The sequence below is a fragment of the Phaethon aethereus genome, assembly GCF_964289735.1.
Source record: "Phaethon aethereus genome assembly, chromosome: 2".
NCBI classification, from domain to species: Eukaryota; Metazoa; Chordata; class Aves; order Phaethontiformes; family Phaethontidae; genus Phaethon; species Phaethon aethereus.
The window spans coordinates 131,686,468-131,928,790 of record NC_138582.1 but is presented as its reverse complement, the minus strand read 5'-3'; the positions used below and the strand labels follow the sequence as shown (position 1 = coordinate 131,928,790).

General features: G+C 38.2%; 1 protein-coding gene across 1 annotated transcript; it reads right to left on the bottom strand.

Moving 5' to 3' along the window:
* Positions 1-40,927: 40,927 nt before the first annotated feature.
* TBC1D5 (TBC1 domain family member 5) lies at positions 40,928-231,346 on the bottom strand (the record flags this gene model as incomplete). The annotated part of the gene is made up of 20 exons (XM_082014562.1): positions 231,162-231,346; positions 204,296-204,362; positions 189,052-189,160; positions 187,095-187,184; positions 186,920-186,991; positions 184,069-184,136; positions 179,323-179,425; positions 172,995-173,092; positions 171,467-171,517; positions 171,309-171,378; positions 165,791-165,963; positions 123,214-123,356; positions 116,496-116,602; positions 100,717-100,802; positions 95,687-95,937; positions 85,358-85,521; positions 67,709-67,808; positions 49,685-49,764; positions 48,773-48,949; positions 40,928-41,215 (listed from the first exon to the last, which is right to left on the bottom strand). Exons 1-20 carry the CDS (start codon positions 231,259-231,261, stop codon positions 40,928-40,930), a joined length of 2,397 nt encoding a protein of 798 aa, XP_081870688.1. The 5' UTR covers positions 231,262-231,346.
* Positions 231,347-242,323: the final 10,977 nt, after the last annotated feature.

Here is a 242,323-nt window from a genome sequence, read left to right as displayed (position 1 = left end):
TATATGTAAAAGATACTGTAATTCAGTAGTAGCGCGCTGAAAAGTTCATTATAGTGCCATAGGGAAATGAACATTTTTTAAATGAGCTGTAACTACAAGGAAATCAGTTCACAGAATTTGACAAGATGCCTTGATTTTCAAGCGAATTGGGTGCACAGGTCCTTTATTTCTTTGCACAATTTGTTAATTGTGCTAGTGAGGTGAATTATTCCTTTGAAAATCAGGTCCAAAAAAGTAGAATCCACATGTTTTACACTATATGTAATTCAGTCGCTCAGATACTTGGGTTTGAAGTGGTATTGATTTTATTGTTGAGCCATAAATTAAAATGAGAATGTAATTAGACAGTGATCGCTGACTTCAGTGCACTATAGGAGAGCCATTATGTAAAAGGAAAATGTGCAATCAATCTGATAGCCTATATCAGAAGAAGATACATACCTATTTTGCCTAAGATCTTCTGCAAATGTGTGTAGATAATGTGACCAAACTGCAAGCAAAATGTTGTAAATAGTTTTTCATTTTGTGAAGTGAAGTGCTCATATTAAAAAGAGTTTTATGAGATTGCTCCCAGACAAGTAAAGCTTTTAACTAAATTTTAACTTTTTTATTTTTCAAGTATTTTCTTCCTTACAGAGTAGGTGATATCTCAATAAGCAGGTTTGTCAAAAGAAAAAAAAAATTGCTGTTCTGGTTCTCTTTTGGTTTTCTGACAACATTAGGTAAAGGTATTGTAGCTGATATGCTCATTGTAAAATGACTGTACCGACCTAGAGTGTTCTCTTACTGTTTCTGATTTAACAATAAAATGGACTATATAATTACAGAAGCTAATAAATTTGAAGAAAAACAAGCAAAATCCTACAGAGATCAAAATGCAGTTTTTGTTCAGTTGTGGGGGAAAATGGGAAAATGGTGATGTCTGTTGAAAAGCATTGTTTTAATTAGAGGTCTTCAAGACATGCATTCTACATTGATTTTTTTTTTAAACCAATTCAAGATGCTGTTTCTGCATTCCGATTGTAATGAACATCTACATATAGATAACGTCCTGTAAAAGTCAGTGGAGCACTGACTGAGAACATCGGTATACTTGCACTTAATCTGAATTATTAGGGACTCAAATTTATTTTCTAGTTGTTATAAAATTAAAAGCTGGGGGGGAGATGAAAACAATTTGCATAGTAAATGTCACATCATGAGCCTGCACTTCTAAATGTCAAACTGCATGGGTCAGGAGCAGTTTTAGAAGGTGCTAAGCTCTTTCTGTGTCTAGTGACAGATTGTATGCCTCAATATTACGATCCTGCCAGGAGTGAGTTCCATTCTGTGTTGTACAAAATGAAACATTTAACCTGTGGTAAACGCCTGCAAGCGGTGTTCTTAAACAGTCCTTCTCTGTGTTGTCAGCTGGAAGTCTTCCGACTGCACCTGAAGTTCATGGGAAGCAACATGAAATTCGCTGTTGTTAACGATACTCTGAGCCAGTATGAAATTAGTCTTCCAGGGCCAAATCTGCAAGGTCTAAATCTGATTTATCTACGGTAAAATACATTGAGATTCAGCCAGGCCATAAATATACAAGGTCAGTTTCGCTTTATCAGAAAACCCAAAATCTAGGCTGTAGGAATTTTAGTTGCCACTTTTAGTCCTTGTTGAAAGGTGTAGACCGTAGAAAAATGTGAGTACAGTTAGCATTGTTCTTCAAAGAGGCCTAAAAACCACTAAAGCTCCGTTAGCAGCCCTGGCCCACCACTGCTTGCATGGCATTTACAGAATGACATAAATTATATCACAAATGAAGCGTTTCTGTAGAGTCTTTTTTTCCAACCGGGTTATCAGAATTGGTGGCCTGGGTATTCTTAGCATTTGTATCTTTATGTTTAGCCCATTACATCCTTGAAAGAGATCAGGGAACACTGAAAGGATTAAACAAAGTTTGGCGTTTTTTTCTTTGCTTTAAGGCAAAAAAAAGTAAGTGAAGGATGAATATCACATGAGCTAGAGCTGACAGATTTTGTAAACTCTACAATATATATAGCTGCTTACTCTGATCCTGTTCTGTCGTGTTGAAAAGAAGGTTAATACTTTTCTGGAATAATATCCTTATATAGTATCTGCTTTAAAATGATTTAATTTTTAAAAAACAGTTAAAATACATTAATTTAAGAAAGTGGCCATTTAGATACATTCGGGTTCTTGCGTAGGGCTGATTCCTTTAAAATGGAGGTCACTTCTCTTCATTATTCATACTCAGTCCAGTTCTGTATGTACCATAACGCCTTAAAATGAACTCAGTCAGGCAGATACTTTGAAAGATGATGTGTAGCTAAAAATCCTTTAGGGAGTTTACATGTTGCATGTGAAAAGAATCAGGATAAACACCTGCAAGCATAGTATCAGGTTCTATTGCTAACCCAGTGATGATAATTTCAAAACCAAATTTATTAGCATATTTTTCTCAGTTGTATTTTCTTAAAGCATTCTTTGAACACATGATGCAATTTACTTTTGTTATTAGTCCATTTTTACAGTGTTTATTTTAGATTATATAGAAGAACCATCCGGGATCTGGTGAAGTATTCCAAGTTAATCACAGGTTGACTTTACACTTTTCTTTGCCTTTATTTTCTTAAATGTGCAAATACAGTTGAACTGTTTAAGTAGTTCTGAACTATGAAAGATGGAACCAAAACACAAGTGACTTTATCTGACTGCCGCCTTTGCTTTTGTTTGGCTCCAGTAATCAGTGAGCGAGTATGGGTATGTATGGAGACCTACGTCAACATATTGCTCAGTTTAGAAGAAAGCACTTAATTGGGAAAGGAAAAGTTTACATACAGATGAACCATGTAGATTCTAACTGAATTCTTTTTTTGAACACAAAGAAAGGATGAACAGTGCTTGTTTGAAAAAGGAGCATCTCTGTAAGCCTCATCTGTGTCCTTCCTGCCAAAACTCCCTCCTCATCAGTTGTGCTTGGTGTGGTACGTGGCAGCCATTGGAGATTGAATTACAGGGCCCGGGACCACACGCCTTCCATCCTCTGAACACACTAGCCAACGATGGAAGAAAACTCTCTTCTCCAGGGGTTCCTCCAGCAGCACTTACTGAGAGGCTCTGCTGAGCCTGTTGTGCCACCAAAACAGCAAAAGCATTCGAAACGGGGCTGGGGGCCCGGCTTTACTGGTGAAGTTGTGGCCCTTCTGCTGTCGGTGGTAATATTCTACTCAAGTCAGTAGGATCAAGATTTAAGTACAGTTAAGTGCAGTGTTGCAAAATCTCCCTTTTGTCTCAGGTCTGTTGTTTCTTGACCTTCTCTTCACGTTGTTAACGTTGCTACGGCAAGGAGTACTAGATTGGTGCCCTGCACAATTTCACAAACTTGCCCGTGCAGGCATGGTGAAAGAAGCTGTATGAATCAAGCCTTTTTTCAGCTACTTCGTACAGCACAGTATTTTTATAAGACTCCATGACTGGGTACTGTATTCACTTTTTCCTGTTTTGAACTCGAAGCAGTAAAGAGAGAGATGATTCAGAGTTGCCAGCATGAAAAATGGAAGTGAGTTCCAAGAGGACTGAAAATTTTAACTGTGGTCTACTAATCACATGAACTAATCTGAAAGCACCCAATCCTCCACTCTTGTAGTGCTTGAGTTTCCCTTTCATTTGTATGATTTCCTAGTTTTCTACTGCATGAATGTTATTTTATCAGTAACGCTGATTTCTTCTTGCTATATGCATTGTTTGCTGCACAGATCAAGGAAACTCTTGAATGTCCTGTGCCTATAATCTTTCATTAAGCCTTAGCCTACCTAGGTTTACACTTGTGTTAACTGAAGGTTCAAAATTAATATAAAGAGTAGTATTTGCAGAAAGGGTGATCATACAGCCGTATTCATGGCATAGTGTGCAGTCGCAATGGTACGCACTTCCCTGTGGAATCATTTCATCCCCATATAGCTAACAGTTAGTGCTGCTGCTGGAGGACGACCAGGCCATGGGTTTACGGTGAGCAAAATTCTGAAACTGGTGAAGTTACCAGCTTGCTTCTTTTGACTGTAATGGGTGCAGGACTTCACCACATTATTTCTTTTTTCTGCTCACATCTACCCACTCCGACCAATTAAGCTTTCTAAATGGAATATTTAACAACTTGGTTTAAAAATTAATAGATGTGCACGTATCCTATAATGACCTTCAGCCATTTGAACCCCTGTAAGCATTGGAAAAAAAAAAATCTCCACAGTTCTTACCACTCCCGATTGCTTCTGCTCCCAGTATTTTGAAAGCAGCTGTGGGACAGGTCAGTGTGGTCATTTTCAAAACTAACGCATGTGACACTCTTTATTCATTACAACTTGTTTGTTCTCGGTAAGAAAAAGGCAGTAAAACTCTTGAGGTTTTCTGGTTATTTCAGTTTCTGGACACTATTAAGCTTCCCTTTCTGACTCATCACCTCTGTTCTCTGGGTGGCTGTGGAAAGAGAAGGTAGCAAAAAGCAGCACAGCAGAAAGATTAGAAACAGGACTTGAGTACAAGAGCAACAACAAGCCCTCACAGGCACAGGGGAGCATCTGTTGTAGACAAGCCAGTTGGAAAGGCAGTTGCGGACTTAAAGGCAGCAGTGAGGAGAAGGAAGACAGGCAGAATTGAATGTAAAAAAAAAAAAAAAAAAGTTAATTTTAGCCCAGAAATATGGGCAACCACGGGATGGCATGGTCCCAGTGCCATCCTGCGGCATCCCTAATGTTTCCCACTGGTCCTAGAAACATTACCAGTACCTGGGGACAAAAGCGTAACGTTTCTTCCCGTGACAATGTTCTTTGGCATGGCAGAGAGACCAGCGATGCTGGGAGAGTGGTCGGGTGTGAACGCTGATCTCTTAGTTTAGCTTTCCGTACCCAGCACGTGTGCGTGTTGTCGGGAGTGGGGTGTTGGAGCGGCGGCATGGGAGGGTAGTGTGGAAGGAGGCAGCTTGAGCTGGAGTGGGAGCAGCACAACCGAGTAGAGATTCAGCGGCTGTGAACCTCTCCTGCTTCGTCAAGAGCAGCACAGCCTTGCTAAGCCACCCGCAGCCTGCAGAAGAGCTTTCTGAACGAGCCTGGATGTTTTATTAGTTACCTGTGTTCCATGGAGGTAAACGTGGGGGAGCAGAGGACCTTCTCAGCTGGGTGCAGCGCTGGCCTGCGCCTTGGTGACCCGTCTGGGAGAAGGAAAGCGGCAGGGCCAGGAAACCGAGCGCAGGAACTCGAAGGCCTGGGCTTTGTTCTCCGGCCCTCAGCTTCCTCCATCGATAAATGGGAGGAAATGACACCTACCACTTCTTGAATTAGCAGAAGAAACGTAACTGTGTAACTGCAGAAAAAAAATAACCCCCCAGACAGTGGCTAGGAGCGAAATAAACGGACATATAAATACTACATTATGAGAGGCAGCGCGCTTTGCGATTGAGTGACATGTATATGAGGTTTCAGGAGATACTGTTTTACAAAGTGCACTGATCCCTGTGTAGGTTTTCAGGAGCATGTGCTTACCGGACGTACTCAAATGTGCTACTGATTGGGGAGGATGGTTTTGAAATAGAAATCCTATCAGTTGATGATAAACTATGAAATACAAATCCGATCAAGTTGATTACAAACTAAGCAGGTCTGTGTGGGGCTCCAAGTCCTGGGGAGTTCAATATTTTTACTGCCTAGTAAAAGAAGATTTTGTTACACTCTTGTAATGTGGGCTTTATGCTGTGCCTCACAGCGTGAGCACTTCTTTTTATCTCAGTTGTTATTTTTTGGATCAAAAAACCACCTCCCAAAAATCTTAGGAAAAGCCCTAGGATTCAGCTGTAGATCTCGGTTTCTGTTCCGGCTTCCAGATCTGGTGATTCCTGCTGTGATCTTGATACGTCCTTAGCCAAATAATGGTTAAATTTCTCAAGTCTGAATATGTAACAAAATCTTCAAATATCTTTTCATGTAATGTACTGGTGCTGCTACTTGTGCCAGGATTATTGAAAAAAGAATATCTTTGGGTGGAGGAATAAGGATCACCTCTTAGACTGGGAATCTGTAATTGTGGAGGTGGGTAGGGAGCTTCCTAGGAGAGTAATGGCTGTCCCTCCATTTCAGAGAGCCTCATGCCTGTGGCGGGGAGCAGTCGGCACACAGGACTGGAAATAGCGTTTCCTAAACATCCTTCTCTAGGGTGCAGTATTTTGTGCTTGCGTTTATTTGCGCACAGTTTTACAGAACCATACGTTTTGCTCTTTACTCCCTTTTTTTTTTTCCCTGAGCCTTGATTCACAAGCAGTATTTGAAGTTCATTCGCTTGGAGAGAGAGTTGGATTGATTTCCTAACTGAACGTTTTTCCAGCACTCTTTCCAGCATGATTTTAACAGCTAAGAGCTCACTAATAGTAAGAGCCCCAGTGCATGGAGGACACTAGTGATGTCAACACTGTGACAACACGAAGTTCTGAAGTGAAAGTCTGGTCACTAACACGAGCACAGCCGAACACTGCGGGGGGCTGCACTGGGGACAGTATTAACTGAGGAGACCTGTTTGCTAGCGCAGGAAGGGAAGGCAGCAGCAGTTAGGAGATTAAGGAGAGAACTGGGTGTGAGAGAGAGGATATATTCAGTCCTGGAGGAGGAATCAGCTACTAAATCTGGCTCCTTCCCCTCCCCCGTGTCACAGGCGAGACTTCTCAGACATGACAGTTCAAGATAAAAACTCAATTTTGTATTAGAGATAATTCTCTGTAAGTGATGATCCATCACATATGATGGAGCACTCTGACAGCGTCTCCCCAGAAGAATTCTGGTAAAAGAAAAATGGCGTTTTCTACCCACATAAAATCTCTGCCATGGCTCAGAAGCCCAGAGGAAAACTGCAAGAACAATGATCAGATATGAACAGTGTGTTTCAAGCTAATCAGAAGCACAGTGATATGCTTTGCCTACCATAGCCACATCCCAGGAGCAGGACCCTGGAAAGATAAGATGCGCCTGTACTGGTGGAGACTGCACAGAGCAGGTTGGAGCACTGTATGCTCTAAGATCAATCCCCGCTTCTTTCATAATCTCCAAAGAAAAAGACATCCTCAGTGCAGTTTCCAAGCAGTGCTATGTTTTTCATGTGTTTACTTTTTTGTGCAGATACAAACTAGAAAGTTAATAACACGGTAATGAGCAATGCTGGAACTGCAGTTTTGCGACTTGCCTAAGTATATAACATGCAAATGACATCGATGTAATTCCCCCAAGTGCTGAATTTCCCTGAAAATCAGACCCTTGCACTTAAGATTCTGTTCACAGACTTTTCATTAGAAGAGCCAGATGAAAATTATCTTATGATCTGTGCTGCAAGTAATAACATCTGTAACACTGTAAGAACGCCTATATTTGATATTCAAATATTACCGTTTCTAGGTTCTACTGAGCTGTTTCAAATGCAGATAAGGTAGGTAAATGGGGAAACCCGATCATAAAATGAAAGGCTGCAAAATACAGAAATCCATAAAGACCAATGCTTTCTCTTTATAGTAGGTAGTAGTCACAGCTGCAGGATTTCATTGAGTCTGACTTAACTCAGGGAGGTCAAGAAGGATAACCTGCAAATTCTACAGACTCAGAGTTACAGTGTGTTGCATTAAACAAGGGAAGATTAAATGTCATACTTCAGGGCTTAAAATAATCTCTATTTCATAATGATTGCGAGAACTTTGAACTATCCACTGAAACAATTGGTCCAGGTCAATGGCCAACACCAACTGCAACAGTAGATAGATCATGCATTTAAAGCCACATGATAATTCCTGTGTTTTTGAGTAAATGTAAAAATATTTCTGTTATATATTTAGGGAATATGACTTAAAATTAGCACTGTTGTACCACAAAAATGGTAAAACCAAGCCTCCCCTCCCCAGCACTACTGACATTATGAAAGAGTAGGCACAGATTTTTAGACCAATTCAGAAGCCCACGATTGCACTGAGCCCCACGAGCCCCGACTGTAAACTGTGATGCAGAAACCAGGTTGTATTTAGACGAGTTTCCCAGTGGTATAGCCAAGTGTCCATGAAATACCTGACATCAAGAAGCATCTTTAGCTTAGCAGTGCTGCTGCTGGCCGCTACGTAAAGCCGGAGAACCAATGCGGAAGGCACAGAACAGCAGCAGTGACCGACACGCAGCTGGGGGTACCCAGGCCTGCGTTCAAAGTCCTCATGGTATGTATCAGCTCGTGTGATGGTGCTCAGGAAAAAAACAATCATCAAATCCCTTTTTCTTGCTTAGGCCTGTGATATTTCTGCTGTTTGCCGCTGGCTACCTGTAACGCAAAGGTCCTTGCCCTTCGCATGCCAAGGAGGCAGCGGGCATCGCTTTGCTCGTAGAGCTCTGACAGACCCTTTGCGGGGAGCCCAGAAGTGGGGTGTTGTCACGCTCCTTTTCCCCGGTGCTGACAGCTTCCACACCTGCCGCTTCCGTCGCGGTTCCCGTCCTCTCCCCCCGTGAGCGCCGCCGGCCTGGCGGGGACTGCAGCGGGGCTCAAGGCCGGGTGAGGGAGTTGCAGAGGGGAAGGCCTGCAGCTTTGATGAGCTGCTGATCACCTGCAGGAGCCACCGCCTGCGGCGTTATCAGCTGTAGGAAGGGCTGTTCTGCCAGATCGCGGCTGAGAAAGAAAAAAGGGGCCCAAGGGCTGACAGTCAAAGCACTTCTGAAACAGGAGCGAGGGAACCCTGTGGTGTTAGGGAGAAAAGGGTCACGGAGAGAGGCACGTGAAAAGCTGGTGCTTTTCAGATGGCCTCCTGAGCCTCTGTTCTCACTGTCAGCGAGGACTCTCACTCTACAGTATGTATCAAATGACTTGTAATATCATCAATGAATCTGGAAAGAAGAGCAGTAATTTCTGAATAATCGGTGTAGAAGAAAAGCAAGTGATGTTTGGAAATTCAAAGAACAAGATTGAAAATATTCCTGTAGTGGTTCTACAGGGATATAATAAAAGAAACAGAAAGGGATGAGAGCTACGCTGATCGTCCATCTGCAGGGTGATTGGCATGTTCATTCCTTGGACTTAACTATGATTTGGGGAAAGACAGACCCTAAATGGAACTTTATCACATTCTAAGTCTTCTCAGCCAAAACCAACAGCTAGATACAGATAAGCATGTATTGTCAAAATTAGACAACAGCTTTGGCCTGGGTCATTTCTATTTTTTTCAGACTGAGTATGGAGAAAAAAAATGAATCATTTTGCAGTAATTGGTTCTGCTACTGTACTTATCCCCAATTTTCTGAACTGTCAAGCCTCATTTCTTCTGTTATGTAGATTGACAGTCCTCTCAATAGTAATTCTCATTATGGTTTGAAGGACACCATGGCCTAGTTTTCTGGGGTAAGCACTGAAAGAGGGAAACATAGCCTGCTATTACTTTTTCCATGGTGTTCTGCAATGCTGATAATGATATTGGGTTCCTTCTCATACACTGGCAATTTGCTAGACAGGACGATTGACAGAGCTGTAATTCATCAGCCACGGGCTTGGGTGTAATAGACTGTGGCAAGGTGGCAAGTGTCCCAGTGTAGATGATTCGAGCTGAACAAACCGGGGGGGTTTCAAAGGTCCAGCTGCTGTTTTCATGTATTTTGATGCAGCCACATGGAATAATAATTTACTCAGGATTACAAAGGGAGTGGATGGGTTGCTGAAGAGAGAGGAGGTACTTCCATTAAACTGTGTGGTGGAAGGCAGGGTTTTCTCTGTTCTTGTCAGTCCTCCTCTGAAATAATATCCTTCATAGAATTCTATTAATTCATTACCAATCTGATATGAAAAAGGTTATGCTTCCACCAAGTCTTTTATCCTTTAATTAGATTTTTCTGTTATTGATGCTCTCATAATAAAGGTTATGTTTAAATGGAATTTATACACTTACATGACATTTAAAACTGCACAGAAACACTGTGTGAAGTCATTGCATGCAAAAGTGCTATTATCTGCATGTCAGCATCCAATAAACTCTCTGCACTTTTAATCCTTTTTTAAGATCTTGAAGCTTATCTGATGTTGTGACATTTTACAGCATTTAGATGTCTCAGCAGCAGGACTTTGTTCTCCTCATGCGCACAGCTCTTAGACTAAAAGAGCTCTAATACTGCAGAAGAAGCAGGGAAGAAGACAAAATGGGCTGAATTGCCAACTATTTCTCAAGTAAATTGTTGTAGCCAACTGAACTGCAAGCACAAGCTGAAAGCTCATACTTTTCCTGTGGTTTGTAGCATGCTGAGGTGATCTGGAGTTGGAAGGACGCTTGCACCGAAAACAAAGTTAAATGCAAATTCAGCTGGAAGGTCTAAAGGGAAGAAGTACGAAACACTGGCCTCGTATCGTGAAGACACATTACCACATACTGGATGATCCATTGTGAAACTGTTCTCAAAAGCTTCAAACTGACAACCGGTTTCAGACACAACATGAGAAGTTTGTGAAATGAAACCTGACACAAGTGAAAATAGTTTAAATGACTGAGAAACGGAGTGTGCTTATTTTCATTAACCATTTCCCCTGCAGTGCTTCAAATCCTAGCGTCACAGCAGTGGGCAGGCAGGCAAGCAGCCCAAACCCACATCCAATGCAGCAGTTGCCCCATCTGCAGCGCAAACATGGAGCGAGCAAGCAGAGAGCAGGGCAGGAGGGTGGTCAGGTCTTTCCCTTTTGGTAACGCAATAAGGGGATCAGGTGCTTTGCAAGTTGTTATTCTCTTGTGTGCTCCACACTAGGTATGAATGCACTCCCCAACAAAGCAACAGTTTTTGGCTTAATGTTGTCAGCAGCTGACACCTATGCATAGCCTAACCGTCTTCCACCAGGCCTTTTACGCTCTTGGGTAAGCATGTGACCAACCATGACTGCATTCGTCCTCTACCGCAGGTTGACCGCATAGACAGAGAGGACTCGGCAACTGAGGAGACAATAACAGAAAGTACAATTAATCTGAAAGAATGGCGACAAGGGTTTTCTTTATTGCTTGTGTGCTTGCCTTGGGCTTGCTCTGCCAAGGGGCATGCTGATGCCCAGCGCTGATGAAGGAAGAGAATGTTAAGTCTTGCTCAAGATCCTTAGATAGAGAGGGCTGCCCCTCTATACAAAAGGAGCTTCTAATATGTAAATCTATGCAAGGAGATAACAGTATCATACAGGTATGAGCAGATCCTGTGCGTGGATCCTGCACATATCAGGTGCATCAGAGGTATTTTGAGGTGAAATCCAGTATGTGCTCTTCCTAGTTTCAGTGTCTAAGTCAGGTCATTGCAGAGGTGGCTTTACTGCTTGGTCTTTTACTGAGACAGGAAAACTCTCTGAAATCAAATGGCTTTGTTGTGCAAAGAGTGGCCAAGACTCTTCTAAGAAATACAGTTTCATCTTTTTCCGAGTAGCATAAAGTTCGTCCTTGCCAGGTTTTAAGGGAGACAAATCCAATTTGTATAGCAGGGATCTCTATCCTTCTGCCAGTCAAAAGATGTGCACACCTTTAGGAGAACGGAACTCAGCCTCCAAATTGCTTCCCTGAGGAAGCAAACTGCACATAGAGGAAGAGTTGTTTGGCGTCCTGTAATCCAGAAGAGAAATGAGATCTCGAGCGTGTTTGGAGACCGAGCTGAGGCTGGCCTGGCCTGGAATATTTTGAGACAGAAATATATTTTTGTAGACCTCAAACCATACCGCTTTCTTGAGCCCAGCTGAACACATGACTAAGTGTCTGTGGGACAGAGGTTAGCTGTGCTGGTGTCCTGGGATCTGGCAGGAAGGCGCTGTATGGTTTATGTGTAACATGGTACTTGGGGTGCACCACAATCTATTTCTGGCTGCCCTGTGGCAGAGCTATGGACTTTCTCTCTGAGGATACTTCAGCAAAACTAAACTACTACCACTCTCACTGGCAGATCTCACGTGCTAGTTAGACGGGACTGAGCTTCTGGTGAGCAAAAGCTGGTCCAGATGGATGTCATCATTGCTGTGGGCTATAGGTAGACCAAAATTCTCAAAATAGAGCTGCACCACTAAAAATCAAGGTTTGTTGGGCTACACTTGTGGGACCCCATCTTTGAAAATGTCAGTCATGATGCAAATAACCATCAGATGTCTTCCCTGGGGTACTTTTCTCATATAAAACATGCCGACTTTAGTCACTGACAGCTATTTATATTCCAACTTTTCCACACATTTTGTGTAAATATTAGTCTGTGGTCCAGGCTGAGGTTGTTTCTAACTTTATCTCAGTTGGTTTGCTTGCCACTATTTATAACGCTGTTGCCACCTTTCCTCAAAGTTGCCACGCGGCTAAATTTATGATTTCAGCAGCCACTGTTTATTCTGTACTTCTGCAGAAAGCGAAAGGGGACATCACAGCTCTGTCTCCTCAGCATGAGGGATGCCATTGTGCAGGTTTAAGTTGGTCTCAGATCCACTTTACTGAAAGTTTCTGGCAAATACCCTTTCAACACATGAGGAAAATGGGTATCCAGAGATTTAGGTGGAAACACTTCAGCTAATTTAGCCTGCCTAACACCAGTTCACCTAGTGTCTCACCAGTTCACCTAGTGTCTCCTGCCTAGATCCTTCACTTGCAGCAGGTCTTTAAACTCACATCCCTTCCTTTTCATACAAAATGATGAAAATTAAAACTGTTTTTGTAGGTTTTGTTTTTCAAAGGCTAATTTTTCTCATGGTAAAACTTGCCTTTAATTTCTAGTTTCAGTTTGTCTGCCTTGAGCTTTCACTTATTCACCAGTTAACAGATCCCACTATCGTCAGAACTCCTTCTTGTAGTCTAATCATGCTGAAACAAATCATATTATGCATCAGATTGAAGTATCTCGCTGAAGTGCATTGTCAAGACCTCAAGTGCTTCTTTTGCCTTCCTTGTTAATCCTTTTTGATCTCTCAGCACAAATTCCAGTGTTGACACTCTGAAAACATAGGCAGCATTTCAGGAATGACAGAGACATGATCCCTGCTAGTGAAACATCACATGGGCTCCCATCGCTAGTCACATGTTTCTTCTTTCCTAAATGTGTTTAATGCTGTCATGTAGTTGAGTGATGCAAATCCATCTGTACAAATGACTTCACCCCACTTTTATTTACACTTCAGTAATATGTATCCTCTGTGAATATGTGTCCTCTGTGTCCTTAATTATGCTTTTTTTCAGATCAGTATAAAGAAATTGAGAGCAATGGTCAGGCCTACACGGCACTCCACTAGAAAGGTCTCTTCAGGATGGTGTTTTCCCATTAAAAGTTAATTACATATTAATATTATTAAACTAATTGTAGGTAGTTTTAATTTTTTTTAATTGAAGGTATCAGGCATGACATGGAATATCAGTACAAAATCATCAAGTTATAATCTCATCAATTAAGAAGTTAAGCTTACCTGACATTTTGCTTAGTAAAATCATTTTTATTGGCATTTTTAAAATCATCAGCCTTTGATTTCTCTCCCTCACCCAGTTTTGACCAGTGTAAATAATGTATTATGCTTTCTTTCCCAGGACTGCACAGATCACGCAGTCTCTGTCTTTATTCCTTTAGAATACTACCCATCTTCTGGCTTTTCCATCCTGGGAACTTCCTCAGTTTACCACACTTGATTAGGAACAAAGTCAAAGGTTCAGAAAGTTTCTGAACAATTCTTTTTATAGTCTTCCATGAAAAGAGAATCCAAATCCATCCTTTTTACTTAAGGGTACCGCTACCTTAGCTGTAAATGTTCGGTTGAAGTAATGTTGTACAACTCTGAAACATCTGATAGACACAGCAACAGCAGATGTCATCTTCAGTGTGAAATGGGGGATTATGCTCAGAAAACAAAGCACAGAACAGGGCTTGGGTTTTGCTGCTGAACATCATGTGAATGTTGATGCTCCCCAGCAGGAAATATGAAACATAACATTGACTCACTTTGGTGTCTATTGCAAACCCACAAAACATCATCCTTTGAGTCTCACAAGTCTCAGGCTTGGCAAAGATCATCAATTTATGCAGTTTGTTTTTTTTTTTTAGGAATGGTTTGTCCTGAAGAAATTGGTAAAACTTATCCTTGCACAGTACTAGGACGCTGAGGAACTTGACATAGCTACCTCATTGCCTTGGCTACCTCCCTTTACAGCTCCTCTCTACTTAGTTTAAGCACAGATTCATTGTACCGAAACACTCCCCTTTGGAAGGACAGCAACAAGGAACCCTAAGTTGTATTAATAGCAAGTATCTATCAAAACCCCAAGTTTTTGAGCCCATTTTTCAGATTTTGGAACAGACATGAAAACAAATTTTCAACAATCAAAACACAACAATTACCATTTACCATTTAATAAGTGACAGATCTCATTCAGACTAACTTGCACTTTTTTTTTCTTTTTTTTTTTCACCTTCCTTTCTGGCACTGAAATATAGAGCCAGATTCTTTATGATAATCCTATTTTGCTAATTAATCTAATTAAGTACTGTATGTAATTTTGCAGAGTAGAGCAAGCTATTCAAGTTTATCATCATTAGGTTAAAGAGCTGACAATTGATGGAGATAATTTTTTCTTAACAGGCTGTAACCTTTCTGCAAGCAACTCCCTCTCCCAGGGGAGTTCTTCAATTAAATCAATAATGCTTCTGGGGGGAAAGAAGAACTTTGCTTTTTAAGAATTGTGTAAACAGATCTTCAGCAGCATCTCATTGCTTTGCTTGAGAAGAAAAGCAGCAGCTGGTTATTAATACCTGCTGTGCTCAGCTTTGACGAGCTTGCATTTAAGAACGGCAGCTACTGTCTAGCTATGGTGCTGGTGGGGAAGTAGGGGTTTTGAAGGTGTCAAGTGGGGTCTGGAGAAATCCTTGGCAAAATAATACAGTATCTGGATCAGGTAAATAATGGGACCTGGGGTGGTTTCTAGGCAGGCTGGGGAGTTTTAAACTGCTGGTGTGTTTGTTATTGTTAGGCTACAAGAAGATAAATGTAACTGGAGGAAGAGGTGGGGAAAGCTCTAGCGTGATGGCTCTTGCCAGCCTTAAAGCTTTGGTAAGCAGGGCTTGGAGGGGCATTTTGGGCTTTTTTAACACTATTCCCAAATGCTGTTGTTTTGCCCATGGCATTTGCAGTGGGCTCTGGAGGACTGAGTGTGCCTATGTCCCCGCTGGAGCGAGCCCCTCAGTCCTCAGTGGTGGCCAGACACTGGTGTCACTGGCCTGAGCAAGCTCAGGGGGAGCTCGGCGGGGACTGCATGCAGTCAGGGCAGAGCTCTGCCCATGGGGCAACCAAACGTAAATGGAGGCTTCTGCAGCTTCCAGAGGGATGTTTTCTAGTGCTTAATTTTGCTTCGAAACATCTGGTTACCTTCTCTGAAAAAAGGGTGCGTGGCAGCTCCCTGGCTGGGTCTCACCTCTTTCCCTGCGCTGGCTCACGGCGTCCTGAGGACGCAGCCACAGAGGTGCCTCTGCCTCCCTTCCGCACGGCCTGACCTCGCGGGTGGAAAGCCCGGCTTTTGTTTTGTGTGAAATATCTCCTTGTTCATAGTGAAGACAGCTACTTTCTGCCTTTCTTCTATTTCTCAGCCCTGATGCTTTAGCCAGGGCCGTTTGCAGGCTGGCGGGCACTGGAGCAGCGCCCGCTGCAGAGCCCGTTCTCCTTGGTGGACGGGCGCCAACGCCGTTGCGCAAGGATCTGGCCAGTTTGGGGAAGCACATGGGAAGCAAAACTCGCATGAGGTAATACGTTACAGTAAAACCCAGGCTTCAGCAAGAAGCAAGCCTGAAGTATTTCAGCAGCTTTTGTTTTTGGTGCATTTTAAGCTTTCATACGATGTTACGGATCACCCTCAGCTTGTTTGAGGCAGTCTATCTCCACTTAATACTGTTTGTTAAACTCCAGCAATATGACGTGCGGTGCACATTTCTCTACAAAAGGTCTCCAAGCACAGGCTGCCAGTACTGATAAAGGAAGGTTAAATAAAAGTCCAGATCAGTACTAAATGGGTAGTCAGGGATCCCATCGGGCAGGGAATATTTGGAAAAAATTAATTTAGAGAATTTTTGATATGAATTCAGAAATTTTTCCATTTGAATCTTCCTGCCTGGATCCATTGGACTAATTTTGAGAAGGTACCTTGACTCAAAAGCTAGTTTGTTTTTTTTTCCTCTGGCTGCAACCTTTAACACTGCAATAGGTAATATACAGCCACAAAAGCATAGCACGGTTTCTTGTTCATTTCTTAAATGGCAATTTGCCGCTGCTATGGACACTAAATATACTCCATTCCCTGTATCATACAATTACAGCATTTTTTACTTCATTGGGTTTCTGTCTTTGGCTCTTAGAGCTAGAAAGTTACTTTGTGCAATGAAGGAAGAGAATTACAGTTTTTATTAAAATGAGAAACCAGCTTTATAGGGGTTTTGAAGGTTCTATTCATGTCTTTATCTCCACCATCTTTGCAGTATTCAGTCAAAGTTCTCCTATAGATGCACACAGCAGGACACTCATAGAGAAAGTGTCCCAGCAAAGCTGATCATGCCATCAAGAGAGGCAGTTGCACAATGTGACTTCCATGCTATGGCCACAGCTGAGAGCTTTCTGTTTGCGTCAAAAGCAAAGTCTGCTCAGGAAAATTAGGGGAAAAACCCCCACTTATTTTTCTGCTGCTGTTTTGTGTTCAGCATGGTTTTAGTTGCACAAGAACTATTGACAGGACTCAGAAGCGATGTTGCAAGACACTCTTCGTGTAGCAAACCTGGTATCATTAGTCAAAAGAATTAGACTGCAGCCTAAAGTCTTTGGGACTGAAAAATGGGACTGCAAGTTGTGCACTGGACATTATTTCTCCTATGGGACATTTATACTAACTATAACTGTAACCATATTCAGCATTACTTTCTTTTAAGGGATTGAATAACGTGCTAGTCAGAGCACAAGCGCTGCTGCACGGCTGTTTATGTAGCTGCTTGTCTGGAACAGATGCACTGAAGGAAAGGGGCTGCTTTGATCTTAGACGGCGAAAGCAGAGCAGTGCACACACAGGACCTGAGCTCTCTTCCTGACATTGTCATTCAGCACGTCAAATGACGTGTGGCAAATCAGCTTCCTATGCTCTGTACCTCAAAAACAAAACAGATGGGCTCTGCCAAGAAACACAAAGGGTTAACCTTATAGAAGCGTGACTTTTTTCCATGTTCTGGTTTCAGAGAGAAGGGACATTTATTTTTGATATTTTTCCATTTGGATTTTGTCTGTCTTTAGTTTTTGGGGGTGCATCTCAATTAATACAATGTTCATTAGGCTCACTACACAGATAGGCACATAAACAATTTTGCCTTTAGGAGGAGGCAGCACATAAATGGCAGCACACATTGGGCAATTCTGCTGTTGTATTGGTGTTATAAAAGCAAAACCCCCCCCCCCATGCCTCTGCTGATCCTGTATGTGATTCAAGGAGAACTAGATGTGCATTAATTTAAAAACCCCAGTTCTATGTAATACATATCATTTTTGTAAGAAAGTAGCAATTGATACACAGCAACCAGTTTAAGTCAAAATTAAACTAGAGATCATAGATCTATGTTACACGGTGATGTTCAAATGGGCAAAGAAGCAGTGTAGGTTTATACATTCATATATCTTGCTTAACACTGTTTACTTCCTCTAATAACTTCAGTTCACTCAATCAATTTTCCTCAAGCACGGCTTATGGCTGGAGGGTGTTTTCGACTTATTCAGGCATCTCGGAATACTTTACAAATAAAACAGAGGCAAGTGATCATAAAGCATATGATATTACCAATGGCGGTATTCACATTTTCTCAGCAGAAATGATAGAGGAGGGAAAAGCCCACTCCCTCTTTGGGGAATGAGCGCTACGTCTTGGGGGGATCTAAGAGGGAGAGTGAGCTTGGAAATAATTGGCCTGGATCCTCATTACATTGACACTATTTCACAGGACAGGAGTATATTTTGGTAAAGTTATTGCAAGACCGGTATGAGCCTTTTTTATATTCCCCATGAAATCATGCAGGGATTAGACGTACGTTGTTTCCAATCACACTGTGCGAAGGGTGTTGTACTAAGGGTGACCCAAAGAGGCTGTTTGCAGTGGGAACAGGAGTGATCCCTTTCTGTGCTGATAATTCTAGGACATGGGATGACTGTATTCAGCATTGAACTGGCAAAGCAAAATAATAATAAGGAAAAAAAAAGGCAAAGGCAGTACATGAACGAAAAAAGGGAACTTACTCAAAGCAAGAACTAAGAGATAGTTGGAATGTTGTCTGTTTTTAAAAATAAAATCTTAGTCAGAGTAAGGGGAAAGAGTATATTTAGACCTAGCAAAACAACCTGGCTTTTCTGACTCTATATATACACTATTTAGGCTCCAGCTAAAACCACCCAGTTTTTCCCCTCGGAAACAACCAACCCTGTTTGCTCCCAAAACTCAAAGAAAGCTTAATTTGCTTTAAGCTGCTAAAAAAACTTCCTGCATCTTGAGTTAGCATTGTGTGCCAGGCTTCAGTGTGCTGAGAAATGAAAAAGTGCTTTGTAATGGAAAAGCTGGTTCATTCCTCGCTGTGTGGTGCCACGTAATAAAAAAGAAAGTTGCAAACCTTCCCCTCATAAAGAGGCCAGAAGGAACAGGGGATTAATTTAAAGAGTTCAGACTCAAGATCACTGTGATCAAAACTATACTCTCCAGCCATTTCCAACCTCAGAGAACACTGTTTTTCCTGGATATTTGGTAATTCAGTGAACTGCATGATAGAGAGAGAAAGCTGCATAAAGCTACTCACTGTTACGGAGTGGGAGGTTAATGAAGTTCATTTAACAGACCAGTGGTGCAAACCTGTTATCAGATGGCTTGTGCAGATCCCAGATGGCTGAAGTAAAGCTGGGAACTTAAACAGGTACCTTGCGTTTTGTCATTGGGTTAATAAAGCATCAAGATACTTACAGCTCTTCTGCAGCAGGGTTAATGACTTTTCATAACTATGTGCTTTAACCGAGAAGGAACACATTTTAGCACTGCATACCTCTAAGTCACATTTTTTCAGTCAGCTAATTGAATTATTTTTGTCATAGCAGAAGAGCATCGGAAAACCTCAGACCTTGTCCTCAATTGCTGCACCACTTTGTGGATGAAGCAGGTGTAACGCTGAGCATGAAGCGCTGCTCTTCCTCCTCCCCTGCCAGATGAGGAGCCACATCTGGCTGCTGCAAGGGGAGACCAAGCAGCCCCTCACTGCATCGCTGGCTGTGATACCTGCGGAGCAGAAAACGCAGCCAGGCTGGAGGGGACAAGCCACTCCACCATGGTTAGGCAGTACATAAAATGCAGAACTAGCTCAATTTTAAGAAGTCTCTTTCTTTGTGACTAAATCTGTCAGACTATCACGTATCACTAATTCCCTGCTAGTTCAGTGTCTACACCGCCTAATCCTTGTAGCACCAGGCTTTATACTTGAATACACCTGATGTATTTATAGGGTTTTTTTTGTTTGTAAAATGATTACTGCTATTGCAGACTTTGACTCTGCAGTACAGTTTATTCTGCTGTTGGCCAGCTGGCCACCCCATGCAGATACACCAGCAACCCCTCTTGACAATTTTGGATCCCCTCATCACAGCAGATCTACAGTATATTACTGTCACCAATTGCCCTTTTGCATAACTCTTTCACCATCCTCTTCTGCAGACCTATAGGGAGAGTTTTTATAATGCAGTTCTTCTAAGAGCTGGAAGGAAGAAAACCAAATGTTTTGTTGACCTTCCAGGAACAAAATCTGAGGCAAGGTCTTGCAAGAGCAGGTCCAGTTCTAGGTTCAGGCACATGCTTGCTGTGAGACTATGAAAAGTTTCATGGGGTATATACTGTAGATATATACTGTAGGTATATATATCCTCTTCATACCCCAGGACTACGTTTACCATAAAGACCTGCAAAGCCCTGTTGACTCCACATTTGCCATCCAGCACATAAACGCTTTGCTGTTTCAGGGCCCAGCACCTTGAATGACTACGTCTGCATGCATGCTTCTTCATTAGATGCAGGAGGGCTGTGGGAAGGTGCCCCAGGCAACACCTTCAGGAGGGACACCTACCTCCAGCTCCTTTGGACACCCAGCAAGAGCTCTCCTGCGTGGACCCACATCCTGCACTCACCTGGACACACAATGTGTGGCCCTCCCCAAGACTGGGGACAGCAGCGGTGGGAGGAGACTGGGTTGGAAGGCAAGAGCCCTGTGACAACAGCTTTCTGCCATTTCCCTGTGTCTGCAAATGTTTGCAAATTTTCTTGGCAGCCGTTGGAGGACAGAATGACAGGCACCAACCCCATGGGCTGTGTCCCTGCGGTTTAAATGCTTGCAGGATGCCCCTCTTCCTCTGCACTCAGTCCAGCAGGCCACGGCCGTATCTTCCCTTTGGCCAGAATAGGGCCCCACGTGTGCCTCTCCCTAGGGAGCTTTGAGCCAGTACGGCCCTCATGGACAGATGCGTGGGCACGTAGGGTGAGAAGAGGGAGGCTGCTGGTGCCCAGACCCTTCTTCAAGGCATCAAACAGCAAGACCTGATCTCTGCAGACATCAAGAAACGTTGCCTCTGAGCCCACCCCAAGAGCAAGGCATGCACGGGGGCCTCGGCAGAACCCTTTCGCGGCCCTGGACCAGCAGCATCTCGGTATGAGAGCAACACCTGGCACAGCTGGGGCACACAGCGAGGATGCTACAGGTACATAACCCAAATATCCCTAACAGCAATATTGTCTTTAATAATATATTGCTTTCACTGGTCAAAACACAGCATTTTAGTTAAGACACTGCATTTCACTTACATCTGGTGTTTACACAAGCCAGTGATTTAGTGCCAGACAAATCCTGCATGATCTCTTTGGTAAAGTACGGTTAAAATAGCTGCCCGCAGCATTTCTCCTCTGTCTTCTCGCTAGAGACGATGGCTGGTTCTGCGGGCAATAAAGAGCCAATGGAAGTTTCAGCCTGATCAGTTCAGTTACCCTTTCAGGAGAAATGCCCAGAAACCAGCAACAATTTTATGTAGCTTCAAAATTGGATGACTCAGTGAAGTCATGTCTTCAAGGTGGCTCTCTAATCAGCTCTCTTTTATATGTATCAAGAATGATAGCATATGGCATTTATGAAAGAGGAGATTTAAAGCTATGGAAGTTAGCTTTAATCTTATAGAATAGTATAAAAGGATGCCTCAGCAAAGCTTTGTGGAGGTCACTCAAAGGACTTCTACCAATGTTGCTTAAATAAGAGTTAACTGAGTTATTCATTCCTTTTTTAGTCCCTGTTTTCTTCAAGTTCCTTGCAAAAAATAACCTCGATCTTTCTTCTTTTCTCTGTACCACGTGGCTGAGCAAAATTAGTGATTTGGGGGGTTGGGGTGTGGTTGGAGAAGCTATGTTATGAAAGCAGCTTGAGGCTGCATTTCTATGCATCCTAACTTTTTTTCTTCCCCTTTTCAGAAGTCGTCTATTCCATGAAGAAACAGTCAAATTGTCTATGTGCATCCCTGCATTTATGAAAATAAAAATGTTGATATCAAAATAAAGGGAAGAAACAAAGAGTCAAAATTAATTATCATTCACTTTTTTACTAACCCTCCTGGAAGTGAGGTCCTGCTTGAAAAGAAAACTATTCTTTTCTGTGCCAATAAATAAAAATAACTTAGCATCCTTTGCTAAGACACCTAGAGTTTGCTCAGACTCTTACTCAGGTGCTGCTTTGGAGCAAAGAAAGAGGTGCTAGTGTGGACAAGATTGGTGAATTAAGGTTAATCCAGCCAACCATGTAAGAAGGAGACTTACACGAAACCATTTTATGCACCCAAAGTTGAATCCAAATACTTTTCTATTGTTCAACAGAGGCAGTATGTTATGCATATATAGCATGCCATCCTAGCCAGCAAAGGAAGCATTTGTCACTTGTTTCAAATTCGCTTTCTCTTAGATTGAAGGCACGCTCGCTAAACTTTACTGATTACATTTTGGGAAGATTGGAGAGATTGTTTGGGAATAAAAAGAATCCCTAAAAACCTGAAAACAAATCCAGACAGACAAGTAGGCTGAATAAACCCTTACACAGACCACTACAAGCTCCTTGCATCTGCTTTGGCAGGTGGTGGAACCATGGGTCCAGCTGGATTTTCATTTTAAAACCCTGAAGTCGCATGAACCAGAGGAGTTCAGCATGGGGACAGCTTGCAAAGTCAGGTCACAAAAGTGTTCAGCAAGGTGTTAACTTCCTACTGACGGTGGTCCTTTGCACGATTCAGATTCTTCTGAGTGAGCAGAATTGGAGGCTTATATGGGCTTGTGGTAAAGGGCTATCATAGAAGGATGAAATGAAATCTGAGAAGACCCAATATTAGCCATTCTCATATGCCTAATAACTTTCAAACCTGCATACTCGTTTATGCTATACAAGGGTAATCAAGAGATCTGGGTAATTTAGCATCAACAATATCAGAGCTATCAGAGTAGAGGAGCAAAACATTGCTTATGAAAAACATGATTGGTGCATGGTGTAACATTTTCAAAAGACCACAGGGATTACTTTCACCAGAGCCAGTGGGCAGGTCCAGTGCAGCTTTCCAGCTAGCTCAGATGTCTCTAATGTAAGCTGCCACATTGCCTACTGCAGTCCTGTGTAGGACCCACAACATACCACTGTGGGTCCTGAACAGCACAGCCAAGGGCGCAATTTAAATTATCCAATGTTACTGGACATCTACATTGCTCTAGGAGTATGAACATGACTGCTTGCTGTTGCTCACCTTGCAGTCTCAAGGATATTCTTGTGAGAGAGGTGAAGCAAGCCCTGGTGCAACACCACGTAAACATAGCTCGCTGCTTCCAGCCACGGACATGGCCTGTTCTGTGTAAGGCTGGAGGGTCTCTGCACTGTGCTGTGCTGTCCATCCGCGGTCGCACCCCACAGCTTGAGTGGAAGCTAAAGAAATAAAGCTATCTTTTATGGACAATCAGCTCAGGCAGGGCAACAGGGAAATGAAGGCTAAAGCAACCAGGAACTTATCACAAATAATCCCACTCAGCTTCATGTGGAAAGACTTCTGTGTGGAGAGCAAAAGGCAAAAAAACCCCCAAAACCAGGCAGTGATCTAGCTGGTCATGAAAGCAACTGATGGAGGTGAATGAAGGAGAGGGAAACAATATCCTTGCTTTCCCCACAGATGCCAGGAAGGGCTGGGAACAGGCTGCAGCACCTATCTGTTCTGCCTAGCAGGCCGTCCGAACTGTATTCTTCCTCCTCAGGGGAAAAATCAGTTCCAGCCCTTTGCCAGTGGATTGGGAAGGGCACCCTTTGGTGGAGAGAGGGGAAAGAAGAGGCTTACATTTGCCTGTCCGCTCTCTGCTGGAGTGGGAAGTGCCAGCCGTGCCCTTCAGGTCTTCGCTTCTCCGTTCTAGCCATGCCTGTTTGGAAAACAGCTCCTACATTTCCCGTGGGATTCAACCCAGGCTCTCTTGAAGCACAGAGGATGTGAACCACAGTGCACTCACTCCTGCTCGTAACAGCTCTGTAACTTGCGTACATGAGATTCCTGCGCCAAAATTAAATACCCTGAAGAAGCACGTCAGAGTTTTCTGGTAGAACAGTAGCAGCCCTGTTCAGAAGCGTCACCATGCAGCAGATAAAAACCTTTTAAAGAATCATGGTAAAACAACAGTAGAATAAAAGAACAGGGGAAGAAAAAGCCTGTCTCTGCCTCCACATTAACCTGCCCCTGACTGCCTTCATCATGTTAATTTTACGTTTTACACGTGTTAGATCAACAGGGAGCACAGATGGCTGCACTCACGTGCGAGACACCCACTGGGGCCCCAGCAGCACCTCTGTCATTTCCCTGTATGTGGGGAGGGGGGCTCCTGCCGGCGCAGCAACGCGGGTCGGTCACTGAAGGTTAATAAAGGCAGTCAGCACGTAATTACCACTGCCTTGTTGGCCTCAGCCTCTCAGGAATAAATCAGAGGGACAAAGTGGGGAGGAGCGGTGAGAAGATCAGCGCGGGGCTGCCCTTCCTCGTGCTACAGGAGGGGAGGGCCACCTTCCTGGAGGTCCCTGCTTCAATGCACCCAGGTATTTTAGAGGCAACTCCATCTATATGAGGGAAAGAATTAATATTTGAACATTTTAGGTAGGTATGTTAATTTTCTTTAGGTATTTAGTAGCACTAAACATGAATCCAGAGAAAGCAAGTTTTCCTTCGTCTTTTATCCACCGGCTGCAGGCACATCTCTCAGCTGGATTCTTTTCACACACTCCCCCCCCTCGCAGTGTTTCTTGATCAATCTACATTACTCTGGGCCGGTGGTAAAAGGGACGCTTTAAGATGATTAATAGTGCTCTTGAGACTACAGCACCTGAATGCAGAAGTCTCATTTGCAGCAAAGATGACAAGAGCTCAATTAGCCATCGCTTTGCCCACGTGTAAGCAATGAAGACCAGGCTTCCTCTGTATCAGGTTAAAGCAGCAGATGAATTCCCAAGGTAGAGTAGTTGCATGGCAGAGTTGTTACATTTGCAATTAACTTACTGTTAATTGTTTCATCTCACTGCTGTCAAATAATGCATAAACCAGCTCGGGGTAATGCACAGTCAGGAAACAGTGGTCACAGCCCTAAAAGGCCACAAGTCATAATTCTGACCGACAGCAGAGCAGAATGAACTAAAGGAGCAGAGTGATGTTACAAAATATAAAGTGTAAAACATCGTGGAAACATTGTGGAAAACTTGAAAGTCAGAAAAATACCACTCCTGGTATCACTTATGCACTTTCATTATTAAACACTGCTCTCCACATAGTTGTTTTTGCCATCTACAGGTAACACTTACCAACTTCTGAACAGCAAGCAGCTGCAAAAAAAAAAAAAAAAAAAGAAAAGAAAAAAAAAGTTAAAAACCTAATGATGCATTTCTGGTATGCTTTGGCACCGTTCTGGTATATTCCATGTAACAAATCTCCTCCTGTGAAGGCCGCTGTGACGGGTGAACAGTAATCTCTCTATGGGGTAAGTAGGTACACTTGGAGCAGTGGCAGAAGAGGAGAAGTCTTGAGTGTATCGGGCACCTCCTCCTTTTCTCAAAAATAGATTTGTGTTGATGCCAGATACTAGCACAGGTCGTTACCATCCTGGGCTCTTTATAGCTTTTTTCCATTGGAGCAAAGTTATAGACAGAAGGCCAGAAACTGTTTATTGAATAAATAATTGAATTAAGATCATGCCTTCCTACGTCGCTGGACAATTTTATCAACACACCCCCAACATTGTAAGGGTGGGGAAAGAAGTCATAGGATGACTTTGAGTCATTTGATGTTAAGAAGATACTGTGGCTCCAGAATGTCTTAAGCCCCAAAAGACTGAATATGATGACAGTGTGGATGCTAGTTTTACAGCGCATTTCCTTACACCTGAATTTAGCTATTCCAGGTCTTTACATCCACATGCCAATCATCTAGGTTAAATTTGCAATGAAGGCATCTCTTTAAAGAAAGCTAGTGTGGGGTTCATAACCCCTGTGTCTGCATGCACCAGACTGTAGTGCTCCTGCTTCTCCTGCTGCTCCTGCTGCTGCTTGGCAGAAGCCAGACCTGCTGCTCAGCTGTGCTGCATGTAGAGGACATTTTCCTCAGGAAAAGCCCATGAGTTTTAGCACAGAATCCATAGAAGTAGTATGCAGACTACACCGTAATATATCAGCGATATAATGTACCTCCTATGTTTTTCTACTCTATAACAAGACACTCAAAAAGTTCTAAATTTTGCTCAAAACACCCAAAAGACCCAAACCCCTCAGTTAGTGAAATCATACCAGGCAGTAATGTCTTAGGTAAGTAGAGTTCAAACTGTATGTACAAGATGGGGGATTACTCTTCTATGATAGTCAATATTCTGCAAGATATCAGAGCCATTTTCTCAAGCCTTATGTCTTACTAGCAGTTCATCTGTATTTCCCCCCCCCATTCCTAGTTTTCTCTTCTCAGACAATTTTCTGGCGATAGAAAACATGAGTAATTTCTGCTAAACAAACCAAGGCTTTTTGGATTGTAGCAAGTGTAATGACCTCCTGGAGTACAATGTGTTACCTTGCTAACTGCAATAAGGCAATGATGGACACAAAAGTAAATAGGAAGAGAAGGGGGTGAACAGGTCCCTTGGTGGCTGCAAGTTCCCAAACCCAGATCCATAGGTTCAACACAAAATTAGGCACCTTGATAACGTCAACGGAAGAAAGCTGTTTCTGCATTGGCACATCCACCTTTTAAAATTATCACTAAATCTCAGAGTGACACAGCAACAAACATAGTCTGTAAAGTCTCCATCTTAACACTGAATACAAGATGCTTAAAAATTTTATGTTCAGGACTTTCTGCAAAAGTTGTTCCCTTATATTGCAAGCAATCACTTTTTTGCAGGTATGTGCTGCTGAGTAAATCTGCCAACCACTTCCATAAGGACAATTTTGCCCAAAGAGATTTTTGCTTTCCGATGAGAAAGCACTAAAAACCCATATTCTCCACAGAACAACAAAAAACCTTGAGCAGAGTATTTCTGGCTCTTTTCCTTGCTGCTCTTCCACATTTTGTGGAGCTGGAGCGTAGCCTTGCAGAGCTGAATCCGTGAATCATACCCTACTTCACCAGGACCCCAATTTTACCGCCTGAACGACGATGGGCTTTGGCACCATAGTTGTTGTACAAAGAGACTCTGTTGAGATCTTACATTGCATGGCATCTGGCCTTTGCCATGCCTGATATTTGAGAGAAGAGTGATTGAATTTCTACCATGAGAGTAAAACCTCAAAGATTCTGCCAGGAAACAGCATCCCCCTGTACCCCTGCTTTGCAGAGAGGTGGGATAACCTGGTTTGTATCGCTATCGCCTAGCTGTTCGACAGGTTTGTGTTTGGGAAAGACTCCAGAAACAGCTAACTCCGCAAGGACCCCATAGGAGGCTATAATAGAAATTAACTCATGTAAAACCAGAAGCTTCATGGTGTTTAAATGTGTTTTACCTATGGATCAACAAAAGAATTGAGATTTCAGGAAATTTACCAGAACACCTTTTTTACCACCGCAAAACCACCGATTCCACCCTTCCTCTCTATCAACCTAACAACCTAAAAATATCTCGTCATGTACAGTTGTACAGCAACGTGACATTTTTACTGTCATCTCCTTTCCCCTGATTATTCTCCACCGTAGCTGCCCTATTTCACAACAACTTCCCGTGGCTCACACACTGCGCTGAGGGCTGGTTTGCATAAAAGGCTGTACGCAGTAAGGTAGGATCAGTGCACCCCAGCGCTGCCTCCGGCCACTCCCGTTATCCTATTTTTGTCAAGACGTACGAAGCTGAAGTGAAACGCACCCCTTTCCGAGTTGCGAGGGTGCCTGCTGTGAAGATGCAGTGATGTCAGATCCGAATAATTAAGTGATAATGTAATAACTGTGAGTTTGTACTCCATTTAGTGAGCTCCTGCTGACTGCTTAATGAGCAAACCAAAACTCAAAACCCATTAATATTATTCCTGTTACATTAAATCTAAAAAAGAAAGCTCGACTCCTTAGCAGTAACCGCTTAGGAGTCTTCTTCTGAAAACATGGGCCAAGATGGAAAACATGAACTATCCCATTGCTGCATTTTGAATAGACCCAGAAGTTTATTTGCTTTTCAGAAGGATAGAGAATTAGGTAACAGTACTGATGGGTTTGCTGTTTCCTCTGTGCAACATCTGATTGTTTTGTTGCAAAAAGAGCATCAATAGGTCTCCTCTTCCTGTAACAAGGCTGCAACCACTGTATCGCAGAGGCTGTGAAATACGCAGTTCCTTGGCTTGTGTACGTCAGTAATTTGAGGAGAGTCTAGAGGAAATATCTGTTATTTGTCAATATAACACACAAGATCTACAAAGGATCTAAAAAATTTCCATGGTATTGATATGGCCGCAATGTCTGGGAAGAAGAAAGTCCAGAGCTGAAGTTTCCTGCCTGTGTTTCTCCTGCCAGGGCGTCTTTTAGTGAGGACACGGGTGACATATGGCCACTGCGAGGGGACCTGTAGACCACAGCAGCCTCAGGCAGCCAGAATCTCAAGTCACATATAGCTTTTAAATCAAAACCGCTGCTTTGAAAATAAAGCCAGCACGGTTCAGAGATTAAAACAAGGTTTAGGCTTCACATGAATGGTGACAGGCTCAACACAACAAAGCAAGCGATAGCATTTTTGCTTGCACCATTAGCTCGTGTATGAACTGTGGAAAGACAGTAAAGCCTAGATTCTATTATTTTCCCCAGATGGTATTAAGGAAAAAAACAGGATGTGAAGTTTACAGCTCAGTGCCCTAATTTCTGGAGGTCTGTCAGCTGAAATGGAGCTTCTAACAAAATATTTATATGCTCTTAGAAGCTTTTTCATGAAAAGGGACAAGCATTATTTGCATTTTCACTGGTTTTATTTGAGAATCCTGGTCAACATAAATTATTCAATGTACAGAATTTATAATCAAAGCATAAAGATCTGTATTTGCCTAAGAAATCTTTCCTAGAGAAACACGTGGAAACTCTGTACCTCAGAGGTGTATAAGCCTATTTTCAAGATTTGGTACTCTAGTAAGGAACTGAAACTTTGTACACAAATAACACAAACTACCTGCTATTTCAACTCATAATAACCTGCAGCAACGGTCTGGGTGTACCCTTGTTTACTCCAACCAACATGCTGAGCCTTACAGGAAATACAGAAAGATAACATGCAAGAACGACATCTCCCCACATCCTGAAGGACATCATACTTTTCAGTATATCATCAAGGACACTCTCAGCAGGTGTTTTGTTTCTCCACTAAAAGTACCCTGATCTATGTTATTTATCATACTATCTGAAAGGCAAGAGCATCATACCCTTGGTAATGAAATTGGGTATTTTGTAAGAAAGAAACTCAATAAAAACAACAACAAAAAGGTAGCAGAAATGAACTGGGGGAAACAAAAAAAAAGTAAAAAGCAAGAAAAGCATGTTAATTGTCATTCCATTTTTATAGTTTGTAGCTCCAAAACAGATTTCCAGGGGTGAGGTAAACTCCAGCTGTGATCTTTAGGGAATGCTTTCCAGTGATGCTCTTGGACACAGGTCTCTTCTCTAAGAACAACTCCAGCAATGTTGGGAAGATTCTTCTCCATCATAAAGGAAGTCCTCCTATTCCTCCTCCTCCCCAAAAGAAGTGAAAATTAGTTCCAACAAAGTAGTGTCTGTGCCCTGTGCTGAGTTCTGTCTTTTACCATAAGAAGACAGGTAAGATGGGAATTGGGAGGTCCATTAGGGATGTCGCTACCTAAGATGCTCAGATATGGAGGAGCAGGCAGCTGTTTTTAACATAGCAATTGGCAGGTGAAGATAATTGTAAAAGACCGGTTTGGCAATGTCAACCATCTGACAGTAAGTTCTTTGCATCCTAAAAACTCTACTGTATCAAAGGCACACTGAGGGATTTGCTTTTTAAAGGCAGTTAATAGCCGAAGGAACAGTCCTCTCTGTGATTATGATGACTGTCAAATACCACGATGCTAATATCTCATTTAAGGCCAGATAAACATTGCAAGCTAGTTATTTGTTGTTTTAGTGAAGGTTTCCATTACATACAAAGGGAACAAGTTAAAATATAGTAACTGCCAAAATGTTTCAAACCAATTGGGAGTATGTTGGTTTTTGATCTTGGACAGGTCATCCTTGTCCAAAACCCCTTCATCCTTGCATAAAGGCTTGCTTGTGCTCCCCAAAGATACTAGGTCCTCTGTTAAGGTTAGAGCTTTTCAGCCCAAGGAAGATTATTTAAAGTCATCGCATATGTAAGAGTTCATTGGTATTCTTTCTCAGACTTTCTAAACGGAGAAATCTTGGTTTCCAGATTCAAACACCAAAGCATGCCATATTTGTTCTGCACAGACTTCTACAACTCATTTTTTTTCTGCAGGAAACTTCCTCTCCCACAAAGTAAATGAACTAATGAATTCAAATAAAGTTCAGCACTTTTATGTAAAAATAATAAACACCCCAAAATAACAAACCACACATACACACAGAATTACTTCTTCCTTCTTGCCGAATAGGTTGAATTGCAGAGATCTGGAGCTGTACTTTGTGAAGGACGCTGAGGAAAAGAACCTGCTCTTATATTCTTTCATTCTCTCATGCTGCAGAGAGATTGCACTACATGATATTGGCTAAATTGGCACGTAACAGTGCAGAGGCTGATGTGTCCAACACTCTTTTTTTATCTGTGCTGGATTTTCTCCTTAATGAAAGCATAAAGCTAGTCCAGCCTTTATTGTCAAAAAACACAAAGGTAACCTAGAACATGAATTACTTTTCGAGTCATGGGAAAAGAATAGGCACTGTCTATATTCTCTGCATTAGTACACATAGGCAAGTGATAATTTAGAAGAAGTCATGCATCTATCAGTCAATATTTCCATGCCCAGAGAGTTATTGCAGTCACAGAATGATTTGTTGGGGCAGCAACTTTATTTAAATGTAGCAAACCTAGTCTCATCTGATTATTTTTGTTGCATGTACCTATTTGATCCAGGACATTGTTCAAACATGGCCTTAATCTTGATTCTGTAGAAAATCAAAGTGGAGAGCAGCAGGTATGCTCTCAGCATCCGAGCCATCGCAGTTTTTTTTTTTTTTGCAGAGTTTATACAAACAAGTATGTGACGCTAATGATACATCTATAGTACCTTTAAAACTTACCTCTGCAGCCAACTCATTTTCTTTCATTTCGAAGTTTATAGTCGTCAGAAATGCCATAATCAATAAACCCACTCCAACTATCAATCTGAAGTAAAGCAAGGTGTCCCCATTACCTTAGCAGCAGAGGATACCATTTTTCATACATTCGTTATGCAAAATTAGAGAACTATAATTATACTCTACAGAGCTTGGACCATGATATACAGAACAGTTAAGACAAAACTTCCAAAGCTGCCGGCAGTATTTTCAGAAGCAACAAAACACTTCAGCTATTAAATCCAAATATCTGCTTCACTGGTATTTAGGTACCTAACCCGTTCAGATGTCCACTCTGTCTGGTCCCACGTCAGCATCCCACCCACTAGCCCACGCTATCCCTGCAGATTACATGGGGTCACAACCAAACCAAAGATCAACCAGCTCCTGCTCCTGCTCAGTGCAGCTCTGTCCACTGACTGTCCGTCAAGACTTCTAGCTTGCTGATGACTTGTCACATTGGTTTTCTCCTATAGCAAAGCAGAAGTATTTGCCTCCTTGACTCTGTGTGACACTTGGGTAGCTGGTAGACCTTGATGCAGCTGGGATGGAAGCACAGCATATTCCCTGTTTCCATAATGACCGTAGAGACTAGAGCAGAGATTGCAGTATTTGTTCTTGGAGAATCTCAGACTTCCTAGTCACAGGTCATCTAAGGAAGACAAACAGCATGGGCAAGTGTCCAAAGTGGGGCAGAAAAGGCAGTGCTCTGCCTTGCCTTGGGACGATTAAATGATAAGTGCTTGGCAGTCTCCATTCGTTACGAGTTGAATCCCTCTTTCAGCCTCCGTTTCTTGTATTGTTCCTGCTAAGAGCTGTGTGAAAGTCCAAGCTCGGTGTGGGCTCTACTCTTTATTTTAATGGCCTCTATGAATTTACTGCAGGTAAAGTAACATCTGGCAAAGCAGAGAGATACTCCAAGAGAATTTCTAACTTTCTTCCTCCAATTGATTGTTAATCTGGGAGCAGTGATGGGTATCCTATCCTCAGCTCCCTTCCTAAGTAGCCTATATACTGGACAAAGGAAAACAAGAATGTGCTATCAGATCCATCTTAGTGATTACTCCTGAAGGGACAGTGCTACAAAGCTGCTATTTCATAAACACTTCATTAAACATTAATGTGACTAATGCATTTGTTATTCATGTGTATTTAAATTTATTCTTTGAGCTGTTTGTAAATCTGTTTTGAGGCAACTAGAGTCAACAGTCTTCACATCGCTCTCACACTCTCCCCTCATTATCATGGCACAGTTAGTTTCTTTTTCCCTCCCACACCTTTATTTTGAAAAATTCATCATCGATCTTTAGCTGAGAAGGCAGGCCACAAAATCACAAAATGCTATATAACATTTTTTAGAAAAAAAGTACTTTTTATGAAACTGGAAATGTGTTCTCATTGCCAAACATTCCTAAAATTATCCTCCTAATCAATATTGCACAAGCATTTTCAGCAAAATCTCTTAGCCACTTTCATTAAACGATATGAAACGTAAAATAAGGAAATTCAGGGGAACTCTGAGTGCAACAGAATTATGGTGCTAAAACCTGGACTCCATAAGAACAGTCTAATCAGATATTAGCTTCTTGTTTACTGTTTAAAAAAAAATCTGTTCAAATGCAAAAGGCAGCAGTGGCTCTGAGCTTACACTTAGCCTTTGCCCTCTCTCCGGTCTTGTATCTCGAGATCTACTTTTAATGCTGATCCAGGTCGGCGCGGGTTCACTCTGCCGCTGGGCCTTTGCAGGCCGCGGGGCAGCGCCTGGCCCGGGCGGGCATCGCTCTGCGCGGGACCTTTGGTAACGGGGTTCTTCACGCTCCGCTCATCAAAGAGCCTGGTTGGAGGAGAAATTTGGAGGCTGCACTCCCCGGCTCATGGCTGGCGCAGCCTGTGGCAAAGCCTGGGTTTCGGGGTGTGCATGGGATGGGCGAGGGCCGCTGCTCCACCTGCTCGGGTGCAGACCTGCCCCACCATCGCCGGTGGTGCCACTCGTCCCCACTGAAGCGGGCCTTGGTGGCACGCTGGTGACCTGCGGCCACCAGCCGTGGCACAGAGCAGCACCTGAGAGGAACTGTGCCTGTCACCAGGGGGTGGGTCTCTGCACATTTGAAAGAAGGAAAAAAACCCCAACACCTGCCTGGCCTTGAAAGAGTGAAGAACACCAAACCCCCCCCCCCAAAAGGTGAAAGGTCTTGCTGAGTTCAAGTCCCAAGAACAATTCTGTGAAGATTTTCAGGAAGAAGCCGACCAAAACGGGAACCTTTCTCTCCAGTTGTAGCCTAACTGGAGGACACACGGGTGCCAGAGAACCATGATACATCAGCCTGTGTAAGGCTTAGTGCCCACCCACACCGAAAGCCTTTGCAAACTTGCCACTACCGCCACAGCAGCCCCGAAACGCGATCGCTAATGCTGAGAGGCCGGGGAGCGGAGCCTGGGGAGGAGGTTGGCAGGGAGCGCGCTGCAGGGTGGGTGCCAAACGCGCCATGGGTCCCCCCAAATCAATGCAGTGGCTGCAAAACGGGGAAGGGCTGGGTGTGCGCTGTCTGTACGCCGCTAGCGGTCTCGGTGAGGCTGCGTCCCAGGTCACGGTACCGGAGTGCTGGAGAGTGTCCCGTCTCTGCCCCGGCGCGGGGCACCAGGTGGTTTCCGAGTCCTCTCCGAGGCTGTCCCTGAACCAAGGCGATGAATTCCAAGAAGTGGCAGCTGCCGCCGCCGCCCTCGCTGGGCTTTGCTACGTGACTGAGCACCGTTAGCAGCTGTGGCAGGAGCCGGCAGGGAGGATCTGTGGTAAACTGCACGCAGCAGAGGCGTAAAAACACTTTTAACGCAGATGTTTTAAGCACAACCATCCGTACCCACAAGTCGAAAGCGCAGCCAGTGCCCGGTATCTCTGAAGACCACGGGGTGCTTACGGGCTGTGTCTGCAGGGAGCATTTCCAGGGACCCTGAATAGGACAAGGACCCTTTTCTTATGGGTGTCCTAAATCAGAAGGACACACTTGCCACCAGCAGAGATGAGCAGGTGCTAGCACAGAGATATTTTGACTGGGTGGGAGGGGAGAGGAAGCTCTCCCCAGCATCCAAGTTACCCTAAGTCACCGCGGCAGCGATGTAGCTGATATGCAAAATGCTCTTAATAAGCTTAATCCTCTGTCAGTCTTTCTAAAACTCTCAAATTTTAACAGATCCTCTTATCAAAAATAACTAAAAAAATTCCCCTTGGTAGCTGCTGTGGGGAATTGTTTCTGGAGACCATTTGCATTACCTTGACTTGCTGGCTTGCACTGCCACCCCAAGACCAGCGATGAACCATAGATGTGCGTGGCGACCTAGGCCAGCAGATGTTGGATGCAAAAGAAACATACCTTGATCTGAATAAGCCACGGGCCACCTTCCCCCGTGCCCAGGAGCACCCTGCCCCAAATACAGCCATGGCCCCTCCTGAGGAACATGGACAACTTCTACCACCATGCTGTATCCGCCTCCTGGGCCTGAGTCTGCTCTCCCTCTTCATGGTCTCACCAGGGGGAATACTGAATTTTTTCAATTAAAAAAAACCCAAACAAACAGCATAGCTTGGTAAGTGTATTATTTGCCCAGTTGTGGTCCAGTATGTTTACCAAAATGTGTTTTTTAGAAATTGAAAATATAAACTATTCCCATTTACAGTTTTGTAAAGTTGGTGCTTAACTCAAGCTCCACTTATTCAGTGTGGGAAAAGTTTTGGAGAAATCAATGTTTTGTTTCAGCATGTTTAAGACAAAACATATCAGAACTTTACCTATCTCATAACCAGTTTAAATACAGATAGGCTGTTCTACAAATAAAAGAACCAAAAATCCTCAGCAAAGATACTTTACCAAGAGAGGAAGCAAAGAAAAAGCAAAGTGTTTTTGAGCCAAGCCAGTATTTTTTTTTCTATTTTTTTCCCAATTGTAAGAATTACAAAGAAAATGTGGATAGAGAAAATATTAGGAAATAAAACTTACCACAGGGACGTTATGAGGACTGAATATGGATACCACCTGCTGTATAAGCATTGTGAGATTTTCATAAGATTTCAGATTTTACACGAGAACAAGGAGCCCACTGGTTGGGCTGTTGGCCAGCCTGCAGGCAAAGGGTACTGGAGCCCTCAGATGATGAACAGCTAACTTTGATCACAGTGACTGAGAATTCATTTATTCAAGAAGATTAAACAGCTGAAGTTTTTATGGGTTACGTCTGGTATCACAAAACTGCCAGATGGGCTTGAGTGTGGGAAATGAGAACAAAAGGAGTTTGGAAAGAGAGTCTGCTGGGGAGTTCCTCCATCACAACTTCTTCACAACTCAGTAAACATGTGCAGTTCATTGCTCATATACTGGAATTAATTTTCTCCAGATTTTGAAAGTTATTGGTCTGAAGCACAATTCTGAAATACAAGTTCATCGTGGTCCCAAACTCCTACCTTTAGGTGCCTTTATAAGTCACACTATGGTATCACCTGGAGGCTGGAGTTTCATCGCTGCACGTGCAATGCACATGTGATGCCAAAAGACTTGCAGACCTTACAGTCAAAGACCAATAAGAAAAGACACATGTGGACCAAACACAGGTAGGGACTGCGAGGCAGTAGTAAGAAAGTAAGGCAATAACTGGAGAAAATAACAATTCAATTGCTCACACCAAAGCTGACCCTAATACTGTTCAACCCCCCGGTCACCGTTGGAGTCGGTATTACACTGGCTATGGGTGCAAATACTGCAGCAGTCCAGGCAGCAGTGTCAGTGGTAAATGATAATCTGCACGGTGGAACAAGCAATAAAGTAGCCATATTTTAATAAGAAAATCTAACACTTTTCTAAACTAGGTGAAGTTTTATTGACACCTGATCATCTTTGCAAGCCTAAGTAAGCTTTGTGTGTATTTAAACTTTTTTTTTACCATTTTGATGTATTTTAATTCCTTGGAGCTTTAAAAATGTTTTTAAGAACAGGCTGACATTCATGCACATTTTCTGCCATGTGTTCCAAGCTGTTGCAAGTGCCCTTGTTCACGGATAAAAATGATGAATGTTCTTAAGTATTGCACAGAGGTAAATATTATCCAGCAAGCTATATGACACCTCTGACAACCTGCCTTTTAATAATCTGTTTGCTTGCTATTTTCTCTTAAAGGGAATTTAATGCTGATCTGAAAATGCTACTATATTCCCCATCCCCTGGATTCAATTAACACAGCAGGTGGAGAATCAAGATATTGTGATAACTCTTCTTCCATCTCAAAACTATGTGGCAATTTATATTCCAAAAGGTCTCAGAAACTGACATGATAATTTATAGCATCTTTGAATGTTTCTTTGTGCTAGTTAAAAATTCAGACAAACCCAATCTCACCACAGTCCCTGAAGTTTACAGTGAAAGGCAAAGCTGTGAAAACTTTCTCAGCTCGAAGCTCTGCGACCGCACGTGACAACTCAAGTTGCGTGGTTCCCACAGGGTTTCTGGAAATGCTTACAGGGTTTTTTGTGTTGTCACCATGGAAGATAGTGAAAGTGTTAAATCAGTGGGATTTGAAGGATCAAATTCTTAGCAGTCACAGAAAATGGAACTGCAGTGTCTTCCCTCTGCAGCTGATACATTTTAATGCTTCCTGCATCTCAGCATCAGCTAGGCTTTTGCAAGTTAAAAAGAAAGATAGGTTTGCACAAACCTCCTGGCATAATCAAACAAGGTACACAAGTGCTACCTGAAGCACTTTTTAGAAAACACTTCTTATATTGCATATCTGTCTGGAGAGAAATACAGCTTTTTGCATTTGGCAATATTGTTTGCCTGTTTCTGGGGTGGTGTTTTTTATTTTTTTTAAATTTTTATTTTTTATTTATTTATTTAAGCTACTGCTCTTCCACTGCACTTATTTCAGCAGTGTGGGACCAAATTGCTCTGATACAATACTAGTGCTGTCAGCTGAGTTATAATTATTGGATTACACCTAGCTAACTGTTTGAAAGGGCAAAACCTGGTGAAATGATGAGTATTACACTGTTACTATTATCCTAATTTTGACAGTGTCTGTGATCATGGCAAGCTATGCTAAAAGCTCTGTACAAACTCTGAGAAAAAGATGGTTCCCGCTCGAAAGAATCTGTAGTTCAAGACAGTCTCATGCTGCATCCCTTCCGGCTCATCGTCTGTTTTTGGGGTTATGCACTTCGCATAAACCTCCCTCACCATTTTAGCGGTTAAATATATTGTGAGCAGCAGGCAAACAAGTTGCCTATATGCACGTTTCAAGTTGCTGTTTCTCTGATGACCTTCTTTCATGCTCTTTCATTTCTAAATTTAGCTAGCTGCTAAAGTGGGAGTCTAGCAGATTCAGTGACACAGGAAACACTAATGCAGAGACTGTATATAATCGCTCTTAAAAGAACAGCACAGATTATGAGACAGTATAATTACTATTCTGTAGCCAAATAAAGTTTATTTTACGAAATTGCACCTTTTCAAATCTAATAAACCATTACAGACATTCACTCAAGACCAACATGTGCAGCACAAAATCAAAAGTATTATTTAAGGGCTGACACCCAGAACTTGGAAATCTGTTCACGTTACGATTGCTGTGTCCATATTTGAACAGATGACATTGTAACTGCCAGGCACAAATATACCTTAAATCTGAACTTTAATCTTTAAATAGCTGCCTCAGTGCCATCTAATGAGGAGAACATACTGGAGAGTCAAGGAAAACATGTAAGAATGTGAAATAAGTATTGAGATTCAGAAAAGTACTGTACAGATACTGGGACTGTGACTGAGAGACAATGATGTAACTACACCAAGTTCCACGAAACTGCAGAAAAGTTACATCATATGAAAGCCTGGTTTGTTATTTTCAGATACAATAAATATGGTAAAATAGGAAATGTTCTATGTTGTTTGGGTGAGATAAATGACATGCAGTTTTATTCCCTGGATCATATATATAAAATCTGATTAAAGTATTAATAACCATTGTGCTTATATAATGAGATAGTTTTAAAGTTTTTAATCACCCCGGTTCTCACAAATCATACTTCCAGTATTCTAGTCAAAAAGCTTTCCCTCCTTTTTGAGAAAACAGCACAAGCACAGCCCAGAAAATTGGTTAAATCTTTCTTTAATAAAGTGGGCTAGATGTTCTTCCAGAGTAAAGATACAAAGTTCCACGACTAAATGAATACCCAGTCAAAATATGATACTGCCTTTCTGCAGTACATACAACTGACATGACATGCAAGAGACTTTAAACAGTCATAAATTACAGATGTGAGATACAGTACAACAGTCTCAGATACATATCTTAATCCCATATTAGTTTTCATCAGTAATTTGTAATGCATATAATTTTTCTATCTGATTATTGTTATCCATGAACATTATGAGCAGGTCATCTTCAGAGAAAAAGAATAATCTTGTATTTTAAATGACAATTTCTTTCTCGGTATATTCTTAACATAACACAAGACAGGGTGATGATATTTTGTCTAACTTACAAGTTTCTAACTTAATGAATATACAAAATTCTATCTCCGCACTATGATCAAGTATCAGAGACAACATAGTTGAGATGTGGAAAGACATGGTATAACCAAAGCAGATTCATTTACTGGAATTTGCTCTGATCTTATTTGTATAATCATCTCTCTGCTTCTGAAGATTTTTATCATATCCCATGGCACGATAGGCGTTCAGCTCATCAGTATTCACCGATTAGTGAAAACTTGTTAGAAACTCCCAAAATCTTTATATACTTTTAGTGCTGTTTTAAAATATGCAATGATAAAGATACAACTAACTTATAAAAATAAAAGAACTGTACAAATCACTCTTCCATTGGCAATGAGACTGTTCAAGAAAAGAGCAATGTGATCCCTGAAACAAACAACTGGAACAGAAATCAAAAGACTGATGCTTAAAAAAATAAAAAAGAAGTAAAAACATTTTCCCCTGCCAAAGTACTGGAATCTTTGAAGGTTTATGTATCACAGAATATAAAACTTTTCTCTCTGTCCCCAGAATATTTCTCTCCTCTTTCCATAGGTACTTCTTAAACAGATTCCCCTTTGTTGGTGGTGTGGCACAAGCTTTGCTGAATGGGTTAAAGCTAGAAAAGCTTGAAAGACCTAAATAAAAAAACAGCCACCTAATCCCCTGGCATTCACACAAACTCAGGGGCATAAAACAAACCTGAAGACAGGCATGCATGCTGAATTCCAAAGTGATTTTCTACGAAGCTTAAAATGAAACCAAAATAAACACCTCTCTGAAATGTTATGCATTTAAGATCTTTCATCTGAACAGTCATCTGCCTGTTCATATCACTCTGTTGCAGAGAGGTATGGTGCTACGCCTGCTCACAACGTTCTAGAATTCTTTCATTTTACAAGGCACAAATAATCTCAGAAGAACTACAGGGCGACTTTTGAACACGTAAGGATATGGCAGCTACCATGTAATTACATGATAATTCTCTCTTCAATTCAGTCACTGACACAGACCTTGTAAAATCTAAGACCAGCAAACTACATGTCACCTCATCTTTGGAATACGGTACTTAACTCCATTTACAATTACAGACTAAGCAGCAAATAACTACCATTTCTTAACTCCATACAAACACAAGCTTTGCCATGCAATTATGAAGTTGTTGCACGGTATAATCTATATGTATCCTAGAAGTAAATAATGCAAATTTTTTTGCTGCTTTTATAGAGCGACTTTCTAGCATTCCTTCCTCAAGCTAGCTCTGTGTAGGTCCTGCAAGAGGAGGCATCCACTCACCACCGGTTTGCTTTTGTGAATCCCAACAGAATTTAAAGGCATCTGAGAGTACACCCCCACCCCTCGCCCCAGCCCTCATCTACTTGAAAAACTGGTTTTAGATGTACTATGTACTTGATGTGAAAGAAATACACTTTTCCATAGAAGAACAAGTTCTGGAGTTAATTAGAAACTTTCTGTTGGTTAATGCTGCTGCACCATTATGTTTTTCTTGTCTAGAAATGTGGAGATCGTATAAGTATATATGTAAACAGAGTCTACAGAAGATAATAGTAATGAGACATAAAGTGCTTTTAATTATGAACATTTAATTTCACTTTGCACCCTTCCCTGGTAAGTTATCATTCTCAAGCTAGTTTTAATTCAACTGGCTCAGGTCTACACTATGAAATACTATAATTTCCCTTGCACCTACTGTTTAACCGTGGTAGTCTCAGTAAAATAAAAAATAATTCATGCCAGGGAGAGTAAAAGTACACAGATATAAAGAGGGAAAGAGGTGAACTGGGAACTCTCAAGGGGAAAAAAGTAGGCAAAGGGAAATAAGGCTCTGTTGTATAGGTCCCCATTCTCAAGGAATTTCTCACACATTCTCCTGTAAGACAGCGCTGAGGAATAACTACACAAACCTCTGCCTTGAACACACCTCAGGCTACTGACGGATGAAAATGAAGAAACTAGGATTCCTCAACTGAGAACAAGCTTACTGCCAGGTTGATGCTTTTAATCTTTCTGACATACATTCCCTACTTCTCTAATCACAGTCTCTGAAGGAACAGTACCCTTTCCTACTCAGAAAACCCAGTCGAGCATATTTTGTAAAAGGACAATATGAAATCTAGCTGTCTTTGCTGCTTCAGGTCTGATGCCAAGTATCTACACATTTCCTAATCCATATGGTACCTAGCATATACTATTCTATGTTTTGAGAAAGCAACAGTTCTATAGTAACAAAGCTCCTAAGTGAGATAACTGTATAACTAAGAATAACTGTATATTAGAACCGTGTTTTACTGGGTATTTATTTAAGGCAGTTATTAAAAGGTATATATTCTTTTTGAAAAGTTGCAAATTTGTGTGAGGTCTTTTTTTCATTATATAATTTTGTTTAATTTAGGCTTTTGGCAGCTGAAATGGGTTACCTTTATCTATTTTCTGTCCTTCTAATCCAAAGAACTATCCAGCCCATGGAGTCATAGGAATTTGAGCCGAGTTGTAACAATCGACTTCCCAAACTCTCCCAACCTGTTTCTTTAGATGTCCAGTGGGCTGACAATAGCAAAGTCAGAATCTTTGCTGTTATTACTACTGTCGTCATCAGGGCTGGAGCTCAGGTTGCTGGAGGAGGCTGAAATGGAGCCCATCAGTGGGTCAGAGAATATCAAAGAAGAATGAGCTTCTGGCTTCACCACTGCCTCCTTGCGTGCCTGAAGGGACTGCGCTGGCTCCAGGACAGCACTTCTACTTCCTTCCTCTTCTTTGGAAACCATAATATACTCATCAGCACTCTTGCTCTCACTAGTGCTCGAATCAGTCGTAGTCTGTGAGACAGCGACACAGAAAGGACTTAAAGTTAGTACCAGTTTTACCACTTAGCTAAGTTTATGATGCATGTCAGTGATACGGGAATGGGATAAAGGAATAATCATTATCCAAAAGTAGCAATGCCCAAATCAGGAAGTAAAAACCAAAGTGGATATTAACTTTGGATGAAATAATTTATCTGTTACTTACAAAAGCATGAAAGTTAACACTCTAAAAAACATACGCTACAGTTGTGAAGATTTTCCGTAATTATACACTCCCCGCTGTTGTTTTTCTGCAATAATTAATGAGGTAGCATTGAGGAATTTTTTGCTGGTTTACATGTACAATGGCATTTTGGAGCTTGTCAGGAGAATGGTTTGATATAAAATTTCCTAGTAAAACCCTGACCTGTGGAATCTGAACCATACATAGACCTGGTTTAGTGTGCACCAGTTTGGGTTCGGTAGATCAGGGCTTCCAGGGCTTCTAGGCTTAGTGTAGTTGAGTATTTCCTAACTCTACCAGAAAATGAGAGTCTGGGAATCCTTCTTCTGTCTGGTTAGACCTTGGAAAATGTGTGTCCCTGAGCACTCAGGTAGTGGATCAAGACTAGACGTCAATGTACCAGAAAACTCTCTACAAACTGGCCATCTTATATTCCAACCAGCCATATTCAGGAGACATCCAGCTTTTCAACAGTCAGAGCTATACATTATTAGAAGCGAAGACTGCCTATACAGCAGAGTGGGATTTCTCACTTGTTGACAATGGGCAGCCTATTGCTTGGTTGCAACCCAGACAACCCCGTTTTCTTCTGCAAGAGATGCATTCAACTCCTATCCAGCACTATGTTCCTCCAACAAGAATATGACTGCTTTCTTAGTTGCGCTCTTGCAAATTTTTTCAGCATAATAATGCAACCTGCCAGGCAGCCTGTGGGGACAGGCATCCTGAAGTGGTGTGATATTGAAACCAATGTATTTGATTACACTAATGCGAGATTGAGAAAAAGAAGTAGAGGGGCAGCTGGGGAAATGTCTATGTCAACATGTGTGTCAATGACAAGCCCTATAGCTGTGACTCTTTCACAAACAAAAAAATATAAATTCACTTTGAGGTAAATAAGAGATTGTAGGCATTAGAAAAAAGGAAAGCAGTAACAAAAAAGGCCAACAGAAAGAATCTGAGCAAGATAAAGTTAGAGCCTCAGCACAGTATATAAAATTGAGTATGGAGGTCATCACAAGTATCAGCAAGCCACAACTTGGACTTATGGTATCCATGACCTCCAGCAAAAGTTATTTTGCTAAATTTATTATTCCAGCTGAAAACAATTTTCCATTGCTCTGATGACTGATTATAGAGCAGAGCTCTTGAAAGGGAACTGCAGAGTAGTCCAGGGAGCAAAACCCACCAGTGATTAAGAATGATTGTAATATGAAATGATGGAGCTGGAAGTCTTTGGTTATTATTTACATAGTTGTTCCAAACTGTTAAAAGTCACAAACAAGATAAATATCAGCTGAACGGGAAAATATGTTCAAATACAGAATTGTGACCTGTTCCCTTCCAAAATGTATGTGAATGAGGATTCCAATATCTCCCTTTGCAGTAAATTTTTAAAACATCCTGGTTTTATAATTCATAATTTTTTCTGTGTTACCTAGCTAGTATCTAGGTGTAATAACATAGAGTATTCTGTTTTGTAATTAACCCATTTTAATACTTTGTCATTCAAAAATAAATACCTTAAGTCCAGAGTATTGGTTATAATTTTAAAGGTCCCAATGTAAGACAATTTTCAAATTGATAGAAATTTACATCCATGATTTTTTGATGCTAATTCATTTTCCTCAGATGACTTAACAAAATTCATACCAAAATGAGAAGATTGCTTTTAGAAATATCACCAACTATCCTGTGCTGAGTGCTATCAAAATTGATCTCAAACTTTTTGATCTGTGCAGAACCAGGGTAGTTCAAATGCCAACAACTTCAAACACTTTACATGAAGTTAAAAACAAACAGATCTATCCTACAAGGATAGATAGATCCTTCACTATTTAAGCACTTTTGAGCTGACACCATTTGTTATTAATTAGCCTTTTGCTTTCATCCGGTCGGTTTGAAATGCTGTCTTCATGAGCTGTCAGTCAATTGGCTGCCACCTCCACCAGGCTGAGGACACCGGCAGGCACAACCGTGGCTCTGCTCCACCAATGTGTTAGTAGTTGCCCGATTCTGTAGGCACCCCGTGCAGCCACAAGACAGGGCTAGGTGAGGCTTTTTTGGGGGCTCTAAATGCCATGTTCCATTCCTTACTGGATATGGCGGGGAACGTTGTCTCCAAGGACAAGGACAAAGTTGAGGTACTTAATGCCTTCTTTGCCTCAGTCTTTAATAGCCAGTCCAGGTATCCGCAGGGTATTCAGCCCCCTGAGCTGGAAGATGGGGATGGAGACCACAATAACCCGCCCATAATCCAGGAGGAAGCAGTTAAGGACATGTTAAACCACCTGGACACCCACAAGTCTATGGGGCTTGATGGGATCCACCCGAGAGTACGGAGAGAGCTGGTGGGAGAGCTTGCCAAGCCACTCTCCATCATTTATCAGCAGTCCTGGTTAACAGGGGAGGTCCCAGAAGACTGGAGGCTTGCCAATGTGACACCCTTCTACAAGAGAGGCCGGAAGGAGGATCCTGGGAACTACAGGCCTGTCAGCCTGACCTCCGTACCGGGGAAGATCATAGAGCGGTTCGTCTTGAGAGTGCTCACAGGGCATGTGCAGGACAACCAAGGGATCAGGCCCAGGCAGCATGGGTTCATGAAAGGCAGGTCCTGCTTGACCAACCTGATCTCCTTCTATGACCAGGTGACATGTCTAGTGGATGAGGGAAAAACAGTGGATGTTGTCTACCTGGACTTTAGTAAAGCCTTTGACAGCGTCTCCCACAGCATTCTCCTGGAGAAACTGGCGGCTTGTGGCTTGGACGGGTTTACTCTTTGCTGGGTGAGGAACTGGCTGGATGGCCGAGCCCAGAGAGTTGTGGTGAATGGCGTTAAATCCGGCTGGCGGCCGGTCACAAGCGGTGTTCCCCAGGGCTCGGTTCTGGGGCCAGTCTTGTTCAATATCTTTATAGATGATCTGGATGAGGGGATCAAGTGCTCCCTCAGTAAGTTTGCAGGTGACACCAAGTTGGGTGGGAGTGTTGATCTGCTGGAGGGTAGGAGGGCTCTGCAGAGGGATCTGGACAGGCTGGATTGATGGGCAGAGGTCAAGTGTATGAGGTTTAATAAGGCCAAGTGCAGGGTCCTGTACTTCGGCCACAACACCCCATGCAATGCTACAGGCTTGGGGAGGAGTGGCTGGAGAGCTGCCCGGCAGAAAAAGACCTGGGGGTGCTGGTTGACAGCTGGCTGAACATGAGCCGGCAGTGTGCCCAGGTGGCCAAGAAGTCCAACAGCGTCCTGGCCTGTATCAGAAATAGCGTGGTCAGCAGGAGTAGGGAAGTGATCGTGCCCCTGTACTCGGCCCTGGTGAGGCTGCACCTCGAATCCTGTGTTCAGTTTTGAGCCCCTCACTACAAGAAGGACTTTGAGGTGCTGAAGCATGTCCAGAGAAGGTCAACAAAGCTGGTGAGGGGTCTGGAGAACAAGTCCTATGAGGAGCGGCTGAGGGAACTGGGGTTGTTTAGTCTGGAGAAGAGGAGGCTGAGGGGAGACCTTATCGCTCTCTACAACTACCTGAAAGGTGGTTGTGGTGAGGTGGGTGTTGGTCTCTTCTCCCAAGTAACCAACGATAGGATGAGAGGAAATGGCCTCAAGTTATGCCAGGGGAGGTTTAGATTGCATATTAGGAAAAATTTCTTCACCGAGAGGGCGGTCAAGCATTGGAACAGGCTGCCCGGGGAGGTGGTGGAGTCGCCATCTCTGGAAGTGTTCAAAAAACGTGTGGATGTGGTGCTTCAGGACATGGTTTATAGAACATGGTGGCGCTGGATTAATGGTTGGACTTGATGATCTTGAAGGTCCTTTCCAACCTTAGTGATTCTGTGATTCTGTGAAAATTTCAGCACTTTGTTCCCCTGCCTCCCCCCACCCCTGAAATACACGTTCCTTTGAACAACCACCATTGCATAATTCACCTGGCTTCTTTCCACACTTCTATTTAAAAGCTCTCAGGGAACGCAGTACAGTCTCATTTTGCAAAATTATACACTTTATTACTCCAAGCTATCAGGATCAGGCTATTTCAGTCCTCGCAACCCTCACATCCGAGATGGCTCCACCTTGTGTAGGGTGACACAGATGTTACCTAGTGACGCTCTTTCCCAGCGAGATTCATATTTTCCACGCTGGCACCCCCAAGGATGCTAATGGGGTGTCTTCCTTTTGGCAGGGAGCCCCAGAAGGTGCCCTCCATCATAAACACTTTGTGCTGGTGTTGTAATCTCCTAAATTCTGTTTCCAAAAATGTGCTCGTCGTTACGTGTTGTGCCTCGCGACACTACTTTTTGTTCTACTCACACTTTTTGGTTCAGTTAGAAAAGACATAGGGCTCGCTGAAGTACCAGAGAAGCAGCAAAGCATAGATATTGACTCTAAAATGCTATAAAAGGGCCTCCAGTAAATGTTTGCCTGTCCCTGACATACATCGGTATTTTAATACTGATATTTCCAGAGGTAAAATACCTCCTTCCTTCTTCTGCCTGTTTCTGTTTCAGGAAACTAATGCTGACGTGAACCATGTTTTCTCCCATCTGCTGCCACTACTGAATAAATGAAAAATGACAGAATTATACTTCCAGTAGCTTTGAAAGTTAACAACCTTACGCCCGTTGCCATATGGCTTCTCCATACATTTTTTCCTGATGAATATCAGCTACTAGGACAAGGCTTATTTCAATTGCCTTCATACTGTGAATGAGTTAAAACTAACTGTAAGGATACAATTCAAGAAAGCTTAGAAGAACAGCAGCTCATTTTGCCTCCTTCTTTGAACAGACATAAAGGCAAGATAATGTGTTAATTATCATTCATTATTTAGCAACAGAAGCCTTCTGTTTGTCAACTGCATACTGCTACCAAAGCCAAACATTCCAAAAAATGCTCTTTGAGCCTTTATCTTCATTTTTTTTTGCATTTTTCATTTTGCAGCTTTCCTTTCCAAAAAAGGGCTGTATCCTTATCCTTAGTTTCCAGAAGGGGATTTTGAGGCAAAAAAGGAGGAAAAGCGCTTTTAAAAAAAAGAAAAGATGATAAATAATTCATACTTATAAAACAAACAAGCACAAGAGACCAGATTTTAATCTCAATTACACAATAGCTACACCTGCAACTTTTCCAGCTTTCCTAGAAAATATCCCTGTAATTCCATCAGAGAAAAATCTCTGCAGTGTAAGTCACATCAAACAGAATTACATGCAATACCAAAGTCACAGAAAATGTAAATACCACAAAATCTCTTTAGCAAGAAATGCATTGAATGGTCTAGAAGTAGTTGGAATTTTTAATCCCCCTGCAGCTCTCAGTTAAGTACTCTGGGCTTGACCCAGGACATCAGTGCAGCCCATTTTCTTCAGCAGAGCTAAATGCCTGGGCTGTGGCCTGGTTTGGGCCAACAATTGACCCAATCAATTAACAGTTGAATGTCACAGCCCGCTAAATTCAGCAGTTTCATTTTCCCGTGTTTTATTAAAGGGGGTCCAAACCTGTCTGCATTTTGTTGGATTTTAGGCACCGCGGTTAAAGACGGTGGGCTCAGAAACAGCAGAGACCACTGGGATGCTAACAGTCCTCCTGGACTGCAGTTTCTAACCCTGATCTTTTTCTTTCTGTCATTGGGGCTGCCGTTCCTTACCATAATTTGAACTTCCAGAAGATAAGAGGAGGGGAGGCTAATCAGGATGAATGTATTGCACCTGCAAATGTAGACCATGCAGTGCTGAAGCTTCATTAACGCTCTGCAGGAGCTCAGCTTGTACAACCTCTACTCATGTTGCTTGTATTTGGCTTACTAGCAGCCTCCAAAATTGTGGGACCCATGGACGCCTCTCGGTTACTGGGGCTGGATGTATAAATCCTGACTACACACTGGGATAAGACCAGACCTCATTATACATTGCTCCAAAAGTTTCCATTGGAAAGAAACCTGTGCAGACCAGGCTTCAGCTGCTCCACTCAATACTCGAAGTGAAACGCCCCAGTGCCTCCACTCAGTGACACACAGTCTAGACCAGCGTCTGAGTAAGGGCTACTCCAGCACGAGTAGGGTCTGCACACACTCATACAGCACACGGTTATCTCATATAGCATTCTACCTTCTAGTTTCTAGAATAAATCCAAGTAAAAATCATAAAAAAATACTATTTGCCATTTTGGCAAGAAAGCAAAAGGTATTTTGTATAAAATGCAAGGAAATAAAGGGCAAAAATAGGTCATTATATGAACACTCCAATATGCTACATCAGTTTAACCCATGCCTTTATTATGGCAGAAAGTAGTGATTGTAATGACAACAGCTAAAGAAGCAATGAAAGCTTTCTAGCAAGGCTTTGCTCTTTGAACCTGCTATTACTGAAACCTCAGTATTGCTTCTAATACTGAAATACAATTAAAATACGCTTTTTAACATAGAATGTCTTGAGCAAGATTGTATAATAAATCAAAAAAACCCCGTGTCATTATTTGAAAATGAATAAATATTTCCTCTAGTTTCTAAGTAAACTTGTCAAGAGTAAACGGATTGCAGACTGCAGACTCAGGCTCCAAGGTGATAGTGCTACCACTGGATTTATGGGTGTGAGTATCAGTATCAGGATGGCAGACTTAACTTTAGAACTCTAATACTGAAAAAATGATATAGAAATGTGCATATACAAAAGTACTTGTTTTTAAGATCACATTTGAGTCACACTGAGTCTTAGACAGAGAGGGACCTTTTAACATGAAAGAAAAATACCTCTTTGTGTGTTTGAACTCGTCCTGTGACTGTATGCTTGGTGTGTGAATATATTGTTTACTGATTCAAGGAGAAAGTCAATACAATGGAGTAGAAGGTAAAAGCAACCTCCTTGCTATTTCTTTTTGACACTGGCCATGGATACACTGCAATGCAGATAATCAGCTCTTACATAATGGGATTCTGGAGGACAAGGACAGTAAGAATAATCGACTGATGTGGGAACATTTGCCTCCAGTTTTTACATGTTTTTGTAGGAAATTAATCTGTGATTCAACAATCTGAAAGAAGAACCCCCCAAAACACTGCGTAACACTTAAATATCTGTGTGTGGAGTATAAGGCTACAATAAAATAATTGATGGGAATAGGACAGTAGCTAGAAACTTTGAACCATGGATGCATATGCATCATCCTGGGTCTGAATGCTCACAGCCCAAACCATCTCTCAGAAGAAACAAGTTGTGTTTCTAACTGGACCCTGCTGCTTTTACAGGGGAGGTGTGCTGCAGCTGGCGTGTTCCCATGTAATGTCTGGACATGCTAGAGGAAGTCTCCAAAATATCAGATTAATGCCATCAATGGCCTGTTTGAGATACTTTTATCTTACCTGTTGTCCTGAGATGAACTGTTGCTTTGTCATAACAGGTCCCTTTAGGACATCACCAGTCCCCTTGTTCTGACTGTTGGAACAGTAATGATCATCAGCTATTGTGATTTGCTCATTTTCTTCAGCTTCCAGCTGGCTCTGGTTGAAACGCAGGGAACCCTTCAGGATATCCTTGATCTGTTGTTGAATGGGATGGGAAAGAATGTAAGTTAGAAATTTGGAGGAATTCTAAATTTTCTAAAGCTTTGTGCAGCATGCTTTCGTACATCGTTTCCCCAAAATACCTGCTTTGGAGAGATAGGAAGCAAGTCAATATTCATATCTGTATAGACTAAAGATATAAATCTCAGTGGTATGGTTGTATCAGAGTCTGGAAAACAACTATTTGAGAAATCTAAAGAAAACTAAACTGTTAAGATTACTCCCTACTCATTATAGGTTTAACATGTCACATTGTTCCTTATAAAATGTACTTCAAGGGAGCAGAGGACAGTATAATCAGAGCTACAGATGCTCAGCAGCCTTCTCATTTTATGTACGTAGTATTTTTTCTTTTAATTCAGTGACATTCAAGTGTTGTCACATTTAAATAATGGGGACATAGGCATGATTATTCCCTAGCATGTGCATTCTATATTAAGAAAAATGACGGTGTGGCTTAAGTCTAGAAGTTGGTTTGAGGCACCCAGAACTTTTCAGGGAGCAAATACTGTGCAAGTCATTTGAACTCTTTATAGCTGAGTTTTACCTTTTTAAATAAAAGTACACCAGAATGCTTGATGCATTAGTATTAGTAAAACAGCTACAACAAGACAAAACAGCAGCATACAAAAACAATAAAAAGGGAGAAAAAAAGGAAAAGATTAATAGCACTGAAGGGTACAAGAAGGTTAAGTTAAGCAATAGTCATACCTGCTTCAAACCAGCCAAGGAAACCAGAATTTCATCTTCTTTTTCCAAGTGTTCTTGTAATATGACTTCCTGAATATTTCCTGCAACATCAAAAGGAAAAAAGGTAAAGAGAGAAAATTCCCTAAATAATCTCTAACATGCTGCCAACTTACCACTGAGTTATGCTCTCAAAACAAAATCCTGTGACCTGCAAACACAATTTTGCACACAGACCTAAAGGCTGACAACCTTATTAGCTGTGGAGGTGAGGCCAGCCCAACCCTGGCACTGGTGCCAGGAGGCTTCCAGCAACACTGTGCTGCTGTGGGATTTCTACTGCCCCAGACTCGGGCGCCTACTGTCCCCTAGAAGAAAACACTGGCCTCTGTGGCTAATAGTTACACACATCTTTGAGCCTGCAAATGCTTTGGAAAGCACTCAAGAACACTTACAGGAATCTGCTTCAGCTTGAAGAAAGGCTTAGGGTAGGAGCTCAGCAATCTTCATCTCGATCCTGTGGCCACTGCAGATGCTAGAACGCTCTTCTTTTTAAAAAGACTGAAAGTTTTGTACCTTTTCCAATCCCTTCTTTTAGGTAAAAGACCAAGGCCTGAGCACAATTTATTTGACAGAAAGAGCAGTGCAGTATCGTCACTTCAGAAGACACCTGACTTCCATACCTACAGTGCTGTCCTCCAAGGATGCATTTCAATAATCTGCTATAAAGTGTTTGCAGGAGTCAGGGCTGGAAGACTGGCTAACACGAGAGGTGGAGCTGTGGTGGTCTTCTCTGTGTCAGGGAAATCCCAGGCAATCATAGAATCATGGAATAGTTTGGGTTGGAAGGGACCTTTAAAGGTCATCTAGTCCAACTCCCCTGCAACGAGCAGGGACATCTTCAACTAGACCAGGTTGCTCAGAGCCCTGTCCAACCTGACCGTGACTGTTTCCAGGGATGGGGCTTCTACCACCTCTCTGGGCAACCTGGACCAGTGTTTCATCACCCTCTTTGGTGGTGAAAAATTTCTTCCTTAGATCTAGCCAAAATCTACCTTCTTTTAGTTTAAAACCACTACCCCTTTTCCAAACCATCCCAGAGAAACTATGCCTCCAATAGCTCTGCAGACTCTTTAAACTATGTCAGGTCCTTCTCCAGCCTCCTAGCTCCTACCTCTTTAAGAAAACAGCAATGATTCCTCGTGACAAATTTACAGAATGAGATGGTATCTGTCAACTGAAAATGACAGGATACTCTTTTGTGCCACTCCTGTCTGACATACACAGAGCTGAGCCCAAATCCCTCAGTTGACACTCATTTGGAAACACCACTTTGCTGCTCATGAGTATCTGTACCCCAGGTGCTTCACAATTAGAGCTTTGTACATTAATCCACACCTGCATTGCATTTTTTTGTTTTTAAAAACATCCTACATGTTCAGGGCCCAAACCAGTGAAAGGCCAAAACTGTTGTCACAGATTACGCTGACAAGGATGAATACGACGACACTGCCAACTTTGACACAACATGAAGTTTCGAGTAAAAGCATTGAGCAATCGGGTGTAAGTTTTGTGTTTACAGAATAAATAGCAAAAAAATGAGTTGTGGGAGACTGGACAAGAAGAAAGATTGAAAGTATAGAGGTGGATTTAAAACCCACATATAAACACAGATGTTTGAAATTGCATGGGGGCCAGAAATCAGTAACGGGTATAAATGAAGAACGGAAAGGGCAAAGAAGAGAAAGGATCCAAGGATCGAAGCCTAAGCGCTAAATGAACCGCTAAAGAATCCATCTGAAAAGTAGAAGGAATAAAAGAGGCTGGAGCCATGAAAGGCGATAGATGGCAAAAGTTGATGAAAGGTGGCATGATCAAGGTCAAGAGCAACAGTGGGGGTCAGATAACTCAGCTTTGCGTAAGCACAGCCTACCTGAACAAGGAGATCCATGTTTACATTATTTAGCACTCATTATTTACCATATAACAGCAGCAGTGTCCTGCAGTAATGAAGTCAAACGTAGTACAATTGAACAATGTCTAGTATAAATTTTACATCAGAAAGACACTGCATTATGAAGGCTAGAAATAATATAAAACTAGATCTTTCCACAAATATGTAGCACCATGAATTGAGAGAAAGCATAATTAATGTCAACATTTTACTTGTTTTTTTTACATTTTACATCAAAACTGTCTAGTCTTTCAATTAGGTAAATAAAAGTTATTAAGACTTACTTATAAAATAATACTTTAGATCCTGATTTCCACTGTTTAACAAACAACACATGATTTCCTACTTTTATAAGTTTCAGAACTTGAAACATTAGAAGTCCAAAGTCTTCATAGGCAGGAAAGCAATGCTTAATCCCAGTCTGAATCACTGAATTGAACTGTCTTTTCCACTTCGCAGCATTAGAAAGAAAAGTGTTTCTATAGTGTTTGATCTCCACATAAATTAAAACCATGCGTTAAATAACTAAAGTATGCATACTGACTAAGCAGATGGACCAAGAAAATAGTTCAAAACAAATCTCTAACCTCCTGAAGACCAAATAAGCAAAACCTAAAAAATCAGGAAAATAAGAGCGTGAGAAAGACATTCCACATGATGAGGATATAATCTACCATTATTTCTGTTCTTTAGAGATGTTTATAAGTCATCATTTAAAAAAAAATGGAAAAGAAACTATCATGGCTACAAAACTCAGCTGTAACTATATTTGAAGAGCCAGCACATTGAGAAATTTCTAAGAACTTATGAATGGAACTATGATAGCTAGCCAGCAGTAAAAATTAATAAAAATGTTTATTTTATCACATATTTAATTTAGCAAAATTAGTACCAATTTTTAATATTAGTTTCACAGAAAAAAAGATTATGAGAGAAAAAGTTGGAAATACAACAAAATTTTCTAATATTGAACTGCTGGATTTCTAACATTTTTCTTTCAATCTGCAGTATGTTTTAAAGTGACATTTGTCTTGGATATATAGGGTCTGTTATTTTTAATCAGTTAAAATCACTAAAATGTGTTTTGGAAAAATTTCCACTCGGTTTGGTCTAAGACACAATTTTGGACTCAAAGAGCACACTTCCACTTAACTCAGAAAAATGCCCCAAGATGCAAATCACTGTAATCAGCCACTTACTCCCCGACATTAAGTAACAGTTGTGACATAAGGTCGTAAATTGGGATGTCTTTCTCTAGTACAATGAAGCAGAATGAAGGTTTCCCTGTGGAACTGGCAATGGATCTTTCTTCTAAATATACCCTTGAACTGCACGTGGCTTCTAATCTACTACCCTCATCCATTTTGCATGCAGAGTTTATTATCTACCAAATAAGTGATAAGTATGGAACCCAAATTATCAGTCCTCATTCTTTTTCCCTCTTTAGTGAGGAGAGAGGAATCTTGTCCTTAGACAAGAGAAGCTATTTGGGCAACGTGATTTTGCACGAGTCCCTCCTCAATCACGTCTTCCTGCTGGGACCACCCTTCATAATCCATGTAGACTGGAAACAGAGGTGGGAAGAAGAGGAGGGATGGCAAGCGGCTCGGTATGTACCTCTGCAGCTGCAGTCCCGTGAATGGCTGTGCCAGGGGCTCAGCAGCCCTCACCTGAGGGACCTTCATCCAAGCATCTTCCCACTGCTGAGGAGACCTCACAGGGCAGTCAGTTGCCGAGATGAACCGGGAAACTAAGCTCTCAAGTGCAGACAGGAGCTTTTTATTTTACCCTTCTCTATCTCAAAAGATAACTTTCTAACTGTAAATACATTTAAAAACACTAGCTCTGTTAAGAGTGCTAGGAAGCATGATATTTGATGTATTGCTCAGCTGAAGGACTTTTACATTAAGCTGAGATGTATTGTTAAATTATTCTTCCTTCATAGGAGATGCTACTATATTTTGAGAAAAGTGCTTTATGTATATAAATGAATTGGCCATGTATTGATTTTTTCCTTATCTGATGTTCTGTATCAGTACCTCACAGCTTTAAGTAATTTTTTTCCCATAAAATAATAACTATGTTTTTTTAAAAACCCCACAGATATCAATTAGGAACTGAAAACACCTTCCTACTGGTAAAAAAGCCATTGATACAACGAATTAAACAAATTGAATACATGACTAACAGATTATTCAAAACTGATTATAGTTTGATTTTATGCTATAAATATTTATCTTATTGGGATAGCCGTTATTCAAAAGTTAAGAAAATCCTATGGTACTTCAGAGACTGAGACTAAGGTCAAATATTTCTGGCTACCTTTTTTTGTTTTGTTTTCTTTCAGCAAGATTTCATTGAGCTGATGCCAAATGCCTTCTGGAGAAAAAGAAAATATTTCTGTTTCAGTGACGTTCTTAACAGAAGAAAACAAAAAGGGAATTTTGCAACCTGTTACCTGATGGTCGGAGCACTGCTGTGATCTGTAGGAGATCCCAGACAGACATTGCATGATTCTGGTTTTGTTTCAACATGGCACTAACACATCTCTAAGTTTCACAAAGTGACCTGTCATACCTTAACTGTACTCCTGGATTAAGCCTCAGAAATACTGGAGCTATAAACCCAGTTCTCTTCGGAAGTCAGTAATGTTATCTACTATTATGGCTGCCCTCAAACAAGACTCATAGCCCACGGGATGCCTTCTATATAATGGATTAGCATTAATTTTGGGTACTTCTTGCCAAATGAGCAGATTCATTTAAGTTTGATAGATACTAGACCAGTAAATCAATAATTATTTTCTTAGCAAGACTGTGATCAGCTGCCTTGATATACTTTAAAGCCAACTATAACTACAGAGGAATAATATGTAGATGATTGCATTTCTGTCTTTCTTTTCTACAAAATATAGAAAAACAATGTATCTAGTAGTGATTTGGCTAGCTACAGGCTAGCTGAAACAGCTGAAGATTTAAGATGAAATGTATTTTTCATTTCTTGCTCTTACAGGTATCTCAAATTGTAAATAAGTTCACATGCAAAGTTACTGTAGAAGTATATTTAAAAAAAAATCAAATTTCTATTTCCTCTCCCTAATTTCCAAAACTTCACTTGACGACATGCTATCATCCTCTGTATACAGATGAAAGAGGAAGATAATCCACAGCAGCGCCTAGCAGGAAAACTAGAGAAGGCTTATGCCCTTTGATGACTGAACTGCTACATATTGCATGGTGGTGTGAGCAGTCACTGCTGAGTTCTCCAGCCAGGGAAAGGGGCTGTTCAAAACTTTTCTCTCTGAATACAGAAGAGCTGTTAGGCTTGGCATAATTATTTTAGATACTTATTAAGTAAACTAATTTCACTGAAAATTTCACATGCATTCAATAGAGATTCTGCAAGAAACCCACCCAGAGTTGCATTAAATGAATGGGAAAACTAGTCTGCTGTAGACAAGGTTCTCTCAGGCATCCCTTCATGCCCATCCGTCTGGAAGACAGACCCGTACCTCTTCCCTTCCACCAGAGAAGTGGGAGCTAGGCAGAGCTACAGCCTTGCAGGATGAAGGCGCAACACAGGCTTAACTTTACACTGACACTAAATGAGATGGAGGTGGAGAAAAACTGAATGCTGGAATAACTTTAATGTCCTTGTTCTCTTACGTTCTTTGTTTTTTCCTGTAATGCTGCCTTTTTGCAGTGCATTTCTCTCCTAATGATTTCTATTTTAATATGGTCTCTGTGGGGCCTTTCCAGGAAGATGACTCCTGCTGGGAGCAGCCAGCTCAAAATGCTGCCTTTCTACTAGTAGTTCCTGATCAATGACTTGTGAACAATTGACAGTGCCAGAATCATGTTAAATCAACTTTTTTCACCCTTGCTTTCCACTACTGAGAAGACAGCTCAAATTCAGAATGCAAAAATACCTTCTCATTGGCAAGGTGGGCAGCAGTAAAGGGAGAACTGAGTGTATTACTTCACTTCCTTATTTTTCCAAAAAAAGGAAAGTAAAAAAATCCCAAGGTTCCCATAGACGTCAAGGCACAGTCAACTCTCTGGACTCATATCCCAGTCCTTTCGTACGATAAGTTTTTATGAAATCAGGGTTTACAGAAAATGCTTCCAATGTTTCCTGCACAGTATACTAGTGATGGCAAGACTGCTTCTTCACTAATATTAGAGGTCTGGAAGAATGGACTGGGAATTTAGCTTCTGATAATTAATTTTTCTCTCTTTTCACAACAAGTACTTCTTTCCTAGCTGAACTTGATCTGACTTTGAGCAGGAAAACATGCTCTCTCCTTAAAATTGGATAGAAAATCTGGAACACAACAGGCATTTGTGGCCTTTCTAGAAAGACTACACTGTATGACATCATAGTGATATTGCTGTTTAATAATGCAGCTCAGGATATTTCCAAATACTGCATTTTCTTTCCAGTATTAAAATTACGAATGAGAGGAGTTAAACTTCCTTCTCAAACAATAAAGTTTGTGGTCTAAGTGTTGATGAAGGCAACACCACCAAGTAGCCTAATTTTCATTTATTGATCTCATTGTGAATGTCAACTCTTATTGTAACAATTACACTTCATATTAAAAGCATCACTTAGCAACACTTTAATGTTAAAGAATTTAAGGATCTAAAGTATTACATTCATTGTGAAGTACTGGATTCTTTAAAACATTTATTTTAATATAAATTATGTATTTATATAGCATATACTTCTGATTCATGTGTCATGTGTGGAGCACCGACACTTTATCAATATTTAATGTGTGGTAATGCTTGTGACATCAGAGAAATATGTGGTAAAAAGTCACCAACCATGAAGTCATAGCAATGCACAGAATTGCAGACGTACACAAAATGAGGTTGGTAGGGTCATGAAGTCATTTTGTCCATCCCTTGCTCAAAGACAAGATCAACTCTTAACTCTGAACTCTAATTTACACATGATAAACCATTTATGCTTAACATATACCTTATGTCCATGAAAGCACCTAGGTGTACCAGGCCACAAGTGTATTCCCAGTCATCCTGTGCTTTCAAAGAGAATATAAAAGAGCACAGGCACCATGTCTCCCACGACAAGTGACAGAGTGTGCTCCTCCTATGAAGGGTTTATTTTTTTTGAGAAATTTTGGCCCTGATAGTAATGACAGACTGCATCATCCCACACTCCTTACATGAATGTACAGTGCTGACCATTGTTAAGAGAAATGACATCTGTGTAGTAGCTATCATTTCATGTGCTCCGTATTCCTCCATCTTCATTCTGCTCACTAAAACTCTTTGTTTGTCCATGACTACAACACCTACTAGGACCACCAGCCTCTGGGCACTCCCAAGCAACATATTTTCTTAAAAGTTCAAAGCAAGTTTTTTTCTCCTCCTGCAGAATTGCTCTCTTCCTATTGCTGTTTACATTGACCAGAAATTGAAAAATTACTCTAGTGTGAAGTGACAAGCAAATGAGAATTCGTTCTGCATAAGTGACAAACTTAATCGCCATAAGAAATTGAAACCTTTCCTAAGGGGAAACTATACATTTTCAATTCCTTACCATCTAAACATTTCTTTCATACTGCAACACACTGCAGACATTACACCTTAAAATCACTATGGTTGTATAAAAGACAGTTATTGTAGATCATGTAGAGATTTTGAAAATATAAGAATTTCTACATTTTGTATGGCTGAACTCGTTATAACTGTTTTTGATTTTACAAGCAGAATGAATTTACTCAAATACCATTGTGGTAAACGCTACATAAAAACCTGGATAGATTGAGAGTTTTGAAAGCAAACATCAATAAATGCCTGAAATTCCATTCAAAACATTCTGAAGGGATTTTCTATGATGCATGTCATATATAGACTAAATGACAACAAACTGTGAAAGTCGTTTTTAAAGACGTTTTCTATGAGATCATTTTCTCCAGTATAGAATTACCATGTTGTCTCAACCTGTGTTAATAAACACTTCTGAATATATCACCATGTATTTTCCTTTATTTGATCATTGTTTAGATCTGTATGAAAAACACCGTTGCAGTTATTAGTTTCTACTGTTCTGTCAACCTAATTGCTTACGGTGAGAACTTATGGAAACAATTAAGCATACAAATTATTTCATTCCAGTTAGCTTTAGTGCTTGACCTGTGTGGAGCAACTCACGTGATGTTAAAGCATTATGCATCTGTTTATTTCTGCGTGTAAGAGAAGTATACCCTGATGCATTTTACGTTCTTTTCAATTGTAAAGACTTTATTATAAAAGGCTACTGTTGCATACTTTTTTCTTGAAAGATTGAGGGTCAAAGAATGTACATTAACTCTTCAGACAACTTCTACATTTTGGATCACGTACATCAACATTAAATTGTTTAAATATTTACTAACCATAACTGAATAACTTGTATTGAGGGTGTGTGTTGATTTCAGTCTGTGCAACTTTTGCCTATGTAACTAGCAACATACTGGACAATTGTTGGTTAAAATATTGCATACAAAAGGTTAGTTTCCATTTATCAACTAAAAAACATCTACGATTTTCTGTGCTATGAAGTGGGTGAAATGCTGCTGCCATTCATAAAAAAAAGATGTTGCAACTTATTTCACATTAAAATCTACAGAGCACCCATGATTTAAGTCTTGGTTAATTTTTGTTTCTTCTGAGGTGAACTGAACATCAATGAAGACAATTGATACTGACACAGGAGATACTACATAGAATCATAGAATAGTTTGGGTTGGAAGGGACCTTTAAAGGTCATCTAGTCCAACCCCACTGCAGTGAGCAGGGACATCTGCAACTAGATCAGGTTGCTCAGAGCCCCGTCCAACCTGACCTGGAATGTTTCCGGGGATGGGGCATCTATCAGCTCACTGGGCAGCCTGTTCCAGTGTTTCACCACGCTCACTACTGGTGAAAAATTTCTTCTTTAGATCTAGTCTAAATCTACCATCTTTTAGTTTAAAACCCTGTCCTATTGCAACAGGCCCTGCTAAAAAGTCTGTCCCCATCTTTCTTATAAGCCCCTTTTAAGCACTGGAAGGCTGCAATAAGGTCTCCCCAGAGCCTTCTCTTCTCCAGGCTGAACCACCCCAACTCTCTCATGTTACTAACATAATTATTGTGGCTGCTGCTCAGTAAATAGTATGTTTCCTAAAGCTATTCTAACCTGAAAGAAAAGCTAAAGCACTGAAACTAGAGACTACTCGTTATTAGGAAGGAATATACAGCTTGAAAGAAGTGCTTTAAATTTTCAAGTAGCATACACAAAGAAATTATGGATCCTGACTACAACTATAGGACTTTTCAGTTCTCATTAAGGACAGAGGTTGATACAGCAAAGACACTTACTTGAAGTGTCTCCAGGAGGCATGGGAAAAGGAATGGGGGTGATTTAGAAACCTCACTGTATCATTCAAACTATTTTGTGTTAATTGCTTACATGTATTCTATAACCTTTTTTTTGGTAATTTTTGGAGACTTTTATGAATACCTTGTGGTTATTGCTTCATTTAAGAAATCTCAGTCTATTAACTATATTCTCTGTTCACAAACTTTTGTTTCTAACTTATGGCATTTCTGTAACAGAAGAACATACTAGTGCAAATGTGCCATGAGGAGATGGGGCAGTACTCCTAAAATCAGTATTACACTAGTAAAGACTTTTAAAGTATCCACAGTGTGTATTTGGGTTTTGGGTAAGACAACTGCAATTTCTGTTTTATTGCCTGAGAAGTTGGATGTCAGAAATGAATGAGTTGTACAGTGCATCCATTCAGCAGTGTCAGGAGTTGTACATGAAACTGTTTTGCCTCTTAGAAGAGACTTTGACTTAAACTGGTTTAAAAACAGAAAGATACTGCAAGCCCTGAGACATATCTGTATCACTTATTCAGAAGTCCTTAAGCGTGGAATACTGACAGTAGTGCTGAATTTGTGCCTGGATTTTAACTGAAAAACAAGTCAACCCAAGCTGTGAAGTGTGGTTATATTCCCATTAATAAAAATAATTAGAAATGCATGTTAAAGGAAAGCCATTTACTCTGTTTGCTTTGATTTTGTCCCCTGCACTTTTGAATGCCTTGTGCAGATTTGAGAAACGTACTGATTTCTGTTTGCTATCTCTGTAGAGTTTTGACTCATTCTGCTGCTCTGTTCTGAAGATGGGGACTTTTCCATGTCACTTGGTCCATCTACCTACTGCAGTCCTCTTCAGTGAAAATGGTTGTTTGGGATCGTTCAAGTAGCTCTGTGCCCTTCCTCTAACGATGATGTGTATTCTAAACATGATGGGCGACCATGAAAGGCTAAACAAAGTGTGACAGAAATGTATCATATATGCCTCTGCTCAGTTGGTTGCTTACAACATAGCTGTAATGATTTATATTAAAGGCGGGTCTTGAAAATACAATAATATATAACACCACAATTGTTTTATATATAGAACAGCCTGTTCTATATATAGAACAAATTATAAGCAAACTACGGTAAGGTTCAGCTATAGTAATACCAAAGATCTTTATGAAAATAATGGGCAAATTAACAATTACATCATGCCAGAATTTAGCTTCTGCCAAGGTTTTATTCTTCTAAAACCGACATCAGAAGAGAAGTCAGTGCCTAAGAGATGCTGGGAAGGAAAACACAGCTTGCCAGTGGCCATCAGCAGCCGGGAGATGTTCACCATAGGAAAGCTGTTAACTTAGGTAACGATGGGGCGTGTAAGCTTCATCATTTTAATCTTCTCCTTTTCATCCAGACTACTGGGATGAAAGGGTTTGTAGATGCCTACCACAGTTGGACTTTCACGATTGGCACAGTTGCAGGAAAAAAGTAGCTCTCTACCCGTTGAACTGTGTGGTTTTGACCTTAAGGGTTACCCTCAAGGGGGCAAGAAGGTCGTTAAAATTCATGGGGCATGAAGAATTAAACTTCTATTCTTCCTACAGGTATATATATAGCATGACCAGAAGCAAAAGTCTGAAACTCATGCTATACAACAAATATTTGTTAGCCAGTAACCATCCCTGTATTGACCTTAATAAATTTATTAATGTTCTTTATTAATAAGCTGTTTTTACAGGTTACTTTACATCCTTTTTCTTAACCAAAGGAGCAATGCCCTTAGACTCACGGAGCTGTCTTTGATGTGACCTTTTTTACTTCTAGAATTTCTAATTACACTGGGTTTATAAACTATGGATTATTTTATTTATGTCCCAAGCATAAGACAGCTCATTTAATGCACTTACTTCCTCAGCAAATGCTAAAGTATTTCATTTCAACCCAGGGCAGCAGAATAATTTCCATTTCATTGTATCCTGACAAAAATATCATAACCTTTTATCTCATCACATGACACATAAAACAAGAATTCAGTACTATCTTGCATACATTTAACAAGTACTGCATCCAGATCTATATTGGGCAATATGTCAGCCCCTAAATAATAAGCAATTAAGTCAACTTTCTCCTCTTTGTCCCTCACTGTAAATGATCTTTATAACGAAATGCATCCTTCTAACAACTGCATTGACTATGCAAGTCAGTCTAATTAAGCTTTTAAAGGTGCTATTTCACACAATAACTAAAATTATACTAGCAACTATATTCTGTAAGTTTTTATTCCTGTATTTTTGTATTTCTCCTACCTTGCCCATGGTGTTTGCAATAACCACAGTGAAAAGGTGGCTTTGAACTGTGTTTAATGAGTCTTCCAAATAATATTTGTCCAGGAGATGTCAGGCAGTGTAAGTGTAAATGAATCTTACAACTGCCAGCATTGCCTGATGGCTGTGGCAGGGACACGTCCTGTGATCCCATCCAAAGTGCTCTCAGAAGACTAGCTTTCATTTTTTTGTTACTGTGATGCTGTAACTTCTGGGCATTTTGTAAATATGTACCGTTATCTACCGGCTACCTATGAAAGCCAAGAGCTGGCATCTCATTTCAGTGGCAGAATGCCAGTGGTGTTTAGAAGAATGGAGGATGAAAACGTCACCTTTCCACATCCCTTCCATAATCCACACTGGAGGGGCAGAGACGTACTAGAAATCTGGACAAAGACATAGCAACATATTGCAGCTATCAGAAGTCACATCAGAAAATGCACCGTAAGGACAACTCAAACAGTCCTGTCTGGGTAGCTCAGAGAAGGGTTTATTTGCTTTGGCTTAGCAGAGCCAGCACGCTTAAGCATGAACTTACTAGATGAGGGTCAGAGCTCAGAGGTTTTTGTGATGTTGCCGCCAATCCAAGAAGTGATTTAAAACCCTGGATATTGAGCAAGGTATTTCTGAGACCCACCTGAATGTGTCTCTAGCAGCTGGCTCAAGTTTAGCAGTACCAGTACAAAGATGAAGTTAATAAAACCAGGCAGACTTATGTTTCTTCAGTATAACTGGGCACCTTTGCACATATTTCTAAGGTGGTGTGCAGAACCCTGCGAGCTAGCCCTTTGCAGAGCTGGTATGAATCTGCAGGGCTTATTAGCTGAGGCTCTATGCTGTAAGAAAGCAGCTAAATTGCTTCTGAATCTCAGCGGGTGGGGGAAGCAACCTTCTGCATTTACATAGTGCTGCCCTTAAGCAAAAGCAAGTGTGGAATGACCTTAGTTTCTCTACTTTCATAACCTGATAAATTGCCCATCAAAAAAGAAAAGTTTCTATATAAAGATCCCTATATCCAAGTTAATACTGAACCAATGTTCCTTTAAATTGCCTTTTGTGAAAAGGACTTCCTGTACTACATGTGTAATTATTTGGTAAACTTTCACATACTTGGAGGTCTGATACTATGTCTCTGTTGGAGACAAATAGTAGGTTTTTCTGTCTCAGAGAACAGTGATGGATTGGTTCCTGTCCCTTGTAAACAGATGACATTTGAAAATTCAGCACTTTCCTCTCTGGAACAAAACTGGCAAGCTCATAAACATCCTTCACAATCTCTCATATGAGTACTTGCCTACGGGAGGATTGATACTTCTCCAGGGTTTTGATTTACTTTTTGCTAAGAGGCTGTGCTCTGGGCCAGTGCCGACATGCTCCAAACCCTGAAGATACCAGAACAGCAGAAGGTGTCAGATGGCAGTGTCATTAACAGGAGTCACTTGAACTGCCATTTATCAGCATTGCATTGGCTTGAGCCTGGGACATAATGAAGCTTTGCTCTTTGAGGCCCTCCAGATTGACTTCATGTTGAACTAACACCTCAGACGCAGTTCCCTGTCAAATGTGAAGGACAAGTGAGGAGCCTTCCAGCAGATACAGTGGGGTCCTCTGAGTGATGTTTGCATGCACGTCTCTTCAACAAATTATTCACGATCTGCTCTAAGACATCAGACAGAGGTCACATTTACCAAGGAAAATCTTCTTCTGAATGCACTTGCTAGCTTGATGCTGTTCTTTCCACATAGTGAAAGAAAGGAGGAAACAATCAAAATTCTTCAAAAAGTAAATAACATTATGTCAGGTTCTAATATTGTAATACTTAACTGGTATATTGTGGCTTTCTGAATCATTGAGCCTTGAGGTGTTTATGTGCACTAACAGAAAAGTACCTCACAGAAAGAAAAATGCTGAAGAACATTACCGTATTACTGAATGCACCAGGGACAATATTATTTCCTGAAAAAGGCCACTGTATGAGAAAAAGTAACATCAAGAAAATGTATCTGTGATGATGCTGGAGCAGTAATAGTTATGGCAACTATACTTTTTCACTATCATCTGAGTAATATTCTGCATTTATATTGTGAACAAAGCCGCAGGACAGGCTTACGAGATTGGATGTATCTTCATTTCATTAATGGAAAAAATTGAACACAGGATTTAAATTTTTTTTTCAAAGCTATGACAAGCTTGTGAAAAAGGGTGCTATGAGAAGTAAAATCTGCTTTGCTGTCTGGCCATTTTACGTATAAGAATTTCAACATTTGTCCTTGGAGGCATTAAAAGGCATTCCCCCTTAGCAGTTCTTCAATGGATAAGGTTAAGCTCTTTCTAATGCACAGCCCTAAGAAAGAGACAAAGATCACAGAATGACTTTCCTCCATTTTCATAATCAAAAATCTATTTCTAATTTCTACACATAACGCTAAGTAGTAATATTTTGGAACCATCATTCATTCCCATGGTAACATCCCCTGATATTACAAGCAGTTAATTATGTTGTTGCTGTGTGGCTTATTTATGGAAGGAGATAAACATTTAATGAAAGCATCTTTGAATATATAAACAAAATAAAAATTGCCATTCTATCCCTCTGGTCTTTCCTCTTGCTCTATGCAAAGAAAATGCAGTATTTGAAGGTATCTGCTGAAACTGATAGAAATACAATGCTCTTGGTGAAGAAATGTAGTATCATTGTATGACAAAGAGGAGAATTCTGCCTGAGATTTTAATTAAACAAAATTATTTTTGAAAAAGACACCATATAAAATATACTTGGTATAATCTGATTTGATATAAATAGATTATAAATTCCTAGGGATTCAAAACAGAAAACCAGAACAAAGAACTTCACGGTTACTTTGATAATTTCTGAGCTACAACACATGACATCTCTGACCCCTGACTGTCATCAGGATCACCCATGTAAGGGAAAAAACCTGAGAAAAGATGGACAAAAAATTCTGAATTGTTTCACTGGAAACCGCAAAAAGGACATTCTATAATTGTTTGACATTCTGATTTATAGTGCCAATTAAATAATTCCGTGGTGAATGGTCACTGGATATGCATTTTTCTAAGCTTGAATTAATATTGTTTTGTTACAAAAGTGACCTGCAAATATAATACAGTCAATACAGGAAAAAGAATATTGGTTGAGTAATAAAGTCTGAAAAAAACTCTTTAAAATGTCAATTAAAAAAATGTGTTTTTTTGGAAAATAACAACTTAAACTTTATTAAATTTAAGAGGCAGGTCTTAGGCTAAAAAAACAATTTATTGATAATTCTTAAAAAAGTTGTCTAACTCTTTGTTAAAGGAATTTATTCTGGAAGGCTCCTCAAATTTTACATATCTGTATGTTTTTATCAATAATTTGACAGCTATTAAATGTATGATGGCTAAGTCTGCCGTTAGAATCATAGAAGAAAACAGAGTACATTGCAGAGTAACCTGAATTATTCAGTTAAAATGCAAATGACAATAAGTGAATTTTAATACAATCAAATGGAAAGAACACATTCAGACATAAACATTTCCTGATTTTACCTACAGGATAAAATTACCTGTTTAGAAAGCTGTGGTTCACCAAATTTTAATGGATTATCACCTCAACCTATCACTGTATCAAAGAGCACTAATGTGATGCTGCATTAAAAAGAGGAATGGCATGTAAGAGTAGAGAGATGACCCTCCCTCTGCCAAGTAACCACTTTGCTGAGCCCAGTGCTGGTACAGCATATACTGATCTGATTAACCCACTTCAAAAGGTGTATGAAACCCCTGAAGAATTCAAAGGAAGACCACAAAAATTATTTGGTCTAAAAAGCAACCCATATAAAATGAATCTCAAAGCGTCCTACCTAGCAATGACAGTGTTGAGAGAATCTGCACTGTGAGGGTGGTGAGGCACTGGAACAGGTTGCCCAGAGAAGTTGTGGACGCCCCATCCCTGGAAATGTCCAAGGCCAGGTTGGATGGGGCTTTGGGCAACCTGGTCTAGTGGAAGGAGTCCCTGCCCATGGCAGGAGGGTTGGAACTAGATGATCTTTAAGGCTCCTTCCAACCCAAACCATTCTATGATTCTCTGATTCTACGGTTATTCATTCACTGCGTATAGATGAGTTAAATGAGGATTTTCAACCTTGCTACCAAGAGCGCTACAAGAGCCAAAAGCTGGATGATGAAGTCAGAAAAACTCAACCTCACAGGAAGAAGGAATATCCTTGAAATTAAGTGTCCCAATAGATTACAAGAGGAGTGATATAACTCATCATTAGCAGCTCTGCAGTCTCTGAAATGAAGCAATTTTCATGGGTAAGAGATATCTGGGAGAGAACAGTGGCAGCCCTTGCTAGCCTTCCCCTTAACCCAGAAATGATCAGACATGTTCTGAGTTTTATTTTGCTGCCATTCCCTGAAGCCTTGAGCAGTGGATGGACACTGGAGATAATCCTCGGGGGTTGTTCTGTGATGCTACAGAGAATCCATTTTCTTGGACAGCGTGTTGGCAAGTGCTGCTTAGATCAGTGGGATGAATGTGATGGAAAGATTTCAGGTCAGAAGGAATTTTGCACGGGTCAGGTCAGCAAGAACCTTGGTGGTTTTTTCCCTGCCTTCCCATGGATCATCTGCTGACTGGTTTGGGGATATCTAATCTCACTGATTTGCTACAAGTGCAGAAGCTGTGAAGGCTGGTGGTATCAGTCTCTTGTGCTCTGTTTATCATGTGTAACCGTTAATCTCTAGAGGATTTAAATGCATTAGTGTAACCCAAATTTACAAAGTTAATAGCCCATGATGTTGACAAGATGTGCGGGAATATTGTGAAGAAGTACAGGGAGAGGGACTTAAAAGAAACTAGGCTGGAAAGCTCTGAGGGCACTGTAGGGGTGCCACAAAGCACCCAGCGCAACCCTGCCACCAACAGCCGCGTAGGGGATGGCTTCTTTCCCTGCCCTGCCAGGGCTACAAATGGCTCCATGATGCTCTTGGGAGACTGCTGGCCCCCGGTGTTTTGGTTTCTAATATATTTGGGAGAAAGAGTTTAACACAAGTTAAATTGGATATTATCACAAGTCTTTTGCTTTCATTTCACGGATCCAGTGCTGAAAGGCGGACTACAACTCTCTTTGGGTTTATTCTGATCTCCAGTCCAGAGCCATAGCTGGTGAAATGCTTATGCTTGTACTTGAACTGATATCCCTGCTAAACACTCCTCCACTTCCTTCCTAAAGGAAAGAAGCTTCAGCTTTTCTTCTTGACACAGTAATCTTTCCCCCATCATTTCAGTAGGTAATCATTTATCCCTTTGGCTTGCTTCTAGTCTCATCATTGCTCATGTACCCTCACAGAAGCAATACAACACATCAGAATAAAGCTGTTGGGGTTAAAGGTTTACACTTGGCTTTTGAAGACTGTGCTTCCAGACTTTCAAATAACATAGTATTTATAGCTAGGCTCATAACAGTGGCTAGTAGAACACTCACATAAAAGAAAATGAAAATACAAGTATAATATGGCTTTCACATCTGATCTTTTCGACCTGGCAAACTTAGGCATCATATACTTAATTCCACCCACTGAAATATTCAACTCTAAATTATTTTGCTTAGATTGTGATGTGGCAGGCTACAAATAAACCTTAAAATTACTGCAGTTGTGCCCTGATTTCTTAGTAACAGTGCTTTTTCACATAACTAAATATATTCATTTTTGGACTCCAGTACAACACAGTTTATAAACCGCTGCTTTTATCAATACATAGCTAAGTATATTTACACCTGAATTGCTTGAAGCTTTTTGTTTACTTTCTCTGATTTGTCTTGGCAATATATGTCAAACTTTAGATGGGAGCCTTTGCTGATTCTGTTCCCAATGTTCTCCTACCTTAACATAGTTCTGATCTGAGCAGAATATTACAGAATAGCCAGCCTACAGTAACACTTTTTTACATAATGAAGGTGATCAGCATAGATTGTGCATATGTTATATTTAATGAAAGCATATGAATTTATATAACCATCACTGCACAGATCAAGTATCATTCTGAGACTGCAATGAACTGCAAATGGACTTGTGATAATATCCAGCAAAAGTGAGCTGTGAGCTTCAGCATGTCTCGTACAATACAAGAAATCTTAGGAACAGACAAAGGGCATCTGTGCCAAAATGCCTTTACTTATTTTTAGCATCATCAGTGGCTAACATACTCCCAAGTTTAAAAGTTGACAGTATAAAGATACAGTGGTTGTCAGCAGCTGATAGAACAACCAGGTACATCAATTCAATTTTCTTGATGACTTATAATATATTCTGTACTACATAAATATTATTTTAGTTCTAATACAAACATGAAAAGAGCCTCCACAAAGATTTACAGGTTAATGCAGGGGACTGCACTTACCAAGATGCGTGTTCATCATCTTGGCGCAGTATTTGCACATGGCTTCCAAGTCATTTAGTTGTCCTTGTAGGAATGAAATCTGGGCCTCCAATTCCTCCTCCTGCAATTAAGAGGTTATTAGCATTAAAAACCACCTTTTTACGATACACAGTAAAATTGACATGCTTAAACATCTTATAATTTTTCCTACACCTTTGTTCTTGAGAAAGTTTTGGAAATAGAATCCCCTTCAATCTGTATTTATTAAGAGAGTTTTAAATTCTTTTGTCATTTCATGGATACAGGGTTTGGCTTTAATGTTTTGGTGTTTATTAATCTCACCCTTTTACCTTCTAAAGAGTCTAATAAAAAATTGCCTATACTCACCCAAGAAAGGTTAACAATTCATATTTCTTTTACAGATTAGCTACTTGGTTCTGCTTGTGCAAACACAGTACCACAGCAATGGCTGAAAAAACTCACCAAACGAGAAAAATTCCCATTTCTGGCAGAGTGATTTCCAATTCCTTTGGAACCTCAGCAAAATTCCTTGTTTTTTGTTTCAAGGCATATATTTAGTGAGACCTAATGCCATACCTCAAGGATGCATTACTGCCATATATTTTGGCATATTTATTTGTGTGACACATCATGCTCTATCTGTATAAAGCCCGTGCACTTTTATGCCCAGCTAACTGCACTTCCACACGTCTTATGTAATAATAGGTGAAAACTACTTTCAACTCACATACTGTAATGAAGTTACTTTAAATTATCAAGTTATGCTTAAGAAATGTGCATCGAGTGTAATTTAAAAAAATAATTAAAAGAAAGATTTTAAGGCCTAGGAGAAGCATTATGATCTAGCCACATGCCCTGTCTAAGCAATGGGAGCTACCTCAGCTAAGAATTTATCTTTGAACTCCTTTCTTTGCCAGTTAACAAATGCATCCAGTGTTGACTTTAAAGACCATACTACAGAGAAAGTTCACCACTCCTTTAGAAAAAGTCCTTCGGAGTCCAGTCACATACAGTTTTAAGCAGTTTTTTGTTTGTTTAAGTATGCAACTGAAGTCAAGCAGATAAAGGCAAAGTGACTTTTTAGCCCGCTGTTTTTCTTAGGAGTTTTGCGGTTTTATTATACTCTTGTTTGATGGAAATTGCTGAACATTGGAGTGTGAATTACGTTTCAAATGAAAAAAAAATCCAAAACTGATCAGCAAGAATAAAACCAATGAATCAACCTTGATTTAAATGTACAAGTGATCTTAATCTCCATCACAAACTGTGTAAGAGCCAAGCAAAGGAAACTTTGCACTAATATAGCATATATCCAAAAACAATTGATAAATAAAAAGAAATTTAACAGTAGCATTTTGCAAGGTCTAGCAAAATAATCACATTTCCTCACACTTCCTACACTACATTTCCTTCCTTACTCACGTTTTCCTCACACTTACAATCTACAGACATTAAACATATTTTTTGTTGTGATTTCCGTATATTATATATAACCATCACCTCATTTTACTCGACCTTACACTTTTATTACTTAAGCCTCAAAGGGATTGATTTATATTGCCAATTTATAATTGCTGAAAGAGTAACCTCATTCAAAGTCTGCAGTTCTGTCACAGCCTATACGAGCGTATCTGCATGGATATTTCTATCCAAGCACTGTCCCTGCAGAAGACCTTTTCCTAGTACATACAGCTAGCAACTGCAAGAAATAATCTACCATAAATTTTAAGTTGCCATTGCACCGCAGCTGTAAGATAAGGAAAGGCGACAATATTTGAGTATTTTACTATAAAATAACATAATGAAATTCTAAAATCATTAGCCAGTGATTGAAACCCAGTTTATCTCATTTCCTACAAGTGAATAAGAAAATTTAACCTCTGGTAATTAACATTTCCATGTTTCCCAGACTATTTTTTCTTATTCATGGATCAGAACTGAAGCAAATGGATTTTAAAACGCTTTTGGACAGCTCTATCCACCTGAGCAGATTCTGAAATTAACCTTTTCAACTGTGCAACAGTACCTCTTCATCTGGCAAGTGAGACCGGTGCTGAGTAAACTACATCCACCGCTCTTTCAGTTCGTTAGGGTCCGGCATGGGGAGCAGAAACGTTCAGCAGACCCAGTGCTCGCAAAGGAGGGTACTGTGGCCGGGAACTCACAGGCGGTGCAAGGGGGTTCCTGCCAAGTGGGAAATCCTGAACGCACTTGGAGTTCCTCACTTATCTGGCAGCCTCAGGAAGGGCACCAAGGAGCGCTGCCAGTGGGATGTGCAAATAAGCAAGACAGTTAACTTGGCGCTTGACATACGGGAGACCCAGATGTGCTGTTTCCCTAAGACAACACCCAAATGGTGATGACTTGCAACAAGACATAGCCCTTGCCCCTGCTGTCACCGGCAGTGCTGCGGCAACCTCTGTGCAGACAGACCCTGAAGGTGACCTCCCTAGAGGGAGGCTTGTTCTGTTGTAGTTGCTGCAGCAGCAGGTGAGGAGCTGCAAGAGGCAAGTGTGTTTTGCTGCATCGGGGTGACAAACAGGAGATTGACAGGCTCTTTCAAGGTGTAAAAGCTTATGCAACAGACAAGAAAGGTGCAACCGAGGCAAGATGCAGTGGGAAGAAGACATGCACTCCTAAGAAGGTGAAAACTGGAAGCTTGTGACTTCGGATAGTAGGAGGGTTGCCCAGGAGTGCAGGGCCTAGGCAGCAGAGGGGAAGAACAAGCTGCCTCAGAGGAAGAATCCAGGTTGGACATTGCATCAGAGCGCTACCAAGGGAAAGTCATGAATGACAGCGAGTGGTTGGTGACTCTCTTCCAGCCAGACCCATCAAGTAGGCAGGTTTGTTGCTTGCCTGGAGCTTTAATTTGTGGTGTTGTAGAAAGACTGTTTGGGGTCACCTAATGTTCTGACTTTTTTCTGCTTATTCATGCATACATCAATGACATGCTGATGTGAAACCATTTCAATTCAGAAGTGACCGTAGGGCTCTTGGGCAATGGTGAAGGGGACAGGAAGCCTGATGGTGTTTCTCTTTAATCCCATGGCAAAAGGGAAAAGCCTGGATAGCAGCAGATAGCATAGACCACATATGGCTACGTATTTGGTGGCACTAGCTGGGCTTCAACTATTTTGTTTGTGGCACCCCATCTGATGAGGAAAGACAACTTAGAAAATAGGTCCACCTGGCAAAGAGAGTGAAGAACAACTCTGTGAACGGACTTGCTGATCTAGTGGGGAGGACCTTGTCCATCATAGAACAGGGACCTAACCCAGAAATACATAAGGAAGCAGCACATACAGAGAAGGTATGCAGAAGGTCCACTTGCCTGAGTAAGGAGCCTATTAATGAACTAAAATGGGAAAAGCACATACAGAGATGGAAATGGTGGAAATGGAGAGCACATATGTGGAAACAATGACAGGAAACAAAGACAAGCATGCAATCATTGTTTGGGCACAGGAACAAAACTAGGAAGGACAAAACCCAGCTGTAGCTAAAATTAATGGGGGACATTAAAGGGTAACATGAAGTAATTTTACAAGTACGAGAGCAGCAAAAGGAGGTTCAAAGAAAGTGTAGGTCTATTGCTTACTAGGGGAGATAAGATAATGATAGACGATACAGAAAAAGCTGCAGCACTCAATACCATTTCTGTCCCTCGCTTTTTAGGCAAAGTCTGCTCCCAGACCTCTGCATGTACAGTTTGGGATGAAGAAGGATGGCTAAGCATTGGGGGGCAATAGGCTGGTGAATACCTGAAGAAGCAGTATGTGTCCAAATACATGGGGCCACATGGGATACACCCATGGGTCCTGAAAGAGCTGACGATGTGACTGCAACACCACTGGCACCATGAAAAATCACTGCTATTACAGGACTTCCTTGATGTCTGCAGAGAGTTTAATTTTACATCCATATTAAAGGAAAGTGAGAAGGACGATCTAAGAAACTATGTGATGGTTGGCCTCAACTTAGTCCTTGGAAAAATAGTGGAGCATGTCCTCTAGGAATCAATTTCCAACATGTAAAGGATAAGAAAATAATCAAGAAAAGTCAACAAGGATTTACCAAGAGCAAATCATGCTTGACCGATCTGGTTGCCCATTATGATAAAATGACTGGCCATGCAGATGAAGGGAGAGGAGTGAATGCAATATCTTTTTACTTTAGTTATGCTTTTGACACTTATTTCCAAAAGCATCATCATTTATGAGAAAGTATGGACTGAATGAAAAGACTGTAGGTGGGCTGAAAATTGGTCAGAACCCAAGCTTAGGGAGTAGAGTCAATGTCTTCATGTCAAGTCGATGGTTAGAAATGAGCATAGTAACAAATGGACTACTATGAAGAGACTGTTCAGGATTTTCACCAACAGCCCGTATGAGGAAACAGAACGTTCACTCAGTATTTTTCGATACAAAATCGGAGGTGTGGCTGCCACACTGACTGGTAAAACTTCAATTCAGAAACACCATGAGACACTGGAAGCCCATGCAAAAGAAACCTTTTTGAGATTTCTGTTTTAGAAACTTCAATAAGTGCAAAATTCTGTGCCTGGGGAGAAAAATCCCAATGCACCAGTACAGGCAAGGAAGCAACTTGCTATTTTTCAGGCCTGCTGAAAATGATCTGGAGGCTTACAGTGGCTGCTGAGTTGAATATGAATTAACTAAGTGCTCTCCTGGTGAATAATTTAAACAGTGCACTGGGTTACATATAAGAGGAATGTGGTCAGCAGATCCAGGAAAATCATTACCTGCCTCTACTCCCTGCTCGTGAGCCCTCACCTTGAACAATGTTTTGGGCTCCAGTTCAAGAAAGATGTTGAGAAACTGGAGAAGGTGCAGTGCAGGGCTACTATGATGGTTACAGGTATAGAGGACAGGCTGAAGGAGCTTGTTTATTTTGGTGAAGAGGAGGCTAAGGAGGATCTGCTGGGACCTTGCAAGTACATGGAGCTACAAAGATGATGTAATCAAACTCTTCCCAGCAGTGGCAGAAGATATAGAAGGGACCATGGCCAAAAACTGAGGGTTCAAATTGGCGATTAGGAAAATATGCTTCATTAGAAGAGCAATGCAGCACTGGAAGAGGTTACTCATAGAAGTGGTAGAGTCTCTGTTCAAAGTCAGTGACCTGATCCAATGTTAGTAAATGTCCTGCTTCAAGTAACAGCTTCAGCAGAGGTCACTTCTAATCAACATTTCTAAGACTAATCTTTTCACAGTATTTAAAATTGTTCTGCAAATCATTAATATTTTAATGTTTTGTAAAGTTAAGCAGCAAATTCACAAAGCCCCTCAGAAAAAAGAACAATTTTTTTCAGTATTCTAAAGTAAAATTCTTTAGCAGTAATAGATGAAACAACTGATTTATAGCCAGTATTATGCAGATGCTTTCAATTCCTTTCCAGGCAGTATTCACTGCACTTTTCTCTAAGTACTAATTTTTGTGTTTCACTGTGCAGAGACCGTGAGTACCCTGGATACCATTTTTATTTTCTGTGCAAATAGCAGTGCTGATTTGATCCCTCTTATGCATGAACAGAGACTTATAAATTCTTCGAACAGACCAAATGTAAGTCAAGGGAAAAACATTCTGTCTATGCTTCCTTGAGAAATCGACCTTTCAGCTTATCTGACACACACAGTAACAGAAACATGTGAGCAGTGATTCAGACTCATTCAGCCACAGCTCTCAAAGGTTAACCAGTTGACCACAAAATAAAAATGAATCACTTAAATAGCTAACCAAAATAAAAAATCGATGTCAACTTACCAAACAACATGTCCTATAAAGCATATAAGCTCAACATTTTTTAATATTGGGAGCTGCATTATGAGGAAGAAAAACAAATCAAGCATCAAATCAAACAAAGGAATCACTGCATCAGACAAGGGAGACCATGATGGGCAAATATAATGGTGCAATCTTTCACAAAAACAATGTAATAATACTTTCTGAAAATTTAGTCCCAGGTTCCTGAAAAAACTTTTCCACACCTCAACATTTCAGATGATGTGAAGCCTTACAGATGATCAGTAACACCTTGAATTGAATATGAGAATGGAAAGGAAATACCTTATTTGTGATGCCACATTGATTTACATTTCACTAACAATATAAAGCAGGCTAGTATTTATGTCTCCAGTCAAAGCAAGACTGTATTTGAGTACCTCCACATACACATCTCCAACTATTTTCCTGGTTGTGGCAAGACTGAATTTGCAAAAAACTTGACTCACATTTGTTTCTCATATTAATCTTTCTTCTTATCCACATCCAGAACTTTGCTTACATTGCCACATTTCCTTTCTTCTTTTGCCATGAAAGCTAATTCCTTTATGATTAATTATTTGCCATTTCTTTGCTATTTTTTTCCCCAATCTATACAGTTCTGGTGCTCTCCATTTGTCCAAAGCTCGCTCTTCCTTTTCATTACCTTTCCTTTCATCTATCTTCTCACCTTTACAAAGACAGCTATGGAAATAAATTTTTTATATCCTTCCTTCTCTCCTGAGCTTATAATGAGATCAGTGATGCCTCCACCATACCCCATTTTTCATCAAATTTTACTGTTTCAGAAAAACAGCTGTGACTAACTGAAAGTGGTCAGCACCTTCAAGAACAGATTACAGAAAGTTTTACAGTTTTGACATTGTAATCCTATCCTTTTACAGCTCATCACTTTACAAGCTGCAATAAGGTTTGTGGACATGGGTAAGGGCACTGGAATTTAGCATCCGATATAAGCCAAGTTCTGAAGGAACATAGTTTTGGCAGAAACCACTCTTTCTCAACCTTGTTTTTATCAGTTTAAACAACTTTTCTTCCAAATACATGACGTTTAGCTTAAGACATAAGTATAAGGGCTGGAAAACAGGCAATTCGAATGCAGAAAATCAGGACTGTAGTGTCTTTCTTTCATACTAACATTTATTTTTCCGTCTTACCATTCAGGAAATGAAAGAAAAATTGTAAATTTTCTTGTTTTACTCATGTAGACACTCAAGGAAGATAGAAGATTGTTGTCAAAGGCTTACAACAATGTATGTCTAAGCACTTCATTCATGAACACTGAGAACGGCAAACCCCATTCAGCTTAAAGCTGAATCCTTCTGAGTACGAATTAACTTGGCAGCACCACCAAGTGTTAAGCACAGCGGAAAAGAAACTACCTTCAGAGAGAAGAGTATTTAAAGGCATTTAAAGGGTTTAAGCATTAATGCTGCAATTAAAGGCATAACACAAAAAGTGACAGGATTGAGCTGGAGGAATGGCCCAGTCTTCCTGGTATGGTGTCTGATGCTGGTCAATAATGGATACGGTAAAGTGTAATGAAAAAAGTATGACATGATATAAACATGCAATGGTATTGCCCAGAATACTCTCACAGGCTACACAGATGTGCAGATCAGGGGTTTCTTGAACTAGAGGTGGGTTTTTTTTTATAGTTAATAGCTACTTTTCCTATATTAATTTGCCCAGTCACATTTTCAAATCCTTCAGTATTCATAGTAAGAGCACTAAGGAAAAATCCCCTGAGCTCTTGCCAAATTGGCAGGGCAAATTAGGAAGAAATTCTGATGAGGTATCAAAACATTTACAGGAAAATAATGGGGAAAATGAGACTGATACAGGGAAATCCTGAAGCCAGCGACTTGATAAGGGTCTTACCAGTACTTAAGTACTTATTCATAAAATACATAGAGTATACCTTTTGGATATTGGTAGCAGTTTACATGTTAAACGAGATGCAGATACATGGCATAAATTGCTTTCTCATTTAATTTTATGCAAATCTCCCTGGAGTAAAAAGCAGTGGTTACTGTTTCCATTATGCGGGAATTTATTTAGTTTTCATTTTTGAATCTAACAATTAAATACAAGATTTAACCTTTTAATGTTGAAGCCTTGACAGCTGAATGTTGGTTCACACCCCCAGAATTTTTTTATGATCTATGCACAGAACAGTCTATAGCATATGCCAACATTTAAACCATAAACCACTGTTTTTGAACAATGAATTACATACAGTGGAATTTAAAACAAAATTTTAATTTATTTAATTTACTAATTTAACTTAGTTATTATTTAATTGTATAACTCATGGGCCCTCATCAGGACCAAGACCTCGCTCTGCTGGGTGCTGTACAAACATAAAGAAAAAAAACCTTCCTTCTCTAAAGGACTTAACAGTGTAAGCCAAGAGACAACAGATGGCTACAGGCACACATATGGGGAGGACATGGAAACAATATGGCTATATTAGTCAGTCTTATAGACATGGCTTCGGCATGTTAGCAACCAAACTGTTGTCAATGGAAAGGTGGAATTTTTGGGAGAGTTTTCATAAGGCATTTGCTTTGCAGATGTTCATAGAAAGTTTCTTCTACGTGGAAGTGGCTATGAAATGATTAGATGCAAGTTCACCAAGCACATCAGAATCAGGGATGGAATATATATTGTCACTTTTACGTTGAGAATTTTGCTACTTGTGAAATGTTTGCACAAACTGGAATTATTTCAGACATTAATATATTACCCTTGGAGGACACAAAGAAGGTCAGATACTGCCTTTGGGTATTAATTCCTGCAGAAGTAGAGGTTATGTACTGATTTCCTGTGCTGAACCATTACCTGCCAATATTTCTGTGTCCCTGTTCTAGCTGGGGTAACCCCATGCTTAATGTATTTCCAAATATACCTTACTCATGTTTTGTGTTCTTCACACCTTCACAACTGCCAGTTCTTTATTATTTTGAATATACTTTTAGCAATGTTAAACATTTTAAGCACAGTATTTTCAGAAAAAGCCTACAAACAGATATTTTGTTCCTTTGGACCGCATACACAGTGAACTTGAGTCATGCTTTTCTTCCACAGAATTTTAATTCCTGCTCATGTTTTTGTCTGACACCATTTTAACTCAGACTGCTTCTACAATAACAGGATGGTATGAGGTAGCTTAAGTGGGAATGTCTGTCTTTCCTTTTGCTTTTCTTTTATTTAAACAGTCTCTTCATTTCACTGTGTGGTGCTAGTAGGCATAGTTGCCCAGAGTAGCAAATAGGACTTCATACTTGCTGATAGCTACATTATTTCAGTGCTTTCCTAGATGTGGATCCTTAAAGCACAAACAGGCTTTCTGTCAGATTAATAAAGGAAATGGTGGGGTAGTTCATCATGTTATGTACCAATACTGCAAAAAAATATTAAATTATTTGCTTCAGAGGGCCCTGATTAAAAACAAGTAAGGAATTTTATAATACAGATAAAAATGTTCAACTAGGATGAGGCCAAGACAAATTTGCCAATAAATTGAAACGCTAGAAGGCATTCATCTGCAAAGGCACATATTTTCGGGCATTAGTACAATCCTGACTTCCTCTGTGTAGTTTCAGTAACAAACACAGAAAGGGATAGCATCGCGCAATGCTTTCCCACGCTATGCACGTGTAAACAGAACGAATAGATTATTGGTAAAGGATTAAATGAATAAATAAAAAGTACAGCCTTTCTGTACTTAAGAAAACAAACCATAAAACAGTGAACAAAACTCAACAAAACTGAAAGGGTTGCAACTCTGATTCAGGATAGACAATGACCCAGGAACTCTCTCTTCCAACATTCCAATTTCCAACACTCTAGAGTTAGCATTGTTCAGAGAGACCCATGCTTTTTAAATGCAAGAAAAATAATGTTTTTCTTACTCTTTTTTCTTACTTTTAAAATTTGAAAATGGGTGAAATAAATATATATAAATGTGTATTTTTATGTATCTATAGCTTTTCTGAAATATAAGAAATAAGAATTCGTGGTCAGCTATTTCTCCTCTTCTTCCAAATGAGAATAACTCTCTGTCCCTCTTCCTTGCCCTCTAGTTTTACGAGGGCAGCAAGGTAAAAAAAAATTATTTATAATTGATATTTGTTTATAATCTCTACTAAGAAAATTAGTGACTTTGAGGCAAATTATCTGTTTCATTGTGTTGATGTATAACTATATTTATTTGATTTACTGTCTCTTGAAACAAAGCTAAAAATATTTACATATAGTGACATTTGGAAGAAAGTGAAAGATGGAGCCTCAGAAGATCTCCCTAGCCCCCTGACAGATCCATTTCATTTCAATTAAAATCCTGAAAATAGCTGAAACTCTGGCTCACAGCTTCTAAACACCAGGTCCTGCTGTTGAATTTCCATATTAAGCAGTTCAAACTCAATTTGCCAGTGTCGTGCTGTTGGAGTCAGCTTAGTTTGCCACGTTCCACCTTGCCTGCAGGTGTTAGTGGCAAAGGACCACAGGCTTGGACATTTTCCAAAGCAGCTCCCACTGTCAAACCTATTACTGGAACAGCTTCCAGGTGCACCAGCCTGACTGTCGCAGAGCTAGAAACCAGCAACTGCGCTACTGGAGCTCAAGCAGGACTTGTTTTCATCTAACCTGGCTGTATTTTCATCTTAAAAATACTCCACTCCTATGCTCAGATAATCTCTCCTTAGCAGGAAGATGGAGAAGGATATACATGAATAATGGAGGAAGCTCTTACCTAGAGACGAAGAAAGTAGGGGTGGAAAGAAACCTCTTTTTCAAGCAGACACAAGCCATGCGAGACTTATCTACCTGCTGTCTGCACAAGTCCACCTGCTGGTACTGCACTACGGGACTGCTGAGAGACAGTTGAAAAACAAAACCCACAAAAAGCTGAAAGATCTATAGAATGCAAAAATTGTGCATAACTGATTGTGGATGGGTAGGCACTGAACGACTGAGAAAACTGGTAGTAGTTCACTCGGTAAGGGAACAGATAAGAACAGAAAGAGCTGTAGGGTAACAGAATTATGCCTTTGAACAGAAATGCTGATGAAAGGTTCTGCTGTTGACATTGTTGACTTAATCATATTGGAATATCTCTTCATAAATAATAAACCTGAGCTATTAATTTAGATGATATGACTGTAAGTATTTTGGAAATAGCTATAAATAAACACAAAAAAGAATCCTGTATTTCCTCCATTATGTTTCAGTATCTCATCTGACGGACTTTCTGTCTATCTATCTGGTACACACACTGCTGGCCTTTAAGTCTGCATAAGCCCACTGCGGCAAATGTAAGAGAAATGTGAGCAGGGGAAAAAGCCCCACCATTTTATGATTTTTGAGCTCTCTGAAAACCATGTGGTAAGTATTCTTGAATGCATATGAGTATGGATGTGGCATGATTAATATATAGATATTCTGCAATGAATAAAGTTCATGCTTCATGCTTCAATATTACATTACTAAAGTATTTAGTTGAATGTTATTGAAGTGGTTGATTAGGAGTGATATACTTATGTAATTATGCTTCTTAATTGTGCTGCCTGAATAAGCAATTTAATATACACACAGTTCAACATACACACAGTCCTTTATGAAGGACTCTCAAAGTATACCCTTTTTAAACTCAGCTAAATTTTTTTTAAGCATCAGTTGCAAAGAAATTTCACTAAGCCCTTCTCTGTTGAGGCTGGATGTATTTGGCCTTCGATATGATTCCTAACACGACTGAGGATGCAGACCAGAGCAGGATCTTATTATTTCGGGTTTTTAGAATCTCTGATTACATTGTTCAGAGTTTAAGGAGGGTAAAACTTAAGTATAGTGATTATGAAGGGACTGTAAATATACACCATTTATACCACATTGTTAAAAGAATAGAAGTACAAGTTTTGTTGTTTCTATAGGGAATAATTCGATTTAACCAAACACAGACAAAAATAAGACTCAAGCTATTAAGCACACACCTACAATTTACTTCAGTGGGAAAAAAATCTTCCAAACACAGAAACCCTTTCCGCTCCAAAAAACCCCAACTAAAACAATAGCTCGATTTAGAGAGATGTTTCTCATCCACCTCCATGTTTTTGTTGAGAGTTCAGTGCAGGTTTCTCAGCTCTTCACAGAAATAGACAGTAATTTTGTGGTGTTATCTTAAAAGAGCAGGATGAAGGGATGAGATTTCCATTGAAAAGGGAAAAAGGGTAGCTCAAACCAGCAACACAGATCCTCAGATATATTTTCCTTTGCCACTGGGATGCTGAAACATTAACTTCACAATTAATGTATGGGAAGAGGATGCACAGAGCAAGCCCTGTACCTGCTGCTGGTAACGTGTTTGCTGTGAAGGATCACACCCCTTGGCTCCCAAGTCACTTCGATCCTTTTGTAAACATTGCTGATAGTCTCATTCATTCATGAGTTTGGTATGTTTTAAATTCTCCCTGACAGTTTTAAAGGGCTGCCCAATAATTTTAAAAGTTCTTACTGCCTTCTTTCAAACGATATCATTCTAATTTACTCCTGTGCAGAAGTTACTGGCAAGTATAATTGAGCTGGTATAATTTCTTGTACCAGAAAAAGACAACAGTTTACATTGACATTTTTAAAATCTTCCAAATGGCCCCACAGATCTGCTCTGTATACATGTTTATTGCTCATAATATGACAGAAAAAGCACTGCAGAGCCACTTGGGTTTTTATTCATCTTTTTTTCTAAGCAATTAACTTCCTGTTTTTATCACAGTACAGTTTCTTTTCCTTGAAATTAATCACTCCAAAAAAGATAAGGAGTGTTAGGATTCAAAGCTGCCACTCATGCATACAGCTGTCGTTTTACTAAATTATATGAAACTTGCAAGTATTTCTAATAAAAAACTTGAAAAGGCAGCTTATTTTTCCTTGTACTGTTTTCAGCTCTTTCATTTGAGTTACAGCATGTTGTGGGAGCCTGAGGAAGGCAACGGAGAAAAGAATCACACTTCCAAAATATCTCAGAGGTTTTTCTATGAACTCTGTTCACGCGACCTGGCAGCATCTCAGATTTAATGTTCTTTTCATCTATCCCTAAAATTAGACAAGCACTGAAGTACTAAATAAATTGCATTTTTCAGGCGTCTGAATCGGCCTAGCACATCAGAATAAGGAAGACAAGTGTCCTCCGGTATTAACTGCAATTAAATGTAAAAGCACTGAAGTTTGTTAAACTTAATCGCACTGAGAACAAGCATCATGTCTTTAACTTTAGGCCTAACAAATCCAACATACCGATCAAGGAATTGGCTGTTGTACACAGATGCTAACTTATTCTGGGCACATTTTATGATGCTTAACTAAAAAAGGACATTTCATCATAGCACTTGTATTTCCAAATAAATGTTTGGCATTGGTAAGTATGGACTGAAAAGGATTTTGCTCAAAATCTTTTAAAGATTTAAAAAATCTTCGTCAGAGAAAAGATATATGGGAATAAAAAAAGTCTCCAAGATGTGTACCACGCGCAAAAGGCATGCTATGTTCTTCTTCAAAGGAATTTTTGCATGCATGACTTTTTTTTGTGTGGTTGTCTAGTATATATTTTATTACCTCTTTGATTTTTGTATACCACTTCTACTTGAGCAAAATTGTCAAGTTTGTATGCTTAAAATCAGGTTCCTAAATCAGCAGAGCAGATGCCTATTTAATTGAAAATAATAGTATACATTAATTTTCTAACCTGTATGGGTTCTCATAACTAACTTCAAATCAGTCAGACTAGCTATGTAAATCACAGACAGTAATAGTTGTTTACACCTGCTTGTGGGGACAATATGTTGTCAAAGTTGATTTAATTAAAAAGCCTGTGCAATCAATACCAGCATGATGCATGATGCTTTTGCTCAGGATTTTTTTTTTATAAGAAATTAGGATTCTGATTAACCATGTTTGTAAATTATTTTGGTAAAGAAAATAAACTGCTCCAGATTTTCCCTGGGGGGAAAAAAGTTATTTCCCAACTTCCTTCTTGGGAATTTTTTAGTTAACATATCTTCCAAATGGATAATTTGATTTTTCTTAACTTGAAACCTTTTATGTAGAAATTTGCTTATTAAAATATACAGTTTCTCCAAATCAAAACTTCCTTTACAGTCAAAACCATCTTTCTCCTGTGTTTTAATGAAAGTTTTAAAAATGTTTATACTGTTTGAATCAAAAGTCCCCTGTCTGGCACATCTCTATGGCTGAAAGCAATTTACAGAATATTCTGCCAGAAACTGAGAGCAGCCAACCATATTTGCCAGAATCAATGTCTAAGCAGCTTTGCTATTTGCCAAAAAGAGGGGTAGACTGTTCTTAACGGTTGCTGGAGATGTAAATGAAACATAATGAGAAATAAATGGACCACAAATGCACCCAATTTCCCAACTCTGCCGAAAAGGAGAGGGCAGTAAGCAGGCTACGAGAGGAAATTTTCTAGGACTTTATTCCAGCAAGACTGACCCAGCCAGAAGATATAATGCACTGGAGTGCATTATATATTAAAAGTTCCTGTTCTTGTTTATGGGAAGACAGCTCCAGAAACTGCATCCTAAGTAATTCCTGTCAGAAAGTGGCAAACTATATAAAGGGGTAAGGAATAATCTCACTACTGAGCACAAAACAGACTTTCAAACACATTTGGTGGGCCTCACGTTAACATACAGCTGAGTGCCACTCAGCAGTAATGTGAAAAACATCAGGCTGCCATGGGTTGCCAAAACATGATCTGATATTGTGCATTCAGCCCTGAGGCTGTAGATTCACTTCCTTACCTAAATAAAACGGGGACATCTGTTTCTGACAACAGCAGTAAAAAAGTCATTCCATTGATCTTTGCATTGAGAGGAAAAAAAGATCTAGAAGACTAAATATAACACAAATGTTACTATCTTAAGAAGTCCTTAATATGAGAAATGGACACATCCTGGAGGCAATGAATCAAGTTAAGTATCAATTTTGCCCACAACCCTCCCAGAGAAAGTCCAACTTGTTGGGTCAGCTTTGGGAAAGAAAGAATTTAGACAAGTCACATTTCAGTTTATCTCATCACAGAATCCCAGAATGGTTGAGGTTGTAAAGCACCTCTGAACTCATCTTGTTCAATCCCCTGCTCAAGCAGGGCCACCTAGAGCAGCAGGCTACCCAGGACCGTGTTCAGAGGGGTTTTGAACATCTCCAAGGATGGAGACTCCATAACCTCCTTGGGCAACCTGTGCCACTGCTCAGTCGCCCTCACAGTGAAAAAATGTTTCCTGACGTTCAGATGGAGCCTCCTCTGTTTCCGTTTGTGCCCACTGCCTCTGGTCCTCTCGCAGGGCACCACTGAAAAGAGCCTGGCTCCGTCCTCTTTGCACCTTCCCTTCAGGTATTTACACACACTGATAAGATCCCCCTGAGACCGGGCTGAGCAGTCCCAGCTCTCTCAGCCTTTCCTCAGAGGAGAGGTGCCACAGTCCCTTCATCACCTTTGTGGCCCTTTGCTCGACTCTCTCCAGTATGTCCGTATCTGTCTTGTACTGGGGAGCCCAGAACTGGACATAGCACTCCAGGTGTGACCTGCGATGATGACATTCCTGTTCATGACATGACAATGTTACAGTAATGTCCTCTGGTCTGTGAAAATCACTTTTTTTACCTCCCCGTTGAAGGACATTTTTATGTATGCATTCCATTTCCACCTTGCTTGGGAAGGGCATTAATGACAAGCACAAAGATGAAGGGGAAATGGATTCTCTTTCATCCGTTACACCAAGTATGACTGATTTTAAAACCATCTTTTTATAAAGTGATTGATGCGTGGCCATGTTCCAGCAAAGGTGATTTCCTCAATACTTAACAACATAATCTGTTATAATTACTAGAGTAAAAATGTAAAACAGTTCAGCTTTATAAATAAAACAAAGATGCGAATCTTCTGTGTTTTCGAGCCTTCTTTTGCCTCCAGCAAACAGCTGTAAATGAAGGAACTGTAAGACTGGAGAATTCTGATGCAACTATTTTCAGACCTCAGGATGAGCTCTTTGGGGATTTCTTCTCTATGTGGAAAATGAGGTATCATGAAATTCACAGGAAAACAAAAACCGAACTTGTCTTGAGCAATAGAGAACAGATTTAAACAAACCTTTTCCTCTTGGAGCTGCTACAAATTCCGTTTCCCGATATTAAAGGTCAGTCAAAAACTGAACATAAGGAAGTAGATTTTGCTAGCCTAAAACCTTTTCCAGCTATTTAATCATAAAATACTATAATATAAATTATATATCACTGTTCAAAGATTTCTTCTAAAATTTATGCTCTGCTTAGCTTATCACAATTACCAATCTACTGAAAATTATCATAAGGACTACAAATCTGTTCCAATCAATACTTCTTTGTCCACAATCCTTGAAAAAAATTAATAAAATACCACAGATTTGGGAAATTATTTACCTGAAAAACATGTTAATCATTAATGGATTCTAACTGAGTATGAATATTATAATGGCAAATTATTCTATGTATTCTCTTACAGAACTAGGGAGGAATTATTCTTAAACTTTACTAATGCAAAAACCCCAAGTTCTGGCCTGGACAAAAGCTGCAAATGAAAGCTGGATTTAAACCTTTTTAAACCACATAAAAAGAAATGTTCAATATTGGTATATTTATTTTTCTTCAACTCATGAGGACAAGCAGAGAGATATTAAGTTGTTGTTTTAGCTTTAAATTCAATCCGTCTTAAAGGGACACAAACCAAAATTATAGCTTCTTGTTGACTAACCACAAAACACAGCTTTGCTTTAGAAAACATTAAAGCATGTGGAACAAGAGTTAAACCCTCTCAGTAACAAAAACTGAAGAAAGTTGCGCAAAGTTGTGCGTTTCATTAGACGATTTTAAATATCAAATTGAATATATGATGTGACTTAATAAAGATTCTGCTGTTTAAAGACAAAAATGCTGAGATGTTCAGATTAAATTACTGCACAATATTCAGCTTGGAACACCTGAAGAATGCTGAAATATAGCAATATTGATATTACAATTCCTATTTATTGAAATCAATAGGAAGTTACATGAACATACATTTGTGAAAATGGAATGGAGAAAACCACTATGTCTTCACCTTACAAAAAATACAATTTTTTCCATCTATTATGTAACTGGTTTCTAATCAGCAGAAAGACAATGGGAAACATGTATATAAAATAAACACAAATCCTCCTGCTCCACAGCGTATGAGGTTTATCAAAGTAATGCTCCTAAAATATCTTTGATGGCATGAGAATTTCTTTGGAACACACCCATGATAAGGGCTGATTTTCTTGGATGAGAACAATCTGTTTAAATAATAGTTTCTTGTGGCCAAATGGAAGGTCAGAGCTGCGCAAGAAATAGAACTGTGACTGCAGACTACAGATGCTACAGACACTGGGAAACCTCTGATATATAAAGGAACTGCAGGGACAACAGATGGACATGTTTGGATCTGCTGAGCATTCGTGCTTCCCACCGAACTGTTTATTAACTGCAGGACTACACCAAAAGTCTAACAAAGCAAATAAACTTACAGGACTTCTCTCCTCTTTCTTGGAGGCAACAGGCGCTTTCACAGTTTCAATTCAGGTAGGATTATGGGATGGAAGCCATAATGGAGATGTTACTCAACAGAAACAATTCAAATAGCTTATTCCTGCTCTTGCCATTACTGTGTGCTTAGGGAAACATTTCCAAGTGCAAGTGCTTAATGAATGGGAGAAATGATTGCCTCTAACAAGTAATGCAGTGTGACACTAAAATAGCGTAAAAAGTTAAAGAACCCACCGACTCTTTCCTGCTCATAGTTTTGCTTTGGGAACGGGAGCGGGAGATTGTACTGAAAAAGGAATCCTTTTTTGATGCAGACAAAGGTGGAGATCCTGTAAATTCACGTCCTCCAGACAAGCTCTCTATGCTTGGAGATGAACTGATGTTTTTTGAACTTTGGCCTGCAAAGCAAGTATAAATTGACAAAAGAATTAATCGATGGGCAGTTTCTTTTCTTTGTAAATACTTCCTCCTCTTAATTGACATTCACTGAGATTCACCGATAGCTCAACACAGAATGAAATGTTGAAGTGTGTCAGCATGCACTGTGAGATTGAAAGACTATTCTGACATACGTGGAACTTAAATATTTGTATGACAGAAAAACACAAAAACTTAGTGTATAGATAGATATAGACACAAACACACACTATCTAGTGTGTGTATATATACATATGCTAAACAATATCTATCTATCTATCTACACCCTATTATATCCAGACTGAGGACCTTCTCTTGCTTGTGCATCATAATGAGTAAAAGCACCATCTCATAATAAAAAAAAAAATCTGATGTCATCAAGCACCGCAAAGGAAATCCTTTTTCTCTCAACAAAAAACCTATAAAACTCAGTAAAGAAAGCTAAGAACAAGAACATCAGATTCCAGGAATGGGTTGGACACTGAACATCTAGATGACAATGTCTAGACTTGAAAAGTAAACTAAGTTCTGGAAAGAATGTAAGTCCTCTTGCTTCAAATTTTAAGGCTATCTATCTCCACTGAACAGACATTTTGATGAAGTCTACTCAATAGTTACTTATTGCCATTTCATGCAGCTTTTCAAAGGAATCTAATGTTGTCATAGCAAAGACATCTTGGTAGATGCCTGGGCTGTCTCACCATGACATTGTATGCAGCCAGGCAATCTTTGATAAGGACCATTTCTTCCAGTTGAAGCCCATAAGGTGTTTTGAAATATTTAACTTAAAATTTTACTTTGATTAGCGCCAGATGAAAAAAAAACAATTACATGTCATTTTTCATTAACTTTCATTAAGAAAATGTTGCATTAGGACAGATGCTAGTTTTAAAAAACCTTTCTATTATGTGTATGAGGAAGTCAATCCAGAGCGACCCAATGCAATTCTACAATTTTCCATTCTGAAAAAAAGTAAAATAGCATGTAAAACTAAAGCTCTAGAATTCTTCCCTTTTCTTGTTTTGTCGACTATTCTGATGAGTCTGTTTACGTTCTCCATTTTTCCTTTCCTTTGTTTTTGGTGTACTTTTCATGCTACCATCTATAGCATCAAGAATGATCCTCTGAAACAAAATCATTAAGATGTCACAGGTGCAGCTTCATCTCCTTTAGAAGGTTGTGATCGAATTTGAAACCACCTCCCTCGCAGATGACAGTGGTTCATCCTTCTTTGCTCTGAGCTGCTTCCACCCTCTCCGCCAGTTTTGCTCCCAGATATGCCACATATTATTGCACAGACATTACAAGGTATTTAGCATTTTCTCATTGTGGATGCACCACCAATTCTGAAATTAAATAACTAACTCCTTTTCTGGAATGGGTTAGTCCCCTTCATTATGTGCTGTGGTCTTCCCCCATGATACAGGTTTCTAGAGAAATAGAAGAAAACTAAAAGACAAAGAAATGAAAGAAAATAAGAGGCAGAAAAGGCTGCAGAAAATACAGAGAGACATTCAGATTTAGATATAAAAGGAGACCAGCTCTGTTGAGATCAAACATTTTAAACAAAAGGAAACAACCAGCAAAACCGACTCATAGAGAAGCATCTTAATTCAATGATTTAAGATCTAGACTGGTAACTGCCCTCGAAGCGGTGTGGAAGTCAGCAGTGCCATGCTTGGCCACCTGCCGGGGGCAGACAAAGCACGAGCCAAGTTCCCTGCGGTGTTCGACCTGCGCAGCATATATTGCACAGCCACAGCTACATGAAACCAGCAATTCACGTTTTCTTAAGGGAATAAATACAGATCTATTTAAAATGTCCTCTTAGGAAGAACACTGTTAATTGCAAAGAGACTGAAATAGCAAAGAATAAAATATCACATGTGATAAAACAGACCAAAAAGGACAAAACCCAAGAAAGGATCTGAGTTTAATATTCTCAACATTTTCTGGAAGAAAATAGGCATATAAACTGCTTTCCACCTTGTCCTTCATCCTCTGCTGCCTTATTTTGCTCATCTCTCCCATTACCCTCCTATATTTTATGTCCTGCTTCTCATACTCCTGCTGACCTTCCTTTGTCTGGCCCCTCCACATAGCCTCTTCTGTTTCTGCAACTTCCTTATTCCAGCTTTTTCCTTTATATATTCTTTCCTTCCCACCAATTTCATTCAACTGCATTTTTCTGTCTTTCCCAGCCCTCCTCCAGTCACTTACTACCTACCACTTAGTCTGAACAGCTTCCTTAAAGTACAGGAGATGGAGGCTGTAGATCTCACTTAACTTTTGCTTTTGCATTTTATAGAAAAATGGGATATGCATTCATCAGGTGAACATGAATCTCCAATTCTGTAAATAATTCTAGAGGTGGAAGAGGAAAAAACACTGCACAGAAAGCAGCAGAAATAATTCAGTCACAAGGAACTTTTCAAAAGATTTCTAATTTTAGGATAAAATCATGTCACTTGGCAACACCATTATCCTTACAGTTGCCTTTATGTAAGAAGATGACTTTTTATGCATTTCACAGTGGCAATTTACAATGGAAGTGCGGTTTTACAGTAGGTAAAACTTAAAAATAGTTTTGGAACAGATGAAATTACATATTTTAGCAAATAAAAGAAATTCACACAGCTAAACCAGAGCAGCCAATATAAATGGCAAACATAAAAAAATCTATTTGGTAGACAGAGTAAAGTACAATGAAAAAATATTTTATTATGTATAAATCAGACTAAATAGGTTCTCTTTCCCATCCTAGTAATAAGAAGATATCTTCCACATAGGATTAAGAATAAAAAAAAACAAAACCAAAAAGTTAAACAAGGAGCAATGAATGTTTTTCACATACTCCTCCACTGCATGACCTGCGCTTAACCCACTTCACCTGCAAATAAGCAGATTATGTGGTAAAATTTCATAGATAACAATGAGAGAGGGATATCTTAAATATATTTGAGGAACCCATGCACATGAAATAATACAGATTGGTAAAGTGAAGGAAAAATGGCTTTTAAGGATTTTTTTTCCTATATTCTGACTTTCAGCTCTAAGGAAAAAAAGTCCAAAATATAATAGGAAATTGAAAAGACAGTGAACGATCCTTATGGCCGCTGCTTTCCTTACTAAACAGCTACACTTCAAAAGATGGATCACAGTTCAGAGGAATGGAATATGCAACTACGTGCATACCCACACAAGAGAAGAAATATGTATAGCTGGGATTTTGCGGACAGAACAATACAACTGTCCTAAAATAGAATTTGCTCAAATAACACCAATAGCTTTGAACCAGACTAACCTGGTTCTTATGGACTATAAAGTATAATGAAGATGAAAAATAAAAGCAAAACAATATGTAATGAAACTAACATAGAGATGCAGTAAACCAGAAGTGGTAAGAATACTATTTCTGTATGTTTTATATCCAGGTAAGAAGAAAGCTTAGGATGCACCTAATCCTTGTGCATGAATAAGCAAATCTGAGAAATCAGCAGGAAACACTAAATTTTTATTCTGACTCCAACACTGTGAACAGCACTGTGACATGGATTATTTGGGGATGTGATTAAAAATTAAGCAAGACAGAAAGAACAGCACCTATGAATAATTACAATGTGTTGCAAGTCATAAAGCAGAGTTCTTGGATAGTAATATGCTTTTCTGATTTCCAGAGGAGTCATCATTTTCACAACTGCAAATGAGAAAGCTGAAAGACAAGTCACACCAATCATACATGTTTGCCCTACTGTAACAAAAAAGCCACCTATCATTTTGCCAACACAGAAGTTTAGTGGAACTGCTGGAAGAGCAGTTGACTGAAGTCACCATGATGCTTTTGATGTCTTTCATGTGTGTGCATGATATGTGTGCACCTCATGAAACTTTGGAAATAACACTGCAGCACCAGTGCAGAGATTTCAGGATCTTGGAAGGATTACACAAAATGCTGTTTCTGACTTCTCTGTTGTGTGTCTTACTGATTCCGCATCTCTTTTAATAAGCAGTGTGGTACATTCTCCTGACTCAATAGCTTAATGAGAAGGTCATTCGAGAGAGCTTCTGATTTTGGATTATTCCTCAGGAAAAAAAAAAAAAAAGAACAGAACTCTTATCCTCCATGTATAAAGTGATGCAATAAACTACAGTTAATAACTAACCAAACTCATCTTCTTCTTCTTAGCAGCTTAATCAGCAACCTGAGAACATCACTAAATCAAAACTCTCATTTTCCTCTGCTTATTCTATCAATCTCAGATAAATACATTATGCCTCCTTAAAAGGAGATTAGAGAAATCTAATCTCTGACCATCTAAGCATACACCAGAAGGTCCTAAAGTCTATATAAACAGGTTGAAGAAACTCCAAGCATGGAAATCAAATAAATGCTTACGACGCACACAGAACAAATAGCTGAGCATACCTGACGTAAGCAGTAGTCAGAATACATTACTGCGTAGGATGTCTCAAAAATATATATATGCACACTAAAACGCATAAATAGTTCACAGTAGCGATGCACAGGATTTTATGTACTAAAAATACACCCACTTCTGAGGCAAAAAGGAGCAGCGTTACCTCCATGTGCTGGCGTCTACGTGGCTCACTACTTGCCTGTTGCTAATGATACTGGGGCTGACCCTCGGGTGACAAACGTTCTGTCTCAAAACCATTCGGAAAATACACGGATGTGGTAGTGGGAAAAGGGATCGAACCGTTGGTGTCGTGGGCAGGGCAGAGGGTGGAGACATGCAATGTCTTGAAAAGAAGGAAGAACGTTTAAATGTAATGTGATGGATAATAAGGACTTACAATAAAGTAAAAGATGATGATGAGAGGAGTGGAGAAGTTCTACAATGAAAGAAAAGCAAGCTTCAGGTCTTCCTAAGTTTGAATTGAGTTATAGGGGAGATACCCATGAACTTTGGACGTCTCTACCAAAATATATGAAAAATCAGAGGAAGACGCACAAAAGGCATCCAAAACTGATAGCTCATTCTGTTTGGCAGAGGAAAAGAATAGCTTTCATAGTTATAAGGAGAGCAAGGACAAAGATACCAAGAAGAACAGAAGTAAGGCACGATCTATAATTCAAAACCATTCCGAACTGCTCATCTATTACTCTGTATTTGCCATAGTCAGGATGTGGAGTATTAAAATTTGCAAAAAGAATGATATGAGTTTTATAAAACTTTTAAATTTCGGATAAATTAGTTTCCCTTTTTCTCCTACACTGAAATTGGAACAAAGGCTTCCAGGACTTTTAAAATTTATTCAAACCACCTCATCACACAAATCCATATACTTATTATTTCAGGTCCAGGCAGGTAAGCTCCTCTTTAGTTGAGAGCTTTAAAGTAGATGTTCAACTCAAAAAACCTGCCTCAAATGTAACAACGGGGAAGTAACGCAACTAAACGAGGCACTGATGGCCCAATCGCCCCACATGCCGAAGTGTGGAATGGACTACACATACAAGGCAAAACCACGTTTTTAACGAAGGCGGACGCTGGCGTACAGCGAACGTGGCCACACACGGCACAGGCAGTGAGCGATGAGGTGAAGCCGCTTTTTTCTCTCTACACAACAGTGCCACTCGGTGGATGGACAATGGTGGTGAATGGAGATGCCACGCATGGAAAAACCCACGGGGGTGGCTGGGCAGCCGGAGGGTAACGCTTGCAGGCACAAGAACGACCCGCAGTCGCCGCAGCAGCTGTACCTGGGAGGGCAGGGGGATGCTGCCCGGGGCCCGGCACCGCAGCATCGCTGCCTGCGCCCGCCTCGCCTGGTAAACAAACAGCAGCGTTAGAAGGTTTCCCCAACAAATGTCACCGACGTAAAGAGCTGCAACGTTGGGGTTTTTAGCTGGCAAGACCCTGCTTTGAACACAAAACGACATTGTAAGAGGGCGGTGTAAGAGCAGGCAAAAGGAAATGGGAAGTTTTAACAATCAGTGCATTATACGCCGCATTCAGACACCTGCGAAAAAGCAGTGTTTTTAAGAGACTCATTTGTATCAAAATCTAAATGAAAACAAACAATCAAACCCATTTTGCTTCTGGTACTTCACGCTGACAGTGTCATTCCGCTAGTTTGGGAGCATCACATTCTTACTGTCAATAAAATTCCATAATTGCTTAAGAATATGTATACGTTTTTTTAAAAGGAAAAAAAGCATTTGTTAATCAGTGTTTTATTCCTTTGATTTTTATTCAGTTCTGCTATCAGTAAGGACTACTTCTTTTTCCTTCTGAAAAAGCATACTCATTTTCTAGACACAGTTCATAAATAATTCTAAATATGGAGATCATTTCTTTAGGGCATACGCAGTGACTGTGGAAATTCTGTTTGTGTTACAATAAATATGGCAGAAGTATCAACTCATAAAAACAAACACTAGTCTGGAAACTCTTTAAATAGCAGATCACAGTTTTGGCAGAACTTCATCTTCAAACTGGTCCTCTAAAGTGTCCTTGTGATAAAGCGGCATTTGAATCAAAAGCCTTTTGGGTTTCAGTATTGAAAGGACCTAGAAGGAAAACTGCATCTGGCACTACCAGGGAAGAAGGGAAAGAGAAATGCTTTTTTTCTGGCAACACACCGCCATTTGGTAATCAAAGAGTATCCATTTTCTGAAACTCAAGAATCCAGTGGAACACAAAGGGCAATAATTCTGCTTTTTTTCCACATTTTTCTATTATATTTTTTATTATCAATATTTTTGTCTTTCAAGGCAATGAACTCAACTAACAATCCAATGAACTCAAGATTTGAATTCAATCTCTGTGCCAATTCCTTCATTGTGTAGGATCAAGTGAATATTTTAATCCCTTTTCTACTAGCAGGCTACCTTGCATAAGTAATCAGTAACGATGCCCGATCTTCTTCTGTGCTGAGGACAGGCTGAATGGGATTAGATATATTATTAGGAGGAACTGAATTTCCAACTAGGTGTCTGGATAACTTTGTTCAACTGTGATTTGTAATGCTGAAGACTCATCTGGAATTAGAGGCTTGCAATTATGTTTCTTTTTTTTTTTAATATTAGTCTGCTGGTTTTCTGTTTACGTTATCTAAATTATATGTGTGTTTTCTTGAGGAAGTTCAGCAAGTACCAACCCTTCAGAGTGAGAAATAATTACTATCGATTATGTAAACCAACCATCCCTCATCTAGAGTACAGCACAAGCTACCCCTGGAGGTGGCAGCACAAATGACACCTGTCATTGCTGCTGGTTTGTGAGTGGTAACTGTCGAAACAGAGCTGTTAAAGCTGGGATAGGATTATTTTGCCAGTCCTGCAAGACATTTTGTTACCAAGGACTTCTTTACACTTAATAAAAAAGTAGATAAGGCAATTAATTTAACCTCTTCAAACTTATAACCCTCTACATATCAATTTAAATTATGAGCACTACTTGAGCATTCAAAACCTGAAAGGACTAATACAATACGAGAAAAACAGATAACTCATGACTTCATGCCTATCAGATTTACAGCACTTCGGTCTGTACTGTCCAACTGAGCATCTGTGAGCGTTAGATCAACTGGAAGTGCAAATGTCTATCAATTTAAATCCTGAATCCATGCCTCTGCCTACCCCAGCTAAATGAACAAGCTCCAGGAGGTTGAGGAGAGCTGAAAACAGTGAAGATCAGGAACGTAAGACAATTAGTGACAACTAGTCAGTAACCTGGGAGCCTTGTAGTTACAAACCATACCAAATAGCCAGAAGGGAATCCAGAGTTTGAAAAAAGCCAGTGCAGAAAGTAAAAAGGCATGTAAAAAGGTCAGCACAAACAGGAGTGGAATGAGACCTTCACAGGGTATGGATATATTCTAAATCCTAGATCTCAGTGCCTGGTATAGAAGTACCTGCAACTTCTCGGAGCTGTGGGGAGCGCCCTCAGGCACTGGAGATGCTGTACACCACTTTCTTGAGGTGGTGATACCGTCCTTCTGCACAGAAGTGGACAGACTTATTCTCACTTTTAAGGTGAGATGGAGATGGTGCAGAGTTGTGTACAAAGGAGTCTGCATGCTCCAAAAGGGTCTTTTTCCTCTGTCTCTGCCACAGTGTCATTACAAATATGGATATCTTTTTTTGCTAAGCTATTCCTACATTTAAACTTACTTCACTGGGCAACCTCTAAGAGACTTTATATTTCCTTTGCTATTTGTGTTTCTCTTTAAAAATACAAATTACGGCACTTGCAAATGTAGTTAGCTGCTGTCATTTATAATGTCTATCCAACTACAGGCGATATATTGATAACGGTACAGGTCTGGAACAACAAGCATGGCGATAATATGTAAAACAAAACTCACTGTCATCTCAACTGATTAAAAAGAAGTATATTTACATTTTGTTGCCTTTAAATTACTTCTGCAAGTGTATTCCAAATATGGATAGACAGAATAGGGTGACAGGAAGCTGCAGGTACCAAAGCATTGCATTATGTTTTATTTCCTCTTACCATGAAAATTCTTTGTGCCCTACATCATAAATTTGCATAATTTCTTGATCACTTCACCAAATCTCCATATTCCTGTCAATACAGAAATATGGGCACAGCCCATATATGACAATGACCAAACATAACTACAATTTTTTATTCTGATTCTTGTACAGAAAGTGTCAGGTGCACTTCTGGATGATGCAACATGTTAGTTGGCACATACAAGCGTAAACAGGGTCGTCCTTGACCCGCTAGATCAAGATTAAGCTACAGTCGATTCCACTTATAGAAGTTGCTTCAAATTGTATACTTTTTTTATATTAAGCAGGGAAAGGAAATAATAACCCGAGGACCTTTTTTCAACCCAAAAGGTAAAAAAAAGAATAATGTGATAAGGGATCTATGGAAAACTTTTTTGGAAAAGCAAACAAAAGAGCCCCACCAAAATTGTAGAAACAATTTCGTTGCACACCTAATTTTACTTCCATTGTTGCGTACAGGATTTGCATCAAGGATTCACTGTGTTTCAGTTTCACGTTTGCACTGTAACACCCTTGCTGGAGCAATTCCTGAGATTATTCTACGATTCTGAACGAAGCTGCATCCCCCCTGGATTTTGCCAAGCAGCTGCAGTGGCCCTTGCAGAAGTGCCTGTATCTCTCTGCTTCAAGAGAGTGGTTGTACCTTTCAATTCTGCTCCCTCGGTGTCTGCTGGGGATGCGATGCATCATGAAAGGACTAACTTTGGACGCCATGGGTGCCACAAGAAAGAGAAAGAACGTCAACTTCAGCTACAAAGTGTTGTTTCCCTTCTCTTTCAAATCTGGTGAAAAATATGATGCAATCCTACATAATGGTTCAGGGCAACCAGCAACCTCCAACTTAAAACCGTTACTTAGGATGAGTTGCTAGAAGCAGCAGATACCATGTCACTCTACATAGTCCTTGCAAAGAACACACTGCCACAGGCTGGCTGAGGATGCAAAGCAGTAACACACCTTGAGCGTGGCAGCGTATAGGAAACAACTGCCGAAGGTGAGCTTGGGACTTTGTTGTTTGAATAAAGTGCCCTTGAGAAATATAAAAAAAGACTTAAGAAAAAGAAGTAGTATTTACTAAATAGAGAAAGCGCGGAGGGCCGTCACAAATTATTAAAAGCCAAATACATGCCATTGTTCAAATAACTTCTCAAATAAGCTCCACACATTCTAAAGGAATAGTACTTCATTTATTAAGAATCACTCTGTAATTGATCTAACTTCCTTCATTTGTATTTAGCTAACATTGTTACGCATGGGATTTGTACCAATAACTTGAGAAAACCTTTAAGAAATTAGTCTTACAGTTAAAAATAAGTTGCATTTAAAAGACTGAAAAATTAGTTGGATAATTTTTATGGTAACGTCATAGTTTGTTGGTGTGTGATGTAATTTCTGGTTAATACTTTTTTAAAGGTTCAAAACTTCCTACAGTACTTGTACATTCTTGAGATAACATATAATTCTTCATTACATTGTAAATATGCTGTTGTATGTTCTGCTTAAAAAAAGTCTGGGTTTTCTGTTTCGTCCAAATATGTACCCACCAAGGGTTTCAAGTCAAGAAAAGGACTTTCTTCAGTCCTTAAGACATATGACAAAGCTTCCCCCTGCCGCGGCACTGCCACACGTTTCACTTTTACCTTTGCCCAGCTGAACTGGCATGCTTTCGGACTTCATCATCCTCTGCTGCTGTGACTGGTGGTGGTGGTGGTGCTGGGGGGCTTCCACTGCGCTCCTGATGGGCATTGCAGGGGGGGGAAAGCTGCTCCCGCCGGCAGGAGCGGCCCCAGCCCCGCCTGAAGCCATAGCCGGAGCAATGAGTTTTCGGCCAAAATTCAGTAAGCTGTTGGAGACTTTGTTAATGTTCAGTGGGGCAGCCTTAGCACTGGCGCTGAAAAAAGAAGAGGAGAAATCATCACGTCCTTGCCAACAGTTTGGACAGGCAGAGCAATGCATGCATTGTTCTTCAAAAATGGGGGAAAAAAAATCCAAGATCGGATCATTACAAAGAGGGTGTTTTACCACAGTCGCACTGGAATATACACAGGAACCACAGGGACTGCATGGGGTGCGAGTTTTTCCCAACCAGTAGTGGACAAATTGTTTTGGCCCTTTCTTCCTGAAAAATGCAGACTAGCCCCAAACAAAGCAAGTTTGCACGAATTTTCTTAATTTGCCTTTGTAAATGAAAAAAATGAAAGAGTGACAAAAAGAAATCCAGGCTCTAAAGCATCGAAAACTTAATAAAACTGACTTTTTGCACCTTTTATTCAAAGACTGCTTTAATATTTACTTCTGCTAGATTAAATTATCTTAAATGTTTAAAATAACTCAAACACAAACATTTATTTCAACAAGTAAAACTAACACTAGACTGTATTTTTAGGTTGGCAGAACTAGCTGTCTCTTGCTTTAACTTTACCTTCTGCCCAGCACAGCCATTTCAAGCCATGCACTTTTTAAAGGGAATCCTGATTTCAAAAGTGATTTTGGCTGAATGGTTGCAGGATTTAACACATATACTGGATCACGATCTTCATCATTGTTACTTTTTATTTTTAACTACAGTGGCTATTTAATTCACTTCAGTTATATGCAACATTAAGAATGAGGAAATTGTCGAACCATTTAATCTGTCTAAAATAAAGGGCAAAGAAGCTTCTAATTCCCAGAAGTGTTCTCATAACCCAGGGATCAGCAAAGCCATTCCTATTTATTCATGCAATATTTTCCTGTTTTATATAATTAATGCCTGAAATACCCTTCACAGAAATGTATCACAACCACATAGACCTTTCCACTCCTGAGGTTTTATTTTACTGACCTGTACTTCTGTGTTATAAATAGCTGTCTTTAAAAAATTTGAATACATGTAATTATAAGCAATACAATCATTGTACTGGGGAAAAATACAGTTTTGCAATGTTTTGAGGAATTTTAACTAAAAATAAATTACAAATGAATTAATATGGGTGACTTGTAACTTGTGCAAGCACCTGGAAAAGGAATTTTGATTTTGCTTTTCATATCATTTCCCTATTTGTCTCCAGATATGTTTTTTTAAGACACAATATAAACGCATGCATGCATATAGAACATATCCAGAAAATAACAACAGCTGAGTTGTTTAGAATAGATACAGTTAAAATGAGAGAAAGCAGAAGAAAGTATGTGAGCCTGCACAGTCATGAAATATAGCCCCAAGCTGTATGAGGCCCTTCTGCCATATACTGGTGATGAAGAAAGACAGCACGTAGCATTTTTTAGGAGGAACAGCAGCACAGAGACTGGGACAAAGTGCTGCTTCCCGATTTATGGAAACTGGAAAGGAATGGTTGCTGAATGAGGATTACAGGGTCTCTCCCCATTTTACTGATCGCTGTTGATATTACAAAAATCTTTCTGTAGCCACCTGAGAATGGCTGACAAAGTCACTACAAAGACAGCATCTCCAGAACTATAAAATACTCTTGCAGGAGTCCCAAATGGTTTCAAACGCAAACTGAATAGGTCCTAACGACTTCAAAGAAGAGGACATGCTACAATGTTTATTACTATTGAAGTTTACTCTGCTACTACCTATCAGATTCAGTTATTAATCAATGCCCCAAGGTATTGCAGAGACACTTAACGAAAAAATAGGGATTTTTTTCTCTTCCATCACATGTATGTGGCATCAGAATAGCCAGCACAAGGCCTTTTGTTCAATATCTTCTCCATTCCAGAAAGAAAATGAAGATTACAGCTTTGAAGGTGGAAGCAGAAATGTCAAATGCTGGCTTAGCAGATATTAATCAGTTCTCAACAGTTTGCAATGAATCTAATTACATCACTGATTTCAGGGGTCATACCAATAATAACTTGGTTGAGATTGAGAATGCAAACTTTAGTATATTTGGCATATTTTTTTTCCCTCAGTCTACTGAAACTAATATATACCAAGATTGGTATACATCACTCAGTCACCTGAAACATCACCTTAGAAAGAAGATAATGGCTTGCACATTGAGTCCTAGGTTTGTGTCGTCTCTAGGTCTAGGCAATCACTAAAAATCCCCTTAACTTTGCACAAAAAATTGTATTTACTGGAAGTAAAATCTTTTTCTCCGACAGGCTACCCAAGCAACAAAGCAACTGGATGCTTTGTGCTAACTGCATCATTGGAATCATGATGCTCCACAGACACATGAGACAAAGCTTATACAGTGGCTTGTGTATTTGTGTCCACCAGCTTATTTTTTTCTTGTTTCTTTTTTTCAACTATATTTTGCTTAATAAAAAGTACCAGTTTTCCTTCAACACTGTTTAAATTGCTGCTTTGACATATATGTAAACCAGGAGAAGTTAGTTTATTTGCATCTTTAGGATGGTTGGAAAAAGACTTTTTTGAGAAACTTCACTTTACAGGAACAAAAAACACCAAAGGTCTTCTCTAAGCCATTATGTCTGAAATATGATTTTAAAAAACACCTTCAAAAAAAAACATGCAGTAATGTTTTATAATTATTTAAGAACTAGAAAAGATAGTTATTGCAATAACTAATAACTATGTGTGATTTGGCTCTGCTATGATCCGACACTACTAATGATCAGCTCAGAACGCATACGGATATATGAAAAATAAATAATGATGTTATCTAAATTTCTTGCAAGAGCTGATCTTAATAAAAGTATTCTTAAGTAAAATTTATTGTGCAGTTTCTCTGAATCACAGCTTCAGAAAATGAACAATATAAAGGTGCTAGATCTCAGGAGGAGGTATGTTAAAACTGAGCTGAAGTTCAGGAAAATAAGAACCATGTATTTCTTACCATTTAAATGTCTGACATTAATGCAAAGGATGATTACAGCCATTAAACATGGATCAATGTCTACATTTTAGCCATCTAAATGTACCAGATATGCAGAACAATTACAAGAAAAATGCTGATTGATTATGTTGTAGAGTTATCAGCAGATGCACTGAAAAGTAAGGCATCAGTTTAAAAATATGAGTAACAAGGAGACGTGAATTCCATCTATGAAGCAAACAATTTTGTTTCATCACAATAAGCATCATTGACCTTGACTATGAATGGTGTATTTTTAAACTAGCAGTAAGAAGATGATTCAATCTCTGCAGTTTTCTGCTAAGATGAAAATGTTTTGTTTTAAGCAAGCCTTATTCAAAGGCATTTCTCTCTTCAGTAAGTAGCCATTATGGGAGATAAGAGACAAAAATATTAACATGACGGATTAAAAAGTTTTATATGTGATAAAATATGTTAGAGATTTGCCAAGATATTTTAAATATATCATTGAGCCTGTGGAACTAAAGATGAAAAAGACCTGACAGCTGATCTAATCCATCTCTCTGCTCACTGCAGAAACTTTTCCTAATGTTACATCTTCCAGTTCTCTCTTTAGTCCAATCTTAAACAGATTTACCACATTTGACCTAGTCTAAATGTTCCTGTGTTGAGATAAATGTATCCCAGTTATTCCTCTATCGGAATTATTCTAAATAATTTCTCCTCTCCTTTGGTGTACATCCTGTATATATGTGTGCAATGAATTTATATTCCTACATAGATTTAATGGACATTTGTTTTCTTAGAATTTAGGTTTCCAACAGGTATCATTCTTGTTTGGGCTTTATGACTTGTTTATTTTTTTCAAAATCCTTAAAATGTTTCTTTTGGAATTTTCAAATAACTTATTTTTCAAGTTTAGACAACTCGAGAGACCACTTATTAAAAGAATAAGTAAGTAAAAACATTAAGAAAATGCAATAGAATGCAGTAATTTTTGACACCCCTCCCCAACTTCAAAGCCTGGTAAAACAAAAAAAAAGCTGCTTTTGCAGTCACTCTACTCAGCTTTAACTTCTGCTCCTTTCTCCGTTTTTAAGAGCTTTTTAATCCACTCCATTTTAATTTTATCTAGCTTTTAATGTAACTGAGTTAAGCAGAATTTGACAGAGGTGCAAAGGTCTAAAAGCCAGCGAGTTCCTATATCTCAGCAGGCACAGTATATGGCTGGGGCCACGTGCAATCCATGAAACTGCCTGTGACAGTATACGCTGAAGCAAGGCATCGCTACTTGTGCTGGCCTGCCCCGCAGCCACCAGCAGCCACCTCCCACCAGCAATCAGCACCCTTGTTGATGGCCACCCAGCTGGGGCACGGGCACCTCTACACTCGTGACCACCCGGTAAAATGGCCTCGACAAGGAATTTAAGCAGTTTGATACAAACCGTTTCTAAAACGAGGGAGGAATGCTGCAAAAAAGTTTAGTAAAAATTATTTCAAACTGGATTTATATTAATTCAATTTAATTTATACAGCTTCTGGTACATGGATACTCCAGATCGCGATTAGATGCGTTATTGGAAGTAGATCAGCTACAGAACTCACATTGGCAGCATTTTACCCCCTGCTTTTAATATATACGTCATTGTGTAGGAATGTCCTTAGCCTTAAAAAAATGCCAGCGAACTGACTACAACGCTATCTGTAAAAATTGCATTTTTCATGTAGTAATAGGCAAGGTAAAGATTAAAAATAAATGTAATGAGATAAACACATGTGCTTCTAACACTGCTTATCTAATTCCTGTTTGGGATAAAAATGACTTAATGAAACATTTGTAAGGTCTTAGTTTGGTGAATGCATATTCAGAAATAGCTTACCGGGTTTTGTTCATCAAGTCTGCTCCACGTGCTTTGTAATAATCTAAATTTTGCTGGAATTGGTGAGTCACTGGTCTTGGATTTCTCTTAAAAAAAAAAATTAAAAAAAAAAATTAAAGACTACTTTTTCTGAGAGATTTAAAGCAGAGACAAGAAGAATGCTCATTAATAAAGATTAGGTATTTAAAGAATAACTTATTTTCCCAGGATTTCTTGGTTTATAAAGGCAATAAGGCTAGTTACATAAAAAAGAAGCCTTAAAATACTTAAAATAATACCAAGTGTTACTAGTAGGTCCACACCATGCTCACAGAAATTAATGTTCTTCCACATAGCGATAGGGCTGTTGGCTGTCGTGGTAACATTTCTAACTAAACCAATAATTCTTGGAAAATTTCAGATACCCATCTGATTTCTTCCTTTAGCTCAGGTATAGAATTTTACCACCTCCAAGCTGAAGTGATATGTTTTTAAAGAAAATCGAAATAGTAAGGAGAAACTATAGCTGTCGTTTTGAACTGAACGCATCACTAGCAGTGTGTTAAGCAAAGAATTAGATTTGGGGAGACAACCTGAACAGTGCCACTAGATGGCATACGGAGCCTTTTTTAGCTCTAAATTTCACCCTGCTCAAAACAGAGGCCATTAATAAAGAACTGTTCCCCTATACTAAAATGTATATAATTAATATTGAAACCAGAAGCCACTTGGTAGTCTCCAACTCTGCCACAGTGAAACTATGTCACTGAAACACGCTGCCTACAGTAGTTCTAAAATCGTCCTTTTTGGATCTAATAATCCACTGAACATTGATTAAGTGTAGACCACAGTATATGCATGAAGTCTCTTGACTGAACAAATGCAGCCTGAAGGACATTACTTGGAGGGGGAAGTAAATATTTATAAGTTAAAAAATTTGCATACAGATGAAACCAAAATGACAGAGAGGTACAGAGAGGCCCTTTTTTTTATATATATATAAAAATTAGAAGAGAAATGGCTTAAAGTAAATAATTTCTAGTGTAAGAGAAAACAAAATGGCAAATTTCTGCATAATAATCAGATATAGTGTATAAAAAAGATCTAAATACTTCCCAAGTATTTGCTTTAAAGGTTTATTCATTCATAGGCTGTTGCCTTATATTCCAATCCACCGTCTTAAGCCCTGCTAGTAGTAAATATAGTTTTAATGAACTACGCGATGATCCTTCCGAAATAGTCATTCACAGGTGAGAGTACATTATGTTTTTGATAGACTTAGTCTTCAGCTGTTTCAGTTGCACATGTTGTATTTTTGCCCTCCCGATTCCATTACAGACTGGAGTATCCATAGTCTTACCCTCTCATTTTCCACTTAACTGCAGATAACCCTCCTTCCTTGGAAACCTTGTTTTTGGAGGAGGATACAGGAGTTGCATTTTAAAGAACAAAATATTGCATGTGCACAAAAGGAGAGAAGATTTAAAGATGTGGCAGATATCAAAGGCTAGGATGATGTCTGGGGTCAAATTTAAGGCTGGGAATTTCCAGATTGTTTCCTGCAATCAGACTTAATCTTGTATGAAATGTCTCATTTTCTTTCCTTGGAAACACATTAAACATTTTAAAATGTATATCCTGCTTGCACTGTTCATTAAAAAATGAAACAACAACTAAAAGATATTAGACACGCATTAAAAAAATCCTCATCTATCCTACCACCCACATTGTAATGGCGGCTCTACGTTTTTCTTCCCCCGTTATAAAAACAATATTTGCATAACTCTACCCATTCACATGGCTTGTAAGTCAGTCCTCATCAACTGACAGCAATAACAATGAATCAGCTTTAGTTACTATTGCTCCAGTTTGGTAATTCAATGCATTTCTATGATAATCAAATCCAAACTGACGTGATGAGGGTAACTGATGGTTCTGCGAGTACTACGCGAGTAATCAAACAGTGTAACTTTCTCCCATGATTTAACGAACTTTTTTCTTTATGTGTCTTGACGACCATTTCAACAAGGTGGAAGAGTAAAAGATGGTTATAATAACAGGCACTTCTAAGTCATAAGGCAGCCTTTTGAAAAATTCACGCTACCAGATGCTAGCCAGTTTTGCAGTTTGTTTCCAGTAACTCAGTATATATTTTCAACTTACCAAAACCAATGAAATTTCTTTTCTACTACCCAAAAATAATAAAAAAAAAAAATTACATATTGCTTCTGAATTAAAAAAAAAAAAAGGGAAAGATCATATAGAACTGTACCTTGAAATATATTTATGCAGAAATGACAAGCAATTCAAAACACGAAAGGCTGATCTACTATCTAAGCACTTAAAGCCATTAATAGGAATAATGATCTAACTTGAACATATGAATGAGGCTCAAGCATTACTTTCACAGGGGTCTATTTAAATTCCTATGAGGTTTAAAGGTACTAAGGGAAGAAGCAGTTTAAAGTACTATTATGTGCAGCAAAAAAAAAGCCCTCAGAAAAAGTGTTGTTGAAAAAACATTAGAAATGCAAGACAGTAAATACCAAAGGTTATCACTACGACTCCTTTTGTAACACTACAGAGATAGCCTTTCGGAAAATTTAATTACTTAAAAAACCCAAACCCTGATAGATATGCCAGCAGACAAGTATCTGTGAAGTATTACCACAGAAATTTTAAATACTTCTGAAAACTGAAATCCAGGCAGCAAAAAATATGGTTTTATGAAGATTATTAACTCCATGTCATTGTGAATGTCCTTTAAACTTTATATTCTTTTTAACCATTTCACTAAGTTCAATATAAGAAGCTGAAAGGAAAAACTACACTATTACAATGTCTCTTCCTTATGAATTTTAAACTAACTGCCTTCTCTAAGCATCCAATTTGAGCTGTCTCCTACATTATATTCTATGTATTAGGAATGAAGACTAAACAAATTTATTTACAGCATAATATAGCTCTGTTGTTTAAAATATTTACAGTAACCACATTTTTTTCCTACACAGTGCAATTTAGAATGATCCTTTAATTACTTAAGCAAGTAAAGATTTTCCTTTCCTTTTTCAACTTACATATTTTGGCTAGTACCTCAGATAAAATGTTTTTTTCTTAAAAGGAAAATGATAAAATGACAGTGAAGTCAACCTTTCAAATTAGGAGTTTGTTGAATCCCCCTAAGAAATTGTGTAAGGGCATTACACAGATGAACACATTGATGTTTTTTCTCTTCTGTGGAAAGAATGCGCAGATATCGGAAAGAAAAGCTGCCTGTGAGAATACTCGAAAACCCTCTTCCCCACATCCATTTTGTAGGAGCAGCCTCCTGGTTTTATAATTCTTCTAACCTTAATTTCTAGCTAGAGCGAGTTTAGTTTCAACTGGTAGAAAACGCCCATTTTATACTTTTAGAAGGACATTGTATGAAATTCAGGTACAGAAGCACACATAGAAATTGATGTGATTTTGGACTTCGACTCTTCAAAATGTATTAGCCACAGCCCAAAGGGAAGAGATGCCTTAAAATATTTCAGGTATCTCTGAGGTACTCCTGCCTCTGAGCCCTTCCTCGCCCAAAAGATGCCCTCCCCGTTCCCGCCACCACCACTTAAGTCCTAGCCCCATCCTCCGGCTTCTCTTCCCAGTCACCACCAGACCGACTCACTCCAATTCCCACGGCTGGCAGGAGGCTCCTGGGGACTTCCTATCTGGCTTTATTCTCCTCCAGGGACAAGGGGCCGAGTTAAGTTATACCCACGCCTGCTCTCTTCCTAGGCGGGGGGTCCAAATCACATCGAACGCAGCAGAGATTCCCTAAACTTGCATAAAGCACTGCAAAGCAATTCCCACCAGCTAAGGCTCGTGCTCCATATGCTCAAATTCCCCAGTATAACCCTTTTCCTCCCTGGCCCCCGGAGACATCACCCACGGCGTAGAGATGATATAGCAAAGCACGCTTGTGCGCGACAAAAGTCACAGGCAGACTGTTCTACCACACACCAGGAAAAACAGGTTGCTGCTGCAACGTAACACTTCACCATCCGAACATGTATTACGCAGGTGCAAGCGGAGGAATGTCTACAACACTTTTCTTCTTCTTTGTTGAGGTATTTCCTTTCCTCCCTCCTTAGTATTACTAGCAGAAAAAAAATCAAATACAATTTTGCACAAAACCTGAAGGTTCAGAATAAGAGACAACAATGAAAAAAGATTTTCAATATGTCCGATGAAAAATGAGACTTATTTTAGCGAACATGCTATTGCCTCAATGCCAAGGGAAAAGCACTCGTCATTAGAGAAATGAATTGCTCAGCTGTTTATAAGCAAAAAGCTCTGGGGGAATTTCTCAAGGCTCAAACCACACAGCATTGCAGGGTTACACAAACATATGTTGCAGGTGTTTTAGGGTAGACAGGTGGGAAAACCTCAGCTACTGAAAAATACTCCACTTAATAGATTGTATTTGAATCTAGATAACCTAAACGCAACAGAGAAAAAACAAACAAAACAGCAGCAGTGAATTATACATACATGCAGCAATAGGCTTACCAAAATAATCATCTCACTACTGCCAAACAGGATTTTTTAAAATGAGGTTTTTTTCAGTATATTAAACAAATGCTGCCAAACATATATCTTTTTTCTAAACCAATAATATTTTAAGTCTAAATCAAAGAACAGGCTGAACCAAACATATATTAAAAAAAGAGAAGGATAATGATGCAGTGCTGTTCTTTTTATTTAAACAAATTTATTTACTGAGCAACTTTGCTCCTTTTTCCCCTCATTAACTGACAGGGCAATATTGGATTTTTTCATAATTCTCACACACCCTAAGACATTTTTGTATTAAAATACTATTTTTTTTCTTTTCATTTGTTTCTAAGGAAAACTGGAGGAGCCTATGAGCTATATTCAGAAATGACTGGGAAGTCAGCAAAGGTTTACCTTTTCCTTCTAGATCACCTCTGCTTCCTCAATAAAGATGATACAAACACGGCAAAAATTTGGACTGGGAGCAGAGCTGAAATACAGCAGCTGAGATGTGGATAAGGAATACAGTTTGTTCAGTTCGGCAAGCAGTTTTTCTATTAGGCACTAATAATTAATATGAAGTCCATACTAATGATTACCTAATAGCCTAGCTGCACAGAGAATTTCACCTTTCCTCTTTTATTATTTTGTCAGATATCCAAGCATCTGTCTCCACTCCATGACTAGACTTATACAGTATAAGCAATGGCTTAACGTTACATAAACATACCACAATATTTTGTATACTAACCAACCAACCCGCCCCAAACTTTAGAGCACCCAAAGCACACACCATTCCCCAAACAAAATTTTCCTTTCACCTTCTAATTTTCCTTCTCCCTAGCTACACCTTCTGCAGAACAAGCAACCTGCTGGAACACAAAAGGTATTCCATCCACCTATGGACTACCAAGTTAAATCCTTACTAAAAAGAAAAAAAAACCAGTGAGACATTAGAGGACATAATGTGCTATTGCCAATTTTTAAGTGGTTCAAGGCCAATAGCAAAATATTATCCAAAACATAGGCTGACAGTCAGCATCTACCAACCCTATGTATGAAAGCAGCACAACATGAAGAGTATCCTGCACAGAACTAATAAAGAATTTCCTTTAATCACAGGAGTCAGGAGATACGTGCACTAATACTGGCATTGGCGAAGGAACACCATAATCCTTAAACTGGGAATAATGCTTCCACAGAAAGATGCTGTGGGTCTTCAATCACAGAACCCGTTATTTAAACACAATAAGAGCGTAAAGAATTATAATATTTAATAGTTTCTAAAGAAAAAGTGCTTTTTTTTTCCCCTGAAACAACAAAAATTCCCAGAAAGAACTGAAAAGTATAGAAAATTCAGTTAATCGGGTCAAGGGAGGAAGAAACCCCTGAACTCCGATGAAGCTGAAATCAGTTAACTCCAGTTTTGTTATGTGATAACCCTCCATTTCCCTGGCAACTATAAATTTCAGATACCAGGAAGATATTTTAAATACCGTGTGTTATGGTCTGTTTTTAACTTCATACACACATGCCTTCTCTCACATGGGCATTCTATGGCAAGAGATGAAGAACGGAAAAAAATGACAAGCAAGATTTAAAAATGCTTCAGTAACTTGACTGAAAGAAATTTCTAGTTGTGTATTTTGGCTTCTTGTCCTAACTGACTGGAAAGCCTTTTTTGTTTTTCATTTATACTTTTACAGTGTATTACATTTTAACAGGTAGATCAAATCCTACCATATCAGCTTTTATTGATATTCCAGACAAAAAGACTCCGACCTGCCAACGTTCAAGTTCATAACCTGTGTAAAACCCCCATCTTGCATCAACAGAATCGCTTAAGCACCTTTTAAATCTGCCTCTTAATTTAGTCGCCTATTTTTCAGCTGAACCCTTGGTTTTAAGAAGTAAATTAACTAAATAGTGAGGTATAAATCTGACAGTGTACAGCCCTACCCCGTGACAGATTTATGCTCTGGCATCTTGCAGCCCCACACGGTTAGGAACAGGAGTTTTACAACATTGTGGAGGAAAGATCCAGGCTTTTGAAAGGAACACACAGCAAGCCTTGCTTTAAACCCTGGAATGCTCCAAATTATGAGGTTTAAAATATGACATCTTTATGTACAGAAAAGCTACCACATTATGGTTTTATTGGCACTCGTTTTGGACAACCTGCATAACTCACTGATGGCTTTGTGAGTAATGCAGTTATCCAGAGCTTATATTGATAAAACCCTTATAACCACACTTACAGCATTATAGCTTCTCCAGATACATGCTTGTAGACAAATTGCACATATCAGAGGAAAAAAGAGAACATTTTAAGGTACTATTTGGTTATTTCTGTTATGTGGCAAAGAAACAGATTAATTTACGTTCTGTGTGTAACGTGCTACATAAAACACTCGGAAAAGGTCCGTAGGGAGTTGAAAAAGGTTCTTTCAAAGAGCCGCATGCACACACCACAGCAAAAGGAATATGACATCCAAGAATTTTCCTCTAAAATGTAGAGAGAAGCTAAGGACCTTCTGTCCTTATGCTGTGGGACAAGCAACTCCTTTCATCTTGGGATTCCAGTAGTGAGGATACTGCAGAGCCATATACTGCTCCTTAAAAAGACAGAGTAGAAAGATACTACATCTCCAAACCTAATTTTCCATAAAAAGTTACAGCAAAGGACAAAATGTCCCATTCCCACTTCTACCTTGAAAGTATTTTGCTCTTTCAGAGAAGTGTTCCCCAACACAAATGTATCCAAATAGCTCTGTATACAACAATTAATCCATTTATATTTACTACAAAATACGTCAATACACCAGCAATATATCTACATTTATATCAGAAGAGATTGAACTTAAATTCCATCATAATAGATTGGATATGATTCAGTAGCTAATCTTTCATACATTATTGAAAAGTTATTAATCTATTTTTATACAACTCACAGTTTGTGTTTTGCAAATTTTAGTCAAATAAATAAATTATGACACGGAGAACTTTTGATTAGGTAGAATCAAAGTGCTTTAAGTGTTTTAAGTGCTTCCTTTTGATAAACTACCTTGCAAACTAGAAGTGATTAATTGAATTGTCAGGTTGCACATAAGAAGAACCATAATCACCTCACTCTAACACCGTTAAATACATTTTATTAGTGTAATTTTATAAATAACGTCATTACTCTTTAGGAGAGGGTCAGTAGCTTTAGACGACTTTATAAACAGAAGTAAACCAATCATTTGAAAGAAACAGCCCCAAGAAATTCACAAGCAGTAAGTTTTATTAGTAGCTGAAGTAATTAAGAGCTTAAAGTGCTTCAGCTTCTTGCTTTAACATCAAGTACAATCAATCAGAATTGCTTTTACTTTGCTACTAAAGATACTAACTTTCTCCAAGAGAAAGAACAGTTTAAAGCTGCGGCTTCCAAAAAGAACTTTCTCTTCCATCTTCCCTCTTTAAAGTACTTGCCCTTAGCAAGACCGAGCTTATCAATTCACAGTCAATATTAATGGGAATGCTGATCAGCACAGGAGAATAATTCCTTCCCTATTTCCAAATTTTCCCCAATTGCTCCTCTGGCCTGAACATGAAGCTGCTGCATCTCATGCCTTCTGATTAATAGGGAAGACACCTCGATAAAAGGCATAATTATGAAATCTTCAGAGAAGATTAAAAACTGCAAACATTTTTTTTTTTGTTGAGTTTGCAATTAGCCCAATGACTGATCAGCAAGTAGTTGCCTTGCCTATTTACTGAATAATCCATACGCTACTTGGTGTTTCATACAAAACTATTATATACTTGTTTTAATATCAGTTCAAAGTAGAAACACTGGTTCTTAACTTGCCTTTTGCCATCTCCTCTGAAAGACTCTGCACCTCTCCACCCGCTCAGAAATCACCAGCCACACCACCAGCTCCTCACCGCCCTCAAGGCCAGCAGCTCTCCTGCTGGGTCACACAGGACCAGCAATGAGAACAACAAAGTCAACTTGACTTCCTTGCTGGGCTCTGCTCTCACTGCCACGAGTGGACTGCAGCACCATCTCGCTCGGCCTTACACAGAAGTGGGACAACTCCTTTATTTCTGCACCATCTTACCTGCGGCACAGCTTTGTCTTAACTATGAGAGCTGTCACTGTCCAGGAAGCTTTGCTTTATTCTGTATTCTTTCCCACCATTTTCCTACTCATTTAAATATAATGGCTGCTTAACTTAGATTGATACAATATTTGTCAGTTCTTTACCAAACAACTGGCTTCTGCATAGAACACTAAAGAGAAAGCAATACTGGAAACAGCATCGTTGCTGGCAATCTAAGAGATGAGCTTTCTCCTTCGAGTGATGACTACTGTGTTACACATGATACTGAGGAATGAGAAGGACTTTGAAAGATTTCTCATTAGAAAAGTCTTGATTAGATGACTAATCAATCGCTTTCCAAGATTTTTTCCTGAAAATACTACTTGTGACGTACAGGATACTTGGAAGGAGATGACTATTTTATGGTGGGTTGATTAAATGGTTAACATTTCAGGGGAGATTGCAATGAACTTTGAGAGAGAAGAGAAAGTTATTGTACTCTGAGTATTGACCACACAGCCTTTTTATATTTTAAAATGCATAGGTGTACTGGGAATAAAGGTTTTGAAACAAATGTACAAAAACAAAGAGGATTTTTAATTCATGGTACACTTACTATTTTTATGTGGTACTATGGCAACATGGTTATTCCAAGTAATTTATCATTAAACTCACAGCTGCCTGTCATACTTTATTCTATTAATGAAACACAGTAACTGAATATTTAAAACAATAATTCTTAAAGCATGGCCTATCTCCTTGGAAAGCAAAAGTTTCTGATTTTAAGAACATGAACATAAACAAATAACAAGTTAATATCATGGCTTTTACGTGTAAAATACATGCAAGTCTTAGCTGTATAGGCCCAGATTAAAAAGCTTAGCATACAGTTACAGAAAAACCATTGATTTCTTCAAACAAAGGTGTTTCGAGTACATGTAATCTTACTGTGTTTGCAAATGGAGAAGTTAGACCATCAAAATGCTTGGGTTCACTACAAGGAATTGAATGTGGTTATAAAACTAGAGGTTAGTTTGAAGATCCTGACATAAAAATCTATCTATGCTGCATGAAACATCCAAGATCTTAATCTTTCAAAATTTAAGGCAAATAGATGTTGTCTGTGAATCACTGAAAGTAAAGGCATCTATTTTTTTTTCTCCTAATGCCTTTCGTCCCAGATGAAGAGACAAGTGCTTATCTTTTCTGGAAAACCTTGTTTCCTTTATCAGTCATATCCCCTGTCAAGGCAACTCTCCTTACTCGTACCGCCAGCTCATACTGCATTGGGATATCCATTCTCCCAGCTTCCCGATACTTACTTTTCATACACCCAACCCCGATTACCGTGAATCTCCTGAAATATCAGTCACATCCTTCACGATAGAGGAAAAAAAAAAGAAAAAAGAAAAAAGCAAACGTTTGTTCACAGCCCCCTTCTCTTCTCACCCCCGTTGTTGGTACCCCTCTAACAAAATGGGCTCCGCACCTCAGCGGTACCTCTGTGTGTAGGTACAAATTAATGAGCTGCTGATGCCCGAACACTGCCAGATCCCAACTTCTGATTGGCTGCAATCTGGTCATTAAAGAGAGGTAATTAATGCCAGATTGCACACACAATGCTAACAAACAAACAAAACAACCCCAAACCAGCTTTTCTCCTGCCACAAACAGCAAAACAAACAATACTGACATAACGGCAGCTTTCAAAGGACAGTTGCAGCTCCGCAGCGGCACCTCAGTTAATGAGTGTATAGAAAAGAATTTATCTGAAGAAGAAGAAAGTGAAACTCAACAGCCTTTCAGGCACATGAAACTAGCCTGGAGAAAACTCTAAGACAGTGGCAGCTACTTAAGAAGAAAATTCAGCTGAAAATAAATGTACAAAGAGTTCAGTTCAAAATTCCAGTAATGTGTTTTCCCCCTTGTCACTTATTGCTCAGATTGTGAAAAGTGTTAAAAGCTGGAATGCAGATTTCTCCGACTAATCGTTATATAAGTGATCATGACCATATATTATTGCTTAAGTTTTCTGCCAGTACCTGTAATTCCAGTCATGACGAACTAATATGACTTCTTTGAAATGTCATGTGTGCTTCATCATGGATTTACTTAGAATTTAATATTATTATATGACCATTTTGAATGTCAGCAAATAGCTTAAAATACAATGTTGAGAAAATACCAGCAGCAGTAACTAGAGTATTATTAGTGTAACTAACAAATTAATTCCCATCAACCAAGCACAACCAATTTCCTTTTTCTGTTTTTGAATTGAGAGCTTACGATAAAAGGTGTCTCCACTGAATTAAGCTCCTAACTATCTTGCTCAACAAATAGCGTAACTCACCATGTTAAAATATCTGAAAGATATCTTATTTTACAAAGATATTAAGAATAAATACAGTAAGTTTTCAGACAAAGGATGCTTTGTCAGGTTCTTAGTATGCAATGTAAAACTGTAATATTCTATGTAGTGCTTTAGTTTTCTAATAAGTCATTGTGATAAGGTTAACACTTCAACACAGAACAACATACAAATAAGAACACCCAAAGATGAAAATTACTTTGCTTATGTTGCTGTATTAGAATTTTATTTGCTAAAGGGTGAAAACAGATTTGCAAAATTCACAGTTAACTTAAAACAATAGTTTTAAACCTTTTATTCCTAGCCCTGGCTGCCTCCAGGAAGGAAAGAACATCTGGATATTTAAGGAACACAATATGTTCACATTTTCTATGACTTTTGTTTCTAATTGGTTTTTTAAATTTTTTTTATTTGAGCAACTCTAGTTAGAACTATGTTTTTTAATCACTTTATATTTTTCCACTGCCCCATATCCGTATCTCTACTTCTTAATTTTGCAGCCTTTGCTTTGAAAATTAACTGTGCTCAATGGTTTTGATAAGGAAAAAAATGAAGAGAATTGGCCACTAGTGGGATATTAAATACACAGAGACACACCTTCAGTACGTGCTTTTGGATATACACAAAAACCCCTTCGCTTATTTTTTCATTTCACATATACATACTTTTAATAGCCCATTCTTCCATAAGAAGCTCTATCTTTATATTCAGAAGGACTGTAAGTGCATAAAAGTTACTTTCATATAAATAATTGAGGTAATTATCTGTTCAAAGATTAGAAATGTGAAACAAATACTCTGCTAAGGAGGTTAATTTTATCACCCTATGCAAAGACAACACCACTGATTTGAGCTTTTCATTCTACATTTTCCCCAAGAACTGGAGCTAGCCAAATGCAGAAAATGCTGAAATTCAATTATTCTGCATTGATCTATACTCATGCCTGTAAAATTAGTATCTCTCAGGCCCCCCTTCAGAGACAGGTGCATTAACTTTTTTCCAGCTATTATGGAGATGTGTATTTCTTTTCTGTGGCACTGGAATATACCAGGGATGCGGTATCTAAAACGTTCTCTCATCCCAACTGCCTGTTTGGGTTCATGAAGTGAAAAGGAGAGCTGCTGCATGCAGTAGATTAATGGCAAGTACCAATTATTTTTCATATTATTGTTATTACTGGATAATTCTAAGGCTTCTGTTAAGGTTTGATTCCACAGAAGGTCAGGAAATTGTATTTGTCCATCTGTAAGAAAAAAATGCCACCCATCTTTTCAGTATAGCTTTCTTTTGACATTTAGGTTGCTCTCCTGGTGATGACGGTAGTGAAAAGAAACAAATAAAACATGACAGGTTCATCAGGCCAAAGTTTAGCTCTCCTGATAGTCTACAAGACAGTAAGTAAAAAGGAGATATCTGTTATGTCAGACCAAGGAAACTGAAGAAATGGTGGATGTTATTAGATGTGCAAACCCAGATTATTTACAGAACCGGAAATTATGGATGGAAAGGCCACATCAGGTCCATCTTAACTACTTCACCATATATGACAGGATCGTTCCCTAAGAACCTTTCAGTTTTATGTATGTACCACCAACCTTTCTTAGTCCAAATACCCCCCAACTTCCCCTCCGTGAGATAATTTGGCATTTACCTAGCTGCAAAAATAATCCCAAAGACAATATATATTAAAAAACCTGCAAGAGGCAGATTCCTGTTTGTCCCTGTCCGTGAGTTCTAAATTGCATTTCTTGTCCAGCTGCAATTGAAAGTTCCAAGGGGCAGAAAGTAAGCCTCTCTCGGATAGTTGGAACAACACTCAACATTCTTGCCATGTGCAGCAAATAATAAAATAAGCCACCAGACCATGCAACGGTCACCCACAGAAGAGTTCCCTGACTTCACATACTAAAGCCCAAGAGAAATCTTGGAAAAATGCCACACAGAACAACTCAGCCCTGGTTCAGGAGATCTAAATTGCACTGAACCAAATGTAATTTCCCATTAGAAACCAGAAGCTGGTGAGGGAGAAATGCACAGGAAAACATCAAAGGAGGAAGAAAAATCATTAAGCACTGAATTTGCTAATCATCACATACAAGCTATGCTACTGACTAAAATCTCCTTGTCTTTTCTTCCAGTCTCCTTTTATCTGCTCAGGGAATAAAGGCAAACTGAATTATCTTTATGCAGATAGCAAAGAAAAGGTATCGTAATTTTCCCACTTATATTGGTATATAATCTGTGTACTGACTTTAGACTCCTACGGCACCCAGGATGTCTTGTTGAGTCTTCCTTTTCATTCTGTGTAATGAGAAATTTCGACAGACTTGGAAAATTTTTGTGTGTAGGTCTTAGAGAATAACAAGATTTCCATTTCAGAAATACATTGGATGGAATCAACATATGCTTATAGACACAAAAGTGAAACTAAAAATCATACCTAGGGAAAGAAACAGGTACCCAAGTCATAGCACTGAAAATACATTTCTTTCTCAGACCAGAAGCTATTTTTTTGCTTTAGAGTGATCCTTTACAACAGTTTAACTTCCTTACTGTACGAAGTCCAGATCTGTTTATGCAGTCTCAACCCAAAGATCCAACATAAAACGAGAGGTGGCTGGAAGCCCCTTAGGACTCTTCACTCTCTGGAAATCCCAGCTTCCTAACCTTCAGAGTATTTCCCAAACAGATAAGTACAGCTCAGAAATGAGGAACGATTGTAATTAATCATATCTAAAACGACAAAACAACTAGCTGTCTTTGCATGAAAGAATCCTAAGTAGTCATTCACCTCAATGAAGGGAGAACTACCTCAAAGACACGGTAGGAACTACACCCAGTATTTTTTTGAAAGGTGTTCAAGGCACACCTGAGAACGTTAGTTAATAGGACTCTGAGGCCTTATAAGCCTGACAACTTCTATCTCTGGGCAACCTGTTCCAGTCTTTCACCACCCTCATTAGTGGTGAAAAATTTCTTCCTTAGATTTGGTATAAATCTACTCTCTTTTAGTTTAAAACCATTACCCCTTGTCCTATCGCAACAGGTCCTGCTAAAATGTCTGTCTCCACCTTTCCTCTAAGCCCCCTTTAAGTACTGGAAGGCTGCAATAAGGTCTCCTTGGAGCCTTCTCTTCTCCAGGCTCAATAATCCCAACTCTCTCAGCCTTTCCTCGCACAAGAGCTGTTCCATCCCTCGGATCATTTTTGTGGGCCTCCTCTGGACCCTCTCCAACAGGTCTATGTCTTTCCTGTGCTGAGGGCTCCAGAGCTGGACGCAGTACTCCTGGTGGGGTCTCACCAGAGCAGAGTAGAGGGGCAGAATCACCTCCCTCCACCTGCTGGCCATGCTTCTTTGGATGCAGCCCAGGATATGGTTGGCCTTCTGGGCTACGAGCACACGTTGCCAGCTCATGTGCAGCTTTTCAGCCACCAGTGCTCCCAAGTCCTTCTCAGCAGGGCTGCTCTCAGTCCCTTCATCCCCCAGCCTCTACTGATACCAGGGGTTGCCCTGACCCAGGTGCAGGACCCTGCACTTGGCCTTGTTGAACCTCATGAGGTTCACACAGGCCCATTCCTTGAGCGTGTCCAGGTCCCTCTGGATGGCATCCCGTCTCTCAGGTGTGTCAACCACAGCACTCAGCTTGGTCTTGTCTGCAAACTTGCTAAGGGTGCACTCAATCCCACTGTCTCTGTCATTGATGAAGATATTAAATAGTACTGGTTCCAATATGGACCCCTGAGGGACATCACTCGTCACCGATCTCCATGTGGACATTGAGCCGTTGACCACTACCCTCTCTGGATGCAACCAGCCAACCAATTCCTCATCCACCGAACAGTCCACCCATCAAATCCATCTCTCTCCGATTTAGAGAGGAGGATGTTGTGGGGGACTGTGTCAAAGGCCTTACAGAAGGCCTTTACAATAAAGATGACATACTTTACTTCTCATCATAAAAGAAATCTTTGTGCCCAAGAGGAATGAAGAAAGCAGTTGCAAGGATGTAGATTTCTGCAAAAAACTGATACAGAAACGAGACAATTTTTTTCTTAATCCATAAATGTGTAAACATTAGTACTGAATGAAATTTTGCAGATGGCAGTCAGAGTGCAGCAGCGATGAATTTTTCACTTTCAGTGGTGACGTGCATCAAGAAGATGAGAAAATCAGACTTCACACTGGCCGCCTACTAATGGGACACGCACAAGAGGTTTGGGTTTTTTTCAGTATAGATGACTATGTCAGAAACTGTATGCTAGTAATATGTAACATAAAATTTATGAATTTATACATTTTATTCATGTGAATCTTTTCAGGTTGTAACAGCAGACTCTCGTTTTTAATTGAAAACCATCATGTAACTGTTATATATTGGGCAGGGGTAGTGCTTTAAGGATTAACAGTGACTGATCTGCAGAAATCCCATGGAAAAGATCTTACAGTTGAAATTGCATGACAGTTTCTATACAGCTTATATAAAGTGTTACTGTTTTCCTCAAAAGTATACTTCATTATGAAAAATGTCTGTGCAGAATACCAAGCAAAGGTATTCTAAAGAGCACAAACATCTGCAGTTACCAGAGCTTCTGGATAATTTTAGCAAAGTAGTAGGACAGTATCCTTTAAAGAGTAAAGGAACTTGTTTCTACTCTTGGTTACCAACTCTTCCCTTCAGCGTTTTTATCAGGTAAGAAGAAACTTGAAACTACAGTTTAGTTCCCAAAATGTAGGTTGTTATTAACTTCATAGTATTTAGAACATTCTGTTACAGAGACTTATTCCCTGTACTTACAAAGCAAGCATCTCACCTTTGGATCTCGGAGAAAAAGTGCTCTTAGGATAAGGGAGTGAACATCTCCAATTGGAGGATAATGCATCAGAAGTCCCAAACAGGTCTGATAATTACTTGAAATCACTACAACAAAAATGGGAAGGAAAAAAAAAAAAGAGGGGGGGGGGAAAGTGAAATATTACTATCTTATTTTGATAGCCCCAAACAGTACCTTTCCCAGTAGATTCATTACAGTTCAGATTCAGCTGTCTTCTCCCACATTAAGTCTCTTAGAACCAAAGCAGTGCTCAGAGTAAAAGAAGATACTGCATAATCAAGCTTCGTGACTACGCTTGGTCCAATATCATTAAGGACAATGCTAAACCTACTACCGACTTTATGTCATAGATGTTTATGTTAGCTCCAGATTTAGATGCCTAAATTTAGATCTCTGTAGCTGTGCACCTAAAGCCTGCCTGAGTCCATGGAGAGCAGGGCAATAGAGTCAGTGGAGCTTGAAAAACTAGTCCTACACTCTGAAATAGAGTGTAGGACTAGCTCTTGAAATGGCTTTTTAGACATTCATCTGCAGACACCTAAATTTAAATATGGTAATTTGTGAGACAAATTTCACCTTCCTTCCTGCTTTTATGATAACTTTCCCCTACTCCAACAATTCTTTGCTGAAATATCTTTTATGTTGTTCTTATGTACGTATACACATACACGCCCCCACACATATACAAACACAAAGGTAAAATGATGTCAACAACTCGTTTTCTTGTAAATCAGGAACTATTCATGAAATGCTCAGGATAAAGGGAAAAGGCTAGATTTTCATTTCATAAATACTTAAAAATATAGTATACCATTAACTTTATTAGAATTTTCTACTTATTCAGGAAATTTTCAGCGTGCTTTGCTGAAGTTTATAATTTTGTTATAATTGTGCTTGATTTTATCTGACTCTATGTAAATGCTTGTCGTTGTTCTTTGCTTGTCGTTGTCGTCTTATGTTTGGGTTTTTTTTTCCCCAAATCAATCTAATTATGAGTGCAATTATTAAAGACATCTTTTCAGGCAGGTCTATGTAAACTACTTCATTTCTTTTGCACCATCTAAATCCAGGCAATCCATCTGCCACAGCTGTCAAAGCAATGCCTGTTAATGATGCTTGCACTCTGCAACATAAAGACAGCCTCTAACAATAGTAATTGTAAATAAATTTTTTACAAACTTTACTATTCTGAGAACTTTAGCTCTAACAAATATTTTTAATTAATCAGGCCTCTACACCAGAAAGGATCATTGCAATACAAAATTATTTTGAACCAATAAAAGGCAAAATAAAGGACTGTTTTGCGGACAAAAGGATTTAAATGTTTTACTTTTTTTCTTTCATGTGAATAAGCCTCATATCCTCCTGTACCTTTCCTCCCTCAACAAGAGGATTATGGGGAAAAGATGCAGCACTGGGCAAAATGAATAATTATAATCTGTGTAGGGAACCACTTTATCATCTTCATTTCCGTTGCTGATCCGACAGCTTGTAATTTCATACATCTGCTTTCATTTGTAAAGCACTCACTTATCCTACTCATTCTTTATCTGTTCTGCCTGTTCTTTTTCCTACCCTTTGTTTTTCTTGTTCATATTCAGGTACCTGTTTTTTCTTCTTGAAGTCACAAAGCTGGCATAATGAACACAATACAATGCTCTCCGCCAGAGTTCTTTCAGAGGAGTATAATACGAGCACCACATAGCACATACCCAATCAAACTCTCATACGTAAATCAAATTTAAGATACTGTGCTGCTGTTATGATCATGATGCCTTTTTACCAAAGCAAATAAAAATGCTGAAAATTGATAGTAAATACTAAATACTTTTATAAATGATAGGCAGTAAGACCAATGGATTTCTCTTTTGAACAGATCAGTATGTGTTCTATTCTGTAATGTAAAATGCATTAAAAGTACCCTTTCTTTATTTTTCCTAGAAGAGTTCTTTGCTGTCTCACAGATATAGAGAAAAGTAAATATTAAACCAAGCTGGTTTATTTCAATGGTGCAAAAAAATTGTATTTTCAGCCACAAGACATTTACTCTAATTATTAATTTTTTGAAATATATAATAGAGAAGCAATTAAATAATGGGAAAAAATTCAAACTGTTAAGCAATGACCTGTGTCCTCTCTGATCCCTAAAAGTTAAATTTAAAAATGAAACATTACTATCCAAAGAAAGTTAAAAAACTCCAACACTTTAATGAGGAAGGCCTGCTAACTTTTATATTTAATTTATGTGGGTTTTCCCCACATATTCATCTGTCCCTTTTCAGGTAGAAATCTTTACAGAAGAGAACATTTTTGCCAGTGCTCTATTTGCTGGGGAACCTTTGGTTAAAGGGATTACTTTGCTGAAACACCTCTTGGTACCCTTTGTTTCGCAGTGATCTGTCATGAGCTGGCAATATGCGCTCACAGCCCAGAACGCCAACCATAACCTGGGCTGCATCCAAAGCAGCATGACCAGGAGGTGGAGGGAGGTGATTCTGCCCCTCTACTCTGCACTGGTGAGACCCCACCTGGAGTCCTGTGTCCAGCTCTGGAGCCCTCAGCACAGGAAAGACATAGATAGACCTGTTGGAGCGGGTCCAGAGGAGGGCCACAAAAATGATCAGAGGGATGGAACAGCTCTCGTATGAGGAAAGGCTGAGAGAGTTGAGGTTGTTCAGCCTGGAGAGGAGAATGCTCTGGGGAGACCTTCTTGAGGACTTTCAATATATTAAGGCTATAAGAAAGACAAAGAGCAACTTTTTACCAGGATCTGTAGTGACAGGACAAAGGACGATGGTTTTAAACTGAAAGAGGGTAGACTTAGATTGGACATAAGGAAGAAATTCTTTAAGATGAGGGTGGTGAAACAGTGGAACAAGTTGCCCAGGGAAGTTGTGAATGCTCCATCCCTGGAAGTGTTCAAGGTCACGTGGGATGGGGCTTTGAGCCAGCTGATCTAGTGAAAGATGTCCCTGCTCATGGCAGGGGATTGGACTAGATGATCCTTGAAGGTTCCTTTCAACCCAAATCATTCTATGATTCTTGTCTCTTCAGGACAAAATATGTAATACCCAACAGAGTGGCAGTTTTCTTAAAAATGATAGAGAAAATAGCAGTAGAGGAAAACAAACACCCTTTCTCTGAAAATGCGTATCGGAGTTAAAATGATTTCTAGTAATCAACTGTATGATAAAGTTTCTGGAAGGAGATCTGTGCAATTTATCCAGTCTCAGCACTAGCTGGATGGTGCTGAAGTTCAATGGTGAAATATCTTACACTGTGGCCAGCTGCTTGTAATAAGCTTGGTGCTTCTGTACCCGTGCTTTTCCTTCACTAATTGGCTTGGCAGGAGTCACATCTGGATCCAACTTTTATTGTGAACAAGTTCTCACTTCTCCAAAGAAGAATGCTATTGGTATTTCTAGGGAAAGCATTAGAGAAACTCCTCTACGTAGAGAAAGTAATCTTACTGCCTTTTGATTAATATTTGTTATGCAGTACGCAGAGGAACATCAAATTGCTTTCTTGACTTTTCTCTGTTGGTCCAATAACCATTCCTGGATGCAATCAGCAATAATAGTGGTGGAAAACATGAAAACTAACTGTACCCGTCCTCCACGAAGTGCTAAGTTTCTGCCACGTCATTTCTTTAAGAGTTTAATGTTTGATGCTACCAATCCAGAATCCAGATGACTTCCTAACCCAGGAAGGGTAGGACTACTTCCCCCTGCTGCTTTACACATGGCTATGTTCTCTTTAATAGGCCCTAAATTGAGTTAAACATAGATAACATGAACATCTTGCACTTTAACAAAAATAACAAATCAGTTCCTCTAAGAAGAGGCTGTGGTCCTTTATTTGCCTCAAAATATTCAGAGTGCTTTTAGATAAGAACAAGTATATCCTAACAATGGCCCTAGCTAGTCTTCAACTGGGAACATGATAAAAATATAATTATTCTATAATTATTCTAATATATCAGTCAAAATTAGCTCCTGGTGCAATCATGGTGTTAGTTTACTATGCAAAATATAGACAGGTCTTCCAGGTTTGTTCATATTTGTCCTTCTTGAAAGGAAGTATAGAAAATACGTATATTTTTGCACCATACCCTTCCCTCCATTCTCATTTCATCAACAACTGCATATATGTCCATATTGGTGGAAAAGAAGTTACATATTCACGTATCTGATTTGACAGATTTAAAAAAAGAAAGGTTGGTTTGCATGAATTTTTCCAAAGAAACCCAGAAAACAATTCATTAAAACTCACAGTTACTTCAGTACACAACCCTACACTTGGCTTGTGAGGATTATCACTCCACGGATAAAGCCCTGCTTGGATACAGATGTAAAACTGAACAGAGCAGTTTACAGAATGGCTCCGTACATGATTATGTATCTGTAAGCTCTAGGGTGTATAATCAATAATCTAAATGCTCCGTTCTTGAATAATATATCATTTGAGTAATGGAGGATTCCAAAACTAAAATAAAAATAAAATGAAAAATATAGTAGAAATAATGCTTTCCTAAAATCATGTCCTTGAGAATATCATAATGAAACACAGGAAAAAATCCATCAATTCCCAAACCAGCAGGTTTTTTCCCATCTTCAAATGTATTGATATAAAAGAATCTTCTTTTAACTTAAACTTTGAAATACTTTCAGTACTGTATTATTATCATTGCTTATTGTATGACATTTTTATAACATAATATATTAGGAGTTCTATTATTATTCTTACTGTTTCCAAGTTTTTAAACTGAAAATTTCCAAACTGTTTATTTATAGATTATTAACATCACTGGATGTTTTGAGCTAACATTTCCTTTCACCAAATAAAGAGAAGCTTTTAGAAACTTATTTTATTTGAAAACATTTTAGAAAATATTACAACACAACTTTGAACTCCATTCAAGGCTCGAATATTATCAGCAATAAAAAAAAGAGGAAAAAAGGAAAACTTTTCTATTACAGACATATAAGAAAAGCTTTCTTTTATCAAATCAAGAACTTTGGAAATCTGTACAGTTTGAGCTTGACTTCGAATATGTATTCAGCTTTTCAGTATTTATGACTGGGTATTTTGTTTCACCATTCTGTTATGCTTAGAGTAACTAACTAGGTCCAACTACAGAACTAAAAGTTATTTATTAGAGAAACGGTATATGCATGAAATATTAGCTGTCCTGATGAGATGACTTTGCATCTCATTTGGGCAAACGTACTCCACTTTAAAGCTATATACTACTGTACTTACTATGCCTGGGGATTTCAGAGAAAAGAGGGAGACTGGTTTCATACAGATGCCTAGAACACATTTTTAGTTACCTCATACTAATACTTGTACATGAGCACCACAGAGAAACAGAAAAACCCAGAACAGCCGTCCCTCCACAAAACGAGAGAGGGTTCTTACAAACACAGTTCTAAAGTTTTTTAAAAGGGAAATGATGACACAAAATAAAATACTGATGTTAAGAAACATTTTTACATGCATCTGCACTACATACCTATAGCAAAAACTTAAAGATTATTTCAGTTTACTACACATAAATAAGCCAGAGTTAGATCGCAGAACATAATGACCCGGAATCAGATCATCCTGAAACAGCAGCACTAATTGTGAAACCTCTAAAAGGAATTAAATGTCCACTTTTTTCAGAGGTATGTAAGGTAGCTCTATATGCTTCATGTTCATTAAAAAGTAATTAAAAAAACCACATGAAGGCAGGCAGTGGAACGACAGTACGTGTAAAGTATATGCATGTTATATTTTCAAGATTGGGCCCTAAAATAGGAACCACAGATGTTGAAAACTTCATGTGTCCTAGAATACAAAATTGTGTCAAATATGTGACCTTGTTATAACCTAAAGCTTACAGATTCTATATAATTAACTCTGAACAGCATGCTACAGAATTCATATCTTTAATGACAGACATGCATCTTGCTACAAAATGCATACTTTGCTGTGGCAAAGTTGTACACAGAATTTTTCTCAAAATATGATGGGACAGAAATATATGCCTCAATTAATCATTACATAGCTTCCTCCTCCCATTCACAATTATATAAGCTAACAACATTTTTGTGATTTCTTGTTTGTCCCAACTTAATGTATTTATTGGTCATCGCTAACCCATAAGAATTCACCTTTGCACATATGTACATATTTCAAGCATACTAAAATAACGTAAAATGATAATTTTTTAAAGATGCCACTCTTGCATAGAATAAACATATTTTGTAATTGTTACTCATCTCTGCATTTACATCTCCTTCAAGAAATATCTTCGAAATTATGAGTCATTGTCTTGTGCATTTTCACATTTCTCACAGCAGAACAGCATAAAAATATTTCCAGTGTCAAAGGAAGGCTTTACTGAATTCATCAGCTCAGTCAGAAGGTGGAGCTCTACACATACCTGTATCACTCACTGCACATAAAAACTGCAACTCCGTATAAAAACACTGAACTACTCGGAAAACAAACCTGCGTTTAACTCCAAGATACAATTTGTTTCATAAATACAGCAGACTGTGTCTGATAATAAATGGCTCCTCTCCTAGCATTTGGAATGATTTTCAGTATGTTAAAAAAGTCACAATGAAATTTAGCATCTTAAGTCCTCTTTTCTTTGAAAACTAGGTTTGCGTACTTTTTAAAAGATTGTAAGATAGTTGATACTTACAGGCATCTCTAATATATAACAACATGGCTACAAAAATGTAGTCAACTAAATTCAGGGTGATACTGTCAGCAAATAGAGCATCCCAGACAACCAGAAGGTCCTGAAGTGGGAATTCACGTCCAAACAGGAGCCTTACCCATCGCCTGAAAAAAAAGGAAAAGACGTGATTTGTATTTCTCTGTTTTGCCAAGTACAGTAAAGGCAGGATACATATCCCTGGGTCAACTACAATCCAAAACATTCTACCAGAAAATTTTGCAAAGCGTGAAGGGCTGTGATAATCACGTGACTAATTGTATTCGGGGAAATGTTACTGCACCTACATTAAAGAAGTTATACATTACAGACTGTAGAAGCTTAACTGACTAATATTATTACGTAGGTGAACCTCAAAGGACAAAACGTGTCAATCCGATATACCATATTTTTGAGCATTTAATGTGATAGTGATCCAAGGCAGAAAGGGAGAAAACACCATGCAAGAATAGACTGGAACAGCAAAAAGAGGAGGGTGAAGGCAGTGGTTTATGAGAGGTCCTGAAAAGCCCGGTCAAGTGAAAGCCAGTTCAGAGGCAGATGCCGAGCAGCACTTAAAATGGACCAGGTCACACTTGTTTTGAAGAGGCTTCCTCCCTGTTATTGACGAAGTGTTTTCAGCTCCATATAAAATATGCTATGGATGCTACTCTGATTAAACTTAATTTGAATCTTACCATATTTAGTGATAATCTGCATGTAGACTATATCATTAATACCTGTTCTTATCTGTGCTGTTATCATACCCAGCAAAATGTGAAAATCAGTCTTATTAAATGTAATATTTGCTTGAGACTGGAAGCTTGAGATGCAGTAGAAGAAAACTATTTCTCAAGATTTGTTATTTCCAGTTCTGGCTCTTACACTGACTTACGTGCTGACCTCAGGAAAGGCCCTGTCATTTCCTACTCCAGACTATAGAACAGACTTGCTAGCTTTGTACCTTTGCAGGCATCATTGTCTAAGGTTACCTCTGAAAGAGCTAAAGACTAGTTAGTAACATTAATCCTGAAATAGTTATTACAAAATGGACTTTAAAATATTGAATTGCATTTTTAGCTGGGATATGCAAATTACTACGCACATAGAATCTGTTTATTCAGTGGTAAGAAAAGAATGATACCAAATTTCTGCTAAGCAAATTAAGTCATTCTTTAAAGTTCACAAAAATGTCTCAAAAGGCAACTAGAAATTTCATCAAGATTAGTTTCACTTGTAAGAATTCATGTTTAACCACTTTTGTCCCAGAACTCGTTGCTGGTTTAAGGCATCTGGTTTATTTTTGCCTGATTCCAGTAATAAAAGTTCATTTCTAGACAAATAAATTCCAACATGTCAGTTGAGCACAAGCTTTTAAAATAGCAACAATCTGTACAAAAAACCTCTCTCTTCTAAAAGAAATTAAAAGGGACTGTTTTGTGAGTCAAGGTTTTGTTCACTTAAACTTTTATTCCCCCGCCACTGGAACCGTATGTATAATCTGCAAAAACATCCGTTACAGATTTAGAGATCACTGCACAGAATTTTATTCCCTTGCAAGACATGTTCCCTTTTAAAACTGAAAATACTTGATTTCAAAAGACAGCATCATCTCATCCTTATATCACACATTTACATTCTAAGGTCTTGTAACGTTTTATGTTAGCATAGTAATTATAAAAGTATATATTATCTACGACAAAATATAAACTCTGTGTATTTGCCTCCCTGATCAAACCCCTTTCCTATGAAGACTTAAGTTTCAGGCCTCAGAAAGAGGATTCAGAAGCAGTGTTAACACAAAAGCAAGGCTTAGCTAGTGCATTTAATACCACGTCTGTTCTATCGAAGGGATTTTACCATATAGTGGCATGTTACCCTACAGTGCCTAGCCTACAGGAGACTATTATCCTATGGTGACACAAACATTACCCAAACTCTGCGTGAAGCTTATTACTTGCATTAACAACCCCTCCCACCTGTAAAACCACAACTTTCAAGTTATACAAACTGTTAGGCGAGAAATTTCAGCTAAGCTTGAAGCATTTGAGCTGACTTCGGTTGCAACGACCCAAATCTCATTCAGAAGCCTTGCTAAAAGTCTAATACACTTCAAGGGAAAAAATACACCATGGTGTAATGGGATTTGTTATTAGTCTTTTATTAGAAACCTCTTTTGCTTCTTTACTACTTCATTATGCAGTGTTAATCGTTTGTAGATGCAGGTTTATTCTGCTCAAGCAGAAGTCATTCCTTTTTTTCTCCAGCTTTTATATTTTCTCCTGGGAAAATTAAATCTCAGTCCCCAGAGGTATCACATTTCACAGATGTAGACTGCTGAAGAACAACTGGACTTCCTTTTGCAACCATAATATAACAGTTAATTGTTTGAACCTTCCTGTCTTAAAGGGAGTAAGCAATTCATACTGTTATAAATGCATATATATAGTAACTGCTCTCTTATTTTCTTCGGCAGCATTTAGCTCATAGCATCTATAAACCACGGACCCTACTGCCTATGAACCACACTGCCATACAGCAGGAATTCACTCAGTTTTTATATTCGGAAAAAAGGGATCTTAATTCCTTGAAGTGCCCACACTAAAAAGCTGTCTTTCAAACTAACACGTTTTTATTGCTTTTACAAATACTTGCAGAGAATTTAAGATGCACTTAATAATTGCACTGGACAAGATAAACCTTTTTTTTCTTTTTTTTGAGATGGCTGCCTGTGGTTTAATTATTGTTCTGTCCTGTTAATCTTCCCTTACATCTGTTACACCTGCAGACTGTGAGGCTCACAATAGTACACCTTTTACACATACAGTAATACAGTAATTCACATTTTACCAGGCATACTTAGCAATTAAAATCTACAAAAAAATGCAGATTCTTTAAAGCCATAATACACCAAGGTACTACTACCTACATTGTAGAATATGTAACTGTATCTTTCACTTACGATTCCTATATAATTAAACCAATATTCTCAAGAGATCAGTAATTACTAGCAATAGCTAATGATTCATTAATGACCTTACAATATAGAGAAAGCAGAAGAAAACTGTGCTCTAGTAAAGCCATTAAATAAGGCAATGATCCAGCCTTACCAGTTTTAACTAAAACCACAACCATTTTGACTGAGATTTACAAGACAATTCTCCAAGCATCAATAAAATTAACTTATGTTATGTTATGTGTTACATATATTTAGCTGGTTATCTTCTCTGTCTTCTTGGAAGGCAGAGAATTCTTTAAAAAAAAATTAAGTAAGCCTAAGAAATGGTTACGGATGAGGCAATACAAATGGTTTAGGAGTGTTTATGAGGACAAAACAACACAAACGGTTTAGGAGTGTTTATGAGGACAAAAGAACACAACGAAATCAGAAAGAATAAGAAAAACCCTAATGCCAGGGAAGTGAGAGAAAATGACTCTGAAGCTATTTCTACATGACTAAATCTAGGACCTACAAGTTGTCCACAAGTGGCCTAAAAATTCTACTATAAGAGCCTGTTTTCAGCCATTTATACTTTTGCTAAACTCAATCTTCAGTACAATTTCCATGCCAAGCATCTGCTCAAGGCTTGATTTTTTTTATTTATTGATATTCTTCATTAGAACAATGTTAAAAAAATTCTGCTCATGCTTAACTTATTTTTCCCCAAGCTTTTCATTAAGAAGGTCTAGAATCAAACCAACAAGGTCTCTGGTACCTCCTTTTTGCTGTGTGTATTAAAAAAGATGCTCAATTTTGATGATTCCTTGGTTGACCTAAACACAGCAGAGGGAAGATTTCCACACACTATGTTCTGTTTCTTCCTAACTCTCCCCATGAACCCAACCGTGCATCTGCCATCCCATCCTTCACCCCAGACGCACCCTCCTTCCTGCGCGGGAAATGGCAAAAGTGCGTATCATCCATCTGCAATGGCTAGTGCCACTTAGCAGATGTGATGGCAGAGGATGCTGTTCATCTAGTTTCCAATGCTCGCAAGGCTCACTAGTGAGAGTCTTCCAGAGAAAGGGAGGGTCAGTAGGATTTTGCAGGATGTCATTTCATTCTCAGTGCAAGTTTTGTTGCTTTTTTTTAAATAAGAAAATTATTTAAATGGACTGTAAGTATTGAAAAGAACACCATGTTATCAAAACTAAGCACTCGGAAGCTGAGAAATGCCAAAATTAACATCAGTTGTTTACTGACTGAGAAAATGATATGTAAGCTCTGTCTCTTTAAACTGTGTCATGAATTATGTTCAAGCAAACATTTGTAGCCAGTGCAATTTACTATGTAAAGTCATGGTCAATAATTTAGGAGAAAGGGTAGACAGACTTGAGCTGTGATCTGCTTGTTCAAAAACAAGATACGGAAAAAAGATGAGGAGCCACATTTGTGTAACACTTTCAAAAGAACTTACAGCTATACCGAAGATAAAGAATTAAATAGTTCAATTAATAGTTCAATACTAAGCACTACTCTGGACTGACTTGACGGCTGCGCTATGATTTCAGATGCCTATGTTTCTAGCCTACGGACACTGGGTCGGCTGCAGTTGAAGAAGACTGCGCATCTCCGTGGCTGTCCTTCTGCAGAGGTATCCAGCAGCAGGCAGCGCTAACATGGGGGCTACCCCTCCCAGAGCAGCACTTGTCAACACTCGCATGGATGAGAAGAGCAAAGATAGCTGCAAATATACAGCAAAAGCACCCTCAAAAGAAGACATTTGATACCAGAAACTCTCCTGGATTTAGTACTTGCCAGAGGCAGTCAGAGGGGAGACAGACAACTTCAATCAGAGGCTGTGTAAGCTATTTTACTTTCTTTTAACGACATGAAGGAAACCAATCAAGACAAGCTTTAGCAACATTTCAGCTTAGACTTGTTACACAGTCCACTTCTCCAGTGTTCTGTCTCCTTTCTTAATAAATCTTTTTTTTATTAAGACTCCTGTGGCTTTATACAGTTCTGGGATTTTGTACGGAATGTCCTATAGAGATTAATAAAACCTTCAAACGATACAAGACAGTGAAGGAAACATGCCCGAAGTATCATTGCAACTTGTTCTTTCACCTACTCTTTAACCAGGGTCTTGTGGAAGGGCAGTACTGCTCATGGTGCATGAGAAACTCTTAATGATCACAGATGAGAAGGCAAAAAAGCTAAGTGTAACAAGTAACAAAATGACTTTTCTAAAATAGACAAAACTTTATTAAAATTCAATATTTTGTCAATAAAGTAAAAAAAATGGTATAAAAAGTTATGTGGGAAGCTCACCAGACTTTCAGGGATTTAAGGAAACTTCTGATGTGTTCGATATAAACGCTGAGAATTTTACACACAGTATATCATCATGTGCACACCACCCATAGAGGATGTACAGTGAGCTATTGCTACAGCATATGTTGCATTTTTTGCCTTGATCTATTTAAATTGTGAAGGGAATGAAAACAGACATCTTGCTAGAAGATGTGTTTACTTCAACCATAAATTCAAATGTTAATTTGGGATTTATTAGATAAAATTATGTAGCCCTTGTCATTTAAGAAGGCAGACCAGATGATCAGATTTTCCTTAGGCTTTAAAACATTTAAACATTACAGATTTCTACCACATCATCTCCAGCAGTGTATGCTGATTGTACAAAAGTGTGTGTGATAAGGAGGGAAAAAGTGTGTGCCAGCGTCTAACAAATCATTCGGCTTCTCCTAAGACTTACTGATAATAGAAAGTATATAAAAAGATTCTTCTTACATGTGCGCATATGCCCACCTTATCTGTTTAAGTAATTTCAGGTACGTGGACTACTATCCTGCCAGAGAGTGACATACACACTTTGGTGTGACCAAGGTGATCTAGGTGGGATTGTCCTGTCCAGCACTTCCATGGGGGTATTAATTTCATCTGGCTTCTCCTGTACTGGTGCATGAAGATTTGGTGGCTCATTACAGTAAATGCATGGCTCTACTGCTAAGTGGATACAATGTAGGTTTTTGGGGTTTTTTTTCTGGTTCAAATTCTGTTTGGTTTGTGGTCACATCCACTCAACTTCTAAGTTTTGCACAGTTATATTAAAAAATGCTCAACTTCTCTAGCTTAGACACTGGGCCCTTAAAGAGCACTTATATGCAAAGATGAAAAGTACGGTTTGAAAACAATTCAAATAAAAATGAAACTACACATTTACATTATGGATTATATGGGTTTCAAACTCTACCATAGGTTTTACCATCAGAAAATAAGTATTTAAAATTAAATAATAATGATTGTTAATATTCATTTATTAATATAAATCTACTCAAATTTAGGTTAAGTGATGAACAAGAATACTGTACCTAGTTTACTTTGTTACCTTCTTTCCACTGGGGAAAAAGGTTTTGATTTATCCTATCGAAAATTCCTGCTGCTCTGCATATCCTGAAAATTTTTATAGTAATTACCTTATCAAACACAGACTAGCATATCTCTTTAAAATAAATACAAATAAATGGTGACATGAGCATCTAATTGTTATTTGGATTATTTCTTTTCCCATTTGGACTCTTTAAGATTACTGGTAAAGATTACTCAGTCTTGCATTTAAGAAAAATTCTTTCTGGTTTTGGAAGACACTACAGATTTCCTTATCAAAGAAGGTTTTTCTTTCTAAAAAATGAGTTCCTAATAATTACCTTCCCCTCCCTACTGTAATTTACCCATCTTGGCAAAAGCACTTAACACTGTCCTAAGCCAGCCCAATTGTAATATATTCATTTGCAGGAATGTGCTTAATGAAAAAGGTGCTGTTGCATCTTCATAGCAGTAATGTTCAATATTTTTAGCAATGTACTACAAGAAAACTATTGAACCTGTTAGCCTGTGTTGGGCAGGTTTCTGTTCCAGTTTGTAACTTTAGACACCTGTTTTGGCATCAGTGCTGCCCTTTGCTTCAGACTTTCTATGGCTGCCACTGTCAATTACTGCTGCTCCTCACCTACAGCCAACTTCTTGGGTGGTACCAGCAACTATTGCTGGGTGACTCGGACATGTTCACCAGAAATGGTGGTGCCCCTGCAAGACAGAAAATAATTTTCCTTTGTGTTCTTGCTATGGTTTTGGTCCCCAATAGCCTGTCATACTGTTTTAAGTGGAGATGGCTGTACTTTGATGTTCTTCTGAATTTGTTTTGGAAGCTGTTTCATGTGAGTTTATGGGAATCCACCAATACTGGCAAGAGTGATGTGTTTTGCCCCTTCATGCAGCCATTGCAAAGCATACATTTCTCCTGACACTTCACCCTGCTGTAGTATACACCCCAATGATAAGGAACTTCCTTCTAAACAACGTTTACAATGAGGATTACTGGTAACCATACTCACCAAAACCTATCCCTACTTTTAAAATTCTATTCAACATTTCTACTCTGCTCTGTAACTGGGGCACCTGGTTACACAGGACATGGAAAATGCTGAAGTACTGAATGCCTTCTTGGCCTCAGTCTTTGCCAGCAAGACTGGCTTTCAGGAAACCCAGGTCCCAGAGATGGGGGAAAGGCTGAAGCAAGGATGATGTACCCTTGGTGGAAGAGGATCAGGTCAGGGAATACTTCAGCAAGCTGGACATAATTAAGTCCATGGGCCCTGGACAGGATGAACCTACAAGTGCTGAGGGAGCTGATGGATGTCATTGGGAGGCCACTCAATAATCTTGGATTGATCATGGCAACTGGGAGAATGTCCAAAGATTGGAGGAAAGCAAATGTCACTGCTATCTTCAAGAAGGTTAAGGAGGACCCAGTGAACTACAAGCCAGTCAGCTTCTCCTTGATCCCTGGGAAGACGATGGAGCTGTTAATCCTGGAAACTATTTCCAGGAACGTGAAGGACAAGAAAATCATCAGCAGGCTTCACCAGGGGGGAGACAAATGATACACAAATTCATAGCAGCAAAAAGCCACATAAAATACAGACCAAAAGATATACCACAAGCAGCTCTCCCCTTCTCTCCCACAAGCCACAATAACCCCAGAAACAAAAATAAAAACACTGCAGTGACAAGTAGGAGACTGGAAAAACTGGCCTAAAGATGTGGTGGTTTTCCATACTGGGTTCTTTAAATTCTGATCAGGTGTTATTACAAAATTCTGGATAGATATCATGTAAGATTGGATCTGATTCAGAGATTATTTGATAAAGTCCTATAAAGGCAGGAATTCAGACTAATTAAACTTGTAAACCTGTTTAATCTTCAGTTACTGCTCTGAGTTGGCAATTTATTTGATTGACCTTAATGCAAAACTCCAACACTATGACTGGCTGAAACAAGCTCTTAACCTGTATGTAATTGGTTCACCTTTTCCTTACCTAATGGATGAACTTTCTTTTGACTTCTTCTCTGACAGAATTCTAGTTTCTCTGCATATTCAAATACTTCTTAAAGTAGTAGTTTTATCTGCAGGCTTTGCCAATGGTTACCCCATCAAATTTGCAACAGTCCATTTCTGGAAAAGAATCTAAATTTATTTGTAACAGTAACTATGGACTAACACATTGTAAGACACAATGACTGTTTTCATTATCAGTTCTGATGTCCATCAATTTTAGCTTGCTATACTGGTTTGGTTAGATTACAGGCACTTCCCCTTGCCACTTCATTCCTCTAACATTTTCAGAGGCTATTTTGATTTTTAGATACTACAAGACTGTAAGCTTGCGGAATAGAAAAGAGTAAAAAAACCAACCTCTCTCATTAGTCTGTTCAACTGATTTGAAAATGGATTTGCATTGGCTTTTCCATAACATTAAAAGCTTCAGAAACAGAGCCAAGAACTTAAAAGTGTTTAGAAGAGAAAACAGAAAAAAGTTTCCCATCTTTTTCAGCAGGAAAGATGGGAGTAACTGTATCTTTAGATGGATATTTATATTGTGGATGCAAATGATCAGAGATTTGCACTGAATGTAGCATTTAATTTAAACAAATTTTGCAGTGGGAGAAAAGTACAGTGCCCATTCCTCCAAAAACATTAAAAGTTAAAATACTTCAATTTTAGTAATTCACATACACAACACTTTATGAAGGCTTAGTAATTAACAGCTATTACAAGCATTGTATTGACATTGATAGCCTGTGTTTGCAGTTAAATACTAAAGACATCCAACTGCTGGACTTTAACAATTTACTGACGATTCATTACTGTGAAGGGTGGATAGAACTGTTGTACAGCTACCTACAGAAAGAATGGTTGTAATAAAATAACTAACATAGTTTCAGCCATTACTGAATTTTTTAAAGGACAAAGGTTCTAGACATTTGCCAAGATTTTTTAAAAAGTTGCTTCAAGTTGACAACAAATATCCCAGATCAAAGTTGAGGCACTCATTTTTTAAATGTTGGCCAAAATACAGAAGTAATAACATGAAGGGTCCAGCTGTTACACCATGACTTGTTTAGAAATTATCTGGGCTAAACTGTGCTTTTATTCCATGGAAAAAGACTGAGGAATACTTCTGTGTCTCTGCAAACAACTAGATTTAAACAATTCATGCAATACCCAGATATTAAAAGCAAGGTTCAGTGTGATAAAGTTACTTACGGTGGTAAACTAGCAGGACCAGAGGGGGCTGCTACATTCTACTGGAAAAAAAACTTTTGAAGTCAACAATAAACACCCCTTAAGCATAAGGAATATGGGACTTAATCTCAGATATGTATCTAAAACCCTGATTTAATGGCCAATACCTGCACTCATAAGAGAAAAATGTAAGACATTGAGGGTGTGCCGACTGAATTCTTCCTGCTCTTTGCCTCTATGCAATTCAAACCCACAGTCCTAAATGCTGATGATGCATGTGCATTTTGTTTTGAAAATCACTGCAGAGTAGCAAAACATTTTCTTTTTTTAACAAAAATAATTACAGGTGAATGATTTTAAACACTGTTTGCTGCAATAAAGCTATTGAAACAAAAGAGGCACTTCTAAATTAGTGAAGTTCCTACTGATATCAGCTATTAGCAATTAGGAATTCCATCCCCCAACTTTTCCATCTTTAAACAGCAATGATTAAATTTGGTTTTAAAGTGGAGAAATTATATTAGAAAAACAACTCTCAGTGTTGCAATTAAAGCACAGTTCTTAAGATGATAAAATAAATTTGCCAATAGCTTTATCCATTGAGTCAAGATGCATGCAGTAGGTTTGAAAGATGCAAAAACCCTTTTGTACAATCTCTCTTTAAAATCTCTCTTTAAAAGAGGAATTTTATAGCATTTTACTGTCCCATATTGTTAAAGCTTCTATAGCATTACTACATTTCTCTATAGAATCCACTTGGACAAGACTTAATCAAAAAGACATTTTAAACTAAGAGAGATAATTTTGTTAATAACTCTAAAGTAAACAAGTAAGTACTGATAAAATAATATGAAGTTTATATTCTATCTTGGAGACTTATCTAGCACAATTAAAAAAAAAAGTCTTTTCTGTCCATAAAAAATTGAAATCTACAACTGAACTATCTTTCTGTTACTCTGTATCGAAATGTTAAAACAAATGTATTTTCTTCTGGTATGCTAAATAAAGCATATTAAAAATTTCAGGAGATTTAACTGTTTTTTAGTTTTTCAGAAGCTCTGTGCCTATGTCCAGCAATGGAACTGCTACTGGAAAACACACTGTATTCAAACCAACAAGGCAATGTGCCTGTTGTGACTGTACCACTAGCTTAGCAGTCCACATTAGTCTTTTTTTCCTTTCTAATCCCATTTCTCCACCACAGGTGTTTTTTGGTGTTACAGAGAATTCAGATGACAAAGACGACACAGTTTTAGGTTTTCATAGCAAAATTAAGGATGGCTATATATCCAGGAATAATGATTATCAAGTAAAATGATAACTTTAAGCTAATTAAATTATATATCAGATTGCCTCCTTTATCTCATAAACCTGAATAAACGTATGTCAAGCATATCTGAAGTAAAAGGACATGGCCTTTAAAAAGTGATAATCTTCCAGTTGGGCTTAAAGCGTAAGAAATTGAAATTCTTATACTTTGATACAAAGAAAACAAAAAAACTTATTAAGCTATTTGGCAGCCATGCCAACAGGCACCAGTAATGAAGACTTCATTAACATCAACAAAATCTTATTATACATACCTTACAAAAGCCTTATTTTAGTATTTGGAAAATTCCTGCTAATTATGTTGAATATGAACACAGGTAAAATTAGACCAGCACAGATAAATAGATTTGTTGCCAATGAACTGGTATGAAATATGTGTAGAGATAATAAGACACCAAAACAGGTGCAAAAACCCGCTAGACAGATACTTATTTAAAGTATCATCTTCTATGCATCCAGGATTTTGTTTGGGTATCTTCCATGAATGACTGGAGCAACCAACTTTACAGCAACTCTGTAGAGGAAGGAGCTCTGCTGGAAGTTCTTTGTTTGGAGCTGCTGACCACAGGGGCCAGACCACCTCCACACGAGCACTCAGTGGGGAGAATATCCTGGCTTTCTGTACTTCTTTTCATCACAGTATGAGAGACTTATTTCAGAGATGCTTTCCCCTTGAGTGTCAAAATTAAAGACCAATAACCCTAAAATGGACAGAATTTCTACCTACCACCTGAATTGGGGGCTTATTTCTGCAGACCCCTTTATAATTAAGTATATAACATTCCAAAATCTCTTGGTGGCTCTCCACTCCAGAGAAGAAATTTATTTCTTTTTAAAATGAGGAGAGAAGATTTATATCATCACTGAATTCAATATTACATCTATTGTATGCTCTAAAACTAAATTAAGAAGCTGTTCAGAGGCCATACATGCAGCAGTCCATTTCAATCTATTAGCCTCGCTAAATGCCTTCATACATCCAGTGAAGGGAGTCATCACCATCAATCTGCCAGTTTTAGTGACCAGTCAACTACATGTTGATGCATGCACCGAGGAAACACCAGTGTTTCCTCTCTGCTGTCATACTCCTAAACATAAGAATCAAGGGAGGCTGTTCCAATAGCTAGCATGCAAAATGATGACTTAGCTACTTAGTGTAAATAATTGTTTGAATCATCACTTTATTTATAACCACAGTTCAAAGGCAAAATGTAAGTTTGGAGCCCAATTCCATTATCAAGCCGAGTAAGGCAAATAAGAGTTAACTTCTTTTGCCTGGTAAGTTAATTGCATCATTGTTATCCAGAGTCTTGCTCTCATTTAAACTGTTAAACAAAAAAAATGCACACTCTGAAGTTGTTTTATCTTTTCTGTATATACTTTAAAAAAGTCTGTTTACTTATTAGTTACAAGAACAAGAATTACTTTTGTGAAACAAAGTACCGATGACTGGTGGAGTTTTGTGTTGTGTAGCGGCAGCCTTACGGGAATACCGTATCTTTTCAGAGATGCACAAGGGCTTAGTGGTCTCATTTAGCTACCTATGTGCCCCTGCAGAAGCCCTGCTAGCAATAAAACACTCTGGTGGCAAAGAGCTAATTCATTAATTAACCACAGTATTTGCTGGAAAGGAAAGCACTAAACAATGCTGCACAGAAAGTGCAATTGCGGTTGTTCCAGGTCCCTGTCTGCAGTATGTGCGGCAGAGGCAAGCAATGCCTATGCTGTTTCTAATTATTCCAATTATCATGGCACACTATGAAAACTTGATTAATAACACTGAAGATATTGTTGTGGCAATTAGCCATATGGTTGTGGGACTTTATTCTGTCACGATTTAGCCATTAGCATCTACTTATGTTTGTCAGAACAGAGCATCCGTGACAAGTTGGAGTTCCGCTCACCTTGCCGAGTCCCCGGTGAGCAACACCAGAGAAATGTTTATTCCTGGGAGCCCCACGCCTGAGTAAATTTTTCATGTGGCATCCGGTCTGACTGGGGACAAATGTCAAGTAGCTTACGTGACGACCCATCAAGCCAGGCTCTCTCTGCAAAAGGTACCTTGTGAATGGCTTGTCAAGGCAGACTTCTTTCAGGGGAGGATTTGACCAGTAAAATAAGCGTCAAATGTCTTCTATTCAGTATTTTCAACAGTTAACCATTCAGGCAGCATGCACCTACCCTTACTTAGATGTGATGAAATGCTCTATTATGATTTTATACACCTATGAGTTACATATTACCATGTGCTTGAAATGTATATCTCCAAGGAGAGGGACCATGGGGCAGCACTACTGTCAGGTTGGTCAGCTGAACTGACAGCTACATGAGCTGACAATTTTTATGAGCCATCTTTTTAAATCACATAGTATATCTTAAAAAGCAAGCTTCTTTTAATCGTTCTTTCTTTTCATTTTGTGGTCGGAATAACGGCTTATCTTTAAAAGTTCATCTCTAAGACACAAGGAAAAGCTTAAAAAAATTCATTAATAATGGAAGGCTGCCTTTTTTTCCCCCCGAAAGCATAGCAGTAGTCTTACCACTTCCCTAACATTCCTTGCAAATCAGCTAACGCAAATGTGTTTATATCGGCACGTCACTCAAAATCGAAATGTTTGCAATCAAAGACAACTCCAAACTTGACTAGTTGTCCACAGTTAGGAATCAACAAGTTAGTCCTTATTAAAAGGAGTAGGAAGCACTGAAGGATTAGCATCTTGCTGCACAGGGATGCCATATATACAACTGATCGAAGTGTGCTTACCTATTTTGGACATGAGAGGAGGAAGCCGTGACCCAAGTTTGGGGAAATGACAGTAAAATGACGCGATGTAAGAAGTTTTTAAGGAGCACAGAATTTTAAGAAAACCCATAGGATTTTAGAAATTCCCTGCCTACTGTTAAAAAGAACAATAAGAATTACTATTTTTTATCTATTTTTCCAATACATCTACATCTACCCTAATGGTAGCTTTCCTTTTATAGTCACTATCTTCCACCTGTATAGATCTTTCACACAGTGAGAAGACAGACACATCATTTACATCATAAAAGTAATTGTAAAGAAATAAAAATAGACAGACAACTCTGAGCAGGTATAATATTTTTAACTAAATTTAACTTATTATTTAATGACAAGAATTTTAGTTGACAAGACTTCCGGGCATAAAACTTGATGACAAATGTCCATGTAAGAAAACAAGAATGATGTGCACACTTCACTACTAATAGGGATATATCAGCAAAATAAAGTTGTTGGCAAAAGAGAAGAACTGGATCTGCTTCTCATCAGATATACCAATTTTTAATGGAGACCTAGTTCTAAGGCTGAAAAAACCCCAGTAAAAGCTTTTTTCCGTTTATGCCCTTTTGATTGAGATGATCAAGTTTGTTTTTAAGTAACAGTGTTTGTGGAAAGTTATATACTGACTGTTCTAGAAATCCCATCTGTGCACACAGACATTCATATGTGGAAGAGGATCGAGTGTAAAGAAAGTAAATAATTCAAAGAGGGAAACAAGGAGAAAAATAAATACTATGCAGGAAAGAAGGAAGAGATGAAGGACAGACAAGAGGGAACAGAAAATTTAGCTGGAAGTATCGGTGAGGATTTTATTCATAGGAGCTGTGGAGAACAAGACAGATGTACCTAAGGGGTAACTTGTGTGCCATGTGGGTGCCGGGCTCAGCCCTGAGCCTGTGCAATGGATTCAGCTTTCTCCTTATCTGAAGCGGGTACTGGTAGGAGGTGAAAGCAGCAGAATAAGGCCTTGCTCAAAGCTGAACTGACTGTTCTCTCCAAAGGAGTCTGCAGGACTTTCCCCCTGCCCACCACATAGCTTCTGCGATACAGAGAAGACCCTGCAGCTGGAAATAGAACCCTGTAGAGGGAGCAGAACTGTCGTTTTCTTGGGCTGTGTTCTGCTCTTTGCCATGCTGTAAATCTGCTTTCTACTTTGCAAGCCATCACAAGAATACAATTGTGATTGCAATGAAATGAATACTGAGACTACAGACTATAGGGTCTGATGGTTAAGGTGATGTATCTGTTTTCTACTTGTCATCCAACCACAAATTTTGGACATAGTATAGTTGAATATATGCTATATTTTCAGCTAGTACTGATACCCAATATTTAGAACAAAATAGAAGGATGAAAGTTAAGGAGTTAAAAACCATGCTATCCACAACAAGGTCAAATCATACCCATGCCTGAAATACGGACAGATCAGAGGAGACCATAATCATTCCCCCTTGGCCAAAGTAGTTGTCTGCTAAATCTCTATGCTTAGAAGCTCTGTCCTAGGAAGAGATTTTGGGATGTGCAGCAAGGCAATGTGGGATAGGAAATGTGAGTTTGGGTTGCCCCGAGAGTTGGGCACACACTCATTGCCACACGTTTGCGACCTGCCATATGGGCACCAAAAGTACGAGTCTTACAGCAAGCCATGCTTTAAACAACTCTTGTGTCCCAACTCCAGCCAATGTTGTAGAGAGACAGTGGGGGATGTTTTGTCTCCATTTTTATCTTATTTATACAGGATCAAGTGTTTTCAGGAACCTTCTACTACATATATGTGGGTTTCTGATTATCCTTGGCACTGCAAACTTAGCTGGAACTTCTAGACCCTATTTTTGTCTACTAATTCACTGTTTTAGATTAACTTATTGTTATACATGGACCAAAACTAGCCACAATGAAAAAATATGCCAGGTTTTACAGCTCGTTCTCCCTCCAACAGGTGCTCCATTTCAGAAATCAAAAAAGTACTTTTTATTATTTGTTTCGTACTAATCAGAAGTATTCCTCCAGCAAAGAATTCAAGTTCCAATTTTCTGTATGCTTCTCAGACATTTCAGGGTAGAAAAGGGACACTTAAAAACCCTTCTCTGACTCTCTGGCAGAAAATCTGTTGCACAATTATACATCTGAAATAATAGATATCTCAAAATGACACTAATTTGAATGCTATTGTCCTCTTTATACTTTGATCTGTTTCCTTAAAACTGTATTTTAACTTACTTCTAAAGAGCAGTATCTTTTTCTGAACCTACCACTTTCCAATGCTAATGTGAGAGGTACACAAGGGACATTGCAGGATTGCTTTTAGGCAGCTTGAAAATGGACCTGACATCCTAATCCTCTGGCATTTCCTACGACTGGCAAACACAGATGGGGAAAGTGTCAGCCTGATGGGGCAGAAGTGAACGCCTGTTTCATCAGAGGCATTTCCATGAATGCAGGTAGGCTCTTCTGCAGGCTGCTCCCTAGCTTTTAGAGAAATGGAGATATGGAGAGGGATGTGATCAGATACAGGATAAATGATCCCTTAGGGGAGATATGCAAAGGAAGGGCTGCAGGCCAGCCATGTCTAAAGACAAATTTATCTGACCATACTCTTCCGTGCTGCTGCATAATGATGCCACAATGTACCTGAAGGGTAAGAAGCCAGAAACGTGTCTGGTGCTGCGTCTGGTCTAGTGAAGCCAAATACATGTGTCTATTAAACCAACAGATCATCCCAGGCAGCACTGCCCCTAGCACTGGAAACCACCCGCCAGATGGACTGAAATATTCCCTTCAGTTTGTGGGAACAGAGGAGGACTCTAAAACAGATCGCACTGATTCGTGATAACCTCAACAGTTCCTCTAGGCACATCTCAGCTGAATTCTTGCTCATGGTTGCTTGGGATGTAGGTGGTTTTTATTTGAAGGAAATTACGCTATTGAGTATTTAGTTGGCTGTGACAGGTAGAACGCATACTTTGAGGAGGTGGCATCTATCTCTGTCAGTTGAACCACACTGTGAAAACACTTGCCAACAATTATTATAAACTTACTGCCTTGGATGTTATTCCACAATCTTAGATAAGTGATCCCATACCTACTTTTAAAAGGTCACTGTTCAGGATACCAATCATTTATGGATTTTACTTTCATACAGAACTTACATGGTCTCCAAAGGATCTGTTCATAGTGTGTTTAGCAAGCTTTTGATAGTCAAACCAGGCTGACTCAGCAACAACTCTGATTTGGATGAGAGAATTTGAAAATAATTTTCCAGATGTAGGCTATCCTTGCAGAGTTATCTATTTCTATTTCTGTTAGAAGCTCCAAGTCTGAGGTAAACAACTTGTACCACAAAAATGATTGGAGTGATCGCATTCAAATTTCATTCAACTGTCTGCACATCATCTCAGACTTCACCTTGCCTTTGGGAGAATTTGCGGGTTCTTGGGAGTTCTTTTTGATTCTGTTCAATCATTAGTAACAAATATGACTTGTTTAATGCAGCATCAACTTTAAGAAAGCACTTAGTGAGGACAGTAAGAACTATAGTATGGAGAATAAAAGAAGTAAGTGAAAGCACCTCCATCTTTGGAAAGCAAATGTAAACCACAGGAGGTGGCACCAATTTAGGAATCAGGAGACACAGCCATATGCAAGTTATTGACCTATATCATTTTCCTCTCTTTATGGAAGACAAGCATAACAACTTTCATCAAGTACTATATATCAAGATATTTATCACAGAAATCCTTAAACTAAAAAGCAGTTTTTCAATATTTTGATAAAACAATTATGAATAATCTTTTAATGAATACCTCAATGTACAAAATGATTTTTTTTTTTCACATGTCAAACCCATTGGCTGAGATTCATACATATAAAGGATATCTTTTCTCAGCACTGCCTAAGGTGAATGAGAGTAGCATTTCTCAGCTAACCTGTCGGTAATAGAAAACAACAAAGGCTCACAATTTCTGATTCTGAATGTGTCCTTCCAAAATACAAGTTTTATAGAAATTTGTAACCATATTTTACATACATACATCAAGAAAATAAGAAGCTGCATATCTGAGGCAAGGACGCTGCATAATATACGACATAATTCCTCTAGTGGCAAAGAGGCCTTCCGAAGGCTGATTGGTCAAATGTATCTTTATTTTAGAGACATTAAGAAGTCTGGAAATTAAAATTAATTTTAAAAAAACAACTAAGAGATACATGTTTTATGGTACACTATACTTTCTCTCAACATTATCTTTAAAAATCTGTAAATTACTTCTCTCCTATCCCTAGTAAAATTAAAATACTTTACCACTTGAGTTGTCTACTAACAAACCTCTACACCACAGGTATCAAATACTTTTCAGATTCACTGGCTGATACTTACTAATTAAACTCAGAGCAATAACCTTAACTAAAACTTAGGTTTTCAATTTGGTAGGTCTACTTCAGAGTTGAAGAAAAGTTTGTGTGCATGAAGGCTTGGGTACTTTTTCAACCATAATGTTTACTTTAATGAAAGATTTTATTACTACTTACACACTTTGTCTTGTTATGTCATTAGTCAACCACATCACTATGCACTGCTTAATTACCGGTATGAGTAAATGAAGCATATACCTTCAGGTACGTATTTCTGGTATTTGGTCAGCAATACTAGCCAAAAGACGTAGATACCTGTAGTACAGAAGCATTTTTGCCCTGGTGTCTGAGAAAACTTCCTGAAGTAGTGATGGTGAACCTTTTTAATGCCTAACGATAAACTTATTTTAACAATACCTTTTTATTGTCTCAGCCAGACAAGGGCTCTACTGATGCAGAACTTGCACTGAAACTACTGATTTACCATCATTGCCTTAAAATTAGACATCTTGCTACACAAAGGGACAAATGAAACCTTTAAAGATAAACTTTTTCTAAAGCAGTTGGAGTTTACAGACGGTAAAGTGCTTCACTTAACTTTTGAGTTGAGGTTATGCCCCTTGTATAACCTTTTGACTACAAATTCCCTTCAATTTCATGTTGATAATGAGTATTAAAACTCAAAGGCATTGAACCAATTGCTGTCAGTTGTGCCATTGCACAGATATATGCAAAATTATTAATTATGAGAAACTCCGATTTACTGAGATAGTAAGTAAACCCTTAATGGCAAGGATATAGGTGACTTGGGTGCAAATAAACTTATGCACCCTGGATGATTAAAAACTGGAGTGAAAGGAGGATGACAACAATATGTTCTACTACTATTAGCAATTTTGTACTCATTGATGATGATTCAACTGAGACTGGTGTAGCTGCAAGCATGACATATGTTTCCAGGAACTGAGGCCAAAGGAGGTGTTTTAACTCAAGGAGGTACCAAGCAAACAAGCCTTAATATGCACTACAAATTGGGCAGAGTACAGGATCAATGAGCTAGTAGTGGCTTTAACAGATGAGGACACTAACTTTGTGGAGCTTAAAGACTTTTCTATTGTATAGTTATAACACTGAGTTTCATTACCATGCCAAACTGCTCCATTATAGTTCATTCAAGGCAAAGAAGAATGACATTTCAAAGTGGAAATTTAAAGTTACACAGTTAAAACTCAGGCAATGAAAAAGCCTATTTCTTGTCACATTGTAAAATCTCTAGTTCTGCATGTACATATCCTTTAGTTCTGATTTTTTTCCAAAATATGCATAATTTAAATACTAATTTCTATTAAAATATGCATCATAAAACATAGCAGATGCATGCAAACAATTAACATATTGTATTAACTTCTGCATTTTTCATTCTTTATTGAATCCTCTGTATTGCATTAACTTTATTTTGCATTTTCTTTGTTTTCCTTTCACTACCATAAAAATAATTTGGTTTACTAGTGCTATTCTAAATGGTTTCAGGTGGATCAATTCACTTATCATTGGGGTGAAGAACTGAGGAGGGGTCAGCATGTACCTTAGCTGCTGAAGTAAATTTTCTGCTAGACTGAGTCAAGAGAGCAACAACTGCATCTGTTTGTATTGTTCTGTATCGGTAAATGAAACTTTCCTTTATTTTTTTTTTTTTTTAACAAAAGCTTGGTATTTGCAAAAGCTGTAAGACTGTGGAGACCATAATCTAAAATCATGAGAGCCACAATTTTTATGACTACAATCTTCTTTTCCTGGTGTTCAGGCAGTGGTTTTGGGGTGGATTGCACTGCATGCGTTCTGATGAGACATTTACAATCTCCTTTATGCAAATTACCCCAGCAGCTGTTTAAGAGCTGTGGTTGTCAGACCAGGCAAGGAGAATGTGATTTGGTATGTCACAAATGGGGCAGGGCTTTATTAGGCTCTGCTAGAAAGTTTTAGCAGATGCCTTAGCACAGATTCAGTGTGATCCTGTAACCCCGTTATAAATTTCCTGCTTATGGAAAGGAAAACACAAAAAGCTCCCAAATACTGTGGGGATTCTTGAAAATAAGCACTTCACACAATGCCTATTTCTGAATTAAGTGTAAATAATAAATACAATCATATCATTTAGAGTGGAAAAAATGCAGTTTTCCCCAAAGAAATCATATGCAGCTGAAGGAATTTTCCTGGGGAAAAACCCAGCAATAACACCTTTACGACTTAAGAGAAAATTTTATGAGTAACCGGTGAAGACTGTTTCTTGCCTTTAAGAATGACTCACCATTAAGCAAATGCTACCATTTACAGGTATAAACATTAAGATCCTGTGATAAGAGTGTGAGTTGAAAATGCTGCATCTGGATTAATACTGGACAACCCATGGTCAGGAGACAGATTAAAAGATCCACAGAGAATTATTTTAGGACTCAAAGAGAGCTCCATTTAGTCCACTTCCCTGTCATTGTGAGTTAATGTATTGCACATTTGCTTTTTGTTAAGTTTCATCTTATGCTGATGTTTCTTGTTCTTCTTACTCTTGTAATCACACAGCTCCAGAACCTCACTGCTAGAACAGGTAGCAGGAATTAGAGGTCCCTTACAACCTTCTGGTATTCAATATACAAATTTGACGCCATTTCGCATCATTTTGCTTTTGGCAACATTGTTCAACTTTAACTCACTCAATTTCTTGCCCAGTATTTATTCCCTGACACATTTCTAGACACTAATCATATCCTCTCACCTTCTGTTTGACTTTATATAAGTTAAACTCTCTTAAGCTCCTCTTGAAAAATGATGATGATCAAAAGAATGGGGAAGCTAGATGCTAGCAGCTATACGTCAGCAGTTTGGATTAATCTTTCCTGAATACAGTTAAACAGAAATATATATGGCATTTCAGATGAGGTCTGACTACTGCCTGTACAATGGCATCAGCACTGTCCTACCTCTTCCAGAAACACAGGTAACCTGATAGCATTTGCCTTTTACACAGCTCATCAGTTTGGTGCCTCCTAGATGTTGCAACTCACTTTCATCCTGTTATGGAACTTTTTGGGAAGTAAAAAACACAGTCCCTTTTCTTCTGCTCTATTAACGTGTGTTTTACCAGGTATGCCTCACCTGGCTGGCTGGCCAGGCGTCACTACTGCCACCTAGTGACAAGACATAACACAAAACCGTCTTTAGAGGGAAAACTATTTCTGAGGTTTTAAGCCTCCGTAAAAAATTCTCAGAATTCTCCAGACTTAGTTTTTTAAATGCCAATAAGCTGTAAATTCTAAGTCCTCAGAAGAGTAATGTGGCCAGTCCTTATTTGAGTCTATTCGAGGACTGGAAGTGGGTAGAATTTGAGTTTTACACAAATACAAAATAAAATACTTTTAGAATATAAATATATTTCATAATCTATTTGAGTCTGTAAATATGACTACAGTTGTCTGCTATTCATCTAATGCTAGTTTCGGCTTTCCTTTAAAGTTTGGGTTACGAACAAAAGAGAGTCCAAAGGAGATGACTTGAAGGACCAGTGAAAACAGTTGTTTGTAACAGAAGTTGAATTTGACTTCAATTACATTATTTGCTATGGCAAATATTACAACATGGATAGCAGGCATCATGAAAAATGCTTCCAGTTGGCATTTGCAAATGTTACAACAGTAAACTACACACTGAAGGAATAAAGCAAAGGATAAAGTTTTGTAACAGAATAATTTTAAGGCAAACCTCAGTACAGTTAAGTACATTATTCTTAACGTATCTGTGTTGCTTAGGAGGATATACTATATTCTTTCAAGATTGAAGGTCCATGCTCTGAAAACATTACATCCAAAAGACAACTGAAAAGTAAAGGAAAAAAGAACTTGAATCTACTTTCTGTGTGTGCAAACACATAGAGCAGTCTTCCTAAAACCTGGTTGCTAAGCAAACACATTAGACCATAGACTGATGGACTTGTCTGATAGACAATGACTTTAGGACATTGACCATTTATAAAAACCACTAACATAAACACTAGAATTGAAGTAATTTTTTTCAGAATGTGAGTTTTTCCACCAGGAAACTAGAAGTAACTGCCCCAAAGGTCTTCAAGTATGATTAAAATGAGCAAAACACAAGAAGTTAGGGTTTCACCTTTTCATCTGCAAGTATGATCAGAATAAACTTCTTACATTATCTCAAAATTGGGTGGGGATACACAAGATCTATTAAATCTCTATAGTCTACAACTTAAACATTTTCTTTTCCCCAAGGACACCTTTCTCCCACTCCTCTTGTACAATAACCTCTGCAATTATTTCATCTGATCCCACAGAACTGCTGGCTTCCCACTTAGAGCAAATTCTTGAATGGTTTGTGCCAGCTTTATATAGAGGGCTGTCTATTACAATTCAGTGTCTATGTGAATTGAAGCTGTCCACTATTTTCTGGGATTAGTTTTCTTTAGTCATCTCTCTTTTTATTTAACGTTTGTCTGAACCTGGCATGTTACCTTTGTAAAAGTGGCCGAGCATAAAGAACTACCATCTTTAAATTACCACTAACTAAACACTACATCCAGCTTTGAAACCTGCTGCATGGGTTTCCCGAATCAGTTTTCTGGATGCCCAAACGTAGCTGCTTTCCCCTATGCAACACCTCTCCAACTGGAAGCAATGGAACTGGCTGGGCACCCATCTAAACATATATTTCAATTTGCCAAAAAAAATCATGGCTTTCTTCAAGCCTAGTTCAGTGAAGGTAGCCCCTTCTCCATTCACACTGATACCCCTTCCTCACTCTCTCCTCATATATCCACCAACCAGCAGCTATCACATTCCTCCACCATTAGCAAGAGTTGTCTCCTCTGTGGCTTCTGCCATTTGGAATATTCTGTTCCTCTCTTGAGATCTAGTAACTCAGCTCTGTCCACATACCACGCTCTGTCCTGTCCTCTTCTTTTGGTCTTTTTTTTTTTTTTTTTTTAAAATACCAATCTACTGACAGTTTTAAAATCAGCCTGTGAAGACAGCTGGCCAGAATGACATCACAAAACTGAACCAGAGCCACATTCAAACTTTTGTTGAAGTCACAAGTAGGGAAGAACCCAAGTGGCCTAAAGTATTTTCACTAGTTTACGTTATAAAGAGGCTACTTGAATGGGGAAGGTAAGCAGAATAGCCCTGCTCTGCACAGTAGGAGGTTCTGCAGACAGACTTCCTTTGGCCCCTCAGACCACAGGTCCCACCGCTTCCCCTGCCCTCCTCTGGTGAGGTCTGGCAAAGGCAGGGCACGAGGAGCTCCGAGGGCTACCATCAATGGGTCTCATATGCCTGGATGGGGAGCTTCTGTCAGCCCAACTGTGTTGGTTCCACCTCCGTCAACACCAAATGTGGCACCCGGACAGCAATTGTCACTGTGGTGTTTTCTGTGAAAAGGTGGTTTTACCACTGACAATGTCAGAAGGGTCAGGGAGGGAATGGTAACACAGGATGTGTTCCCAACTGGAAAGGCGTACGTTGTCCTTCCCAACATCGGTGGTGGTTTCGGCTGCAGACTGCTGATCCCTGGCATTTTAGGGTCCTCTCTGAGGTTCGTTTTGGCTTTATCAGTTAATCATGTCAGGAGAAGTCATTTTAACTCACATGCCTTTAGGAGTAATTATACATTTAAATGATTAAACAAATCAGGAAGAAAACGTATCTACTCCAGAACGAAAGCAGTTAATATTGAAATCCTTTTTTTTATTAGTATCACAAGTCGTTTGTAAATAACATGCTCATTTTAGATATGTAAGGAGTTCTGCCATGCCCTGCAAAATAAATTATATTTTATTGGTGCCCGGGTGTTTCATAACTTCTATTTATTTGCTGCAAGAGTGGAGAATTAAGATAGAGTAGTTTATTTCACCAAAAGACTGACAAATGGCTCATTAGACACTTATGGAGCTGAAGCTAATTGTACGATTTTTTGTTGTATTAATTGTCACTGCCTGCTTAACTGGCTAACACTGGTCATCAATACAGAGCTTTTTCCTTTCAACCTCCAGAAGAGAGGTGTAAAAAAAGGGAATTTAAAAATAAACAGAACAGTATTTATTTCCTAATATAAACAAAAATACTATTTGGATTGGAGGAGCATGAGGGAGGAGTAAGAGAGGATTAATGTGCTGGCTGTTCCCCACTGGGGCTACCAATAACAATCAATCCCAAACAGCAGTCACCTCACATCATCTAACAGCTTGAATCGCAGATATTCAAAGATTCTCTCTCCCCCTTTTTTTTGTTCAGATTAAATATCATTTACATTGCATGCTTTTTTTTTTTTTTATTTCGTCGGAGACATAAGGTCAGAATTGATTGAATATGTACTACCTGCATATAATGATTTCCAGTTTTTTACAATCATGTGCTAATGCTGCACAGTAATGGCCTATGGATGAAGAGACAGATGTACTACCAGTCATTCGCTACACATTTGCATTAACAAATCATCATTTAATTGAAGCCCATCCAACAAGTTTATGCTACTTAAATAAAGTTCCTTTCAATAAAAGATGCCACAATGACACATGGTTGTTAACTGCAAGGTAAATAAAAAGTAGTATTTATTTTCTTGTCACTGGTTTAGGTAAGAATTAAAACATACACTTATTAATTTGTATTTTGCTCAGAAATAAACCACCTGACATCTAACATAGCAATCCAAGCTAGTACTACTATAAGATGAGATAATTCACTTTTAGAAATAATCGTTTTGTAACACCACAATTTCATGCTTTACAGATTTTTATTTCCCCCCAAAATATATAATAGAACATAGCTTATATAAAGGCTATACATGAGTTGTGTGTTAATACTTTTAGGCAAGCTCTAATAATACAAACGTCAAACCCTGCTGTTATCAACATGGGCTACAATTTTTTTTATGTCTCATTGTTGACTACAAACATTGGCACCACACTTAGAAATCTAGTTGCCTCCCTCTACAATTCAGATACTGCTTTCTTTTTAATACTGTCTAGGGAACAATTCAGGTAGGTTGTGATGCCCCTACATGTTTCAGATATAGAAAAGAACTATCCATTTCTTCTTTCAGAGCGTGTTGCAAAATATTAAAATCTGAGAAGAAAGCATGTCATAAAATGAGGCACCTATAAAACCAATTTTCTTCTAGAGATGGTTTAACAGTACTTTCAGTACACTCATTTCATGGTACATTTTCACATCTGCAAAGCAGAAGAAAGATATTTTGGTACTGTCTGTCTGTTAAACTGACAAACAATACTTAGAAGCTAACATGCAGGGACAAGGAGATATATTTTTAATTGTGTTTTTGGCTTAAATCTACATTTTCTAGAAACCAGAATCTTTTAGGATGAAAGCACTATATAAATGAAAGATGGTATTAGTAATAATAGTTGACATCTTTTACTGTGCTGGTATTGGCTTACATCTAAACACATCATTGCAATCTTTTATTTACCTAAATACAAAAGTAATCAGCTATTTCTGTTTTCCTGATGATACACTGAAAATAAAGTATTTATTTAAAAAAAAAAAAAAGTATCTTAGGAAAACTAGCAAATACATTCTGAGAGTGGGAGAAGGCAGTGTTTTTCTAACCAGAGAAAACAGACTTTAAAGATGAACAGGTATCTTTTTCTTCCCTGCAGGATTGTGTGGGAATGTGAGGAGACAGGGGAGTCTCCAGGTTGACCTTTTTTTGTTGTTGCTGATGACTGAAAACAGAGAAAAAAATTTCACCATACCAAGACTGAAACTACAGAGTGAAATTCTGAAATGTACCTTAAAGCACATTGTAGCATTCAAGAAGAGATAAACCCTAAGATTTATTTTCTCAGAGAAGAAGCAGTGTATAAAAGCTACGAAATGCAAAATGCAATCCCATACAAAATAAACAGACATACGAAAAAGACCCTACTGTGATTTGCCTGCATGTTCTCCAAGTTTTTTTTAATATGCTAACTCAGAACAGTAATTACAGATCTTGCAAGTTGACTTCTGTTTTCCAGAACTACGAGTTGTACGTAAAACATGCCTTTTCATCGAAACAATTACCATTAATCAAAACAGTGAAAGCTAATACCACTCAAGTCCAACCTACTGCTGTGCCCAGCAATATATCAAACTGTCCGTTGTCAAACACACTAAACAAACTTCAACAGATTGTTTTCACTACAAATAAGAGCAAACATGCTCGCTAAGTATTTTTTAGGCAAACTGCAACCTCAGTAACCCACTCTGTCACTGGATTTTAATTTGAAGTAGTCAATCACAGTCTCAGCTGATCCATATTTGACTACAGAGAGGTAACTCACTGGGACTAACAAATGCGTACCTGCAAACGACTACTATAGCCCCAAATTCGTTTAGCGATTTATATCTATGTACTCAGGTTTGCTCCTTTACTCCATCAACTTCTTTCAACTATGAGATTTTTAATTTAAAAGAAAGCAGAAAAATTAAAACTATGGAGTACTTTTCACTGTCCTAGGAACACTTAACTGACAGTTTAATAATACTGTATTTTCTTCCAAGTTCCTGTTTAAACTATTACTAGCATTTTTAAAGAAAAATCTTCATTACAAAGAAGCTGCTGCTTTAGAATTTTTTTATGCATTAACAAAAACCTATCTCCAGCAAGTCAAATTCATATTAAAAACAGATTCCATCCATAACGCCATATTATAAATAGTCAACGAAAATAGACATACTTACACTTCTCATGCCACCTCCCCTGCCCTACCTAGGAGTCATAACTATTTTCTTAATAAAGACATATGGCATTTGGTATCTGACAGAAAAAAATGTTTACCAGTGAAGTCAGTCTTTTCTGCAATTGGTAATCAATGCAGCAACTGAAGTTTTATATAAAAGAAGAGATACAGAAGGACAGGAATATTGGAGTTTAACAAACAGATCAGGCCTTTATTACCAGCAAGCTCCATTATGGATTTGTGAGCTTTGTAAGCCAAGCTCCCGCAAGTGTAATTAAATTTTTATTTATAATGTGTTTGTGACTGTTAACTTCGTTGTTGCCTCTGCTTGTTCCCCCCGCCCTCCCCAATGCGAAACAGTATTCCACATTTACTGCTGCACAGAGCGGCGCTTTATTCAGTCACTGAATTCATCTCTAGCTTTATAAGAGGTGAGAAGTACAAATAAACATATTGTGTATTATTTATACATAAACACCCATGTCTTTAAGCATAGATATATACATATACACTCCTGCATGCAGATGCTCTAAGGCAAAACTGAGGACAAAAGAAGTACATGTCAGTTAAAATTGAACACATGTGAGCAAGCATCACTTTTTTCTACCAAGAGCACTATTTATCACATATTTATGTCTCTCGCGGAGAGACAGGAAAGCTTCAGTAAGACAGGGCAATGCAGCACTGCAGAGTACATTTTATGCTGCAAGCCATGTCTGAGATTAGTGTAAATGTACCACGAAAAGGTTTTAAACTCCAACAAAGCCAGCATCTACGGTTTATTTTTTTGTTCATTTATGAAGGGGACTTCATGAAAAAGCCCTCTGACCCACAGAATATAATTTTTATGTTTTGTATTAACTCCATTCCCTCCTCCATTCAGGTATTACCCCCTGGTACCAGTAGTTATATATATATTAAAAAAAAAGCTTAATATAAGTAACCACAGGAGGATCTCTTCTCCCCTTGAAAAACTGCAAATAAAGATGTCAGCTATTGAGTATATTTGTGGCGTCTCCAGCAGCTGCTGTTAAATACCAGCTGGTCTAGCTGATTAAAATTACCTCCGAGTTGGTATTATAAAGATGCCTGGGCAGCGTTGCTGTATTAATGGATTATTGAGTGAGCGATGAAAACCTTGGCCAGCTGATGCGTTTTATTACAGATAGGCTTTATGATGTGTAATCACTGTAATTTTTATAACTAGAGGAAACAGGAAAAAAAGAAGAACCTTCTTTCCCCCCTTACACATACCAAAATCAGTTAAACCAGATCATTTTTTTTCACTGGTCTGTTACTTAGGAGTTAGCTAAACAAATAATTTGGTTTTTAATAGTTTCTGTATATGTAAGACTTTATCCACACCCACACATACACAAAGAACGAGAAACTCTATGTTTAAGGCTACACTGTATTCACCTATTTCACGTATGTTTAGGTTTACACACTGGGTATTTATTTCATCCTTTGACTACCAGGCAAGCACTGCAACCAGCTATGTGAGATAAACCCTTGTGCATTATTTAATGACTGAACTACACTGCAACACATCTTCTATTCTCCAGGTTCAGCAATTCAAGCAGCTAGGTCTTACATCTGGTCTCTCTCTCTCCTCTCTCCCTCACTCTCCTCCCCTCCCTGCCCCAAACCTTCACGCAGTACATCCTTTAACAGTCTCTCAAACTCCCCCCACCCACCCTACTAACCACATATTTACCACACTGTCTTGTTTTCTGATGGAATTTTTGTTTGATCCCAAACTTATTGTGGTGATTAGGAAAATCAGGTAACTGTTAACCAGTTTGTGAGACTTAAGAAAAAAATAAATGACTGGGCACTTGGAAGATTCAGCTGTATTGGTGAAACATTTTATTACAGATGACGTCTCTTGTGAGGTGATTCAGCAGCCAAGCCAAAGTTACCTCTGCCTGAATGCCATTTACTGAAAGCATCTCAAGAAAAAATACTGTAAATTTTCCAGGAATGGGCACACACGAAAAGCCCACTAATGATATGAGATTTTTCAGTGGAATAGGAACTGTTGGAATGTAAAAACAATGTAAAAACCAAAGTCTTTATCAGTAACCTTAACTTTAACCTCTTAAATCTCTCTTAAGGAAATGTAGCACTGCTTTTCTTTCTAACTGGATAATTAATAGTAACTCCTGCACACAGTTTAGAAAATAATTCTCTATAATGTTCAAAAACTGAAAAAAGTTACATAATTTTCTAGCATTCTATGAGATACTGCTGGGTATTATTCCAGCCCACAAAGTATAGAGAGTTGAATTTTTGGGAGAGGCTACTACATCATATACATTCACCTGCAATCTCTAGAGAATTTTTTACTCAGGTTGGTGGAGTTTAGGGGAAGTACTGTAGACAGATATTTGAACCATATGTTAGAAGAAAAAGCTGCTCTAAGCCTGGCATTTAATAGATCAAAAGCCAATTTAGATTAAAGATGCATAAAAAAATAAATCAAAGATAATTTAATCAACAAGGATGCTAAAGGCAAAGGTTTTACAGTGGACAAACTTTTTTGATTTAAAGGTGAGTCCTAAAAATAATTTTTGGTCCATCCAAGAGTAAAATCACCTAGGCACTCTTCTCTTTTCTTCACACCAGGAGAACCTAAACCGTCTTACGGTACAAATGTGTGTTTCCACATCCAACACCTGAAAATCTGAGTATGTGATATACATCTCTGATGAATCACCTGGCTGTTCTGAAATACTTCTGCACTGCCATGACTAGCAGTTGAAATGATGCTAGTTTCTGTACAAGAGAGGAGAAAAACGTATTTCATCAGATAGGGATGGATGTTGTGGATAAACAGGGGCCTTTCCACTCTTCCTAACTTCTGCCATTTTCTTTCTGCAGCACGTCTGAGCAGAGGTAAGGGAGATGGGCAAGGCCATCAGGGCAGGTCAATGAAGAACGTGTAAGGTGAAGCTACACCGAGCAGCAAAGCTGCACGGCTCTCTGCAGTATGTAGTAATAGTTGTGCTAATCTGACATACCTCAACATACAGCCATGCCAAGTGCAGAAGGCAGGAGCCACAGTCGGCTGCTCACAGGAGCATCGCCATCCGGCACCTCTTACATCTCCATTTTACATCTGGAGCCCAAGTGGATCCTGCAGTCAAAAAGCTCTTTTGGGAAGGAGGTGCATTTTCAGACTTGTTCCAAAACAGTAGTTTGCGGGTTTTTTTAATTAAAAAAGTTATTTTGGTTTGGTAAAGACACTACATTTCCCATTTTCTCCCCTCCTGTAAAACACCTAAGCTGGGGTCAGGCGTGGGACAGTGGCTACTAGCAGGCATTTTTACTGGAAAGTATATGCTCACCATGTTGTGAAACAACCAAAGCTTTCTCTAAGTAGTTATTCCACGCACATATAGTATAGATATGATGATGAGCAAACCAAGTGGCTTTTATCCCTCTGTTTGGAGGCAACCAAGGGAGCGCATTTTACAGCCACAAGTGAAAAATAATCAATTTTTTAATGACTGCATAGCAATACCGGCTCTCTGTCCCAACTACCTGTTTCCTATTTTTCTCCTACGGTGCATTACGTGTCCTATTTAAAAAAAACATTTACGCTTTAGGAAGAGTTTTCAGTCCAGACGACCCGGCAGGCTGCAGGCGCTGCCATTTGGGTGGGTTTTCCCTAACGCGGCCGGTGCCGCCGTTTCCTAGGAAACCGCTGGCACGCCATGCGCGGGGCGGGACTGGGCGCGAGGGGGGCGGAGCTCGGCGGGGGGGCGGGGCGAGCCCGGCCCTGGCCCTGGGGCCGGGTTTCAGGCGGCGGCTGCAGAGGCAGAAGTATCCAGGTTCAAATCCCCCAAGCGGAGCGGGAAAAGGGGGGCTCCCTGGACTCTCCGGCAGCGTATTTTTCACGCCTTTACTGAATTTCCATCTCGAGCAACCCTAATAAGAATAAGCAATAAACCCCTCCCGAATCCCGCACCGCTATGAGGTTTTGTGCCTATGTCTATGCCGAGGCACATTTAATGTACAGCGTAGAGAGGCGTCTCTCCTGGATCTAACTATGGATGGGCCAAGCAGCAGTGAAGAATAAACCGAGTTACAGTTGGAAAAACATCTTACTGAAGATGAGGACTTAGTTATAGTTAGGATACAGTGCAAAGATGAAATACTCCAAGTTTCCCCCAGAAGGACCACTTGAAGTAAGATTTAAAATCAACGTCACCCATGGGGATTCACGTAAAGATAGCCAACTGGAGGCATCGAAGAAGTAAATTATTTTATGCGAGAAGGAAAAATTAAAGGAAGGCAATTCTCTAAATGCTAAAATTATTACAATATGCTAAACAAGTATCTTTGCATTTGTAGTAAATACATATACATTGATATGATCTGGATTAATGGTCAATTTAACATGCATGCTAAATTTTACGCAAAACAAGATTCTTAATTCACTTGGGTTAATAAACATAAAATTCTGATAATTACAGATACAATAATGTCATATGAGCACTTTAAACATATGCTGTGGGAATTAAATCCTGGCTATTCCTGCCCACTGAGGACCAGTTTTTAATCTTCGATGCATGATATGTAGTAATGGATTTTATGAGTTGACTTTTTTAAATTTGATGATCAGGTTAATGAAATTTATAATGATATTTTTCACACCAAGTTCAAAATAGTAGTTAACTCCTTGGCAGAGGAATTCAGATTGGACATGTAATGGATGTACCAGCAACTGCTGGTGTGAAAAGATTAATCATCATTTTAGACTTTTATTAAATTAGATAAAATGGGATAGGCATGAATCAGAATATATAACAATTAATCACTGGACTTTATTGAGTCTTTTAAAATTCTTATTTGCTCCTGAGTTGATAACTAATCTAGGCCATTCTGTACCAGTTTGACAAACTCTCCAGATAATGACTGTGACTAGAACATTAATAATATCATCATTTAACAACAAAATATTTATTCTCTATGCGAACTATTTTTTTCTGCAGATGCTAAAGGAAACACCCCTGTCTTAGTCACCCCAAACCCTTGTAATTCAGCTCATTCTTTGCTATTGAAATCTTTTGCTTTTATACATTTGCTTGTTTTTTGAAATTTAGGTAATGGATACACCAGTGTGCACAGTTGACCAAAGTTTTTGGTATATCTAACTAGCATTTAATGTAAATTGTTACAGCTATGCACACTGGAATTGCTAGAAAATAAAAATTACTAAACTTTTGAAGTTTATTTATTGATCACTGAGAAACACCCCAGTTAAATTACCATAAACCTCAACATCACAACAACTACTAATGCAGCTAATAGGAATTAAGGGAAATGGAAGATACATAATAAGCATCTGGGGGATATAGAATTTATCCCATGAGTGTAGTAAAGAGCTCATAATTTAAGAGTGCCAAAACCCCAGTGCACCATGAAGGTCTTTCCTCACAAGTGACATTAATTGCATATCCCACAGATGCTTATTACATATTCTATTTATACCTCCAAGAAGAAAAATATTCGTTTAAAGTTTAAAGGTTTAGTACTGCCTAAACACAATGTAACACAGCTGTCTCATGATGTCACAGGGAATATCAAAGGCTGCAGCACAGAGTCATAATGTAAGAAATAGTTTAGACAGAAGATAAATTGGGGGATGCGTTTCAGCGGGAGACTCCCAGAGCTCATATGTACAGTAAAGCAGGATGTATAACTAAGTACTTTGGTTGGATATGAGATTACACCATTAAAAAGGTTTTTCTGATTACAGTTACTGAAATAAGAAAAAGGAGAATTAAATCTATGTCAATTCTTTTAAACAGTTTTTCAATATATATAACATGTCAAACCATTAATACTAATATATGAATTGCTAAGGTCAAAGATGCCATTATCTTTTCTACTGCTCAGTCTATACAAACATAAATGTGTCAGCATCAACATTTCTAAATATTAAGCACGTTAACATGTTGCAAACTTTCTGTGGGAATTCTTTCTTTTCTTCTATTGCCTGATCACTCTTTTGTGATTTCTCTCATAGGTAAGGAAGACAATGAGAACAATTCCTTGAATCAGGATGTCCCATATACTAGTTAACTGTATGTGCATTATTAAAAAAACCCAAGACCTGATATTGTCAATTTTGTATGTCATTCCCATGTGTACTTCTTAGGGAAATGGAATAAACCACAAGGCCCAAGCTTAAACTCTAACAGCTCACACAACATTTATTGATGTAAGTTGTAAGCAACTAAGGACTGTGTTTAGATGTTGCCTGGAATTTTTATTTAAGCACTGTGACAATATGTAATAATGAACAACATATCACACAGTTCTGCTGCTGCTACATTGCACGTATGGGTATGTGTATAGATTTATCCAAAGAATCAAAATATTTTTTACAAACTTCTCCACCTCTGCTAATAAAAACCTAGTAGCATTATTGGTAGGAGTAAGAGCAATCAATCAGAAGCAGGGGGAGTATCACTGTATTTCATTACAATATATTATATTATGAACTTAAAAGACAGAAAATATGAAATTTATTTTCTCTCTCCCCTTTCTCAAGATCAAGAGCAAAACAAAATATATTACTTATGTGGCATTCAAAGATCACTGTATTGGACACTTTTTCAGACTTCAAGGACAAAAAAAATGTATACAAAGGTAATCTGAGAGAGCATGCTAACATGGTCCTAATTTCAAATAAGGTGATAAGAAATAAAGAAAAGCAGATCCTTAAAAATTACAGATGACAATGTAAAGGTCTATGAAAAGAGATGCTCTCTTGCGGACTTCCAAGCGGATGTTCTATTGAGTGATGCCATTTTGCTGCTCTGAAATTTGGGAAGAATTATTGTCCTGTTGTCAATACATTCTACACTGAATAACAAGGTCTAGGTGCATCTGCTGCCTTCTTTCCTTACGGAAAGTGCTATCTGGAAACTCAAGGAGGTCAGCAGCGGCAGTTGATATCAAGCTGCAAATGGTATGTTAAGAGTATTTTCAGAGGAAGAAAATAGAAGAGCAGCACTCTTAGCCTTCTGTAAAAATTCAAGGGTGACTCATTGATTTAAACACATGGACTTGAAACCAGCTCCTACTCTTGTCTGCTTTTGTTCTTCTTCACTAGGCAATTCTATTTTGTAGTGTTGTACACAGAATTTCTCTTCTTGCCAAAATGTGTGGGGCCTTCATGCTAAGTTATATAACTTAACGCTTTAGGGCCTCATGCTATTACATTCAGTATGAGGGTTGATGAAATATTCTCACTATTTTTACAGTATGAGTTTGGTAAAATAATTCCGTTTTTAGAAATGTTTCTCAAACATAATTTCTCATTCTTTATCTAGACTAAAATATTGTGAATTCATAAAATATGCAAAAGTTACACAAAATTGTGCACCCGCATTAACAGCACTACTCTTGAGCATCCTATTCCTGTGACCTGTGTTAATGGATTTTATTCTTTGGATATGGCTGGCTTGCTTTAATATTTCATAGGATACTTTTAAAAATTCTTGCTCAAAACCACATCAGAACTAGAAAAGATACTCAAGGCATGCACCTATTTGGAACAAGATTTTTTTTTTTAATTGCTGAAGCTTCTACAACTCTAGCAAGATGTTGGAAAGAGGTTCACAAGGTCATGGAGAACTACTGTCCAGCTCACCCATTTTAGAAGTTAGGGCAGTCAGCTGTATTATTTTCAGGGCAGGACCTTTTCCTGTTGCACACATGTCCAATGCCACCATGTATTTATCCAACTCAAGAACTCCCAATAAAACAACTGTCAGAGAATACTCAGAACACACAACCCAAATTATACAGGTTGTCTGCAGAATTTCCCACCTTTCCCCCCGCCCCCCAAATCTCTCACCTCAGTCTGTAACAATCAGTTAGACTGAAGGAGAGAGCGCACTGTCCATAGGCATTGAAATGGCTATCTGAGAACTATGCTCAGTATCTGTAGTGGAAAAAAGAGGTGGACTGACTTCACTACCTGATTAACTATTACATCTGCGGGGAGAAAAAAGCAAAAAGGAAGCATTCTTCCCAGTGCTGACACTATACTGCCTTTAATTTTCCAGATTAACTGCATTCTACTGGGCAACCAGATACCTTTAGAGAAAATGCAGACTGGCCATATTCCTACAGAATTACTATTTCAGTAATTTTCAACAAGGTTTTCATTAGGCATGAATTGTGATTTCAGGATACAATTTTCTGCTAAAAATAAGGACTCAGATAAAAATGACCCCAAAAAGCTAGATGATTGACATGTTCTCCTAGGCTGAGAGAAGACTGTGCTATCCCTGAAGTTGACATCCCACACCTTAAGGCAGTTCATTAACTATTGTTTTTTTCTCAAAGGCAATTCCCTGTCATTCTTCTCTCCGCCCATGAAAACCCAAAATGGCCTAGTTTGTTCTGACATGGAAAAACAACGGAACATTAAAAACTTTTGAGTTTTTTATGAATTCCAACAGGCATTGCGCATTTAAGTATTTCATGCTCATTTGTTTAAAGATTTCAAACAGAATTCTTGTATCTGCACTACCTACTTGATTCCAGTTGTGTTTAAAGATGATGGTATAACTTTTAAATTTTACAAGTCAGGCACTAAATTGTGTTTACTATCTCTTGCCATTGCTCTTGTTGAGGCTTCTCTTTGTGCAGCTCTTTTTTATGTACATCGAGATGATGCAAAAGAACCAAAAGATTCTCAGGGTGACCTTCTGTCTGTATTAGTCTTCAGACTATCATTGCGTATTTGCTTTTATCTTAAGGACTGATGACAGGATGATCTTTCCCTGCTGGATGGTGTGCATGGTTGTCTTCATTACTTTATTATTATGTCTAAAGGTATGTCTTCACGGGAAGATAAAGGGTGTGCTACTAACACGTTTGCATGCCCATACTAACTTCATTCAGATAGACCAGGTAAGGACAAGCGGTGAGGATGAAGCACTGGTTAACCAAAACATGAATTATCCACAGGCCTGGATTCAATGGGAAATGCTTTCGATGCTAGCAAGTGCTTAAATATTTTGCCTACTAACATCATGTTAACATGGGCATGTTAGCAGAGTTTCATTTTTTAGGCATATGCTGAGATAATTGCCTTCTGCAACAGTTACTTGACCTACCCATTGCCTTTTCTGTACCAATTTCCAACATGAGTTTTCTAGATTAAGTTCTGTGTCATTGAAAAAAACAAACTGATGCACTAAATTAAACAGTACTGGTTAACCTGAACAGCTGATGTGATTTAAGTATAAAGAAAGCAAAGGAGAAGTAAATACTCGATATACGGCACCTTAAATTCCTTACTAGAGTAGAACCTCTCCCCATTCATTTTTCAGCTTTTACAGTCAATAGCTACTGACTACAAAAGTAAAAGAAAAAAAAAGACAAAGACAGCCTTCCAAACACCTGTATATATTCCTACTAAATTCATCACAGGTTTCAGAAGGTATTTATTCTATTCAAATCCACTAGTCTCTAAGCCTACTTATGTTTAATATCACCAGATTTTTTTTTTTCTTAAAGGGTATGTGACAAAAGTAAAAATGGAAGCTTGCTTGCTTCTTTCCCAGATAACGATAATTCCCTGTACTTCATCTGGGAAGCACATCACCTGCATCAAGGAGCAACATAATGACAAATCTGCATTCCATCCTCACAGCCATCCAGTACTACTCATTATCATCTCAGCACATAATTATGTGGCAGGAGAGTAAAACTCAGATGAACACTTTTGACACCTCATCCAATCCTTCATTCTGTTTACAAAGTGGGCTTTTACATTATGTATATGTTAAAATCTTATGTCTAAGGTAAGACTAAAATACTATTTGTGACAGTTGTGAGACAGGATAAAATCCAAAGTTTATCATACTACAATTTTCAACCTAATACACACCAAGAAGTAGCACAAAAATGAAATATACTTTTTTTCAATCAACGAACCAGAAAGCTTTTTGGAGAAACATAACAACAAGCAACAGATATCTATCATTTAAGAACACAAAAGGGTGAGTAGCCTCACTTCAAAGTAGAAAAGCAGCTTCTAGAGTTAAGTAGGATTTTCTTGCTGCCTGAAAGTGAGATACCTACCCTGATGCTTCAAGAATTGTCTACATTATTTACACAGAGTGAATCTTTTGAGTTAGTAAACCATCACAATACAACTGGTATGTCAACAGTGGGTGAGGCAATCCTTTTCTCTATCAAATATATTGTAGTTTTCTAAATTAGCTTCAGATGTGCTTTCTTCTGTCACCTAACTTTGAACTTACAGGGTTCTTCTTACAACTTTTTTTCACTATGCAAGATAGAATTTGCAGTAAAGTCTTCAGATGTCTGAGTCAGCCCCCTAAAAGCCTCATCTAAAAATCCAGTAGACTGTATCTCTCCTTAATTTGTGGGAGCAACAGTGGATGGTAACCTTTCTTAGAAAGGCCTGTTCATCTGGCATTAAATCCTTAACAAACCCTCTACTGACAGACAAGCTAGGATTTATATTCCATTAAAATCTGCTTTATATGTAATGCTTTGTTTAAGTCAAACAACAGAAAATTATTACTGGAAATCAACAGCAATACCGGTTACTAAGTTCAGGATTAATCTGGTCCTGGACATTTTAATGAGAATTATTACTTTGTTCAGAAAGACTTCATATTTATTTAGTCTTAGCCATTGCTAAATACTCAAGTATTTTAATAGCAAGGCCAGATTTTGGTGGTTCCCCAACTATATGCACAATAGCTCAAAGTTGCTTTCATTGTAATTGCTGTCCAATTAACTGATGACACTGGATTAAAAACTACAGAAGAATTGTAATTGGTTTGGACAATGCCATAGATTATCCCTCTCATTTTTTTGGTGAAGTGTGAGAATCTAAAATAAACACAGGCATCCTGGATGATCTGTGAAGTTCTCCTCAGAAAGACTGATCTTTGATCTACTTTTTCTGGAGATCATGAAGATTTCTTATTCTGATGACTAGTGGGATATTTTTTTTTTCTGGATACAATGAATATGATTTACGTTCCTTTACTGCACAGGTAAAATCCTTTAAATTCTCCCTCCAGAGACCAATATGGTTATGGAAAAGAATACTGCCTGGTACCATAATGGCATGGGAAAGGAACTAAAACAGGTGGATGCCCCACAGCAGTGCACATAGCAAAGCAACTAAGAATAGTAATAGCGGAGCAGCTCATCTGCTGTTGACTTTGCTGTAACGTAACCTTTCTAATGCTATCTTCAAATCTACACTCGTGCCTAGTTACCCTGTAACTTAGTTTGCAACTTTCTCTTCTTTTTGCTTCTTCCTTTGCTTCATGAGATAAGCTTCTTCCTGAAGTATAATTGTGGTATCAGCCTAACGGGCTGAAACGGCGTCTCAAACTGCGGTAGGCAGTATGTCTATCTGATTGATCATCATAAAGCAGAGTGGCAGCGGGAGGCAAAGTCATCGGCACCGAATGTTCTACGAAGGCCTTTTTTGTACTGAGATTAAGCTACCATGAAATATTTATGCTCACTTCTGCATGCGCTTTATTGTCTGTTGAATATGTGCTTAGAAAGAGTTTGCTTAACCAATATAATACTGCCACCAGTGTTATGATGCAGAAGCTAGTGAGTTTATGCCAACAGTTAATTTTTGTTCTTAAATAAAGCTTTTTACACTTATGCCTTGTCATTATCTCTTTGTGTACATTATTTCCGTACAACTGTATCATATATATTTACATGATCTGAGTGTACTTACTGCATGCAGTTCTATAAGAATTTCATTTGATGCAATATAATTCACTTTGAAATCCTCAGTACATAAAATAAAGTAGTAATAATGATATTATGTCGAACTTTGCCAATTGATTCATCTTTTCAATGAAATGTAAAAGAAGTCCTCTGCTACAAATTACTGTAAATGGAAGAAAATGTCCTAAAGTACAGATATTTGAAGACTTTCCTCAAAACTTGTCCTTTCTCAAGCTGAGAGCACAATCTGCCTAATTTTCCACTGCAAACACTGGCCATTGCAGAAATTGCAAAATGGTTTTGCAATAATTATTTTGTACTTTAACATGAATTAGATGTAAGGGTCAAAGAAATTAACACTAGCACACCATTTAATCTAGGACATTAATCATTGTTAACTCATCTAATTCTACAATTAAACTCAATATTCAATCTGTCAACCCTTCAGAGTATCCAATCTTTCTGTTCAGTCTTAGCATTTTTTGGTTTTTATTTAGAAAGTTCATTAATGTAATAAATTCCATTTTATTTTCAAACTATTCTTGTGCTTTACTTTACAAAGTACAATATTAGATATGATCAGATAATTATTATACTTTGGTTAGAGTGTATGCAATTCGTGGTGCTACCAGGAATGTGAATCAATGTTATTCTGCAAAACATTATCTTATGGTCTAAAAACAAGCTAGAGACATGGCAAATAAAGAAGACTGAAGAATGATAAGGCACAAAGCCTTTATCTCTGTATTGCTCGTTCCATTTTGGCTGATATTAATACCGGTTGAATAATTATCACAAGGATATGCAGCGGCCGACTGCAAGTGAATGAATGTGCAGTCTCACAAAATTTCCAGCTACAGAAATTCCTGGGCTAAGGCTGCTATTGTATATGACACCAACTTGAATGACCAGAGCATGGAAGTACGGCATAGCCAGGACCCTTGCTGTAACTAACAGGGTTCTCTTTCTGATCAGCACTGAAACGAGATAGCCAGGTAATGCGAAGTCTGCTCACTGATGCCCTCCAGAAAATAAAGAAGTCCTCTCCCTTGAGCTAAAACTTCACAAAACGTGAACTACCCAGAGAAAAGATTTCTTCTAAACTGGCAGCACCTCCCAGCATGCAGCCTGGCATACCAGGCTGAGGCTAATGACACCACTGTTTGCAGAGGACTAACTGATGAAGAGATCATATCACGTTGATGTGATAAATACTATAAGGAGTATACTTTTCCACAAAACCAGCATACAACCTTTGCACTACTGGACAGCAACCAAAGTTAATGAGTAGTACCACACGTACTGAAATGCCTGTTAAAGTTGGTCTTGTAAGCAGGTAAGCATAATTTCAAGAAGTGTGTCACCACATTATATTTTAACCATGTAAACATGGAAATGTACAATAGATCAGGGACCTGACCTCCCAGGAGAAGAAGTCTCCCTAGTGTTTGAAAAATAAAAGGACTACTTGTAAAGGTTGAAATCGACTGTATGAAAATACAAAGAGTAAGTAAGAACTGTTTCTGCCTTGCCCCAGAAGGTTATAGAAGGATGCAAAGTATAAAATACTATATTTTTAAATAAGTAAACTGTGTAGCTTGTTCAGGCTAGGGTAGACTGCCACTGAATACAAGCCTTTCGTGTTGATACTTTTCACCAGGAACACCATAATATCTTCTGAGTGAAGTTCCCAGTCTTCCTTCTATCATTTGAGTATTTCGGAGTGATATCAAGGCTGACAGATGAATATTTACTGTTGGCAAATCCAGTAAACTTCAGCAAAACAATAAACTCCAACAAAAAGCTCACATGAATTCTGCACTTGGGTTAGGTTTAGCAATTATTAATAACCTATTATGTTTTAAGAAATGCTGTTTCTAGTTCAAGAAATGTTAAATACAGGAAAAAATCCAGCATCTGAGACTGTCAGCTGGCTCACTACTGGAAATTACTGTTCTGAAGAGTTCAGACATCATTAAAGGTGAGAATAATACAACACAGTCATGTTCCTTTTCCTTTCATTTTCTCCTGTCCTCTATATTAAATCAGAAATCAGAGAAGGATATGACCTCACAGGCAACCTACTTTCCTCTTCTGCCAGTGCAGACTTATTCTCTATGATACTACCCGTTTCTGAGAGCTTTTCAAAGCCTGTCTTTAAAATATTCTGATGGTTTTTCCTTTGTTAATTTTGATATATTATTTTACAGTCTAACAGCTCCCTGTTAGTAAGGTTTTCCTGATAGTCAGCCTGAAGCTTTCTCTCATAATTCATTCCCTTAACTGTAAATTTCTTTATTCAGATTGAGTTCTATTTATGCCACACCAGACTGCACTGTTCTTCTGTTATTATAATGTTATGTTTTGAGCTAAAGTCTAATTTTTTCTTTCAATTATTTCTTTTACTGAAAGGCAAAAATCTTATACTGAAGTGAATACCTACAGTACAAATTATTTTTTGCCCCCAAAAAGCTGTTTGCAAATTTCTGAGGTTTATTTTATTTTATTTTCTGTCTGTTTTCTTAAGCCTTCATTAAAAAAACCCCACTGTCTTTTTGTGTTCCTTGATATTTATACTGCCTACTTATTTATTACTACCCCTGAAGTTTATTAGGAATGCTTGTTTTCTCTTCCAGACAAATGAAGATATGAAGAAAATACACGACTCTACACTATGCAAAAAATACTGCAATAGGACGATCTGTCCTCTTCATACTTTTGATACCTTGAGTTTACTTGGCTTATTTTTCCTCTCCCTGGAACCCACTCCTATCAAAACTATTTAAATAAGTTTCGTAGAATTACATTTATCTTCCTAATATATGTTAGTTGTAAGTCTGGGACTACTACTTAGTCTTAGTTCACTCTTCTCTTGAGGGTGTAGTTTGTCGTAGCATTTTTCCATTTTACTATAACATCAAATTAGACTTTAATGTTAAGTATTGCAGTTATGGCCTGACATTTACATAGTCACCTTTTTCCTCCCTTTCTACATTTTCTATTGAGTTGTTAAATATAATTCACAATTGTATTTGGGAATTCACACCTATAAATGAACCTTTTTTTTTTTTCTCATTTAAGGCAAAGCCAATCTTATTTTAAATCATTGCAAAAAGTAAAAAAAAAATTAAAAGCGTCATTTTTCTGTCACTGCAACTGCACATATGGCTTGCCAACTCTTTAAGGAATGATCAAAATCAGTCACATGCCTAGAATTCCAGACGATGAAGGCAAAAGTCTTCCTCAAAACCACAGTCATTCATTGTTCATCCAAGTTGCACGCTCTGTATTGACCCAGACTGACTATAGCAACCATAACTGGTTTGGGTACAACGCTGTGCAAACATGTGGACAAGGCCACAGCCAAAGTCTCACCTGGACCAATAAGCCCCCCTGGAACAGGAGCGCACAATACACAACCAGCTGAACAGATCTGAGCCAGCTTAATGGACACAGGACTACCTGGGCTGACTCCACATACAGACACTTTATTACCTTCGTGCCTTAACTTTTAACATGCCTCACCACACCTGTATTACCAGTACCCAAACCCCCATTACTGCAATAGGGAAAAGTTCACTCATACTGAACTGGTGATACAATTAAGTAAATAAACCATTCAATGCTAACAATTTTCCCCTTGTCCCCTTCTTTGTGTCCTATTATCCCATTTCTTCTTACAGGAAAACCACAGGTAGAATATATACTCAGTTCAGTACATACTTCATCACTGCACTGGGAGTCTTCATCAAGTTCTCTAATAATATGTAGCTGAACGGAATTTATCTGCACTGGGAATGCCACTGTCACAAACACAACAGTGGAGTGTCATTTACTGTAATGCTGCCAATTGAATAAGTTCTAAGAGATAAGAAGTGCTCCTATTTAGCCCATTCCTTTAATTCTAAATTTAAAGAAGAAAATGTCCTAATATAATGAATAAAAAATAAAAGGAATTAAAATAAAATAATTAAAATAATAATTAAAACAATTAAATAATGCTTTGCAAGCACTTACAGTCCATAAATCTGTGGAGCAATTTCTAGTCGGTTCAGATGCATGTACAGCTCAATATCATGTTTCTTCAGTAGATGATCCTGAATTTGGTTTACCTTTGCTACAATAGCAATAGATGGGCCTAAGTCCTGTGGCCTTGCAAACGGCATAGGTGTAATCATCACATCTTTCTCCTGCAGACACAGAAAACAAGGGGGAAAAAAAGAACATCCCATGAAGCCTTATTGTCTAAAGGGATTGTCTACAAGAGATTTGCTTTGCTGTAATCATTGGCTTCCAAATAAACATAAAAATATTAATAACTGGTTTCTTTTCCAGCAAAAGAGGCATCTCAAGTATCCACTTCTGTGGAAAGTATTGTGGGATTCCCCTTCCCAGGCATGCCAAGGTTCATCCCCTCATTCTGCATGTCAATTTTTACTTGCGTGCTTTACTTTTCATGCTCTGACAAAGTGTTGACAGCTTTATTTTAGCTTTAATATCAGCAGTCTGAGTCAGTCCAGAGCAAAGCAGATGAATGGTAACTTAGTAGAGAATATATGCCCTCAGAGGACAATAAATTGCATACCAAATAGGAAATAACTCATTTTTGAACAATCCTTTCTAAACAGGCTTCCCTTGTTCAGAAAAACTGGTGGCTGTATCTCAAAATCTACACAACTTTGATAAAGCAACAGAAAACTTTTAAAACAAAAGAAGAGATAGAACAGTGAGATGAACCCAATGATTAGAAGGTAGTTGGTTGGACCTAAAGCTTGTGCAAACTACATCATGATCTAGAACATGACACACACCAGGTGAAAACAGAGGAAGAAAAATACTGGAGTATTAGCATCCTTGAACCTGATACCACTTTAAATTTTTTCTTCTTGCAAAAGAGTGAAGTATTATTGAAAAAGAGACAGAATGCTAGAAAGGAATGCAGAAAGTAATGAACTGCACTGACTAGGAAACATGTAAAAAGGAGGATGAGAAATAAAAAAGAACAAGTCAAACCTATCAAGGGAAAGATTGGCGAAAGGAAAATTGAGAATTAAGCTGTCAGGAACAATGTTAGAGTTACAAAAGAGGGAAAATTGGAACAGTAAGAACAGAAGATTTTGCAATGACTTTGTTGCAATCTGTCATGATGGCTCTCTGACCTGAAAGCTTCACCTTAAAAAATAGTTACTGTTTTTCTACCCTTTTGCTCAGTATATTGATAGAGAAGCATTATCAAGGTCAAAGGGTTAATAATTTCAGAAGACTTCATTACAGCTTAAACTGTTGAAAGACAAATTCCCTTGGTTCAATACAGTGAAAAGCACATTATTTTAAACATTCAATAACAAAGAAAGGGTTTTTTTGTTGTATGAAGTATCCCCAAGGTTGTTTCCTATGGTTATAGTCCCTCTTCAACCCCACTCTCTCTCTGTATCAGCATTTTAAGAGGAAGGTAGAGAAGTACCCATATTTCACAATCATTTACAACATGGTTTAACATTCAAGTGGGCAGTGAACATTTAATAATTTCTACCAAAAAGCCTATTTTTTTATGTTGACCTCATTTGCTAGAAATATTTTTTCTTAATTATTCCATTTCTGTACTGCAGAAAATACGGTATAATGCTGAGCAGTGATTTCAGGTAACATGTTTCTATTTAAGGATCTGATTGATTATAAATTTTATCTTAAAATCTGCTTAATTGTTGCTTTGCTATGGCAATTGCAGCAAAGGGACTGATCTGTCTATTACAGTGCGGTGGTTTTGCCATACTGTTGTGGTACCAAGACATATTTATTTAAGATGCCCTAGCAAATCGCTTGACAAAAGCTCCCTCAGACTGTCAAATAAAGCTCACCGAAATGGCATCCCTTCATTCAACATCTTTGCTGTTCTACCAAACAGAAATTTAAAAGAGAACATCTAACGTCTTAGGGGCTAATAAGAAATGTTGCTACTTACTTAAATACTAAAGTTCTTCACAGCTGCAGGTATGTTGAGAAAGGATATTTCTACTCTATTCTATTCTATTAACTTCTTTATTATCAAATCAGGCAGCCTTCTTTTTACCCTGATTTTTGTTTCTCCATTGTATGGTTATTTCCTATTGTTGTTTCAGACCCATTTCATTATTTTCTTGGCCACATGCTAGAACGCAAAATACTAAAAAGGGTATCCACTAATCTCCTTCTAATCTAATCTACACAGAAAACCACTCTTAAAGTACAATGTGATAACACTGCCTTAATGCTAAATGCCAGTCTAGTAATTTTTTGCATAAACATATCAATTTATCTTTGAAACTAATCATAAAAGTCTGTAACTCTACATATTCATAGACTATGCATGTTCCATCAGTTGGCACACACCTGGGGTATGAACTTTATTCTGGTTTATTCGAGTTGCGTTTAACTTCAGCTTGACCACTGTATGCACTCATAACTCCGATGACTCAAAAGATCACCGTTTTTAAGCTTTTCTCAATTATAGACACAGATTCTTTTATAGAAATCTCAGCAGTAGAATCTTTCTGCTTATTTGAACTTGTAATATTAAAAGACTAACTAGTTACTCAGATTAACCTTCACAACATTAGTTGTCTGTGGGTTTAAAGAGACAGACTCTTAAACACTGGCTCAAGTGTCAGAAGATTCTGAATATCAAAACTAATGCAAGCTTCCTCTTACGGAGGAGTGCCTGAACTAGAATTATTTGTCACTGCAGCATTTGTGCACCTTGGCATAATGCAGTGCTGACACATTGCTGACTGTCAGACTGACTGAGTACCAACATGGCTAAATGCATCAAATAATATATGCTGGCTTGCCATTTTTAAAAGCATGAGATAAGTAAATGGCATCCATCAAAATGCAGTTCATCAGCATCTCAGAAATTAACCCCATTAACAGAAATCTTCAAAGCATGACAGAATCTGCGGAGACAGCAGTTGCAATCAATAATCAATGCCTTTGCTGTCCATGCCTCCTGATCTGGTGCACTCCACCAAGAAGCTCAGTGGATAACCAGAGTGCATGTATGTCTATTGTCTCCACTCACATAATCTGTTTCAGAAAGTGACAATACATTTAGTCAGTTGAAATTACTCAAAAAAATCACATCAGCTGGTGTGAAAGAAACAGCCCAAACAGAAAGATGCTCAAATAAACTAATAGAACTAAGCTGCCAAAATGTTCAACTAGAAATGACTCACAGTGCCTGTGCTTAAAGCACAGAAGCCAAGTGGACAACATGATACTGCCCATACTCACTATATATTAAGTTGCCACATGAGACAAAACACCCATTTTCTTTTTGCGAGCTTCTATATCTTGGAAAAAATTTGAATGCATGGGTTTAGTCGTCTACTGCTAACATGAAATATAAATGATCAATCCCAAAGGGACGCAGTTCCCAAAAAAGAGAAAAAGAGGGACAGCTCAGAGATGTGCTATACTGTTTACAGGAGAGCATAAGAACCACCTCCAAGAACCGTTTAAATACAGATACCAGTGAAATGCAGCTGAAAAATTTGGATCAAGTATTAGGAACAGAGTCACCAAATCCTGCCACAAAACATTACCTACCACAACACAAACTGGAATGGCTGGCAGTTGATACTAATACAATTTATATATTCACGTGTTTAGGAAACAAATGCTACAGCAGTAAAGAGAGGCTAGGACATAGTACAAGTATAAACCGTGGACAGATTTCTCTCATTAACCACTAGGGACTGGAGTAGCTGGAGAAGCTCCTCTAATGGCAATTGGGAGTAATGGAACCAACTGTTAGAGGCTATAAAATGTAACATGTCTCTCAGAGCACATGCTTTCATTGCTTCCTTTGTGAACATTCAGACTTCATTATGTAGCTAACCCTCAAAGTCACGACTATAAAAGGCATATGTGCAAGAAAGGATTATTAAAGATTATACATGTTTGCAAAGAACAAGAACAAACAACTAGATATTAATCCATGCGCTTTGCATTGTTAATTTTTTATGCCATGAAAGGACTGGAAAGGTCAATTTTAACTTTCACCTTCCACCCAAGCACTGCAAATCTGTAAGCAGACCTAGTTATTTCCCGGAATAGAATTTAACCTCAGACTTTACCACCTCTGTCACAGAAATTGGAACAAATACATTTGAATACACTGAATTCTGAAAAGCTGCACTCAGAGAAACATGTCTCACAGCTTTGTTGATGGAATAAAGAAGCCTGTGTAAGAAGTTCATAAAATTTGTATCTATCTCATATGTTTTATCCTTAAGTTACTGAAAATTATGTAAAATCCCAAATCCAAATAGTAATTTATAACTGTAGATACCTTAGGCCAAGACATCAATGCTCCATGTCTAACAAAATACATACACAGGTACTTTTAAACATTTAAAGAAAACAGAGCATTTATGTGAGTCTTGAGTGAACGTCTTTTTCTTCAACAGACAGGCAAAACCACCTCCCAAACTAGTGCTCCCTAATTACAGTTTGCAAATACAGGTTTTGGTGCACACATGTGGACATCCAAACCCAACCATATTCTTAGTAATTTCTTATTAACTCGGGACACTCTCCCCGTGGTCTATGTGAAAAACGCTGAAGTGAATCAAGCTGGAACTAAGTTTGGAGAACAAATCTTCTAGGATATAATACACTGAAAGTCTTGGCAATACCTGTAATATGGTTATGTTTGGCTAGAGCCTTCTACATACACTCCATCACAAATTATTTTTCAGAATTTAAAAAAAGAGAGAAATGTAAACAAGGAAAGAGACAGGAAAAAAGTATTCAAAGGAAATCTTGAGCAATCAACTGAGGGAATTGTCCCTCATGCCATGCATGAAAGCCAGTTACAGGCAAGGACTAGATGGTCCCCAGAAGGTCTCTGCAAAGCAGAGTTCTGTGGAACTAAACTCAGAACAAAAAAAAGCTTTTCTATGAAAAGAAGCAACATACTAAATACAGTGTTGTCTGTATAGCTACACAGGAGCTCTGAGGGCACAGACATTCCCTCTGTTTGAATACCCAGAGGTCAAGAAGAAAAAAAGTAAGGGAATGGAGTAATGAAGTCGGTGAAAGATGCACCCTGACCTTTGATGGACAGTCTAGGATTGAAGTTTTGGTTACACAGCAAATTGTTTATATTGTAAACAGCTAAAAACAATTCAAGCCTCAATACGTTAAAAACTGTCTATATGCATTTATTTAACATGACATTTGCAAAGGTTTTGGGCACATAGATGTGCCTATGACAGGCATTCTTTCAAATGCTACAAAAGCACATCAGTCATACATAGCAGAATCTATGTTTGCATATTTGGCTGTTGATTACCAAGTCATCTTTCAACACATAGGAACTCTCAGCTGGAAGACTTTCCACAAGTGCTTATGTCCAAATTCTGAAGAACCTCTAAAGAATGTAAACTTGGCTGAGCCTGCTTTAACCAAGTTGTTTAGCTTCAAATTACTTCTATCATATTAAAAATCACATTTGCTTAAAAATACAATGAACACATTTTAAAGCAATATTTACCTTCTGACTGTCATGTTCAAAAGTTGAAAACCAATGTTCTGCAGTTTTCATAAGACATGTGAACATTGCACTGAAGGGGAAAAACCCAGAAACTTGGTGTTAAATAATGTATTACAAATAAGAGCAAATCAAATGTAAAGGAAGTTGTTAAAACTTACTAGGCATCATGTTCCAGATATTCAGGATTCAAAAGAACTTTCATTTCCTCGCTGAAAAAGGCAACAGTGAACAATCTAATTGTGAATGTTTATTTTTGGTCAGCGTTCTGCATGTACTATTATGTATTTATAAGCCAACTTTCATATAAAGTGCAAATGAGAAAACTAGCCTTTTTAATTAAAAAGAGCAACTCCATTGAACAAATGAAGTCTTTCCTTTTTATGAAGATCAAAAACAAATTAGCTGCCTTGTCTACACTACAATGAAGTAACCATCTAATTATTCCAAATAACAAATTACTGAATGTCACAATGTATTATTTGAATATGCTTGATCTAGAATAATTGATTGCTGCACAATCTATCACTGTTTGTCCCAAACAACAAAAAAAATGGTTACTGGTCAAATATGCAGTATCAAAACATTAATTTATTTTGTTTTAATAGCCTGTATTTTTATTGTACTTTAACAGCAATTAATCAGTGACAGCACCTCTTTTCCATCTACTTTGCTGCTTAGCTCTACTTTTTCAGTGGGGATGGAAGAGAATGCTGTGCATAACAGTTATGTTAAGTTACTTAGCACTGAAGAGCATCTTCTAGGTAATTTCAGGATATCTAAGGACAGACATGGAATAAAAACACACGCTTGTAAATAACCTCCACCCTTATGCTTAACTGCCTTGGACAATCACATTGAGGGGTACTAACAGAAGTTGCATTATATAGCACATGTAATTAATTGGCTTTTATTCACTGCTGGATTCCAAAAGAGAGTGCAAAAAGACAAATGAAATGACTACAATATCACAAGTGACACAAGAAGGCAACTAGCTGTTTGTTTGTTTGTTTAAAAAAACAAACTACTTATAGGGCAAGAAAAGAAAGGATCTGAATATGGCTGACAGACAATCATGTATGATGTAGTATTTTATACATATCTGTATAGTTACCTGCACACACACGTACAGTTTGAATGAAATGGAGGATCAATAACTAAACTTAATGTTACTACCAAGTCAAAGGATAGTCAGATATTGCAGCTACAACATTGCAGGTAATGAAAGAAATATCAATCACAGCAATTCATCTACATTGATTTTTTTTTCTCTTTTAAGATATGAGGCAAGAGAATTGATAACATGTCTGTTCTGACTGTAGATCTCTAATCTGACTCCTCTCTGCAATGACAAAAAAGAAACCATTTCTGGCAAAAAGAACTAAGTGAAATGGTAGGTAGGTATGTAAGCTTTTTAATTAAGGTTTTCCTTATGTTTCTTGCCTCCCCTTTTTCTGCCAGCTAGTATCTGTGAAGGGGCCAATGTCTACACTTCCAATTCCCCTTTCAGAAGCTGCAGTAGGGAAGATGAAATAAGGACATTCCCATCAAGGCACGAGGATGCAACAATTTCTGATGTCCATTTATCAATTATAAACAAAGAATTAAGAAACACTTACTTCTAAGTTCTAGTCCAGCCAACTTATTTTTTTAAGAAAGCAGATTTTTAATATCATACAAATAAAATACAATGCTTGCCTTGGTTGTGCAGCTTCACTGGCATGTGAAAAAGCCTGGTGGTCACAATGCAGAATAAAGACAATGGGAGCTAAAAGTTCATGCATACCCTAAACATAAAAGGAAGCAAAAGTATAGTAAGATTTTTCCAGTTCCTAATGCATAGCATCAGGCAGCCAGCATTATGAGGTACAGACTAAATAAAAGCATAAACATTTACATTCTTAACAGAACAGTTTCATAATCAATAACTTTTATTTTAAATTCTGATTAAATCCAAGTGTTTATTCTTCTATAATATTCAGAAGCAAGTTACTCTTTCTTTTTCTAACACAACAGACAACAAATTGGCAATAGCAGGCAACCCTGCACCTGGCAGTTTACTCCAAGATCTATGTTCATAAATATGAATTTTATTTATGATAATTACAATCATGATCTACAGTACAAAGATTTGCAATAGGGACAAATTACAAAATTTAAAATTATTTTTTATTTGATAATGTTCCAAAACCATAGATAAAAGCGTAACAGTAGGCTTCAGAGGAGACAAGGGCAGCTATTTGGGAAATTGGAAAATGAAACTTCAATTCCTATGGATGTGAGAAATAAAATGAGGTTTGTTGTGGTTTTTTTCTTTCAGTTGTTATGTCAATATTAAAAATAAACTTGTTATTAACACCACAATGCATAGGAGACCTGGTACTGTTGCATTACAGACTATTACTTATATATGCAATCTATATTAAGATAATATATTTAGGAAAAGAAATATAGAAACATGCAGGCATCAGAACAGAAAAAAACTGGTGGATAGTCGAGGACTTGGGCCAGCATTAGAAGCATGGCTGGACCACCCAGGCCAGCCATCAGTGCTTTTACCCGGAGCTCACCAGGAACAGAAAAGGAGTCTTGATTTGCCTTGATTCACCTGGGGCTTGTCAATTTGTTATCAGGAGCAGAAGCAACTGCTTCAGGAAACAAGTAATCCAGTTGGCAAGCACCAACGCACTGGCAGGTAGAACTATAGCCTGAAGAATGAAACCTCATCTTCAGCAGATATTCAGCCCCTTCCCTCAGATTAGATCAGGGAAAAGCAGGATTTGTGCATCGTAACTGGGGAATTTGGTTATGTCAAGGGAGTTGGGCTCCCAGTGGTGGACTAGGATGGCAGGCAGGAACTATGCAAGCTACAGGTTGGGCTGGAGGTCAGACATGCAAAAGAAGTGAGGGGAGCCCTTTGGTGATGGAAGGGATGTGGGATGAAGAGTTGAGACCTGTCTGGCTGCCTCTGGACACAGGGATCACTCCAATGGGAGGGAACCCCTGACCTCAGCCCGAAAACACCAACTACAGCCAGGGCTTGGTGCCAGGCGCCCAGGCTACCCGTGCTGGGTCTCGCTCTGAGTGGAGTCCATGCCTGGCTGTAGGAGGAAGAGCGTGCTGCCAGCAGGCATCCTGTTCAAAGGTGCAACTACTTCACCAACTGCAGCCCCAGTTCCAACTCCAGGTGACTGCTCTGGGCAGACAGGACCACCAGAAAGACCATCTTGCCTATCCTCTTTCTGTTGGCAGAAAGAGCACAGGGGCTGGCCCATCAATCTCATAGGCATTTCGGGCTGCTGTCAGGAGTCACATGATGGGTCCACAACAGGAGCTGTTGTACTTTTATGCTTGCAGTTCCAAGCTAGGAAGCCTCTCCACTTGCTTCTCCAGCCCCTTTAGTGACGGGCAGATGTGAGCAATGAAAGTCACATGCTTGCGCAGCTACCCTGCTGCTTTGCTGGTGTATCAATTGATATTCCATGTAGCATCTAAGGAGTATTCAACACCAGGGAGTTAGCTTATCAGCTTCATATGTCTCAAACAGATCCATTAACTACTAAAACCCTTTAACTTTTATTGGAAATAATGGGGATTTTCCTTAAGTGGTCCAAACAGAGCGGAGAGGTAGATCTGGAGGGCCTCTCTACATCATTATCTATATTGAGTGTGCTCAGATACATGTTAGTGAACCTCATCTGTTCGTAAGAGGAAATTCCAACACCTACTAGTGTTGAAGAAAAAAAAAAAAGATGTTCAGAAATTTCTCTGTGTGCTATCAACTGAAATCCTAGGAAATTTAATTTTAATTTCTTCAGGACTGAGGTGACTGTTATAGCCTCGACTGTAGGGTTGCAGCAATAGCAGTCAGTTAACTGGGCAAAGTTAAAGACAGCAAAACCACTGAAGTTCGGATATTTGCTTTCTCTTACTATTTCTGAACCTTTAGGGATTACTTTGAAAGATGAAGGCTAAATAGAAATTCAGCTAGGGGGAAAAAAAACCATTAAACCCAGTGTAGCCACTTGTTTTCAGGAGCTGATGTAACATTCCCAAAAACAACAATAAGGGTTAGATTACAAACTGACAACTTCAGATTTCTGAAAGTCTTATGGTCATACCAAAAGGGAAAGCAATAGGAGAGACAGGGAGATAGGTCCAGGGTTAGACGATAAATATAAGTGGCAAAAATATTTAAATAAACTGTAGATAACCTGGGTTGTGCTTTCATACATACTCACAGCCCTTGGTTAATTAACACCTCCATGTCTCGTCTTTTATTCGCCCTTATATACTAACATGAAATAAGAGAAATGGAAATGACAAAAACCTGACTATCTAATAAAAACTACCACCTAAACTGTAAACATATAAGCTGAAGAAAAAGAAAGAGGACATAAAATAAGAATTAGTTATAAAAGATAAAAGCACATCATACATTCTTCCAACATAATATCAACTTTATAATAAAGTAGAATCATAATGTGGCTGCCCATATACAAGACAAACAAAACAAACAGATGATGAAATATCAGGATTTCAAAAAGATACCTCTGATCTTTCAGTTATAAGAGTACTTCAAATGTTTAGAGATTTTTAGCTTGGCAAGAAAAGCCACCAGTGTAATATGCATACATTTTTTTTTTCAATGCTGCAGTTTACTAAAACTCTTTAGTGTTAATAAATAAGTTGACAGAGCTCAGATAATTTTTTGACACTTCCCAGCTACAACAAAATATTGATTTCATAATACAGTCTATGGTTTAGAAAGAAAACCAGAAATACAGCATTTCTACAATGAAAAGCGAATCAATGTATTTCAAAATTATATTGACTTCTCCAAGGGCAATCAAATCATGAGTGAACAATAGGTAGCCTAGTGATTTAGTTTAATTGGCACTATTTCTTTTCAGTGTAACTAGGACCAGAATTTTGGCACCAGTCTTACAGAAAAATGTTAAGAGTAATTTTTACATATTCTTAAGTACAATATACTATTCTCTTTAGATTTTATATTTACAGCTGCTATTTAAAAATTCAATGATCCCAGTGAGGATTCTGTCTTTAAAATCTGTAATACAGCTTCACAACATTCTACTCCATTTGTCTAGGGAGAGAAATATCTTTTTCCTTATCGAATAAAATGTTACTTCATGCTGGTCAAAAACCCACAAACCCTACTACAAAGACAACCTTCATGCATATATGCATATTAAGCAAACATTATTGATTGCTTCTTGTATGACTGTACGCTGATGCTATGTAATAGTTTCAGTAAAATGTTGTAAACTTCAGATAGACTTTATTTACATTTAGAAATACGCAAACTATCAAGGAACTAAAACTTTTTCCAAATAATTTGAAAGAGAAATATCTGGTCCTACACAGATGCTGACAAACAGAAGTATAAGTTTTCATTTACTGACCAAGTGTTATAATTCTAATATCAAATGTAGCTGTTGTATGTCGTCATACAAATGAGACAGAGGAATTCTCACAGAGAACAACAGGACCAGTCCTATGATAGATACTGAATATGAAGACAAACTCCTTAATTTGGGCTTTGTATTCAGGTCACTGTGGAGGGAGCAGCTTGGAGGTGATCTGTTATTGATGAATTAATGTTAACCTTCATTATTTTCAAGAAAATATGCTAGGCTTTGATGTAGTGGAAACTATTATGGGAAGTGGGGCTTGAGGTAATGGTAAAAACAGAACCAATAAAAATAGTAGGAGAGGAAGATTGACTGCAACATAGGTATTTGCTAAAAGAGAGACAAAACCATAACCTGTCACCAACACCAGCTCTATTTCCTATTAGCTAATTGAGAGAAGAGTATTGATAAACATGAAAGAAATGTTATCTAAAAAGAGACATACACAGGGACAAAAACGCAGAATTTTTACTAATAAGCTCACAGGAGCATTAATTTAAAAAAAAAAAAAAACCAAAACCACCTTTTTACAATGAGGTAAGAAAAAGGAAAAGCTCCTAATGAAAGTAACACATGGCCACAACAAGAGAGGAAAACCAAAAGCATTTGCTATTTTGTGGACTTGGCACAGCACCACAAGACTTGGGTGATGTACTGAACACACTTCAGAGAGATTAAATCAAGCTTTTCATGATCCAAATTTACTTCATTTTCTGCATGTCACCTCTCCCCTTAGTTCTGTGGCAACCCCTTCCTGGAATTACTGCACTACTGATGCACACCAGTTGAAAACAGAGGTAAAGAAGTTTTCTTTGTCAACAGCCTGTAGGCTCGCAAAATTGAACCTGTTCTTTTATCTGCCTATGTTCATTTAGCCCACCAAGCAGTCTTTATTAAAGCTGAGGCATCAGGCAGTCAAAGTTCATTAATACCATTTATATAATCTCTGCAGTTTCAATTAACTCAGCAAGACATTCTACTACATGATAACAGTCTCATTAATTCAATAAAATCCCATAACTATTAACAATATGGTCTATGTTAAACGGGGTGTCACCTAGTAGAAAATAATAGCTTTAACAGCTTGTGATGAAACTCAGGGCTTTTTTTTTTTAAATTTGATCTGGCTAAATATTCCATCCTTATGTGGAAAGGTATTATTTCTTGGTAAGGAATCAAGAGGATTTTAAATATGAGCAGAGGGTAATTAAGTCCTTTTAAGTCATATCAAAGAGTAAAATAATACTTCTTGTTCAATAAATGATAGACTAAATTAGCTGGAATGTGTTCTTCCATTTTCCCGTCATCCCTACTCTGGCCTCTATTCACTACAAAGGGGAGGCTGAATACTGCTCAAGTGTTTTCTTTAGCAGTGCCCTTCAAGATGCAGTTCACAGATCTCTTTTTTTCTTGTTCTCATGCAAGACTATTCCTTGCTCACAGTCTGTCAAACATGAGAAATAACCAGCTGATAGATTTCATATGTTTGATAACTCTGTATTTCATTTTTGATATAATCTGTCAGACAGTTCTTCAGAAGCAACTGTTCCTTCAACTCCTATTTGTCTTTTTTTCACAGAACTCCACTAATTTCTGGGATTTAGGAAAGGGTGGTCACAGACCATACCTGAAAGCATACAGTCTCTTCTAAAAATCTTCACATTTACTGTACCTCTGTATTTTTGTAATGAAAAATTTTCTGTCTACTTAAAGTTTGCTGCTTTACAGTTTATCCTATCCTTTGTCCATGCACACAGAATATCCCTCAGTTTGTCAGTCCCTACTCTTCCTACAATTAATTGCCAGAAGAAACAAATACAAATATACTTATGTTGATAATCTGCATATTGATCTTGCTATATTAATTTAGTATCAAGCTTATATTCTCTTCAAAAACTTCAGAACAAATGTTACATTAATTTAGCCTGCATCCCATATGGATGCATAGTTAGTGAAGCTTTAAGGCTTTCTTTAGTCTTTTATCAAAAACGGTTGGAGCAGGTTCTCCTTTAGGTAACACTGTAAAAGCAGTATTTGTAGCACGCTTATCTTTCAGTCAAGAGGCCTTTGTCAGCTGCATTGTATTGGGATGCTACAGGGTTAGACAAAGGATCTATTTGCTAACATACAGCATGGCTTTCGCGCTTTGAAGAACCTAAAATACTACATAAAACTTAAAATAGTAAACTGGGCCTAAATTTCAGAAGTCACTATTTATGTTTTTTGATTATTCAGTACCATTTTTAATCCTGTTGCATGCTTTCTTTCTTTACTGAAGCAGAGAAAGCCTTTCTTTTTTTTTTCCTTTCTTAACCAACATTGAAGAAAAAGATGTTTGTTTATAAAGAATTTTGAAGTTAGACAACTTAGCAACCTTAAAGAAAACAATCTGAGGTACTGTATTATGAGGAAAATGCATATGTTATTCAATGAGTTTACTTTTCTTACTATCCAGCTGACAAGCAGCTCTTTGATTACGTTAGTATTATGATACAACTTCAGACGCAACAGAACTACATTCTTGTCAAACTGTAGAGAAAACGTTGAGTCAATGAATGCCACCTGTACAGTATTTTCATTACCTGTTTATAAAGCAGCTGCTCATTTTCTCTGGCGTAGCAGAACAGAACATCTGTAAGAATTTTCCTCACATTCTCTTGCTGGAAATACTGCATTTCAGGAAAGCTGAAAATGAAGAAATACAGCGAAAGTAAACAATATAGCGCACAGAATCTGTCACTGGTCTTCTAGAAATGGTTTTAGGTAAGACAGCACCTCCCTCGTTTGTTTTCCCACCACTCTCTGAATTGCAGGTGCTGCTAGACTAAGAATACTTCTAAACACTTGTTACATTTTTTGCAACCAAAATTCTGAACCATGTTCTTTAATACACATCAGTCAGCTACATAGATATGATGATATCACCAGTTATATTTAAATAAGTAATCCCTTTTAATATTATGAAAACTAGAGATCTGCAAGAATGAAATACAATGGCAGATTGTTTTAATTGTCAACTTCTTACAAACAGCCAATCCACTGAAAATGAATGACTTGGAGAATCTAATCAAAATAAAATGATGTACCATACAAGTATGTTCCTGCCTAAAGAATCAGGTTACTTTGCTCCTCCATGTCATGAAAACAAGTTGAATTGAAGCACAATGAAAGGAGACAGAACGAGAGGCAATGGCTGAAGCAAAGATCTACCCTCTCCTCCTTGCACACAGACTCTTACTGCCAAACCTAGCAGCCCAGAAGATCATTCTGGTCCCAGGTGGCACAGCATCCCAATAGTAACTTAACTCCAGGACTGTGCTCCACTGATAGTCAGTCCTTTACCAATGAATTTAAAACTTGCTAGGAACACTTAGAAAAGGAGCCTGATTAAAAAATCCAGGCAGACACTTCTTCCATCAAACAAAGTCAGTTAAAACGAAAACTGTTGCAAACAGTTATCTTTGATTAATTTGATTCAGGTACTGGAAAAAATAAGCATCGAAGATCAAATCTCCATAGATAAAAAACATATTTTATATCATATGCTCCCGTTTTCTTAATCTGTGTTAGGTTGGCAGCTGTCACTGGATCATCAGTCTGCCCTGCAGTTTCATGAATAGTGCTTAGCCCTGCTCTTCATTTTTCTCAAGATAAAAGTTGGGCAAGGGAAGAGTACAAGAGCTACAATATGTTAAGGAAGTTTGTAAAATTTCCAGTTCAAAACTGGAATAAAATGGAAGAAAGAAGAGTATGTCAGAAGCATATACACAAGGGTTCAATACTTCATGAACATTTGAAAAATGATTAGCATTTTAATGATAAAATTATTAAAATATCTCATAATTGACAGGATTTTAGTATCCTAAGCTGCAATACATCTTACTGGCATCTTTTGTGATGCAACATAATTAGGCATTTCAGTGTCTTTAGTAGCTGTCTCAAATAAACTTTACAATTAAGACATCATTTGATACACTGTCAGGGAAAATATCCTTTAAGTGAAATAGAATACATGGATCAAGTGAGAGAATAAGGGAAAAAGTGTTCTGGGAAAATCCTGTTATCTACTTATAATCCAGGAAAATGTAAATATTTACAATCTCTAAGAATTCTGAAGCAACTCTCACCTGTGCATCCTGCTCCTTCACTGTCAGACGTAGAAAATAAAGTGGTTATGCAGGACGTATTTTACTGAATAAGTGCACAAACAAAAGTGTTTTCATGCTTACTGAAGAAATAACTAGATGGCAAAAATTGTTTCATAAAGTAACTGTCCTAAACCACTTTCAGCTATATAGATCAATAACAAATAAAACAAGAAAAAATCTGGAAAGGTAGAATACTGAAGAGAAAGGAAAAGGTAAAGTTAGAAACTAACAGAATAGTACTTCTGTTTTCAGGAAGAAAACAGAAGACAACAACGGCAGGCCTCAGGCTACATTGCTGAAATAAAGGCTATAGTATTGTCAGATTTAAAATGAAATCACATGGATTGCAGATAAGGTTACTTCAAGCCAATTTTGTTTTTCCTGCTTCTCAAATCTGAGCTACAATGCTAAACTTAGACCAGTTATATTAAGGCTGTTGTAAAGCCTGTTACAGCGAAACAATATAGGGAATTATAATTAATTACTTCAGGTAAAACTATTAGTGTTAATAATTACTGTGGTCATCTCACAGAGGTGATGACAGGTAAGCACAGAAACATAACTCATTAAGGCTAGAAAGGTGCTTTGAAATCCTTGGACGAAGGACCTGAATCGAGAGCCAAGGCAGAGGAGACACCATGGCTTGAACACAGCAATGCTGAAGTCCTCAGAAAGGCGTTGGGATGAGGGTGTAACATTTTCCTGGCACCTGGTGGGGGTAACGGTAGACCAACATTTGGAAACTTGTGTGCACTTATACTAATCATATTACTGTAAAGGAAGGACACAGCCGAGACCAAAAGTGCATTAGAGCAGATGGTAATCGACATAATTTAGGGGTTTGAAGAGATTATTTCTGAAGGACTGTTATTCAGGCCTGCCCTATGAAGTTTAGGAAGAGAAGACTAACAAAGAAAACTCAAAAATACACAGAGATATCTGTGAGGATCTAGTAATACCAGAGATTGTGACAGAAAGGATAATAACGAACTCAGGGATAAGCTGGCTGAAGTATTAATTACAGTAAATGTAAATACAAGAGATCATGAGGGAACTATCAGTTCAGGATGGATTTTTATGGAGAATGTCATTTTATGATTAAAGCACTGTTTTAGAAATACAGAATCATCAAACCAGGCAAGGTAAGAATACATTTCATGAGCACTAGAGTATTATATTTAATTACATTTCTGAGAAAGACTGCATAAGGACATGGGAATTTTGCTAGACTGTTTTACCACAACTGCTACAATTAAACAACAGCACATTCAAGTCCCTGCTTTCTGAGAGTGAAGACGAGTGCATGTTAGTTATCGTTTTTTAAAACACTCCTTTAGGCCAGTTAGGGGCCCTACACCAGAGTCCAACAGACTTTGACGCAGAAGAAACCTAGGCTGGCTGGCAACCAAATAAAAGGATGCACAAGTACTTTATGAAACAAATATCATGGCAGACAGAAATGAGGCTCTTAACCACAGCCACGGAGTGGCCACATTTTCTTTCATGAGCACATTCCATCCCCTGGCATTCCCCAACCCTGTTACTCAGCTGGAATGGGGAAAGCTACTAAACCAGAAAAAATGGAAGATGCTCTTGCAAACTGCAAAGATTTGGTAAAGAGTAATAGTAACTCCCTTCCAGCAATCCCTCCTCTTACACAGAAACTAGATTTTGTCTCCTGTGTTCAAACTTAACGAATTGCTGTTTCTTCCCATCTCTTCTATGTGCTTAGGAAAGATGTAGCTGCCCTAGTGGCTTCTCCACTACCTTTTTTATGGGTGGTTTGGGTTTTTTTTTGTTCTTTGGGAGATCCAGAGTTTGAAACAGCAGCACTCACCACTACTCATCTTCACGCAGCTTGCACTGTCCTAAACTGTGATTGTTACTCTCGAAGCAGAAAGTAGGTAGACCAATATATAAAAATACTACTAAATATTGTATATATTTATACATATGCATATATATATTTATATATATACTACTAAAAACAATGCTAGACATTATTTTGTATAAATACATAAATGGAAATGTCTTTAATCAGTATTACTGATATTAGTGACTATTACTCCCTCTGCCATTTGCCAGAGCGAGAGCCTAGACTTTGTGTGTGTATTTTTTTTTTTTTTAAATAACAGTCTTACATCCAACATAACCTCAATACAACTTTTCATTCTCCAATTACGGTTTAGCTACGTATATATTTTAATCTTAGAACATCCTGAACTGTTTCCTTTAACAAACAAAAAATACCATCTGTGAGAATGCACATGAAAGCATACTCAGATTTTAATTATACATCTCATGGCAAAATGCATTCAAGAATGGGTCTAGGGACGGACATATAAAATATTCCAAAACCAGAGAGCAATGATTTCTTCTGCATGACTTCGATTCTGTAAATGAAAATGTGTGAGCTTGGGATTTGTAGAATCTACGACTACCACCCCTTTTTTCAAGGTATAAGGAAAAATATTTGCAATACAGTAAAATTTCACATGGTAGCAAACCAGTAATTGAATTTAATTAGATTTACACATCAGTCAATGCTTCCACTCTGGGAAGAAATGTTTTCAGGAACTGAGTGTTCTAACTCAAACAAGTTCCTGAAATGAAACAGGAATGACCTGAGGGCCAAGAAGATGAAAATCACAGTAATATTAGGACAATTTTTAAAAGGCATATGTGACAACACTAGATAAATAAAAATAGAAATGCTTAACTTCTCTAGATGAGTGACATTTCCCCTACTAATTACAAACTGTTTTTTTAATTATTGATTGAATAAGTGTTAAGAATTAAATAAAGTCATCTGTTCAATCTTTTATTATGATCATAATTTAGTTGCAAGATCTTTCAATTTCTCTTACCTCCTCTTTGCTTCATGTGGAAAACTCTATTTTAAATTTCACATAGTAATACATTTCCTAATATCTTAATTCAGAAGAGCTTTTCTTCAATGATACCAATAAATCTCCAGGGTTTAATGTTTAACTGGATTTCCTCATTTTTCACTCAAAGAAAGCTGTATTTTTATACATTTAATGTATGTTTCTACACATTCATGTTCCACAATCCTGACATTTACACTAATCGAAGTCAAGAAAACACCATATAATGTATACCACATAAAAAAGCAGAATCTAAATTTATATATAGAAATTTCCTTAAAGATCTACATACGTTCTTGTCACATCTTGTTCAATCATTGCTCGAAGCTCTTTATCCTGGAAAAATTTATTCCAAAGACTCTGAAATAAGGAAAAATAATTGTATGAAGCAGAGACTTCTACTAATACTTAAGACTTATATACTACATTAGCAAAGTACTGTACAAATATTAACTAATTAATCCTCAACACTTCTGGCAGATAGGTATATCAATATTTTATAGGTGAAAAAGAATGTTGGTGACCAGCCTAACGTGAGAAATTCAGTTTAGATCAGAGATGAAAACATGCAAGTCCCTGGATCCTTCTTCCAGGCTCACTCCATTTGCTCACTGGATGGCTGCAGGTCTGTGAGTTACTTGTAAAGGGTCTATGAAGAATATTTAGGAAGGTAGAGCAAATTCAAACTTATCAGAACCAGCAGCAAAACTGAAAAAAAAAAAAAAATCAGTATTTCAGTCACAGAAAAAGTTCTCTATCACTGTACTGTACTACATTTGTCCTATTCATGTACGGACTCCAATTTGAAGCTGCTATAATTTCCATAGTAAGAAATTGTTTTGAAGTTACCTAGTTTGTCTTAGTGGAGGCAGAATCGAATAAGGAATGTATGATGATCAAATTTGAAAATGGCATCATTCTAATGGTACATATACACAGTGCAGATCAAGACTTGCTGTTCTAAAAAAGTTCTGATAGGGAAACCCAGGGTATGTAAGCCTCACTGCCAACATTAAAAAAAAAAAAAAGCTTCTTCTATATCTGTGCTTATGACCATTTCTATTCTCTTTGGTTTCCATGCCTTGTTTACCAATATTTTGCAAAACCTAACCTGAAATAAGTCAGCAAATGTTGTTTGTATGCTCCAGAAAAAGTATTGTAAAGCCTTTTCTTTATTGTAAAGGGATGGTAGCTTGGACACATTGATCAAAATACAGAGAGAACAAAATCTATAGCAGTCTTTCCATACAGGTTAGTTTTCAGATAGCAGCAGCACCAGTGAATGAAATACTGTACAAAGAGAGTGGCTACAATCCTTCCAGAATTTCTTGCTCCCCAGTAAACAATTCATTGCCATGGTGGCTTATGCTCCACAGAAAGAAAGAGAACACAAATTAATGTTATCTAGCAGAAGGAAGGTAAAATAACAAAAAGGGAAGTGTTAATTAGCTTCTCTATTTGTGTTACAAGTATGAAAAAAACCCCAACCTTAAAAAGTACGTATATCCTTGACAATGTCTTATGTAAAACTAGTATCTTTCTAACCTGCAGCTCCTTTTATGCAGCTAGATCACATTTTAAAACACTCCTGCCCCTGCTCCCACCCTGGTCCATCAGAGCAAAGGACGAAGGAAACAGAATCTTCATTGTGAAAAGGAAGAAAAACCCAGGACACTGAAAGAGTAAAACATTAAGTCACTGCAGAGGTACCGAGGCCCTTTGCTCTTCATTCCTATGCCTGGTTTGACCCGTGGCTTTGTTTTATAGATTAAACCCCTGCCACATACTCTGACATGTGAACCTTTGTCTTCTATCTCCTAAAGACATCATAGGCAGAAAGAAGGTTGTGCTGCTGTGTATCATCACAAACTACAGCAGAAACACTTTAAATCTTTTACATTTGATACAACTTTGTGTCCAGCTGGATGCAAGAGTGGTTTGATGGCACGCACAGTCACACCGTCATATAGCCACCAAAGTCATATAGCCACCAATGTGCCTAGAATCAATACTTCCATGTTTCCACAAGCAAACCCATTTCTTCTTCTATGTTAAATATGAAGCAGAGTAGCACACTAAATACAAACAAAACATGGGCTTCCATTTTTGTGAACAAAATGGAAACACAAGCAGTACCGGCAAAGATATCTGTGACAGCCTTGCCAGGTGTAAATCTCTTAAATGCAGCCAAAGAAATTATTTTCTTGGTATTAAGTTATTTTGAAAATGTGATAAAAAAAGAATTTTCAGAAATGGTAATATAATTAATGGAGAAGCTTAAAGATATGTCTTGTAAAATAGCTAAGATTTTTTCAGGTAAAATAAAGTGTAGCGTAAAAAAAAAAAAGCCCCAAATTAAGCTCCCAAATCTACATGTAAACCCTCATCAAAGTGTCATGACTTCGAAAATACCAAGCTACTAGAAGGTCCCATTAATTTCAGTGAGAGCTGGATGCTCTGCACTTAATGATAGTCAGGCCAAATACTTTTACCACATTTTCAGTATTTCTTCAAAATCTGGATCTGTCATTTTGCAGCTGGCTGCTTTCTGATTAGAAAAGAAAGTTTTGCTTCTTTTAACTGTATAAAGAAAAAGAATTAAAAACCTTGGAGTAAATGCGTATCTTGCAGCCTGGTGCTTTAAACATTAACTCAGTATGTATACAACTCAGACGTACAACAAGTCTATTTTTGCTGGAGAAGAACTTCCAAGGCTGAGCAGTCTTCCAGAGGAGGGCTTTTCAGTATTTGCTGTTAATAGCATTCTCTTCATATTGACTATTTAAACACTCCTCCAGTTAGAGCCATTTTGCATATAAAATGAAAACAGCAATAAAAAAGCCTATCAGTCAAAGAAAGGATATGCTGTGAACCTGGACTTACAGTCCAGCACTGATTTTTTGTTCATCACAGCCTTCCCTGTGATAAGCCCTGAAAAATCAGAATATTAACTCAGATATTAACATTTCTGGTTGTTCAGCAGAGCCTGTGAATCACTGTTAGCACAAATCAGTTTGGAAATTTAGAAGGGAGATTTTAGCACCTGCCATTTTTCCTTCTTCAGCAAGAATTCACTTGTGTCAGGATGATGATGATGAGAATTTTAGTAGCACATATGTTGATAGAATCAAGGGTCAACTTACCCCCTCGTCCTGAGAGAGTGGGTTGTTGATTATCAGATCTTGCTGTCCTGCTTTCCGAGGGTTTGTAATGTGCTGGGTAAAAACAGAAAAAAATCAAATCCTCTTCTGTTATATTTTAAGTGTCAATACCTATGTCAGTGCGTGAGAGTAGAGAACCTATTTTGTACCAACTTACAATTTCTTTGATCTTACTATAAGAAGTTCTTGAGTCTGACGTGGTTTTAATCCATTGACTTCTGTCTTGGGGTAGAACCTCCAGAAATAACTAGCAACAAAACAAAACAAATCCATTAAGTTTAATCAATTTAACATAGCTTTTCATATAAATCCTACCAGACAGCATAAGCCATCTCAGAAACGAGGAGCAAGTACTCTACACTTAAGCAGAAGAAAGCAAAGACCTATAAAATACTCTTGGCTTTAGTACTTTCCAGTCAATAAACAAGAGGCTAGAAACAATAACAGTTCTAAGGTAGGAAATAAAGCATTAAAAAAACCTGAAGCCACAAACTCAAGCTTTGTAAACTGTCACAACTTCCATCAAGCTGATCGAGACTTCCATGGCAGAAACACAATGCAAAGAGATGAAAATAAATACACAAAACTTAAAGCTATTTACATAACACTGATGAGCTAATGCAACATGCTTAAAACCAAAAATGAAAGCAGAGCAGAAACTAAGCACGCAGAGCTATACTCTACCTAAGGAATGTGGAAAGGGAAAATCTTAGTCTACAGAAAAGTAACATGTTCTAGAATTCTGAAAGACAGTTAAAAGAGCCGATTTTGCAAAAAGTCCTTGAGAACGCCTACATCTCAGATCTTTCACATTTCTGTTTAAAAAGGATTAGAAAGAAACATTTATGGGAAAATATTATTTAACTGCATATAAAATAAGCGGGGAAGAAAGAGTATTTTCTTGCTTTTTAAATATTTTTATTTATGCAGTGTTATGAAACATTTGTAAATGTCAGTAAATACTGACAAACAAAAAACATTCCCAAATTATTAAAAATGCTGAAATATTTCAGAACTTAACAAAAATATTGATAATATTTTTAAAATGGGCAGTCTAAAATAGAGCCCTAACCCATATCAGACATGCAAATAAGACCAGCCTTATTTCTAAAATAAAACCACTCCTTGATTTAATTAGTGGACAGTGAGGGACTTCATGCTTTTGTTAGTTCAGGGTTTTGAGTTATGGCCTCCTAATTTAGACACTCAAGAAACAGCAGACTGATAAAACAATGCTGGTGGCATATATTCATCTGGCTTCCTGAAGAAAGTATTTTCATTAACTTTAAATTTGTTCAATGCTACATACATTTCAAATTCCAAATTTCAATTTTAAAATTTCTTTCATTCATATAGAAAGAGTATTTTCATTTTATTTTTATAGGTCTTTGTGCCAAAGTGAAGCTTGAGAAATTCCAAGTGAGGTAATTTAAATTATCAGTGTTAACACACAGCATCTCTACTAGGGAAAATCTTCTCTACTATCAGAGTTAGTGCAGAACAGAAGACCTGATGCCAGTGCAACAACATTCTTTTGGACTTCATATAGCATCTCAGTATTACTTTGCTTTCTTTCTCTCTTCCTTCCCCCACAACTTTTAAAAAATACAGGAAGAGACCTCTGAGGACCTGTTGTGTTTTAAGATTGGAAGACCTGTCTTCCCTCGCTATCCGGTCTTTACAAGATGGATTGGTCCTCATCGTCTCAATTGACTGGGAAAGGCTGCTAGCAGAGGCATCGGACTGACTTTAAAGGAGTCCCAAGTTCCACAGAACATAAATTGTGAGACAAACTTCCTTTTTATTTCCAGTGCATGACTTCACTGCATGGAGACTGAGAAGAGAAATGGCTGTGTGGCACTCAATTCTAAACACACCACCCAGCACAAAGAGATTCTTTCCTAGGAATCTTCTGCTATCACCCACAATTCAGCTTTAAGGCAACTCGGTATGATTAGCAAATGTCCTATGAATTATAAAAATGAGTAGGAAAACATTGGGATGAAGTCTCTTGGAAAATTCATGATTCTTTGCATCAATAATCTTCCAGCGCATCAGGTAATGTGTTGATATATTGCAACCACAAACTGTAAATAAATATTTTCTCTTCTTACCTTCCAGCAAACACTACGGAACCTGCTGCTTCTCAGCTGCCCATTAATCCCCTTCAGCCGTATAGTTGCCAAGTAATTGTTGTTTACAAATAGTTCTTCCCATTCTTTACTGCATGCAAAAGCAAAAGGAATGAACATTTAAACAAAAAAAAAGTCTTAGCTGATTTAAGGACTATATGACACTACACAATTTTGGATAAGCAGAGGAAAGGAACTTTTTTAAATGTATATATTTAGTTGTGTACCATTTCTAAACGCATGGCTGTCTTTTTGGACACATTTCTTCTTTGGATTTAATGAATATGTAGATCGCTATAATTATGCCAGCTACTGAAATTCATAATGTCTATGGAGGCTATTCCATTTCCTCTAAAATGTTGGTACTGCAGTTCAGTGAATAAACAAGAAAAATGAATATTAATATAAGCACATTCATGTTTCAGCTGTAGACAAAGAAGTACCTATTCCAAAAATATGCAACAGAAAAGTATACTGTTGACTGTATTAGCTCCTCACATGACATATTTGCTTAAATGAACCTTCTCTTCTTCTTAATGTCAAGCTGGGCAGTTAAGCATAATAGAAGATGACTTTCTTTAACATTTAGTGCTATTTACTATTGAAATCACTCCTACTTCTTTCTACATGATCAGTTTTAAAATTTTAACAGGTGCTAGCAAATTTAAAAAAACATCAAAAAATTAAAAAGCCTCACTGTATAAACTGTTACAGGCAAGCTTGAGTACCTTGCAGTACCTATGGCTGACTAGATAAACAACCTAAATATGCCTCCCAGGCATGCAGGCACCAGGGGCCTAACACCTGTGCCTCATTAATATACAAGTAAATCTGCTCTACTGGGAAACAATTGGAAATTAATTGTCCCAAACCATCTACTGAGTTTGAATAAAAGAATTAAACCTATATTTCCTGCATCTTCTACTGAAACGAATCTCAAGAACAGGATAAGCCATTTGATGGTCTTAGTAGCCCAAGACTTGCTCACAGACTTTCTGCAACCACTCCAAAATCCAAAGGGTAATTTCAATATAAAGAGCTGGGTTATGTGCTAGGAAATGTGTTTCAGATTTATTTTCAATGCATATTCTTAAGGTGAACATCTCCCTCTCCCACTGTCACATGGGAGACTATTACTTCTCCCTGGGAGACCAAATGAAAGCAGAAAGAGGGAAACTACTATTGTGACTGCAGGGTAAGATCTCAGGTGACCTTCCTTCGCTGAAGAGGGTCACAGAGTGGGGTTACACTAAATACCAAGAAACTCTGGTTTTGCAAACTGCCCTAAATATAGGCAAGCTAGAATTAGATAGTTTTCAGCCTTTTAAGCTGAGTTGTGGAGGTGACTTTTTTTTAAAACCTTTTTTAGATAAAACTTGTTCAGTTTCAGAACAGAATTATATGACACGGTTGCTGGAAATAGTTGAGGAACGGACTCAGCAAACTAGGCAATTATGGTTCTGTTCCTCTGAGACAGGAGTGAACTTACAATCCAGAAGCGTTGTGTTTGTGAACGCACCACCTTTCAGCTAAGGCTGTTTTCTAAAAAAAATGGGTGTTTACTTCTGGGCCTTGATATTAACTACTTTGAAAAGCGAAGGCACTCCAGACAAGGACAAAGACAACTCAAGCAGCGTTAGCTTGCAGGCGTTAGGGCTGCTTTCAGCTTCTGCCAACTGCCAATATTCCCAAGTGACCAAAATAGCAGCAAGTAACTCCAATGGTGTGGGGCAGCTTCCTACCTTCTTGCCACATTTCCCATTTTCCAAGTCAGAAAGACTATCTGGTCATTTCACTGGCTCCCCATCTCCCATATATCCTCACCTTCTGCAGTGAGCTGCCTACGATTGTTTACCATGATTCTCTCTCCTTTAAATACAACGTATGGCATATAGCAGATGCAGCTTGAGAAAAATCTGGCCCTTTCTTTCACAGTCATTTATACTTCAGCAACTACAGTATGTTATGCCTATCTAAATAACCTTTCTTTTTCTATCATGTATAATATTCTTCATTTGCCACTGTAAATTTTGTGGCATCGTTGGTCATTATAACCACTGCCAAGCTGCCTCCCTAAGGTAGCAATGCTTCTGGAGTGACACATCCCTCTGCACACACAACAGGTCAGGCTCTGAAGCTATTCACGTTGTTCTGCAAGTGGGTAACATTCCCACAACGTCTTTTAAAATGCTGGTATGCCGGCTGAGTTAGCAAAAGGTTTCAACCAGTGTAACTGTGTATAGAAAGAACAGAGAGGAAAGAAACTCTTCAGGTTATTTTTTTTTCACCAACTGCTGGGAGTGATTGCTACACAGTAAGAAAGTAATTTTAACACTTCTTAAATTCTATTAGTGCAGATACTATGCTTTGTCTTTTTTTTTTTTTTTAATTTGTAATGCAATTCCAAACACGTTTTGAACAAAATTACATTTAAAACAGCCAAAAGAAATTTGGCAAGATCATATCCCCTCCACATCCCCCCTGGCTGCTGGGATCACTAAAAAGAAAAGTTACGAGCAACTGAAAAAAGAAGACTTGGAAGCTGAAATCTGCTTCAGTTTTAGTAGAGCTGAATGATATCTAAAATCCTTTCTGAACAGCATTCACTAATTCATTTCTCAAATATTTTGAATGAAAACTAATAAATTAAGCCTTACAATTCTAGGGACTGTTTCAATAATGCTAACAGTGTGTAATATCAACAAGCTATCAATTCTAAAAGAATAATTTTTAAAATGATATAGCCCTACTCTGTAATCTGGTATCTATGAGCCTTGTTAACCCGGGCTTGCAGAAAACTCATCGGTCAAAGTGAGAGAGCAATGACGACTGGAACTCAAGTCTACCACATCCCATTTGCTTCACTGAAGTGAAAGACTTCAAAAGCCAATTGGAACCACTTATACAATGAATAAGCACATGCAATTGTTTTCAATCAAACTAGAAAATTAAATACATAATCATGTGTTAATACCAGCTTTAGGTTGTACAACAGAAATAAAGGCAAATGCCAATGTTAATGTTTTCTGGTTATTTTGTACACATTTTTCATTTCATATTCTTATTTAAATAGCCTGTCTAATATACTATCATACATATTGTAAGGTATTCATAATATAAGGCCTGCACGAAGAAAAAGTAATTGGATTAATGTTTCTTTAAGAAACTTAATTTCACATGCTGTAGCTATGCAGTAACCGTCCAATGTAAAATATTTATTGGCATGAATTGGGGACAGTTGCACTACTTTGAAGTGGGAAAAGTGCTCAATATGTACGAATGAAAAAGCAAGCAAATCAGTGGAAAGGATGAAGGTTGCAGATTCATTCTGCAAGGTTTGTTCTTAGTTCTCATCTGTTCCTTTCCATCTTTTGAAACATACATTTATGTCATAACTAAAGAGTTAGAATCTGTCTGCAAAAGAATTTTATACTGGGGTCCAGTCTAATACACATACTTTCTTGCTTATAAGGAATGAGGTTGATCTCCTAGCAAACCATACACAAGCATATTTAGTCTTCTTTTTCTTTCCAACAGGATGTGTTTTGTGATCTGATGCTTGTTAAGACAATTACGAATACTAGATTTTGAGAGCTAAAAGTCTAAAGACTTGGTAGAGAAATGTCTATCTCTGACAACATACAGGGAAGTGAGCATGATGAGCAGGACTTGACATCATAAAGTCTATGTAAAATTCTACATGCACTTAAACACCGTTTTTGAAAAGGTATTTAAGTCCCTGAGGTCTAGCATCTTAGTAAAACACACTGGAATGCCACTATGGCACAGCTATAGAGGAACAAGCAATTGTAAACTCTTTAAGAATGAGTGACACCAATGATGTAACAAGGACCCTGGAAAACATTTCTGTAATTCAAATAGTAGTTCCCAAAGTTTCACTGAGGCAACACTGAGCTGTGGTAGTGCTGGGGAGAGGTAACGAAGACTTTCTTCCACTGATAGCCACTAGTGGAACATCAGTCTCTGGCTCTGCAGCTAAATTTCTATCTGCAGCACAATGGCAAAACCAATGCACTGAGCACAGATATGCAGAAGAATCCAACTGTACCCACCCAAGCTCATCACAGAATAAATGCTCTGTTCAGAAGAGGAAGAAATACAGTTGAGGAAGGGTGGTACAGCACAGAGAGTAATCACGGCTAGTTAACTTCTGCATTTACCTACTTACAAGATAAAGCTGCTGATGTACACAAATACAGATCCTTCCCAACTTTAAAGCTAGTGTAAGAAGCATTTTTGTACTACGACATTGACAACATCAAACTCTGTGGAAGACACTAAAACCATAGAAATGTAAAAACGTGAATAGCCACATCAAACTACAACCTCTGTCACTGAAAAAGGGCAAAGATTCAGTTCTGGGACTGCAGGGGCTCAGATCTACCAGGTAAATATTACTGTCCATAATTATTTCACTTTCAGTTGAAACTGCGGGTAACAAAGAAACCAGTATCTAACATTTCATTAGACAGTGGGTATAGTGATTTTATCTCATGCATTTTTAAAGTATTTTATGCCAAGTTTTGAAATCCCTTTTTTTGTGTCCATGATGAAACAAGACCAATTCAATATTTACAACAACATTTCAGTAACAAGGAGTATTTCTCAGTTCATGAAAGAATACTGCAATACTATTGGAAGGTGTGAACATTTGCATACATATTTGAGATTTCAATCTAAATCTCAAGGTTATTCTACCCTCTAGACCAATATTGAAGGATAAAATGGATAGTCTCATAGAGATCCAAAGAAAACTCTTGAGCAGTATTGCTAGTATTGGCAAAATCATCTACAACAAAATAGTGTTGCAGGCTCCCAGAAAAACCAATTTGACTTTTTCATACCGGTTTTTGTTAGTCTTCAGAATGTGCTTTTTAAAATGTTGAGACCCAAAATCAGCTCCCCAGAGGCACCCAATGAAGCAACAGGCTACTGAACATGCCGTCAGAAAGAAAACAAATTCTTGAATTATTGTGTCATATGTTTTGCAATATGAGGTCTTTATTGATAGGAACATCAATAAGTGAATATAGTATCTATATTTAAATCGAGGCAACAGTTCTTTTCAAACATACCGCATAAATCCAAGAAACATGTATAATTTGTATTATTTATTATGCCATAAAATGAACATTTGAGGAAAAAGTGAGGCAACAGCCAGGAATGTAATGAAAACAGAGTTAATTCTATAAAAACAGGGTGAAAAAACAATTGAAAGGTAGTAGCAAGTAATAAGCAATAAGTTTCTAAACCAAAACCATTTCTGAAACACATGGATTTTTATTTGCTACCCTGAAAATCCACTTGACAGCCTTAATGTGAAAGCTTATCAATCTGCTTGGAAAATATATGTATTTCCCTCTGTTTCTCAAACTCCTGCCTCAGGATACGAGGCAGAGTTAACAGCCATGTAAGTGTGGATATGCATGGCTGTGCTGCTGGGAGGCTCAACATTCAAAGGCCTGATTTTTCTAAACAGTTCAGGTTTCATCCGCTTTTGGCTGACATACAGTTAAAAAGGTTTGCGTGAAGAAAGGTAAAATCACTTTTGTAACGTAAACTTTCCAGCAAAAACTTCGGGTTATTAGCTAGCTATGCTCTTCAAGCTACTGGCATGTGTGCAGTACAGTCCGGGGAACTGAAATAAAGCTGCACTGGCAGTGGGACACGTTGCCAGCACCTCTCATAACAGCACTGGATCTGAGGCAGGACCCTGAGATACCTTTCTCCATACTCCAAATTGTCTGTTTTGCCTTGGTGGTTCTCAGCCAAAGAGCCAGGTTTGGCCATGGGAGAACTGTAATTCTTTAGCTTTTGTAGAAGAGTTCTGTAGAAGAATGTTACAGTCATTTCAAAATTTCATCAGCTCGTTCTCCTCCATTTATGCGCACCTTTACAGAATGGCAAAACAAAATTTAGATATCATGTTCAATAATTTTTATTTTTGTATTGTAACTGATTTGCGTGTTGCAGAGTCAAGGCTTTCTAGTTTGAATCCCCCCAATACCTTTGAAATCCTTTGCACGTACAGGCAGAACATTAACTTTCTGGTTGTCCTGACTAGAGTTCCCTGGGCAAGGCAGATCTCGTCCCACCAAGAGCCTGTCATCTAAAATGCCGGGCTTAGTTTAAACCTAGTTTAAACAAGGTGGCTAATCTTCTTCTATAGCAAAGGGAGAGATACAAACATGCAATGAATAAGAGTTCCCCAGTAAACTTTAAAACATTTTAGTTCCCTTCACCTTTTTAGTTATGATGCAGGCTGTGGAGAGACTATATCTCCTGCTGCCTTCTAACCAGTACTTCCACCATCAGATTTGCTATTTTTCACTTCTGCTAATTCATACCCACAGCTAATCAGAGCTCTGAGAATTTTGTGTCTTCACGTGCATGCAGCCTTGTTATACGAACAGACATGAATTCTTTAAGAAAGAGAAAAGTTAGAGTTTGCTGTAGTACACAGCAGAAGTTAAAAGCTACAGCTCTACAAATCATCAAATGAAAAAATGGATGTAACAGGGAGACTGGAGATACTTTTTGCAGGAATATGCCCCCAGATGTTCTGTACTCACACCTGACTAGCTAGAGCAAGTACAGAACTGGCGTAGTCGTGACAGTATTTAAAAATATGCACCTGATTTCAAAACTTGGATGATTTTATGATGTGCAGGGTGACAGATGCAAAATTCTAGTTAATATTGTTAATTCCATCTTAACTTTGTAAATCTGTCCATTTTGCATGCAATGACATAAGAAGATGAGGAAGTGATTTCATGATATAACTTTAATCTCTTGAACTGACGAGGTTTTATTACCATCATTAAAACCCACATAGTCTTACTAAAAGCAAGTCTTTGCTCTTTACATTTATTTCAATTGTACATTATTTTGAGACAGCTTTTGTCTTCAAGCTTCTTTGGATTAAAAACTGTAATTCCTCAAACCTGCCGTCTTGCATTAAAGTTTTGCATACAGTTCTAGGTGATGGTGTTTGTTTGGGTTTTTTTTAAACCAAAATGAAATCACTTACCAGATGTATTTGGAACAGAGTACAGGAAAATCAAGATATCTGGTTTAACCTTCAGTAGTTCTGTTACAAAGATATAGTACACAACTCTTCCATTTAAAATCCCACTGATGGCACTGAGCCAGAACTGAGCAAAGAACTGATCCTCTCCAGGTTCTCCTGCTGCTAAACTCAGCCAACAGCTCACTCCCACTTCTGCGGCAGATGTTCTTGCTTTTATGTTACTGTGCATCTCATGGACTAGAAGCTAATGCCAATATGTTTAAGATCTTAACTTTAGCACCAAGAAAAATATGGTGCCATTCACCTGTCAGTGTTAATCGCATTCCTGCAAAGGTGATAGGAGTTCTGAGTTTTAAAATTAATGACAATGCATTAGTTAGATCTTCAGAACTTTTAATAAATATTTCAACTTCATTATTGCCTGATGTGGTGTTAGAAGGAAGAATTGTGAAAGGTTTGGGGACCAAAATAAAAATCACAGGAGCAATTCTGTTGGGTTCCTTTTTTTTTTTTTGGTCAGTTTACTAAAGGACTAATGGTGCTTGCAAAAAAGGAAAATACTAATTTAAAAACAAAAAGAAGAAAGAATAAAATATTTCTGAAATTTTTCAAACCTAACATTCCTGACCTCAAATGCTATGCTGCTCATGCTAGTCAGCCTAGCACCGAACCTTTGCTTAGAGATCATGTTTTTCACTCATACAGACCTTCTTTGTTTTGCTCTTGCCACAGGTGTTTCCTCTTTCTGATTTAGAACAAACTAATTCTATTTTTAGGATTTTGAATAATCAGGTTTACAGAATCACAGAACAGTTAAGGTTGGCCAGGACCTCTGCAGGTCATCTGGTCCAACTCCCCCTGCTCAGGCAGGGCTACCTACAGCTAGTTCTCCACACACCTTTTGAATACCTCCAAGGAGAGCGATATCACAACCTCTCTGGGCCACCTGTGCCAGCGCTCAGTCACCCTGACAGTATAAAAAAGCATTTCCTGATGTTCAGACGGAGCCTCCTGTGTTTCAGTTTGTGCCCATTGCTTCTGGTCTTGCCATCGGGCATCACTGAAAAGAGCCTGGCTCCATCCCCTTTATACCCTTCATTCAGATACTTAACAGACTTTTATAAGATCCGCCTTGAACCTTCTCTTCTACAGGCTGAACAGTCCCAGCCCTCAGCCTTTCCTCATAGGAGAGATGCTCCAGTCACTTCATCGTCTTTGTGGCCCTTCCCTAGACTTCCTCCAGTAGCTCCATCTCTCTCTTGCACTGGGGAGCCCAGAACTGGACACAGTACTCCAGGTGTGGAGTAGAGGGTGACCTACCCTGACCTGCTGGCAACACTCCAGGATACTATTAGCCTTCTTTGCTGCAAGGGTGCACTGCTGGCTCATGTTCAACTTGATGTCCACCAGGACCCCCAGGTCCTTTTCTGCCAAACTGCTTTCCAGCCCCAAGCATATATTGGTGCCTGGGGTTCTCCCTCCCCCGGTGCAGGACTTTGTAGTTCTCCTCATTGAACTTCATGAGGTTCAGCCCATTTCTCTAGCCTGTCAAGGTCTCTTTGGAGCACAAACATCTAGTGTATCAGCCACCTCTCAGTTTTGCGTTCCCTGCAAACTTACTGAGGATACACTCTCCCCCATCATCAAAATCGTTAATGAAGATGTTAAACACAACTGGACCTCATATTGGTGCCTGGGGTACGCTACTAGTTACCAGCTGTCTAGACTTTGTGCCACTCATCACAACTCTCTGAGCCATTTTTTAACCTACCTCACTGTCTGCTTACTCAGCCCATACATCAACAGTTTATCTATCAGGATCTTATGGCAGACAGTGTCAAAAGCCTTCCTGAAGTTCAGGCTGACAACATCCACTGCTTTCCTCATCTACCAGACCGGTCATTTAATTGTAGAAGGTTATCAAGTTGGTCAAGCATGACTTCCCCTTGGTGAAGCCATGCTGACTACTCCTGATGGACCTCTTTGTCCTTCAGGTGCCTGGAAACAGTTCCCATGTTGAGCTGCTTCATAACCTTCCCAGGAATCAAGATGAGGTTCACTGGCCTGTAGTTCCCTGGGTCCTCCTCCTGAACTTTCTTGAAGCTAGAAGTGACTTTTGCTTACCTCCAGTCCTCAGTCACCTCTCTCAGCTGCCATGATTGTTCAAAGATCATTGAAGAGTGGAAAAGTAAAGGAAATCCATAATAAAACATTTAGAACATTACTAAGGGAAAATATGACACCATCTGAATATGGCATCAATGGTATACATGCTAATTTTCATGTACAACAATAAATCAAGAGTAAACCAAAATCTTTACTTTCTAAACTACCCTTCTCCCTCTCTTCATGTACCAACTCCTTCCTTTTTGCTACCAATCCATCAAGAAGCATTCTGCCAAAAAAAGGTGCTAGTATTCAATCCTTCCTTTCTGATTCTCTGTTCAGAGCACCTCAGGCTTCAAGTAAATTTATTAAATTTGCTTTCCCCTATTTTCTAAGGGATCACACCACATACAAACAGAAAGCAAGCCTTTTTTACTGTTTCTACCTCTTTATAAAGTAATATAATTTTCACAGGAAAAGTTAAAAAAATTGACAGTTTCTATCTGCTCTTAGTAGGTATGACAGTAATCTTCTTGCATTTGGAGAAAAAAAGCTGTTGGAAGAAACCTCTGCTCACCTTCTGGAAATATGAGATTTGCAAGATGGAATTGCTAACTTCTTCACAAACAGGGACAAAATGAGAGTACTGGCAGAGTACCACATCCAGAGAAAGATTATAAGCACATAATCTTTCAGAAGAATCTCAATGTTCAAGAAGAGAGTTTACAGGCACATAAATGGCATCAACCAGGACGGTGTCTAGCAGATGGTTCTATGGAAGACAAAACAAACATGGATGCTAGCTTTACTGCTTCCTTTTGGAAAGACAGGAAGGATGCAAGTGCTAAGAATTCTTCTTATAGAACAGAGGTGCAGTGCCACTTAACTATTTCACTTTCTATTCCCAAATTATTGTATCTCAAAATATTTGAAAATCCCAATAGAAACAAGCTTGTTCTTTACAGTTCTTGATTAGGTGTGGACACATAGCGGAGAAAATTAGGAAAAATAGGTTATAATTGCACAGGGGTGGCTTGAAAGTAAAACAATAGAGAAACACCACCTGTGTGTGAACAAGACTAAACAGGCTTGTGTAGATGGGAACTGGCTGCTTCCTAACAGATTAAAACAGGAGTTTTCCACAAGGTGGAGGTATATGTTGCCTACATCTTTGCACGATATTTAACGTATAAGGACAGAGACTATGTAGCCATTTCTGGCTCAGCTGCCAAGAAAAGCCATAGGTCAAACAGGAATTAAACTAGTTTCACTAGCCACTTTTGGAAGGGGGTAGAAACAGGGAGGAACAGCTTGCACCCCTTGCCGTCTTTCTTCTGTATGCTCAATATCAGTCCTGCAGTTGTTGGCTGGCACACAAGATGCCTCAGCCAGCAGGACCACATTGCCTTTTTGCAGTAAGAAAGAAAACATCTGGTAAGCAGCATCTGTAATAAGTCAGAGGAAGAAAACAGAATACAAGTGTCTGTCTTATACTAGATCTTCTGCCTCTTTGAAATATCAGTAGAAGGAGGAATATACATTGTCTACATAACCCACAACTTTGAGCAATCATCACTTGTCGTGGAGTTTAAGCCACAAAGAACTTTATCTTGATACATGGGGTAGAAATTAAACATGTACAAGTGCAGAGATGTATGAAGAAATTATCCTGCATAGTAGTCATGGGTCTCTGACTCATAAAGTAAGTTAACAACACGAGTATGAAAAGTGAGGTTTTTTTAGGCTATATATTTATTAGAAGCGGTATTAATGTATGAATCCACCTTGGAAGAAAATAAGTGTCCTTGAGATGTTAGATTCTATCAGCCAAATTGAATGTCTGCATCAATGGCTCTCCCTAAAAGTCATAATTAGGTCATTAAAATATATTTAGAAAAATAGCCTGTAAAATAAAGTTAAAAAATACTCACCTTCATTTTATTTCATAGGTCACTGTTATACCATCTAATAAGATAATTAAAAACATGCAAGCAGCTGGTACTGAGGCTAAACAGATTAATGTAATAGTCTGTAGTCATATGTGCTGGCAAGGGGTTCACCTCTTTGGCGAGGAGAAGGTCAGCTGCCCTTGGGAAGGCAGGAGAAAGACAGTATTTCTACTTTCCAGTGGCACTGCATTGCAGATACAGAAACTAGGGACCCACACCCATTTTTCTTTTCCTTTTGGTGAAGTCCAGCCAATTTGCGCATCCAGAAAAGGCTTTAACCACAGGAGTAAAATAATAGAGCGGAGCTCAAATATTTTCCTCAGGTTTCTTATGTTTTAAAGATGAGAGTTACTATATGTCTAAATCCTTGTTCAGATTTTTCTAATAGTGAACTTCAAATTTTAATGGTTCTAGAAAATAATTTTCATAATTTCTTATTACTAAAGCTTCTTCTCAAGTACACAAAGAATACTTCCATTAGAGCCTGAAGATCAACTAGAAAATTCTCTGTGACCTGACAGGACACGTTCGCAAACTCACAGAATATTTAGAAATATGTACTAGTCGTATGTGCTTTTCACTTACATTACTTACAAACTTTATGACCTAAAGGGAAATGCTCACTGTGTGAACATAAGCAGCATTAAATCTGTGCTGTGATCAACACAAGCAAGAGCCGCAAACTCTAAGGTGACACCATCATATTAAAAACTAAAACCATACAAATAGTTCTGGAGCATTCAGAGGATAATGATCTGACATCCTTTATTAATGCATACACACACATTGGGAGTCTTGTACTGGATATTGTAAAATTGTCCTTTAAAATAAAAAGTGTTGAAATCGAGTAACACACCGCCCAACAATTTTTTACTGTTGTAAAAAATATATACTCTTAAGAGCACTTTCATAGAAAAACACATTCACATTCAAATATTTTGAAACATTTGGAGTTGCCTCTTCTCCTAAATAAATTGTGAAGAGACTGCTACTGATAAAACATAAAGTAGTTTTTGTTTCAGTAAAAATTTCCAGTAGAATTTTGCATGTGTTAGTCTTCTGCAAGCACGACATCTACCGTGATCCAAAGATGCCTTTGCCTTTTTTAGGGTAAAAATTCACAAGCCAGTCTTTTCTAAATACAATAGACTGAAACACATTGGGTAAACTAGACTATAATCAGTTTTATCAAATTACTAACTTACTGAAACAATGTTCATTGACAGTATCCTAAAGTAAGTCCAAATCTCTAATGAGCCCTTAAAGAAACAACAACCATTTACCATCGTTACCTTTCAAGGTAGTTTAAGATTCACTCTTCATCTTTCATAAGGTATTAGCTGCTCATTTTTACTTAATATGCAGCTCAGAATGATAACTATCAACACAACATTCAACCCAACTAGCAAAGTTACAGCCAGTCTCATTATATGATGGGAGCTACTTGCCACTGAGCAGAAAATATTCATTTCACACCTTAAACATTGTAATACTACTTAATAACAGTGCTAGCTTGCCAACTATTGAAAGTCAGAGGTTTCTTTTATATATATACATGTGTATACACACAGAGACATATATACATATACACGGTACTATCTTGCTTTACCATCTTGCCTCTGATTATAACAATAACACTCTGGCAGTGGTGTATGGGACTGCTTTTAAAACATTAATTAATTTCAGTGTTCTAAGTTGGGATGTAATCCTCTCTGACAAATACAATTATTTAGTGGAAGTTGTAGCCAACATTTTATTTTTTATATGCACATTGGACTAAGGAATATGGAGATACAAAGACCAGCTTTAACCTCTTCTTATTTGTGGAGCATTAAAGATCGCGGGGATTCACTACAGTTTAGGCTGGGCTAGTTTAGCCCCCTGGACTGGCTCACTGAGAAGTAAGTGCCGCTGGATGAGTGAAGAAGGGGTAGGAAGACAGGGTCGGACCCCAGCCCCACAGCTTACACTCCTGTGGAACCAGAGCCTAGCTGAAGCTGTCTTCTTCAAGTTCTACCCTGGCAGTTACAACAGTTGGGGCTCTTGAGTTAACGACTTTCAGGTGTAAGTGTCCTGGAATTAATGGCAGAGCAAGCTCTCAACTCCTTCCTTTTGCTCATCTGGCCAAATTCTACTTTGCTTATTTTTCAGAGACTGCTTCATGGTCTCTGTATCTACATACGCTTCTCGCCTAAAAAACATGACAATTATTCTGGGTGGTATTTTTCAGCCCTTCTTTTAGAATCATAGAATCGTTTAGGTCGGAAAAGAACTTTACGGTCGTCAAGTCCAACCGTTACCCTAGCACTGCCAAGTCCACCACTACACCACGTCCCTCAGCACCACATCTACATGTCTTTTAAATACCTCCAGGGTATTTAGGCCCCTCACCAGCTTTGCTGCTCTTCTTTGGACACGCTCCAACACCTCAAAGTCCTTCTTGTAGTGAGGGGCCCAAAACCGAACACAGGATTCAAGGTGCGGCCTCACCAGTGCCGAGTACAGGGGCACGATCACTTCCCTACTCTTGCTGGCCACACTATTCCTGAAACAGGCCAGGATGCTGTTGGCCTTCTCGGCCACCTGGGCACACTGCTGGCTCATGTTCAGCCGGCTGTCAACCAGCACCCCCAGGTCCCTTTCCGCCGGGCAGCTTTTAATTTAGACAGCACATTACATGCATTAGGGAACACAAATATGACAAGAAATTGAGTCAGGCAGAAGCCTGAAACGGATCTGCTAACATATTTTTCTCGAAGTGAACATGCTAACTGCCCTCGAAGGGTATTATTTCACCACAAAGTAGGTTTCATTAGAGCAGACTTACTAGAACACAGAAAATTGGAAGCATTTGTAAATCAAACCTCCCCTGTCCCCCTGTGTCCCTGTAGGCACACCCTTTTTTCCAACCTTGCTGTCAGTCCGGAAGCTTCCTCTGAACGTCTGAATCGCAACCAACTCTTTGCTGTTCCCTCTAGGTCCTTACGAAAAGTCTTTCTTTTCAACATCCTCCAGACCAGGCTCTCTGCTCCCTGCTCTCCCCAGCACTCTCTCAGTCTCCAGCCTGCAACAGGTTCCCCGGGCGCCGCTCCCCCCTGCCACCCCGCAGCCGAAGGCTCCTCCTGCCCAGCACAGCTCACGGCCTGCAGGATGGTGCGATATTCCCCACCCAGCCAGCTGCAACCAGGACAAGGCAAACAGGCAGGTTCCTCCTGCCTGCCTGCCTACACCTCTTTGAAGTACAGACTCCAGTAGACTACAAACAAAAAATGAAAAAGATGCCATTCATCATAGTTCAATAAACGAATCCAAAATAAGCACGTGGTAAGCCTGTTTTGTTTTATCATACATAGGCATCGAAATCAGATGCAGTCATTCTAGTTAGCACATATCTTACCATTAATTTACCAGTCACAAGGACAAAGATTTAGCATGTCTGGCAGAGGCAGTATTTTGCTGGCTGAAAGATGAAGCTACGCATCTGCGGATTAGCCTTCTGTGCTTTCAAGTACAAGACACCCTCCGGTATGTACCCAAGCAACACCCAGGCCCAGTGACAGCGCTGCAAAAAGTTGCTCAGCATCATGTTTCTTTAACCAGTGTTTACCATCAACAGAATTGAAATTTATTTTCCTGTTAGAAAATCTCAAATTTAAAAGGTCCTGGCTTTGGTTTTTGACCTGAAATAACGAGCAAATAAGAGTTCCGTGTGGTCCATAAAGCCAGTTACTTTGGAGAAGATCAGAAAGGTGATCTCTGGTGAGTTAAATATTTCAACAATTTTTAGATTAGCTGCTATGAGTTTAGGTGAGGATTCCTACTTTATTGCATACTTTGGAGAAAAAACAAACACACCCTTAAAAATATTTAGGCTTACAAACATCCTGTACTAGTCAAGCATGTTGAATAGCTTTCTCAAAAAATAATAATCAGGAAAACAACTTTTCAGATAATTCCTTGATTAAATGTCCTTCATGTCCTTCAGCCTACTGGTCGTTACAATTTAGATTGTACAATACTCTCAAAATATATGGACCTCTTCTTTTGCTTTAAATAGATTATGTCGCTTATTGTATTCAAACTTTGTAAAACTCGAAAATAAATTTAAAAAATTACTAACCTGTAAGAAATAAATGTTCCATCAGAATCTGAGGTGTGGTGTGTGCTTCCATTTTCATTTGATTCTCCTAATACAAAAATAAAGGAAAACACCTTTGTTATAAGACAAACCCTGATAATAAGTAACTCAGTATCGATGAGTATTGCAACTGATTTTACATATATGGTAACTTTAGTTTACGACAAAACTTATATAGACAAGTCTTATTTTTACATCTCAAATTCTTACAGCTGGCAAGAGAGACAACTAGCCTCCATGTTCATTTGGCATCTGAATATTCTGAAAATCTGAGATTTAATTTCATTTAAAGTTTTCATTGAGGCCCTTTTCAACTTTTTAAACACAATTTTAGTAGTGTAAGTTTACAGAATTATACTAGCATATAAATAGATGAGTTTGATTTTACTAATATTATGTCAAATAATGTAAAAGTTCATCTATTTTGTGAAAAATTTCAAGTTGACAGTATGATACTACATATTTTTTGTCATAGCACAAGTTCAAAGCTTCTCTGAAATTACCCAAGTAACACGTCTATGAAACATCTTGTTTTACATCCTGTGGGCTGTTTATACATAGAATAGTGATGTTCACAGAAATCAAGGATTACAAGGAAACCTGCCTCTCTATAATAACAACTTCTACTGAAGAACTGTTAAAAGTCAGAAAGAATAATCTGTTTTTCAAGCAAATTTATTCTTGACCAACCTGTCATTTAGCTTGATAATTCTTCTGTGTCCCTGTTTTTTTTATTTTCTTAATTCATTTGCAGATAGCATCGCACACTTTTGTGTCCTCTCTTCTACTTACTGAAATCAAGTTCTTTCGGTCTTTTTCCTAAATGAGGCTCCTTATTGCCTGTTTTGTTTAAATCAGTCCTTCTTACACATGGAAAAGAAGGGACAGGAGCATACCAAAGTTTAACCAGTTGATTCTTTGGACAGTAGTTTTCCTCTCTATCAAAAAAATCTTGCTCGATACAGTTTATAGTCACGCCACACCATCTTGCAGTTTCACAGTCATCCTTAACCAACACTCCTACGCATTTACTCTCCATTTTTATTCACAAAAAGAAGTTTGCAGTCTACAGTAAAAATTCTTGCTAGTACAATACTGTATTTCAGACTATTTCATGCTGTTTATAGTCCTCTTTTCCTCAGAAAGGACCAGTCCCACCTGAATACTCTATTTGTGCTTGCACTGGACACTACCTTCTAATATTATTTCTTCATAAAAGTCCATCAGTGCCATCTCTCACTTTGTTGCAACACAACAAATAAGATCAGTTCCACCACAAACTCCACTAAAAATAATTCTTTCATTAAAACCCGCACTTCTCTATTCATCTTCTAATTACTATACTTCACTGATCCCCATCCTACCTATTTCCTAACAGCTCCTGTGGCACTACATCAGATGGTTTACTGAGGGCCAGACAGATTTAAGGTACTTCCTTAATGTATAGTTTGAAAGGCTAGCGGGTTAGATGGCCACAATCTCCCGTTTAACAAAACACACACACTAAAAGTTATGCCATTCACTTTTCTTCTCTCTCTTACTTCATCAAAAACTTTAATAAAGCCCTGCACAGATAATAATTTAGTAATTTTCTTACGCATGGAGACCAAGGGCTTAAGGGAGCTGGGACTTGGGTGGCTGGGACCTGGTACTACTGGACACAGCTGGAGGCTGTTTCAAGAGAATTTGCGTAACTTGAAATTGATGCTTTTACTAACCAGGCAAAAAAAGAATATTTCATATGCTGACTTCTTTAGATTTCAGAGATGCATGGACAATGATTTGTAAATTGTACATTTACCAGGGTTCCAGATTCACCCACAACACACAACCTTGTCACTTGCAGTAACCATTTTCTTTACAAGAAACACATTTGAGATTATAGACATAGCATAAAATAGATGAACCCAGAATAAGAAAGATGCCAATACACTTTCTGAAGATTATTTGAAAAACATGTATAGAAATTGTAACACGGAGAAGCCTAACTTAAATACGCACACAATTTTTGTATTTTTATTTTTTAACAGCCTATTATACTGATAGCATAATATCTTCTCAAAGAAGAGCTTTTTCAAAGGGCAGTGCACGGTTTCCACTTCAGGCAATAAGAAGAAACTGGATAGCATTTCGGAGCCCCACTTCAAGAGCAGGAAGACGCTCTGGGTACGCACAAGGCACAATGAGCACTCTGAGCTTAAACATGTGCTCAACAAGACTAAAAAGGCATGTGAAGAACGATGTAGGGATCAGACACTTCTCACTCATCTCCTTCATTACCTCTCTGGAAACAGCCATTTTCTGTGAGATGCAAAAATTCAGCACAAGACTTCTTACGGAGAAGGGCTGGGATACTACCATAACCAGCGCCAAGTCTACGAAGACAGAAGCTCGAGTGACATACCCTTACTCTATGGATACACTCCTACTTTTAAATATAATTGAACTCTTTTTTTTTTTTTTCCCCCTTTTGAAAATATGTTTTGACACTAAAAAAGTGTCTTTACATATATACATATTTCTCTATGTATGTATACACACATACGCATGTCTATATATGGGCACACATATATATTTATATAGTGCTGACCAATTTACCAATCTTGTGTCAGCTGTGAAAGGGTTTTATGGCTGGCAGTTTATGAATTCATGACAAAAGTGATCCCACTTAGGAAATCAAACTGTGCATTCCCCTGCTTACAAGTGTCAAAATGGAGACTGCTGCTGATGAGTTTGCACCCTGCTCAATATTTTCTTTGTATTCTAATCAAAGGTTAAATAAATTTTGTTTTTTTAACAACATTTTAAACAGTTGTGAAAATTTAAGTTCAGGTTGATATAAAACACTCGATCATTAATGCAGTTTTATGATTAGAGACAAGGAAAATTGTAACACAAATATATGCTTGCAGTCTAAGGTTGTCAATTCTTATAACATGACTTCCAAATTCCATGCTATATTAATTTTCAGCATATTTAAAGCTTAATAATTTAATGATTTATCCAATTTTAATTTATACTTTCAAAACCACTTTGAACAATCTGAGGTGCCACTGGAGATCATAACAGTGGTCCTGGTTAAGTCAAATAATAATTATAGCGCTTTCACTTTAAAGATGAGATTATTTTTAATTATTGAGTGAAGTACTTGAGGTACCATACTTATATAATTACGCTACTCATTAAATGGTTATTGAAAGCTGAAATGTAATTTTAATGACAGCTACCTATTTTTCTTTGCACACTTTATAGATGACAGATCAGTCAGGAATTCTATTTTGCTCAAAAAATCCTTGCAGCTGCACTTGTTCTTTCAGGTGTAAAACAATTAAGCTATGCTTATTTTAAAAATTTAAACTTTTTTTTTCTCAAATGATATTTATACGATATATAGGAACTAGTAAAAACAGAACAATAATGCACGGATACTTTTTCTTCTTCACAATAACACCAAAATTCTGGCCCGAAACTATATACATTCCAAACAATATCCCCCCAAAACTAGTGACAATATAGATATGGAAGAATGATTTTAGTCAAAATGTGTTCCTCATATAATGCAAACAAAAAAAAAAGATTGCTTAACAGATTGCAGACCTTTATTGTGAGTATAAAGGGGTAATCAACATACAATAAGCATTTTACTATGCATTAAAACTATATATAATGCCACGAGACTCTTTTGCTTTCTGTAACACCAAGGTTCACAACTCTTCAAACATAAAATTCCTTCCTACTATGTACTCCACAGATAGATATTCATCAAACTGATCTGGACAAAATTTATTCTAATATGTGGGAATCTCTGACAATTGACACCACAGAGTTGTGGTCTCAGAAATGAGCACCTAAAGACTCAGGCTCTGTATTTTAATTCTTTATACGCAGTGTTTGGAATTCAGCGTATTTGTCCATTGTTCTGAAGGCCGGTATCTCGCTCAAATGAAGCTTTCCTTTTTCACAGTGAAAACCAAACAGAAGAGTAAATTTGTTTCATTAACAATATTAAAGCAAAAGATTTCCGAGTTCGCTGTATGGGGAAAAGGCAATAAAGTTTTGAAGAGGGAAACACTGCTTTGTTCCTTCAATCCCCTAGTTGAAATTAATTATAGCAAATGTTTATGAAAACATCTGTTCCATACAGTTATAAATTCTTAATTTTAGCATGGGCGATTCCAGGCTCCTCTATTATTTTGAAAGAGAGCAGTCTGGCAATTGAAAGGTTTAGACAATTTGTATTTCTACGGCACCAAATATGCAGTTTGGAAAGTCTTCAGGATCTCTGCAGCGAAGAAAAAAAAAAGAAAAAATACAAAAAGACTGAGACGACTGAAGCTTTCTGATCTGGGTCCGCTGACAGACCCAAATGGCAGTAGGAGGAGAGAAAAAAAAAAAAAAAGGAGAACTAATCCCAAAACATACGGCAAATGGAGATTTTACTACACAAACTAGATCTTTAAAAGGTAAAAGGCAGCGGAGCGGTGGATTGCTGTGCCAGGCGCTTTGACAGGCTCCCGAGGAGCGCGGGAGGGAAGCTGACGGCTTTGCTGCATCGCGTCAAGAGAGGGTGCTGCAGAGTTTAAGATGATGCAGTCGCTGCTCCCCTGCCGAAGCTCCGTCGTTGGTTACCAGCACCCCCTACGCAGAGAATCTTTCGGACTTTTTACATAACACCCTTGCAACTACAGTGTTAAATTCAATTTACACCAAATAAGCTTTTAAAATGATTAAATGGAGCAAGCTCGAAGCAGTGTACAGAAACTGAAAATAATGCCTTCAGCTAAAGAATTAAGTGCACAGCACTTCTGATATTTATAAAATAATTATTAGGCTGGAAAGTTGAAGAACATTTCACTCTGAGCAAGTTGTTTAAGTTTTCTGAAATAAATACGATGCAACTTTTTGGTAAGCAGTCTTTTAAGTACAAACCTGGCTCTCTATCCCTTGCTTCGAGGTCAGTTAGCGTTAGATGCGTACTTTGAAATGCATGCATTGCTTGGTACAGGTTTTTGCGTAGCATTTTAGTTTCAACAACTGTGCCCTAAAATATTATATTTTGCCATGAGTGAAATAAAAAATAATACGTTATGTTAATTAGCAACATATGCAGATAATTAACTGTGAGACTTTGCCATTAGAAGCACAAAAGTCTTACACAGGCTGAAATATTTCATTTGTTTATCTTTAAAAATTATTATGAGAAAAATATAATAAACATTAATGGTGTTTTATCCTCTCCAAGCTTATTTGAGTTAGGAAAGAAACACAATACAGTACCCACACATATGCTAATCTTGGGATACTGAAAGCTGGGCAGATTTGAAAACAGGTAAGGAATGCTGACACCAAGGTGCAAAATCAGAGCCTCGTTTAGCCCTGCAGAAAACTGCTGAACAACATGATAGGCAGACACATTGGTTTGCGGTTATGAACAAAAACTTCTGGAGATAATAAGAATATCTCGTATTGCACGTTGCTCAATCTCAGTCAATTCCAGTGTCTTTTGGATTGCTGATTTATGACAATCAAGTGGCATCTTCTATGATCTTTGCATATAAAATCACAACTGCATATGTGTATATGCATATACGAGTAAACTCTGCATATTCTCCAGAAAAAATATGTTTGAAATAATTTTGTCTATGCACTTCAGTTTAAATTAAGACACATAAAAATAAGAGGGTTTCCATTTTAAGTGAAACGGCTTCTGAGTGTTCACAAATCTAACCACAAACCTGTCATTAGGTTAGCCTGCAAATTAACATACCACTTTTCCACATACAAAATGTATGTGTAAGAAAGTGTGGATGGGAAAACATACACAAAAGTCTAGATGACTGATTTTGAAATTAGAATGCAGCATCACTGTTTAAGAAATGTAGCCCCTTGCAGCTCAATTTAAAATAAATTCAACAATAAGTATATTCAAAGCACGCACTTATAATATTTCTTTTCCTGATGAAGCTTCTGTGTTTACTAAAATAGGCTGAGATATACACTGTGTTCTAAACTAAAATCAATTAAATACATAGAATAAGAAATTTTACTCTAATACCACTGAACTAATTCACGGGAACGCTTGAGAACAATTCTCAGGTGATTGCAAGGTACCGAAATCTTAAATTAATTTACATCCAGAGATGCTTTAATATAGTCTCTTTGAGCATAATGGGAAGGTCAAGTTTAACTCTGATGCTACTAGTGATTTAAACACTTCAGAAAACGCACATTCATGGAAGAATAGCTTGACTTCCCGTTTAGTGGGAACCACGCAATACTAGCTTGTATGAGCAAATGTGACTTCCACTGAAGTTCATAAGCATTTAGTCCAGTCATGCTTGGATTCAATTTGTTACCAGCAGCAATAAGACTGGTAAAAGAAAAAAATCCACAGGATAAGGTAAAATGTGATTCTTCTAACTTTTTTTTCAGTTACTGTTTTTCCTAGTGCACCTGTCTTTGGTCCATAGTAAATTATGTCCAATTCTGTTCATATGCTCAGTACTACAGCCTGTATCTGCTACTTAACCTGGCTGATCATTTACCATGTATAACTTAAACAAGTTCCTAGGTCATCACCAAATGTGACTCAAAAGACTCCAGGATAATATACAAACATTTTAATGCAGTCTGCCTGAAGTGGAAGCTGTATACCTAATAAATACTATCATCTCTAACCTCTGTAAATTTTTGACGAGTATATACACTTAATAAAACAGCAAAGGAGCAAAATTAGCAAAACAGAGGATAGAGTAATCCAGTATAACTAGTGACAAGTACCACAATTAGACTTTGCACAGAAGAAAAAAAATCTTAGAAGCTGCCTGGCATCATTGCTAGGAACTTATGTCCCATGACATACAAATGCCGAGTGACTTATCACTTGCATCCAGAAGAATTTAGCTAATTTTAACTTATAAACAGCCTAAAAGGCCTTTGAGCTATAAATTGCAGTAATCTAAAGATGGCAAGAGGCAATAAACATGAGTTAATGACTCAGCATCCTTCTGAGATAGCAGTGGTCATACAGCTTTGCTTAATCTTAGACATGCACAATCACTGTAAAACGGTGGTCTCCAGAGACCATTTACACTGACAGTAAGAAAAACATACCATCTCTTTAGATGTTTGAAGGCTACTATTGTCCTTTAATTTACTTCAATTACATCCTATTTTTAACCAAATTTCTATCTTATAGATAGATGCAATCCTTCTGTTTGGGATAATAAATCGTATGTAAGTATACTTTGATTTTCATATTCTAAAGCAGTAATGCATATTCTATTGAGTTTAGGAAAAAACCAGAGCCAATAAAGATTGAGCAGAAGTCTTCTAACATTCTGTTGTTTTGCCAAGATTAAATGATAGTAGAAGACAAACGAGAAAGGATTAAGTGCTCTTTTATTGAAATAGAATTGCCCTTTCAACAAGAAGCTAGCTGCTCTTCAACTGAGAATAACAAGTTTATCGGGAGGAAGGCCAGCCGGGCGAGGAAGCCACGCAGCAGCGATGTGCAGCCTCACCTCCTAAAGTTGGGGAGGTGGTCTCACGATAACCAGGAGCAGAAGTTAAAAAGAGTACGAGCAACTCTGTTTTGTTTCTTTGTTGTTTCTTATGAAAGGAAGCTACTACAGCAGGCTGATGTCTTACAGCACTACTGATGGATGTCAAAGGCTTCTCCTGAAAGCAGAATGTACTTTCTTGGACCTTTTTCCTTGAGTGCAAATATGTTCAGGAATACTGTGAAAATCATGCCACCTCTCTTTGCCCAGCACATACATGGGCATACCTCATACCTCACACACATACCTCTTTAGGTACAGCTTGAAACCAGAACACCACATGGCTACTGTGCTGACACATGCGTAAGTAGCTCCTTACTTATCCGGAATGGGGTCACAGACAGCATTTATGGCTTGGAGGCAACCAGAAAAAAAAGTAAAAGCAGCAGCACTGTTGCTGCAAATGGAAACACGGAAATTCAGGCACATGAGAAACTAAAAGGCAGTGGAGCTACCTGGCATCCCGTGGAGGGGCTGGCACTACCCGCCAAGAGCCAGCAGCTGAACTGTGGGGTTTGGCTCTGAGGAAGAGGAAACGATGAGATGCTTGAGGTTCGGAAGTTGTCACAGAGATGCAAGCCTGGGCAACGCCTGGACTTTTCCTCCAATGCTACAGTTTTACAAGCACACAGTCAGAGGTGAAGAAAGCCCCACCTGAAGCAACGTGGGAAGCAGCCAGTTACTAAACACCCGGGGCCAGGGAGAGGCACTTGGCCACCCACAGCATCCCTGTCGCCCCAGGAAAGTCGGCTCCTTGCAGCTGCAGTCTCCTCCTCCCCTACCACAACTCCTTTTAGCACTGCTGGAAGCAGTCAGATCTGTAGGTCTGACAGGCTACTTTGGATTTATATCAACATAAACTGCAGAATAATCTGTTAAATTAGTTAGAAATAGGATCCTGCTTGTATTTATTGAAAAGACGTGTTTTTAATAATGTACTTAACTGTTTTAGCAGCATTACACACACCAAAAAAAAAAAAAAGAGATAACCAATGGTTTATTAAATTATGAACACAACATCTTAGAAGTGCATATGATTTTTCTTTCCTTTACCCATCATTCCTAACACAACAGAAAGCACATCTTTTCATTCCTTATCAAATCTATCATGTAAATGATTTTGAAAAAGCAACTTAGTCTCTGGGTAAAGTTTAAAGTTATCTGGATGAAACTGAAAGGTGTTCCATCAGTAGCAGAGTCTAGAGGTAAGACACTTCAGAGGTGTGCTGTTATTAGGATACCTTCACCTTACGACAGCACCAGTACCTGGCAAACTTGAGCTAGATGGTCTGAAAAAAACCTGAAAATAAACACCACTGCCACACAGACTCAAATACTCAACCCTGAAAGGGACCTTCCTGCTGCCAATGGAACAACCCTTATCCTAATCAAATTAACTATACAGAAGGGACCTGCACCAGAAAGGGACATCTGAGCTTAAAGCTGCCTAGCTTGGTTTTGCAAGATGAAGCCAGGAAGGCCTAGACCCCTAATTTGAGGCTGTCTAACTTAAGGCTGCTAACTCTCTGAATATATTGTGTATTCAGTAGACCCACACCTCAGAGAAAATGAAATGGAGCAGTACCCTACATTTTCTATGAATTTCCCTCATGAAAAAAAAGTCACCAAACAGTATAAAAGAAGCACTGACCTACAGCTTTTAAACTACCAAATCAAAATATGCCAAAGCATAATGAAAACACTAGATTTTAATTGAAATCCTTCTAAAGCAAGCCTTCATTAATTTGGAGAGCACCAACTGTGTACTGGTGCAAAACCAGATGCATGTTGTAACTGACAGATCTAGAAAAATTTGAAGAGCAAAGGTATATATGCATTAGCAGTAAATTCTAGACATCTGAGAGATGAAAGTCCAGAGCTACATCAGAATATAAGAATATATCAAATTGACAGACAGAATGACAAAACACTTCTATTTACTACAGTGGAAGGTAGTTTGTTGAACAATGGCCCCTCTGTTGTAGATACTGAGAAAGAAACTCCCCCCCCAAACATTTCTGTGAAGTATGGAATCCATCATGGGACAGATTTCTGTTCTCCACCCTTGCCCTCCTGTGATGAGGATGAGTAGTGTCAATCCTTGGTGGAACTTCAGAACGGAACTAAGAATGCAAGTACGAAGCATTTGGAGACCTAAGAAATATGACTTCAAAAATGTAAATTAGACAAGTATGATTAGGTTGATGATTTAATTTACACAATAATAGGATAAATGTTAAGCGGTAATCAATATTTCTAGACAGTTACCCCAGTTCTCTAAGACAGAAAATATGCAATACCTTTAAGCCAAAAAGAAAACAGTCTGGGTGCAAGGCGAAAATGTCACCCAGCATCAGTGAGCATCAGCTTTCTGACTTTGGATTTCTTGATCAAGTACTACCGAAGGAAAACGTGAAAAGACATGTTTCATGTATGTAATCCATACTAAACCACAAAAATAATCATCTGGAGAGCAACAGAACAGTCCTGAGGGACTACAAATTCTAAAACATTTTCACTTTTCTTCTGATTTCACCTTCCAAATTTGGGATGTGGCCATGATTTGCTATGCTGTCTGACAGGTATGGTACCTCCCTGTCCAACTGGAGAGCAGAAAAAGGTCTGATCCAGAAATGTGACTCTTCCATACTACAGCTCTGCATTCTCAGCAGGCTTGACACTGTCACCTCCAACGTTGTGCCCAGAGAGCACAGACCTCAACTGATGTGAAAGGAACGGGTCTGCGCAAGGTCATATAGGCATATCCATAGCGTGGTATTAGAGACTTTGAAGGACGGGCGCAGAATTTACACACATACCGTGGGAGTGAAATTTAATACAATAGCTGTCTTACTTGAGCACAGCATTACTATATGCTGTGACTGCAGGTCGTAAGACAGAGCAAGAAAGAACACATACGTCTGAACAAGTTTTCCTTTTCCTCTCATTGGAGTGACAGTGAATAAAGATGACGAAAATTGCAGCATGTGAATACTAGTGTAATTACTGAATAGTTCCCCACATAATTATGCAAAACAGATCTATCCATAAGTTAATGTAGCCATTTTCTTTTTGAAACAGGATTTTCATGCCAGCCATCAGTCACCCCAAAACACAAACCTTTGATAGTTTAAGCACACAGAATTTGGTCTGCAATATAAGCAATGCATGTGAGTAGAAATAAGGGTTTAATTGAACAAAATAACGTACTCCACTAGAGAGAACACATTTTGCCCAAAGTAAAAACTGATGTAAATAAATGGAGACTTGACTATTTGATAAATAGAGCCCCAAAGGTTATATGTTTACTGAACGAATATAAATATTGTACGTGATGTAGATTTTTTTTTATTTGACTAGAAACATTAATTGCTTTCTAAATAATATTCTTTCCTTTCAAACTGTGAGGTCTCATTTCTTTTACTGCAACACGTAACCAATTACCTAACAAAAATGTTTACATTAATCACAATGACTCTATATTTTAGCTTTTATACCACCAATTTTATTTTTGCTTAGAACTGAACTCCCTCAGGCATTCTTTCGTGCCAACTGTTAATTTCTATCAGTGATAAAGTTCCCTTAAGCTTCTTTTAACATCTACTGGACATGACCTCATAAAATTTAATGCCATTCATTAACCCCAAGCACTTAACTTTACACAGTAATGTCAGGCATCTGACTTTTCAGTGCATGAGAAATCCAAGTGGGAACCATTTGAGAGATCCAAATTACAAATCATTTGAGTAGCAGAAAGAGTGGCAATAAGCAATATTAAAGGGTGACTCAAGACTTGAGCAAAAGTAGGGTTCTTGCAATGCCTTGTATCTAGAATTACAAAACATTTATGCAAACAAGGAAGAGGCTGCAACGTGATCATTTTAGCTTGTTAGTGGACTGAAATTCAGAGCTGGGGCTGAATGCCAGTTTTTTAACACTGTCTGAAGCAGATATGATGTGCAGTCATGTTTCCGCAGGTGTCCAGTAGCCTTCAGGCATTTCGGAAGAGCAGAGGTGCTTGGACCACCTTACATTCTGCGAGGCCATGCACAAGTAAGACTGGGATAAGCCAGAAGCAGCAGTTTCTTCGAAGTGCTCCTCCCTTTCTTCCTTCAAGAGCTTTGCCTAGGTTTAGCTTTAGAGTGTGGTGGTTGTTCTGATTTTGGTTACGTACCAAGAAAGCTTTCGGAGGGACAGCACTGTTTTTATTTTCCCTGAGATGCACAGATGGGTGATGTCTGCTTAACTCATTTAACCATATTTCCCAGTGGCTTCACACATGTTGGAGAAAATGTGGAAAATTCTAGAGGTGAATGAAAAAAAAAAAAAAAAAACTTAGCAACAATTTTCTGGCTTCTCTTGGGCCATTCACGGACATTCCTTGTGGGGAGTGGAAACTGAGTGACAGCCTGTCAAGACCCTGACTGTAAAAAGGGCACACTGTTGGGGGGGGTGTGTGTGTGTGTGTGTGCTTTATTTTCTATTTCTGTTGGCTCACAAGATATCTAAGCATCCTCTGTGAAAAAGGGCAGTGCTATGCAGCTACAAACATGGTCCATCAGAATTCCTGATAGCAATCTGCTTCTTCAGCTCTGTTATGCAAAATCCCCTCCCCTAGTCTGTACACAGTGCTCGCTTTTTCTTGGTGTCACAGGCTGTTACATTCTGGGTTAAGCAGTTGATGCCGATGAAGCAAGGATCATCTTAACGTTTCTATACAAATTATACAAGGTAGCTATAAATTGCTCCATGAGAACCCACGTGAGATTTGATGCTGATGTCTCTAAGTGCTACAAGTTTATTTATTTATTTTTAAGCAGCAAAAAGAGCTGGTTTTCGGAAATAGGCAGTAGCTTCTGAATTTACTGATCTTAACTGGGAAATACATTCTCTGCTACCCTATAAATCTAAACAGATGGAAGTAATTTTGCTCAAGCTTTATTTCCACAGAAAGGTATCTCTAAGTGAAAGGCCGGTATTACAGAATTGAAGTTTTCACATGTTGAACCACCGTGATCTCTGATACCAGCCCCATCTCAAGTTTCTCAGAATGACTATTTTAGCTGTAAACCACACACAACGAAAATCTACAGTCAATACACACTTCATACTATTGAAAATGTTTTTGCATCTTGCCTGCCACTGGTCTAAGATCACTTTAGCATAATTGTAGTGTGATGCAACATCAGTGAGTACGCATCAGTTGGAAAAGTTTTTATTGCCTAATAGCAGGGAATGGTAATAAAGCAGATGTACACCAGGGCACATGACAATGGCAACCAATTGGTCTGTATTTGGCAAAGCAAAGTATTAATGTTTTATAAACACAAAGTGTGTTATATACTTTTCTAACAATACGGATGTACATCTCTGCACAGCATAAACACTTGTGCTGATCAACATAAAGATGCTGCTGTGATAGGTACTTTGAAGTTGTAGATAAGAGCTCAAGCTGTAAGGTGCCAACAAAAATGGAAGTTTATAAAGAATCACTGCCAGACTCTTAAATGTAGTAGCCCTTGTGGGACTTTCTGTAAAATAAACAGTAATTACCTTCAATGCAGAATGCATTTACAAAAATAAATATACTGATGCACATACCAAAACTCAGATAACTCAGTTTTTTACTTATGAAGCAAACTTGAAAATCTGTAAATTCTGAGTAGAACAAATCTCAGAGTAATCTTTGGTTCACCACCACCTAAAATGCAGTGCCCAAGTATGTATACATGTGCATGCACATACACAACAGCTCCAATATACATACACAAACACTACGATCTTAGTGTGAGGGCATCTACCCTGTAGACAATTTAATCAATATCTCAAGTGACACCCACACGTGCCTGCACACACAAAAGCAGATGTGGCATTAAGATTTACAAAGTTATTGAAACTTTTAACAAGTAAAATGCATCTTTACTTAGCTACACCAGAATGAGGAATAAAGGGGTTTACATATGTTCCAATTCTAAACCTATCAATCAAACCCATGTTATTCCTTTGGGAGCTTATTTACATGCATATTTATCAGCCTCACATGCTAATTCCCTGCTGTTTTATGCCTGCGAGGCATGTTTATGAGTCATAATTGTTGATCTCATTTGATGTATTTCACTGAAGTAAGACATTATTCAGTTATGTGGCCTAATGTCAATGAATTACGATGACCTGATCTTCGAAATGCAACTTGCTCTTTAATTTTTATTAGAGCATAACTTATTCAGAAGAAGAAATACACTAAAATGGAAGATTACATGCTTTTGTAGTCATTTTACTTAAACATCTTATTTTTAAAACACTCCTCCCTACCTCTAGGCAAAGTTTTAATAGCGCAATTCATAAACACTAAATGAAAAGAATTTTTGCCTGAAATTAGTACTTATGTCTCAGAGTGGGACCTTTTATAGGTTTTTCTGTTTTGTTTTAACCAGCCACAAGACAGGCCGCTGGAGCACTGACATATGGTTTGTAAAAGAAAAAAAAACAGACCCAATCCAAAGCCCTCAAATTATGCTTTGCTTTAACTTCATCAAAACTGAAACCAGATCCAGACTTAGGAGCAACTGGTAAATAAGAACTACTAAAGTAAGTTAAAAGTCCCAGAACTGCATCTTTGATGCAAAATGGGGTCAATTTATAAACAGAAAATCACTTGATGGTCAAAGAACAGACCTAAGCAGGGGAGTAATTACAAGGGATACAAACTTCTTTGTGGTGGCTTGTATTGAGCCATCAATTGCTATCTCAGTGGCAAGCAGAAAGGGGACTGGGAGGCAGCTGAACACGGTACTTGTACAATTCTGCTCCTTTCACAAAGACCCATACCAGTCTTCCAACGCCTCCAGTAATCTTTAAAGGTTTAAATTACCTGAAAAAGATCCGATTAATAGAATTTCTCAATAACGATGCCTTTTTTCCTCATGCAATTACAGCATGAAGGAATCGAAACAACAAAGTAACTGGTTACTTTTATTCTCTTGCAGCAAAGACTTGGTATCTTTATAGTAAGCACCCACACTGCAGGACCTACAGTGTAAGTGGCCCCTTATGCTAGGCTAACAGAAGATTACCACTGTAACATAATTTACTACATGGTTTTCAGATGTCACCACTTCCTATCTTAAGATTCAGCATTGTTTTAATGCATTTATTATCATTTTGTTATGTATACCAAAAGTAACTATCAATTGACAACTTATTTCAGCTTCACAAAAATCAGAAGTATTTGACTTCTGTATTTGAATTAAGAGATTGTCACAGTTAATACAATGTTGACATTTAAGTTCATCTTTATGTATTAATCAAAAAAATCCCACTTAAGTATGTTCAAAAGTTTCAAAGTTGCTGCTCTGAGATACAGCTTTAGCAAGGAACAGAGAAAAATGCAAGAAAAGAAAACTGTATTTAGCCAAATAATGCAAATGCCAGATAGCAAATGCAGGCTCATTTTTCCACAGGAATCTCAAACTGAATAGGACAGATATGAGTAAGTGTCTTTGAAATTGCAGAAAACCTGAAAGTATCTTCCTAAACCTGCAATATTTAGAGGACTTGTAGTATCATAAATATCATATTAATTCCAAGATGAAAAATCTGCAGCAGATTTTTCGGGCCCAGGATTAAATCTGTGGTTTTCATGTATAGCAGTTTTTATAAAAAGAATCTTTTTTTCCTGGAAAAATTATATATATGAAAAAGAGCCACAGACCATTTATATACTTTATATAGCATATATAGACTTCATATAGCATACATAGACTTCATATAGCAAATATAGGCTTTACATGCTATTTTTTAAAAAAGCCAAGGAACATTTAATACAAGGTTTATATCATATGTCTCCAAATCAGAAATTTGCTTCTGATATGGGTATGTTACAACCCAACTTCTTAAAAAAATAATAATCTCTGCTTGGACAAATAGGTATTCTAACAGCACAGTTACAAGGGTGTAACTTTACTTCATGCAAATGCCACAACTAAAATTGTGATGTGTTCACCAAATTTATAAAATACATTAAATTTAATCCTGCAGAAAAATGTCAATTTTAATTCCCAAATTTTTGAAACAGAAGTTTTCACTGGTTATAGCCACAGGAACCCCAAAAGAGAGCTACAGTCTTACACAGTATAAGCTCTGATTTACATCACTCCTTCCTTTCAAATTCAAATAAGCAAAAGACACCAACTAATTTGCCAGCGTATTTTGGTTTTGTTGTTTTGTTTTGTTTTTAGAATAGCAACAATTAATGTTGCGCTTTTTCTGGCAGTAAAATCTCAATCTTCGTGTAGCCGATAATGTTGTAGACACCTAGCTGTGGTAATTCAGAATGGAGCTCTCTACACTTTTGCAAAGGAGTATTTTCTTTCATACTTCAATAAAGAATGAACCAGCATTGGGCCACAGAAGTTTGGAGGTGGCCCTGTGGCTCAAGATGCTTGTCTCTTCCATTAAGATAACATCTGTTCTGCCCACCAGTCAGCAAATCAAATTTGATGAGAATTCATCTCTGTGCAAAGTAGAAATGCCCACTAATAGACAGATTTATGTTCCATTGCTCCACCCTTTAAATAGTTCAAATAAAAAGTAAACAAAACCAACAAATATTACGACTAACATAGAGAAAATGTATCCCACTACAATGAAACTCAAAACTTTTTCACACCATTGAAAACATATCTTCACATGTATTACATGAGAACTCTATCCCTTCAATTGCACTTAGTACTGAAACACTATACAGTACATTTTTCCTAAGGTTAAATCACTGATTCCATTACAAATCCAATTTCTCAGAAGAAAAGAATTATCACCACCATAAAAGCTTTATCTGGATGAAGCTTGTGCCTTTTAACTTCTAAGGAAGATCAAGAATAATAATTTGTAATGGGATATCAAAATTTTAGTGGATAAATTTATCATACAGGCTACTTGTTAATATTTTGGTTACATGGTCCCAGTTGCACTAAACTGAATGGGCTTTCTTCAAAAATTTGAGTGCAGTCACCCTATCCCAAAGTTTATGCATTATTGTTTATCACTCGTATCCAAGCAGAAGCATTTAACTGTCAGCTGTTTGTACGGAATTAAGATATTTAAGAGAAGAAAATTAGAGCAGTTTTTTTGTTTGGATGGTTGTTTTTTTTAAGTGGCCATTATAGTTTACTTACATTAAATTTCATTTTTAACCTTCCCACCTACTTTCCATGAAATATCAGAGACAGGTATTCTGTTTACCTCTACAGTAGCTGCAGGGTAAACATGAAGGTACCACTGTATTCACTGATTTGCAAGGTACATCGAGCAATATGTCAAGCCAGGTAATGCCCCCAGTGCCTAATAACATAATGAAACAGTAAAAGCAGTGTGTAGTGCTTACTTTAAAAAAAAAAATCTCTTAAGAAGTTTTAGTATTTTCTCTCTTCTTAGGACAGGAGCTGGCAATGCTGAGATACAAAATAGTGAAATAAACAACCACAAACAAATCAACTTTGATCACTATTTCATTAAGCTCGAGTAGCATTCCTTAAACATGTGGCCAAATCATGTTTTAATAGTAACAACCATATACATCTGTTCTAAGCCACCATTTACCAAAGTTTAGGGAATAGTTTAACATATTCAAAACATTTTAACCTTATCTGATTGCTCATAATACTGAAAAGGTGACAAAGAGCTGCGTCTTCTAAAATATTTTTCATTTCCATTACCAAAAATTCCAAAGCTGACAAGTGCTTATTATTTTAAGTTTGTATATAAAACATGAAAAGTTTGTGTGTGTGCTCTGACATGTACCAAATTTACTCTTTTTTTAGTGAATTGGCTACCTGCCTCACAAAAATCGGCTGAAAGAAAGCAAGAGCTGAAGGATGGCATTGTCACTGAGGCAGTGTCCTGGACCTTGATGATCTGCGTCCGGTTTGCGGTCCTGTTATAGACTTTTTTTATGAACTAGGAGTATCTTTTCACCTGCTTCAAATTTCTTCTTGCATGAGAACATACGGTCTAGTTATTTTTCCTATGGCAGTTATGAGAATTAATTTTGTAGCTTCTTTGGTATATGACACCTTCTAATAGAATAAGGTAAGCACATAGATGCAAAGCAAACATCCCAAGTTCCGCTCCCCTTTTTAAACAGATCAAGCCATGGAGCACAAACTGCATCATAAGTTTGTGTGATTGTCACAAATAGTGAAAATAAATCTAATTTGGTATATCCTTTTGTGTCATTTGTACTGCCGTTGAAACATTATAGTCACATGATTACCGATGCAGTGATCTAAACATCTGACATGATGAAAAAGCTGAACAGGGATACTTATGAATAACTAAAAGATACTCTAGATCTGACAGAGTGTTCAATCTTGTCATAGAGTGTACATGTATATGTACATCCATATAAATCTCAAGCTTAAAATATTTAGAAACAAAACACCCCCCAAAAAAGTGTAAGTTCTCTTACACAAAACAAGATTTAAGCATAAGCTCACATACATTACATGGATTTGAAATGGGATGTTCCTTACTGAGTATTTAGACAATGGGTTAGTTTGCGATTTTGTTGACTGTGGGGAAAGACAGACAAAAGCAGAAAGGCCGTGCACCCTTCTCCCACTCCCCCCATTTCAGCACTCAGTTTTGTTTAGAGATATAGGCGTTCTCATATTATCCCGTATTTTTAGTCTTTTTTTCAATTATTATGTATCTTACAAGTAAAATGAAGACCAGGACTTTTAAAAGCCAGTTATATGCACTCTGCCTCTGCGTGGCCAAATCCTGACACCAAATGCTTGAAATCTGAACACTGCCAAAACTGAGGAACTCCAAGTAACTAACCGCAATCCAGCACCACGGGCTAAATTACTGCTTCCCTCAGACAATAAAGGGCACTCAGGCTTGTTACCTTTACAGTCTATTGGAACCTAGCCATTAATTTTAATAGCATCAGGATCGGGTCCCTGACTTTTTTGACATCAAAGAGACATCTTTCACAGCCATTTTGCTAGAAATAATTAAAGCTGATTAGTAATAATAAGGTACCTTAACCAAAAAGGTAAACAGTGGAGACATTTATTATCAAAGTAAGAAAAGAAAATTAAAATAACCTGCAACACTTTTGTGTGTGCAATTCATGAGGAAACGTTGTAAAAGAACAAAAACAAATGTTGGCTCATTCCAGAGGTTCTTTGTCATCATTAACGTATTCAGGTTTTCACAGCTGAATTGCTATACTTTGAAAAGATTTTCATGAAAGGAAACTCAAATTCAACGTTTAAACAAAGCTGTCAGGTTACCAAGATTCATATTTGCTTGTATGTCCAGAAAATGTTTCCTCGTTTTTAAACAACCCTCTAGGTTAGAAGTATTATTATTCCTTTGCTCTCGATTTGTAAACAACCGAAAATAAGCTTTTGTTAAGCAGCACACATTTATTTACTTATTTGCTATTGCGAAGCTGAAACCAGCAGTTAGAAATATCTGTTCCAAAGCGGAGGTGAAACTACCTGGTATGGATATTTTACTTCATTACTAGTTCTGTTCCTCAAATTGATACAAATGGCCTCCTTCTGTTTCTGTCTGTCTGCTTGCCTGATCGGTGGAGCTAATTGTCAGAGCAGGGGAGATCTCCTATACCTAAAGAGAAGATATGCAGTTTGTAACCTGCTTAATTTGCCTTATGTCCTGGATGGCCCTCAGTATGTTGTTCATTAAAGCATCAGCTGTTTCGGTTGTAGCAGTGGCAACCTAAGCATAGGCCTATTTTTCTTTGTTAAAAGGCCAGATTGTCAATAAATAAGACGCATCTCACCAGATAATTTCTTACCACTTAAAATAAGTACGATGGTACTTTATTCCGCTCCCCTTCCACACCTCTCAGTTTTGCACGCCCGAAGAGGACAAGGACAGGGGTAGCCAAGGAGGCTAAAGAATAAGGCTTATTAGTCAACCAGAAGCCTAAAATTGAAGCTTTGCAGCATCACTTTGCACTTAAGTGAAAATAGGTTGAACCCTTCCCTTTTTAAAATAAGGAATTGCAGATCTTTATACATGTCCACATACATGAAAGACGTGAAAGATCCCGTCTGTGCTGACATATTTCTGTTATATAGAGCAGTCAATTTCTAATACAATCAAATCTGTGGCAGTTAAACTCGTTCAAAATGTTTTAACATACATTTAATCTCAGATACAGAGGTCTGTAACATCAGCTAGCTGCACACAATTCACAGCCTGCTTTGTAAATTACAATCTTTAGTACGTCAGGACAGAAGTGAACTCAAACATTTAATTATTATCCTGTACCAATCATGCTGGCCTCAGCTAGAATTCTGATTTACTAGTCTTTTATTATACATACACAAGTACAATCAAACTTGTACAGTTCAATTTTTTTTAATTAAGAGAATCTGCCTTTTCCGTATGTAGGAGATATAGCCATTTAACATAATTTGATCCTTGCCTGGAAACACTTAATATGTGAGGTGTTTACAGGTAGTAACCTTCATATTATATTTTTGTATCACGTCTGAGTAAAATATTCAAAGAATGATTCCATTCTCATTGTCAGCTTCTGTATAACTTCTAATAATGAGCTAGTTTTAACATACTTTTAATTACATTTACAGAGGTCATAGTAAAAAATTATTCTGGTTTAATTTTGTTGTTCAGTAGGTTACTATAGTTAAAATGGAAATTTCTGCTTGCTATTTTAAAATCCTCTAAGCATGTAAAATTTAGTTAAAAAAATCTTTCTTTTTTATTCAACTTGCATAATTTCATTTTATACCACATGTATTATACTACAGGTATACTAGGAAGTGAGATGCGAGCCAACTAGTTGAGCTTTAACCTGGATTTAGGAAAAGCTAGGAAAAGAAAAAGAAATGCTGAAATCAGCTTTTCCCAAAGTAAGGTCACAAGGAGTTACTAGAAGAATGACATGAGGCTGACAAGTGATTTATGCCAGTGTTCGGGCAGGGCTGTATCTGGTAAGAACTGGAAACTCCCTGCTGAGATGAATGAACCGAGGTAGTGTGCCAATGTCATTAGTGAGAATGCTCTTATTTTCATACATTGATTTAGAGTAGAGCTTTCAAAATTAACGTTTTAGGTTTCTTTTAGATCAACAGACATCGCTGTCCAAAAGGTCATCTCTAATATTTGCTTTATCAACTACTGAAGGCAATTCCCCTACATGATGTTTGTGCCAGTTACCCATGCCACAGTATAACCTCCAAGCTGGCATTAATGTAATATGCAACTCATGCGCCAAAAAACCTGGAGCTACCAATTCTAGAGAGGAAAATCCAGCTCTGGAAGCTGGTAACCCACAAAACTCTGTCGGCTACTCACATTCGCTCCCACAGCTAAAAGTAATTTAAAATACTCCTGAAGTTCCTAAATACGAATTTGCAGCAAGGCATTGAACTCAAAGGGCTCACAAACTGGCAAATTTCTAAGGGCACGTCAACACCCGTGCCAGTAGAGTCTTTAAAAGGAAAAAAATGTACTGCGTGCTGGCAATTTTCGACTAACTTTATATTAAGTATATGTATTTTTATACATGCACAGCTCCTCCGTTAACTGATCTCTTAATAAAAATGTATTTCTAATACAGCACAGAGAAGAGAAAATGAAGAGCTGTAGGGAAGGAGCTAGTGACAGGCTGAGTTAGCTCAAGACAGACTGTGTTGCTCCAATAGCCTTTGTCACAACAATCCTGTTGCTGCTCAATTAAAAGCAAGCTAAACGCTAGTTATTATTAATAGATGAATATTAAAATGCTTGTTATGTTAGCATATGGTGTTTGAAGATGTAAAAACCATTCTTGCTTTTATTCAACCAATACGAAGCGAACCAGAGCGAAGACAGCTCTTTCTCCTCGAGCATACCTGTGCCTTTGATGGACAAGCCGAGCCCAGGAGGAGAAGCACAAGGGTTTTGAACGAGGACCAACTAGCAACAACTGTGCTGGTGGGGCACACGGACGCTTTCTGCCTGAAGGGTAAAACTCGCCGATGAAAGACACGGGGCATTCTCAGAGCCTGGTGCAAACCATAGCATGAAATCCTGAAAGCGTTAAGAACGATCACAACCCTCAGCTGCTTCTGTTCCAATACAATGCGAAGAGGCTCTCTGCTCCAATCTTGTCTTTTTAATGAAAACACAAAGTAGCGTGCATATTTAAAAGGGCTCTTAAAAACACAATGCTGTACTTCATGTACACGTCCCTCCCTGGAGAGAAGACGAAAGAACGCACATTACATGACATACATGATGTCATACAAGTCACTATCAAAAAATATTTGGTAAGAAAGTAGTTAGGCTTCAAGAACTCGCCGTATTTGCATTCTCAGTCGCTTTTACCTAGGAATGTACTTCTCACACAGAGGGGTCTAGACCTCTGTAGTTGTTTCTTTTAAATGTAACCACGAAAATGATCTCTAAAGACAAGAGACAGGGCAATCTGCATTAGCATCATCTCCCTGACTGAAGGAGGTTGTAAGGGCAAAAACCCCCAACTCATAACACTGAATAGCTACTGACTGATTAGGAGATAATGCAATTTTCTGACAGTAAAAATTCACTTAACCCTGGAAAGAATGTGAAAGGATGTACCCAAGACCAAAACAATCCCATGTGAATTACACTTAAGATTTGGGGAAATTATTGGATAGCACATGGGTCCTGTTAGGTCCAGAGAAGGTGGCGTTTGCTTTATTAATTCATTCCCCTCTGTCTTCTACGTTTTCCACATAACACTGATATAAACAGGTATCTCAAACTCCACATAAGCTATACTTCTACATGGTAATACTTCCTAGTGGTCAGGGTGATAAGGTTAACACCAGAACAGCAAAATTCTCCAAAGACGAGCAATGGAAACACACAGAATATGTTCAAAATGCAAATACGAATATTCTTTTACCATGTCTCATTTTTTCATGGCAGCCTTGAGAATCGGGAGGGATGCAATGGTAAGTATGAGGTGGGCAACTTATCTATCTCAACTGGACTAATTTCAGTTGCACACTGCAGGAATCACCTTTGTCCTTCCAGCTATATCAGCCTTCTCTGTCCTCACCACCAACTACAGCCTTTAGACATGAAATATCACCCCCCAATCTCCAAATCCAAAACACTCAGACCCATTAAAGGCTTCCCCTCATCTTCTATGAAGAACAAAGAACACATTACATTTTTCTGTGTGAAGTATGCTATTAAATAATAGCTTGTACACTAATTAAAGCAAATGTAATTGTGAGAACACACTGACATTGTTAAAGTAAATTACCCAATTCGTTAATAGTTTCATTTCAAGTGACCTTAATTGTATTAATTGTGATATTGAGCAAATTAAATTGAAGAGTATTAAATGCATTGTTCCAGTCTGTCCTTAGAGGATCGACTTTCTCATTATATCAATGAAATGGGAATACTACCTACTATGCTCTTCAAAACTTGTGTCAGAATGTGGTGAATGCTACAAATTTGAGTAAAAATTCACAGCAGCTCAGAAACAGTCAACCTAGTTATACCGTTTCGATGTAATAAACCTCAAGCATTTGGAAATGAACAAAATACTTTGTCAGATGCAATACAGAGGGAGAAGGTAGAAAAACCAAAGTTTCTGAAATTTCTCTTCATATATTCAGTATTGATAAAGTCTCTGCTGGAGACAAAAAAAGATAAGATTCATCAGTTTCTCTGATAAAGATCCCTATTTCAGAGAGAATAATTCAAAAATATTGTTAGAATAAAATGAACAGTATCATGAAGTTTCTTAGAACAGAAAATGTAGCAAGATACCATCAACTTACTATGGTCAAAAGCAAATATAATAACGCATATACATAAATGCATGTAAATTAAAACACAGAGAGATCCAAAAGATACAATCCAAAATTAAAATGTCTTAAAAGAAAAGAAACTTCCATCCGACTGCAAAAGTGAGAATCCCTGCCACAAATTTCTTACCAGCTATTAAAAATGCTATTTAAAAAAGCGTATGTGAGTACATATATGCAATGCACATTTTTCTATCTTGAAAAAAAAAATCAGACACAAGGAAAAATAACACAAGCCAAATCAACCATCAGAAAAAGACTGAAATACTCTTATCTATTTCTTGGGAATATTTTAAAGGGTTAGAAAAAAGATCTTGACTGTCAATTAGTTAACAGCCTATGCTGAATTTTTTAAACTTGCAAACGAGCATGTTCTCATAACTCATCATAACTCAAGATTCAAAGTTCCTCAGTTACACAAAATTTGGAGTTCTATGAACAGCCAGATCTTTCTCCAAATGACACTTACCTCATCTGTAATGCTTCACTTTTATTTGTTCAGCTAGGTAATTGTCTCCTGCGTAGCATTTGCAACATTAATACTCACAGCTGTTCCCAGTGAACCATGTCTTATTCTTCTCAGGCCACTTCTCCAAAATCTCAATAATACTTTGAATTGTATGTCTGCCCTCCATTGTGCTAACAACCCTGTCCCAAATAAGCCATACCTTCTTTCTATACCTTCACTGAGATTTTAAAAAAATAAGAGCACTAAGTACTACTAGACTCAATCACCGTATTTCTGGAATCCCATCCAATATAACCTTCCAAGCTGACAGCAAATGAACGAAAAGTAGCCTATGCATGCAGTTTTCCAACCACCTATACTCAACAGCAATCCATGTATTTCTGAGATTTCTTTCATTTTATGAAAATGCCTTGTGAGAGAATTTCAAAATTCCAGCTGGACATGACATCTTTTGGTCCTCCATGAAGTTTTGGTATCAGTTGCGCATACTAAAAATATAATACTTCATGTCTATTAACAAATCTGACTAGCTCTATGATTAAATATTTATTTTCAGCATCCTTATCAGTGATGTGCTTTATATTTATTACCCCACCTCAGTGATGACTTCTATCGCTTTGTCTCCAGGGTAATACTTTAAGCATTCAGCACAGCTTCAAAAAACGATTCAGATGTCCTAATAATCCACAATAGTGCATAGAACATCACCGACTGATGGACCACCTCTTCTCCATATTTCTATGATACATGATATCGAAGACTTTAAGATACAGGTTTTCACCAAGTTGATTCTGTATCATGCCTGAAACTTGAGGCCAAGCTGAAATACCTTGTCTTGAAATACTTTTATGAAGACAGTGATGGACAGACTGCATGGACAGGAACAACTGTCTACTTTGATGCAGACAAAGCATCAACCATCTAAGCATATGCTTTACTTAAAATGAAATATTAAAACTTCAAGGACTTACTTTGGATATATAAAGTTTCAAATTAAAATGCAGTATGTGTTTCACAGTAAGAAAAAAAACTATGAAGATGAAATGGGTGCTTTATATAAAATATTTACATAGATAGAACATAAAAAATGTACCATAGTTGGTAACCTTTATGACTTGGGGAACCATGTATTTACATATCTTTATCTTCGCATGTGCATATGTGTGTGTTGTGTATATATTTTTAACAGTTGACAGCTGTTTTAGAGCATACAGAGATGCCAAGCTGAATGAGGGTCTTGATTACTTCAAGATTAGCTATCTAAAGTTTCTATTCATTTTAAGTGTTGTTAGTGCGAAGAGTCATTAGTCACTTCCTTGTCTCATAGAACATCAGCATACATTTACATTGTTAATGAACATTTGGGGTAAATGAATTAATGGCACTTTTAAACATTAATTCAATACTAATAACTTTGTATGTCATAGAAATGTTAAGGTTGGGATAAAAATGAGAAACCTTTTCAGTCAAGGTAACTAATCGCTTCTGGGCACAATAAAGGGTAAAATTAATCTACAGTGTTTTTTTAACAGGGTAAAAATCTTGTTTTTTCTTGAAACAGAGTTGAGAGAATTACCAGTTATTTTTTTAAGGATAAAATTCAGAAGAAAATGCTTATCTTTTTCTTGATTGGGGTAGACTAGAAGCAAGCTGTATTTCATTTGGAAAATGGTTTTTATTTTAGGTTATTGTGAAAGATTATTTTCAAGCTTCTAAAAATATGTACAAAAATGCATTTAGTTTATCAAACTAAAATGGCTCCATATCGTTAAGATGTCAAATTTAACAGAGGAGGAACACTGACCTAGAAGAGCTATTTGATTTAATCGTCACGTTTTAAAATACTTCCCCCTAGATCTTCATTCTCATTTTCTAACATTGAAAAAGCTTTATAAACCAATGAAGAAAAATGAAAAAAAAAAAATTAGCTCAAAGGGACAATGACATTTTACCAATATATTTTAAAGCAAAACATCAGCTTCTTATAAACTGAAGGAATAAACCTAACTAAGCATAACTTGACATAGCTTTTTTAATAAGCACTAGTAAACAGAAGATTTATAGACAGATACACTCACATGGAGTACCTGATCTGGGTAAGGGACTTGGGAAATGTGACAAAGTTGTTTCAACTCTGTAATTTAAAATAAATTTTTTATTTTGCCCTCCTGGTACATGTGTTCAATGACTGGAAAATTACAGGTAGTTAAGGTGCCACTGTATATAACTGAGTACTTGAGGAATGTTTTCATGACAAGGACGAGCTTTCTCATTAAGCTTATCACTTTCTTCGAACCAACTATACTGTCACTACTAGCAAATAAGTAGAAAAGACAGGCAACACAGACATGCATTGCATTATGCAAGCAGTTTGTTCTCACTGTTCATTAGAGCTTTCCAAATACTGCACTTAATTAATTTACTGTAGGTTACATACTAATTTCTACTTTTAGAGCCTGTTCATTCTATCTCAACTTTCTTTTTTTTCCCTCAAACAATGATATAGGTGCTGAGTCAAGCAAAAAAAGGGAGAATCAGACTTTTTATTTGCATAATGTCACCCAAAATAACACACTGAAGTTTATTGCAGAATTAAAAAAAAAGGAAAATTGAAAAAAATCCCTAAAGCCAAAGCAGTGTTAAGAGCCCATGCTTGAGAAAGTAACATAAAGCCATGCTGCATATCAATATTCTTATGCTGAAGTCAGTGTTTGGTTTATGATTAAAAAAAGATGACAGAGCATTAAACATTTGGCTAATATTTCTGTCTGTAATTGGAAGTTGACTTTTTGTGGTTTTCATTAGTGTCAGGGTGTTCTACACATACTCTGTGAAATGTTCTTTAAGTTGCCCTGTTCAACTTCATTGAGAGAGTTAAACAAATTATGACAGGTACAATTATTGTGACACACTTATATAAGATTTCTAGGTATAAAGTAAAAAAAGTACAGAAATACAAAACTCACCTTCCCCTGGCTTGTTCAAATAACTCTGCAAGGGATCAATGCCTATTTCTTGTTCCTCTGTTTGCAAAGGGTGACTGGTTTCCGAGACAGAATGATACATATTGGCAATGGTAAATTCCAACCAAAGGGTATTTATCTGGAGGAAAAAAACCCGAGAAACAAACACTTCAGTGTTCAGCTATTTTTCAATCACACAAGTCAATAGCAAAAATGCTTAAAACCTTTCCTTATTTTCCAGGCGTAACATCACCATTAAGTGTCTAATAGCAGAACAATTGCATTTCCATTCAAATGTTTTATTATTTGGAGTCCAAAAGAATTGTTATAGTACCTCCAACTATCACACTGCAAGTAAAAGTTCAAGTGTGGTTTCAACAGACTGTAGAGTGGGGCAGGAGCCTCTTTCCTTCCTTTTTCTAGCTTCCCCAACTCATCTTTCAGTCTGCTTCCAGGGAGAACTGATACTAGACTAGTCCTTGGGGATTATGCAGATTATAGAGCAAAGCTGAGGTGAGACTCATCATCATCACTCTTGTGGACCCAGGATGTCTTTTCCCAGAAAAACTTCCTTTTACCCATTTCTTTTTCAAAAGTGATAGGTCAAGTATAAAGTAACAGTGAGAGGGATGCAAACACATACAAAAAGAGAGAATAAGATAATATTGACTGGTATGATGGCTGATTTTGGTTTTATCAAGACTTACATTAACTTTCTAGAAAGATGGTGTTAAGGAAGCATTTGAAGAACCCATAAGTAGCTAGCTAGTGAATATTTACACAGCAGTTCTTCCAAAAGAGAAGGGCAATAGGGAAGAAAGCACAAAACCGAAACCCCGGGAACTAAGTGATGCGGGTTCATCATCACAGGCTGCTGAATGGCATTCACATAGTTCTTGTTCACTTACGTGATAACAATGTTAGAAGTTCACAGGAGGAGTATTGGAAGCCAACAAGGCTGTAACAAGTAAGAGGATGCCAATAAAAGGGTGAAAAGCAGATGGTGTTATGGTCAGAGCAGTAAGAAGGAAAAACGACCTTTCCAGTGCATTAACAGCACAAGAGTACATTTGTCAAGACTGTGTTTTGGTCACTATACAGCAAATTATTAACTTGCGACACAGAAGAACTATGCCAGCCAAACAGGTTTGATTTGCCCAAGCACACGAAGTGGCTACCTATGACTGCCAGCTGAGTTTTAAATACCACTTACTGTAACTGCTTAGTTTACAAGAACCATAACTTTCTAAGCGCAAGAAAATTATATTTAAAAAAAATATACAAACATAGACTTTCACTTTCAGGATTGGTGTATTATCAATTGGAAATCACTTCAATTACGTTTTTCCTTTGGTTCTTACAAGGCATGGCATTGACCATATATGCTTTATACCTTCAGTTTACTGTCAATAAACAAAGGGAGGCTGGGATTCTTAAGACCTTTCCAGTTTTATACATTATTCATCTGCTTCATTTTCCTACTAAGTTATGTGGGAAAAACCCCCACCCCACCTAAGTAATAAACAAAGCTAGTTGGGCCGCTGTAAGGCAGTTCCTTCACACTAATGCACCCAGGCTGTTTCCAGAAGGACGCTCTCAGCTGTATTCCCTGAGGGTTTTGTCCTTTATGTGCCCCAGCACCTGTGTTAGTGTGGTACTGAAATGATCGCACCATCATCTCTCACTACCTTTTAGCTAGAAGAGCACATGTAAAGCTCTTGGGAACAAGGAGCCAGGACTCAAGGGAAGGTAGCACTGCCTGCTTTTGCAGTGGTACATTACAATCATATGATAAAACACACCACTAAAATACAGAATTGCCTTGAACAACTCTGTACTAGCTCAACAAAACGTATTATGAATGCAAGTACACATCATGTGTTTCCTATGTAATTTATAAGCCATAATCATGAAAAATGCATGAATGGTAACTTGGAGAAAAACATCTATAAACTTGCTAGCCACTTAAATAACATTTCAATGGATACCTGCAGTCTTACGGCTATGTAACATAGAGATATGTTTATAACTACCTGATATCTTACATAAATAAATGAAAAAATCAAAAGAATTTATGTGAAAAAACCACACCCAAACAAACACAAAAAACAACTTTGCAGAAAGAGACATTTATAATTTTCTCCTGCTGGAATTTTAGTTGCTGTTCTTGTTCCCTTTGCTATATCATTGTAATTACCTTTCTAATGATCTGTTGATTTTGTCTTCACAAAAATTAAAAGCTTATTTTGAACTGTGCTGCTAGTGTTTAACTTTTCATTTTTACGGTCATTCAGACATTGCTACATGATGTGACAACCCTGAGTGCCTTCCAAACTGAGAACCAGGCAGAAAATGACCTTACCAGCCTTTGTAGTTTTAGCAGCCACCACTTAGTTAAAACACATTATGGTTCAGACTTACACTGTCTTACACCCATAACACGGTATGAAATTAGCTCTAGTGAGTTGGTTCTATCTTCTCCTGTTTTGTATCTACCTTCTCTCTTTTTAAATACTCCCCAAATGCCGTACCTTTAAAGTAAATTATGGCTCTTACATGTTGTACAGACGGTTAGAGCAGTTTTAAACAGCTGAATAGATTTACTTTTGATACTTGCACAGTGATTTAATCAGTTACTTGTGTTTGTTTACGGATACATTTGATTAGTGTTAAAAAAAAAATCACTACCTATTAGTCTTGTCATTCCTTAGTCCAAGCAATTTTCTTTACAGTTTTATACTTAAGTTCTTTTCAGCTCTTCTAACAAAGAACAAAGAGAACTATTAAACAAATACGATTACACTTGGGATCTTAATCTCAGGCAGATTAATTCTTTACAGGTTTGTGGTTGATTTGTAATGCCCTATAACATATTGTTCATATTAAATAAAGTGCTATTTAAAAACATTCTCAATGTGAAACAATAAAAATGTTACAAAAATCTGAAATTAAAATATTAGATTACAAGACTCAACACTATCTACTTAAACCCTAACATGTCAGTAACGCTAAAAGTGACTCTCTTACTTATTCTGACTTTTTTTTTTCCTGCAAAGATGAAGGGCTACAAAAACCAAAGACCAGGCACCCTTCCCAGCACTGGGAGTTCAACTATTCTTCAATATACATGAAAAAATAATTAAGGCTGCATATGAAACATTTATCTAGTAAGGGGAATGAAAAGAGAGACTAATCCACTCATGAGCCCAAGGAAAAGACAGGCATATAATCTCCTTGTCTGGCTACTCTCCTTAAGTACACTAGCAGAGGGAGCCCTCATGTGCCACCGAGGACAGCATCACAGGTCTGCTCCTCACCAACAAACACACATGGAGTGAACCCAGTCTGCTTTCCAGTGAAGGCAGCTTGCCAGTACATCTGTGACCTGTCAGCCCAGGTTCTCAATGGAGACCAAAAACCCCTTGAAAGATAGGCTTATGGACTCCAGCACGGAACTCAACTGGATATTAAAGGGACTCTATGGAGATACTCGCTTATGGCACATCACCCTCTCTCCCCATGACCTCTTTCATATTCCACAGGTGACAAAATAGCAACCTGTTTCCATTAGGAAGTTACTAACATCTACCTTACTAACAACCTCCTCCTACAGCAGGGATCAACTACTTGTTGTATTAGATAGTCCGATTGAACATACCCATTCTAATTCAGAGAACTTTCCTTGTTTTCAGGGAGCACTTAGCTTTGAAGTCTGCTGCTTCTTTTTTTAGACATGAGGAGGTTTGTGCACCTGAGAGTTTACAAATGTTTTGCCTTCAGTATTGACTGCTCTAACATGTGATACCACTTCTACCACCTCTTGCCATAAATGAGTTTTTCTTATACACCCATGCCTTCATCAGCATTGCCATTCTTCCTGTATACAAACCTGTGAGTTTTGAATGCTTAAAAAAATATTTAAAACATTCCAAATAAAACCCATTTCTTCACCAGACTGTCAGTGGCAACAGCCTCAACTCAGCCATACTTCACCTTCCATTAATATGCGTAAGTCATATCTATCTAGCTAGACTTTTATCTTTGTCTGTATTTCTAAGTGAGATATCACAGAAACATGAAGGTTGGAAAAGACCTTTAAGATCATCATGTCCAACAATCAACCCAGCACCACCATGCCCACTAAACCATACCCTGAAGTGCCATGTCTACACATTTTTTTGAACACTTCCAGTGATGGTGACCCCACCACCTCCCTGGGCAGCCTGTTCCAATGCTTGACCACTCTCTCAGTAAAGAAATTTTTCCTAACACCTAGGCTAAACCTCCCCTGGTGCAACTTGAGGCCATATGCTTCTATCGTTAGCTGAACTGTCAATGAAGCACCAGTCACATCTGGACCTGAGTTGGGCAAAACACGGCAAAAACATGTATTAAACAAACAAAAGTATATCGCTATAACCAGAACTGCACAAAGCAGCAGAGTCATCCATAATAAGATTATAATAAATGTAATATAATAAACTTATTTTAATGGATGTTCAGTTAGAAGATGAAAATTTCAAAATAAAAACAAACTCAATAGAGTTCTTTTTAGCAGTGAGACTATTCATTACCATGAAAGCAAGTGGCAGGACTACCCTAATATCAAAAATTTTGATAAATTTAACAACAGTATTTCATAAACAAAACATCTCACAGTTGAACTTGAGTACTGTAACTTATTTCAAGTCATAAGACATTCATTTACCTGTTTACTTGCAACAGATACTGAATACAAATATTCAGTATTCAAAGGAGCAGTTTATGGATAGCAAGCATTGTTTCAAAAATAGTTACTAAATTATTTCAATTGAAAAACCTAGAAACACCCCATCTAAAATGTTTCCCTTAATCATCAGTGTTCATACAGAAGTTTTAAAATTATTTATTCAAACTACAAGACACACCAAGACATATAAAAATTAATATTTAAGGTGTGAAGAGTATTCATATTGTTTGGGCAAAATTAGAAAATATAATCAGTCTCAGAAAGGATATTTTGAAAGCATAACTGAGTAGGTGAAAGAGAATTAAGCAATCCTGAGCTTTTACAACATCCATTCCCCCTCTCTTCCCGTCCCCCAATGGTGAAATGAAAGGAGAGGAATTGCAGGCTTGAGGAGATACTTAGGACAAGGGCAGAAGAAATGCACACATTTCAGCACTTGCCTGGACTCTTGCTTTCTGACATCCTCTTACCCGCAAACAATCAAGCAAAAAAGCGAAACATTTTGCACTTAAAGAAAGGAAAAAGAGAACCCACTAACTCTGAGGATGAAGCTGAACAAGGCTGTTCGTTTCTTGAATATGCTAAAAATGAAAAGCAGTTTCTATCAGTACGAGCAAAGCTACCGGAATATGACATTTCTGAAAACTACTGAAGCGTACCACAGTATTTAAATAATACTTTGCATTCATTCTATTAGACTGTATCAACCACCTTCTCCAAATTATCTTTGGGCCTTTTTTTCATACCATATAGCAAAGTTTACCATTTTAATTACTTAAATTGATGACAAGAAGAGGAAATACTTGTTTAGCTAAGTGATAAATTAGCTGCCCTGTGAAGTCAAATTGATTAAAATGTCCTGACTAAAAGCAAATGTCTGATGTGGTAATGGTCTTATGCATGTTTTGTTAAGTTTGACAGCATCATGTTATGAGGGTTCACAACTCTGTCCCTCATTAGCAGCTTATGAAGTAATCAAGCATGTTAACACACAGAAGTGAGGATTCTCCACAATGTGAAAACCTTTTAAAGTAGATAAGGAATTAAGTATTCGGAGAATAAACATGCACTGTGTTTATTTAAAGCAATGAAGTACAGATGTCTTGCAAATAATCTAGAAACGGTTCCAGACCCTGGATTCTCTTTCACTAGCCAAAACTCCTGGGCCTTAAATTATTCCTCCTAAACTAGGAAAGAAAAAAACCCCCAGTCATCTTTTCTCTGAATAGAGGGCTGAGCAGGAGACACTCCTGAGCATGGACTTTGGAAAATGAGGACTATTTGGTATGTTTCAAGCTGGATACTTTTTACTAAGACACTCACTAATAGTAATTTTTGAAAATTTTGTTCCAACCTGTAATATTCACTGCTTTATTCTTTGCTCTGGGAGTGATTTCTACTCAAGCCACATGGACCACCTATCTCACAGCACTGAGCTCTTCTGCTCTCCATCACTAATACAATCTCCATTTAAACACAGAAGATACTAGTTCAAATGCCTCCAAAAAAACCCCAAACCCACCACCAAAACCCCACCAAGCCCAAACAACACCCCTCGCCCCCAGTTTAAAACTTAGCTAAGGTTTCCACAGGTTGCCACCACCCACTGAAGAAACATGCCTTGGGAGGAACACTTACTAACTCAGAAGAAAAGTGCACAATTTGACAAACTTCAGACAGCATAAAGCAAGTCTGTTTTCTTTTATAAAATGTATCAGATTATGTATCATTAAAATAGAATGATACAAACATAAAAAGGGACTGACATGGTAGAGCAGATTAACATTAACATCAGCTGGGGTCCGGAACAAAACAAACAAGATCATGCCACTGATGGACAGGTTAACAGCCAGTGAGTCTGATGATCATGAAATGCAATTAATTTTGTCCCATTTAATAACATTGCCTGCATTTTAACTTCTGCCTGTCTGATCTTTAATACAAAAACAGAGTTACATTGAACTTTAAATAAGTTAATTAAGTATTAAAATCAATCATGTGAAAGTCTTAATATTTAATATTGTTAGATTGTATATCAAAGTGGTTTTATTATTTATTTACTCCAAACCTTTCCCGAATACTTCATGTGGCAACAGGGGGTCTGTATCTCACAAGATAAATGCATTTACAATGCCAAATAAATTATATATAAAAGCATTTGTCTTAATACATGTCATTCAATATTAAATATCACCCATTGGTACCACCCTGAAACCCTAATCCATTTTTACCAACCACACATTTGTATTATTCAAATGTTGTCTATTAAATAGTTGTCTCAAGAGCCACGGTTAAAGGAATACATACCTAAGAACAATTATCATAGGAGCTCTAAAGCACTGTCTACAGATTTAACCCTACAACTTTCATGTCTTACAGTACTTAAACATGCAGAGTATAAATTCAGAAGTGAATTAAAATGTCAGGGATAAGAAACAACACAAATAGCCTGGGACTATGACAATGTATTCTCTTGGTAATTCACATGATAGTTAAAAACTTTTTTATGCTAGAAGTTTAAAAAAAAAAAAAACCACCCAAAACTTTTTACCATAACTAAACACTTCATACTCTGTTAATTTGGAGGACAAGAAATCTTCCATGTATTTGTTACAAGCAGGGAACTAGTTCATGCAGTTGCTAGCTTACAGTTTTCTTGAGGTTACATGATTCTGTAAGATACGTTAGTTTGACTAGGGAAGAAAAACTTGAATAGAGCAGAGGATCAAAACCCTGATGTAATGTTGACCACTATATTCAATACCAATAGCCCCCTACCAACCTTGTCAACAATGGTTCTAATGCTAAGAATAGTGACATTTGACATTTATGGTAAAACAGTGTCTCTCTTCTGCATTGAAAATGGTGACAATGAAAGTATAAACAGCATCAACCATCCTGAATTCCCAGTACTACAGTTATGTGTTCAATATGGTCTCATCTCAAAAAAAAACCCCAAACCAAAACACAATAGCCAAAGATAGTCTTTATTTTGCAATTTCCATTTCCCTAAAAAAACCTAAACAAACAAACAAAAAAACCCCCACAGACCCAAACAAAACAAAACCCCAAAAAACCCAAACCCCACACCCTCAGCACAAAGCTATACCTATTTTTAATGCAAGCTTATGTGACAGCTCCACAATGAGACTGTTAAGACAATACAACTTTGGTCCAACCCAAGAAATACCAGCAAAACCAAAAGAGATCCAAAGTCAACAGCTAAATGTAGTCCCTGCCCTGAACACTCCTCCCACCCCAGGATCTAGCTGTTTAACAGCAGATGTGAAACTGTTATATTGCCGTGCTTTTATCGTACTTCCTTTTAACTGAAGACTCAAATAGAGAAAGGTTCCTCATAGAGGTGAAGGGGAGGTGGCATGGCAGGGTTTGGTTTCTCTGGTCGGAGTGCTGCTCCAAGGAACAGCATAGTGCTGTCATGAAGAAGTGGAACAGCATCTCGGAAAAGAGGTCTGTTGGCCGTTTGAGGAGTTTTATATACAGAGTTTTTAAGGGACTGATGACTAAACACCACAAGCATGTACAAATACCAACGATCCTGACAGTGGCTACAGCTATGGCTGATATAATTATTTGTAAGAGAATCCTTGAAGGGTAAAGAGGAGGCAGTAGCCCAATCTTCTAACACAGTAGCAGTCAGTTTACTAACAGTGGTAATATAGGGAATAAACAAGAGGAACTAGTAGTCCTCACACATGATCAAAGTTACAACTTAATTGGCAAAACAAGTAAGATTTGATGAAATAAATCACATTACGAGAATAGTAATAGAGGAGTATTACTTAGAAAGAAAATGACAGTGAAAAGAGTGAGAGTGCTGCCTTGTAAGCAGGGCTTATCTGCACTTCGAAATGGAGAAAGTAGAAGGTTGAAAATTGGGATAATCAAAGATGGTGAGAGAAGACTACAATACTCATAGAAGACATATGTTAGAAAAGGAATCTAGCTGTCTGTCCAGTAAGTTCCTGGAATATAGTAGTGAAAAGGAATTTTTATTTAATTGGTTTGCATTTTTTTTTAAAGTAGAAGAAGGAAAAAGCAGACAGGTAGGTTACTGTATTAAACCGAGCTAGATTCTAAGCCACAAGTACAAACCAGGTCAAAACAGAAAGATGAAAAGTTCAAATCAAAGTGGTCTTCGCAGGACAAAGTTCATGATTCTGAGGAAAGAAAGGAGGTGAAAAAACATTATGATAAAAGGAAAAAGATTTCAACACAGCAAGTTTCAATTTTTAGGCAATAACAAAACCAGAAACAGGAATTCAGGTAAGTTGGCCAACTCTTATTCAAGAGAGCTCTCCTGTTATATGTAGGCTATCCTGATGCAGAGGAAGAACAGAAAAGGCAATGACACAAACTTGGCTAAACCGCAAACTTCAGTAAACCAAAGCACAAGGAGGAAGCACACAAAGTAAAAATTAGGTCATATAATCCAGGTTGAGCATAAATAAGCGTGAAGTTATAGGGTCAAATCAGAAAGACAAAGAACAAATAAGATGCAATTAACAAGAAACACTAGGAACAAGAAGAGAACATTACGTGTCATGTAAGGGTACACATATGCACACACTAGTAGGTAGAAGAGAACAATGAAAAGATTTGATCTGCTATCTAAAGGAGAGGGAGTTATCAAAGATGACAAGGGAGGTGAAGTGTTTTCTGCTTTACTCTTTGCTAAGATTCAATTGCAGATCAGATGGCTAACACATATAGCACAATTTAAACAATATGTGGGTTAGCTCAGAGAAAGAAAAGGTTAGAGAACTAGGTAAATCAGTTCTTTTCAAATCATCACATACAACTCAGGTTAAGGTAATTTCATGCAGTAGTTTTGACTTAATTGATACTGTTGTCAAAGCAGGTAGCCCCATCCTTCTCCTCTTTCTGATTGGTCATTGATACCCCTGTGTCACCTTCCTACTATCGGCACAACCATCTACATGGAACCAGGTCAGTCACTTGTGTTGAAGCTATCCTGCCAAAAGAGTAAATTTTAACCAAGACCAGTTAAGACCTTGCACTTGGTTAGAATAATCAACTACAAAAATAGAAGATGAAGAGCAACTTGTTATGAAGCAGGTGTGATGGAAAGGATATGAGTAAGTGGATCATAATCTGAAAGTGAGTCAACAATACCATATTACTTCAAAATAGCCAAAACAAGTTCATAAAAATGAGATGTGTAAATCTCCTCCCATCACCTGATGCCAGTAAGGCCTGAGCCGCAATAGTCTATCCGTTTTTAGACGGATAGCACAGAAGGACAATTACAAGCTGCTACACTGCAGGGAAGAACAAGACCAATTAAGAGCCTAGAAACTATAATCTATGGTGTAAGACTGAAAGAAACTGAATGTTTTACTTTAGTAAAAGGAAGATGGGAGGGAAAGAAAGGAAAAATACCGTACAATTTCAAATCTTTACATCATTTAACTATGAAGCTACTCCCTTTTCTTACAGTAATCTAAAAGTGCTGAAAACCCTATTCATATTAAAATTATTCAAACAATTTGAAACCCATTAAATGAGAGAAACCCCTTATTTCTTTTATTTTAGAATATATTTTATCTACCAGGTTACAAAACAATTCAACATAATTTAAATTAAAGCTTTGTCCTGCTAGGGATAGTTAGGAGATTGAAGTAGTTTACTACTGTTTATGGTATGGAAATGACTGCTTTTAAGTATTTAAGAGTTTTACTTTCAGGAACACAGAGGCACCATGCTATGCTACACACTTTATGTTTTAGTAATACATGTGTAACTCAAAGGGCCAAAGAATGTCAAGACTGAAAGAAATCATCAAAACAGTGAACTGGAAAAAATGGTAGCTTAGCCTGCAGCCTTACCCAAAATGATAGTAACTAGCTTAGACACTAAAAGTGTATTCAATGAAAAAAGTTTCTAGGATATCACAGCTTTGAAGTAGTAAGCAATTAATTTAGGATTCAGCCTTTATTCTTTCACTATTTTTAGAAAACAGTTTCCTACAGGGGTTGACAGAATTTTTATAGAAACCCCAGCATGTTCATGCATGCACAGAGGCATTTACATCAAATATTTCTCTTCTAGTTTTCTCTTCCAGATATGCAGTTGCTAAAGCAGCATAGTCTCATGCTGAGGTACAAAGAAAGGTGGTGTAAGCCCCATTTGCTAAGGAAAAAGGACAGTTTCAAGGCACTTTCAAAGGAGCAGAGAGAGATGGAATTTTTTTCATATCTTACAATGCAGTTTCTATACAATGTGAAGAACCGTAACCCATGTTCACCTACGAGATCCAGTCCGTAGGAGTGAATTCAAATGGGCATAGTTGCAGAGGAAACCAGGGTGCAAGAAGAAAGCAAAGACAAGGTGCTACCTCAAATCCAACTCAGCTGCAGTGCAATGAATGCAAATTGCAAGGCTTTCCCATTAC